General features: G+C 45.7%; 1 protein-coding gene across 2 annotated transcripts; it reads right to left on the bottom strand.

Moving 5' to 3' along the window:
- Positions 1 to 69,555: 69,555 nt before the first annotated feature.
- GLI2 (GLI family zinc finger 2) lies at positions 69,556 to 270,392 on the bottom strand. Of its 2 annotated transcripts, XM_052793128.1 has the most exons (14): positions 270,188 to 270,392; positions 216,734 to 216,896; positions 139,394 to 139,499; positions 112,201 to 112,403; positions 110,327 to 110,518; positions 99,535 to 99,736; positions 97,040 to 97,253; positions 95,288 to 95,401; positions 91,693 to 91,824; positions 87,939 to 88,088; positions 84,069 to 84,233; positions 79,314 to 79,595; positions 75,834 to 76,170; positions 69,556 to 74,805 (listed from the first exon to the last, which is right to left on the bottom strand). In XM_052793128.1, the coding sequence occupies exons 2-14, from the start codon at positions 216,864 to 216,866 to the stop codon at positions 72,449 to 72,451; spliced, it is 4,587 nt and encodes a 1,528-aa protein (XP_052649088.1). In that variant the 5' UTR covers positions 216,867 to 216,896; positions 270,188 to 270,392; the 3' UTR covers positions 69,556 to 72,448. The 2 variants fall into 2 exon arrangements, with proteins under 2 accessions (XP_052649088.1, XP_052649089.1); XM_052793129.1 differs by lacking the exon at positions 216,734 to 216,896 and having other exon boundaries at positions 270,188 to 270,391.
- Positions 270,393 to 288,358: the final 17,966 nt, after the last annotated feature.

The following is a 288,358-nucleotide window of genomic DNA, read 5'->3' as shown; positions in this document are numbered from 1 at the left end:
TGTCCCACCTCGACTTGTGCTTGCCTCCACCTCTGGCTTTGTGGGAGGTAGTTGATGCTGAGGTGAACTGAGGACACGGTTACAACTGCTCCTACTTTTATATATGGGTTATCTGAGATGCAGTTTATATGTGTGAAAGTATAGTGACCCCAGACTGATGGTAATCAATGTTATTGGCAAATAGTATCTACTTATTGTCACTGTTGGGAGTAGTGTACAATTAAAAGGATTTCCATAGCCACCCGGAGTGGTGTTTCAAGGATCATTTCCCTTTAGCTTTCCTTGCAAGAGACTGATTGCTGATAGAAAGGACATAAATTTTGACCTGTTTGAACTGGTTGTAGCCAGCTTTCCATAAAACACATTACTATTTTGAAACCAAGGAATGCTCTTCAGAAAGGATGTTGAGAAGGGAATGGCATACATTCAAACCAACGTGGCTGAAGAAATTTTGGGTATGTTTTTGCATAATGAACATAATGCATGCATATGTGTGTGTGCATACATGTAGGTAATACTTTCATTTACATAACTCTCTGTAAATAATCTTAACTCATTTTTCAAGAGTCAAACAAATACCTACAGAAATATCATATTTTAATGCTGGTTTGATCATTTGTTCAGTATTATATCCATTTTTACTCTTTCAGTGACAAGATGGAAATTATTCACACAGAGATATGGTAATTGGAAGTTTATTGCTGTAATTCTGTTTGTTTTATTTTTAGAGTCAGGATATGCAGTGTGCAGATGCTGACACTGTCTGAAAAACATTGTCTTCTTTCCTTTATCGCAGTGCCTGTTGTACAATGGGCTGCCACTCATTTCTGAAAAATTTCAGAGTATCTATATTTGAAAATCAATATATTCAGCAATATACAATTCCTATCAGAGCACTGACTTCCTCTATGAAGCACAGATTTCCTCTGTCCTAGTTTTAAGTTTTTAAGCACACATGAACAGAACTTCATATGTGCCACATTTAAAGAGATTCTAAGTTGTTCTTCCAAGAAGCCATGAATAATAATTGGCTATAGAGCTGACCAGTTGTGTTTTCAGACAGCTCCATGATTTGCACACATGTGCCCACACTCATACAGGCTCCTCCTTACATGGGCTGTATAAGACAACATCAGTTCCCCTAACAAAGGTGGTCTGCAGTTTGAGTTCTCAACTTTGCCCCATCACTTATGTGTGCTGACAGCAATTTTTACACTTAGGGACAATTACAAGCATAGCCAAAGGCTGGTGTTTCTGCAGAATTTCTGAAATAGTGATGAACTCCCTTGTTCATGCAGGAGCTTTCAGAAGAACCTTCTCTGTAATATAATCAGATCATCTTATTTGGATTAGTGTGTTGTCAGTCTGGTTGTTGCTCCTGCTCACCTTTAATTTCTAATCTAGCTACAAGCGCTGTGAGTTATTTGATTTGGTTCTTACAGCAGACTCATGGAAAAACTGCAGTGCATTTAGGATCATATACCATGTGGCTGAGAGTGAAAAAGCATGCCTGGTTTGGAAGTATGCTTTTTATGAACTCCTCAGTGATGATATGAAGTGCAAACTTGAAATCCCTGCCAGAGCAGTCTGAGAAATGCAGATTTTATGAGATACTTAAGGAATTTGCAAAGATTTTTGAGGGTAGAACCAACAGTCATTTCAAATATATTTATCTGTGACCTACAAAAGATTGTTTTTGGGGTTTTGTCATCTAATGTGGCTTGTGCTATAGACATCCACAATCACTTAAAAAAATGATTCATTTTCAGTAGTCCAATTCTACTCACCAAAGACATCTTTAACAGGCATATGAGCTCTCAGAGGGCACTTTGATTACATTACACAAATGAGATTCTACCATGTATGAAGCAGCTGCATGACTTGTATTTTTACTTCAGTTAAAATATAACCAAAACATAATCTCTTGTACATGGCTGTATGAGAGACTGAATCACGTGCAGCAGCAGAGACATAGTGGCACTACAATAAAGTTAAGGGGTTGTTAAAGGATTTAAGATATGGCCCTCAAAGATTGAAAAAGGCACTTCTAAATGTGGGGATACTAATCTCTGCAATTCTAGTAATTATATTGTATTATGCTATGTTATATTCTACTATGCTATTTGTAGTGCTCTTTTCATCATGGCCAAAGCAACTGGTGTGTACTTGTAGTTTTAAAGCGCCAGTAGTCCTTTTGGAAGTTGGCTGCATTTCAGTGGTGGTGAAGTGTCTAGTATGTTACTAAAATTTCAGTAGATTTGCAGCTTTTAATTCTTTCATTCATTTGTCTGTTCAGCTGGATTATGCTGCTTTCATTGGGTATTGGTGAGATTGATACTGGCATAGTACCTTCACCTCTAGAGATTTTTAAAGAAATAAAAAAATGAATGGTGCACAGAAAAAGTGCCCCCCAAAGGGCACTGGGATTGTAGAAGCCTCTTTTTACAGTAAGAGATGTAAGAAACTCCCTCTGTCTTTCTAACTTACCGCAGGGCAGGCTGGCTTTATCACGCTAAGTTCTAGCAGGAACGAGAGCAGCATGCCATTTCTTCTGGAAAAAGCAGTAACATGAAGTGTTTGCAGCCAGCTGAAGAGAGATGCTGGAACTTAAAAATAAAGCATAACTTTTAATGGGAAGGCGATTAACCAAATTGCTATGGGATGTGGTTGATTATTTGCCTCTTGGTAACTACTGAATGGGGTCCCTGCTGAAAGGTATGTTTTAGTCATACCAAGGTACTATTTTAAGCAGAAAAAGCCATTTCAATAAATAGAAAGAGAACTGACAAACAAGATGGTTCCTTTTGGCTTTAACTTCTCTGAGTTATCAAGGTATTAGAGTTTTTTTCAGCCATGCCATGCATGAAATTCAATATACCATCCTCAGTGTTCAGTCCTGGAAAAAGACCCAAGCATGTACTGGGCCAGATGCTTGACGTTTGATGCTTGATGTTTATTCCTTTCTGCTATATTCAGCAGGTTTTATGCCATTACATTCTTCATAATACCTGAGCATTTCTCTCCATGATGGTCCCTTTGATCCTTTCTGGGGAGGGAGGTACCTATGTGTGTTTTGCTTTGTTTCCCCCCTTTTTTAAAGCTTTGAAGAGGGGTGTGCCTTGCAGTGAGGATGGGGGTGTGTGATGGCGAAACCCACCCTGAGCTTTCTATGAGCCATCAGCCCAGCGCAAATACTGGGCTGAATATTTGTCAAAAGCTGTGTCTGCGGGTAACAGTGTTACAGACGTACAGAATTTTGTACTCCACCTCTTGGCAAACACACTTATTAGTCCTCCATTTGGTAAAAAATCCACATATGTTCTGGTAGGAAAAAATGACAAGGGAAAACCTTTTTCTTAATACTCAGAACATGGGAAAGAAACGAGAACGTGTGAAAAGTACTTTGGAAACATTTGGATGAGTGGTGTATGAGTGTACATTAATTAATCTGTGATAACGTACGAGTGTACATTATTACAAAGTACTGCAAACCCTGAACTCACAAGAATGGAAACAAAATCCTAATTTTGATCATTCTCAGGTATTCCTGAGTTGAAGAGGTAACTTTTTATTATATGCAAATGGCACGTACTGCTTACCTTCCCAGATGCGCCAAGCAAGATTGTCTGTAACTGAAGTGAGGAAGTGAAAGAGCTCAGTCCTGAGGTGGAATATAGGGAACATGTGCTACCGGCTCTCTCAGTGGACATTAACACCTACCAGCCCTTGCAAGGTTAGCACAGACTTCATCCCTGTGAATACACATGGAAACGGATGAGGTGTGTAGTATTGCAGGCTGGCTCTGCCCTGTACAAGTGGCTAATAGCTGGGGCTCCCAGCATGAACAGCTGTGCTGCCATTAAAAGCGATGCTCTCCCGAGTTTTAAAGGAAGGTGGTGCATGCAAAACTGATGCATCTGCAAAGATGGGTTTTTCCAGGATCCTGCTCCTCTGCTCTGATTTCTGAAACCCCTTACTGGACACTTGGGTAGGAGAAAGAGTTTCACTGTAAGAGGGAATTGATGTGAAGACTTAAAACGGCATCAGTGGATCAGGCTCAGAAAATCAGAAAACTAAATACTTTATGAACAGTATCTTGAGAAGCATTTTCAGCAGAGGTGTAAATAACTAATTTATATTGGTAAGTAAACTCCATGGAAAGAGGGCAGGCACGCCCAGAGCAGTGAGAGTACTCAAACAACTGCCAGTGCTGCACATGCAGGCCACAAACACAGATGAATATAGCCATGCTGCTGGAAAAGCAGTGATAGCACAGGGCTGGGAAACACAGCGAGAAACATGTGCACCCCTAATACCATCTGTGCCTGAACACAGTGTCGTGTCTGGCCCCCTCCCTCTCTCTCGGCAGCTGCTGCATGCATACAGAACTCCTGTCTCCCTGTGACAAGCTGAAGGGAACCCCAGCTCTTCTGTGGTCTCCAATAAATGCATTTCTTAACCCCCCCGCAAATTGTCTCACACAACCCTGGGATCCCAGCCCATGAACTTTTAGAGCAGGGCTTCTTTTTTAAAAATTGCATCAGCTTTCTTTCTGGCACTTTGGGATTAACATATGATGCCCCCATGGCTACAAGGATCTTGTGTTCTCAGCTGACTGCAGCCCAAGTTGATGAGGAGCACTCATGTCAGCAAAATGTGGCAATGCTCTCCAACGCTCTCCCTTTGCACCGTGTCTGGCCTCCCTTCTTGATGCTCTGCTCTCTGTGCCCAAGTTCCCACGACCATTTCTGGTTCTTATCATGGGGTGGAAAACCTTCCCTCGGCAAAAAGGTCCTCCCTTGACCATCTTCCTTCATCTCAGTTGTTTGTTCCCAGATGAGTTATTGATCTGGTGCTGGTAGCCTTGAGCATTGTTTCCAAACAGCAGAGGCAGAAGCCACTTGGAAAAGCAATGACGAAACCAGAATGGTAATTGCTGTTAGTTATGAAGCATTTCTGCAGTCTCAACCAGGCTGGGGCCAGTGGGTGGCCAAGGCATGGCTGAGGGGCAGAACTGGTCTCAAGACTGAGAAGTTTGCTCGTTGAAAGGTGAGTCAGGCATCTGTGTGGTGCAGATGGATTATTTGCAACAAATGTCCGTCCACAGACCCGTCTTTTCTTCAGCATGAGAGAAATGGGGTGGTTTCTGAGCTCGCAGGTTGGAGCCTGCTTGAAAATGCTCCTTCTTGACCATTCCCAGTGGGACCACCTCCCTCCCTCACTCTGCCTCAGCTGTGAGCTTGCTTTTCAGCAGCCTCTACAGAGATCCCCCTCCTGAAATTTATTAGAAGAACAAATTGTTAATACTGGAAATGACCTGGTTCACCTCCAGATGCCTTCATGCTGGCTGTGGTCAGGGAATTTCATTTATTTTTTTCAAAATAATGAAGTAAGTTGGCAATGGAGGGTTTTCTTTGTGGGACATGTCATTAAATAACCCATGTGCTGTGTTGGCCGTTACACTTGTGCCCTCATGCCCTCTGTTGAACCCAGTAAAAGGTGTGTCATGAAGCGCATTATTCCCACAGATGAATCAATTCACTAACCCATTTTTGAGTGGCAGCATTAGGTTTCCCTGTTCCTTGTCACCCTGAAGTGCCGGGTGAAGGCTGTCTGTGGCTGGGTGATGTCTCTGAAGCCAAAATGACCCAATGACCAGCCAAACAGTTTTTTGTCTCCAACAGCTGTGTGCAAGAAGCTGCCTTGCAGTGTGCACATGGACTGCTCGGAAGGTGTTGCATTAGAGTCTCTTCCTAATGAGCTGTGGGATCTGGGAGTCATGCATTAGGCTAATCTTTCCAGGAATTTGACTTGAAAGCTTACTGCATTTCCAAGTATAGGACATGCCCATGCAAACGAACAGTTGGGTGTCTGAACTTCTATTTGACTGTATTTATTCTAGATATTTAACGGCCCTTGCTCCTGCAGGGGTTTTCAAAGTCTAGTATAATGTCGGACATGCCGAACGCTGTAAAAAAAAAAAAGCCTCATCAATCTTGATGGATTTTTGTCTGGCACTTATAAGTTAGCCCTGGAGACTCAGCCCTTTTATGAGCATACTGTGTGCTTTTAAACACATATATAAGGACATTGAGGCATGAGGTTTACATTTGCTTTGCTCTGACCCATGCCTGCAAGTGAACCAGTTGTATAAAACACGCAGTGACGCTGTATTTTCCTGCTCACCGTGATGGTAGGACTCTCACACCCTGCTGAGGCTAGCTGCCACCAGCCCTGCGCCCCAAACCTCTGAAGCTTCGGGCTGAGACACGCTAACGGGGGGACCAGCCTCCTGCTGTGGGAGGACAGCCCATCTCCTGCTGAGTCTTGCTGCAGCTTCTGCGACACCCGGGCCCCGTCCTCTCCTCGCTGTCGGACTGTATTTGCCATTCCTGCCCGTCAGTGTACCGCAGCCATCAACATAGACATTCCAGGGGAAGTTGTGCAACTGTCCCTGCTTAATCATTAACTGGGACATTCTGGCTGTTAAATTTTTTATTTATTTCTGGATTTTGCGAGGGGAGGCACTCGTTGGACAGGGCGGGCTGAAACACATGCAGAGATCTGGCGCTCAGGCGTGCACTGCAGGCTAATCCTTGCCTTCTGCTTGCGATGCAAGCCGCCCCGTGTACGCAAAGCTGAGCGGTGCAAGGCTAGCCAGAATTGAAAGCAGAATTTCCAGTGACCAAGTGTGCAAAACCAGCTGTTACTCATAAGGAGCTCTGGCTTTGCTGTCTGAAGGTCCTGGCTGGGAGCTGCTCCACGCAGCAGCGTGCTGGATCGGCACGAAGAGCCGCCCTTGCGATGGGCTAAGCGAAGGCAATGGGGGTCACCCATGGCCAGGGCCAGGACTTGGGCATCTGCATGTGGAGAGTCAGGTTGTCACAACAAGAACCAAAGCCCCATCACAGTGTGAGGATCCCTGGAGAAACACCAGGGCTGGGGCAGTGTGGGGAGGCATACAGTCACAGGGCTAGAGGTGTGGATGGGGTTTTGTCCCTCCAGCATGCGGGTTTGTGGCGCTCGCACTGTGGCTCAGAGCTCTCTTTTAAGCAAGTGCTGAGCTGGTCCCAGCTCACTCCTAGCTGGAGGTGGCTGGTGGGTCGATGCCCACCGTTTCTGCCTTGATGCCCACCGTTTCTGCCTTCATCCCCCACCTGGGGCTGCATTTTGCTGTTCAGCTGGGGCATGTCTTGGTTTGGGTCGGTATTTCAGCCACACAGATTAATTTCAGAGACTTGCAGATTTGCAGCACTGAAACAATGTGGCTTGATCAGCAGAGTGGCAGTCTGAGTCCCTGCTCCCTTTGCGTGGGGTCTACGATGTCCCCCCCTAAGCGCTCCTCTGCGACTCACCATCACAATTTGCAGTGGGTATTTTGGAAGGTGTGAGAGATAGCAACTACAATAGACAGCTTTTCAGCCTGCACATTCATCTCTATCTTGCAGGGTCCTGCAAAGCAGTGTGGGGATTGCTCCTTCCCCCTAATGGGAATGTAGGAGCAGAGGTGAGAGCTGTCCCTGGGGCAGAGCCTGGAGGGGGAATCTGTGTTCCCATCTCTTCTGCACTGCGCTGTTACCCTGGGACCCGGAATGGTGGAGCAAGTTTAAAGCAACTTACGTTGCACCCAAAATATAGCGAGCAAAGAAAAATTCAGTCTAGCAAACAATCTCATGCTCCACACAGAAATATTTGGGCTTCTTCTGCTGTCGGTTACAGCTGTGCCACACCATGGCTTCCCAGTGAAGTCACTGAGCCCAGCTGGGTGTAACTGAGGGTGGTGCTCATATTGTCTGCGCTAAATGTCAGCAAGGAACAGCAGCAGTCGAATGAGAAGGATTCTAAGCATTTCCCTTCTCCTGGTCATACACAGCCCTCATTCTTGGACAGTTGAGGCAAAAGAACAAGAGCAATGTTATTTTAGGTGGAAAGTACCTAAATGTTTTGTTCTTTGTGCATAGAAACAAACAGAAATGAGCTCTGGGTCCTGTAAACATCAACACCCAGTTTTCTGTGTATATAACCCAGCTGCTAGGAAAGCTTGATGAGTTTTAACTCTGCTTTGAGTTTAGGGGATAAAGAGGATCCATTGCTCAGCCCACAGGGTTCCTGTCCATGCTCCCGAAGCCGTCCAGGCAGGTTTTGGGCATTAGCTGTGCCTGGCTGACCCACAACTCTGCTGGGGGCGGACTCCATTGCCCCACCAGACCCTGGACCTTGTGGGCGCTCCTTGGCCACTTTGGTGCAAGGTTGGTTCTCGGTTTTGGACAGATATCTGCCTCCTCTGGTCACCACCACCCTACCACCATCTGTTGAGTTACTGTTTTCTTCCACCTTGGCAGCGGATGTGATTCTGCCCTCCTTCACACTGGGCAAAATCAGCTGGGTTAAGTCGGAGCCGTCACTGAAACTGTTTAATCCAAGTGAGTGGTCACAGTGCTCTTTGGCAGACGGACAGTAACATGCACCTGGAAGTGTCAACCGCTCCTCTCTGAAGGGATCGTCTGTCTGTTTAATCTGGTGGAAATGGTGTGCCCTGAGCTGGTTGGTCTTGCACTGGGCAGCTTAGGGAGTGCCCATGTGCTCCAGGTAAACTCTGGCAGCACTAACACTGAGCTGGGGAGTGAAGACAGGCAGATGGACAGTAAATGTCTGTTGTCATTTAACCCCAGCCAGCAACTAGGCACCACGCAGCTGCTTGCTCACTTCCCTGCCACCAGTGGGATGGGGGAGAGGATCGGGAAAAAAAAGAAGTAAAACATGTGGGTTGAGATAAAGACAATTTAATAGGACAGAAAGGAAGAAAATAGTAATGATAATAATAACAGTAATAGAATTGGAATATACAAAACAAGTGATGCACAATGCAATTGCTCACCACTGACTGACCGATGCCCAGTTAGTACCCAAGCAGTGATCTGCACCCCACCAGGCCAACTCCCCCCAGTTTATATTCTGGGCATGATGTCACAAGGTATGGAATACCCCTTTGGCCAGTTTGGGTCGGCTGCCCTGGCTGTGTCCCCTCCCAGCCCTTGTGCCCCTCCAGCCTTCTTGCTGGCTGGGCATCAGAAGCTGAAAAATCCTTGGCTTAGTCTAAACTACTACTTGGCAACAACTGAAAAAAATCAGTGTGTTATCAACATTATTCTCACACTAAATCCAAAACATAACACTATACCAGCTACTAGGAAGAAAATTAACTCTATCCCAGCCAAAACCAGGACAATGTCCATGGCTGCTCCTGCTAGACCCAACAGGGATGGTTGCTTTTGGACATGAGAGGGAACCTGCATGCAGGTTAGCCACTTCTTCTGCTTAACTCCTTAATCAGCTTGCAGGTAATGAGCAAATACCATTCAAACCCTGGTCTTAAATCTAATCATTCATGATAGCTCCTAAATCTGAACCCTCACCCATGGAGATGAGGGGCTTTTAGTGCACTCCCCATGTCCATTGTGTCAGGCTTCCCGCAGCTGCAGGGGGACTCTGTGCAATCAGACTGCTTGTGTTGGGTGTCCAAGGTTTCTCAGCTACTACATCCACTAGTGACTAGCATAGGTGATATGAGAATTTTAAGAAAAGCCCATAGTCCTAAGCCTTCCCAAAGACTATGACCCTGAATTTGGGCCAGATGTGAAATACCAGACCTTTCTTTCCTGCGATACAAATTTGTCAAAGTCACGTGTAAGGCACTGACTCTGCAGTGGTGGTATAGAGGGCTCTGACCCATGCTCTGAGGGGAGCTGCTGTCAAATGAAGATAGGTAAGAGCAGGTCTCCAGGCTGTTAAAGGTTGGCATATTTACTTTGAATGTTTTGCTAATGTTGGTCTTCCAAGAAACCAGTTGTAAAACTTGCTGCAGGGCTGCTTCTGCAACTGTGTGCCAGACAGCAGCTGAAGCCTTGTGTCCAGGACAGAGGCTCGTGAACTGCTGTCTAGGAAACTCTTCTGCACCAGGCAAAAGCTTGGTTTTCTATACTTACTGTTCTGTTTTATTGTGAAACCTGTTCTGAAATATTGTTCCTAACCAGACATGATTTAAACTAGATTCCTTCTTGCTATTCTTTTCATGGTGCTCGGTTAAGGCTTGATTTCTCAATTCTTGACTGCAAAGTTGATATGGGGACCAATATGTATATCGGGAGGGAGGGTTGATCTGCTCGAGGGTAGGAATGCTCTACAAAGAGATCTAGACAGGCTGGATCAATGGGCTGAGGCCAATTGTATGAGGTTCAACAAGGCCAAGTGCTGGGTCCTGCACTTCGGTCACAACAACCCCATGCAGCGCTACACGCTTGGGGAAGAGCGGCTGGAAAGCTGTCTGGCAGAAAAAGACCTGAGGGTGCTGGTTGACAGCCGCCTGAATAGGAGCCAGCAGTGTGCCCAGGTGGCCAAGAAGGCCAACAGCATCCTGGCCTGTATCAGAAATAGTGTGGCCAGCAGGAGCAGGGAGGTGATTGTTCCCCTGTACTCGGCACTGGTGAGGCCGCACCTCGAGTACTGTGTTCAGTTTTGGGCCCTTCACTACAGGAAAGACATTGGGGTGCTGGAGCGTGTCCAGAGAAGGGCAACGGAGCTGGTGAGGGGCCTGGAGCACAAGTCTTATGAGGAGCGGCTGAGGGAGCTGGGGCTGTTTAGTCTAGAGAAGAGGGGGCTGAGGGGAGACCTTATCGCTCTCTACAACTACCTGAAGGGGGGTTGTAGTGAGGTGGGTGTTGGTCTCTTCTGTCAGGCGGCTGGAGATAGGACGAGAGGAAATGGCCTCAAGTTGCGGCAAGGGAGACTTAGGTTAGATATTAGGAAAAATTTTTTTACTGAGAGGGTTGTCAAACATTGGAATGGGCTGCCCAGGGAAGTGGTTGAGTCACCATCCCTGGAGGTATTCAAAAAGCGTGTAGATAAGGCACTTCAGAACATGGTTTAGCGGGCATGGCTGATGGTTGGACTCAATGATCTTGAAGGTCTTTTCCAACCTAAATGATTCTATGATTCTATGATTCAAGTTGGTGAGGGGCCTGGAGCACAAGTCTTATGAGGAGCGGCTGAGGGAACTGGGGCTGTTTAGCCTGGAGAAAAGGAGGCTGAGGGGAGACCTTATCGCTCTCTACAACTACCTGAAGGGGGGTTGTAGTGAGGTGGGTGCTGGTCTCTTCTGTCAGGCGGCTGGAGATAGGATGAGAGGAAATGGCTTCAAGTTGCAGCAGGGGAGGTTTAGGTTGGGTATTAGGAAAAATTTCTTTACTGAAAGGGTTGTCAGGCATTGGAATGGGCTGCCCAGGGAAGTGGTTGAGTCACCATCCCTGGAGGTATTCAAAAAGCGTGTAGATAAGGCACTTCAGAACATGGTTTAGCGGGCATGGCTGATGGTTGGACTCAATGATCTTGAAGGTCTTTTCCAACCTAAATGATCCTATGATTCTATATCCAAGTCAGTAGGGAAGGGGAGATTTCTGTTTTGGTCTTAACCTGTCCTACTAGTAAGCATAGATACAGTTACATTTTTAGAAAAGTATTTGAAACTGGACTTAGTTTATGTTCTTTTTACATAGGATTGAACTCTTCTGGTGTACCTGTATTTATAAACTGGAAGTATATTGGCAGTGGAAAAGGAAAGAGACAACTTTTACTGTCTTCATGGACTGGCATGGTTATAGGCATACAACTTGCACATGTAGACAAAACTGCAAGCTACAATTTCCCAGGCTACAAGATGATGTTGGTGAGATTTCTTAATCTTGCAGTTGTCCTATCTGTTGGGAGCCTGGCTGCGACACACCTGCAGCAAAGCCAGGCTCTATGCAGGACAACACTGTCCACAGTGCTTGTGTTACTTGGAGCTCTTCTGCAGGTCTCTCCTGCTCCCTTCTGGTGAAGTCTTGAAATCCAAACCAGAGAAGATTTTTTCCACATCTCGGTTTGATATCAGGATTACTCTATGGTCAACACAATCCGTGATGCATAGTGGTATAGGAAATGAAGGGTGGGGGTGAGTGTGCCCCATCAGCAAGTAAGTGGAACCATTCACGGGTTCCATTTCTCTTTCCTTTTCAGGGGGGAACCCACAAAGTTTCATGGTAGCCAGTATCTTCTAGAGACTTTTGAGGTCCTCAGAGGATATGTGCTGAAGTGTCACAGTTATTGCAATGCTGCAACAACTTACTGATTTCTTCTCCCCTGCTTGGGGCTTGCTTTTCATGCCACTTCCTTTGCCTGGTTACTCTATTCCTAATGTTTAAACTCAGGGACTTCCCCACTAACCCAACAGCCCAGACCTCTCAGTAAGGGCACAGAACTGCCCTATTTTTCAGCAGTGTAGCTGAATTTGATATAGACACAGGTTATGTCTCACGAGAGTCAAGAACTTTTGAAGCAGCAAAGTACTGCCCATCACACCTCAGTACCTGGGTGCTTGTCTGCAAGTCAGTGTGCTTATTCTGGACCAAAATTAAACATACCATTGAATTAAATGAAAGAGCATTCATAACCATGACTGAATTGTGTTTGCAGGTGAAGCTCTTACGTTAATCTGTTTTACATACTATTCAGCTGCTCTGAATAGTTGAAAGAGACCAGTGGGGACCTGCATAGGATTATTGTCCCCTTTGATGGACAGGGAACTTGGACACAGGGACACAACACTAAGTTCATATAGGGTCCTATAAGGAGCCAAGGCCACATAGTGAGCTCCAGGTCCTCTCTAGGGTCATGACCCTGTGACCCAGACATGGGAATCCTCTGATTGTTTGGAAAAGAGGGCTGTACCACATTCAGATTCAGGGTCTCTCCCTTGTGTGGCCAATGCCACTGTCCCCACTGGTGGCTGGACCTGGAGGGGTGGCTGGTCAAGCAAGCTGTAGGTGCTGCCATGGGTGTACACTGCAGTGCTGCTCTGCTCTAGGAATACACTGAGTTAATCCTACACACCTGGCTCCAGCTGCAGATCCCAGGGTGAAAAAAATCAGCTTTATTTGTAATCAAAGTTCTAACCTGCACAACAGACAACACTAAACAAAAGGCAGTTAAAAAGAAGCCTGGTGTTTATTACCTAACATTTTTTTTAAACCCCATCATGTTTAACCTAAACATACAGCTTTTAGGGGGTATGACTCATGTCTTTAATCATTGAGATTTGATAACAGCAGGTAAATTAGCAGGTTGCAATACAGGAAACCTTTCCTAGAATGTAATTTCGCTGATCCTGTTGCAGGGTTGGGACCTGAGATAGGTGTATTTTGCAAGAACCTACCTCTGCTATGGACCAGCAACAGTTAGATATGTTCACATCCAGTGGATCTGTGCTGGCAAATGTTCCTATGTAAAAAGCAAGATGGTAAAAAAGCCTTTTGTTTGGATGGGTTCTATCACTCAGGCTAAACTGTCTCAGCAAGAGGGCTTTTCTGTAAGCTGTCTGCACTTGTTTCTTCATGCTGATATAGTTACATCAGAGATATTTTTAGAATAGACTAGTCTTATCTTCCTACAGACACTCATGTCTCCAGGAGTCCATGGCGTGGAATATAAATGGGTTATTAATCATCATTGACCATCTACAGTTAAACTTTTCTGGGAATTAAAATACCAACCTATTGGTTTTCTACCATCTTCCTGGCTACTAAATGGCTACTGCTCAGCTTATGTGACTCTTTTGTCTTTTCTGCTACATACATATAACCTATATCAACATTTTTATTATTTTTATTATGTTCAAAGTGCTTTCCCTCCTCCTTTTCTCATCTTTCTCTTCCTTCCCAGCCTCCTGCTAGCTTTTCTTTTCTCATCTAACCTCCCACAGACTACTACTGCTAAAGGTAGGGAAGCTGGATCATCACTAGGAAGATCTGCTGATTTATGATGTTGGTATTACAACCATTTGCACTTTTCCATTATTGCTTCTCTCTATCTACCTATACCAAGTGTGAGACTCTCAGGCTTGCCTTTCAGACCTTTTTTCTTTTTTTTTTTCTTCATTACCTCTACCTCCTACTCACCTGTGTCCTATCAAATACTTACAAGCATTCTCAGTGTCCTCCAGCTGTGCTCATACACTTATAAGGAGCCTGTGTCCAGCAGAGATTGATGGTAGGCCTTCAAAGAAGACTGTAAGAAACAGAGCACCAACCCAGTTATTTTCTCTCTAAGGTTTGCATCTGTAATAAATACTGATGTAAAGAACCAATAGACTAGCAACAGCCAAGGGGAGGTACTGAAGGAGTTCATTCACAGGTACTAGTTAGTATACTAGTATGCATTTTCACACTGCAAGCTGATGTTGAATTATATGTCTGCTTATGTCCTTGCCTAGTTCTTCCTTTATTTGCTGTTCATCTTTATAGATCACGAACTCTCTGAGACAGAGAATTCACACTTTTGCATAATACCTAGCAATCTCGATGAGGTACCTATGTCATGGGTATTTAATAATGATGTTATTAAATAAAAATGAGTGTACTGCTCATGACTCCAGAGTGTCTTTTATCCACAGCTCCATGGCAATTTCATGATGAAAACCTCCTTGGAAGCTGAAGAAACTGGAGTGTGTTGGGCTTGGCATGTGACACCAAGAATCTGGAAAACCTTGGAGGCTCTATTGAGAGTAAGTTAAGAAATAAACTTTTTTTAATTTCTGAGCTTCATGTGGTGCAGCTGGGTTCTTGTGAGACCTGGCTTTCTTATCTCACATGGGATGCCTCAAGCCTTATGAATTCTGCCTAAAGTAACACTGCAGTGTGTGTTGTCTTGCAGTATAGATCCATGGGCTTCCACGGTCAGGACTGGAAGCTGTAAGTTTTAAGGTTTGTCTTTCCCTTGTACTGGAACTGCTAAGATTTCGGCAACTCTAATTTTCAGTACTGTTCACCACTGACTTTGTTAATTTTCTTCCTGGACTTCATATTTTCTCGCTTTAACTAAGAGGCAACAGGTAGAGATATAGGAAGCTTGGTCTGACCCAGAGAGGTTGAGCAGCTGAGCTGCCAGGAACACAGTGGTTAATGAGCCGAGATCCTTGGGGGTTCTGAGTCTTGCTGAAGGTCTGGGCAGAGATGTCTTACTGCAGGGACTCATCATGTCCAGGCTTGCAACAGATTGTCTTCTCTATGCATTACAATATGCTGTTTTTCAGTCTTGAGAAAGACCAAGAAGGGGGTTAACATATGAGGCTTTTTCCATGTTGTTTAGATTCTGATGCATCCTATCCAAAATTTTAATAGAAAGCTTTCTTCTCTATTCCTATGGGCCAGATACTCAGCTGGTGTAAACGCAAATGCCATTGCTGCTGTGTTCTTTGACGCAAGGTTAGGGCTTAGCTCATGGTGGTGTTGTGTCTGGGAATATTTTTATCCTTTAATGATTTTTACCCCCTCTCCCCCTCTGTCTCCTCAAGGATTCTTTCTTCTCGACAAACACACTCCTCTGACTGGAACATATGGGGAAAGTATTTTCTTCCATTCCTTCACCACTCAAAAATGGTCAAATGAATTTGGCTAAAATTAAAACCTTTTGGGTTGAATCTTAGCCTAGAAAACTTCATCTCCCAAAGGAATCCTTAAAGAAAGTTGTGAGCAATTTCCGAAAAAGATGGAGCTGGCTTGGAAAAAAAAGCTGGGGCAGAAACCAATTGGAAAAGCCCTTTGACTTTGGTAGCAGTCACACCCATATCTTCTAGCAGGCAAATCTCACTTTGATTGTCACATGAGAAGTAATGGTGGCTGTTGACTTCTGTGGTTCTATACAGTCAGCATGGTAATCAATTCCAGTGACCAGCACATGCCATTCTCCACCTTGTTTTTCATCTGTGTAGGTCTTTGTGCTTCTGCTTTTGGCTAGAAAAGTAAATGACTAAGTATTTGGTACCAGACCTTGCAGACTTAAGAAGGTCAAATAGCTTGGACAAGCGTTCCAAGTTTGGGATTTTTTTAACCCAACCCTTTGAGATTCACCCAAAGTTATATAAAAAGCTAGCATCTTTGTAGATGAAATAGTGAAGGGCACACTGGTGAAGGAGCAACAGGACTAATTTCCTGCAGTAAAACTTAGATGGTTTTGTCCTAATTAAGTGAATAGTGTCCTGATAACTCTCCTTCTAACTCAGGAATAATTTTCTTTAATTTACTTGGACATTGAATTGATTCAGAGTAACCTCTACACTTGGACTTGTACCAGTTACAGTAGTGGTTGAATCACTGGTAGTTTGATGAATTCAGTGTGGGAAAGAGCTTGCAAGTGGTTGCAGCCAGGTGAAGAACATTATCTGATTTGGGGTGGATGATTAGGACTTTTTGTCCAGAGTGATTCAGACAAGGAGAGAACCCATCCAAGGAATGAGAGTTGTTCACACCCGATGAACTTTCAAGCACTGTAGAACACTTGACAGCTGTGTAATACACACATTTCTAGCACTTAATATCGAGGAAATAGGACTGGCAACTTGCATGAAATGTCTGTTTCACAGTAGCATTAGTTTCTTAATAGCACTGGTGTCTGTGTTCCATGCACTAGCACAGGTAGGACTGAAGTCTGGTAAAGTCTGATTTCTTATGTGCCTTCAAAGCCTCCGCAGCCAGCCCATAGTCATTATGATTAGAGCAATTCCTTGTAGCATATCCAGCAGGGACTTATATAGAGAGCATTGCTTAGAGCTGAAACAAGTACTTTATTTGTCTGTCTTCACCATGAGTAAAATTCCTACCAGAATATCTACATGATAACTTCTGGTGTTTAAATGTCAGACTTTACCTTTTGCAGATGTCCTTGCTCCTTTTAGCACTTGGAGCACATTATCTTATACTATGGCCCAGTTTTGCCACCACGTATTATAGCACTTACCACGGTGATAGGTATGATATAATTAGAAAACAAGAGAAAAAAAAAAAAAAAAAAAGACCTTTCTGGTAAATCCTAGTTGTTCTTCTAAATCCCATTGTTCCACAGTACACATACCTTGAGGGTTGGTTTTATAGAGAATGAAAGACCCTCTGCAGGGTATACTTACCCTCTTAGCACCCATCCCCTGCTTTGCACTCAATATGTCACTCAGTATATTGATGAAAATGACACTATCCCAGGCACTGGATACTCTGATCCACGTCTTCGCTGATAAAGAACCATTATCCTCAGATTGAATATCGGTATCTTGAAAACGAAATCTCTCTAGGTTAGCTGGGGGATATTTTAATTGCCTGTGGACTGGATGATGGAAGGATACAGGCAGAACAGGACCAGGAGTCTGAAGTCCATCTCTCAGCTTGGAAACTGGCCTGTCAGATGTCTTTGATCTATCTGCTTGGCAATGTGTGCCTCGAGGCCATTCTTACTTGCTGTACAACCAGCCAGTGACCCATGCCTGAGGCATCATCCAGGACATGCATGTTCTCATCCACCCAGGCACACACAGCAGCTTGTTGTGCCCCCAGGCGAAGCCAGCTGGGGTTTCTACAGGTAGCACAGGCAAGCAAGTGGGAGACTGTGCTGCTCAAACCTGCTCTTTCAAACCAGGGTAGGCATGACCTCTCTTTCTCAGCTTTTCCTACCTGTCAATCAGGAACTGTGATACTGACCTTCTTTATTAGATATTTTGACATATATTGAAAAGCTTTTTTCCTTCTATCATCAGGAGTCCTAGCCATGCAGAAAGATGTCTTTGGTTCTTCTGCTGGGCTGATGGCAAGGAAAATACTGTCAGGGAGCAAAAGGATGATCTCTGTCTATCCAAAAGCTTGCAATCTTAGTAGGAGATAGACATTATGGACAGATAGATAGATGTTTTGGGGTGAGCATGGGGTAGCTGTTGTAGACAAGGTGACACACCTCAGAAGAAGTCCATACTCTTCCTGCCCTAGTGTCACCCAAAACCATTGCTGAGTGGTGTATATGAAGACTTACATGTTCATGCAAATTTAAAGATTTACTGTACATTAAAATCAAAAGAGACATTCTTCAGGTCATTGCTTCCTTACAGTAGCTGTAGCCTTAGTGCTTCTTGCATCTTTGTTTTCACTCACATTTGTTTTCATTAATGCCCACTAATACTGAATTTCTGTATAAACATTGCAAAGAAAGCAGTGCCGCAAGAAGATTATTATCGGCGCAGCAGACTGATAAGGACAAAAGCTCCTAACTTCAGGGTAAACACACTACAGAGCAACACAAAGGTGTCCCTGAGGACACAGACCTGAACAGAAACTGGATGTCAACAGGATCAATGAAGGGCTGGTGCTTGTGTTGTAGCTGTCTCGTGTCCACGCTAGCGTTAAATAATTCTTGGTTTTGCTCATTGATATTAAGTTCATGTAGTTGTCTTGTGTTTAAAACAATTTCCAAAATTCTGTCAAAATATTCTAGCAGATTTTTGTAATGAACTAGTTCCTGAATTTTGTACTTGCTTCCTTAGTTCAGCTTTTCATTGGCTGACACTTCTAATTCTGGGGAAGGATGTGCAGAACCTGGGTTAGCTTTTTATTTACAAGAAAACCAAGAAAATGTTCTTGGTTCATTGTAATTTAGGAATAAGGTGGGAAAAAGGCAGGACATTTCCAGGAAGCTGGAGCTAAAGGTGGGGAAACTGCATTACCAAGGAAAGCTGTAGGTGACACAACATCAACTTGAGTTAAACTGGAAGAGGTGACCATGGTTCAGAATGGAACTAGTTCGAGCCAGGGTGTGAACTGCTGGACCTACTAGTGTTCAGGAAGAGAGGGAGCAGAACTAGCCTGTCAGCTCCCTGGAGTGAGTCAGAGCTGTCTCTTACATGAAAATTGAGGAATGGTTCCTGCTAAGGGTCATGGAAAGTGAATGTTGTCCTGAAACTTCCATTGAGTTGAATCTCAGTTGCTCTCAGATCAAACCCTGCTTGGAGTCAGTCCGTGAACTTGAGCACCTCGTGGAGATGGGAGGAGGCAGCGGTGTGTGTGTGCTGCAAACTTGCTGGGTTTGCAGTACATGTGCAAAGGTGGGGCAAAAGCAAACTACTGCCATCGTCCCCACCTTTGCTTAATGCAAAGTGCCAGGTGCAAGTGATGGGTTAGTTGTCTGCTTAAGCTGGCAGATGGGCATGGGAGGTGCAGCAGGCTTGTTCCTCAGCTCAGTTTGCATGGCACCCGGATGGCATTATGCTTTCAGGGGAAATCCAAACTGAGCTTTCTGCAGGTGAGGACTTTTGTTTGTGCAGGAATCCCAGATGTAGGGAACACGAGACCTGCTGCCTGGATTTCCCTGCATGCCCCATTGAAGAAGCTAGATGGATCCTTTGCAAATGAGGGATGAGCCATCTGCATGTAGGCTCAAAAGGATATTTAGTTCCATGTTTGGCTCAGGAGGTCTGAAAAAAAAGTAGTTGATTTGGATTAAATTTCACAATGATATTTAGGTTCCTAAATAGGAATTTGGGTGCACTGACAAGAATTAGGACCTTGAACAGTTTCAAGATCACACTGTGAATCTGTGATGCAACTGTGTCTTGAAAATAGGAGGTTTCTTCACCCCATTAGGCAATTTGATAGGACCAACCATATTAAGAATTTTAATAGATTGAGGGAAGGAGATAACACAGTGGAAGATTTCTCATGGCTCAAGCAAAAGCATCCAAGCACTCTCTCTGTCTCCCTCCCACCCTCTCTTTACTTGATGTACTCAGATGGCCACGTAGTAAGTGCACTGTAAAAGACTGAGCCACAGCTTCCCTTTGCTGATCTCAGCAAGGTCTGGCTTGCTTGCTCTGTTTGCTCTGGATTTCCTCAGGCACAGCCAGTGTGCACAGCTCTGCTTCTGACCACCGCTGTGATCTGAAGTCATGTGGGATGTTTCACTTGCTGAGCCACCTCCAAATCCCAAACTTCAAACAATGCTCTGGCTGGAAATCTCATCCTTCAAACGTGGGTTGTGCTAGTTGAGAGCACATATAGAACAAGGAGGCTATTGCCAAGCACGATGCAGTCCCAAAGAATATACTGAATTTGGTAAGATAAATGGATGATGTAACTGGACCTCACCAGTTAACACCAGTTGAGGACCTGGGTCTCTGTGCTTCAAGGATAATGTAGTCAGCTTTGAATTCAGAGCCTTCCTTTGGCAATTTAGTGCTTTCCTGGCTTTTTACAGGTTTTCCTCCAACACCGGATACTTTTTGTAATACCCTGTGGGGTAAACAGCTCTACACTGCAACATGACTTTTCTGTCCCCAGGTTTTACCAGAGGGAGTGATTCTCCTCAGTCCCCCAGCATAGCACAGTAACCTGTATTGTTTGCAGAGCTGCAAAACCAGGAGGAAGAAGGGAATCGGGGGATTCTCAGCACTCATCCCTGGCCCGTGAGCTAGGGACATTGCCCCCTGAGCAGCACTCCCCCAATACCTGCATCCCCATCCTCCACAGGAGCCATGTTCTGCCACCGTAAGAGTGTGGAAGGGCACGGGGGAAAGCAGAAGGGATGCTTTAGAAGCAGTATTTTAGGGGAAGAAGGGATACTGAAAGCTGTCCCCCTGCCAGTACTCCTCAAGTGATGTCAGTGCTGGAACATGAAGTTAAATGAAGGCCAGCAGTGAATGATTTGCCAGCTGGGGACAGAGCGGTGCCCAGCAATGCACAGGCTCTACTCCTCTGTTTGTTTATTTAGGTTGTGGGGGCTGCTTAGATTGACAGAGGTTGTCTCCTGCTCTGCGTTTGTGCCATGCCTGCTGCAGGGCCTAGTTGGGGTGGTTATTTTGGAGACACCATTCAGCGGACAGAAATTAGGGATCAGGACTTCCCGAATGGGAGTCCACATACACAAGCATAAAACAGCAAGTAAGCCTGTAAGATTGACTTCAATAAACAGGTCAATACAGTGCCAACAGGTCCTCACAGACAGTTATGTGTTCTTCCTTATGGGGATCATATGGGAAAAAAGGCACTTTTCTACCTTACACTAACACAGAATTTACGTTGAGTCCGAAGCCATCCTCCTCTTGTCTCTCTGCTCAACTTTTAAATAAATTGACTGATCTATTCATGTGAACGTAGAAAACATAAGGGCTTTTGTACCATATGTGGCTGGTTGAGTCAACGGAACATCTCTTCTCTTTGAAGGTGTGTGGGAACGAGATCAGTCTGTGCTGTGCAGGGTTTTTGGAGGTACCCAAGCTAGCCTGGAGCAGACAGGTACATCCATGTCTCTTAGAACAGCATTTTGCAGAGATACCAGCTCAGGTGCCTGGAGTGGCATGAGAAGTGCAGTTAATTGTATGGGGTTTAATTAAGGATGTCCTGTCTGTGTCACATGTCAGTTAGGGATGTGTGGTGTTCCCAGACTGGGAAAAGCTTATTGCTCTAATGACAACAGTTCCTGCATAAAAATAGGTTTGGCATATACACATTTATGACTGCTGAGAGAGATCTCCTGTGTGTTTGGGCTGCAAAGCTGGAATTTGCTAAGGCCTGGAGCTGTTTAGCTGAAATGAAGGGGAAGAAGGGAAATTTGCATGTTTTGGCCTTAATTATTGCAAAATTCTTTGCAAACTTCATAACAAATTTCAATGAAAACTCAGAATGAACAAATCATCCATACTCGGATGACCTGCTGCTTCACTGGGCTTTTGGGTCAGGCATTTGAGTCAAGGAAGGCTCCTGCTGTCTTTACGGGCTTTGTTTAAACCTCAGATCCTGTGAAAGCAGCAAGCTTACACTGAACCTTTGACTGCTGAAAACGGTATTTACATCTGCTCACATCCACAGAAAGCTGCACATGCCTGCACTTACTCAGCCGGAGAAAGACCTGAAAATCCCCATTCCATTCAAAGGACAGAGATAGATTTGCCTTCCATTCCTCTGCCAGGAATTCTTAGTCAAATCCTATGGAAAATAGTCCTATCTGAGTAGTAAATCTCAGATGCTTCTGCATGTTTATTCTCTATTTCCATCTCATTGGCCCGAGTTCATTTTTAACCTTTGATTAGGGCAGCTATGAAGTGGAGGCAGGCTGGGTGGGGTATGTATTTATTTTTTTCTTCCTAGCTATGCTTTTTTTTAAAGCCATCTAGCAAAAGAGCAGGGCAGATGGTGATAGAAAGATTGGCTTTGCTTAGCAGTGCAAATAAGTGGTCCCTCCTTCTTCCCCTCCCCTCAAAGGTTAGACTGGAACCAACTGACCTGGTTCTGCCTGAGCCAGCTCCGGAGGGATGATAACAGCCAAGGGTAAAAACAAATGAAATACCTGCGTGGTTGTCGTTTGCAACAAAGCCCTACAACTGTTTGTGTCAAATCAAGACCAGCCCATTCCTCATCTGACCGAAGGAATTTATTGTATTTTATGTAGTGCTTGCTCTTTGATCTCTGATCTTCAGGGTATAGGTTGAATTTCTGGCCCTCATTCACCTTCAGGTGGGCTCCTGAAATGGGACCTGAATTGAATCCAGTACAATAACTAGACATGGGTAGCTGCCACGGAGTGATGCCTTTAAAATTCCTGCAATTTGCATTTTAGGCCATGTGCTGGGGGCCCAGATCTGCCTTTAAAGTAACTCCTTGCTTCCTCCAGGTATGAAAAATTTAAATTATTCCTTACTAGAACGTAGTGGTGTTAGCCAAATGTGGGATCAGCTGATGTACAGAGGGGCAATGCCACTTGTCTGCACCGGAGCCAGGCTGCCCTGCCTGCTGCCTGTCTTAGCAGCTGGTGTGTATAGGCTCTTCGTAAACAACAATAAGCTTTCTGTAAGACCTACAGGAACAAGGTGCTTTCCCATTCTGTGACTGCAGCTGTATGGAGAAATAACTTTGCACTGTAAGTCAATCATTTTAATGTTGTACATTTTCCAAGGAAATTCTGCACAGGAGATGGCTGCTCCCCTGTCCAAATGCTGCTCTCGGTTCTGATTCAGAGATGGCATTTCAGGGGCAGGATCTGGTCCCTAATCCCAAATTTGCATATCATCATTTCAATCAGATTTATGTCTCCAATACCCTAAAAGCCATTTATAAGTAACTTGAACCCCAAACTATGTTTAGCCAGAAGCCAAAAGCCCTACAATCAACCCAGTGCTTACTCCAGTGACTTGATCCTTCCTGGGGGGAAATTCATGGCTTTCCCATGTGGGTCCTGGCCCCTTCCTATCTTGCCCCAGCAAAAAAGTAGCTGGGAGCAGTCTGCTGCCACCAGAGCAGTTTATGTTCCCGGGAGACTGCTTGGGAACAAGGAAGGGCAGGTAGCAGGGCATAGGCATGGTGAACCACAGTGGATGCAATTTATGTTAAACCTAGCTGTTGCCTCAGGTTTTGTCTCTGCGCTATTTTCTGTAAGAGCTGTTGGAGGGGCTGATTTGGAGTCAAGGTGCCAGGCAGAGACTTCCAGTTGTAGATGCGGGTTTTGACCTCTGCCAGGTGATAACTCTGTGCACCCACCTAACCACAGGCAATCGCTTTCCTGGCAATGTACTCTAAGCAACATTGCTACCTGCTGTAGAAGCCCTTGAGGTCTTCACCACTTTCCTCACACCAGCGGGGATGTGACATACGTAACCAGATCAGTGTTTCCTGCCTTCACTCTGCCAACTGTCCTCGTCTGGAGCAGCCACCCCACCCCCTGGAGATGTCACTCAGACACAGCTAAGTGACAGGGCAGTGGCAAATGGCACACAGTGAAAAGCTGCGAAACTGCAGTAGCGGACCCAGCATGTCTTTCAGCGGTTATCAGACAGAGTTTGGGAACCAAGTGGCATTAAACTTCACACCAATTAAAGGTCAACAAAGCAATAGAGTATTCCAATTTGTTGGATGGCTCTGAGGCATGGACTTGCTACTGACAAATATTTAGTGCATTCAAAAGATATTTCACCAATGCCATCTGTGCATTGAACTGCGTATCAGATGGTACGGCAGACTTTATAACATGTTCTGGGGCATGCCAGCATCCCAGGCCTGGCAGCTGTGATTAGCACTGCTCTGGTGGCCTCCAAAGGCAGACAATAGGACAGGCCCAGCAACACTTCTTGGGTGACCTAAAAGATGTAAAATTGACAACACCAAGTGAGAACTGCTGATAACAAGCAGTTCATGCTGGTGCCGGACAGTTCGAGTTGGAGCATCTCAGTGTGTTTGCAGTGTGATGCTGAGCTGGGAAAAGAGGCAGCATGAAAATACGGAAATTCTGCCAGTCAGTAGCCACTATGGAAGAAATGCCATTTACAAACAGAGCTTTATTTGCAAGGCATGATGCTGTCACCAGCAGCTTCAGTGCAGCCACAGCTATTAGGGTAGTAAAGTCTCCCTATAGAGTGGATCATTCTTTATCTCTGCTGATGAGCTAAATATAAAGCTTAGGAGTTATTACCCCACTAATTGTTTATAACAGCATTTCTATATATCTCCCTTAACCTTCTGCAGGGAAATGTATGTATTGATTAGTATGAACTTTCAGCTGTCCTTCTGAACACAAATTAAAGGCAACACCTTTGATGCGATGAAGGTGAGTGTACCAATGTCATCCTTTTCTTGCACCTGCATTTCCCTGTTGGGGTCCATTTATCTCCCCTCATGATAATGTGGTGTCTGGGAGAGGGTCGGTCAGACGTGTTCATTCTTTACATAACTTGCTGGTCTCCGGCTCTCATTTGCTTGGATGTGTCAATATGACTTCCAGATGTTGCGACAGACCAAGTAAACTGCGTTTCTTAGCCAGCTCATTCTGTAGGCAGACAAGACAAGACGGAGAGGATTTTTGCAATAGGATTTTTCTAGTGCTGACAGAGGAATCCTGTGGGCTTTAAAAATGCGTAGAAATCTCATTCCTAGTAATTTTTCTGAACCAGCTGGAGGTTGGTTGGTAAAGGAAATATGCACAGGTTCTTCTTTTAGTTCACTCGCTTCTGCTGCTTTGAGTACAGGTATAGTTTCCTTGGCAGATGATATAAGCTTTGCATATGGCACTTTTGAAAAGGAGCCTCTTTTGCTAGCCAGGCATGTACAGGAAATACATAGCTTTCTGGGGTTTATTAAAAACAGTGTTTTTAATAACTTTTCTAGTGTGACTGATGGGAAGGAAAAACTCTATAGTCACACAGAAGAGGATTCCAAACTGTCTGTGTTTGGGGAAATAGAAGATTTATGTAGTAGTTAACACGGAGCTGTTTCAGCAACCATTGTGAAAACCAGTGATGAACTGCAGTCAAGATTCAGAAGCCATCAAGCAAGTCTGCCCTAGTACTCAAGGGATGGTCATCAAATAATGTAAAAAGCAGTGAAAGTCAGGAGAAAAATCTTCTGATGCAGAAGTTCACAGCTGGGAAAAAAAGATTCCCCAGACTCGCACACGGGTATGGGGACAGGGATGCTGCAGAAGACCATTACAGCTTGGATCTTATCTTTAGAGGAACTGGGGTATCATGGTGACACAGAGCTTTTAAATTCAATTTCATGTGGCCTAAGACTAAAGATAAGTTTGTGGGGTAATCTCAGGGAGATGAATACATTTCCATATATAGATAAGTGGCCAGTTTGTCCTCTGATGTAAATGAGCATAGACCCTTTATCTCAATGGTAATGGATATATTCCAATGAAGTGACCTGGTACATAAGATTTAGAAAAGTACAAAGTCTGCTTTTCAACTCTAGAATGGCACCCATGTAACTCAACTGGCCTTATTTGGCTCTGCTGGTGTTAACCCCACTAAGTACTTTGCATTTCATCTGTAAACAGCTTTTGGTCCTCCATCAGTTCCTTTCCCATACATTGATTTTTTTCATGTACACTTCACGTCATCAAAACAATGATGCAAACAACAATCAGAAACATAGAAACCAGGGACTGAGTAAAGCCTAAATGCTGCAACATTTTACTTACACCCATCTCTTTGGGGGAGACTAATCTGCACCAAAAAAAGTAAAATTGCCCAAAGAATATCATATAAATATTTGAGCTCACGTAAAAAGAGAATGTGTGTTTTTAATATTGGAAGAGCTATAAGACATGTGCCAGATTCTCAGCTGGAGTAACTGAGTACAGCTACACTGATTTACACCAGCTGAAGGTCTGCCCAGATGTTCAGAGAAGGGTGGATGGAGAAAACTTCCAGCTATGTGTAATTTAGATTGACAATTACTTCCCAAGCTCAATAGTTCTTCAGAGATGCAGAAGTATCTTGTAAGCCATCCAGATACAAATGTCAAATCCCCATTATTTTCCATGGATCCTAGGACGTAGAAAGGATTGTAGACTCATTCTGCAATGACATGGGTGAAGGCCACATGAATGCTGTAAGCTTTCTGAGAAACTTACATGCAACGCTGAAAACGGAGAAGGATCTGAGAACAATCCATGGGCAGGTGTGGGTCAGGCACAGAGTTTTTCTGGTGACGTGCATTTTTGTTGTGCCATGGTAAATGCTGGAAGGCAATATGTGGGGGGGGAAGGGAGGCAGAGCAAGGTCAGACTGGAGACTGACTTGTCTAACTGGGCTGAGGGAAGGGAAGGGCAGGGCAGAACCATCACCACAGGGAAAAGGAGAGAAAAACATGCTTGGTCATATCTGCTGAGGAGCCTCCCCTCAGCTCTGCGGCAAAGCCTCCTCAGCCTTGCTGAATGGGAAATGGCCTGCAACCCTGGGAAATACAAAGGGCAAATGGAAAGAGTTAGCACATACCATTGCTGCTCTGTGGAAATGTTTACTTGGAGAAGCTTGAGATTGTGCTAAGATAACAAGGTGACAGGAGTGTGAGATCAGTTAAAAGATGAAGCCTGGACCCTCACAACTTTAGGAATTTCAGTGTCCCATCGTTAGCTATAGCTGAACAAGTACAGCACATGTCCCTTGCTGGAAGGTGTCCTGCAGAAGTACTACCACATCTGCTTGCCCCACTTTTACCCAGGTCACTTGTATTGTAGTGGGTACTGTGCTTTTCTCTGGGCATTCCCCTGCTTTAGGAAATGTCATTTGTGGTGCCCTTTAATGAGACAAGATTCGCCACAGCAGGCGCTTCACTGCTTAAGCTCTCACTTGTCTTCTATCTTCATTGTATTTCAGGATGAATAGCACATTCTGGGACCTGTGTGAAGCAACAGGGCTTTCCCTGCTTGTAGAGAACAGGGAGAGGGATGTCACAGTCTGTAATGTTTTATCGAATGACCGAGAACCTTTTTAGAGTCCCAGAAGCCCTGGCAGAGTGAAATCATGTGGTGTCTTTGAGCTGAGGACATACAGATTCTTGCAAGCTTTGACTTGCCAGTTCAGCTTCTTTTGGTACAAAATTTGGGCTGCCCAGTACCACATCTGGTGGGAGAAAGCACCTAATGAATACAACAAAAGTCTTCACATTATTACCCAATTTAGCTGGTATTTCCAGGGACAATAGTTGTCCTCAACAGTTTCCAAAGGCTTCTGCACGTGATGAATCATAAAGTTATGCTTAGAGATGGCGTAGCTGATTTTATGTGGTGCACCCAATAACCACATGCCTGCTGGAGGACTTCTCCTTGGCTTGTAGGCTTCACCCCTTGACCTCGTTTTCAAGCAGGAGTTAAACTATAACTAAATTGCTTTGCCGGTTGGTACAAATGGAGCCTGAGGCGCTCTCTGCATTTTCCTCAATTAAAAGAGAGAGTAGAAGCACTTTGGACAGTGGACCAAATCTGAGAGATGTGGCGTGGCCAGAAAAGCAGCTCTGCTGGCTGGACCTATGTGCTCTGGCTGTGCATCTCATGGATTAGAGATAAGGAATACAGGTTGTGTCCAACTGTGCTCTGCAGGAACTGGGGTGGCCCTCCAGAACTTTTCATGTTGGATAGGTTTTACCTCAAAAGTGGTCAGGAACTACTTTGTGCTTCCACATTTGCACAGCACCGACCCCAGTGAGGACACTGCCTGTGATGGAGGACTCCTAGGTTCTAGCACAATATATAGTCTAAACCCATGAATATTTGCATTAAGATGCTGTGTATAGGGCCTGACAGGGCACTTGAGGTAGAGGAGGAAACAAAAGCAGAGAGAGAAAGAGTGACTTCCAGCTGCACTGTGTAGCTCTGGGTTCCCTATGTTACTCTCCCACAAATCCAGCCAATCTCCAGTTTTTGTTGTCTGTTTGCAAGACGGACTTAGTTACAAAAAAGAAACAAACAAAAGGCTTTCTTCCACACTGACTTGCTAGGATGTTTTTTTCTCAGGTGGAAAGAGGCTGTGGTAATGTGACAATATAGGTTTACACTGCCGAAAGTACATTTCTTCCTCTCGTAATTTTTTTCCATGGGTACAACCACAGAGCTTTCAAAAATACTGTGTTAATATGTGGCACTGTGAGATATACTTTGGTTTTCACTCCTTAATTACACCTCTTCATGGAATGAGCTAAGCCCATTAGTAACTGCCCCTCCCTCCTCTGCACACCTCTTGAAACTAACTTGTTCAAATGTTGTGGCAAAACATTGCACATTCCTCTGAATGTTGAAGACCTGGTCGAGAGGCGTCACTTTGGTTCTGCTGATATTGCGTGGCTGGAGGGAAGTTTTTTCAGATCTTGATTCATTTCAGCAAACACATTGATCTTGGCAAGCCTTTGTCTTTGTGATGGAGAAAAGCAGAGTGTGTGAAAACACTAGCATTTGCAGAATACCTTTGCTGCTTGTGAGCACCTGTGACTATAATGAATGTGCAACAGGTTCCTCTTCCTGGACTTCCCAGTTGGGTCCTGACTCCAGCACCTCCACTGCTCTGTGTGGCAGAGGGCCCACCATGGGCTACAGCTCTCCCACTACATGTGGAGGCCAAGTGACTGCAGTCAGGGCAGCCTGGGTGCGAGAGGCACTGACACCTGCAATTCCTTTTTTTTTTCTGAAACCCCAAGTCTGAGAATATTATGACAGTAGCAAAAATCACATGGACAAATAACTTCATTTATTATGGAGAGATGGTAGAAAATTCAAGCAGCGTATGAAGAATTGGTGGGGAGGGATTCCGCTCTGCTCAGAAATAGCATCTGCATTTGTGGTCCTTATATAAATAACATTTCTTGCTGAAATGCTGGCAGCTCAGCTAAGGCCCCAGCTCTTCCTTTTCTTCTGCGTTACTGTCTGCTGTGATGTTACCATGCAAAAGCCTGCCCAGCTGTGGTAACAGTGAAAATGTCCTCCAGGATTTTGGAAAACATCTGTGCTTCTCTTCACTCAAGCTTCTAAAATGGTTGTGCAGCACTGGCACTGAGTGTCACACAGATGCTGGTCTGCAGCCAGCCTGGATCAGTGGTTAACGTATGGACAGAGACTGTTTTGGGAGACATATGCGTTTAATGTGCTTTATGCAGACATTCACCCTGCTGGTGTGCAGTCACCTCTAGGGATCTGGGATTGCAGCTGTTAAATGCTGCGCAGCAATGTTAGGTAACATGTAGAAGTGGAGAAGTAAACAGAGTCCTACTGAAGTCTGTAGGAGCACATAGTAAATAACTGCTGTCACCTAGATCCTGCTCTGCGATTCTTGCTGAATCTCACTTTGAATTTATTGGTGGGTCCTTCCTCTTGGAAGCAGTCCCTAATCCCTCTTTCAGCTGGAGCAGGGTTGTTCATCTCTGTCTGACTTTGTTGTCCTTTAGAGTCTTAGAAGAAAAGGCACATTATTACTCAGTCCCTCAGGCCATCCCTTTTCTTCCTCTGCGTATTTTCAGGGCTTGGGTTTTCCTGCATTTGCAGGTCTGCCCCCCCCCCCCCCCCCCCCCCTTTCCAATAGATCAGTTTTGGCCTATGTGTGCTCCCTCCCTTCCTGACATTTGCGTCTGGGCAAAGAACCGGTTTGATGTGATGTGTCAGATGCAGCTGATGGGAGAGCCGAAATCTCAGTGGTGCGTGTGATAACAGGGGAGAGGGGGCAGGCGCAGAGCCTCGCTGGCATATGGCTCTCTGTGTCCTTTTACCTTTGCAGTCACTCCAAGCTACAAGCTGAACATGCACTTGGGAGCAGAGACAGATCTGGGCCAAACTTCTCCAGCCTAAAATACCCTGACTATTTAGGGCAGGTAGAAGAGTAACACTGTCAGTAGCTTGGTCTTATGCAGGAGACACAGCACGTCTTGTTGCACTTGTCTGGAAGTGGAAGTTATGTTCAGCTTTGGGAGCACTCAGGAAAGTTTGCAATAGTTAATGTGATTTTAATGAACTGGAAATCTACTGATTATCCTGATTAATTGCGGGTAAGGGAGTTGATTCAGGAGTTAGAGGTACTGACTCACGTGGTCTCCTTCTGTCACTTGATACTGGTTATATAAATTTGTACAGCAGTTTTTCCCCATGTGGATTTTTCCCAAAGAAACTCTGAAATCGGTGAATATATCCTACTTGGTGTATCAGAAATGAAGTGAAGGTTCTTGGTTTCTCTGTCTCTCAGTTTTTCCATCTGTAAAATGGTTGCGAAGGTGCTTGGAAAATACTTCGATAATACACTTTGAAAATACACTGATAAATCAGGTGTCATACCTACGTGTTTGCAATGCATATTGACCCATAAAGAGCTGTCAACCTACCACTTGGTGGATGGGGGCAGGCTGGGCAGGTCATCTCAGTGTCCCCTGGGAGGTGTTTTGCTGCACAGTTCCCCGTGTCCATGGAGGTGGGGGCCAGCAGGAGGGCAGCAGCAGCTCCCTCTGCCTTCCTCAGGACAAGACAGCACAGGTACAACTTCTCTCTGGTATTGTTGGTCAATTCTCTTCTTGCACTGTAAGCTCAGAGACTTCTAGATCCCTTTTAGAAGTTTGTAGCGATTTTCAGAACAATTTCTGCCCTCTTCCCTGCCCAAGAAATGATTAGCATTATTCTGTTAGTATTTGCAGCTGCAGTTCATTCCACCTTTGCCTGTTGAAGGTCCTATTCAGATCAAAAGGGCTGTTTTCTCTACTCGTGTGTAATGAACTCTTGCTAACATCTCTCTCAAACAGCAAAGGTGCACCTCCTCTTTGTTCTGATTTTGCTGGCATGATGGTCTTTCTGTGGAAATGGTCACTAACTATGATCAAGAGTGGTTGGTGTTAACAATACTCAAGGTTTTTACCTTACTTTTCAATTAAATCTCATCAATTTTGACAAGTCCAACAATTTGTTTATTTGGGTTTTACAGTTCTCTTTGCTAGGGAAGTAGTGAGGTCCTCAGCTGCAGACGCAAGAGTGATCCAGATTTTGGCTGATGTAGAAAAGCAAATAAAGTGGTGAAATCCTGCATTCAGTAGCTTTGGCTGTCTTATAGAAAAATTATCCATTATGTTGAAATAAATACAAAATTTTATTTTATAACTAGGGAAAACCCAATCTAAACTCTGCTGATGCTCAGTGCAACTCTAGGGGTGAGTTGGGAGCACTCAAACAACAGAGATTTGGGGAATCTGGTTTGCTGTCTTTGGGTTTGGCTTGTTGTAAAGGTAGGTTTCTTTCCCTCAAGTGTCCTTGGCACCTCGGTGGGAGCTGAAACTGTTCTGCACCTCTGAAAATGAGGGGAAATTGCTGCCTGGCCTTCAGTACTCAGTATATGGCTGGAATGTAGGTATATGCCGTCTCAAAATTAACTCTGCCACAACTACATGCATGTGACTTTTCACCCTGTTGAATGTGTTGCTGAACGCCTTTTCGTTGGAGATTGTTGACTGTAAGTCTCAAGGTACGATAATACAGGGCTTGAGAAGAGCTAACTTCTCAGGTTTTGAGCTTCCAATTTGCCAGCTTAAAATGGAGAAGGCAAGACGTTCCTGAAAGATCTCTCCAGCAGTATTTTTTGAGGAGCTGTGCACAGCTGATGGGCTGGGGGAATATGGGTACTGCTTTCTGTCTGGGAGCATCCTCTCCAAGTGGGTGCATTAGAGTAAACACAGATGGCTACAGGAGAGTGCCGTTCTTGCATTCAGAGTGGTATAGCACTCATGGCTCATTGCTGGGCACTCTTGGCCTTGTTTTTATGTTTCCTGAGCTGAATGTTTCACACCTAGATGGTATTTGTGGCAGATCATCTCCAGCCTTGACCTATTCCCACAGGTGGGAGTCGGGAGGTGCGTTGTAGGCTCAGCCTGCAGCCCTAAAAACTTGAGGCATCTCCTGGGAGGTGACAGAGGGAAATTTTTGTCTTTGCTTATAGCAAGCTTGCTTATATTTATATTTCCTCATATATTTCCTGTCTTATATTTATAATTCCCTATACTGGGCTTGTTTTCCTCCTTGTATTAGGATCTCTTTCTTTATATTGTATTATTCAACCATCCACATCAGGCCTCGCTTTTGCCTAAAGCCTTCCCGGATGTAAACCAACACAACAGCACTAGGCTAGCCATTATTTAAGTTATACATTAATTCAAAGCTATAGTAGGACTCCATTACTTGCCTGTAACAGATTACTTATAAATAGTAAAATATTTAGTGGTTTTGATTTTGTTACTCCAAAAAAACTCCAATGTCTTAAAGCTAGACTGTACTAACAAGCTATCACTGGGAACCAAAAGGAGTTCAAAAATAATTACAAGGAACTGATTTCTCCTCATCCCTGAGGATCTGGACCCATCTTAGATAATATTTTATCTTCAGTGAAGAGTTTAACTGACAAATTCTGCTTTCTTCAGAGTTGTTTGTGCTGATTTCAGGTCAAGTAAGCAAACACTCAGGCCAAACACCAAACAGGAAACCCTGCTGACTTACCTGGGGGTCAGCCTCATGGTTTTGTGAAAAAGAATAAGCCTTTTTACAGTTTTCCACAAAAAAAAAAGCAGCACAGTGCCACCATTGGGAATTTGCCGCACCTCGAGCTCCCTTGTGAAACTGCCGTTTACCTTAGCGAGTCACGGCTCCCAAGTAGTAAAACTGTCATATTGTTCCTGTTTCCCAGTTCCTTATTTATAATGTAAACATACATCCTTTTGGGAACCTGACCTTTTTCAGTGCTTGTGTTTGATTATAATTGAACTATTTGCATAGGAGACCAATTTTCATTCTCTGCTCTTGTGGCGAGTACACCATGTTTTCTATTAGAGGAAGCAGTTTTCTGATTACTAAGGAAACTAAGAAGGTTTACAGACAATAATGTCAGAAAACATGCAAAGTTATTAAATGTACAGCCTATTCTTTCATTTTATGGGTAGACCAGGATGTTACAGAAGTCCTTCTCCAGTCTCCCAATCCCTGCCTTGTTATTTACCAAAGAGATCAAAGTTCCCAGGCTGAAAGTTCTGCTTTGCCTCTCAAGGCTGCTGTGTGAAGGGTTTCGATGTCTATTCCCTCAGGCTCCAGCCTTGCAAACTTAACAGGGATTCAGGAGTCAAGCCCTGGGCTTTCTGCATCAGCTTGGTCAATTGTAGCAAAACGTTGGCGGGAGATGTGGGTTTGTTCTGCTGGTGCGGTGCAAATGGGAGAAGAAATCCTGGGAAGGCTGGGCTTGAGTCAGCTGTGATATGTGGGCTCTTCTAGGTCCTGTGCCAGCTCAGGCAATGATCTGTACCACCTGGGTTGACAGAAAGGATAAGCTGAATACCAGGGGAAATCTGGCTGCAGAACCTCTGTGTCAGGGCTTGGAGCACTGGGTGGTTTAGCCTCTACGGGAGGTGCATAGGAAGAGATGGTGGTGGGTGGGGATGACCTCCCATGGTGCACGTCATGGAATAAATCAGGCTTGAAGGACCTCAGGAGGTCTCTGGTCCAACTCCCCGCTGTAATCAGGGCTCACTTTGATCTTAAGGCAGGTTGCTCAGGGCTGTGCAGGGCTTGTAAGGCTTGTAGGTGGACACAGAGCAGCTGGGCAGGCAGGTGGGTTTGCTGGGGGTAGCTTGAGGCACGGAGCTCCTCTGCTGACCCTGTGCGACATGCTCCCTGCCTCGCAAGGCTGAGAGGCTCCTTGGCCACTGTGCACTGCTGCCCTGTGCTGGAGGTATGGGTGCTGGATACCTACAGCTTGTGTAGGCTGTGTAGGCAGGCAGGGCATCGCGGGACATCCACTCTGCCAGGCCACAAGCTCCTAGGTTGTTTTCCTTCAAGGAAATTTTTTAATCTCTCTTTCTTGGCAAGTGGGAGCTGACCTGGCGTGTGAAGGGACTGCATGTCCCAGGGCAGATGGTACTGGCATGCAACGGGGGAGAAGTCTCAAAGGATGGGCTTTGTAGGACATCATGCTGGCTTTACCCACGACACAGCTGTCTCATCCACCATGCTGCATGGGGGGGCTCGGCTGCCATTACCCACCTCGTCTTGCTGCTCAGCCCCGAGCTACTCATGCATCTTGCCTTGTTAAAGCCTGTTTTGCAGGCTGTGATGTCACATGCCACCAAGTGATCTGGGGACAGTGTCACCCAGGCCAGATCTCAGAGGGTGTAGTGCTTTGATCTTTTCTTTTCTTCCCCCCAAATGCAAGAAACCACAAAGGCTTCAACTCCCTCAGAAATTGCCGTGAGATGAAAATCCTGCTGAAGAACAATAGCTGCAACATGGATAGAACGTGCTTTTATTTTTGTTCCTACGTGTTTCGTGCAATGTTAGGCTGTGGTTATGCTTGTGGAGCAAATAGCTTGTTCCCTACTGTTACCATGTGGCAGAAGCCCTCCAGAGACGTGAAAGCAAGGAGGAGCCATTGCAGTTGTATGTTGGCTCCCATGTATGTGCCCCGAGCCAAAACCTCCTCCTGTTTCAGCTGCCCTGAGCCCATAAATGAGATGATAATTGGGATAGCCTGGACCTGGCCTGCAGAACAGTTTCATCCAAACTTCTCAGGGTCTGTAGGGCTGCTGATAGTTCAGGTTGGGATCCAGCCCTGCACTGAGCACTGGTGCAGACTTTTAGGATGGTATAGTAGCTCAGCATAGTGTACATGTAACTGCATTGCAGTTATTGCAGAAGCAGTAAGTTAAATCTAACGGCATGCATACAGCTTATCTTTAAATGACTTTCTTTTAAAAATCTTCTGAGTATGCCCCTGTCAGGTGCTGTGGCGTCAGCCAGGCCTGCCCCAGAAAGTGAGTTTGCCACCCCTGAGAAATGCCACAGGAGGACATGGATCTGATCCATTGAGAATGACAAACCCACCCACTCCCCATAGAAGTTGTTCTGCTGGTTGATTGTCACCCTCACAGTTAAAAATTAAGCTAAGGAGGACTCTGTGTGAGCTTATTACACTGAAGTTATTGTTTTATTTCTCCTATAAAATCTCTTGACCTGGGGCACTGGTCTGTCGAGCGTGTGGCGGGGGGATGGATGAGCCCCCCATCTGTCACAAGGTCAGCCTGGCCTTGCTGACCTGGGCACACTTGCATCAGTCTCTTTCTCCTCACTCCCTCCCGTGACCCAAACACCATCAAAGAGCACTCCACATCCATAAAACTTAAGTTAATTGTAATCCCTTACTTTGCAAGGGAGTTTTATAACCTACCAAAGCAACACATGTAAAGAACCACCTCTGGGGCTGCTGGAGCACCTGCTGGGGCCAGCACCAGAGCCCTGTGTTCAGGAGGTTCAGAGCTGGCAAACACCAGCTCTGCCCTGGGGGGCAACTGCAGGAGTCCTAAAATCCCCTAGGTAAACCGTGGCTCTACCTTTTGGCTATGAGCAGAGGACAATGTTAGCTACCTCTGAAAGCTTTTGGAGGAGGCGTTAGGATGGAGGCTATCTTGGGGGGCTGCCAGAGGAAGGGAGGGACAGGGACTGAGGGATGCTCCAGAGTCCATTTGCTTGGCAATTGCTTAAGTTCCCTGGAAAACGGTGAAAGGCCATTTCAGGTATCTCCCTGAGTGATGCAGGCAAGGCTGCACATGAAGCCTGAGGTGGCAGCAGGGCCGGGAGCTGAACACCACGTCCCAACTTCAGAGCATCCGTCTTCTCTGCAAAAAACCCAGCAGGCTCTGCCCTCTCCCAGCCTTTCCTCCCGGATTTGAAACAAACATTTCCTTTTCTTAATTTGTGGCAGGGAGGGGGAGCTTCAAAAGGCCACACTGAGCTGAGACTTTCCAGCTCCCCTTCAAACCCAAGCGTTTCTCCCCCCCCCGCAGCCAGGAGCTGTACCAGGCACCGCCGGTCCTCACTCCTGATCTCGCAGCTCCATCTGCTGTTGCTGTGCGCATCCCAAAGTGGGGCTGCAGGGCGCTGAGTGGCTGTGTTTTCCTCCCTGGAATAAGGATTAGGCTTAGATTTGTTTGCTCACCACAAGGGGTTTAAGGAATTGTGAATAAAGGTTCACATTTTTGTTCTGCACCAGGGAAAAAATGTTTCAGCTTCGATTCAGCTGGAAGGCAAAGCCCAACTCTCGCTCCCACCCGACCAAGTTCCCTTACGGCCCTGCGGCAGCTTCTGATGCCCGCAGCAATCTGGCGGCTCTGAGGAAGGCTGGAGGTAAGGAGGTCCAGGGCACCCTCAGATGGCTGGACGCTGCTCTGGGAATTTGCCTGGGGCCCAGGGATGCAGTGGCTGGTTCATCTGGGAGGGAAGCCCACCCTAACCCCTTTTCTTCATGCATGGCCTCAAAAGGGGGCAGCTGCTGGCAGGGGCTGGTGTAGAGGCTGGAATCGGACCTCCTTCCTCCCCAAAGCGCAGTCTTGTAGTTTTTAGTCAAATAAACAAATCCCATGGTTTTCAGGGTGAAAGGAGTGATAATTTGGGAATAATGTGGGATTATTATTTTCCTCTGAGAAAAGGCCAAAAGTATTCATAGCTATGAAGTGGAAAGTGTTCGTGGATTTTTTTTTTTTTTTTTTACATTTCATTTTCTCACAAGCCCTTCTCCCTCCAGCTTTTCATATTGCTTCCCTGCTAGATAGTGGGAGAATTACAATAGTCTGTTTAATTCCCAGTCTTTACTATTCAGAACTTGAAAAGGTAATAATGAAAAGGTTACAAATATACCTTTTAAAATTAACTCTCTCCATGCTCTGATCCAGATTTTGGAGTTATTTTAACTTCTTAAAATGCGGAGGTGTGCTCCATGCACCTTTTCCACTAATGCTGAATATCTTCCTCTATGCTAGTGCTAAAACACCTTTAAGGCTAGCCCTGTCCATCTCTGTTTCCTGTCACTAAAATGGGGCTAATATCCCCTAATCTCAAAAGAGTTTTGTCAAGATAAAAAGAAAAATGTAAAGATGCTGAGGTACCACAGTAAGAGCACCCAGAGCATTCCCTTTGCAAGCAGCAAAAAACCAGTGCATTGAACAGATATCACAAATTCCTTTTGACAACTAATAGAAAATACTATGCCTTTTAGTCAAGAGCAACCTGGGCAGAGGATATTCTACCAGTCTGTAGCCTGCCATTCCCCTAGCTAACATTTTCTGTTTTTTCCCACACCTCAAAAGCTTGCCTGCCTCCCCAGCTGTGTTTTATCTCAGCTGCTACAGATGTTGTGAGTAACATCTGCACACTTCTCCTCTCCTCTCTCTGCAGGCTGCCACTACAGAGCACCCCAGCAATTCTCCTCCAGCTGGAAGGTGGCAGCAATATAAAGGTCCTGGCCTCTGCCAAGAGGCCAAGGACAAAGAGTCCTAAAATCTTTGCAGCTCCTAAAGCATCTGTCAGTTCTGCCAGAGGTTAAACTGAACCCTAATCCTGCAGGAGCTTTAAGGATTAAAAAAAAAAAACCAAAAAACCCAAACCAAAACAAAAAACAAAAAAACCAAGCTGCTCATTGAGGAACATGGGAGTTGCCTTTTAAGTAATCAAGCGTTAAGGAGCAGCACTGCACAGGAGCCTGCCGAGCGTTTGGATTTGACTTCATCTACCTAAATGCTGAACAAATGCCAAAACTGTTCGGCCAGAGAGGCAGGGGGAGGAAGGGCTCTTACAGCCCTCCCCTGCACACAGATTTAATGACCAGGCTTTCCTCCATCCCATCCCTCAGATACATCAGGGCAATTAGCTGGTTGGTTACTTGTGGCCAAACAGTAGGGCTTGTCTCCTGTGTAACTCTAGGCTAACCCCCACTGTCATGGAAGAAGTCCGTATAGTCTCTCTATAGCTCATTTACCTTTCCAGGACCTTGAGATGTGATGTTGCTCTTTTTTCTCAGTGTAAAGTTAGTTGTCTTGTGGATAGTAACACCAGCTGATACTGGTACCAGTAAGAGAGCTGTTTCTAGAACTCTTTCTACCTATGAGGAGTTCTTCATCTCTCATGATGGGAAGCTGAGCAAAAAGTCTTCTCAGCAACCTACCTGCCAAGACTGAGAAGCAGCAAAGCTCTTAGCCCCTGAAAGCCTCTTCTCTGCTCATTCATCTGCCTCTGAGTCTGGGTCTCCATTCAGTCTGATGCTCTGTCCTTTGTGGAGGCAGGAAAGGTGGAAAATATGAAATTGGAGGTCTGATCCAGTCAGAAAATGCAACTCTGGTCTGGCTCCAGAGTGGTTTGTGGTTGATGCAAAAGCCTGAAATGTAAGAGAACTCCTGGTTGTGCCCCAACCTTTGTGAGCCACAGGGAACAAGTCATTTGGGGTGAGTTTAGGTGGTTTCAGCCCAGGTGGGAGGAGCGGGGGGGTGCCTCGGGTGGGTGTGTTTGCATGTGCCTGGGTTTCTGCCAAGTCCTGCCCCAGACCTGTGCTTTTCTGGGGTGACCCTGTCTGCAGAGATGGGAGCAAACCCACCAGTCAGGGCTGGGTTCATCACTGCAACCCCACCGGCATGACAGTGATAGTGGGGAAAACAAGGCTGGGAGGAGTTGTTGTCGTTGCTCCAAACTTACCTGTTAATTTTTTTAAGCTCTGCAGATCAAACTGAAAGCTCAACAGTTTCCTCGAAGCTGCGTGTCTGTGGGAACGTCTCCGGGCAGCCCCTTGGAGCTGTTCATCATGGCTCTACTCTCCAGCCTCACACCTCCAGCAAGTCCTCAGTGTTTTGTGTCAGGAGATGATTTGATTAATGAAGCCAAACCTAGGCAGAAATCTGTTTGAACCCATCCTTTCCGCTGGCAAATATCTCCAAAGGCCATGGAAAGGAGCTGATTTTAGTAGCTGGGAAAACAGGAACATATGCCCTGACATCTGCGGCAGGGATGGTGTTGGGACTGGGCACTCCTCAATGCCGCAGCCACCGTACGGTAGCGTAGCGTGAGCCCCCATGGCCTTGCTGCTGGTTTAGCTGGTGTGGTGGGCAAGGAGGGAGCTGAGCTCTTTGTTTTGGCAAGAAAGGGCAGTTTTAACAGCTGCTGAAGGCTCTAGCCTAGTACAACCCACATGGAGGGGGACCCTCCTCATTGTGAATCGTGATGGAGGTCAGGCACCAGATGGGTAATCCGGGAGGAATGAGGCTGCTGCACCCATGGAATTTTCCAGCTCTGCCCATCGCTGGTGTGCAGGACATGAAGCTCGAACACCAGTGAGGAAGAGTTTAAAACTTTCTAATGGGAGAGCCAGCATGGAGGGACAAGGTGTCCATCTCCAGTGCTGGAGGCTCATCATGATGGCAGGCAGACATGTACAAGCACATTTGGTCCTACATTAGGGATGGAGCAAGTCAGGGACCTCTGGAGCCATGTCTCTGCAGTTCGGTGATGCAGATCTAAGGCAGCGTTTTATTTTTTTTGTTTGTTTGTTTTTTTCCAGCCAGGCAACTTGCCTTCTCAGCTCATCAGTTGAAGGATTTTCTGGGTCATCACGGACTCTCCGCATGGCCCGCACCACAAGGCACTGGGTCACAGCAGTGCAGGTGTGTTGGTCCCGGGGACAGGAGGACGTGGTGGGGGATGCAGGGTGACATCTCCAGGACCTGCTCCCTGAAACTAGGTCACCTCCTGTGACAGCAGAAGTGACTCCTGGCACAGATGGCAGGTGGGACCTGGGAATGACCTTGCTTCTTGGTCATTTTCTCATGCCCCGGCTTAGCTGGTGCTCTGCCCTCAGGCAGTTCTCCGGTGGCATGTGCAGCCAGGACCGAGCTCGCTGTGGCCAGGCAGTCCCTACAGCCATGGGGATGGCCGAGACAGACAGACATTTGCGCAGAGCGAGACAGAGGATACAGAAGTAACAGGGATGGTCTGTGACCCCCTTTGCTCTCTGGGGCTTTTGGGATGTGTTCAGGCATTGCCACCTCCATGGCAGAGGTGCCAGCCTTGTGTCACAGTGTCCCCCCCTCTTGAACCAAGAGGTGTCCTGCCACAGCTCACCCCAGGAAGAAAGCTGGTCTCTTTTCCCCTCTCCTACTCTTCTCTCTCTCCCTATCATGCGACCTGTTCTTGGGAGGGGCATCCTTTAGGAAAGGATGGGTTGACACTCCACCTCTCAGTCATCAAATTCACATCAATGCTTTGAAGGAAAGAAAAAGAAAATCATCACTGGTTGCACAGAGGCAGTTGGAAATGCTGCAGTGGTCATTTAACTCACCAATTTTACTCATTTCTAGTTACTGCTGGGAAAAACTCAGATAATACAAATAATAAAGGTGCTTATCTCAAATCTGGCCTTAGTGGGCAGTTTTAAATGCCTTAACCGAGCTTAAAAGTGGTGCTGTTTTCTCTCATTTGAAAGTGCACTTACTAGAAGTTACACACATTTGAGGACTTTGCTGATTGACTACAGGTGAAAAAAAAGTACAGGCTTGTATTGCATTGTTATGCCATATAAGCACCTTGCATAATTACCTTAGCCCCAACATAATTTTAATTATGTTAGAATTAGTGCAACGAATTTTATCTGAGACTCATGTAAATATCTTGTGCTCTCAGTACTTTGATGTGCCTAGAAAGAGATTAAGGTTTGCTTTGATAATTATTCTGTTGCATGTGGCCAAAAATTCATTACAAACACAGTTAATTAAGTTGTCAACAAAGCTTTGGTCTCCGGTGGGTGAGAATAACTCAATAATTTTGTTTGGCTTGACAGGGGATTTTTGTTTTATTGCTATCAACCCTGGCTGTCCTTAGAGGCCCACAGCAGAGCGGCATTTTCCAAGAGGCCGCGCAGAGCCGTACAGTACATGGTGCGCGTGGTGCCGGCCTGGGGCTGTAGCACAAGGAAAGGAAACGTCAGATTTGAGCTGAAGCAAAGTGGGGTGCCACTCCAGGTGACGGCATCGTGGCTCTGTGCCACAGAGGGCAGAGGTGAACAGGGGCTCCCATTCTGGGATTGGGGAAGCAAGAGACACTGATGCTTATCCCCATGAAGTTATCTGGTCCTCCTGGGGGATGGGGAGCTCCAGGGCCAATCCTGCCACTCAGAGCTGGTAAAAATGATGTGGAGACCCCACCTTGTGTCTGGGGAGATGGGCTGGAGCCCTTCTACCAACTTTTCATGTTGTGGTTCCAGACAGGGACCAAATGCTTTCACGTGCTCTGAGAATACAGCTCATGTCATAAGAAATTAAGGTCTTTTCCCCAAATATCCTTCCCCTGCCGCAGGATCTCTTCAAGTGGGCTTTAGCCCAGCACAAGCCCTCTGTACACCTGCAGCAGCCTGCCCTGGTGCCACCACCATGGTATGGTGAGAGCACAGACCCCTTCGGTGACAGAGACCTCTTAGCACTGTGACCGCACTTCTAGCTGGTTACGACGTACCCCATCTTTTGTGTCTGAGAGCTGCAGCCACCACTGGGCTCAGTCCCAGGTAGGTGACAGGGAGCCCCAGGAGGAGCTGGGTTTGGGGCATCACTTAAGTACCAAACACTGAGTACCTCCAAGTGACTCATTTCCATTTCAAAGAGCCCATTTGTTTTATCTGGCAATTAGCTTGCACCCTCTGTAGAAAATGACTCCATAAATACCACTGAGCTCCCGGCCAATCTCCCCTTTTAAGTATATTTTAAGTGCATGATTAATACACTTTCCCAGCCCCTGTCTGGGACTGTGCGGGGAGGTCAGGGAGCAGGTAAATGAAAGAAAATGGCTTCACTCGGCATTGACTGGGCTATTAATCACTGCCCATTTTCTATAAATCATGGCAGATGGCAGAAACAGGCAGGTACTCATGGGAAATGACACACTGTGCATGACGGGAATCGCGGATCGCAGCAGACACCGGGAAAAGAAGAGGTTGCTCCTCATCCCGTTGTCCCTGGTGGAGGAAGGCCACTTGCACTGCACCTGTGATTCACCTCCGCATGACAGCTCTCCCCTGTAAAAACCGCTGTAAAAGTTTGCAGGAGCCCTGCAAAATTCACCGCGTTGCAGCTGGACTGCATGGGCCCATCTGGGGATGTCTCTGTTTCTCATCGGGCGTGGAGGCAGCAGAGGGGAGGGTTTGCAGTGTGGGGGTAGTGTGTATTGGGGAGGATGAGCCCTGAGTGTTAGCATCTTTTAGCCACTGTGGTGAGGAATACGTTTAATTGGAGCAACAATTAAAAGTTTTGCTCCCAACAATGAATGCTTATTGTTACTTTGCCTGAGAGCAGATGCAGATGGGAAATGTGCGGGAGGAACTTACACTGATAAAGTGAGGAGGACAGATAAATCCTAAAATGAGCATGGGTTTGGCAGCAGCATTCATCCAGGCACTTTCTATGCTGTACTCTTGGTGGATCCCCTTTGTGTGCCTGGGAAATGCAGACTGTCCCCGTCCGGATTGGGTGACCCTCTTCTAATACTGCCCTGCAATGCTGTGGGAGTTGTGCTCCCAAACCCTGTGTCTGTAATGAATCTATAGCAGCAGCTTGGTTTAGGAGGACACAAAATGTTATATGTATAAATGAACAAAAAGAGTATTTTATATGGAGGCTGTATGAAAGATAAGGCAAATAATACAATTTATGGGCTCACCTTTCCTGCATGTTGCCAGTCCCCGTGAAACCAGTTGGAACAATCTGCTGTTGCATTTGGTATTTCTTCCCTAGGGAATGGGATATTTTCTGTCTCCTCTCTTCCACCAGAGGCACGGGGATGCCTTTTTCTCTCCTTAGATGTAAGGAGAGCTTATGTTGAGCTAATCAGTTTTGCTTTCCCATACCCTTGCATTTCCCTGCTGACCCCAGCCAGACCTGCAGCTGGACGCCCTTGGTGCTGCTTGGCAAGGAGAGCAGCATCGCTGCCCACGGCGACTCTTGCACAGCTCTCGCATCCAGCCCTGGTACACAACAGCAGAAGTTCCATTTTTTGCTGGCAAAATGGTTGGAAGAAAAAAATGGGCCTGTGCCAGGCAGCTTGAGCTGGGGCTCCTAGCTAAGGCACCACCAGCGGGGAGAAAATGGTCCAGAGTGGGGAAAAACAGGGTCATCTGCTCCAGGTCAGAGTCTGTCTTGTCAGAGGGGAAAAGGATAGACAAAGTTAGGGGGTGGACATTGTAAACGTGTTTAAGACTGGTGAAGGACAGCTTGTGTCCATCCCTGTGAAGGTTAATATGGAGAACGGGTCCCTAAGAGATGCAGTGGGTAGTTGTGTGCTAGGGTGAGTGCGTGCTGGTGGGCTGGCAGAATGGGTGTGAGGGCGAGGGAGTGTGGGTGTCACAAGGACTTGCAGGGTGACAGACCCAGAAAGGGAGCTGGGAAGAAGACAGTCCTGCAAGCATGTGACCTGCAAAGGAAGAAACAGCCTCAAAGAAGCCAAAAGGACCCATAAAGAGAGCGAGTGGGAGACGTGAAGCAGAAGACACGCGAGATCTGGAGAGGAGAGATGAATATACTGTAGCCAAGAAAGCTTCACATTATAAAGAGCAGGCGGGGTGATGGAGTGGATGGCATGGGGACTTCAAACACCAGCTGGGTGGCCCTGGCACTCGCTGAAGTCATCTTCCCCAGCCCAGGAGCTGCTCGGGGATGTCGCGTGGCTCCTGCGGCTCCCGCCAGCACAGCTGGATCGGGTGAGGAGGAGGGCTGGTCGCCTCCACAGGCAGCTGCGTGCAGATGTTTTCCAGCGAGGGAAGAGCAGCGAGGGTGTAGTTTGAAAGGAAAGAGAAAAATTGTAGCGCAACCTGGAGAAAAACTGCTGCTGAAGGCGACCCTGCTCTCAGGGCCTGTCTGCAGCAATGCAGGGTGAAAGCCCTTTTTTTTGGCATTGGGGTCCTTCCTTCCACTCAATGTTATTTAAACCGGATGCTTCTCACCCCAAACTGGCCCTGTTTGGCTGCGCCGGGCTCCCCAACTGGCCCTCATCCCCGCTGCCCTGGCCATGGCCGAGCTGGAAAATCTGTGAGGAGCTTTGGGGGGGAGGGCTGGGTCCACCGCCCCTTCCTGATCCCCCCCAGCTCCCCCGCAGGCCTCACGGGGGCCTAATATTTGTGCATGTGTGTTTTAACACGGCATATGGTCTTCATTACACGCAGACTTCTCACTTCCATAATTATACCATGATGGGAGTTCCTGTCAAAGCCATAAAGCAAATTCTCTTCCCCCGCCCCATCCCTCCGCCCCCACCAGCCTTCCCCATAAAACTCGCAGGGGTCTCCAGTTTGCAAGGAGAACCCCCCCCCCTTGGCAGTTGCACCATTAACCCTTTGCATCCTCCATTCCAGCAGCAGTTAGAGGAAAGACCAGCTTTCCCCATTGGTGCTTGCTTACCAGGCAAGGGGAAGGGGGGTGTCCAGATTTTGGCCGTGTGAGATAGAGTGTAGAGAGTCGGCGATGCCTAAACCATGCTGGGGAAGCGGGGAGGCAAGCGGCAGCCTAACCCAGCGCCCTCCTTGCCTACTTTCGCACCATACATGAAGCGTGCCGAACCCACCCACCGCCGAAATACAAGCCCCTCTGGGTAGCGCATGGCAGCTGTTTAACAACACACTGCAACACTACCCTACAGTTTAGGACAGGAAATTAAGGCGGCTGTATCTGCAGGGGGAATTTAAGTACACAGACTGCAATTACCTGTGCTGGAGTTTGGCCAGAGCCCCCTTCCTCTGAGAGCCGCCACGGGGTCGGACGCTGATGGCCGGCGCTCAGGTGCTGCGGGGCCATCACGGCTCCTGAGGCTGCGGGCAGCTCGGGACCTCATGGGTCATGCCCAAACCTTGGCTGGCGTGATTGGAGGCAGGAAAACTTGGAGAATTTATGCACAAGTGGGAAATTCAGCTTTTTTTGGGGGGGGGGGACACGACACTGCTGCATTGAGAGGCATTGAGGTGCTGCAAATTTAGGTGCCCTTTTGCTTGGTGATTGATTGGAAAATAGGCTTGGATAGTCCCTATTTGCACTAGAAATATTTGAGTACTGGGGGGACAACTTCTCCCAACCATGTTTTGCTGGCCCCTAAACCAGGGTGCTGCTAAGAGGCAGGAAGGCACCCATCGCCCCGGTGCCGCTCTGGCCTGTGGGGGCCGTTGGGATGTCCCCAGTGGGTATGGGCAGATGGGCTGCAAAGGGCTTGTCCAGGCATCAGGCAAGCGATCGTGCTCAGCACCGCGCTCGCCATGGCGGGAAAAATCTGGTTTCCCACTAGGTGGTAGAGAAGAGCTTGGCTGAAAATCCTCCTGCTTCTCACAGCTGAGCATAAGGGAAGGGGGATCATATAAAGCCAAAGGCCTCTGTTGTAGCCGAGACTTCAGCAGACCCAAATAAACCAGGGGTGCTGCTGCAGAGGGCTGGGGGAGACGCAGGGCGTGTGGAGGCAGGGAGCGGGCCGGGTGCTGAGCGGGGTGCGGGTGCCAGCAGCCCAGCAAGCGCTGGGTCCCACTCACCACTAGTCACCGTCCCTGCTGCACCAGGCACAGGCAGCACATTTGTTTTGACACCTGTGGGTGTTTTATGACCCTTTACTCATTGGTCTTAGGAAATATGGTTTTAAATGGGCTGTATCTATTAAAAAGAAAGAGAGGTGGGGGGAGAAAGCATTCATGCTGATTGCAAGGGAGCCTAGCGTCGCCACAGCCCGTCGAGTTGCTGGTGAGCTTCGCCCAATGTCCGTGCAACCGTGCATCAGCACCTTTAGTGTTTTCCACTGATGTTAACTCCTTGTAGCTCCCCTTTTTTCCCCTCCCACAAGTCAAACGCATCTGCATTGATAGCAGTTTTAACCAGGTGCATGTGAGTTGTTCCAAGGTAGGATTCATACCCAGCCTGGATGGAGAGACGAGCAGGTTGACAGGAGGAGCTCTGCCACCTCAAGAAGGTGACGTTTCCCATTGAGACCTCCAGTGTTCCCAGTGACAGCCCAGGGCTGGGATTCACAGCAGCCCCAGGTGACTGGTGTGCCTGGGCTGCTTCAATGCACCCTGGAAAATCAGAGGAGTGGCAGAGGCCTGAAGAGGTCACACCTGAAGGCAGGATCAAATATACCTGGCCTGACATGTATGTATTCATCTGACCAGTTCTTAAAGGTCTGTAATGGGGAAATTCTGCAGCTTCCGCACAGTCTGCATTACCCTTATCATCAGAGAGATTTTTCTTGTTGTCTAACCTGAATCTTTTTTTGCTGCATTTGATGCCCCTGACTTCTTGTGCAATACAGCCTGGGCAAGAAAACAGTGTTTTTCCTTTTAACTGTAGTTTATTGCATATCTGAAGCCCACTTCCACACCTCAGAAATCAGTATTTCCTGATCTATCCTGTATCCCTTGCACTCATCCTCCATGTGCCCTTCCCCATCATCCAAATCTTCCTTGAGGTTCAGGCTCAGTGGGTCTGGGCAAAGTGGCAGATGAAATCATGGGTCAGCACCTCGGACCCTTGACTCCTGCTAGACCAAAGACTGGATTGAATTTTCAGCCCCTGCTCACTTTAGTTTGTGCTTGCCAGTCTCCTTTGCGGCGGTTCAGAGCTGGACCCCCAGTGAGAGGCGCAGGCAGGGAGCGAGGCACCAGCCTCAGCACCCCGCACACTCCCCTGTCTCTGGCATATCACATTTCGCCTTAGGAATTTTTTGCACTATCATCTAAAGTAAGAGTTCAAAGGAGGAAGGGTGACAAGTGCTGTGGACTGGGGGTATGTCAGGAGCCCATCACTCAAATATCATGCCTGGATTTATATTTGTACACCTCTGTAATTCAGAGGAGGGTGGAAGAGCACTGGCTCTTTTTCTTTGAATTATCTGAAGTCTAAATGGATGAGCTACATGTGATGGCATGAAAGCAGGGACTCTCTCAAGCTCCTCTGGGCAAACTGGATGAATGGGAGCTGTGCAGCTGAGCAGTCAGGGCTGGTCTCATCCTGGAGCACTCATGATCCCAGCACTGTGCTGGGATGCATAATGCTGGCTGGGATGCCTACATTTCCCATGCAGTGACTTTCCTAAGCACGATAGCCTTGATTGGGATAGGGTGTGACAAAGGTCTAACTCAGCTGAGAGGAAGTACCAGCGGTGTCTTTGAATCTAAAGGTACCTGCAATTACTTTGGAGGTTCCATGCAGCTCTGGTGGTTTTCATGGCATGCGGATTCAGAGGCAATGTGTCCTGCGCTTAGATGTCCAGGATGAGTGCTTAAATAAATAGAAATAGCTCTGTTTTCTTCAGATAGGCTCATGATAATGGTAGACATTTCCTAATAAGATGGTGGACCTGAATTTTAGGCCTTTTTTGTCAGTTGAAGGTGCCTGAATACATAGCATTAACTTCCCCAGAGAGAAAGGTCCCCTCTCAGGAATATGTGTCTCATGGGTCCGGAAGGAAAACAAACTTGCAGCATGACACTGCAGACTGAACTGGAGGGCGTTCAGCTCCCAGCTGCCTCCAAGCTTCTTAAACAGCGGCTGCCTCGTGTGAAGAGGAAAAGTCCTGGAAGCCCCATTGTCCTGTGCTAAAATAAAAACGATACCACAGTCCCCATGTGATGTGACCCCGGCCAATGCATACTGTGCCAAAACACACTGTTAGAGTGAGATTTCCTCCAGGAGAGGCAGAGCTACAAGCCTTCAGGTTTGAACGACGAAGTGGAAGGAAGGAGGGTTGTGTGCTTCAGGAGTGGGATTATATTGCAAAGGGGTCTCTAACTCTAATCCTGGAGGACGTTTGTACCAAGGTTTTTCAGCGGTGCCTGGTGGGTTTTGGGGACTCAACGTGAGTTACCCTGAAGCCACAATAAAGCCAGGCAGAGGAGGCACAGCTTCGGCACCTGGTGGCTGAGCCCCTTCAGCCTATGTGACTCCAGGCTTTGCATTTGGGTCAAAGAGCAGGGAAGTCTGCGTCCACCAGCCTCTGCCCATGAGGAGATCACTGAGTGGTTGGCAGTAAAGGCTCTTTGGGGGTTTCAGTAGCTTTCACTTCTTCTTGACCACAGTTTCACAATAGTTTCCAAACCTTCTACTCCTGAGAGCATTCCTATGTGCCCCCGCACTGAGCAGTCCCCTCTGGAGCACAGAAAGAGATGCATTTATTCTGCTTTAATTTTAAGCTTCAAATCTCCCTTGGACAGGAACAACATGGAATAAACAAACCTTGTGTCAAAACACACTCCTTCTCAGTGCTATATTGACCTTCTAACTTGCTTTTCCTTTGGAGAATCTTGCACAACATCCCAGGGATGCCAGGAAATGCTGTTACTTCTCTCTCCCTCTTGTTTGTATGGATAGGGAGCTGAGGCACGGATCAGTTAAGGGGATTACCCAGGGTCAGGCAGCAAAACCCATGGCAGGGGACGACTGAGATCCTAGGTGTCCCACAATCAGCTAAATGCCTTCCAAAGTGCTTGTTTTGCACCTTTTCAGAAAAATCCAGAGACCAAGCACAGAGGGGTGTGAGCCAGGGTAGAGAAGGCTCTGAAGCTTTGTTTTTCTTGGATGGTTTTATGGTGTGTGCTATGGAGATGGATTAGACCCAGAACTGACTGGAGTGAAAGGCTTGGGTTGGCCTGAGGGTTTTTTTTCCTGCAAGAGAAGGTCTAAGGCTCCTGCTGGACATTGCTCACCTCCCAGCATGGAGGAAAGCCGCTGTCCCCTGGAATCGGAAATCAGCAGTTGGGTGATTTCAGGGTATCCCTCTCCTCTTGGTGTATTACCAACTAGAGCAGCAGTTTTGAGATGGCTGCTTTATGACCTTGAAGCAGTCAGGCAGACCTCTAAGCCCTGCCTGCTCTGACACAGTGGGACTTCTCTTTTCCCTTTTTAATTTTTTGAAGTAAGGAGCTTTCCAGACAGTTGTAACATCAAGTGTCCATGTTGGTGGGAAGGGGGCGAAATGGGTCCCTACATCATTGTGAGTGCTACTGGACCCCCCAAAAGGCTGAGAGCTTGGAAAGCATCTGCAGTCGGTCACTTTCCCGAACTATCTGTGCTTCATGAGCCTCCAGCTCATGAATCTTGGAAGGAAAGACCTTCTCATGAGATTTGTGGTGCGTCCAGTCCCAGCTAGAAATACCACAAGAAAAGCCTCTCTTGGGGAGATCCCAGCTCTAACCAGGAAATGCAGAGTGATGTGAGAGTGAGAAAAAATCCAGATGTGGCCACTATCTGCTTTATTTCCCTCTGGGAAACCAAGTTCTCCTTTGCAGAGTATAGTTTTGTCAAGCACCATTCTCAAGCATATCTAACCTTTGTGTTCGCCAGCTATAATTGTCAGACCCACATAACAAAGCTCTGTGTGTGTGTGTCTGTGTGTCTGCATGCCTGAGTATACGGAGACAGCTTCCAACAGATCACTTTCAGTTATTTTTCTGCTAACAGACTGAATGGAGCTGCTCATCCCACATACAGAGAGAGCTCTAGCCCAGACAGCTGCCTTGGGAGAAGCATTGGCTTTTCTCCTGTTGGGCCAGTGTTGCATTTTTGAATTACTTTAACAAGAAGTGCTTAAACATTTGAGTTTTTCAAAGTGAAACAATTTCTCTACCACCAAGCCTTTGTTCTCTTGCACAGTTCAGGAGTTTTCTTTGCAGTGTTACCTTGCTTGCAGTCCCAGGCCAGCCTCAGAAACACACAATGTAGTTTAAGGCTGAGGGAAGTACCTCCTTCCTTTTAAAAGAGACTAGTTGGTGCAAGTGACAGCTACCCATGGGGTTGGAGATGTTTGCTGGATTTTGGAGGGGTTGGTGGTGGACTCAGGCTCTGGAGGGGTATTTGCAGGGAAGGAAAACATCCTGAACTTGCCAGGTAAGTAAAAGCCTGAAGATGAGTTTAGGAGGCGTGTTGCAACCTCAAGTGATGTTGATGTTTGCAGTGCTCCTGTGCGAGCTCTGCTTTTCTTAGCCGTTGGTCTATGAGATGGCTGGGATGTCCAGGCTCTTACGGTGCCAGGGAGCAGGAGGGCATCATACGCATACCCACGAGCAGCCAAATCTCTATTAAACCTCAAAAAAATCATTAATCATCTCACCCAAATATTTGCTATTTGTTATGTTTAGGTAGGGGGTAGATACCCTCGGGTTTTTGGCAGCTCACACTTACAGTTAAAATTAATAATAATAGGAACAACAAGGTGGAACTGCTGGCCATAACTCCCCTGCCCCTCACACACTTTTTTTGAGTGCATCCAGTTGGCCCCAAACCAAAAGTGCTATTCCCCAGCAGAAACTTTCTGACATTTATTCATCACATACAGAGTCGACAAGTGCCTCCAATTCTCTAGTTACCAATGCACTAATGAACATCTGCTAGCGTTCTTGCAAGTTCAAGGACTTGGGCAGGGAGTAGACTAGGGACTGAATTTCTCTGTGTGTCTGAATAAGGTAAAAAGTGGTTTTTACACGATGGCAGAGCCTTTGGCTGGGATTCCTCATGCTTCGCAGATAATGGCTTCCGAAGTCCAGCCCCTTTGGTTTACAGCTGCTTCTGGTAAGTGGGGCTTTGACTGAAGAAGTGAATGTATCTATCTTGAACTATCAGAAGAACAAGAGATGGGGATAATTTTTAATTTGTAAGTAAGTAAGTAAGTAAGTAAGTTAAACTATTCCAAGTAGGTAGCCTTTGCTGTTGCTAGTCCTGGAGAGCTTGAAAGCTTCTGGCTACCTTGCAAGGTCTTGCTTTGCTATGTCTTACAAGTGGAAATGAAAATTGCCCAGCAATGAATACGCAGTCAAACCAGCCATTAGGTCCCCCAATGAAGATCTCTGAAAGACAGCTAATTACTTCTCCAAAAGCTGGTAATATTTGCTCTTGAGAAGGATCAAATAACAAGATCTCCCCTGTAGAGCAGTAATTGCTATGGAGCTTCTGCAATGTCACTTTAGTCCTAGAACTGTCGTATTGCTGGATGTTACATCCAGGGGCAAAATTCAGCTTTGACTTAACCCCTTGGATTAACAGCAGGTACAAATTGGGGTCGCATTTAACTCAGTCTTCTAAAAAGTAATTTGTGTCTGTTTAATGATTTCAGTTTGTTTTCCTTTACACTAGCCTTTTAACTCCCTTATTCTGTGCCTTGTCAACCATTACCACCCAGCCCTTTGTCTCCCTCTGTGAAGCTGGGATGTGGAAGTGGCTGCAAATAACGAATCCAGCTTAAAGGACCACGTGCTACCTGGTGGGTATTGCTCAGCCATGCAGGGAAACCTAACAGCTCTGAAAAATAAGAAAGATACATGTGAAAGTTGATGCATTTAACTGCTAGGGCATCTCCTTTAGGAGGTCACTGGCAACATTTTTCTTTGAGGCTGGAGCCGTCTGTAGGTGGTTGGTTACAGGTGCCTGTGCACTGCAGGGCGGAGGTGTCGGTACGAACTGCCGTGCAGCACACAAATCATTTCTGATGAAAATTAAATACCCGAAAAAGAAATTCCACTACCAATGGTGTGAGCAAATCATGCACAAATGACTAATAAATAGCACTGCAATCTCTCCTTAAGCTGTGATTTATCTGTCTGGAGACTTATTAAAGAAATGTTCCTGCTGTTTGCACAATTTTTATCATGGTGCTGCCTTTTGACGCTCTCAAGTGTCAGAACCTCTTTCACCTCTCTGGCAGTCCCAGCAAAAGCCCCACGCATGACCCCTCCACCGTGCAATGCCTGTCAGCAAGCGTACCCGTGCCCCGATACCCTGGCCCTGCTCTCCCCCTTTTCCAGGGTTGTTGCATTGCTGCTGGGGGAGCAGCTCATGTGAGTGTCCCTTCCTTCCCCCACGCAAAACCCACCCAACTCTGTTCAGCCCAGTAATATATGGAGCATGCGTGGCTCAGGCTGTTTTGGGCAGAGCTGGAAGAGCAGTAGCTTCTGCTGAAGGGGTCAAAATGGTAGCTGGGGACCACAACCCGTTTCATCAACACCTGGTGTTGAAATGTGTCGCCCTCTGTGTTTGGAGATCTAGTCCTGTGGTTTAAGGGGACCAGACTGATGGCCCCTGCTATATCATTACCTTTTCCCACATGTCCTTCTGCTCCCCATCACCCTTTGAGCAGTTCCCGATGGTGCTCATGCAGGGATCCCAACATCCCGCAAAGGCTTTTTTTGGGATTGCCACCTCTTTAGAGACATGTACTTCAGAGGCTGGTGCCCCAGGATCGCGGTGGCAATTGCTGCCCCGTACTAAGGCTGGGCACTGTTGGGTGCATGCCGCAGCCCCCAGCTTATCCCTGCTGCCATCCCCTGCATCACCCCCCACCACCCAGGGGCTCTACTTGGATTTTTGCTCTGTTCTTCTCTCTGCAGACATCTAGGTAAGGGGGCTGTCTTTGCTCTCACCAAGCAAGGAGGTGTTTTTAGTTTTCCGTATGATAGGTTGGTTGGTATAAACAAAATAGACAAAAGCAAGAAGGTTACTAGTATGGCAGTAAACAAGTTATTTTAGAAATTAAAAGTATTTAGACTTCCCTGCCCTCCTCCTGGGAAGTGCCAGGGAGGCTTGTAATGTTGGCCCCATCCCTCGCCTTGCCCAGAGCAGCACAGGGATGCAGGGTGGCTGCTTTGGTGCCCAAAGAAAACAAGCCAGGCATTTTCTCTGAAAATACCACAAGTTTTCTTGCCACTTCACATTCGTTTTGCATCCTGGCGGCCTATAAGCAGGGCAGGGAAATGCAGCCATGCTGGTGACAGCTGGCCCAGGGCTGTTCCTGCCCCAGAGGAAGGGGAGGGATGGGGAAGCCAGGGGCAGGAGAGGGCCCCCCAGCTGGCATTGCCCTGTGGCAGTGCCAGACCCTGGGGATGGCAGGGAGAAGGGCCGCTCTCTAGCCCCAGCCTCCACCTAGGTTGCTGCTTTTTTTGCAAAGCTCTGCCCATGCCTGGCCACTGCTGCCCCCTTGTCTATCAAGGGCTTTCTCTGCACTCTTCAGTGCACTTGGAAATACTGTCCTAAAGCCAGATAGAGGAAAAATCTCAAATACATGACTTTAGAAATGCATCTTTTTTTTTTTTTCTTTGCCTTTTCTTTCTTTTAGCTAAACAAGTGCACTTTGCATGGCTGACCCACCAGTTCCAGCACGTTTGGGGTCAGCAGTACTTTGAGGATGCTGGCGTCTTGCTGACATTATTGGATGATGGGACGATTGGACCCGGCTTGTCTTTTTGATGTGTGGCACATGACAGAAGCAGCTATAGCTGTTCTGACTCAGCCCTCAAGCACTTCTGCCATCAAAGTGTAGACAAAGGCAATGCTGGATGATCAGGAGTTTGTGCTGGATCTTTTCTCACTGCTGTCTGGGGAAAAAATCTTTAGCTGCCAATGGGGTTGATTTTCACTCTGACAATAGTTCACCCTGCAGAACATATAGCATTACATGATGTGTAAAATTGGGGTATGATGTAGTTTAGAGGTTTCTGCCCTCTTTATGAGATGCACATCCTATGCACATATCCCCCTTTTAATAAACAGCAGAGTATTTAGAAAATCTCAGTGCTCAGAGTAGGAAATGGGAGGGAGAGTAAGGGGTTTGGGGGTAGCAGCTTTCATTGCCCTTTGGAGTAGTAGGACAGGGGTTATTTGCACTCATGCAGCTGTCTTCCCTGACCCATTGGTCAGAAGTGCCTCCAAGCTTGAGTCTCCTGCACAGCCCCAGCTGAATGAGCAGGTCCCGCTGCCCATTTTCCTCCTCTCTCCCCATGGCTGAAGGACCTTCCCAGGAACCTGCCACGTCTGTTGGCTTCACACCAGGTGATGGTCCCAGGTCTGCACACAGAAGCCACGCTGCAGGTTGGTCTGTTGCATTTCTGACTGCAGGTAGGTCTGTAGAGGCTGAAACCTTGTAACAGCAATGCTGGGAACAGACAGATCCAGCAGAAATAAGGTTTATTTCACAAATGAACTGATGTGGGAGATGGTCTTCAATAAAGTCAACCAACTCTCTAGATCAACAGTATTTAATTGCTTTATATTGCTTCAAAATCATGATTTTTCTCTGTTAGGACCTTCCCGAGTACCATGACCCTTCCAGCATCAGCTGGGCAGGAGCCAGGGCTGTTGGAAACCATCATCTGGGCTGTGATCAGATCTCCAGCTGCCCAGCTGTGGTCATCAGCTCCCAGTCCCTGTGGCACTGCACACACGCTCATATGCAGACAAAAACACATGACTGAGAAAGGTTGAAAATTTCCTGCTTAATGTCTGCTGTCAGAAAACACTGCTCTGCTAAAATTGAACTATCCCATGGGAGTGTGTCAATTTGGACAAACTTAAGTTTAGGGGAAAAAATCAGAATAACTCATTTCAATAAACTCACAGCAGTCAGCAGTCAGCTGTCAGAATGGGACATTCCAAGTTTTCAGTCTGAAATGACTTCTCTTTGGCACCACTGTGCATTAATGTATAGCATAGTACAAATTCTTACATGAAATAATGCAAAAAGAATTATGAAACAGAATAATACTATACAAATTTAGACTGGAATAGAAACATGGAATACTCAAAATATGAAATATACACTAACTATAAACATAATGGAATGGAAAACCTATAAAAGAAATAATCCCAAAATGCAAACATTTCAATTGACCTGAAGCGAAGGTCAGAATATTGTTTTGTGGGGGATTGCTGATGAACCCCACTTTTACCTTTCCTATTCAGTTTTTAGTCTTATGTCAGAAATCCTAGCTGGAGGGAAACACAGGGCAATCAATGCATGAACATTTGTATAAACACACACAGATATAATTGCACACTCTTTTGTTCTATTTGTCTGTCTTTCCTTCTTTTTCCCACAACATCTGTCCCATTCTGAAAACTGAAAATGTTTCTACTTTCTGTGATAGAGTTACTTACAAAGCAATCAATAGACCCAGTTATTTATGAGATTTTTTTTGGTCATACCGTGGATGCTAAGGTGAGCTGTAGAGCAGGGCAGGCAAGCAGCATGATGTCTCCTAGTCTCACCCATTTTTCAGTGGGCTGTGGCTGAGTCCTGAATCTGGAGTAAATCACTCTGCAGTCTGGAAAAGCTGCATAAGCCCCGTTCTTAGCTGGGTTTCTTGACATGTGTGTCTCCATGCTACCCGTGAGCCCCCCCCCCACCCCGGGATGCCTGGCAAAGGCTTCAAGAGCTCTTTTTTTTTTCCTTCGTGTCACAGACAGGGCAACCACAGAAAATCTGGTGGTAGCACCCACTCGAAAAAACCCACAGATAAAGCTAAGACATATTATGGACTCTCTGGAGCCCACATTTTATCAAAATGTCCTTCTCCACAAAACTAAAGACCAAGGTGAAGTGAGCTCTGTCCTCCAAGGCTACATCTTAGACACTTGTCTTTGCTGGAGATGTGGGGGGTTTCTCCTGCCCAAAGTCTGGGCCAGAGGCTGGTCAGGCTGCATGAGGGATGTGGGTGTTTGATCCAGTGGTCTGACACACGTCTCTTTTTCTCAACAGCTCTGGGCTGCGCCATGCTCTGTCCAGTGGAGGATGCTGCCATTTGCCTGGGTAGGTGGGGAAGGTTAACCTCTTTCCATTTTTTTGCTTCGGGGGGGGCTTTGGTGATCCACAGTCCTTGTGCTGGTCCTTGTGGATGTTCATGAATCCGATCTGCATTGCAGGCACAAGCAGTAAATTCAGGACTGACATCCCTGTGTATGGGAGCTCAGGCATCGCATGTGCGTGGAGGAGGCACGTGCGGCTGCTGAGCTTTTGCAACTTTTCTGCAAGGCTCAGGGGACACGGGGTGCTTCTTTGTCAGCCTGAGAAGAGGAAACATTACTTTACTGTAAACAAATGAAAGTAAGAATGGCCAAAACCTGCATCCAGCAGTGACTCCCCTGCATTCCCACAGGTCAAGGGCAGGGTGTCTATTTGAAGGTGGATGTTTCCTAATGCGCAGTCGTTGGTAACCTAAAGCAGGTTTATGACAGAGCCAAGATCAGGCATTAATGCAATAGACTGGTAATTCAATCACTTTATAGAAGTTGATCTGTCCTTTTTATTACAATTATTGTCAGCCCGGGTGTTTCGTTCCATCACTGAAAATAAACATCATTTATCATACTTGTAAAGATTAGCCCCTGACAGCTCCAGCTCTGCTTTGCATAAATGTGTATTAATGTCGTCTCTGTCTGAAGTGGAGAGAGAAGTCTATATTTCACAAGAATGATTAGACAGTGTCACCACTGCTTTAAGTAATGTCTTATCATGACGGATAATCAAACTGTGAAAAAACAACAAAAAAAGGCAATTTATTGCATATGCATTTTTTGCTTTATTGGGCTGAGAAATAGCGATAGTTTTGCTGCTGCAATACTGAGGTTCATAATGTCCAGACTCTGGACTGGCGATGCTTCTCTGGGTTTCAGGAGGCATGCAGTGTTCCAGCTCGTCAGCAGAGCTTGGACTTCTACCTCTCTGCGAGGCTGCCTGAGTCTTCCCGTTTGAAGACCCAGCAGTCTACAACTTTGCCAGACTTTTAACGGTCTGTGCCTCAGGCTGAATTTGATTTGGAAAGTTTCAGCTAAAATGATGACGTCATTTCTGAGAGTGAGATTAAGGGAAAATGTGATGCCCAGCCTAAAATATTCTTACAGACATTTTCCAGAGAAGCTCTAGGGCTCCTGGACCTCGGAGTAAGACCTCAACAGCTGGCATGCGCCTACCCTCAGGTCAGGGCTGCACTTTTGCTGCTCCCACCAAAATGCACTCGCATTAATTGCGGGGGGGGGGGGGGGGGGAAATCTGTTTGTCAGTGTGTACTTTAGAGATGTTAGAGCTCAGCAGCCAAACTCTGCACGTCCATGAGCTCAGTGAGTGCTCCAACCCCCACCCAAATGTGCATGTTCCTCCTTCCCAGCCAGACCAAGCCTGCATCCCTGGGCTGCGGAGGGTAACTAGGACTTTTCTTGCAATTCTGCTGGTGGCAGTGTGTTTGGGGTCTCAGCTGACAGCAGGGACTCTGTTCTGGGGGCTGTGTGTCCTCGCAGTCACCATGGAGGACATCTGCCCAGCATCCGGAAGGATGAGGAATAACTAAAGACACAAGCTGAAGTCTTACTCTTTGCCAGTTGAGCCAGGGCAATGCCATGAACGTTCCCTTGTTTGCTGGACTGTGCCTTCGCTGGGAGAGAAATGCACATGGGCACCGATGGCCATCACACACTGACTGTAAGTCAGTCAGCTACCGGCTGTGGTGCAGAAAAACAACCCTGCACCTTTCATGCAAGATCATCAGAGCTGAAGAAAAGTCCTTCCCATCGGTATCAGGTTTGGTATTGGGTCTAGTTTCACCAGTTTTAGAAACTGAGGAAATGAAACCAAACCCCCATGCGTGTTTTCAGGTGCCATTTTTGGTGAGCTGGAAAAGTTTGAGTATTGCACTGAAAAAGCTTGTGATTTCTGGACATTGCATCTGGGTTTTGTGAAAGCCCCAGGTTGTGGAGTAGGGGTGCTTGTGTGAGAGCATCTGCTTTCATTGTTGCTGTTTTAAAAAGTTATTTATTTCCAATGCTTATGCCTTCAGGGGGAAACACCCCACCCCCCCCCCAACAACTTGGAGGCATGGATCCTCAAAAGCAAATGTCAAATAAAATGTTTGATTTATAATCTTATCATTTCTAAGCCAGCCACCTTATTTTGGAAGGCTTGTAATTGAGATCAATGTTAATTGAAGATGACGCCTTAAAATTAGCCCACTGTGGAGGTATCTCATTGAATCAGAGCCTAAAGGAGTGATAATACATCAAATATCATATATGAAAATAAATAAACCTCTTCCCTGCATAACTAACAGCTACTTCTGCTATTAAAACTAAAGCATTAAAAGCACTGGAACTATACTGAGTGCTTATATTGCTATTTTTCTCCTTTTTTTTTGAATGTCAGCCCCAGTTTATTCCCTTTCAGGTTATAGTTACCACCAGTTTCACCTCCTCTGCTCTAATTTGGTGCTGGTGGTGATGCACAAAACACTGAGGCACAACCTCCCCTTTGCCAAAGAACCTGAAACTGAAACTTCACTCTGGAATAAAACTGGAAAAAAACCCCAAAAGCTGAAAAAACAAAAAAGCCAAGTGTCTGTCTCAAAGTAGCCCAGGTGAAGGAGCCAGTTGTCAGTGGTGGAGGGAAGGAGTGGGTGAGGATGGCATTAGGACCATTAGCCATCGTAGCAATGCTGATTTTAGTCAGTGGTATTAGCAACTGGCACTTTTTGAAGTGCTAAAAGCTTTGGACACAGATTTCCATGAGCATATTTCAATTTCCCTTAAATCCAGGGAGATTTCCTCTTAGAGCACTCTCTCTCTCTCTTGCTCTGTGTCTTTCTTTTTTTTTATTCAGCTAGATTGTGCTTGATGGGGACCGTTAACTGAATGCAGCGTATTATATATTACTTCAATAAATCACCGACAGCCGAAGCATTCAATATCATGCAGAGCAGTAATCAGGGGAAGTCTTAATCACACTTTAAATGGTTTGGATTTATGCTCTGCTTTCCACGGGCTCCTGTCACTGCTGGAAAGACGTGGAGGCACGGCTCCGTGGTGGCCCGCCAGGACCTGGTCCAGCCCCGTGCCAGGAGCCGGGAGCGCAGCCAGGGCACAGCGTTTGTGCCAGGGGTGTAGTGTTCGGGCCGACAAGGATGAACAGCCGTGGGGTTATTCCTGGAGCTATTTGTACCTATGCGATGGCCTCAGATTGCCTGAGGATTTGGGGGTAAAAAGGTGTCACTCCGGCAGTGTAAACAGCTGCTCTTCTTGCATTGAGTTTGCACAGATGTGTGGCAGGTCCTGGCTTTGTTTTGACTGAAAAAATGTATTTTAACATAGACTTTTTTTTTAAAGAAGTCATCAGACAAGAGCAAACCCAGCTGCTGTAATCCTTGCTTTTTGCTGCTCTGGCATTTTGCATTTGGTCCAGGAGATTAAAAACAACTCCTGGATTTTTGTCGGGGAGTGGGAGAAGCAAAGAGGGAGGGCTGGCTTAAAAAAAACCCAACAAACCACAAAACCTCTAAATATAATCTTTAAACAAATTGATTTATGACTGATGAACCCACCAAGACTTTCCATGAAAGTAAAACTTTCCAGCTGGGGGCCACGGGCGCGAGGTGCGTGTGGGTCTCGCAGCAGCCGGTGCCAAGTGTCAGCCCACCGGCAGCCGCCGGCAGAGGATGGGAACCTTCCTCCCCGGCACCGTCACGCACCCGGCCTTCACCTTCACCCTTGCAACGATATGCAGATGTGCATGATGTCATCTTTCCTGGGGAGAAAAAGAGGAGAAACCACAGCAGAAAACAACAGCCCATTTTGGGGGGGAAGTTAACCGTTTCGGTTAACTCCGCGCCCTGGAGCATGGCAGCGCCTGTGAGCACGGCCACCGGGCAATCGCCTCTCGCCAGGGACATCTCGCTGGCAGGCGGGGAGGTTAACGGGCTCGTTAACCGCATCTGGCTGGGAGAGCCCTGGGCGCGCTGCGGCTGGCTTTTCCAGCTCAGAAATACTTTGCAGGCCCCTTCAGCTGGAGAGAACGAGCCTCCCCTCCCGCGTTAAAAGTAGTCACACTGCCTGCGCCATAAATTACTGCTCTCGCAGTGGAAATTTGAGCAAGACCCAAGAGGAGCTGAGACACAGCAGCTGAGACGGTTAAACAATAGTCCTACACACAGGAAACTCTCCCATAATGGTGGATTTAGGTTCCAGGGAGCTTTGGTATCTGACTGTTGGGTTCGTCCCCTCCACCCCTCGTTTCGTTTTTCATTCAATTCCATGTTGTTCATGTCTCTTAATAGGGCATCTTTCATTATCATTATCCCTAATAGTGGTTTATTGTATTAGTTACAGTTAATTTAAATGTTACCGAAGCATTGAAAACAGATTGCAGATGTTTTGAAACAGATGTTATTTTAATGTTAAAACAAAATCATGAATATTTATGGGTCATTATTGCCTGGGTTGAATTAGGCTCTTTAAATAGTAATGTATGGGCTTAATGTCTTTTGAAGGAAACGCTCCAAAAAAGGTGAATGGAAAAACACTGTCATATAAAGATGTGTAAATAATTTCTTCTGGCAATACCGAGTTTTCCTTTATGAACAGTCAGAATTAATTACTGTTATATTACTAAACCAGGTACTGTTCTTGTTCTATAGCTGAAGTTAACCTAATACAAAATTTTTAGCTCAGAAACACCTTTCCAGCTCTCTATTTTCTAGAGAAGGGCCCCACCAGCTCCCTGCAAGTAGACCTAAAGCTGTAGCAATATTTTGAGGTGGAGTCATCAGTATTAAAGCAAAATAAGGTGAAGGTGATGCAAGTGCACAACTCACTTGGTGTCAGTCTTTCCTACAGAAACACAAAGAGGGTTTGTTAATGCCACATGCAGGCTGCCTCTGTTCGAGTCATATTTCTTTCTTTATAGAGATGAAGTTAGTCTTTAAGGCATCAGCTCAAAATGGCCTTTCATTCATTACAAAGTTATTTAGTTACGGGTAGGTAACTCTAAATGACATTTCTGCATCTTGCACTTTATTAGTTGATCCTAGCTGCTAAATGACATGGAGAGATCAGCAGACTATGGCAGGGGAGTTCAGTGTGTTTTGGCCGATTTTGGACGGGGTCCAACATTCTGGAGTTGAAATTTTGCCTCTGAGATGATGAGCTTGTGCACCTCCCTCTGGGAGTGCTCAGGGGTGGGGGGTTGGAAAAGAAGAAAAAAGAAAATATGGTGAAAAAATTAAAAATAAGATGACTGTAAACATGGGTATGATTCCCTGCTCTGCAAAGAGACAAGCAAGCACTTCTGCTGCCTCAGACGAGTCGTGTCCTATTTAGGGGAGGAACAGCCTGACCGTTAGCTTGTCAGCACTGACTCTGGGGCTAATGCTGGGATGGGAAGGCTGGAGGCAAGGGGACATGCAGCCCCGACCCGGCTTACTGCGCTTTGCTTGTATCTCCTGGGACCATGTGCTCTAACCTGCAGCATTGAGCCTTTTTCTTTTTTTTTCCCCTTTCCAAATTTACTACTTTGGAGGAAAGCCTGAGTCCTCCTGAAGCTGGCAGAACTCCTTGTCTACAGGCACAAAACCCCAAAGCAGATGGGCACACATTTCGGCTAACCACAGTGGCAGTTGTTGAGCATTAGGGTCTGTAATCTCATCCAGGAACATCTGAACAGCCGCGCTCACTTCTCCCTCAGCCGAGGGGAGCGAACAGCACCCACACTGCTCGGGCTGATGTCGCTCACAAACGAGATATTGCACTGCTGCCACAGTGCCCAGCAGGGTTTCTCCCCAAGGCCTCAGGACCTGCATTGGCAGGAAAGGACAGGAGTAACGTACAAGCCTTTTCAGCTTCCACGGTGTGATCTAGGTATAGGGGTCACAGGAAAAGTACTAAAAAGCTGCACATCATTGCATTTTGCTACTGACCCGAGTGGTGGCATATAGCAGCCATGACTGCTGGGTTCGTTTGCTGGCTGGGGGATGGCTGGGCTGCAGGGCTTAGTTGCACTGAGGCCCATGGAGCTCTACCAACTGACTGCATTGAGGCACCTGGCTATGGAGCCCTTGCAGGCTCACGGAAATGTTAGAATTTGTTTTGATTTCCAGAAACTGGCCAAGAAAGTTTTCTATTGCAGTCTCATCTCTTGATTTTAAAAGCCATACTGAGAAATGACATACATGCAAGCGAAGAGATGGTCCTTCAACAGCTTGAACTTGCACTTCCACTGCTTTCATGTCCCGAGGATCACGGAAAGTCTGGTACAGTACATTACATTCAGTAGGCTGCCAGAAAGGGAGTTCATTTAGTTTGATGACAGATTAATACTGATTCACAAATTAATTTTGTCTCTTTGTATATCAAGGGTGTCCGCAACTTATTTAATTTGTAATAAATATAATTATAGAAATGAATGAGCTATCAAGATTTTTAAAGTATGATCCATCAATGTTGGCATGACTTTTAATCCTGGTCATTATAAATAAAATGGGTCTTTTGCAATATGGAATGCAATTTTCCCTGTAGTTTGTGTCATTATTTTCTGACATGTGGGTTAATATTAAATTACAATGCCTTAATTTTCAAATCAGGGCTCAATTTGTAAATAAGAGGTTAATAAATAACCTTTCCAGCTGGAGGCCTTATTGTGACTTCATTAAAATAAACTTTTAAATGAGATATTTGCCTCTTGGTTGAAGCCTCGATGGTACCAGCATTGTCTCATTCTGTACATTGCAAAACAAAAAAAAAAAGCAGCAGCTCGCATGGGTCCTAGAAAACCCAAACCAAAGAGTCATTGTGCCTCCAATATATTCATATAGTCTTTCAGATGTCCCACATAACTGGGTTATACCCTGACTTGCTCCATCTTCTGCTGCCTGACATGAAGCACATACCGAGCTGTCCTTTGTTTTATGTGACTTTGAGCACACTGTGAAGGCTGCAGGTGGTTGGAGTCTGCTGTCACATATTGTGCCATATGTCTTAGTGGTCTTTCAGTTGTCCGTTCTACCTGGGTGTCCTGGTTTCGGCTGGGATAGAGTTAACTTTCTTCCTAGTAGCTGGTACAGTGTTACGTTTTGGGTTTAGTATGAGAAGAATGTTGATAACACACTGATGTTTTCAGTTTTCGCTAAGTAATGTTTAGTCTAAAGTCAAGGATTTTTCAGCTTCTGATGCCCAGCCAGCAAGAAGGCTGGAGGGGCACAAGAACTTGGGAGGGGACACAGCCAGGACAGCTGACCCAAACTGGCCAAAGGGGTTTTCCAGACCATGTGACGGCATGCCCAGTATATAAACTGGGGGGGAGTTGGCCTGGTGGGGGGCAGATCGCTGCTTGGGTACTAACTGGGCATCGGTCGGCGAGTGGTGAGCACTTGCAGCTGGGAGTTGCAAATTTCAGCAGTGGCTGCCCCACTAGGCCAGTGAAAGCAGCCCATGCCGCTGGCAGTGGCACTGGGCCAGGGTAAGTTTCCTTTAAAACGTGGCATGTCCTGCCCGGAGGAAACACCTCAAAGCCCCAGGAACGTGGGGCAATTGTGACCAGAGGGGCCCCGTGTTTTCGCCTCCTCTCACAATGCCAGATCTGCATCTCCACGCCTTCTTCATCCCTGCTGCTTGTCTGCAGGAGCATTTTGGTTCCTACACTGCTGGCCACACCTAGGTAAAGAGCAACATGGCCCCATCTTGCAGCTCTGCTAGGCTGCTACATTCATCTGCCTCCAGCAAAAAATCCCTCTGAGGATAGAATTAGCTAAATCCTTTCTTGAAGTCAGATATTTCTTGGCCAAGGTTTCGGTGTTTGGGCTAGTTTTGACCGTGAGTGCTGTCTCTCTGTGCTTTCTTTAGCTGTGAGAAATGGTAGGCTTAAAATTTGGTGTCTTAAGAAAAAAACAAATCACCACCACCAAAAGAAACATACAGCTCAGGCCCAGCCTCAAGACTTTTTTTCTGGCTTAATTGTATGGGCTAGGTGTGAGAAATGCTCCTAGCTGACACAGTGTGGTGACAAAACCCCCGGAAGGGGTCCTGTTTTGCTGATGGGAGAAGTTTTGTCAGGTTAAAGGGATGCAGCAGTGTGAAGAGCAGAGGGTGAAAGGCGAAGGGAGAGTGAGCAGCAGCTCTCTGCAGAGGAAAGGTAGCTACAAAGTGCAGAAGGAGCTCGACCTGCCACGGGCCACTGGCCACCCTGGAGAAGATGGGAAGGGATGACTGTTTGCCAAGGGAGTGGGGACCTCAGGGTAACAGTCCTGTTGACAGAGCGTCTCAGTGGTCAGACCTCTACCCCCCCCATCCTTGTACTCACCTTCCTCCTTCATAATGCTGTTAAAATACGGTCTTTCCACATTTCACCTATTTTCCATTCTTCACCCAGGCAAAGCACTCTCCTTTGGTCCTCACATGTGGCAGCATGGCCCTGCGGTAACATAGCTAATGAGACAAGTTAAGCTTCCTCACTTGCACTGTTTATGCTAGAGGAGAATCTTCTTCAGTTTTCGGCATGATACCCAGTTTGGTTCATTTGAGGATTTTTTTTTTCTAATTTGAGTAGTTTTCATTTAATCTAATAGAAAGCACTGATGCATGTACACATGACCAAGTTTAGAATTGCAACCCCCTGATGGTTCTGCAGTTATTTTTATTAAAAAGCCGGCAATGTCTTTTTTTACTAGTAGTAAAGGTGTTTGAGATATCTTAAAATAAATAAACCTCCTCCCCTCCATCTATGGGGTTTATTCTGAGGGGAGAAAAGACCCCTTTTGTTCACCAGTTGTGCTCCCACATGAACAATTTCTGAGCCCTGCTGAATCTGCTGAAACATCTGTGGACCAGCGCTTTGCCTGAAGTACCTTGTGTCAGCACTGAAATAAGGGCTGGGAAAGACGTTTTACCTTAGCTGATCTAATTGCAACACAGTACAATACTTTGTGTGTTAGCCAGAATAATTTTAAACAACACTAACAACGTGGTTTTTCCTGTTATAAGGAGTGATGATGCTAATCTAAAAGGCCCTCAGCCCCTGACTTTATTTTACACCTTCATCTTTTGTGAGATCTGCTTGATCCCAACTTCTTACAAGTGGAACAACTTTGTAGGAAGAGCAGGGGTGGAAAACAGCTCCTCGTGGGCTCCTTGGAGACTTGACTTGTTCTGGTACTGATTCACCCATGATGAAGCCAGCCCAGGTCTCTGCATACTAATTTTTTTTTTTTAAATGTAAATGACAGTTAAAATATTAATGAAGAAATGTACTGATAATATTTTAGCTGAAAATCTTTTTGATGTCATTTTTACAAGACTACTTGAGAAGTCATGTCTCAGCCCCATGCTCTTCTAAATTCAAGGTTTAGATGTGGAAGGGTTTTACGCTAAAGTTGTTGATGCACTACTAATATGTGTTAAGTTTTGGGAAGGCTTTTTGAATGGGATCTGATTTTAAATTTTCCTTCCAATTTGGGCAATTGTCATTTTTTGGAAGTGTTCAATGGCCACAAAGCTGGCTCTCATCTCTAAGAAAAGCCTGCTCAACCACTTTGGTGTCATTGGTGCTTTCAACACCTAGACCACTGCTGATCTGTTCAAAAAGCTCCCACTTACTTCCAGTTAATGATGGAAATGCTGGGATCTATTGTGGTGGGGGTTTTTTTTCCCAATTAAGTAGAAACCTTCACCTGGCTCAGCCCCAGTTTCTATTCCCTAAAAACATTTTTCATATTCACTGACAAATCTCCTGACATTGCTAAGACAAGCGATCATTTCCTGAGAGCTCCTCAAGCAAGGTGAGACCTGTTCAGTTCTTGGATGGCTGCTAACAAGGGAAATTCACCGGCCTGCAGGAAGCGATTAGGATCACCATTTGGAGCACCCTCCTTAGTCGGTACTGGTGTTATGGGGGTGCAGCCTCTTGGACTGCAGAGCAAAACCCATTTTCTCACCCCTCCTTGAGATCTCCCAGATACGGTAACACCGCCCACTTTCAGTATGCCTGGAGTGATGTTTAATCCTCTGTGCATTTCATGTAGCGCTATCGAATTTCACTTATCGTCATTATTGATGAGTGACACAGAGGTTAAACGATTTGCATCAAGACATTTTGCTCAAAAAAAAAAAAAAAATTAATACATCACTTCAGTTAGTTGAGACACTTTGCTCAGATGCCAGTCAGATGGGTAAGTGCAGCAGGCAGGTAGCTTCTCAGAGGGCTGCTTTGCCAGCTGGGAAATGGGGCCAATAAAGCCACCTGGAGATTACCAGGTTCTTGCTATACAAAAACAGTGGCCAGAAAGGGAGAAGCACGTTTGTTTCCTGCAGCTTGGCTGAGCCGCAGAGGCTGGGAGCGCCTTTGCTCTGAGGTCTGCAGCCAAGGGCAGGATGCTGGCGTTGCCAAAGGGTGGGGCAGCCCACCTACAGACTCCAGGCCTGGGGCTGCTTCGCCTTTCCAAGCTTGCCGCCAATCAGTCCCAGCTGTGTTCCTTGGTTGCCGTCACTGCCGCGGTCGTTTCCATCCGAGCAGGTGGCTGAAGCCCTCCAAGCGCCGTACAACTGCTGTTGTGCCACCAGTCACGCTGCCTTTTCAGGTGATGGCTGCTTGCACGACTGGTCAACCGAGTGGTGGGCAAAAGAGGTAAAAGAGGTAAAACCGGTGCTTTTGTTCCCAAAAGCCTTTTAAGTGAAGTTCTACAGATCTAAACTCTTCAAAAATAGATTTCTCATACCCACAGAAGCATCACTTCTTTGTTTTGCTTTTGTCACGGCCAGCAACTCCTCACGGCCCCTGAAATTTTGCAGGTGGGAGACACACTGGGAGACACAAAGCCATGAAGAAAATTAGTCCTGTTTTGTCCAGAATTTTGCTTCCTTCCCTGCTGCTCCCCTCATTTCATTTGATCTATTTTAACCACTACTACTGCACTGTAGCATGAACCTTGGTGCTTTGGCCAACATCCAGCTGTGAAATGTGCGCTCCTCTTCTGCATGATTCCCTCTGCAGGTGTCAGGAAAGCTGTTCCTCATGCTCCTGAGTCAAAAAATGCAACCGTCTGTCTGTCAAACCCTGGCAGAGAGGTTGTTTGTATGGGCAGAGCACTCTGGGGTCCTTCCCAAAGAGGAACAGAAAAGGCATAGCGACAGGGGAGAGAGGGGGTATTTGTGAAGGTTGCCTTTATCTGTATAGTGAAAGGAGAGAGAAAGGGAAAGAGACACTCCTTTAGCAGGCATTCAGAACATCAGACTAAGCTTCTGCTTTGAAGTCCTTAAACGTCCTTTCTCTACGGAGACTAGCCTGGGCTGTACTTAATAAGAGTTAAGACTAGCCAGAGCAACCTAGACCGAAGATTTATGTAGCCCCATGCCCTGTTGCCTGGTGCAGGAGCTGCCTTTCAGGGTGTGTTACCATGCCTGCTGCTCCTTGCTGTTACCACCCTAGAAATGATGGTAAAGGTGTGATGGCAAAATAGCCTCTGATGGACAGATGTAGCAGCCACAGAGTTTGCTTTTCAGTAAGCCATTGATACTTAGAGAGACATTTCTAGCAAGTGCACTGTAGTTGAGTGCAGCAGCTCTTTCAAAGTTGACAGCAGGCAGGCCACCGTGCCCCCTACATATCTGTCTGACAGGTCAGTGTGGGGAAAATGGAAATAGGGAGGGGAAGGGACCTGTGTAATGAATCAGAGATGCTAGTGCAATTGGATGAAGCTACAGTAGTCACAAACCTTCAGCGTGTGTGAAAGCATCACTTTGTTCTTTTTTTAATTTTATTTTTATTTTTACAGCAAACATATTTAATATAGCCATTTCAAGTTTTACATGAAGCATAAATCAAGGAGAAATAAGTATATTGGCCACAACATAGGTTGTTTTGTAGCTTCTAAATTTCTTAAGTGTTAGGTCATTTTACTTACAAGTTAAATAGCTGTCTGCAAGAGGCCTTGGTTGGTCATAAATTGTCCTTCCAATAATATAAAACACACCATTTATTTACAACACGTATGCTCTTCCAAGTAGATCCAACAGCTCGTAAAGAACAAGAGCTCCTATGTCATCCCTACTGAGACCACTGCAATAAAGAGCTGTTGGAATGACTCTGTACTCAGTAAGTGCAATCAGATCCAGCAACAGTAGCTTTTATGGGCTTTTTCTCCCCTCCAGGAAAACCTGAGATATTAGTGCAATATTAAAGAGCTGTGACGGTTTTACCCAGAGTGGGATCTTACTCCTCCTATGCTCCCGCTGGTTTTGGGAGTGGAGTGAGGTTAACACTCACCAAAGAGGGTCAGAATCAGCCCTGTTAGGATGGTTTGTTTTCATAAGGGATATGATTGATTAAAAAGAAGGTTAATTGAATATTATGCAGCTGCCACAGTAGTATAAACTCCAAACTCTGGCTTATAAACAACATTTGTTGCAGAAGGGTTATTACCCGCTTACAGTTGGAGCAACGAGCCTTTCGATCCCTGTTTATCCCAGGATGGCCAAGCAGTAAAAATACACATGCTGGTACGTGACCTCGGGTGGGCTCCTAGGAAATCTTAGCCCAGTTTAAGTAATAAATATGTTCTTACACAGGCAGAGGTGTGCCCTGATCGAACTCTGAAGTGAAATACCAGCTAAAAGCAGCATTTGATCTAGATTAGAAACCCACTTTAAGTGTTTGAAGTAGAAAAGCAGTAGGAGTTGATCTGAGTCTCCAAAGCCTTTTGTCAATAGAAAAGCTCTGAACAATTTCCTTTTAATAATATTACTGCATTTTTTTAAAATGTGATTTCTGTAGTTCTTGGACAGTACAGAGGGGTGTGATATTTATCCAATGGATTTGCGGACTAACAGGATCATTAACACATTAATCAACATCTTGTTCACTGGCTCAACCTCTGACTGTGCTGAGGGTGACTAGATTAGTGCAAGATATTCACAGGAGCATGGGATTCTTCTCACCCTACTGGAGAAGGTATCTAATCTAAGCTGGCTACATGGGATATCTCTGTCATCAATGAGGAAAGTGACTGATGTCTTCCAGAGGAAAATCCACCCCATCCTATGTGTCTAAAACAGGAAAGACTAATTCTGTCTTGGGATATGCCAATCTCTTGCCACAGACTATGAGGGAACTTATCATCAGGGTGAGGATTTGTCCCAAACTTACCTGATTCTACCAATCAGCTCAGTAGGGATCCTGCATTGAGGAAAATACAGACAACTCCTTCTACCGCTTCTGCATGAAACTGCTGGTTCATTTGCACCAAGTGTCATGGCTGATTCACTGGCTAACTGCTTTGCTCAAGAGCTGACTTTATTCCAAACTCATTGCTGTGCCCATGAGGATCACCCCTGAACAGCTTCCCCACCCTCCCTTAAAGTGCTAGCCCTGTCCACACCAACCCAACTCTACGAAACCAAACTGAAAATCAGTCTCTTGTGTGGCTGAGCTAACTCTTGCTGCAGTCAAATGAAATCTTTCTCATCCATGGGCTGGATCAGGCTCTAACTGGATCACGACCGATGTATCTGTTGCTCACCATATCATTGCTTCCCATCACATACATAGTGGATAGATTCATTTCTCCCTTCTCCAAACCCAATATTCAACTTGTCGCTGTCATGGCCCATCACAGCTCTGCTGATCTGCCCTATTTCTGTCTCCTTTCGGACACTGACCAAGATGGTCAACAAGCTGTTTTGCCATGAATCTTCTGGTTGCCAAATTTCTGCAGCCCATGCTTTGAGCCCTTCTCCTGTGCTGTCCCTGCTGCACTGCCATCCTCCTTCAAATCACCTCTGCCAAGAGGCCAATGAAAGACACCTGGGCAGCGTGGCTGTGCTTGCAGCAGCACCCCGGCTTTGCTGCCTCTCTTTCTGCCACCTCCATCCCATCGTTGACTGGAGGCTCTTCAAGGCAAGACCATTGCACATCCGTGCAGTGACTCACACATCAGCCCCATCCAGCTCCTCACCAGCTGTTCCTAAGCACCACCAGAGTCCAACCGACTGTGTTGGTGTGGCAGTGACAGATCAAAACCAACCACCATTACCAATAAAAAGCAATAACAACAGGCACAAGGAATTATGAAAAAAATTACTTTTTAATGTACAAAAGGTTTATATACAGGTTCAGCATGTTACTTCCGTTCTTATGATGTAGAAAACAGCTAAAAATGTTCTTAAGATATAAATTTGACAGAACAATTCACCTACAGTACTTTTAGTAATGATGTCTTCTATACATAATATATACAGTGCTGGAATGGTTATTATAATACTTTTTCAGTAAATGAAGGAAGACCACCACTGGAAAGTCTGAGAAATCTCAAGTCATTGGAGATTTGGTTTTGCTTTTGTATTTGATCTTTTGCTAATGAGATATCTGCGAAGAGGGACTCAGTAGCCATCGTTGCCCTACGCAGCTGTTGAAAAAAATCAGATTAGCAGTTGAAGGACACACGAAAGCCTGATCCATCTCAGCACAAGGGATGCCCAGTTGTACTCCAAGCGTCCAGGACAACATACAATGTCCTAAAATATGTACTGCCCTCTTTTCATAAATGCAAAGGCAAGGGCAAGGTCAGTAACTGCAGGAGAATATATACAGCGGACTATAAAACAATCCCTTTAAACACAATTTTCATAGTAGACACAAATAAACAGCCAGGCACCTTGCTTTGCTTTCCTGTCTCATGCACCCTGGACATTAGCAGGAGTCACGGGGACCTCGAGGGGTGAAGGGTGGGGGTGAGAGCGTTCTGTGCGCACCCTCTGCATGTAGGATGAGGACGGGTGAGATGGCTGGATGCGGAGCAGCACCTTCCTGCACCAGCCATACCCAGGGCTACCTGGCAGCAGCGTTGTCCCAACCCACCACTGCCAAGCAGGGCTGCTGGCGTATCTGATATCGCAAAGTTTGCCTGGAGGTAACACATGGCATTTTCATGCCAGCCCCTGGTCATGCCGGGAAGAGTGAGCCTGACATCAGTTTGTGCAAAAGGAAAGCAGAAAGGACACCAGAAAGCACCTTTATAGAGCTGTCCCTGACTCACGCAGGGGATGGAGTCAGATGCAAGTGAGAACATCACATTGATATGAGGGGGAGAGGGGAGACGAGAGGGAGAGAGTGAAGCTTCTGCGGATGCTTGTCCGGTCAAACTGTGAGAACCTGGGGGGGATGTCACACTTGTCCCCTGCCCTTCAACATACGGGGTACAAAGTATCTGATGCTATGAGAGCAGGAAGACAGTTGTCTTTGTCCAATGGAGTCAGAAGTTAAAGCAAGGCCTCCTGCCCAGGTACATGCACCTACCCTTTTTGTCTAACGACAGCAAAAATAAATAATGCAACTAAGATTGACTTCACTGCCAGGTGGGACCAGCCTGGAAACAGCTGAACATTATTACCAGCACTTGTATTTTGGTGGAGGATTTGGCTTTGGGGGGCCCTGTTCCTCCCATCTCTTCCTCAAGGATGTTTCCAAGAGATTCTCACTGACCGAGCTACTATTTTGACTCAAATACCTGTTTTGAGACTATCCAGATGTTTGCCTATGCTATAGACTGCAGGTGCAGTGCTGAATTGAACCAGGCTGGGTACAAAGAGTAGCTATGTACTGTAGCACAAAGCACTAGCCAAACTAACACCCCGGGTTGTCCATGGTATATTTTTTGGACACAGCAGCTCTTTTCATGCTGACCAAAGCTGTGGGACACGTTAATGTAGCACTGGGTGCATGCCAACAAAGCCTGCTTGCAGGGCAGGGTGTATTAGCTCACGCTTGGCCTCGCATCAGTGCAGCCACGCGCCTGTTGTGTGCATGGAGCCCAGGCAGAGCCCTGCATGGAGTATATTACACAGACAACCCTGGCCAGATAAACCAGCTCCCACGATGCTGCCACAGTGCAGGCTGGGCTGCAACGATCACAAAACTCTCTCCATCACCATCACTTTTGTATGTGAGCACCTCAGCAAGGAAAACCCTACAGAAAGCGAAGCCATTGCAAAGCTGCACAGGGATATGGTAATGCACGTTTCAGAGATCTGACATTAAAGATGCATGCAGAGCCCCTGCAGAAAGTCACTGCACTCAGAGGGCACAAAGTTATGCATTTGTGACAGTCTGCACACCTAAGCCTTCCTGCCACGGGGGATTATTTCCCAGTGATTGCTGTTCCCAGGCCTCTGCTCCACTCTGCACATGATATAAACCACGTTGTAAACACATCTGATCAAAGAGTGCATTCACCTTTTATGTGTCTCATCAATGTGTCTTTCCAATGTTTTCTCAGAAACACCACTATGTTTTTATAAATGTACATTTTATATACGCTTCTGGCAATACACTATATTTGATTTTTAAAGGAAGAGAGGCCTTGGCTACTTAACACGAAAGCATGGTAAGGCACTTTGCTGAGAAGCTGTTTGGAATCAACGCTCTTTGCAAGGTATAAAGGTATTTACGGTATAAAACAATACTGCTGGCAGAGGGCTTGTTTGGAGACGTAACTAAACCCTAGTGTCATCAGAGCAGAATACATAGTATGGCTTTTATTCTGATCAAAACCGCATCCTCCCATTTCGTTCTGGGGCAGGTTGAAAATGGAATTTTTTGCAAACGTAACTAACGGAAAATGATGGGGAGTGCTATTTACAGGGCTGCCGGGGAGGGAGGGTTTCATCTCTAACCACGCTCATGCTGTCTCCTAGCTTGGTGGTGATACCGTTCAGTGCTCTGGGAAACCAAGCCAAAAAATAATACTAGAGGTGCACCACTGCGGTGCTAAACTGCCTGGATATAGTTTACATAATTCTGTACAGAGACTTTTTAAAATTTTCATTTTGAATCCCTTTAATGTATTTAATACTTATAAAAAAAATCTACTCTATTGAAACAGATTATTTTTGAAAAGCACATTCATAAAACTGCTTCACGCAGAGCCCCTTGGATAGCACTAAGGCCTTGTGCTTTACTGTTATGACATCATGTTTAGAAATTTACTCTCTTCCGCCAGCGTAGTTAGCATGGAGCTCATATCGCCTATTGCCATATTGCTTATTCCCGTGGGTATGGTGGGCAGTGTCAGAGAGTTTCGTGGAGTTGTCAGGCGAGAGGAGTTCTGGGAGAGGTTCTGCAGGATGCTGGGGCTCAGAGTTCCCGACATCAGGCTCGAATGGTCCCCATCGTCCATGATGGCATCAAAATCTATCTGGGGCGGCTCAAGACCTTGTGAGTCCACCGTGCTGGACACCTGGTTCGCGCCCGGGGAAGGCAGAGCGGCCGGCTTGCTGTTCAGCGCGCACTGCTGTTGTCTGACCCGGCAGTCCGCGTGATTATCGAAGCTGCTGTTCTGTTCGTACATGTGGATTTGACCGTAATAGTACATCAAATTGTTTTCCCTCGTGCCGTCCACGCACTGCTGGGCTGGTGCCGGCAACATGTCACCGGTTCTTTTATGCATGGCCTCTGCTGCCTCCTGGCCTGGGCTGATGGTGTTTGTAGGGTGGGGAGTTCTCATGTAGCCCAGCTGCTGGACGGTGCGGAGGCCTCGGGGTCTGCTGGCTGGGCTTGGCTCGGGCGGAGGACGAGGCTGGACCATGGCGGGCGGATACGCCTGCGTGGCTGAACCCATCATGCTCTGCTGAGGCTCAAAGCTGGGCTGGTTGGAGGTCATGATGGGCTGATGGAAGGCCTCCTGAGCCATGGGGAAGTTCAGGCGGGTCGGCTGAGATGAGTAGTTCTGCTGACTCGGTTCGTGCATGACCTGGCCCAGCATCGTGCGCTCACTGTTGCTGCTGACCATTAAAGAAGGGTCGGTCGCCATGTCCATTTGCTGAGGGTGAAGGTGGGGTCCAGACTTTGCTGCCATGCTGCTACAAGAAGGAGAGATCTGATTTGGGTTGCCACTGATTGCACTGGGGCTCAGCATCTGATGAGATTGGTTATACCCTGCGTGCAAGCCCAGATCGGGGTTCATACCGGGGCCTAGGGTCATCGGCTGCTGCCGCAGCTGCATACAGTTTAGCCTCTGCCCATCCATGCTCACATTTCTTTGCATAAAGCTCTGCTGTGTTATGTTCATACTGTTCTCCGGCAGCTGCATCTGCTGCTGGTTGTAGTTCTGGTACTGACCAAAGTTCTGCTTCTGCTGGACCACCGCTAAGTTCCCTTGTGAAAACTGCTGCTTCGACTGATTGGACATGATATCAACTGTCCCTGAGCTGACCTCGTTCCACTGGACGGGCATGTTATTTTTATTCATGTCTGAGGAGGCATCAAAGCTCATGGGACACTCTGCCATCATGGGTCCCAAGTGGCTCATGCTTGCCTCGGCCACCGCCATCCTGCGCTGGCCGGGCAAGGCTGGAGGCTGCAGCTTCCCGCTTCCCTGGAAGCCCTGCATCTCATTGCTGTACCCCATGGAAGTGCTCTCGGCCGCCGTCCCGTTGCTCTGGGATTTGATGTACTGCACCACATCATCTGGCAGCATAATATCGTCGTCTCCGACGGGTGCCTCCGCCTCCCCGGACATGGCTTCCATGGCAATGTTTTCGCTGATGCTCAGCGGCCGGGGTGAGTAGGTGTGCCGGGGGAGGCTCCCATCCGAGCGCCCGTAGCTCTGAAGGCCGAAATTCCTCCTGTCTGTGGGGTGTGAAGGATGGAAGGGGTTCATGCTGTTGGTGCTGTTGAAGCGGTGAACTCGCGGGAGGGCCTGGGGGTCTCCGGCAGGTCTCCTCACCGGGTCACTTGCTCGTCTCGTGCAGTTGCCCGGCACCTCGTGGGGAAATGCTGCAGCTGACTGGTAGCCATAGGTGTTACCATCGCTGCAACGCCTGGGGCCTGGAGGGAGGCGGATGGAGGGCAAGGTGGGGTCTGGTCCATCCATAAGTGAGATCCTGTTCTTCAGGGTCATCCTCTCCATGTTCGGCAGGGGAGTTGGAGGAGGGCCCCCCGTGGCAGCAGCGTACTTGGCTTTCAGCCTGTAGTGCTGAGCTGGTGTGAGGTTCAGCAGACCCGGCATCCCGCTGCACTGGCTCGCCTCGCTCGACCGACGGGAGGCATCTGTCGAAATCGGGTCGTAGGAGTCGGCAGAGCTCGTGTTATTGGGGCGGTGCCCGAGCTGCGAAGCCTCGCTGGAACGGCGGCTGGAGAAGTATGGGGAGATCCCTGATGATCTGCGGCTGACGGTGTAGGCGGAGCTGATGGTGCTTGTTGTACTATCACGGCGCTCGCTTAGTTGGTTCAGCATCGTAACCTCATTGACAGACAGCTCCATTATTCTGGGATTAGGCAGTGTAGCAGAAGAACCACCACTATTTTCTAGAATAGAGCCTGAAAGAAAGGTTGCAGGGAAGGAAAAGATTTAGTTAGCTGAGAAATTCCACTTGGTAGTGTTCTTGGTGCCAGAATACAGACACAAAGCGTCCCCCAATATTTTACGGGAATGATACTGAATTTCATTTGCTACCAGTGAATTCAAAGCTTCATCTCCAGCTCTGTGTCCATGCACAAAGAACAAGAGGGCTGCAGAGTCTTTGCAATGTGTACCCCGCTGATACTCAGCTGCTGAGGAAATGCCTCCACACATAAGGCTTCTCTTAGGAAAAAAGTAGGACTGGTGTGAACTGTGCCACGGGAACAGCACATAGCTACAACCACAGCTGCTCACTGGGACAGATGCACAGCAGTCAGGGATAGGAGGCTGAGAGCTCAAAAGTTGACACTCAAGGGCTCTTCCCAGAGTAAACCAAGAAGCTCCAATATACTAAGCCCTGAGGTTTAGTACAACCCAGGCCCTATGCTTTGGCATTTCTTGGCAAAGTTGGAGGAGCACTGAAAGGATCATAAAGAAGCATATCAGGAATCCCCAGCCAGCGGGAAACTAGCAGATGAAGCTGTAGGCAATAGCCAGGACCTCCCAAAGTGACAGAAGGCCTGTCAGAGCAAGATCAGGGATGGAGGGCTTGTCTGGATTGCTGCTGTCCTCCTGCAGTCTTCCAGGAGGCACATTAGCCGTTAGGGAACTGTTCCTGCTGGAACAAACCCAAGCAGTCTTGCAGTTGCCACTGGGACAGTGAGGACAGCTGTGGCCGGGTCCTTGGGCAAGCCCAGATACAAGGACACCGACACCTCTGCCTCCCTTCATAGCTCTGTAGCACTGAGCAGCTGGGTTTCTGTTGCACATCACCAGACAGCTGTGTTTACGCCCAAGCTCTCCATTTTACCTGACATCTCTATCCCGCAAGGGCTGACTCAGAGGCAATAAGAAATGATCCTCCTCCAGGGCAGACTCTTGGTTATGAAACCAGAGTCAAACTCTGGAGGGTTCCTACAGGACACGGCCCAGGCCCAGGGCTTACCATTTCCTGAGATGGGAGGCAGCTTGGTGTTTCTGGCTTGTGGAGCTGGGCTCACCCATGAGCAGGAATCCTTAACTGTCTTGAGTTTCTCTTTCTTGAGCTGTTCAAGTCGTTGCATTGTCGTCATGTGTTTCCTTAGCTGCAGGCTGACTGTCGAATTACCAGATGAGACCGTTGAGTCCACAACAGGAGCGTTGTCATCCAACGCCGTCAGATCTCCCAGACTTCCCCCGCTGTGCATGTTCATTTCTACTCCACTGTCATTGTTGTTGGTGCTGCCAAGGGGTGACGGCTCACTGCTGCATGATGACTGGCCACCAGGACTGGACTGACACATCTTGGGGAAGGAAAAGTGGAGGAGTTGAGCAGGTGGAAACATGGATGGAAAGAAACCGGGAGCCCAACATCCCCAGCAGGCTCCACATGTTTGCCCTATCCCCAGCCCTCCCCTCTCTTCTTACCCTTCCCCGCTGAAGCATCTCAGCTCTACCAGAGGGCAGGGGCACCTTCCCTGGGGGAGGAGGGCACGGCAGCACCCCACAGCTGGAAAAAACTAAGGTGGGTTCAACAGGAGATGGAGAGAAACCAAATGCTCTTCCTCCAAAAGATTAAGAACAGATGCTTCTCAAAGAAAAGCAGCACGTTACCTGGTTGTGCAAGGTATATTGCAGCAAGCACTGGCTTATCTAACATAGGATCAAGGCCTAAGTATTTCAGACACAACGTATTTCTGTCTTTAAAATACCCTAACATATAATTAGGTTAGCTGACAAACTTCCAGCCAGATAAAAACCTGGTTCACTGTTTGCAAACTCCCACTTGCAGATAAGGTAGATAAGCACCATAAATATTTATTTTATTTACATTAGGAATTGCATTTCACATTGAGTAGTTTATTTGCAGCAGACGCTAAATGGTCTGAACTTGCTCTGAGGTAGCTGTTGCTGCTACCAGACAGGATGCCCGGCTTTGCTGCTCGAGGCCCATGCTCCAGCAAAAAATGGGAATGCTGAAAAGGCAACGTACTTTGCCCCAGGCGAATGTGGGAGTGGAGGGGGATGCAGTGTTTTACTTTGCTCCGTAGCAGCCCTCATGGGCAGGGCTGACTGGCTCTGATAGCCTCATTGCCCTTCAATCAGGATGATAGAGATTGCAATCCCAGGATTTAATGGCAAGTTGTGATGCTGGGAGAAAGGTGGCAAAGGGAATCTTCAGGCACTATGTCCTCCCCCTTTCTGCACTCAAGCAAATATCCCCTGTCCCTCCCCACCACTCCGCATGCCTCTGCCTCCACCCCGTGGGGGTTAACTGGAGACAGGAGGTCTGCAGGAGACCATGCTTTATACAGCTATTTTAATACAAAGGATTTCTTTGCTCACCTTAGTACCGACTGTCCTTAGGAAGGTAGAGTAAGGAAGGGTAAGTGGGAATAAAGAACAGGTTGTTAGGACAAAGACAGCATTAACAGAAAGGACCATGTTAGTAAAAGGAGGAAGAGGGGAGTGCAGAATACAACATAAATTGCCAACATCTCCCCCTCTCCTGTACCCCGTCTTCTCTGCCTTCCCTCTTTGGGAGCCCAGATAAAAACCCCTAGGAGACACTTCCCACCTGTCTCCACGGATTTGGGATGAGACCCAAAGATGGGCCAAAAAAAGGGGCCTCGGAATGATGGGAACCAGCAAAACATCTCATCCCTCCCGCCACCCTGACTTTAACTAGCAAACAGGAGTTGGACATGGGCCTGCCAGGTCAGATGCGCCCGTTAGATGTGCATGAGTGAAGTACGCAGTGCTGGACGGGAAGAGCGGAGAGGAACATCCGACCCATGGTCCTACCGCCAGTGAGATGGCTTGGCTGCTGCCCTGGGAGTGCAGAGCCCTAGGAAAACAACCCCACACCTTCAGGAGAAACGGGGTGGGGAGCTGTGATTGTGTCCATGTTTTCATAGAAAAAAACACCAAAAAACACATGGAGGAAGAGTATTGGAGAGAGGTCATTATGTCCAGTGGTTCTCACACTCAGTTTTTGTAACCTAATACAGAGCCTCATCACAGTAAAACTGTTCCTTTTGTCAATTAGAGACACTTTGGATGTGAAAATACTCAATTCCTTCCTAACCAAAACATGCTGCTCATCAGTAATTTGTCCAACAACACATCCCTTAACCTTCTTTAGAAAACCTTTGCAGCTCCAGGCCATGTCGTTTCATAGGGATAACAGTCTTTTAGCCTGGATTCAAATCAAGAAAATATATATTTTGGAGTTCAAAGTCCTTTCAGCTCTAGTGAGAATTCTGGGGACTATGTGAACACTCTCTTTTGCAGGTGAAGGTCTTTTCTGCTGTATCCAGCCTGTACCCTGCTCCACTCTGAGCTGGTGCAGCAGACCAAAGCTTTGGGTACAAAGGTGAAGAAAAATATCAAAATGCAAAAGTGTGACCCATGTGTTGCAATGCTCCATCTCCTCCACCAGCAGTGGTGTGCTGAGGAGCAAGTGGGCTCCCTGCATGGGGTGGAAGAGGCTTGAACGTGTTTGGACCCACCACCATACACACCTCGTTAGCACTATAAACCACACTACTGCCTACTGTGGAGCTGCTGCAATGGCCAGAAGGCTGATAAACTGTCTTTGCTTCAGCTGGTGGCTACTCAAGGGGCTGTAAAACATGATCATAGTTGACTGCAAGCCCGTACTCTGTGGGCCACAGCATTGCTCCCATGTTTATTCCTGGTTTTACTCCCCTGGCCCATCATCCCACTACAATTTTCTGTGGCAGCTGGGAGTCGTGTATTGAGCTCCTGTACTCCTGAGTGATCTGCTCTAGCTGACCTTACGTGAGCAGGGAGGTTAGACTAGATGACCTCAAGAGGTGCCTGCCAACCCTAGCGATTCTGTGCTTCTGCGCATGGTGGACAGGACCAAGGAATTGAACTTGCTTTAAGATACCCAACAAAAGTAAAGCAGCTACTTTTATCCCCACTGGCTTCATCAGACACCCCACAACAGAGTTGTGCCAGCAAAACTGCTGTGCAGCAGCAGCTTGGAAAGAAAAACGTTGAAGGGTGCAGGGAGGAGAAAAGGGACTGCTTAAGCCAGGACTTCTGCTTCAAGAAGTGTTCATCAATCTGTGCCCCATGGTTGTTGCTCAATTTAAATTGGTGAGGTAGGTAAAGCTCATTTGACCACAACACTCTGAGTTTTACCCACTTTCACAGCACAGGGAGGCCAAGCTCAACACTGGGCATCACGTGGTCCCCATGACTGCGAGGGTGGGAATTTGTGATGCTGGGTAGGAAGGTGTAAAATGTACTGGACTGTGCCCTGACCTGCAGTTTCATCTCTGGACTTGAATTCTAGGGTGTTGGCAGGTGAAGGGCAACTGCCCGGAGAGGTAAATGGCATGCAAATGCTTCACGCCCCCATTGCGTCGGAGAAATTAGGGGCCGCGTCATTTCTGCCAAGAGCAACTGCTCTTACCACAGAATTCTCTGTTTTTATCGTTTTGACTTGTAAGCAATCCTCCATGCTCCTTGTGGTGCTGTTCGCCTCGGGGCTGTCCTCTGAAACCTTGCTGCTCTGCTTGGCGCTTGCCTCATTGTCCCCATTTTCCTTGAGTGGAGGTGGCCTCGGGTGAACATCATTGCGCTGCTTCTTCGTGACGTGGGCATCGGGCCCGTGCACGGTCTTGACGTGTTTCCTGAGGGAGCTAGGGTCTGTGTACCGCTTTGTGCAGCCAGGGATTTTACAGACGTAGGGTTTCTGTCAATACAAGCAAATCTTGGGTTATATTTAGAACAAGGCCAAATATTCCAGGTACAGCGTATGGGCCAAGAAAATACAATGAGCATAGCGGCTGGCAGCAGCAAAATGTGGAGCATCTGCTCCACAGGATTCTGTAAGACTGAGATCTCTAAGATGTGATATATGGGCTGCTGCTGATCCACACAGACCTGGCCAGTCATTTGATGTTGGCTAAACTCCTTGTTTTCAGTTTCTGGATTAAAAGGCAGCTAAGAATTCATGAAATACTTTCCTAATATTGCTTTTCCATGTATGTATTTGCTCGGGTGGCCACAGGAATGTTTCCTGATTATGGATGGGAGGGAGGTGATGTAGGGGACTGGCCATAACACATTCTCTCTGCTAAGGTGGGGTCTACACTGAGAATATGTCTGAGACCTTCTGGCTGATGGAATTCCAGTGAAACCAAGCCAGACTGGATTCACCCTACTCAATCTATCATACCACTCCAGCACCTGTCACCTTGAAATCTGTTATTGTGCAAAACAAACCACAGGCATGCAATGTTTTTTTCAGACGATAGCACTCTCGTCCCGAATTCATGAATCATTGATTGCCACAGGAAAACAAGGCTGAAGCCATGCTTCTGAAAACAGAAGTCAGAAAACAGATACTTTTCTTCTTTTAACTTTTTTTTTTTATTGAGTTTCCAATTCCAAAGTGTATTAGCGCTGCAGTTGTTTGAGCTGGTGCTGCTGCACTCGAAGCTCTGAATTCATCACAAGTTCCGCTTTCAACCTCACAGCTACTCTAAGTATTTTGCTGCCAATGCGCTAGGACAGATCCATGAAAAAAACCAGATAGATGTTGTTTGAAGGCTGCCCAAAATGACCATTCCTATTCTTTTTTTTAATCTGTTTTGTAATTTCGTCCAGAAGCTTAAGTGCAAAAATACAAAGGAGTACATATTCTTTGCAGAAAGCCAGCATCATCACATGAAAAACATTGAAAGTCTGTTTTTTATTCAAAAGCATGCTTCCTGACTGATCTTGGCACATCACTTGAACAAACTAAATCCTCATAACACCCCACTGAGGTAAATATTTAATATATTTTAAATCTGGGTAAACCAAAGCACAAAAAGTCAAATAGTTTGTTTATAAATCTCATGCAACATTTTGGATGAGGCATTATAGAAATATTATTGCTGCTATTAAAACCTATTCTAAAGAACAGAACCCCCAACACACATGCTAAAAAACCCTACATAAAACAGTTCAAGGATTTTTTATAAAGATCCTTTAGGCCCAATAATTCTGATTTTTCAGACACCAGTAATTAGGGTAACATGATCACTGTTGCTTGGACAGCAGACACTCCGCCTAATGGGGTGCAACCATCCTCTTCATCAGGCCATACCTCCTGCAACTGAACTGAGCACAACTGCTGTTTTGTTGGCATGCCTTCATAAATCCCCTGGGTTATTCAGATTCTGACATCTAATGCAGTGTATGGCCTAGTGAAGTCAACAACTTAGATATCTCAGATGCCTCCCTCCTACTCCCATACACATACAGCATGATACTCCTTAGGGTGGGAGAACTGGAGAACTCCCCAGGCACTCAGCAGAACTGTATTTCTGCATTTTACCCTTGTTTAGCTTGAATTGGAGAAAACGTCACTCCAAGCCTTTGGCTGGCCACGAACTCATGCCACTTTTTTGTGTGTGCACTGGAGAGTGGTCACGGGATGAAAGCTCTTTTCCCAGGAGTAACTGGGATCCCCTGAAGGGATTCAAATAGTCACTGAAAGTTTAAAAGGAAATAGTGTATGTGACATTTCAACAATAAAAAAAAAGCCAGTGTGCTAATATATGCCCAGCCTTGAACTTTGGCATGTTTGAACCATACACTACATCCTGTCACACAATGATGGAGGCAAACACAGGGAACCTGGAACTTCCCCCTTAGAGGAGACATGGATGACTTAACTCTGAAACTGTGGTGTATCCCAAGTAAACACTGCAAGCAGAGGAAAATATTTAGTAGGTAGCTAGGAACCACAACAGAGTTACCAATGGGTAATGGGAAATATTCACAGCCACAGACTCCTGCTTTGCATCCATGTGGTTTTTTGAGCCAAGGTCTCAGTGCAGTTTGCTAACCCACTGGTCATGGCCACAGCTGGTTGCAGGACCGTCACCTGGGCCTGCTGCCCAATGCAATGAGCTTTGCCATGAGGAATGTCATCTGTTGCAAAGGATCATGTTATATGTTCCTCAAAAAGAGGGTGTCAAATATATGGCTCAGAGAGCCATTATATGCAGCCTACAGATCTCCCACAATTCTTGGGGCATGCCTGTGCTGCATCAAGGAGGGTTGAACAGCAGTTCAGGAGTGAGCATGACCGCAAAATGTAAGATCATGCAGTGCAATATAGTTCCCATGATAAGGCTCAGCTGGTCTGGTACAAATCCTCTACTAGTGGCTATGCTGTTTCTGCACCTGAGAAGGCTTTGGCATCCTCCAGGGGAAGCAACAGCAGAGGGTAAAATCCCTATCTGTTATCTGAGTCTTTAATTTGTGTTGTTGGATGCAGCCTGTGCCAAGTGTCAGCATATTAGATCGGGGTCCACCATAGACAAGGAGTTGGATGCTCCTGCCCTGCAGCCTCACATTCTTGCACAATGGGAACCCAAACAAACAGACCTTCAAGTGTGTCTAAGCTCTGCTCAGACAAAGTGAGGAGTCATCCCAGATCCAGTGCAGCTCCTGATCTGGATCAATTGGGAAACTGAACCCATCAGAGAAATGACATTTAATAATACAGACGAGGCCAAAATTCCACATGTAGGAACATGGGACACAAGCTGGCCCAACAGAAGGGAAACTCTGGCCTGCCTAGGAAAAATCCTGGAAAAGCTCTAGGGATCCGACCTCAACTGATCTATGGGCAAAAAGTAGCTCACATACTGCTTCAGTGTGCACAGACTGGGCAGACTGAATCTGTATCCAGCACTAAAAGTTGTACCAGCAGTCTTGATCCATCCACATGAGAATCCTTAGGGATGGAAGAGAGATGCAAAACTGATTAAGGACAGGAAAAAACGCTGCAGTAATGAGAATCTTCAGTGGCTTGATTGACTTATTTAGCTTATAAGAAGATGGAAAGTGACTTAACACTGTGGTGTCATGAGGTGGAAATAGCAACAATGAAAGGGACATTGGATCCAGCACTGGAGGAAGGCAGAGAAAGCATCCAGGGCTTGGAAACAAGCAATTTCTAATACCTGAAATGTGAGAGTAAATCATGACTGCCTACCTTTCAGGGGAAGAAGCTTTAACAGAGAGAAAATTATGTCTTAGTCAAACACCAGGTACTGGGAATGCAGGTTGCTGAGCAGATGAGAGGTTGTACGTCTTGTTGGTCTCTCCTGGCCTCAAGGTTGGTGTAGCCTTAAACCAACCCCAAACTACCCAGTGCCAGTGCGGGTATGGGTTAATTTTAACCTGTGTCCTGCTGGGGAAGTGACTCACTGGTGAAGGAGAATCCTGACGTTTGGGTTCATACCCAAACCAATTCAAATAACACAGGGATCCAGGTCATTCATTGGGTCCATGTCAGCATCACACAGCATGGAAGGGCATCCTAGACTTTGAGTCCTTATTCTGACTCCAACAGAATCTCTGAAACCTGCAGAGCTTTGGTTATCACTGACTGATATTATGCCAGAGATACAAATACTCCCAACAAGCCCTTTGTAGACAAAGCATCGCTTTAAAAAGCTGTCATCCGTGGCAATTGTGTTCCATTCTCCAATAGTCTATATTTAACTGTTGCAAATTAGGCTACAGACTGAATTCTTCATGGCTGCAAACACTATTAGAACTTTGGAGTGTTGTTTTTTCTTCCCCTGTCAGCTAATTAGTGGTAATATAAATTTCAATCGTCGGCCGTGGTTGATTGCAACAGACCATCACATGCGTTACAATAAAGGCAATTTCCTCTGCTCCCCAACTACTAATAGTGGGTCTTAATTAGCCAAGGTTAACAAAGCATTGCATTGTGCTTTATCATTGTACATCAAACGATGGAGGGAGTATTATTTCCAGAGCGTCAGGATCCAGGGTAGCTGTTATACTACTGCAAGTCTGCTCCACAGTAATATTAAACACCACATGCACAACTGTACAATCCTATTTGTGCTATTAAAAATTATAAATTTGGAAAATGCTTGCTTTAATTTCCAAAGCTGATTAAAAAGTTTGCATACTTTAACATCTGTTTATGATTTCAAACATGGCTTTCATAAATATAAAGCTAATGTGGTCTGGCTCTCCAGCAAAATAAATCCCATTAAAAATAAGAAAAATCTCTCATTACAGTAGGTTTCTTTTTACATGAGTCCAGCATGTAAAGTGTATGTTTATTGTCAGCAAAATGAAAAAAAAAAAAAATCCCTCCGTTGAGCTGCTGTGAGCCCAGGCTTACCTCATTGGAATGCGTCCTGTTCTGGTGCTTGGCTCTGTCCGAGGCATTGGAAAAAGCTTTATTGCAGCCTTCGTGTTCACAGACATAGGGTTTTTCTCCAGTGTGGGACCTCAGGTGTGTCTTTAAGTTCTCCAAGCGGGAATAGGCTTTGGAGCAACCCTCAAACTAAAATAAAAAAACACAAGAGGAGTGATTAATTAACCAGAAAAATTTGATTTTCCCCCTGCCTAAACCCTTCTCATCTGTTTCTCATTCTTTCTTTTTTTCTTCCCTTTAAAGGGCTTGTGTTTTAGGGAACAACATCCACTTTGTTGGGAGAATTTGCTTCCCTAGGCAGGCTGAGAGTTTCAGCAAGTGAGTCATATTTAAGGTGCTGCTCCTTGTTGGGTACCCACCTGACATTTCAACAAGAGACTCTTTTTTCCAGCAGGATTGAACACCCCTCCACTCCTCCCAGGGCTCTCTTAGCCCCTCCTGCCATGGCTCTGCAGTTAACACACTCAGAAACAGAGGCCCTCTCCTTCCCACCCAGAGAACTGACGGCTTCTTGACAGTTTGGCCAGCCTTGCAACTTCACTAGCACCAGTGCTGGAAAGCCCAGACCATTCTCTAACACACAAGCAGAAATCTAGCAAGCTTTGAAGTTTCCCAAATTGCAGCTTGGGTCTACTCTCAGAGGATGCTGTGGTCAGGCTGTCTGACATTACGAGTTTAAAAAACAAGACTCTCAATCTTGAAGACAGATGGATTTTTGGATGACAAAACAGGCCAGGAACCTTCCTCCTGGAAGGAAACCAGCTGCCCACACAACGAGAAGGAGCAGCTTGGGAGAGACGGTGAGGCTTCGGGTCCTGCCACCCTCCACTCTGCCTGGGCTGGAGGCTTCTCCCTGCACCTGCCCTGACTGCAGCATGGGAGGATTTCACCTCAAACCAGGGAGACCGTCTTAAATGCTCTTTGACCAAACAAGCGGGAACTTACAAACACTTGAAGAGGTTTTAAGAAATGCGAAGCTCCCTTCCAAATTCTAGCTAAATGCTGCACTCACTGTTCAGCTGGGAGCATTGAAAAGCCCGTGCTGCACTTCCTATGCAAGCACCTTAAAACACACTTTAAGTTTCAACAAGCGGCCCCTCCTGTTGTAATGTATGCAAGCCACAGAGTGTTATATTTTAGTCAGATCACTTAAACATGTCTACAAGTTCAGCCCAGATGTGACAGCATTTCACATTGCTATGTTTGAATCTTGGCCAGTGAAGAAACCGGTGTCATAGCAGGATAGGTCATGCCACAGCTCAGTATCTGATTTCCCTGTGGGCAGCTGAATGGCCCTACGTGTCCAGAGATCTGGCCCTTTTGGGCAGAGGCCAAAGGCAGCTGTATGCAATAGCAACGGTACCTGTCTCCTTGTGCTCCACAGGCATAGGACTCACCTGCACTGCTAAGGAGTGAGGCAAACATGCAGCCCACGAAACCCATGAAGCACCTAGGCACAGGTTGATCCCATATAACTTTGTTGTGCTGGAAAAGAAGTAGGGTTACTTAAGCTTCCCTTTAAGGTCTAGCATAGGGATGGTGAACATAAGGCAAACTTGCTCTGGTCTCTTGAGATATCCAGATCTCCTCAAGGACAGTAGGAGCATCCTGCAAGAGCTGATTCCTTCCACGGCTTTGTCGAGGTGGGATAGATCCAGTTCCCCTGCCTCAGACAACTTTCATTAGCCCATTTGGCCCACAGAACATGCCACAGCTTTGAGGTAGCACAGTATATCCCTTTTTTCTCCTGCCCTGTGCAAAGAGTCCTTTTCAACTCAAGTTGCTTACAGTCACTGAAATACATCATTCCACTTGCTGGAAAACAAAGGGAACTCAGCACGAGGCAACTCATGTGTCCATTCTGGTTTTGCTGGATACTGACACAAAAATGCAGTTATTAAGAGCAAAAGTACTAAGGCCACATTTTCAAATAAGAGCTCCTCAGCAAAGCAGCCTGTGCATGTTCAAAGCAGTTGCTCCCACTCTTATGCGTGGATTTGATTATGCCAGTGGGAGTTCTGGCTGTCATCTGTTGAAATAATCCTTGACCAAATCCCAGGCTGCAATTAGGCTCATCTGTAGCTTTATGTACACCACAAACTTCTTGTCTGAAACAAATGGTGCTTTGAAAAATCACTGCCAGACTTGGACAAGGAATGCTCTGCCACAGAAGGGCTGCAGAGCTGCCATGTATCCCAGGCAATTGGAAACCGGTGGTACTCCAGTTCGGCGATAGTTGCTGTGACATATCGCACATGGAGGGACTGCAGTTCTCCAGGAGGCAGAGGATGACTTGAGACTCAAACACACCCAGCCTTGCTATTGCTCCAGTGTGACACAACCGAGGCTTGAAAGAGGCAGGATTGTGCAGTGGTGCTTTCTCCTGCTCCATTACAGCGCTGAAGAGGATGCAGTCCCTGCTGCTTTTTGTCTTCTGAGTACCTCTACCTGCAAGGGCAGGGCTAGACTTTCCCTCACTGCTCACTTTGTAGCACACCGACAATCAATGTTCCTTGATACTTTTAAGGAAGATTGGTAAAGCACTAGAACTGGGCAAAGTGCTTTAGACGATTAAAACAAAGGACATGGCCCTGTGCCCCGGGGAGCTTATGCTCTAAATTAAATGAACACAGGGCTGGAAGATTGATAAAGGAGTCATGCAGCAAGCAAATCATACATATCCTAATATTTGTAAGCAGGAGCTGGGGCAGAGCCAGGGAGGGAGCAGGGCTGGAAGTGACTAAGAGAAGGAAGATACGGGAGGAGGGCTCAGACATCTGCCAAGCAGAAAGCGAGACTCATCTCTGAGACCCTGGGGAGAGGAAAAGCATAATGCTGACAGCGGAGGAGGTATGAAAAACTGGCAGGAGGAGAAGGCAGGGAGCAGAAGATATCAAAAGACAGGGATGGACCTTCAGGAGGAAAAAGGGCTGAAGCATATGTGGAAAGAGATGGTGAACACCTCTCCTCTCCTACCAGTTGGCCACAGCCACTAAACTACACAGCTCGCTTCTCTCATGCCCCCCATCAGGCATCCTTGGCTGCCCATCAGCCTGTGGTGCGTTGGGAGACTCCATGTGTGAGGGCAGATATAGGCTTTAATATCTCGAGGTTGAAGAGGAGGTGAGCCCAGCTCTCCCATGTGCTAGATGAGCCTGTACCCCACAGGGCTGAGATACAAAATAGCAGCCCATGCTCTTCCTCAGGCAGTGTTTAACACTAGGCACAGTGCTGCTTGCATGCAGAAGGTCCAGGGACTGAGCTCCTCTTGGGGTTTAAGCACCCAGGGGTTGACCTCACCTCTGGATTAAGAGAGCAGAGGCAGGAGATATTGGCCCAGCTCCCCAGGCTGGAAGGAGGCTTGTCTGCACACTCAGGTACGTGAGTGAGGGAAAATTCCAGCCCCAGCAGCAGTACTGGGTGATGCCGAGTTAGACACGACCAGGGTTACGTGGTTCCCCAGTACGGGGTTACTGGATTTCCTTCTTGGATGTAAGCAACTAAATTGCTTGGTTGTCCACCTTAAGTGACTTGTCCTGAGTCACTCTGGATCTCTGTGGTAGAGCTGAACCCATTTTCCCCAAGGAAATGTAGTTTTGCCCATTAACACCTTGAACACCCTCCTTGACCGCTTGCCCTGTCCCCAGGCTGTAACCTGCAAGTAGCTATAACCTGGACACAGAGAGCTGGACTGGCCCAGAGCTGGGTGCCAGCAGGTACCCTGGGAGAGCCCTGCTTGAAGCCATGCCTGTGTCTGCACACTCATTTTTGTGACCACCAAAGTCCAGTCCCACTTGCCAAGCTGAGATGCACCATGTGTCCCTGCCAGCTCACCGTGCACTTGTGCGGCTTCTCTCCGGTGTGCCTTCGCATGTGCACCACCAACATGTATTGAGCCTTGAAGGGCTTCTGCTCCCGTGTGCAGTCCTGCCAGCGGCAGACAAATTCCTTCTTCTCCCCATGGATGTGATCGTTGTTGATGTGCTGGTAGGAGAGAAGGGAGAAGCAGGTCACTCCTGGAAAAGCTGATGCCAGCGAAGCACGCATGGTGCTCCGAAAGCCAGCCGTTCCCTCCCCAGTGCTTGCGGTCAGGCACTGCACCTGGGTCCCAGGTGCACAGATAACACCAGGGACACGGGAGCCAGCTCTGCGGTCTGGTGTGTCCTGCAGGAGAAGGCGCACAGCACCCAGCACACTGGGTACTGGGTCCAAAGCATCTGTAAACTGGAGGTTTGCAATAAGCCCTCTCACTTGTCTCTGCTGAACCCTCCTGTGCTGCATTTACGCAGCTGTGACTCTTTCCTGGGGTGCTGCTGGAGGATGGGGGAGAGGAGGAGACAAGCCTCGGTTGGACTCGATGATCTTAAAGGTCTTTTCCAACCTCAATGTTTCTATGATTCTATGATTCTAAGCCTACTTGTGCGCCAGCCCATACACCGGCCCTAAGACATCCACCTGCTGTCCAGTGCTGGCGGCTGGCAGGAAATGACAGCATCTGCGAGCTATGCGCCAAGGAAAGCTCAGTGGCCTCAGTTACTGCTAATTACTCGGGTCCGTGAAATCCTGTGCCGGGGCGTTGAAAAGCCAGACCCAGAACGGTGCCTTTGTCCACCCTGGGAGGAAGATGAGGGTTGCTTTTTCCCAGCCCAGGGCAGATGAAGCCCTGCCGAAAATAAACAGAGCCAGAGACCAGCCCATCGGCAGCACTGTTCCCGCGGCAGCCTTGTCTCTCTGAATGGGGTCTCACTGCCAAAAATAATGCCTGTCCTCGCTCCTGTGTTTTTCAGCAGACATTCACTGACAGGAAATCCTAAAATAAACCACTTTGGGTTTGGGTTTTGTTTTTTTTGCGCTGAGATTTTTCTCCAGCCCCCGCCTTCGTCCCCCTGTCCAAGGCCAGGCACGCATGTTGCGGCTCTGGATGAGACTTTCTTGGGGTGGTGAGGCAGCACGAGGACACAAAAATGCATTAACGCAGAATCACTGACCTTCACAGTCCTAGCTGAATCCACCCCAGCATTCTGTGTGCCATGGCCCAATCCTGGGGACAGGGACCTGCTGCTTGGGGCACCAGGTCTACCCAAGGGCAAGAGGAGGTGCATGGTCCTCAGCTCATCCCTTGGGCACTGCGGGTAAACACCGAGACCCAAAGCTGCATGCTGGGAGGGTTGGGGGCGGCTGAGTTTGGGAGAGGTTTCGTATGGGTTTGGAGCTCAGCTGCTTACAGTTCTGGTTTTATAACATGGCATCAGCGTGAGATTTTAGCCTCAGATGGTGGAAATCTGGTGAACCCCCCAGGAGACCCATGGACATGCTAAACCACATCCAAACCAGACTGGGAAGATATGTCTCCTGGCTCTGTTTGCGTGGGAGTCTGACTTGCAACCAACACTACACATGGCAGTGCTAGGAGTGGGGGAGTGCACAGGCTTGCCCTTTCGGTCCCGCTTGGGCCAGAGGAAGATAGGTTTATGGGAGGGGGACTATAACCCCCTTTTAGGCTTATGAACTCACTGTCTGGGCAACATCTGCTTCCCATCACACGGTGGAGGAGCAGTTGCACAACTCACCACACTTCAGCTATGGCTCCACAGTCCCATCAAAACCCCACCTGGCTGGAGGCTTTGCTTGGGCTTCTCTCAAATTGAGTGTGACCTTCGAGGCTGGGAGCAGCAGTGGTGCTTGCAAAACTATGTCCTTACTCCTGCTGCTCGCCGTTGACACGCACTTCTCCCACAAGTGCATTGCCCACTGTGTATGGAGAACAGACACTGCACGCCCAGGTACTTTGCTCTGCACACAAACTAGAGTTTTTCCATGCACGGTGGGATGCCATCTTCTCAGAAGTTGGCCCACAACATCTGTATTTCATTTGCATGTGTATTTTAGGCATCCCAAATCCACAACCCCATGTTGCTAGTAATCTTAGTACAGAAGCCTCCATTTTTATAACATTCCAAATTTAGGAAAATCTTGGACATTCCATCAGATATTTTTCTTTGGGTTTTCTCTGGAAATAAATTGTGCTGAGCTGCCTGGATCTGCCCTGCACTTTGCTCTGGGCAGAGTTAAAGATTTTTTCTTACGTCTGAGAAGGAAACGCACAAATACTGCTGGACAAATGTGAGCCCAGCCCATCTGACAGGGCTGCTGTGGTTTAACCCCAGAAAAGCAACGCCCCGTGGCATGCAATGTGCAACCCATTAAAACCTTATCACTCAACTGGCCCTGAAAACTATTTCCAAATCTGTCTCTACTCAAGGACTTGTTGCACTGAACCAGTGACTTCTGGCAGAGGTGGGCAGGTACTAGCCTTAGATGGAAGAAGAGCACATGCCCCAAATTATCATTTAGAGCGTGGTCCCTCTGGGCTAAGATAATGTTTGTGTGCGGAGCCTGGGGAAATGGAGACTAATGCCTACTTGGTGGTGCCTAAAGATGACTAAAATGAAGATATAAAAAAGGGTGAGAGTAGACATGAGCCCTCAGGAAGAGGGCTACATGTGAGTCGCACAAGGGTGGCCCCTAGCAGGCTCGGAGCCCGGCTGAGGCAAGCAGCAAAAGGCTGAAGGGAAAGGATAAGACAGAGGGTCCTGTCACAAAATTTGCTCAATCCAACATTTTGCTGCAAGCAGCAGGGTTGCTGGGGCTGGTGAATTCCCAGCAGCTCTGGGCTGGCTTCAAACAAATGGGGCTCGCACCACAGACCCAAAATGAGGCCTGGGAGGGTGCTGGGCTTGGGGCAGGATGGGGCTCAGACACAGATCATGTCTGATTTCACAGGCATTCACTCTGAGTTTGAGGGATTTGTTGACCCAAGAAGCCAAAGGAAACCAAAAGGTGGATTCCCGGGTGAAGCAAAGCACACGAAAGGCTCTTGGAATTAATTAGAACTGAAAATCTGATTAATGACTTGGTTTGGGGAAGCTTCAGAGAGCAGTTTTGACACTGGTTTGGGGACATCACTGTGATTATGGAAGCCCTATTTCCCAATTTTTAAAAAATCAACCTGCTTCCTGTATTTCGGGCTCTGATGGAGACAGTGGAGCATGTCTCCAAACTCTGGCAGCACTCTGTTTCTGTGGGAGGGATATGCTGAGCAGGTCAACAGCCTCTAAGTGATATGGCACCACAGCTCATGTCACAGCAGCATTAAAGGCTTTCACGGCCTGGACAAGGACTGGGGACATTACGGGTGATCCCTGGCCCATAGCTGGTGTAGGTGCGTGGGGAGGCTCAGTAAATACAGCCAGCAAAGAGGGAAGGGCTCAGCCCCCTTCCCCATTTTCTGATCAGGTCCTCTGCACAGAGCCTTCTGTCATTGGGTTGTGCACAAGGGAGACCAAAACTGCAGCCTCAGCAGCTGAGAAGAGAGCAACATCAAATAATCTATGAGAAGCTTCTTGCAGCTGAACTCCTTGGGGAGCAGCGACCTGCTTTGGCAGTGTTTACACACCATATCTCTGATTTGCACCTTTAGTAGCTCCCAGAGTGAGCTCTGGCTGTACAGCAGCTAGTGATAAAAAATGAGGACAAGTGCACAGAAACCCAAATTTATCGCTGGGGTTTCCTCCCAACCATTACTCACATGGACGAGCTGCTCTTGAGTGTCATATTCCTTTGTGCACCCTTCCCAGTGACAGTTCGTCTCATAAATAACCTCAGGCTCCTGTTTACATTCATCCTTATCTAGATCTTCTTTCAGGTCTGTCAGATGCTCCTGCAACACACAACGGTACATTGTATAAGGTGAACTTCTTTCATCTGAATTCCTCCGTCACTCATAGATTACAGGGCAGGTATCAACTGATCACAAAACTGTGCTCATTGCGGCAACATAACATCCTTGATTACTGTGAAATAATGAGTTACAGAGTTTTGGTCGAAATGGATCAGAGTTAATCACAAGACACAAAACACCTCGAAGCCATGGTCGCAGCAGTGCCTGGCTCCAGCCAGGTCATGGGCAGTCCCAGGAAAGGCTGGAGAAAGGAAAAGGCTGGCTTTTGACCTTCGGTTGTGTTCTTTGCTGGAGAAAAAGTTCTGATCTGGGGGGAGTGGGGAGCATGAAGAAACCACACTGCAGTCAGAGGCTAGTGATTACCACACTCACCTGACATGGGTTGGGGAGGGGGGGGTCCTGTTTTCTGCATCTTTCAAGAGATGAGAAAATTATACCTAACCCTTACCCAAAGATTTATGCCTGCAGGATACTCCACAGGGAAAGAGTGGTAAGCCCTCAAAGTACTCCTCTGAGATAGGGAAATTTGGGAAGATTGAGCAAGACCCGGTGATGAGTGGGTTGCAGAGCAGAGCTCCAGGGGCTCCAGACTCATAAATGAGTTACTTTAATGCTGGGCACGCTGTGAGCTCTCTCCTTAACTTCTCTGTCTAGCCAGCTCCTCAGTGCTAAATGAAGCACAGAAGATTTTTGTTATGGCTGCTATGAGGATTAAAACATCGGCACCTACTCAATAGTATAACATACAACCTAATTAGTACAATTTAGAGGTAAGGACAACTGTTGGCTCTGCGTGCGTCAGACACTTGCACTACAGACAGGGCAATCAGCAGCCAATATTGGCTTGGGAATTTAACAATACAGAACCCTGCAGGCTTTGACCCCCTTCATTCCCTTTCCTCCCAATTACTACTACTGCCCAGTGCAGAGCATCCCGCCTCCAGGCCAGCTTTAGACAGGAGCGTCTGGGGTGACTGACCACATCAGACACTGTTCCTCATGATGTGGTGCTCCAGTTGGCCCCATAAGTGTGTAGACACAGCCAGACCCATCTCAAACTGCCTCTGACCTGCCCAAACGGACCTATCTGGCTGCCATCTCCTTCCCCACCAACACCTTCCCAATGCCTACTGAGGGGCTGCAATGATTAATGACTTAATGGCATTATATGACTTGCAAAGTGGGATGTACTATATGAAAGTTCAACAATTTTCATTAACTAGCTCATGACATACATGCCAGCTGTGACTTTTCAATTCAAAAATTTAGATATGGAGAGGAAGAGATTTGTTTTAATTAGCTCTTAATTTAAAAAAAAATATTGTAAGGTGGCTCTTGGGACAGGAAACTGTAGTAATTTACAGAAAGACTTCTGGAGATTCAAACTATATCAGAGCCCAGAGCAATAATCTGAGAAAGTTCAAACAGCAGCTTCTTTTTCCTGCAATTCCTATTTGGTTGAGCTGTGAACATTATTCTTGTTGAAACATTTCTCTCCGTGCAAACTGTGGTCTCTGGAAAAGTGAAATTTTCTACTAAAAATCTTATTTTGCCAAAATTTTTATACTTTCTGTTGGAAAAAATGGAATTGAAACCATTTTAAATTGTTGAAGAGGATTGACTTGTTTCATTTCTGGCTAGTTCAATGTTAATCTGAATCTCTACTGGAGCTATTGTGGTATCGTAAGGGTACAGTAACTCAGGTCCCTCATGCCTAGTGCTCCACTGTGTCCCACAAATCTTGTCTGGATTGCGTTTTTTATAGCACAAACCATCGTGGGAGACGCTGTCTGGCCAAGGATTTTAAACACCCAAACCACAACTCACATGAGGCGTTTCCAGCACAGCATTTCCAAAACAAAACACACACATGCGTGCTTTTTTGGGGATGGATGAGCTTCATACTCTGCAAAAAATGTATCAGTCAATAATTAACTGACTGTAACTCAACTTTTCAGCACAGTCTCCTGCAGAACAGGAATCCCCAAATTTAACAAGTTGCTGTTGCTTAGACCAACCGAAGAGGAGACACCCCCTACGTTTAGTCTTTTAACCTGTCCTCCTTGCCAAGAATGGGCTGTCTCTTACAAGGTACTTTCCACTAATTTCCCAGTCAATACTGAAATGCTGCAAGATGTGAAGCCTACATTTCCCTTGGGGTATTACTTCAGAGATCTCCTCATTAGGAACTATTAGACGACCAGCGTGCGTTTTGCTTCTCTTAATTTCACCTCGCTATTCTAATCAAACCTTCTTGCACCGCTTTAAACTACTCCCCCACTTCTTTCAGTGCTTATTCTTATTTCACATAAGACCAGTGGACGAAACTCTGGGGCAGGGCTGCAGGGGTGAGCCAGGCTGATGCTATCCAAGCACTCCCTGCGACTGGGTGCACACCTCTTCACCTTGGAGCGGAGAACGGAGGATGATAGCCATTGAGCAAGCAGCTGTCTGTCCCACAGCTCCTCTGCTACAGATACTTTGAGAAAACAGGTGATGGCTTTCAAATCTTTTTTCATTTGCTGCAAGAAATAAACACGTGGCCTTATTAGGCCAGGTGGTGGCCAGATTGGTTTTTCAGGGCATGTGCTTTTGCAGCAGTGTGTAGATGCACTCCTAAACTCAAAGCTCCAGAGAGGTGCCTCTTTGCCCTAATCGTGCTGACTACAGCATGTTTATCTTTCCCTGATATGCTATCTTCATCAATTTTACCAGCCCCCTGATGACTGCACACGTTGCTGTCCCCATGCATCATGCTGAGACCTGCTCCTGAACCAGGGCAGAAGGAGAAATTTGTCATCAACTCTTCCATTTGCTTGACAATAACATGGCCTAATATTTCATGAAAATGAAGTGCCCAGAGCACTCCTGATAGTTTACAGTTGTGATAAAGGACGGTCAGATGGATACTGTCAGCCATTAAACAGTTTGCAATCACAGAGCTCCGGAAAGAAAGCAAAGGCCTTTGGGCCCTTCTTGGTGTCAAATGTTGTGTCACCAGTGTAAAGGATGTTTCTAGGAGCAATTCCTTGTTGAATCAAGAAGTCGTCCTTTTTTGCAAGTTTTCTACCTACATGCAAGATTCCCTCATAATCTATGTTTGCTCTGAGACACTAATGCTGCTTGCTTATCAGCACAGAAAACTCAGACATCATTTTTAAATTATCACACTTGAAATATTCCCTCCCTCCTTTTTTTCTATCCAAGCACAGCAACAGCAAGCTGAGTCCCAAGCACCCATCGAATGCTTCCCTCAGTCACTGCAGCTCCGCCCTGTACCTTGCCGGGCTTCATGCTCCAAAAGACACCCGCCTGCCTGGCAGACTTTGATGCCTTGCTCCCAGCTGCAGCAAAAGGTGCCAAGAGTGTCGTTCCCAGAGACAACGAGACCCAGCAGCTAGCTGCCTTGGCCCCACAAGACGTCTTGCACCAGGAAGGTTACCTGTGTGGTTGGGGACGCTGGGGGCAAGCCCTCGACTTCAGTCTTGACTTTGCTGCGCTTGTTAATTACTGGATTGACTGTGCTGCTCACGGCCGACTCACTGCTCTGCTTGCTCTAGGAAAGAAAACCAGGCAAGATATGGCACCGGGGTTTGGGAGGAGAGGCAGACTTCAGCCCACCTCCTTATTAAAAATTAACTTAAAAATCAGTCAAGGTTGAACTTCAGGAGTGGCCGGGGACAACAGGGTATTGGGCTGCTGGCCCGGGTTTCACATGAAAACTAGTCTGTGTGGGTTTGTGCAAGGCAGAGAGATGGAAGAGAGGGAAGAATCAAGGGCAGCATCAGCTTCTGCAGGCTCACCAGTGAGATTGGCCTTGTTGCTGCTGCTACGTTTCAGAGTGATCCAGTCGCTGTCAAAGCCATCAAAACCTTATGCAACCCCCACTCAAGCCACGATTTTATTTCTCAATGCGATGAAATGATTTGTTGAGAAAATGAATTCCTGGGGGGAGTGGGGGGCTCTGGTTACATGCGAAGGCTCTGGCATGCTGGGTGCATGAAAGGCTATGTGTATATTTTGCTAAGCTCTTAAAAAATGAGAACAACTTCATGAGAAAAACCATCCCATTGTATGTGCATAAAATTGGAACATTAACATTTTAAATAGACTCTTGCTAATTGCTCAAGATTGGTCCTGCAAGTTATTAAACAGGGGCATAACTCCTGCCAGCCACATTATTTTGGTAGCCAGTTTGTAAGAAGAAAACAAAACCGATCAATCAAATAACCTTCAATAACAAACAGAGTTTGCAGTGCAGCAGCCATGAGAAACCCTAAAACAATAAACCAGTCTGAAAAGTTCAGTATGATACAACTAAAACAACAATTTGAAATGGGTGTGAAATGAGGTGAAATAAGTCTTTGGGGAGAAAAGCAACTGCAATTTAAACTTCCAAGGAATGAAAATGGGAAGGAAAAATGATTAAAAATGTGCTAGACATATTCACTAACCCTGTGCATGTGGAGGGCTTGTGCATACATGCACGTGCCTGTGTGAACTCACAGGTATTTGCAAGGACACATTTGAGGTGTGGGATTTCATACATATCATGGCATTCCCAGTTTTCAAAATCTGGCCCTTGGTTTTGCAAACCTTAACAGTAAAAATCAACAGCAGAGATACACTGAGAGAGTACCTACTGAAAAAGATGGAACTATAAGTAAAATGGCTAGAGGTCCTAGGTAAGATGCACTTATTTGTTAAAGAGGAAGGGAATAAGGCGTTTTAAGACCATTGGTATGGTTCATACCAGTAGAAGAAAGGAAGGAGGGATCTGTGAAGGAACTGATGAAGCTTGGTTCACAGTACTCGGGTGTTTATCTGGCAAAACACTCCAGCATGTGCTGAATTCCCTCGATTTCAATAGCACATAACACATGTTCAAGGAGATTTGCTGCCTGAGATGACCCTGCGTATCATGTTCAATGCTTTGATGGACCAAGGCCTTTGGTTCCTGCATGGGTAGGTATGTGTGTGCATGCAAGGAAGGGAGGGCACAAAATTTGCCTGTGACTAGTCCAGAAAAGCTTTGCCAGGAGGCAGAAAGAGCAACGTAAAGGGAGAGAGTGAGTAAAAAGAGAGCAAGTAAAACTCCCACAGCCACCACGAAGGGCAGTGCTCATCCCACGGAGAACGTGCCTCCCTTTCCCTGTGTGCCATGCATGGAGAGAGCCAGGATGGCCGTCCCTACCTGGCTGGAGTCAGAGATGCAGTTGCTGTTGCTGCTGATCTGTGCCGGCGGTGGGTTGACGGAGATGACCGCCATATGCTGACGCGGGGGGAAGGTTGGGGACGGCTGTATGAGGGGAGGAGTGTGTCCGAAGGCTGAGCTCAGGCCTCTCTGCTGGGACAGGATCTGCTGGTACGTCACGGGGTTAATGGGGTGGGGGAAGCTGAACGCCGGACTGCAGCAATAGGAGGAGGAAAAATGATGAGGCGTTATTTTAAACAATATTTTTCACGTTAGCTTGCGACTGATTCAAGTTTGGCTTCCTGGAGACTCCAGGAGACAGGTTGCAATGCCCCAGCTTGATGCCTTCAATGCCACCATAAGCCTGACAGCCTGCTTTACTGCAAGGACAGATTCATCTCGTGTGTGCCTCTGCTTCCTATGTTTAAAAACAGCCAAAGCCCTTGGCAGAGAGTACAGAAAAGGATGGGACATGGACACATCTGGCTTTGCAGCCCCTGAGGCTCCCGGGTTTTCCCAGGCAGACCTATTCTGCAGACTCGCAACCTTGGGGTTATGCTACCCCGGATATAAAAAACCAGCATCACCTGGCTGACCTGGCACAGATTACAGGGGGGATGAATAACTGTCCATTTAACATACTCCAAACCCATGTAATTTACTCTGCATTCAGGTGAGGGGAGTGCTGGCTCAGGAGACTGCTGCAGTATGTCACCCTTCATATGTAGGTCACTGGTTCAGCTCCAATCTAGGTCGGCCGTGACCAGAAACACCACCAGCTCCTGGCTGCTTGGGGGCAACAGGTCTGAGCCAGGATGCAGCAGTCGACAGCGTTAAAAACAAAGCTCTGCTTTTGGAAAGAAGGGGTTCACTCCTGGGGTGAGCCCTCTTGGCAGAGATGGAGAAGCATGGGAGATGCTCTGCTCCCTGTACTCTGGGTGGGTGATGCACAAACCATAGACTCTCAGCCCCAAAATTGATTATTTCCCACCTTTAAGAGGTGGCCGCCCTGAACCTTTACCCTCATGGTATTTTCTCTCATATTACTAAAACTGTCCACAGTGTGAGTGCTCAGAGAACAGGGCCATAATTAGCAACATGCTTCATTTCCGATTTTGCTTTTAGAGAAAATACTTATTGCTGGTGACCATAGAATTAATATTTCAGTTCCAAACCAGTTAATGACAACTTGACCAAAAGAATAAAGGGTAAAAATCACTACAGTGTAAAAGAGGTCTGGGAGTTAAATATGCGCTGCAGCAAATGAGGTGTGATGGCAGGCTGCTGCACAGCTTTGTTATGTTACAGTAAAGTCCAAAAATGACTTTCTGAAGTGCTACTAGGATCTGGGTCTGAGCGGGTGAGAAAGGATTTCATTCCTGTCACTAAGACATTGTTAGAATAGTAACAAAAGTCTTTTCACCCCAAATTGCTGACAGTTATCCTGTTATATATGTAACCCATTTTACAATTCCTGACATTTAAGATACACCTTTAGAACACTGAGAAGAGTTTCAAATTCTTTATTATTACTTGATCATTCCCTTGGAGGCCATCAGCTGACCATTGGGCCTGACTGCTCTCTACTGATTTGTTGAAAATACCAGATGTTACCCTGAAAAACTTAAAATCTGAGTACAAGATGAGATGCTACAGGTATGCCCAGTTAACGACAACAGGTGAAAAGACTAGAAAAATATGATTACCAGACAAGGAGTTGCAATTTGTTTAAGTAAGCATTATGTTTGATTTTACAGTCAATTTCTAAATGATGCTGCCAGATAAAGTAACTTATAAAATTAATGTTATAGTTACTAATGGCAATATCTCTGTTTTTCCCTACAAATTTTAGGAGTGCGTGATCTTTATAAACCCTCGCTTTGCAACATCAGTGTTAATTAGAGCTAACATTTTTAACAGTTAAGTAATAAAAAGAATAATAACATTGTGAAACTTGGGTGAAGCAATCACGGCAGGAATTGGCAACAGTGAGCTGCCTAGTGTAAGTGCTTTTTAATTAAGATTTGAACAAAACTTTACTCAAGGGCTTAGATTTGTTTTAAATATGTTTTTAGAATTTAGCTCTTCAATCCGCCCAGATAACATTTTTTTTAAGAACGTGGGCCAATAATTTGGAGAATACTTTGGGGCAATCTCTTAAATCAGAGGGTTTCTTAACCAGTCCAACTGCTCACAATGAGCATTTTGTTAGACGAATTTATTCTCTGTTTCTGCTTGCAGGGAGGCACAATCATACTGTAAGTACTGGAAACTGGTAACCAATAATCCCAATCCAGCAACCTCCCGCCCCGCCTATGCCACAAAGTACCCTTCCACATGCAAAACCAGATGGGGGCTTTGATTTAATACACTACACAGCCCCAAAGCACAAAAGCAGAGGTTGCAAGGAAGGGAAGGTCTCCCTTGCTGGAGGATCCCCCCTCCTTTTGCGGGGATGGTTATGCAGCTGAATGGAGCCGGTCCCAGAGCTTTACCTGATTGTCCCGGCAGATAAATGGCCATAGGAGCCACTCGCCGCTGAACTGCTTCTGGAGTTGTTGATATACGCCACAAGAGAGTTTGGGGAGGTCCTGATCATCGTCTGGAGATCAATGCTGGCATCAGACAGTGGGGAGATAGACAGGGCTCGTTTTCGGCTTAATCTCGGAGTCACCCGCGGACTCGAAAACCGGGACACTGGAGGAAAGAGAGACTTTGTCAGACAAAACCAGCGGGCTGCTTCCTTCCTTCGGGGGGGGCAGGAGATGCTGAGACCCGCTGCACTTGTGACTGCTGTGGAATGTTCAGGAGCCAGGAGCAGCGCGGGGACCAGCTGCACTTTGACAGGAGGTTTCCTCTCTGCTGGGTGCTGAATGACAGGGGTCAGGCAACACCACCAATGCCCGCTTGCTTCACCCTCCTTGGGGAATAAACAGAAGCTTGTCCATCACCCCCTTTCATTGGCGCTAAGTTAACTTAAAATTAAAAGGGAAAAGGCCCTGCAAGGCTTCCATGAGCGCAGCCATCCCCGTTGACTCGGTGGCAGGAGCAGCGGGCCAGAAGAGCCGCACGTCAGAGCCGGGGCAACCCTTGGAAATGGTGTGTGTGCTTGAGTGCGGAGGGAGCGGAAACCAAACGAGGGCGAGCACAATGCTGCCCATCCAATTAACGAAGGAGGCGAGGATCCAGGAGCCCCGAAAGTAAATTAAGAGTTTTAAGAAAACCAATTTGGCAGCCTAGGCACAAAGTTCAAGCTCTCCCCCTCCGAGGGGACCTGCCAGTGCCTGGACCCTATTAGCAATTGTCAATCATTCGGGCATGAAGTCATTTCCAACCCTGCCAGTCCCGTTTGTGGATCTGCAATTCATGGAGAGTTACTACTGTATGAATTTGGCTTCCCCCAGCATTTCGGCACTGCTAACTGGAACGACTGACTTCATCAAGAGGAAACTTGTCCAGGCCCAACCCACCTGCAACTCTCCGAGGTGGCACGGACGGGAGCTGGGCATGGGCCATATCACAACATTCCCTGATACCAGGGCACCAGATCCAAAGCCTGCCTGAGCCCTAGCCCTGGCTGGAATGGCTCATCCCTCCAAAGCAATGAGAGCAGCGTTTAGGTCACTTATCTTTGAAAAAAAGATTTCTAAGGGTAAAATATGCCACTCAGCCATGGGGTCTGGCTGGTAATCCCTGTCATCCACCCAAGGGTGCAGGAAGGCTCAGCTGCTCCAGCTCCTTCCCTCGATGAGTGCGGCACTGTATTACTACCCGGCTTTTCCAGCGGTGGTCTCCCCAGAAAGCTTGCTGTGGGTATATCTTATTAAACATGGTGAATAAAACAGTAACTTGCCCAGACAGGCAATATGAGCTATATTCCTCTAGTTGGTTGGAGGGACTGATTTTGGTTGCATATCACCAAACACAAGCCCAGCACTTTGCAAGAGCATAAACTTTCTGTCCTGACGACAGTGCTGGTATGTGAGAGGGTGAATGGGATGTACAAGGAGGTAAAATATATCCTGCCAGCATGACCAAATGGTTCTTTGATTTGTGTTGGCTCACAGAAGTTTGTGTCAACATTTCCCTGAGACCAGTGGCTGGCTGGGTTGCAGTCTCCTAGTCTCCTCGTGACTCACCCGTGTACCTAAGTGGCTCTGTCATTACCATGCCTGGGTGCTGTGTAATCAACGGGTTTTAGCACCACCATCTCCTTATTACCCATAATGTCCCCTGTTGCACAAGACAAATGACTTGCCCAAGGTCCCACTGGAAGTCCAAGGCTAAGTTAGTACTTGAACCAAGCACTTTTGTGACTTTTGTCCCACACCTAAGAAGCTTCAGGGGTTGCTAGCTGCAATGCCTTTACTGCAATACTGACAATATTGGGAATTTCTCCTAAAAATCAGGTTGTTGCATATATGCTGAACACCTTCTTACAGTATTTTGTATAACTACATTTTGCAGCCTCACGAGGCAGGGACATGCTAGAAAACGTGACTGAAGGATCAGGTAGCAAACAGAAAGAGCAGCAGTTGTCCATAAAAATAACCTCCCGAGTGTTAAAGCTGTCCCATGATTTGGAGGGACTAGACTCAAACTTTCCTAACGTTTGCAGCTGGCAGACTCCAGCCCTGTTCTGCTGTGGTGAGTGGCACTTACCTTGGGAGCTGGAAAAGTAGCAGCTGGTTTGTAGAGGCACTATGGACACAAAGCCAAAATGAGCAAATGAACTTCCCTCAGCAAAGGCTGGCCCTACCTAAAGGCTGGAGTGGAGCATTCCCAAACTTCACATCTGGTTCATGAAATCTGGGCCCTGCCAGAGCCCTGGACCAAGCAACATGAGGGTTGCTTGGGTCTAGATCATAATAGTCAAAACTGTGCTCTGTCCACAACATATTAATGTAATGTAATTGATTTGAACTAATTAAACTTCCCCCCCCAGCCCCGGCCATAAGACTTCTTGATTCAATACATGGGCCACAACCTGGAAAGACCTGGGTGTTGTTGCAAGTCTTCCCCAGCCATACCTCCTTGAGCAAGTTGCTGCTTCTTTCTGTGTCCCTATTTCCTAGCGCCATCTATTTAGATGAGCTCCTTTAGATAGGGTTTGTGTTTTATACTGTATGTATTGCACCAAGTGCGATGAGGCTCCATCTCAGCAGAGTTGTCAGTGTTTCTGTCCTACAAATAATATGCGTCTTTCCAGATATAGATATTGTTTTCTGCATTTGCATTCCCGCAGTCTCCTCCTTCTCTAACAGAAGGAAGCAGGCCAGATTTGACAGTCATATTTATCTCTGTTACTCCCACACCTCAAGGGAGATCTGTTTATTAATGTGCCACTTCCCTTGATAAATTACTAAATAGAAAGAAAAGCCTTGTACTCATTTCTCGCTGTTCCTTCCCATGATTTATGTCCACAGTGCTGGTTCAGCCATTGGTTGCCATTAATTTACAGAGGGAAGAAGTCCTGTTGTCCAACAGAAACCTGGGTTTTGGCAGTGCAACCAACGTGGGCACCCCTCCCTGCTGCACACAGGTACGTCATTTTTTCCTGATGTAAAACTCTGCTGGAAGCTGTCAGATTTGCAAGCTGGCCTGGGAATTCTCCAGCCCAAAACCAGTAATATGCATTACGTTAGCGTCCGCTCTAATTTAGATCTTGCGAGTACCGTGGGCTATCTAAAATGTTTGATAGCAGATCCAATATGTTGGGCTCATGCTTTACACAAAAGCCTCTTACGTCTTGCGGGCTTCCAGGGAGAGCTGTGACCTAAAATCGTGCTATGGATGAAAAATTCCTCTCTTCTCAATGACAGCCTGCCCAAGGTACCCAGGAAGAGAAGCATCTGGGAAACGGAAAAGGAGTTTAACCAAATGAAGAAGTGCTCATCAGTGCATTGAGGAAGGGGGAATCTTTTCAAATTTATTATTCAAAAGCAGATTAGCAGCACTGGGATTGTTCTTAATAATAAAATTGGCCTGACCTAATCCCCTGATCTGAGGACACTGAGCATGAACGTTCAATGATACCAGGCAGCAGTGAAGATAAGCATTAGTGTAGTTGTACACATAGGCAAGGTGTTCAATATGAGCTGACTGACAGCCACTCGAATACGTAAGCAAAATCCTCTGTTGCCTGAGGTCCAGTGATGTTTCAAAGGAAAAACCACATACAACTTCTTCAGCAGTGACTGTGCCCAGAGAAGTAAATGAAGGCAGGATCCATTTTTCAGACACAGAGACAGAGAGCCTCGGGAGGATTTATCGCTAGTGCTCCCTCACTGATCATCCCTTCAAAAATGCTGACTTATCAAAATGAACAGGGTGCGTTTCAAGACTTTTTAATGTTTAGAAATATGTTGGGGGAAGTTTCCAAACTCCCAGAGTACCCCCTTCAACACTATCAGAAGGAAAAAGTCTGGTATTTTTCCATTGTTGTTCTAAAAGATGTTTTGTTCAGAAACCTAAAATCATTACGGGTTAAAATGAATTTTAAAAAGTCACACACTGAAATAAAAGTAGGAAATTATTTTAAAATTAATTCCATTCATCTAGCAGCATTTCAGTTTTTAAAATTAATTTCTCTATGCCTCTCTACCTCAGATGGAGACCTTTTTTACCTTCAGTTTCTTTCCCTTGAATACTACTAAGAGATGGTAACACTCTTTCTCACCCAGGTCCAGAAAGAAGTGATGGGCCAAAGTCCACACAGCAAAACAAGAAACAAGACAACTCCATGAGATACCTGTATCATTGCCTCCTCTGGTGTTTGATAACATTTCCAGCCAAATACATTTACAGCATGCCCAGGATGGGTGGTGGCTGTTCCTGTATCAATTTGCTCTGCTACTTCTACCTCTCATCTTGAACGAACACCTGTTAAAGCCAGCAGATGCTTTCCACTGACTTCCATGGACTTTGGAGCACAGAATAAATGTGAATGTAAAAGCTGACGTAGAGACACCCCTGTCTGAAATATCTCATCTTTACTTTCAAACTAATTCTCTCCCACTTGGAAAAAATGCTATGTTTATGCAGTCATTTTTTGGACATACTAACAGCTTGTTTTTTATTTATTCAGTGTATATTAAATGAATTAGCTCTGAATGGAAGAAACCTGATGCTTTTTTGTTTGTTTTTGCGAAAGGTAAAGATACCTTTTTAGAATTCAAAACTACTTCAGATTTCAAGCAACAACAAAAATGTCCTTTGGCCTAAAGTGAGACACAGGAAATTTTAAGCCAAAAGACTGTCCCCTTCTCTCTCAGAGTTAGGAGGAGATTAAAATGGAGATGTGAACTGGTGAATGGAAGGGTGCAGTAAAGGTTGAGCCAAAGCTCTGGACATTGGTGATAGCGTTGTGGATGGCTGCTCATGAAGGTCAATAAAAAATTTACCATAGGCCTTTGCCCCCTGCTGCCTCGTCTTGCAAGAAGTAAATTCTGGATACATTTTACAGTGTTTTAACTGGTGTGCACTGGCCTTTCCGTGCTGTTTCATACATAGACCCAGATACACTGACTGTCACAGGCTCAGCTCTACATGCTAGAGAATAAATGTAACCCACATATTTTAAGAAACCTTTTAAAACTGCCTGGAATAACTTTTTAGCAGAAAAAAGCTTGACTTTACAGCAGCATTATCTTTGCAGGGTAAATGTAAACACCACAGCTCACAACTGAAATCCATTTCTCTCCTGGGGCGGGGTTTAAATATCCCATTTCTAAACTAGCAAGAATTCAAGGGTGAATTTTCAAGTGACACTGCCCACGTCTGCCAAATGTCCCAGCCCGGTCCTCCAGCCAGCCTAGAGCTGGGAGGAAAGTCCAGATTTCTTGGTAAAAAGGTAAAAGTTTCCCTGGCAGTTTCCTACAGTGTCTATGAATTATCACAGCCACGGGTTGCTCAGAAACTGGGATGTTCTTCCCAAATTTAGATTTATCCACAACAGGCCAGTGAAGAGCCAAATGGTCAGCTTTTACACATGTGGTGGCTTGTGGTCTGACTCCCACGGCTCTTCCCAGTGCTGTTGTGCCGAAGGGCAGGATCAGACCCCGGGTCACGTGGGAGGCGGGAGCAGAGGTTCCTGCTCCGACCACTCGCCATGGCTGTGAGCCATCAGAGGGACATTACAAGAGATGGTTTTCCTGGAGGGAGATTTCAGACCTCGTATCACACTAGAAATAGTGGCAGCAAAACCCTCCTGAAAGGAAAGGCCAGGCACTCAGTGGGAGCTCCTCTGAGACTCCTTCAGGGCAAGGAAATCTCAGGCATCTCTTTACAGACAAGCATGTTGCTGTGATCTCGACTGCAGAGGGATGTCAGGGGAATCTGCTTCCAAATGGCCAAGCCCTTAAGGCACATGGGCTGCAGATGGCTCGCTCCCTCTCCTCACCGAAACACGGCCAGAGCCACCGCTTCCCCTGCATCCCCTGACCAAGACACGGGATAAATACAGCATTATCAAAATGGTCCGTCTTCCTGGCCACTCACCAAGAAAGCTCCACCCAAAGCATACAGAAATATCCCCCTCCTCCCATCATCAAATTAAATCCAAGGGCAGCATAAAAACCCAGGATGATCCCTTAATCAATAAGCAGCAGCAATAAACTACAAACACTCCTCGCATAACCAGTTCCTTATTCCCCTCTGCCCTTCTGCAGCGGCAACACACGTCTTACTTAGACTGCAGCAGATGCTGGACATTTGTTCTGGCACCAGACGCTGTCCTGGGACCCTTCTTTCTGCCCTCCCCGGGCTGATCAACTTTGCAGTTCAAGGAATACTAATGCTTCCCTCAAATCCTCGCTGAAAGACAAGGCTGCATTCTTCTACTCCCAATCCACAAGGTAACTGTTTAGACGACCCAACTTGCATATGTAAATTGAATTCTTTAGAAACCAGAGTGCAGCAGGATTCCAGACAGAGCGCTTATGGGATGCTCTGGGACTTTTTCTCTCTTCTGCACATATTTTTCTGGGGAGGAAAACAGCATTGCTGGCTAGAAATGGGTGGGAAATCGTTTCCCATTCTCTGAACCTTTTCTGAGATTTCAGCAAGTTTCCATTCTGTGCTGGGACAAAGAAAACAAAGCAAAACAAAAGGATCTTTCAGAGTTTTTAAGGAAGCGACTACAGGGCGCGCCGTCTGCCCAGAGTAGCCAACAGCTGGCTTGTTTGAGAAGTCATCCGAGATCCAGCATATCCAGCCTGCAAACCCCGGGCTGCTGGTCTCTCAAGCCCCAGGTGAGGCACTTCTTTCCTAGGTCGCTGTGAGGCAGGGCTCTCTCCGTCCATCCTGAGGGAGCAGTCACTTCACATAAACCTGCTGGAAGAGTCCTGAGCTCACCTCTCACAGACACATGCCTGCTGACTGCAGTAACCACTGGGCTGCACTGCCAGCCCTGCTCCTTACCTTGATGGCTATTAAATCATTTACTTGAAGTAGAAAGGCTCCAACAACACTGACTGAAAGAGGCCAGTGAAGCTGAATCACTGTTTGATTTGGGGAAATAAACTCCTGCTTGATGATTTGCCCACGTCCCAGGCAACTGCGCCAGCCGTTGGCTTGTTGGCTATGCTGGGCTGGACAGAGCCTTTTTCCAGTTAAACTGCTGGTTGTGAGTCAAGACATTCATGACTGCCATGTACCAGGCAGAAAGAAAGAGGGCAGGGATCCCCCCTCTAGCTCCAGAACTGGATGAAATGCCATGACAGTACTGCAGGGTCATTCCTGCTGTTGGTAACTGTAAGGTTGCACAAACACATCTACGTAGCCCTCCTGACCTGAGTGACTACCTCTTTGCAGCGCTGCTTGGACCTAAGTTGAACTCAAGATGTTTTTCCCCCATTCCCTGACTCAGTGTGGACAACGCAATCACACTTTTGACACTGTGCAAACAGAAGTGATGGATTTAAAAATGATCTCAGCTTCCCACCCTGGCCATAAGAGTCTTATTCCAAAGATCTGGATCTTGTTCCTAGAGCTGCCGCTGCTCTTCTCACTGATCATTTTATCTCCTTTCTCTTTGGGGTCTCCGGTGATGATGTAGCTTTGCTTTGTACAGTACTTTGAGATCTTCTGATGTACAGGGCTATAACAGTAAAAGCATCGAGTCAGTCTGGATACGCTCCTCTTGAGAGCAAATGGCATGTCCTGAAGGGCTGAGGGTAATCACAGGAGCCTTTGTGCTTAGGAAAAAAAAAGTTGGATCTACTAAACATGCTCAGAAAGTTGTAGTCATCTCCAGGTTCAGCTGTGCTCCCCACCAGTCTTTACTGCCCCAGGGATGTTCTTGTGCAACCACTCTGTCACCATGTGGCACCCACTTCTAGAATAGAAATGTGAAAGATTGTTTTGATCTGGTGAATAGATCCTGTAAATTAGTCTCAAAAGTGCCCCACCAGCAATGTTGTGACATTGGAAAGCTATTAACTTTTGATTTGAAAGTGTAAGCTTTCCAGAAAATGGATTTAAGCCTGGATTCAAACTCCACTCTTGGATTTAGAGTCCCTGTTTGGACAACAGAATGAAACAGGACAGATAACTGAAGGGTTGTTTAGTCTCCACTGGAACTGGCCTGAAGACCCCAGCAATCTGGTGCGTAAAACTTAAATTTGGTCTACTTTAGTGGCTTAACTACTTTTAGCTGCACAGCGAAAACCCTGCTAAACACATGCAGCTCTGGGGCACCCTAGCTCTGTCACCATTTAAACACTCAGCAGACCTGCCACAAGGTCGGTAGCAACAAGCTCCAGCCGACACTTATGTCCTACTACTTTTCCTGACCCTAGACACCTGATGGGATGAAAAACCACCAACAAACAAGGACGCATTGAGAAATTCTCCAAGAAATGCAATTACAGCAACAAGAAGGGCCCAGGTACGTGTCTGTGGCAGAACTACCATACCCAGTGTCTAGGGCTCCCACGGACCTGCAGGTGTTTGGAGGTGACGTGACACTGAATAGGCCAGTTTTAATATATGTTTATCTGCTGCTTTTTCTTTTACAGGTGCCAGTGTTATCACAGATGTGTGATGGTGCTGCATGTGGTTTAACAGGAGCTACCTGCATTTTCAGCAAACTAATTCTTGTAAAGTTCTTATGTTCTGGGGCTCTCTGGGAAGAAAAGGGCTCTCTGAATGACAGATGCTGTGAGGTGGTGACTCATTAGGGTTTTATGCATGCTATTGATATTCTTGTCTCAGAAAAGCACCATAAGAGGATGCTTTATTAAATTATTGGTTCCACTATTTACTTAGGCCCCGCTGATTTAGATTTTTGAAATAACTTTCTGAAAAGAGAGGGAGACTCTGGTTCCTCAGCCAGTGTTTCAGAGCCATCCATTTTAGTCTCCGCCTTGATAATGCAGAATTCTCTCTTCTCTCTGGCTGATGGATAAACCTAAACCTGTAGAACAGAGACTGGCACTGGGCTGCTCTTCCTTTTCACATTCTTAAAAAGTAGCCTTCTGGTGTCTCACGTCACATCCTCATGACATTTGAAAGTTTTCATCTCACATAGAGCATGTGAAGGGCCAGAAAAGGCTTTCCAGTTACTCATCAACAAAGCTTTACTGAAAGATCAAAACAAATGCTTGGTGAGCCCTGGCTTTGCAGTGAATAATGGTTATGAACTTGACTGCATGAAACTGGGACCTTTGATACGTGATTCACTCTAGAGCTGTTTTAAGGAGAAGGCAAGCAGTAAGAGAGTCTTCTGCTAAGGGGAGTATCTCAGACAACTTTAGATAAAGACTGATCTTCAGCAAACCAGAGGACGAGCATCTTGGTGTGCCAAGAGTCAGCCTGCGCTAGCATGAAAACAGTGGTGGTTTCTTCCCTCACTGGCTGTTTATCTGGCACTTCAGTGAGGCACTGCTGGTCAGAGATGGACTAATAAGGAGGCAAGGAGGAAGGAGTCTTGTTCATGAGCCCGAGGAGAACTTGGCAGGGCTGGTTTGCACCCATCTGTTATAACCACAGACATTAACCCTTTGGAGGGAAGACAGAGCGGTCTTACTGACCCGCTGCTTTGTAGCAGAGAAGCCCGGAACGTATTTTGGGTGTTAGAGGCAGGATGGTACCAAGGAGCATGTGCTCTCCCTTTCAGACCGGGATCCAGGTTCCTGATTAATCTAGGAACTGGCAGCAGAAAATGACTATTCAGGTAAAACTTCCGCAGCAGCTGCAGCCAAGAAATTGTTTTTTCATTAGAAATATCTATAAGCCCCCATTGCTGAACAGCCAGAACAGCTTTTATCATTCCAAACCAGTCACTTTACGAAGCAGCAAGACTGCAAAGTCTTTCATCTTAAAAGCTCAACAACAGAAACTTTGAAGCAGTAATGAAACGATGCAGATCTCCACTCCAAAAATTATAATGGTCCACAGGCAAATCTGAAGGCAGCCCAGGAAACAGAAGCCAGGATCTGAAAGTTGAGCAGAGACTTCTCTTTCTTGCCACAGAAATAATCCCCAAACTGTCCTCTGTAATATCTGCGCAACCCCAGTTCTTACAAGACGTAGCATAAAGTGAAAGGAAAGAAATTTCTAACAGCTCAGAAAAATCATTTGGATCTCAGATACGCTTCCAGATAGGCTTTGCCCATCTCACCAGGGCAGCGGTCAGGCTGCAGCAGTGACTCAGCACCGCAGCGCCTAACATGATTTTATTTGTTCTCCATTTAGCCAGGAGCGAGAACTTTCTGGGTTTATAATGCCTGATACTAGCATAAATACCACATTCCTGCATTTTTTTTCCTCCCACAAAGCGCTAACATATCCTCTCCACCATGGCTCCCCGTTAACATATTTTTTCTCCTTGGGGACCCGAGAGGTCCCCACCAAGACGAGAGGTCCATCGTGCTGAGCCCAGCTATGCCAGGAAATGGCCAGCCTTTGTCCCAGACACCAACCAGGCTAAACATGGGGTCGGATGGTGAGCCGGAGCTGGAGCTTGCCCCCAGGCACGCTGTGGTCACCCACGGCCAAAGCAGCAGGACAGCAGCAATGCCCTGCCCACTGGACCAGCCCGTCTCCTACCGGTGCAGCAGCCATGCCATCCTCCCAAAGAGGCCACAACGCAGATATTTTAAATTACGTATATTTTATACATATATATGGAACAAGGCAACCTTTTAAGCCACGAATTATAGTGCAGCACCTGTGGGTTTCGGCAGGGCAGAGTAACCATGTATAGCAACCTCCACCTGGAGGACAGTCCCATCCATCTGCCCCAAAATTTCAGCTGTGCTGGGGAGGACCCGGACCGCTACTCACCGTCGACAGGGCTGAGGTAATCATGGAGGTGGGCTGTGCTGGCTGCTCCCCCGCTCTGCATCAGGAGGTCCCCGTAGGGGTTCGGGTGGCTGGCCATCAGCGTCATTTGGTGGTAGTAGTCGGCGGGGTTGGCTCCCGGCGGCGGCGGGGGCAGCCCGAAGAGACCTCGCTCCTTCAGGTGCTCATGAGCCACTGCCGGAGCCACGGGTGAGGAGAAAAACATGGGGAGAAGGTTCCCACCGCAACGTTAGACCTCGGCGCTGACGTTGGCGGCCCCGTCTCCCCCCCGCGCCCCCCGCCAGCCCCGGCCGCACGGCTCCGCGTAGGGCTCTCGTGACGTGCGCTTGGGCGTGCTTCTGCGGACAAAAGAAACTAAGCTGGGGCCTCTGCATTCCTCCATTTCCGCAAATTTATAAACAATCTCTCGTTCCCCCTTCTAATAATCCTCCCGTTCGGACGCAGCCAGCACCCCGGGGAGGGGGGAGAGGGCCCAGCCTGCCGGCAGCAGTAACCCTGTCAGCATTAACATCCCTGCCTATTAGGAAGGAAAGACAAATGCAGCCCAGTTCCCGATAGCAGTGCGAGGAAATTAAAGCCAAGGTCTAATGCATAGAGCTAGGTTTAGTGTCTGGCAGCATAAAACCATTTTGGCTGCCAAAGCCAATTACGCTCACTTTCTCCCAGCTGTAATTTTTCAAACCTGCCTCCCCACCCGCTTGCCCTATTAACTTATTTACCACTGCCTTAAAAAAAAAAGAAAAAGAATAAAAGGAGAAGAAAAGCAACCAAAACACAATGCCTTTTTTTCACAGCAAACAACAAAACTGGCTTTGGAAGGAGAGGACGGGGCAGAGCACACGTGCACCAGCCATCAGACCTCTCCGCGGCAGGCAGCTGGGAGTTTGGATGACGTTTTGGGGGAGGGAAGAAGACGCATCCATCTCCCCATCACCCTAGCGATGTTTTTTTTAGCCATAGAAGACGGTTTTACGCTGCGAGACACTAAGCTGGGGGCCTTGTTGCTCTCTGGTGTGCTTTGCTCTGCGGCAGAGAAGGGCCGCTTGCCCCTGCAGCAGCTTGGGAGCCAAGAGATGCTGGGTTTGCTGGGTGTGCGGAGACCCCAAACCCCGGCTGCTCCACGGGCACTGAGCCAGCTGCCTGCAACCATGTAACGAAGCACTTCTGACAAAGTAAGGCATGACTTGCACCTCCCCAAGTGAAAGCAGAATCGTGCATTTTCCCCTTTCCCTGCTTAGCCATTTTTGTCCCCAGCTCCCTGACACAGGGTCTGCCAGGGCTCGGAGAACATCACCACCTCTGCGCGCACCCAGTGCCAGCTCCCCACACGCCCTCGCCTTCACCGAAAGCTGCTGCAGGGCAGCTCAGGAGTAAGGAGGAGGAAAGTATGGCCCCTCTCCTTCACCTGGGAGCCATCCTGCCCCGAGACACAAAGCCAACAGGGGGATAACCCAGGCTGCGTTGCCTCATCTCTGCAATGTCAGTCCCAGCCAGGCCAGGCAGCCGGAGCGACTGTGACCGTCTTTGGGGGAAGCAGTGCTCCCAGTAGAGACGTAAGAGTGGGGAAGCTCATAAGAGAGCAGAGAGCGCTGCAGAAAGGAACGTACTTTAAGCAAAATATTTATAATATGATCCAGCGGTAATAGCTATTCTCACGCTCTGCTTTCTCAGTGCAATGATGCAAAACAAATGTGTAGTTAACGGGGGGGAAAAAAAACCCGAAAAGAAAAAGAGACAGCTCTCCCACTTCAGAGAGCAGCTGCGGAGCCTTTGCAGCCATAAATCCCTGGGTTTTAGGGAATTTCAGTGCTGGTGAGCTACAAAATCATTGCAGTACCAACAGCACAGCGTCTTACCGTCAGCAGGGCTGAGGCCCCTGGCAGCAGAGATGACGGAGAGCGTGGGGCTGCTGTGGACGGAGCGGAGGTAGTGCTCCATGTGGGGTGCCACGTAAGGGTGCGGCGGGCTGAAGGGTGACTCGCCAGGCCCGGCAGGGTGTGGAGACAGGCGGATGAGGGAGATGTCGGAGATGACGGGGCTGCCGCTCAGAGGAGGAGGCCTGGGAAGGAAACAGAGACATGCCATCACTCACAGCCACCTGGGGCGGGCACGGCCACCCGCCACACTTCTCCCTCCCACCCCACTGCCTTTGCCCATGAGGGAGGATTTCGAGCACATGGTGGGAAAAACCTCCCCTCTTGGCATATACGGAGCCTGAAGCCAGTGCAAGCTTCCTGCAGACCTGCATTGACATTGCACTAAACACATATTTGTGCAAGGTGGCTCACCCCAGGCTGGGCTGCTGTGAACAGGGGCATGAGCTGCTTCTGGCAGTGCCTGCACATGTAGGCTGCGTGGAGCACGCTCCATGCTAGAGATCTCACTCCATCTCCTTGCACAGGGAGGCTGGCTACATGAAGACATTCGAGGCAAACCTGGGGTTTGTGAGCTCCTCACTGCCCCCGGGTATCCAGATGTTTAGTGCTGCCATGCACAGACAAAGCCCCAGACAGGACTGCATGCGAAAGGATGCAGACGGCGCAAGGAGTAGTTATATGATCTTGAGGAGAGCCGTGCTTCGCTTGGCCCAGTGTGCGTGGCTCGGCCAGTGCCGGTGGAGCAGCCCTCCCTGCCTGCGTCCATCATGGCTTGCACAAACCTCCTTGACAGGTCGGTGGTACGGTTCAGAGGGCAAAAGTTCATGAGAGGTTTTATTGCATGCTTTCTGGGGGCCACCTCTGTTAAATCCCTTAGATCTTCCCCAGGCCAAGTGTTACCTGAGAAAGAAGTCAGTAAATGCTGAGGGATTCAGCAGGTAACAAAAAGAAAGTCACAGGCATGTTTTGGCACTCGAGCAGTTTTTGCAGGGTGAGCAAGGATGGAAGAGAAAGTGTGCGGACATCTCCCAGACACATCTTCTACTGTACCCTCTAGCCTCTTAGCCAAACGGCAGAGGGTGCAAGGAGGGGAGAAAAAGTTACGTGCCCTGACCTGAGAAGCAGAAAATCTGAGCTAAACACCAAAAGAGGCAGAGCTGTCATTAGGCAAAATGAAAGAGCAAAATCTGCTTTGCATTAGCTCTCTCTGTACTCACAGACTGCTGGAAGTGGAGATGGTGCAGAGATGCAGGTCACGGCAGGGACGGCATTTGTCCCTGGCCTGGTGCTTTGGCAAAGCTGAGGGAGATGGATGTGCACCCCATAGGGCTGCACCCCAGGTATGGGAGACCATGGGGATTTGGGGTTTCGGAGGTCAGGGATCTGGGACGTGGGCTGAGCTAAGGGACGGTGTTACAAAGGTCCTTGCCTAACAATATCCAAATATGCCACTAGCGAGTGCATCTAAGATCTGTCTCTCCATGCACAGGCAACCACAAACACGAGGGTCTGAGCAGTTTACACATGCCACCTGCACCTCAGGATCTTGGTCCCACCCTGTCTTATCAACAGTTCAGGTGCATTTTAATTTATTTGTATTACCTTCATATCAACAAAACCACAAAGAAATGTAATATAAGCTTTGCAGACTTATTCAGCAGTTTACGAGCATGTTTGTCTTTGTTTGATCTTCTGTGTGTTTCTCCGTCTTTCTGATAAATTAGTAAACCTTGTGGCTTTTTGAACACTTTTTGCTGATAGGTAGTAAATTAAATGCCTTTTAAAATATTTATAGTTCAAAGCACTTTCCTGTAGCAATACTCTTAGTGGCTCACTGGTGTGAAATACAAGACAGTGAAAACCTATCAGATATAAGGGACTTGCGGAGATGCACAGCCACGGATGCACACGCAGTCATCGGACCCAGACTGGGGTTTTGCTAGAGGAACACCCACCAGCATCAAGCCTGTTTTCTTTTACAGCACTGAAAGACAAACTTATAATGGCATGGCTATTTCAGACCTCATAACCTCCCCACCTGTGTCACCATGGCCTTTCGTTACCAAAATTATGGGGCGACCAAAGTCCCTCTCTGAGCCACTCTCCGGTGCCTCTCGCCATGACGTCAGCTGCGGCGGCGGCAAGCTCGGGAAAGCTGCAGCCGAGGCTGCCGGGGCTGTTTTTTGTCGAGGCTGCTAATAAAGGCGGCTGAGCACGGAGCTGACCAATTTATTTCTACCAGGGAGGAGGGAGAAGTGAATCAAAGTCTCTGTTCCAGATTTAGTTTCAATTCATTTCTAATAATCTCCACCGCCTCATCTGGAAAAAATGAAACAGGATTAAAAAAAATGATGTCATTAAGAAAACATCTGACTAATTTTTCTTCTGACGAAGACTTAATATAAGTGAGGGGGGATGTAAATTAAAAGCAGCCCCAATCTTCCCTGGGCCACAGAGCCTGCCTTAATACATAAGCCATGAAAGAAGTTTTCTTACATATACAATAAGTTCCCTCTTTCATCAGTACTCACAGCTTCTCCCAAAAGGGTTGTGAACTTCTTTGATGCAGGCTTGAAACTATGTATTACCAGGTTTACGAGCCTTCGGAGCCTCCGCTGATCAAACTGTGAGGCCGACATCTAAAATGTGTATAACAATATGAAGGGTTTGCTGTTCATTTTCTCCGTGCTAAATTGGGCAGAAATGCTGGAGTCCCTCAGAACAGGAAAACTCCACCCTGGCCAAAAAGGTAACACTGGGAAAAAGATCAAGAATTCACCCAAAATGCATGCAGCTGGAGCCCCGGGTGGTGTTTCAATACGAGGCTGGCCCTGTGCGTAAAGACTGGTTGGGGTGGAGAGCAGGCTTCTCCTTGCCGCATCTCTCCTTCTGTGGACTAGGATCGCCGTACTCTCAGCCAGGTCTGGCTCCTGTAAGCCCGCCCAGGCAGGGATCACCTCTCACCGTTGTACACCTACAATTCTAGCAAGGCACCATCCCACGGCGCAGCACGTCCCAAAATAACGTGGCTTCCAGTAGCTGCCTACCAGGAACGGCTCACTTGGCCAGAGGGATCCTCTGCTCCTAACTCCCCAAAAGTTTGATTTTTTTCCCCCTTTTTTTCCAGTTGCGCTACTGGCATTATTTCTTACCTAATCCCCAAGTCCCACATTGTGCCATCGCATCGGCACTCTGCAAATACACAGTGAGAGGCAGCCGTAGCCTCACAGGTCTGCTCCTGGCAAAGGAGAACAATTAGCTCCTACGTTTTAGAGGCAGTGGCTTAAATGGATGAGAGATGAAATTGTGCGGGGGGAAGGCGGCTCTGCCCCATGCCCTGCTCACCTCCCGGGCAAGCAGGGCTTTCCATCCCCATGCCCCGAACCCTGCAGCGGGACAATCTCCAGCGTGGTGCCGTGAACCAGCCCGTGCAATGGTGCCGTGGTGCCAGAGCTGGGTTTCTCAGTGTGTCCGTAGAGCTCCCTGCCCAGACCTCCGCTATCCATACATCAGTCCCTGCTCCTTCCCTGGATCCCGCAGATGGCACGAGGAAAACACTCCAGTGCCTGGGGGAGAGTTCCCTGCTTTGCTGAAGCCAATGCTGTAAAAATCTCACTGTCTGCAGCGGGATGAGGGATTTCACCTGACCACATATATTTCTGAAGAAACTGGGATTCTGGTTTTCAAATAGGCTAAGGGAATTGGGTGTCCAAATGCCATTAAATTTAATGGGAGCCAGGGGCCTGTTTTCCCCGCGGCTCTAGCGAGAAGCCCAGGCTCTATAATTAATGCTCAGGACTTGTAGAGCAATTTGCATCTCTGACGAAGCACGCGAGCCTGGATTCATTTCCTCCCCCACCCAGGAGAGGCTGTCCCTTCCCTGCTCTCTAACAGAGGGAGACACTGAGGTGGGGGAGACTTTACCTGATCCCATCCAAGGGCTGCAGGGCCTCGTGGTGATGCTGGGGGCATGCACGCTGCTGAAGGCTTTATAGAGCAGGTCTTTACCGGTGCACTGGATAACTCCCCTTGGAGAGCAGAAATCCTTGCACTATTTACCTGGCTCCAGCTGCCTGCAGAACAGGACCATGGGGCAGTGGGTACACACAGCAGCAGAGGAGCACGACCAGCACAAGGAGGGCTGCAAGCACCCGAGACGTGACACATGCTGCCAGTGGGTCACTAGCAGATTTTTGGTGGTTTCCCAGGAGCTGGTCACTCCTTAACTGTCATTCACCGGGGAAAAGAGTTCTGCTTAATTTTCCTGCCACCTGGGTTTTGCTGAAAGGAGCACCAGCCTGTCCAAAGCTCCAGAGTTTCATCCCAAAGTCTGGGGGAAGGAGGAAGGAGCTGGTAGTTTTTCTTTGGAAAGCAAGGCAAAAAAATTCAGCCTGTGGTTTCAGTGAGGCAGACCAGCGTGTCCCTGCGTGTGCCTCAGAGCCTGGCAGGCGCTCGTCTCCGCTGCCGCTGCTCACAGGAGGTGTGTGCGTGCTGCGCTCGGTCCATCGCAGCTGGACGCAGTGCTGAGAAAGGATCCTCATGATCCCACAGTGGACGAGCATCATCATCTCTGAGGAGCCAGGCTGGGCTCCTGGGAAAGGAAACCCCCCGAGGGACTGGCAAAACCAGTGCTGGCTGCTATGAACAGGGCCTTGGGGTGACTTTTCTCATCATGCTCTCCCTCTGTGGTCACACACCAACAATCCCAAAATCTTGCATGGCAGAGATGTGCCACCATCTCCCCACTGCTGCATGTGAGTCTGGAGCCTCTGCAAGGGGCATCCAGCAATGAATGCAACAGTTAAAGAAGTTGTACATTTCTGAAATAATCTCCATCAGTTAAATAAACCCCAGAAAAATGGGGACAATTAACCAGCACTAATGTCCCATGACTAGTCTAAATTAATACTTACATGCCAAGTATATTCATTCAGTGGAAAACAAAGGGCTGAATACTTTTCCATACACTTAATGGAATATGGACACTTGCAGTCAATTGTTTTGCTGTACAATAAAAAGACTGCAGAGCTGCTACACAGAGATGGAAGCTAGGAACAGAGCTGCTCATGGGGAGGGGTATCATCAGCTGGTAGAGTTTTGCTATAAGAAAAAAGCTTTTAAAGCCAACAATCCCATGTAAGCCCCACATAAAAATCCTTCCTTTTGTTTTGTTTTAAATAAAACTCCCTGGCCTGGCTTTCGCAAGCCCTGTGTACCCAGAATACCACCCAACATTTGCAGGAGATGGCGGAGAGACATATGGATGCCCAAAAAATGGACTGTGCTTGTGGCAGACACTCTACGTATAGAATGCCAAAGCTGTATCTAGCGGGAAACCTAAAATGCTCCAGGATTCATGCTAAACGATTCAGTCTAAACAGCTCTCGCCAGCCCCTCAACTTCACCTCTGTTTATTTCTGACTTAAAGTCCCTTACAACAGGAAGGGCGATAGGTCGCGACACTTGTGCGGTACCCTCAGGATCAAAACCCACAAAGTCCATCAAAACAAGGTACCTTTCAGAGGTCAAACCTGGGCCACAATGATTGAATTCACAAGGCATTTGATCATTCACAAAGATTTCCCCCTCCTTCCCATTTTTTTGGCTCAGGGAGCGGAGGGTGCGCTGCGAGGAGTGGCACGGAGCTGCCTTGCAGCCGCCTCTCACCCCAGCCACTGCCAGGGAGCGTGGTGATGGGGAATCACTCATGCTTCCCAGCTCTACCAGCACTGCAACAAGTTGATAATTATCTAGTAAAGTGACCTGATGCTCGAATATAGGGTTATCAGCTTGAAGATGCCAGCTTACATGTTGCACTAGGAAGAGATCGGGATGGGGACCCAAGACACATCACTCTTAACTTCCAGCCCTCCCCTGTTGAGATGCTCAGCACAAATAATTTTATTTCTTTTTCCTGTATTTTCTCAGCTCTAAAATGGTGTTAATAATACCTTTTTTTTTTCATAATCACAAAGATGAATATGTAGAAAATCAGAGCCACCCTTGCTAATTCAGCAATTAATGCACTCACTTATAAGAAGCTGTTACGGAGACTGTGAAGCTGGACAAAAATTGCAACAGCTTCTCTCCAGAAAGTTAATGGGCATGTTTCAAGCAGTTCCCATTTTCTTCTTTTCCCTCAAATATGGCTTTGAGGCATGGAAATCATGAAAAATAAAAAAGATTTTTTAACAGCGAGGGCAAGTTCCCATTAGATGGGTTTATGGAAGGAAGTGGTAAATTCAGTGCTGTTGCAAGACTTTATGGCAAAACTAGATGTTTTTCTAAAAGATGGGCTCTAAGCGTACTGCAAGGTTTGGAGTTTTAATAGTAGGAAAGAGTAATTTCTCCCACTGTAGAAATTAAAGGGGGGAATCCTACGGCCAGTGTCACAGATGTCAGATCAGATAACTGCGGTAATTCCTTTGGGCCTTAAGAGACACAAACCTCTGAACATAAAATCCCTTATTTGTGGATTTGTGGTTAGGGCACTGCTTTGAGAATGATTTAGGCAGACACTATGAAAAATCCCACTCTGCATCCATTGGCAATGGCAGTTGTCTAAATACCTTTAAAAGTCACACCTTAAAGTCTAATCTTGCACAACTGAAGTCAAAGGAAACTCTGCTGCTGATGGCAGGAGCAACAGGAACAGGTATCCAGTGTGTCAATTCCTCCGTTTTCCATCTACACCATGGAAACAGTATCATAATCTAAGGTGGGTACAATTTCTTAGCACGATTTTTTTTTCCATCCCTTAGAAAAACATATTCAAGACTTAATGCAAATTCTAGCATATGAGGTCAATTTAATATATTTGCTCCAGGTAAGAAAGAGGAATTTTTTGTTTCAAAACTGGAAAAAAAAGGTAAACGTCTTTTATTTTTCCTTTCAAAAGACTACTTCATTTTCAAACCTACCTGACTTCAATCCTAAGCTTAAAGTATCTAAAACCAAGAACAAATGGAACAAAAGAATTATTTTCACCCGATACAAAAGTATTATTATTTTTATCAATGAAAACAAAAGTATTTTGGTTTAGAGCTTGAAACTTTTTTTCATCTAAGTTCCACCAGAAGTTAACAACGTTCTTAAGCTCACAGGTTGTTGGCAGCCTTAGTGGGGACAAGGGCGATGTTTGGAGGGAGCAAAGTTGGGAGTGTGAGTACAGAAATTGGTCCTCAGATTAGAAACTCTCCTAACCACGTATTGTTTCTTACTGCATTTATGCTGCATTTACCACAATGCAGGTCTAGTTTTGGCTGACACTTGTAAGCACAATTGCAACACAATAACAACAACAATATCAATATTTGCTTTTAAAATGGAAGAAAAATGCAAAATTTTAATAAGTAAGGTTGCCCTCCATTATACAGCACACAAAGAAGCAAGACATCAAAAGTAGAAATTAGAGTTGATACGGGACCTTCAAACCCAAATCAAATTAGTGTCTCTAGGAGAGATCTTTGATTTAAGCTTAATAGTGGTGATTTTTTCTTGGGTTGTTTTATACTTAATCAGCCACACAGCCCACTGTGCAGACATATGTTCCCAAAGCACATCAAAGCAAGTAAACATTCTGTTTCAGATCCTAATATCCTTTTTTATCCAATTATCTTACTTACATGATCTTTTAATTTAAGTTCTGAAAGCCCACCTTTTCACACAAGCTTTCCTTTAGCGACAGAGGTAGAAGGATGACCAGCTCAGTTCTTGTGAGATACCCGCCAAAAAACCCCCACAACGAATAAATCAAAGCACAGCAGATGAGTCTCTAAGATAGTTTCTTGAGAGATTAATGATGAAAGCCTTCAGAGAGGAAGCATATTTTAAGAAGGGGAACTTCAAGGAAGGTAGCTGAGGGGGAGAGAGGGAAGGAGAGTGAGCGAAAAAGGCATGAAAGAAAGCATGGATAAAAGTGCGAGAGCCAAGGAAAGCAGTTCAGCGACAGACCGAAGGAGCGGTGCAAACCTGGAGGCACGTGAACTTCAGGTTGAAACCACCAGGCATGAGAACTTGATTCCAGTAGTCACAAAATTTGAGAGCTGGGGCGTCAAAACACTGTGGGGTCAGGGTGGAGAGGGGATGAGGGCTGGCCAGCGGCACGGCGGGTGTGGGGGGGGCAAGCAAGGTGGGAAGTGGTGGGGAATGAGACGGGAAGAGGTGTAGACATGGACCAGATCCGGACGGAAGAGCTGAGTAGGAAGCTGAGGGAGATCTGACAGGATTCAACGCTGGTGAGGTCATGTGGGAAATGGGTGTTGGAAAGATGTGTTGGATGTGACACAGCCATTTCTCTACATCTGATTGATTTCCCTTGGGACACTTGTTGAGGATATTAGCACTTTGGAGCGAATACTTTGCTTGTAGCTGTGAAGATACTGGGCTTGGGAAAACAAATGGGAAGTGTATGTGTGTGGGGAGGAAATCGGAGTTTCTGATCCCTGCCTAGTGTCTTCTTGCCATGCAACTTTTGGGTGGGGGCTTTTCTCCCTTAAAAGGAAATAACGTTCAAGTGCTACAGAATAGTTTAACATTTAAAAGACTATGCCTATAGTACTTCTGAAAAGTCCCTTTCTGTGTTAGGCCAGCACTAACCTGTTGTGGAGAGGGCAAGTCAGTGGCAGCAACACCACAGCAGTGGAGCTCATGGAAGAGTCAGGCAAACCATAGAAAATGCTTCTTCATTCATTACACTTTAAATCTGCCTTGGCTCTATACCCGTCATATCCCAGAAAAGCAAAAAAGGACCATTCCTCTTCATCATGACTGTAATACAATCAACTGGCTGCAGCATTACTCTAACCAATGTTAACTAACAGAGTCTATGTCTGACATCTATAATTTCATGTTAACAAATTAGGTAGACTCCTGCATTTCCTGGTACCTTGAATGCCCAAGAAGCTCATAACTTTTCTTTATATGCAAAATGTCAGGGAAAGGGCAAACAATGTTATGCCAGAAGACCATAGCCAAATCACTTGGTTGGAATGTGCTGTAAATCACAGGGTGAATGGAAAATGAATCTTTGTTCCAGGACAGCGACTTCCAGCATTAATGTTGCTGCTAATGTGCTCCTTTTCTACTGGGAATGTCCTCTTCCTATAATCCAAGGTCCTATAACTTAAACCCTGTAACTAAACAGCACACCAAGGAAGAAAAACCTACACCCAACTAATTATAAAAAGCCTGAAATGTCCTGCTTCTCTTTTCTGAAGTACAGGGGGAAACCATTGGTGTTCAGGCTTTAAAAAGATACTGTGCTTGCTCTAAGCAGCAATAAGCTGTTGTAACCAACTGGAAGTAACCAGAAAACCATGTTTTACAAAGGGGAATAAAACGAAACGGGAACAGGTACAGCACAAATCTCTGCAAAGCCTTTCTAGACACAGCAGTCAGAGGAGCTCTGTATGTAGAGGTGATTGTGATAGTTGCACAGAAACACATCTCACACACACAGGTCCACACACACCAGGTACGCTGCTGCCATGCTGTGTGTGTACCTGCCTCTGGTGTATCACAGCACAAAGAAATAAAAGATGTGCATTCCTATAATAGCAAAGCTTTTGGTCGGGGCTCCCTGGGTTTTCTGCAGGAATTAATTTTACTGGCATTTGACACATTTTAAACAGCAACAGCACTCACAGTAACCTCCAAAGGGAAATATTCCTGAACAATATATAATAAATACATTGATTTCTAATAATAACCATCTGCCCTAAATCTTCTTGCTGACAGGTTTAGTTGGACCAAAGGCCCTTTTCACATCTACTTCATGACAGTTCCCATCACTACATAAAGACTTTGAAGTGCCCTAACGTGCAGTAAAATGCGAGATAACCTACCAAACTGTCAATATTTCTTCACTTCTAAAAGGAAATGCTAATGGCACTCAAAGAGCTCAAGATGTAATGTAAGATCTGATCCAGCAGTCTGGCTGATCTAACCATCCTTTCCTTTGCTACAAGTATGCTGAAAAGCAAGCAATTATAGGGTGAAGAGCAGAACTAGGTAAAACTTTTTCACTGATATGACTGCAGGGAAAAAAACCACCTTTTTATTCCAAACAAGCTTTTCACTTGGAAGTGTCTGGAGTTTTCTGTACAAAGTAAGAGAATTAACAATAAGTCAGCGCTTCAATTTTAATTTCTTCTTTTTAAGCTATCACTTTTTTCCTTTTCTTTTTTTAGCATTAGAAAGAAAGTGAACCAGAATGAAACATAGATGTTTTTAAAATCTGGACAACATTCAGCTGGGAGTTAATTTTCCATAGGGAAGAGATGAACACAAATAATCCAGAGAAAGCAGAATCTCTCTCCAATTGACTGCGATAAACAACTGGCATTTCTCTACCAGCTCTAGTCTGCAGTGTAAGACTGAGAAAGGCTCTACAGCAGGAGAAACTAAATGCAATAAACAGAAGCCCACCCCTATGGTAAAACCCCAGCACTGCTTACTGCCCTGTACAACTCCAACAGACTTTGAAGAAGCCAGAATGCTGCCCCCTGCCCCCCCCCGCCACCAAATCATCAGCTCATGGTAAGAAAGGATGAGGTATTTTATATCTCATCTTCCATGTACCACCCAAAAAGCCTTCCTTCCAAAACCCTTTTGCTCCCAGACCCGTTGGTGTCATTCTCTACAGCTGCTCTCCTATTCTTCCAGTTTTCCAGTGACACAGGAAAATATAACATATTTATCAAGGAAGGAATAGGGATCTGATGTTCCCCAGCTGTTTACTGCTGAAAGTTTATACTAGTGCTTTTCAACCTGTGGTTTGCAAAACCCTTGGGAATCACAAAAAACTCCTTCAGGTGCTGTGAAAGACAGCAAAAAACCCCAGCAAGCCTCTTGTTATTCAGGCCAAATTCATGCCAAACACCATGTTTGACAACCCTGCTGGAAAATTTTTAGGGAGGCCACAGATTGTAATAGCTTGAAAACCCCTCATCGACCCTATGCTTCCCAAAATCAATAAAAATTACATACGAGACATTCTCAGAGTAATCATCGACTACCGCCCCAACCCATCCAACACCCACCAACGTCAGCTAGTGCTGGAGCACGCACGCGTGATTTGGGCACCTTTGCTACGCTGGCGCAGAGGTAACGCCGTCTCCCATGTCAGCAGCACAGTATACCTACGGCGACACCTCCCTCCCACCGCCATGCAAAGGGAGACCTGCGGGCCTCATCTTTCATTCTCTTATCTCATGCAGCTATTCCTTATGCAGACACATTTCTGTATACAAATCCCATTATACTTGACCCTCGGTTCACCCCGTTTCCATTACAACGCTGTAGACTCAACCAGACTTGCTCCAGTGCCAACTCTGTGCTGTCATTCCTTGCGCAGAGTGGTAATAAAGAAATCACTGTTTTAAGCTGACAAAGAACAGATTTCTTACTAAGTAAACACTGATGTTTTGGTAGGGAAATTAAGTTATAAAATTGTGTCTACAAAGGGAGACCATACAGATGGAGTTTGTTAAGAGACAGCAATACAGTCAACAGTGGTTAATTCAATTGCCTGCTACTTATCAGATTTTTTTTAAAAAAGGCTTATCCAGCTTTTGTAAATGCAAATGCAGAAAAACATTTCAAAGAGTCGTTGTCGTTTTAGCTGGAGAGTGATGCACACACGCACATGGCCTTTTGAGGCCGAAGAGCCCTCCCTTGCGCATCCACCATGGCTGTGTCAGGGTCCGGTGGGTCTGGTGTTTACCAGCCTGGCCAGAGAGGAGGTCTGAGCACAGCACACCTCATCATGATGCCACCACCCTCCAGTGACCTCCATCCTCATGGCTATGCCGTGGCCTCACTTTCCCTGGCCACCGCTCTCACCTGCCTTTCTGCCTGCCCGGTACCCCATGCCAATTTTAGATGCCCCAAACCTTCCTTCAGCTCAGGTAGTAACCGGACACTAAGGTCGGCTGGGTAAAGGTAGGAAATTCAGTATCTCCAGTCCTCAGTTGAGCCTTAAATAACCCCAGCCCAACCTTAGATGTTGCATCTAATTCCCAAAAGCACCATGTTGACACCAAGTCGCTGAAGCTGTTTCTCTCCTAAATGTAGCAACAGCAGAGGCACAGCCACTCTTTACCCTCCCCTTTCTAGGGAATCATGGCTGGCTTTGGGGTGCTGCCTGAAAAACAGGGGATTTTTTTAAAGCATCAGTGCTGGCTAAGGCCCCCAGACATCCTCCTCATGCTAACAGTTCTGGTGACGGTCCATACTGCTGGGCCAGGAGCAGAAGCACAAGGTTCCTCATCACTCCACCAACCTCAGAAAACACCCTTCTTGCATCTCACCAAACATGAGCTTATGCTCCTGTTATGGCATCTAAGTGAAGAGAGGGATGAGACCTCCAGCCCTGTTTCTACACACTTTGCCAAGCCCTGAAATTATGCAGAGCTAAGGAAGAGGTGGCTGCTGTATTTGCATGGCCAACTGCAGGTGCTTGACTCAGACGTTATAGCTATCACTTTCCGTAACAGCAGCCAAAGTCTGTCTGAGACGATACTCTAGGTAGTCTGAATATAACCTCAATGAAAGCACGTGTGGGGACATTTTAAAATGACCAGAGAGTTGTGGGGTTTTTAAAACATTTTATCAGAAAGGATAGAGAAAATGAGTTATTTATCGCACAGGATAAAGTTCACTGTGGGATTCAGTGTGTAACATGATGTAAAGTCTTAGGCAAGCCAAAAGGCGTTAACATTGTGTGCCCTTTAAATGATGCACTTAGTCAGTAAAACAAGATGTGCTTAGGTTGGAACTATGTAAATACACTCATTTTATTAAATAAGGTAAAAATCTGAAAAAGAGATATTGCTGGGTAATTAAGTCACCAAGTATTGGTTCTATTTAAAATTCAAGAGAAGGGATATTAAACATACTCAAATTTTAATGAAAACATTTGCAGTGTCTTTAATAATTCAGCATAAAATTTTATTTAAACAATTCTCTCCAGTTTTGGAAAAGGCAAACATGGGGCCATTGTACCGTGGTCTGGGAATGAGAAAACAGAACTGCTCAGGTGCAGTAGATTATTTTACCTGTTTAGACAACACAGTGATGAGCAAACCAACCCTGGAAATCAAAGCTATGCCTAAATCCCAGTAGCAAGGTTTTCCATGTGGTAGCAGCTTTAGAAAGTCCCATCAGTCATCTTTTTGCACCTTTAAGTATCTTTTGCAGCCCAAGTTGATTTCAGTGTGCTGTAAGCTCCTGCATGGATTCATTGTGGGAACAGGCTGCTGATGGGATTTTGATGTCTAAATACTTCTGACTTGGAGTTTACTTTGAAAATAGGACTTAAGGTCCTGCTTTTTGCATGTTTTGGGCTTTTATTTTAGTTGCATCTGCTGCTTGATTTGTTAAAATAGACAAAGGACATAACAGGTGAAAATAAAGTGGATTTTTAAAATATTTTATGGTTTAAATAATCTATAGTATTAATAGTAACCAAGGAAATTCAACTATCCAGAACTGAACTTCTAATATTAACAATTCCCTTTATGCACGTCACATTACAGTGCAAGTTTTAAAGCTGTTCGTAATGTAATGGCAAAATAATTACTTTTACCCAGCACTGCAGTACACATTTGGTACTCGTGAATGCTGTAAGAATTAATACAACCATTCACACCTGCTATAAAAGAGCTTCTAGCCAATAAAAAAAGGTACAAGAATGCACAGGCCATTTTCTAAGCTCAGTCATAGAGTATCTGAGGGACAGAGCAAGTGCAGGAAGAGTTGTAAGGACCTATGGGTAGGAGATAAACTTTTAATTACACAAGTCCCCCTTGAAAGCTCTCATTCTGCTGTTCAGCGAAGCAGGACAAAAGTTTGAGGAGCCAAAAATGAACAATAAATGCAGCTCATGCTATTGTACCCATGGATTTTTACTGGCATATTTGTCAAGCTCTTGTGACACTCCCAATGATGCCAGATTCTCTGGCTACATCATCTCTATCTTCTACTTTCAGCCTTCAAGAACAGCTTCTAAAAGTCTCCAGGTTCATTTCAATCGAAGATTTGCTCCTGGACTCCAGAGGCTTTTTCATTTGAAACTCAGATGCAATCGGGGGAGTGCAGACCACGATGCACTGTAGGCAAGGAGATTATCTTTCAGCCCTGCTTTCACCCACTGAGGATGATAACAGGAGGAGGAGATTAGACTGAGACCTTGCACTGGTAAGTAAGGAAGACTATACACACACGAACAGCAAGGTAAGTAAGGAGGACTATACACACACAAACACACATAAACACAAATCCTTACTGCATTGGAGGTTCACAGATCACAGCAATTTTGCTTGTGAATGTGTGAACCACAAAATTGCCCTGCCTGGGAGAAAAGCCATCAATGAACACAGAGCTGGTAGGGTTGGGGTTGGGTTTATGAAAGGCAAAGCAATGAAATCAATCACAGCAACCAGAGTGTGAATAAAGGCCAGTTTGGCAACATAGTCTAAAACCAAATGAAGGGATAGGAAACCACTGCATCTAGTGCAAGATTTTGGGAGAAAGCACAACCTGCTCTTCAGCGCAGGCTCCTCGAGGAATTTTCTGTCCCTCAGTTTGTGCCATTTACTCACTGAGTCACCCTGGAAAAGGTCACTCACCCAATACGCTGCACCAGTGTGACATACCTAAAGCAATGTGACATCTGTGCACAAACGAAGCCCAAGTCTCTGCTCGCTATCCGTCCTTATCAGAAACTGCCACATAATTCACCAGAAATGCAAACCCTGCTCTGCAGAGGTCGAGCATGGAGAAACCAGGCTGATAGGATCCTGAGGTCCATCAGCACATCAGGACCTGAAGGGAAAGAAGCTACAGCTTACAGCGGTCCTACCTTCTTCACATCTGGCAGAAGCCGGCTCTTAAAAAAATAAACAAACAAACAGCTCTTTGAAGAGTTTCTTATTCTTGCGGTAACAGTCATCTCGGCACTGACAGGATTCAAACCAGACGTGGTCGAGGGAAGTCTGGAGTCATACCAGGTTTAGATCTCACATGCCAAGAGAGGTCAAGACCTAGCCAGGCCTTGAATAGATGACTTGCAAAGAAAATCCCAGGACACGGAGGAAGTGGTCTTGGTGGGAGAGTGCCTTTCCCTCTGACTCATTAGGCAACACCACGTGATGATGCTCTGGCGAGGAATACAGAATGGCCGTCATACCTACCCGCTAAAGCCCAAAAGTCCAGTGCATTTGTCCTTGGTAAAGGTCCTGTGGGACTCTTAAAAAGACATGGGTTGTAAAATATCTAACCTGGCTCAATTCCATTTTAGTCTCCTACATTCTGGTCATCTCATTGCTGTCTGCTCTGAAGGAGGGTTTGAACTTTCCTGACCTAACCTGAAAATTGGTTTGGTTATGCGGGCATGTAGGATTTCTTTTCCAAAAATGGCTAGAAATTTATTTGGAGTTTGGAAGTCTTCTATTTTTTCCAAGTGAATAAAGTGGTTTGGGGCCTGCTGACACTGATTTCACTATGATCATTTCTCTGTTTCGAGACTTTTACTGGAAATAATATACAAACAGGTAATAACTATTTAAGTGTTCAAATGTACTGCATAAAACTTTGCAGATACCTCACTTTTCATCACTTCCTGGCATTATTTCTTACAGAGAAACAGTTGGGTTGGAGGACTAGGAAAAAAGGGAAAGAGCTAGAAATAACTTTTATATGATTTCTCCCTTGGGAACCGACTGCAAAATCCTTCCCACTGGTCTACAGATAATAGAGTTATTCACCCTGACCTGGTCCCTACCATATACTAACTCTCACGCTGTACCCTGACCCCCACAGGATGCCATCACAAAATGGGTGTCTCGTGATCAGGGTAAAACAGCAGCAAGGCTCTCATTTCAGTTCCTTCCAAAGAACTGAAAACATCGTTGGCTCCTTGAGGGTCTTTTCAAACAAGCAGGACCACCACACTGTCTGACATGAATGGAGATCAGTTACTCAAAGCAGCACGTCAAACACTGTTAATCCCTTGAAAACTTGCTCTTCCTCAGAAGCAAACACCAGGATGTTTTGTCCACATGGTATCATTGCAGCTAGGCTCCTCCAAATTAGCCTGTTTGACACCAGTTCTGGGATCTCTGTGATGATGCTGGACTTACAGCAATGTTATGTGGAAGTAACCACAGAGCTCTAGTCCCTCTTCATTAGGCCTTGATTTCTACTTTGCCAAAATTATCTAAAGAAACACAACTGAAGTGAAACCCTTCATGACAATACCAGCAAATAATCCATTACCATAACAGGTCTGAAGTCAACTACCAAGTCCATATTGGCACAAGAAAAATCTGTAATATAAAATATTTTTAAAGCAGGAATACACAAGTAGGATTTAGTAAACATTTCTATTTTATGGCATCTTCAGAAGAACACCTTTCTCCAGGATAGTATGTGAACATGCATTTAAGTTTCTCTGAAGTCAATGGACCTAAGCAGGTATTTCTAATTAAGCATATATTTATGCTTTCATGAATAGGGAGAGACTTAAAAACAGTTCTGTAGCCTAGATCACTTTCTGTTTGTCCCTCTGCCTCATCAGCTCATCATTTCTTTTCAGATCTTTTCTACAAATATCTCTTCTCCTTCTTTGCTAATCCCCATTATATTGATCTTCCTTTCATTTACTGATTTGATGACTGAATGTGTTAATTCCTTCACCACCCTATCTTTCTACACCCTGCATTTTGTCATCTACAATCCTGTTTTTTCTTGTAAAATATCATACTGCACTTGAGTTGGGATGAAAGACAGCATATGAAACCAAGTATTTTATCTCACAGTGAAGACAAATAGCCTCAAACAAGAATATACATGTAAGAACATCGCCCTAATGCAGCTGTAAGCTTGAAACTTTCCTATTTTTAATGTATTAACCACACTCTGGTAGTCTTTCCTCTACCAGTGGTAATTTGGGATGTGTGGTTAATCTGTGGGGTCTTAAGAAGCTTTCGGATGAAGCATTCAATCAGCAGGTACCATGTCCAGCAGCTGGTTTGCAAATCAAAAGCCATATAAGTAGCTCCAGAACCAAGCTAGGAAAGCCTCTCATGAAGGGGCAAGAGAAGGAATAAGACAAATTATTCTCCAGGATGCTTTTACAGGATTGAAAGGAAAATATTTCAAAGGCCCTTACAGGATTTAGGAACGCATGTTTATTTCTCAGCGAGACTTAAACTCAAAATGCATTTCATACAACCCTAACATATTTTTTCAGGAATGCCTGACTGCATCCAAGTGTTGTTGTAAGTGATGTGGGTATGTGTGAGCGGGGAGGGAGAGGTGTACGAGAGAGAGAAAATGAGTTGTGGCGGGAAGAAATACCTCTGCTGTGAGGAGGCTCCACCTGTACGAAGGACACACTGATGCACTGCTGCACTAGTAGAAAGGGCAGGAGGTGGTGGTGGAGCCTAACTCTCACATTTAATCTAACAGCAGGCACTCAGCAGTGGGGAAACCATGGTACAGGTCCTTCTGCTGCCCAGAGGGTGGAAAAGGATAGCTCCTACCTCCCAGGCTCCTGCCATGCTGTAAGGTGTCCCCCCACCCCAAGTATCAGCTTAAAAAAAATCATCAAAATGCTCACAACCTCCCGGTTTCACTACCAGCTACCACGATCAACTATATCAAAACCCAACCCCATACATGCCAATAAAGCGAGCGCAGGGAATGCAGTAAACTTGCTCTTGAAGTGGAGTCCGGCCAACTGATATCAACTAAACCTTGAATATGGCTTTTCCACAGCACATCCTCCCACAAGATTTGCTATGTGCATGCTCCTGCAACAGAGAGGAGACAGGGCAGAAAACATCCCCATCAGTCCTACAGGAGCTGTATGACCTGAGTGTGTATGCTGGACTCCAAGCATGCACAAGCCACCTCACTAATACGTTTGTGTTTCTTAAACTCCATGCCAACCATTTTCTTAATTTTTAGGTACTTAACTTCTTCACTAGGGCTGGCTTTGGGGTCCTGAGTTTCACTGAAGTTTGGGGGAGTTAGACATTAACTGGGATCCAGCATGTTTGAAAAACCCACTGTGCCTTTGCATTACCAGCGCTTGACAAGCCGGCCCTAAGAGTTAACATTATTTTGAAACTCCCAACAACCACTTTCAAAATAACATTGTTAGCCAGACCCAATACAGTTGGATTTATGATCTGAAATCATACAGGCACTTTTTAAAATGTGACCCTTGAGTAATGATCTAAATTTTAGCTCTGTTAGTTGTCTATTTAATATCAACAGTGAAACATAAAAGAACAGGCATGAAAAGCCTCCACGGCAGAAAATTGTGTAAAATCACAAATTCTCAAAATGGTCTGGCACACAGAAGAAAAACATACATACATGGTTTAGTGTCAAAGCCAGGGATCTAGAAAGCCCACTTAAATGCATGCATTCCTGCAGAAGCGCTCTGCAGATCTGAGATCTGCCAGAGTAACAGCACCCAGTTCTGCCTTTTGGTTTGTGCAGATGTGTGTGCACGGTGTTAGCTGCAGGCAGGGTATCCAGATCCATAGTTCTGCCAAACAGGGTCCTTTTTTTATTAGTATTATTTTTTTTTTCCTTTCCCCCCAGCCATCTGGGTGGTCCAAGAATCAGACCCGAAATACCTAGGATCCCTCGAACCACATGTTCTAATCCCAGCAGAGTTGACTCAGTCCTTCATCCTTCCAGCGTAAATTGACTTCTCTGCTCTTTGTTGCGTGGGGGGAACTTTTGGATGGGATTTGAAAATTTCCGCTCTGTATGGACATTAAAAATCCTACATTTTTCTTCCAGTATCACAAGCCAGCATTCCTGCCATTAGTTTTTATCTCTCAGCACCTTGTGTTATTTGCTTCCCGTGGCCACTGGTAGTTGGGAACCCAGATTAACCAGTACCTGAAAAGTGATGTGCCGCAGGCTTCATTTCACAAGCCAATGGGATGGATGGGTTTTGTCCATTTATCTCCACGCACACTGGAAGGATTTCAGAGAAACACAGTGAAAATGAGGAGACTGAGCAGACTGGTATTTGAGTATATGCTGCAGGCTGCAGCCTGGCCAGTTCATTAGTGCGGGGAGGAAGGATATGACAACATGCAGCAAGTATCTGGAGGGACATGTTACACAAGGAGGTGTGCTAGGAGCAGAAGGGTGACATTTAGGGAGAGAAGAAAAGAAGGTGGACTAGGAAGGTGAACTGCATGGAGAGCTTTTTACACTGAGAAAGGATTTGCTACAGGGTAGAGGAGAAGTTCAACCAGGAGATACAGGACCAGAAAGGTGAAACCTGCACAACCCTGTGCTGTACAGGAGAAAGTGCTACACAGGAGCAAAACACCACAACAGGTCTCATCATCGCTTGTCCTCATGACTGTAAGAAGCTGGTGAGAGGTGAAACGTCATATAGAGAGGGGATTTATTTAGGATTAAGAAAAAGGAGAGGCCAGGAGGGGCAGTGCTCCACATTTAGCTGAGAGAAAACTTGAGAAACAAATTCGTAACACTGGAGTTTAAAAGGGCAGGGGATTGGCACTGAACTTTTATCCATTTTCACAGGATGCTGAAAGCAATGGAGAATGGGCAATACCGTTGAGATAGCTTCTGAAAGACCTGCACTCTCTGTTTAGAAACTTTTATGAAAGCACCGGGAGAATAGAGTTCAAATAAATTTTTCCTAAAGCACAAGCTTAACAGTGGATAAGGTGGAAGCATGAAGTCACTTCTAATCTACTATAAAGTGAGGTAAACAAAGGGATTATCACTTAAGACTCGCTGACATGAAGCTCTGAGAATGACATTTAAAAGCAATGGTGGATTACAGAGTGACATCATATTAAACGAACACATGCCAGAGGTTTACATAAAAGACCTCAGAGATCAGACTCTTGCTCTCAAAACTAAAACCTCCTAGCCATTTTTACACTTCTGGCAGTGATTAGGCTAAATTAGAGCTGCAGTTTTTCATTCAGTAAGTTGTGGTGTCACAGAACCAGCAACTCGGTGGCCCAGACCTTCACTAAGTGCTCCAATGGGCACGACTCCACCTGAGCTCACCGAGGCCCCTCACGCCAGTGCAATGCCGTCGGCGGTCAGCAACTGAAGATCCAACCCAAATGTTTCTAAATCCAGTCTGTGTCTCACTGCATAGTTTAGTGACTCTGAAACCATGCACCTTCAGGTCCCTCTGGACTTCACGTCTGAGTTTTTTAAAGTATTCTGAATGCTATTTAACTAAACACATATGATGAAACTATCCTCAATTTAAGGAACAGCAGAGATGTGAAAATCTCTCTCATAATGCAAAATGCTTGAAAATTGTTAACAAGATTCAAAAGAGGAAGCTGTGGCATGCATTTTGTGTTTGGTTGGCTGGGTTGTTTTTCCATAGAATAGTTTTATCAGATTGGAGAAACCTACAGAAACATTCTAGCCCTGATGAGTGTTTTGGATTATGTCTGCCCCATTTTCAGAAGACCTGATCAGCCTGTCTTCCCACTGAGGTCAGAAGATGTTAAGCATGTACCTTCTCAGTTTTTGCACAAGTAGGTAGCACTGTGTACTTCTTTCTGATGCCTGAAAACATACCACAAGCCCCTTCTGGGGAGCTGAACGAGTCACAGACTCATCAAGAAAGCTCTTAACTTTTCTTAGCTCTCAAAACATCAGGAGAGTGAGTATTACTGTAATGGCATTTTAGAGATGGGAAAACTAAAGCACAGATGGAATTAAAGTAATTTTTCCAGCTCCCAAAACAGGACAGCAGCAGCCCAGTATTTAATCTGTGGTCTCCTGGAGATGGATCAAGTGACCATCAAGTATTAATCCTGGTAGTTTTATAGTGAGATCCGTATTGACAGTCCCCCAAATCACCTCCTGTAAGTTACCAAAGAGCCACCTAAAAGCAACACACTCCTCTTAATTACAGACCAGGGAGAGGTTTGAACCAGCCTTCTGGAGGGGACCAGCCTCTGCAAACCATCGCATACTCACACATTCTTATTTTCTTAAATAAATAAAAGAAGCATGTGGGAAAGAAGGGGACAGAATAAATTGGATGTGGGAGCCCCCAAAACCTGTTTCCCAAATGAGCAATGTATCTATTTGGTGAAAGTCGTAAAACTTTGCAAAACACATAAGAAGGCCTCTCTGAGCAGCTGTTTGCTTTGACTCCGGAGGGAGCTCGCTCTATCTCCAAAGCAGCACAGTACCATCAATCACGACCTGCCAAAGATTTTCTACTCCGGTAGCAAAGTAAATATGAAAACACACAGGTTTTATTGGCGTGTACGTTCTGTGGCTCAACCGAGCGGCATCCTTGCTGCAGGAACAACCGTTACCTGGAGTCCCATCCTAAACCGCCTGATGGGATCAAAGCTGCAGCCTCGTGGGAGCCGTGTCCCACGGAGGTTAACCGAAGGCACTTTACGGACACCCGATAGTGCACAAAGGCGGCTCCGTGAGCGTGCGATGCAACAGGCTCCCCTCCACTATTGGCTGTGGTCATGAATTACCCTGGGTGGAGGGGACAACCGAGAGACCCTGGTGGAAAACAAGGAGCGCTGGCAGGGAAGCCCTGGCTGGGCTTGGCAGGAGCATGGTTAGGGCCATGGGGGCACTCGGAAAATTTTGCTGCAAAACTCTGACACCCCTTCACTGAATGTGTTGGAAGTGAGATTTTTCAAAGGATTTCTACCTGGCAAAATTGGGGGGGGGGGGGGGGGGTGTTGTGTGTGGTTTTTTTAAAATGGGAACAGCAAAAGGCACATCTGTGACAATAGCAAATTCCAACTCTAAAGCAAGAGACACTGGCGTTTCTCAAAGCACAGTTATAAGATGATGATGATTATTTTTTGTATGGCTAAACAACATATTTTCCCTTAACCCCACTTGGCCTCCCTTGGCTGAATCTCACAAAAACAACAAAGGAAAGAGAAAACCAGCCTGAAACAGATATCCAGCATGGAAAATCTTGGGTTCGACATTAAATTTGGCAAATTTGTAAACACTTGAGACATAGTCTTTTTATGATGAGAAGTTTAACAGTCACCTTGCCTACCTGTGAATTACCCTGCCTAAACAGCTCAGAAACGTTGGAACTGGTCCTGAAGAGGTATTCTGTAATTTTTAACATAGTAAGAAGAAAACAAACTTCAACAAGGAGGGGTAATAGGATCAGATAAAGAAAAAAAGTGTAGGCTGAATATCAGGGAAAATCTGTAATATATTAAGATCTCAGGGAAATGGAGAACGATCCATGATTAAACCAGATAAACTCCCTACCAGAGGCAAATTAAGGGCAACTTCACATTATCATGGAGATAGAGTCTTCTCTATGTTTAGATCTTCGGGACAATTCAGTCCTCATGAAAGCCATGGAATTTGTGACTATCAGCTATGGGGTTTTTTTACTATTTTCATGTGTGGACAGAAAAGCAACAACAATATTTTGTTAATAAATAATGTCAGAACTGCATCCTGAAACACCACCAGGATGTCGGTAGAAAAACAAGGCTGCTTTTGTTTGTTACACTGCGTAATGCCTGATGGGTTTTAACCACCGTTTAGGAGCTACTGTTAAAAAGCTTCTTGCTGAGTCAAGCCTAGGCATGCTGTTTACAAGGGTTAGCCCTGAAGGCTTTTGCATTGGCAGGGACTTTTAAGCTGAGCTAAGGAGTTTTTAGTTATTTTTGTTGTGCTTTTAAAGAAAAAAAAGTTGAGAGTAGCTAAGCACACCTAAAAATGGGGAGTGGAAGGGTGCTATCAGTAATCACCTGCCGTATCTGCCAGCAGCTTTCCTCTGTAGTCAAGGGCTTGATCTTGCAAAGCTGACGCTAAGTGTCCCCTTGGTTTAAAGTGGATGGAGTTATTGCAGAGACCAGGTGCCAGTGGAGTAGGCTTTTGTGAAGAAGCTTGCTCAAATACAAAATATCCCCTTTGTTAGAAAAGGACCTGTTCTAGCTTATGAAGTGAATTTGTTTGGTTCAGCTTTGAACCTGCTGAAACGCCCTGGCAGGTGACTTTCATTCCAGTAAAGCTGATCTATGTTCTGCCTACAACCAATAGCGCAGAGTGAAATTCTGACAAATCAATAAAAGCTGCATGCAGAAAACGTGTGTAACACCCACCACTGCTCTTCCACAGAGTCTGGGCCATCCTGTGCTGTAGAAGAGGCGAGGATCCCAGGAAAAACCAGCGTGTGACTCTGTGATTTAATGCATTGTCGCCATGGTGTACAAAGTTGGAGTCAGTATCTCCAAATTTATTTTTCTGTCATATTTTAGCTTTTGAGTGCTGTAGTTTGCAACCTTAATATTTAACGAATGTTGTTTTGTGGAAGTGGTGCTTCATACAATTTACCTGTACCAATACAATTTCATTTATTCATTCTGCTTTAATTCTACACTCCTGCAATAGATTTCATCCCATATTCAGTTTTACTCCATTCTGCACTACATCCTTTTACAGTGTCCACTGGGCTCCAGTCCTGCCTCTCCCCCTGTCCTCCATATGACCACAAACTCACAAGCACCAGAATCCAGGACGATGCCTTGAATCCACAATATTCCTGTTGGTTTGCACTGCAGAGAGCTCAAGGATCATCTGAGTGAGATACTTTATTTTTCTAGACAAGCCAAGCAAGCACCATGATTCTGCCAAATTGTTCTTAATGCCAAAAAAAAAAGATGTCCAAAAATGAAAGATGTCCAAAAAATATATCACCAAATAAGTAAAAACAACAGAGTTTGTACAAAACAGTGAGTTGTCCTAGTGACTGGAGAAACACTGAAACACCCTAAAAAAGCTCTAGAAGTATACTTCAAGGAAATACCAACATGATCTGCTTCTGGATGTATATAATAAATGCTCAGTGATTTGAAAGAAGACTCAAGTCCTGAAAATTATTTGTCATGCTGCTTAACAAGGAAATCACTGAGACATAAAGACTGACAACAGTGAGCAGAAATGCAGCAAATCTTTCAGGCCCCTGTTTTGGCATGTGGGTCTTTTATTACTTGAGTTTTCCATATTCTCAAGAAAAGGGTCCCACAGGTGGTCCTGCTCGAGACAGCCTTGCAGATGAGTTCCGTCCAGTTAGGATAAAATAACGTATGTTCTCATTAGGCCAAATGCAAACAGTGATGAAGGGGAATGTGCTGCCATGTCACATCGAGCAATCAGGAAACAAACCTTTGACATAATGCAGCAGGCAGATAATAAGACCCCATAGTTAGCAACAAATGAGACTACACTTAATTTGCTGTGCAATGTTTATGTAATTAGATAAATTTGGTACTGGCAAGACAGCAGACAGCTAAAATATGGGCTTGATGAATTGGGGGCTCTCTGTCAGGCACCGATCACATTAATCATAAAGCCAAAACTCAGTGACACAATTTTTCTTCCAAACATTTGCCATAATTTTCTAGAGTGAAAGTATGCACATGCATTCTTTTTGAATTGTTTACTTTAAACAGAAGGATGGATTTCTGCAGCATCAGGATAAAGTACAATTTTCTAGAGGCTCAACTGTGCCCACAGAGTCCACCCAACCTATTGAACAAGAGCCACGCAACCAGTAAGTACGTTCTAGCCCAGCTCCACCACAATGTTCTGGATGATTTCACACTGGACGTCTTCCAGCGAGGAGGGTGAGCACTATGTTATGACCTCCAGAGCGGAGACTGGAGGAGAGAAGAGGAAGACAAAAGAGTATCAGAACAAAAACTAGAGGAGGAAAGGGCAGGAGATGAGGGAGGTTAAGATGTTTGCAGATAAAATTAAAGGAGAAAAATTGTTGAGAGACTAACTCCACAGCTGGTGCGAATTTTCCCATTGTGGTTGTGTCGTAGTTCAGGGCACTTGGAAAAGACCCAAACAGAAGTGACATTCCCTTGACCCTAAAAAGTTCCCAGAGCCAAGAAGCAGTTGGCTGCTCAGCTTTGGTTCTTCACCAGCCCCAGAGGCACCCTTCAGTGCAATGCCCAGGTAGTTTCAAAGAACACTGTGTTTCCTCTTCTAAGACCAGCAACCAAGTTTTCTCTCCAGTGCCTCACAAGTCGTTTTTGTGAGAGGTGCTGCTGGGAAGGTGAAGGATCCCAAAGAAGAAGGGCAATAGGTGTTTGCCAACAACTCCACCCAAATACTAAGCAGGACACTCTTGTCCACTGACAGACAAATGTGGTCACAGGGAAGACAATGGATTATTAATATCGGCTCAGATGAACTGAAACCTGATCTGCCACCACTGTACACTTGGCCAGGATTAATCAATTGGACAAGCCCAATATGATAAAATACTGGCTCCCGTCACTGGGAGTTATGATTCACAGGTACATAGCACCAGCTGGTGAGCTCTCGGTGGTGTTTGGAGAAGACCCTGCTTCATGACCCCACCGAAGAAACTGCTGTGGAGCCCCAGGGCAGATGCAGTACACCCAATCCTTGTCGCGAGGAGTAAAGGGGAGCACTGAGCGGGGTGCACAAATAACCTGTGCCAAACATCTGAGCATCTGCCATCCTCCCTTCTAACCACTGTTTTGAATATTGCCCCTTTCAGAAGTCAGTATGTGCTTTATTAGCCAGAGCTCTGGCTTATTAACTATGTCCCAGAATATTTTTTTATTAATCTGTCTTTCTTTTTTCTACAATTTTTGCATGTACTTGCACGCAAGAGCAAAACTATTTCATTCAGCCCCTCTTAGCCCCCCACAATTCCCATGTTAGCAACCTGCTCTGTCTTTTCCCCTTTGCACGCAGCACGGAAGGAGCTGCTCTGCCCCTTTAAACATCCAGTCAAACTGACTGCCAGCCAAAAAGACAAGGACTTGTCTTCTGGTAGGATCCAGGGGAATGCCCTATCATTTTTTTCCCCCAGCATTTTGGAAGTGGAATAAAGCCTTGGTAGCTGTGGGACTCCACAGATCTTCTGGCTGCCGCTGTCTGTGTTACTTGCCTCCCGGGGACTGTTCCCCCACTCGCGCCTCTCCAGAAAAAGCACAGCTCTACAAACAGCCCCTGCAAAGCCGGCTGAGCACTGACCCCGGCCGGACAGCAACGGGGTTCCCAGGGATCAAATGAGAGTTTTTTAAGTGATGACCCCTATTTGTTCTTCCGTTGCTCTTCTTGCAAAATGTTCCCGTCCCTTATGGGTTCCCCTACACCAAGTGCCCTGAGACCTGTTCCTCAGCTGATGGCTGAGAGCTGTGTTACAGATGCGAGTTGAGAGATTTCAGGGCTGCCGTGGGGCCACAAACCCCATCAGGCTGCTCCTCACCTCCCATGGGGATGGTGCATTTCAGGGAGCAGGAGAAACCCTTCTGGCCGCACAGTCACTACAGCCTCTGCTCACATCCCCGCTGGCTCCTTTTCCCGTGCCCTGATCAAAGCTTACAGGACATGAGCACAGATCTCTCTATAAACAGGTCTTCCAAGGCATCAAGGACTGTTGAGCTGTCGTGTCCTGGATAAGGAGATTAAACACGATCCCCCCCTTTTGGGGCACAGCCCCTGACCGGCGCCTATGCTCGCTGCCCATCAGCTGCCCCGAGGAGGGGCGGCTCTCGTGAGGAGGTCACGGCCGAAACCCAGGGTCCTGCCCCTCCAGAGCAGACACGGACACCCGCGTGAGGACCTGCCTCTTTACCACATTTTAGAAAACGCCGCCCAGCCTGTCGTCCGGTGAAATCAAACTGAATGACAGCATTCCCGGCAGCCATTCGCCACCATCTGCGCAACTGGCGGGCAGGGAGGAACGGAACGCAAGGTCTCCAAATGGAGGGAGCAGCGCTGGGTCTTCGCCAAGATGGTGCCAGAAATGACCCAGGCACGGCGGGATGTGAGAAACAGCGTGGGTGCAAAAACGCAAATCGAGCCTGTCCCTGGGACCTCAGCCTGATAACGACACAGAAGCCCTGTACTCCCAGCCTGCCCCCATACGGCACTTCTATAGGTTTAACAGAGCTGTAGAGCATTCCTGCCAGGCAGGTCAGTATTGTCACTGGATGGGGACAGTGGGGTGGAGGGTAGCCAGCGGGGCCAGCCTGCCAAGAGGGCAGCGAGTCCCCGGGACTTTAGCAGCGGGATTCAGCATACCGCGGGCGGCCGACATTATAGCAAGGCACGGGAGCGGAGGTGCAAGACTTACCCGTGGATAGCGTGGATAGAGTGAGGTTCGTAATGGTATCGTCCTTCCTGGTGGCGCATGTCAATTGGCAAAGGAGCGTGGAAGGCCGGAAAAATGTGCTGCGGCACTGTTGAGGGGAATAGAAGAAGAAAAAAAAAGGGACTTCAAAAACTTTTCCTTTCCTTTTAAAACAATTTCAAAGGCACTAAATCTCCATGAATTTCAGAGCAAGAGCAGCGCAAGACAAGGGGTCTTCATGATATCAGCGCTATCATACACCAGAGAAGTGGAATGAATAAATAATCAAAGTCATGCGGAGAAATCCTACATCTTCGACATAAAAGATCTCCAACAGGGTTTTTGACAAAGACAAGCAGCTAAGCGCTCTTTGAACTTGAGGAGATTATAGGAAGCACCAAGGAAAACTAGACTTGCAACGCAAATCAGACTCAACAGAGCCTGGCGGGATCCAGACCTGCGTCGTCCCTCATGCCTAGAGTGGCAGCAAACACCTCTCCTGAAGGTCTGTACACACAGCTTGGAAATATTTACCTAAAAATGTAACAGCAAGAGCAGCGCTAATGCAGACGGTCTAGGCAGTCAGAAGAGGCTCAAAAGTGCCTACTGCCAGGTTCTGAGAGAAGAGACCAAATTGCTCTCACTTGTAATCACTTGAGGCCCTATTTTTTATTCATTTGAGAAGCTTGTTTCATCTTTGATGGAAAGATAAAGTGGTCTCAAAAGGCAGAGAACACCTACATTGACTTATTAAATCTACAGGTTTTAATATTTATTATTGACCCAAAAGTTAACAGCGAGAATATTTGAGTAAGTCGAGCTGATGGAAAATTCATCAGATTATTTCTCCACGCTACCCCCAACAATGCTGCCTGTCCGCCTGGGCCTTTCCTGCTAAAATTACAGAAGCTAAAGAAATACAATTAGCAGAGCCTTGATAACGATACTGTACAATCGCCCTCTGATAGGGCTCATCGCATCTGTAATGACACCACTTTCTAGTTTTGTACCAGCGATCGGCTTAAAGATAAAAGGCTGGTCTTGCTCTGCCTTTACAAACAGTCAGAAGTTCTTCATTAAAGATTACTTAATATTGTCATAGGTCTTCCCGTTCCCTCTGTGGCTTCTTGGCCTTTCCGTCTAACTGGAGACTAAAAGCAAAACAAAACCAACCTCCTAAGTGAGCGTTTCAAAACCCAGTCTGCGCTCAGTATTTCACTGTGACTTGCCTCCGCGACAGGTAGCATCTCTCTGTAGGTGGGGAAGCACCATCCAAAACCAAAGTGTCAAGGCTTGGGTCAAGTCTCTCGCTGATGCTCAGCAAACGCCAAACTCTTTTTGTATGAAAGACTTAAAATTCAGCCTTTCGCATCCGTGACTCCAGCTGCAACAGAGCTACGCCGACTCCATCCGGCAGGGCTGTGCTCCTTTCAGGTCCATCGCGCAAAGCCTGCGTGAAATCCCCGTATACGTCTTTCCCGGCATATCAGCAAGAGGATCTGAGGCTCCTACTCCCATTGCAACGTACAATCCCCAAGCACAGCGCGGCACAGGCGCGTCAGCCGGGCTGCCGGGAGAGGTGAGAGACTACACAAAAACAACCCTCCTGCCAACTCTGCTGAAAGGCGTTAAGCTAAGGTAGTCGGGGTGGAAAGTATTTAAGGCTCCGCAGCAGACTCGCTCTCCGTGCTCCAGCAAAGGGCTGGCACCGCACACTACCTGATACACTGGGAGCATTTTTGCAGCTCGCCTAATGTCAGGACACAGTAGGGTAACTGTTAACTGCCTTCCCCTCTTCTGCTCCCCTCCCCTCCTCTCCCAAAAGCAGCTCAGGGAGAGAATAAACTTGCATCCTTTAGGATTTGCTTTGGCAGGAGGAAGATTCACCCTTTAACCGTCCTGGGTACGGACAATTTGTTACATAGGGACACTTGTAAGGAGTCTTCATTTTAAGAGGCAGCTAGTGTTTTTCCAGGGCAGAAATGCAGCAGAGTTCAGCCGTCACATCCCAGCCCCTGCTCACGCAGCACCATACGGCCTCTGGTCTCCTCAAACCACGCTCAGCCCAAACCGCTGCAGGGCTGGCAGACACCTTAAAGCTGCTGTCCTCCTCCCTGGGGACATTGCTGTCCCCTGGCCACAGCTACGGCCACAACCCACAGCTGCTGTGGGGACCAGAGGGAGTGGGGCAAGGAGGTTTTACATCATCACATACCAAGCACGGTCACAAAATCCACTGTCCCTGCACAGACATCCTGATGCCAGACAACACAAACATCTCCTCCAGCCTGGGCCGCTAGGCTGGGCTTACTGCAGTGCTCACCCCGTATTTATACCATTCAAATAAACCCAAAGGAACAGGGACTCTTCTGCGGTCCTGGGACCAACCTACACAGCCCACCTGGTGGTATCCCTCTAGGTGAAGTTTTGCAAACTCCCAAACCAGGGTGGCTGATCTGCCTGTAACAGGCAGGTCCAGGGCTGGGTTAACCCCAGTCTGCAGGGAAGTGTGAGTCCACATGGGCTGAAACTGCATTAGCCATTGTGGTAGTGTTTTAAAAATATGGAAAGTCATACCCTAATCCTTGGGCCCATTCCCTGAACCAGTTTAGTTCACTAATAATGATGAAACCATTAAGAACGGGTCAATCTGAATCTCTTAAAACCCAGCCAGTTATGTTTTATTTTGTAACTGTGCATTTCTGAATGATTGATTGCTGAGGAAATATTGGAAATTTCTGTGCTAAAAGAGTCTTTCCCTGTCAGTCAAGAGAGCTGGGAAAAAGAAAACATGGGGTGTTTGCTGCCTGGCCTCCTTTCCTAGCTATCTGTTGGTATAAAAATGGCATCTGAAGAGAAATTCTCCCTCTTCACACCTCTGATTATTAATGGGAGAAAAATTTCCATGAACTTCCTCCCTCACACTGGCACTGTTGGTTTGTTTTCAGCATTTCAACCTATTTTGACCATGGGAGGGTCAGCAATGTGTCTGCCTTGGGCGCCTGTTTCACTCTGCCACTCTTATTTCTAACCCTGCCACGTGCTCTGCTTTGCTGCCGCCAAGGGCGAGGGGAAGGGTTGTTTTCGGTGATGTCCTTTTGCAACGTCCCACTTCAGGGCTTCGCCTCTGCTCCCCTGCCTGGGAACACCAGCCAAGCCTATGGGCTCCAGTGGCTGGTGCTGTTCCTTTTTATTCTCTTCCAGGTGCTTGGTCAGAAATAATGAATGGTTTTATAGGCAATCAACTACCAATTCATAAACGTCAGCCCAGCTCTGCTTCTTGTTCCCACCCCTCCCGAAGAGGACGGCGAGCTGGCAGCAGGACAGCAACACACGCCGTTAACAAAGATGGATGTTTTACACATACGAGTTAAAAAGACAATTATATTCAATTACTTCAAGTAAGTCACGGTGATGTATTCCTGAAGAGCCACGGGAAGGGCAATATGATGATTAGGGCAATGAATTTGCCAACTTTAATCTAATCAAGGCAATCTTTTGTTTAGCATTATCTGCTTTGCAGTGGCAGAGGATTTACCAAACCCAAGCAATCTTTGCAGATTTAACCCCAAACCTGCCCAATTAGCGCTAATGATGACTATTTTACACAGAGAGAGGAAGGTTTTAGCAGGAGGCCTGGGGAAAGCTTTCCCCCTGGAAAAAGCTGGGCCATGCCACGCCATGCGGTACGATACGCTGAAGCACGAAGGCACGACGTGGCACTTCCAAAAGTCCCCTAGCACTGGAACAACAGATAAACATTTTCTCTGGCTCCTGCGGAAGGAAGAGAAAACCAAAGAACAAATCAAAGCAGCACCCAAGGGGCAGGGCCGACAGAAAACAGGGTGTTTCGTACAGAAGTAACACGGCTCTTCATCAAGTCCGTGGCACACAGCTCCCAGGGTGAAGCGCAGCGGCAGAGCAGCAAGGCGCAGTCGGGAGGCCCCACCTTCCACCCAGCCGCTGCTCGCGCAGGAATGCGTCTGCTCCACCACGCCGTTTGATAAGGGGGAAGACGCTGCTACGTGTCCCCACTTGTCGGAGCTGATTTTCTGGCCAAGGTTTATGAGCAAGACACGGACCTCCCACTGCTGTATTCTCATCCTTGTCTATTCAAAGGCCAGCCAACCCTCTGGCTTCAAAGAGAAAAGATATGAAGCAGAAACGCAGGTTTAAAGGGGATGTCCCTTTGCCGAAAATCCCAGGAATCAGGGAGGGAGGCATCAGAAACAGGCATTTTTTGAGGATGATGCAGGCTTTTGATTATCTCCACAGATAAACCTGCGCTTCAAGAGAAACACAGACTGCATGTATGGGTTTGTATAGCAAGCAAAGGAGCCGTTTTGATATCACTCGCAGCAGCACCTCTTTTTGAGCCCAAAAAGGAGAATTAGGAAGGGTCAAATAAGCTTTTTCTATTCCAAATACTTCAGCCTACACACGTGATCACTAAAAAAAAAAAAGCAGCAGAAGAAATCAGACCTCATGCCACTGAATCGGGTTTCATTTGCAGTTCACTTTGACAAAAACAGTTCAGAAAGCCCTTGGGAAAGCATTTAAAGGATGTCTTCTGTTCCCACTTGCAACTGGGGTGCTGCAGCAAGACTGGCTGGGGAGACACCCCGAGAAGCCCCACATACAGCCTCTGTACCATCCGACATGTACTGGGCTCCCACTGCATTATCTAAAGCACGTGAGCTGCGCAGGCCACCAGGTAGGCTAAAAAAATGTGGTTTTCCTATGGATGTCCAACAGTCTTCTGTGGGAACAAGCAGTCCAGGCTGTAAGTGGGCTCCTTTGTCATCAGGAATAGAGTATAAACATTTTGCAATCAACAGGGAAAGTAATTTGTTGAGGAAAAAAAGTAAAAGATTGCTGTCTGGATAATTCAGTACCTGCAGTGCTTTTCTCAACAAGTTTGCAAAAACACCCATAAAAAATTAACATTTTATAAAAGAGGAAAAACAAATACTGACTTCTTGAGATCCCTTTTGGCTTGTTTTCCTAAGGTTTTAGTGATGCATGGAACACAGCTTTCATAAAGGGATCACAAGCTACCTTGCAAAGACTAACAAAGCTTCATCTCTCCTTCGGAAGAGAAGCAAACACATGTATTTGAAACATAGCTTTTTTTTTACTGAAGAGGGGCTGAAACAGGGTAATGTAAAATAACTTGCCCAAGACTACACAGTCAAACAAGAGCAGGTTCCCCAGCAAACCTCAACCACAGCAGGCAGAAACTGCAACTTTATCTCTAAAAGGCTTCAGAGCCCCGGGGGTATTGGATTGATTTGGATTAGTGGGAGAAAAACTTCTCCAGACAACAGCTCACGCACTTTTGTCACCGCGGTATCATTAGTAGCTGTGCACAAGCAGCTGACACAGAAAAAAAATGGGAAGGGGATGTCCCAGAAGATGCTGGTGAGTGTCCATGAGTGCTTTTGCAGCAGCAGCACTGTGCTGTCACGGGCCACATCCCTGTTACTGGGGGTGGTGGGACGCTGCTTGGTGCGACACGGCAGCTTGCAACAGCTTCTGGGGTTTTTTTTTTTCCCAGGTCCAGCTGCTTTGAAAAGGATAATAGGAAAATAACTGCTGTCTGCACTAGATGCTACATGGAAACCTCTAAGACATGAGAGGAGGCATTCACTAGTTTTCCACATCTCAAGAGCAAAGACCCTTCCCACTGCCCACATTTTCTCCCGGATCTCCAAATCTCACTCTCTTCTCAAGGACAAGGTTAAAGATACAACAACCATGAAGTGTCCTTCACTCAGTCATCACCCAGAGAATCCCAAAGCATCAAGTGAGAAATAAATTGTAGGTGGCATTTGTTTCCTTGTTATGCTTTTTGAAGTCCCAATTTTACTCATCCACAGCGTACATTTTAAAGGGTCGCATTTTGGCATCCGACGACTGTGGCAGCAAACATCAGGTTTGTTTTGAAATGGCAAAGAGGGGCTCGTGCTTTGCTCCCCAGACTTCCTGCAGTGATTTTCCTCATGTCAGGGCTCCCCTGGCCTCGGTGGGCTTCAGAGCATCGCCGGACAGCCTTGGCGCGTGAGCAGGGGAGGTAAACCGGGCCCCGGGCGACTGAGTGTGTGTGTGGCTACTTGACTCCCTTTGATAGTCCCTCCTAGGCGTTTCAGTGTTCTATTTGGATGGCCGCCCCTCCGGCAAAGTGCTGCAGGGCTGTAGGTGTCGGCAAGGGAGATGTTTTTGTGTTTGTGTGACGTCCCCGGCATAATGATCTCGCTGTTTAAGTGAGTTGAGCGAATGAATGAGCACAAGAAAAACATCTTTGCTGAAAGCGCAGCCAAAGTTAATGCACCATTAATAATGGCCCGGGTGAATTATTGGAAGAGATAATAGGCCTGGGGTCAGGGAAGGTCTGAGACAAAGAACGGGGAAAATTGGGTCACAGAAACATGACAGAGCAGATCACGCTGATGTGCCTGTGGGATTCTCCTTGGATGAAGTCATGTACCACCACACAGAATATTAAGGGCTTTGCAGGGAAAGCCATTCCCAGAACCACTGCTCGGATCGATACGGGGAGGAGGGGGAGCAGACACACAAGACTACAGTAGCTGCCTCTTAGCCCCTCACGAGCCCCCGTTTGAGGGCTTCGCTTTAATGTTGTTTAGATACTTTGCAAAATACACCAACTGTGCGCCTACCTCAACAAGGAATAATTATGTGGTTGCTAAATACGCCAATCTGCATTTTTTCTAAGCAGAGAGAAGTGTCTGGGGGCGTATCTGCCTTCCCCGAACAGCAGCGCCGTGCGTTTCACCAAAAGCCATCTCAGGTGCTTCAGCAGCTCCGCTTTTCTGTCTCCAAAATCACAGCAGACCAGCCATGGAACCGCAACCTGATCTCCCGCCCTGCCAGCTGCCTGGCTTCACGACACTAAATTACTGACTAACCTCGCTTTGTCAGAATTTCCCTTCTTTAAAATGGAGATAATAATACCTCCCTACCTCAGAGGTTTGGTTAATGTTTATACAGCACTTTAAAAATGATGTGGTAATTAAGTGCTCAGTATTATTATATCAACGTGTGTAATGATTCCAGCAGACAGCACTATAAACAGGGCTGCACCATGCGTGCTTTTCTTTTGTTTGGCTTGTTAGCATTTGGTTTGGTTTTCATACGGCATACTTCAATTATTATTGGTTAATTATTATGTTGTTATATTACCTGCTCAGTGGCTTTGACAAAAATAAGAGAGGAACTACACAGGTAAAATAATAGCAAATATTCATCCTGGCCTGTTACAAACACTATAGCAAGGATAAATGGGAGGCAGGCTCCCACCAGCTCACCTGCGGGAGACCCCTCTCCCACCCCGAGTATTACGGGCCATTTTGAAACACATCCAGCCAGCTGTTTCCATCCAGAGGGATGCAGAACCAGTTTTCTCTTCTTCTAACATACCTAATGAAGAAAGATGGTGGTCGCCTGATTTACAAAACTACTTTTCTCAGACAATGCATGTCAGGATGCTGGAGAAAGCAACGTGCTTAGTTTAACAGTGGGTTGGGTACAGCAAGCCAAGCTTCACATTCAGGTAAGCAATAAAGAGCACACAACTAACTTCTGTTAGACAAACAGCTCAGGTAATCGTAAATACCTTGTAGGAGTGTTGGAAGGAAAAGGGGCCTTGCTGGGGTGCAGATACGTGAAAAGTAAACAAGAAATAATAAAAGAGACGTTGCCCTTCAGCTATAAAACCACCAAAAAAGCCTTGAAACAAGCATTATTGTGCTGACACCTCAAAGCATCTGCAGGACAGAGTCAGCGTGACTTCATGCTTGAAGAAACTGAGGTGCAGTGAGGAGCAGAGGACACCACCAAGAAGGCCTGCCTCTCCGCTTGCCTCTTCTCCTCCAGCAATATTGCTGGAGCCCCCCCCCACGCACCCCACCACCACGAAAATACCGGGGAGCTGTTTGTTTCCCTGCCAGCCAGCAGCGAGACCACACATGTGTCCGCTCAGCTCCCTGCAGGGACACGGACTTTGGATGTCCACGTGGATGCGGTACTTACTTTATGCAGAATAAAGCCCATTCCTGGGGTTACCTGCATAACAAAAGCTGTTATAAAGGCCACAAGACACAGCAAACATCTCCGTCAGACACTGCAAATGCAAGTCTGCTCCTCTCCAGCATCCCAGAGAAAACCTACTTGGGAGCCATCACAACAACCATCCATCCTCTTGGGGACAGCCCAGAGGAGTTTATCCTCTTACAAAGTTTATTCTACTGCTTCAGCTCAGGTGGACGAAGAAAGAAAAAGTCTTTTGAAGATGCTGAGGGCTGCTATTATGCAGCCCCCACCTAGGACACAGGCACTGCCAGCACATGGCAGGTGGAAAAGTGGTCCTGGTGGCCACGCAGCCAGGGAACACGATTCAGCCCGGCCACTGTTTTTGCATTTGGGCAGCGCTGCTGAGCCACAGGCTGTGTCCAAAAGCAGGGCAGGCAGGCAGGCGTCTGCAGAGCGAGCTGACTCTTGCAGCTGGGAAGGGGCGAGATTAGATCAGTGAGCTCCCCCCGCGGCCCTGTGGCCAACTCGAGGCAAGACGGAAGGAATTTGCCCATAAATTTCCTCCCCACCCCAAGAAGGAGGCGGCACACTTAAATGAACTCAGGCCCTAATGGAAGTAGGATATTGTTGTTCATCTCGACGTCTAACCCATCCTGAAGCTCCTGGCAGCTCTCCTCAGCTCGTTCCTGTGCACCGCCTGACCTTTGTTAAGGGCATTAAACCTGTCAGTCTTTTCCTCAGCAAAAGAGCCGGAACAATTACAGCGAAGCTAAAAATGGCCTTTCCCTCTACATGGAAAATTTAGACTAAAAATGTAAGAGTTCATTGACATTTTCTACAAGAATGCAGAATTGTCATTAGGAAATCAAACCCTGAAATACCTGAGTTGCTATCTACCATCTCCAAAACGCTGCATGAGGGTCTGCCTCAGCCACTGAAGGGCTGGGAACAGCTCTCCCAGTAGGGACAGCCCAGCTGCTGCCAGCAGGGACATGAGGACACCAGGAGACCCTGCAACATGCCCCCATGCAGTAGCTGGTGCTGCAGCATGCTTCAGGTGCGACCAAAAATGGGGCACTTTGCTTCTTGGTGGGAAAACAGGAATTTTCTGAAGCCTGCAGACAACCTTCATGGAAAGTTCAGGCTTTGCTGTTGTAAAATAGGTTGTACCCAAAACTTTCAAAAACTTCAAAATGGTGTTGGGAAGATGAATGTATTTACGTCTATAGAAGTATTTTCAGACATTCAGGTAGGCATCTGTGAATAAAGGCGATGCATTATTTATTATTCTACAAGAATTCCTGGGGTCTTCAGGTTACTGATATGTGGTAGCCTTAAGGGGACAAGTCATTATTTTTTTACACCTCTGGGAAGGGTAAATAACATGAAAGCAGAGCTCTCCTGCAGCCAGGGGGAACCCCACGAGCACGAGGAAGTCCTGCAGCGGGGTGCCCAAACACCAAAGCTCAGATGGCTTTCCAAAGAGCAATAATTAGAAAAGTCTCTTGATCAGCCTTGCTGCTACCAGCCATCATCTTCAGTCCTAAATAGCCTGAACTGGGGGAAGGTTTAAGGCAGAACAGTTTTCTGTCAGAAAACATTTTCCAGGAACCAGCAGCTGCTGTCAAAAGCGGCACAGAAGAGATCAAGATAGTTTATGATCTATTATATTTTAGACTACAAGAAAAACGTGGAAGTGATGAACTTGAAACGCCTTGACTTTATTACAACAATATCTGCCAGCTTGGGAAGTTTCTGAAAGAGATTGCTGAGAATTTCTGCTTCCTGGGAAATTAAGAAGAAAATAAAATTGCCTTTTTCTGCTAAGTAAGCGTTGAATTCTTCCTTGGGATACAATGAAATTTGAAGTGTCAGCAGCGCGATGGCACATGGCAACCCGTTCCACTCACACGCCACTGCTGGAGAAGTTGCCCAGGTTTCGGTCACTGAGCTGCACTGCACAGGGTTGCTGTCAAGGCCCCTCTGCTTCAACCAGAAATATCCCGGGCTCATCGCTAGACGCTATGCAGACACAGCGAGCCACCGAGGCTGGCACGGAGATGGACAACAGGCTGCGGATCCCATCTGGGACGTGCCAGCCTGCCCCACCACACCTGGTCAGGAGTTTCTACCCCCACGCTGAGCGTTTCCAGAGCAAGCCTTTCCCACCAGTGCTGACTTTTTATTAGATGGACGAGGAGCTGTGACTACCAAATGGCAGAAAACAAACCCAAAAGGCCTAACACAGCTTATTAATTCCACAGGTCTTTAGCTGCAAATGTTGAGAGTCTTGAAAATCACTTAATTGCCAGGCTGGCAGGCCAAGATGTATTTTGAGGATGCTGCCAATCTGACAGTTATTAACAAACAAAGAGGCCACAAGCCCCGACTGCACCGAGATCCTTGTTACTTCTACTCATGTGCCGCCTCCCAACAGGAAGTACTTAATAAGAATAATAATATCCCGAAAGGCCAACCTACGGCAGTGCAATTAAAAAGCTTTTCTGTCTCACTTTGAGGGGGGAAAAAAAAATGAGGGGGAAATTAAAATCAGACAGGAAATTCCACTAGAACAAGCTGGCTTATGTCCTAATAACACAGGATTGTGCCAACTCCTCCAGAAAGCAGAGGAGGGAAAGAAAAAAAAAGGAAAAAAAAAAAAAAGAAAAGAAGAAAAAGAGAAAAGCAGCCCTCTAGACTGACTCAGATCTGAGGCTACATTGTGGTTCGGCTGTGGCTGCAATTCTAAAGGGAGAAAGGCAGCACAAGCTAATAAAAGGCAGTTTGCTTTTGGAGCAAGTTGCTGTTATATAATGTAACTCTTGTATGAAAGCGCGGCTACTGCCGCTTTGTCGAGAAAAGACACAGCCCGATAAGCTCGAAGGGCCAGATGGATTTTGGGGCTTGTTCTCCCAACAGCTGCTGCCAGAGAATGGAAAGAAGAAAAAGAACACACACAAAAAAAAAAAAAAAAAAAGCCCAACCAGTGAGGAAGAAATCCCAGCGCGCGAGGGGCAGGCAGGGAGGTGGGGGCAGACCAGATGGTGGTTCAGCTTGTGCCTGCCTGGACGGGCAGCAGGAGAAAATTCAGTACGTCAAAAACATCTATGCAAACTTACAGATCCCTCAAGAAAGACACGTTCACGGAAGAAAAAATGCCTACAGGTTTAAGGGGAGAAGTTTTCTCCAAGTTGTTATCATACTGCTTCCTGGGAAGCCAGTAGCATCCTGGATTCAGCAACCGCCTGCATCTCCCACTGATGCAGCAATTTCCAAAAAAAACGGGCCAAGGAGATTTGCCACTGACTGCTCTAGGACCAGGATAATGAATGGCAAACTCTTTCATTCCCCCGTGTATTTCACATTAAAGCTCATTTCACAGTGGGAGCCACATCGCTTGAAACGACTGGTGAAAAGGGACTGTGTGAACCTCAGCTGACTGCTGAGTGCCTGGAGCATTCCCCAATATCCCCTGCCTTTCTCCCACGGTCCCCAATACCTGGCTGTGAGAGACCCCAGAAGTCCTCAAGATGTTTCTTTTTCTGGGTACCCCCAGGAGAGAGAAATGCATTTGATGCATGTTCAAATGACGTCCTGACACAGGTCCTGCCACCTGTGGCAGGGACCCCGGGGAGCAGAGAACCAGAGCGTGAGTCCATAGGCAGCAGAACGTGCTGCTCCATATGGCTCAGATGCTCCCAGGAACTTGATTTTACGTCTGAGGAAACTTTTCCTTGGCTCTCAAAAGTGCAACTACTTCAGATCGCCTATGATACAAGGCTAAATTGTAATTTGCCATTAGATGGAGGCATTATGGGAGAAAGCACTAATTGGTGTTTATGACCAGGAGGCAGCAGGAGCACCAGAGGACACTGATGCCCTCAGTTGCATCTGACACGACCAAGCCCAGGATCTCCGGTGGTGAGATGCAGACAGATGGCAAAGTTCAGCAGCCTCAGACTGGAGACAACAAGAGTGCTTAAGCACGAAAGGGCAAAACTGGTGAATGAAAAAGGAGGGAAAGCGCATCAGCTATCATGCAGTGCTCTCTGCAAGACACTTCTCATCCAACAGCAAATCTAGCAGAGCCCTGACCGTGCTCCTTCCACTCATGCAAATGAAAGCTCATTGAGGAGCGTCATCCCAAGCTGCAGCCCTCGGAGCAGGTCTATAGATGGGGATGCCTTTTAGCATTCAAATCGACCCTGCCTCACGCCCCCAGCCACGCATTCACACCCCTCCCTGGAGGTAGCACTGGCACTCACACAATCACACACTGAGCCAGCTCAGGGAGTTCATCCAGTTGAAAACTAATCACCAAAAAGTTTATTGCATGGGGTTTTGGCTGGATCAACTCCCTGAACCAGTTTACCATGAGATCGCTGGTGCACAAATAAGCAAAGGCCCTTAGGCTGCTGTTCAGCAACCACTTCCAGGCCAGGCTGCCACTGAAAGCAGAAGTCCTGACCTCCCTTGGCCACTTGTCCTCACGTCACGGCACTCTCCGTTATGGTGGCCAGGCTGTTTCTGTGCAGCTGCAGGGCTGACTGGACCAAGGAGCTTGTCCCGATGAACGATAACTTACCCCTTCCCAAGGGCTGGTGCTTACCTGGGTGAGCTTTATGCTCACAGCCCAGCTTCCCAGGTGCTGGTCCTGGGGGGCTTCTAGTGTTGGACAAACTACGTGTATGGAGTAGCTGGGCTGACTGGCCATTGCAAACGAAATACATTTCCCCAAATCCATCGGGTAGTGCACCACGAGCTGTCTGCTCAAGGAGCCGGCACAACCTGCAGGAGCTGGAAAGCCGCCTTGCAGAAGAAAAACTCCCAAGCAGATGTCTCAATCCCATGAAAGCTCAGGTGCCAGCGCCAACAAGAAAGGGCACGCCAGCCCGCCCTGAGCACAGACCTACCTGAACGGTCTCCCCCGTTGCAGGGCTGCCTGCTGCCATCGCGGGGACACCCGTACCCCCTCGCGCTACAAAGACTTTCTCAATCTTTCAGGACAAGGCTGTGCTTCAAATGCAGTGCTGGCATTTCTAGCCTTTCCAATCCAAACCACAGGAGTGAGTTTGCTTTCTTTATGCATATGCTCCTCCAGGCACTAAAACAAACTGAAATCAAACTGTTCCTATAGGCAATGGTTTGAAAAATTTCCCCTTCGTATGAAAGGTCTGTTTATATTATTTGTAAAATTGAACATATCGAGTCTGGAAAAACCCCGTGCAGTCTGCTGTGCATTTTGACCAAACTTCTTTCTGGAAATGGAAGCAAAGATGTCTGCTTTCCACTAGTCATGATAAAATTGCAGGGCTGGGTATTTTTTTCTTGCACTTATAGCCAGGTGATAAGCATCTCAGTAGCCTTCAAAGAAGAGTTTTGGGAGCTTTCATGGTTCAGGACATCAGTCCCTAAAGCACTCCTGGTCCATAAAAACTAAGAGGATACTGCACGAGCTGGCTTTTAACCAAGCATAAGGCAGCCTGCTGCTCCTTAACTAAGCAGAAGGTCTGACGAGGAGAGGGGTGAGGAAGTTATCTGTTTTACCCAGCTGTGGTTTTGGTGCAGGCTAATAACTCCCATGTATCATCCTGCCTTGGTATGAAAATTTTCCGACTGGTGTTAAAAATGGTCCCAGTGCAGTTTGCAGCGGATTCTCCGGGCAGCTCATGCAAAGTGCTGGTTGTTAGCATGCTGCTTGTGTAATGAGGGTGCTTAAGACTGTAAGGGGTCTCTGGAAGGTCCTGAAGAGTGATTGCAGTTCAGGAGACTCACCCACCTGGCAACACGCTGATTTATGGCCTGCTCAGTTAATAGCCCTGCTTAACACAGGAGTTTGTCGAGATTAAGTAATTGCCTGAAACAAAAAGTTTATTATCTTTAAGTCTCTGCTGATGAATGACTGAGTGTTGGAAGAATCATGTGAAAGATCATCTGTGATTCCCTCCCACTTTGGGGGGGGGGGGGGGGGAAGAAAAATAATAAGGTTTTAAAAGACAAGCTTTTCCAAAAGTAGTTTGAAAGCTCACACTGAAACACGGTCACAGACAGTTACAAGCAGGAGGTTTCACATCTCGGGTGCCATCTAATAAATAGCTCAAGTAATAACACAGTTTTGTGATGCATTTTTCCCCAAGAACTGCACATATTTTGTAAACATTAATTAATACCACCCCTTGAGAGATAACTGATCCTGTCACACAATAATAAGATTAGGAATAAATCAAGATGCAAAGCCTGTTTCCTTTCCATACATCATGTAGTGCCCTTTCCCATCCTAGAAAAATCTGGAAATTTTCCAGTCTAGAAAACATTGCAGATAACTGTAAAGTTAAAAGATGCCACATGCTAAATTCTGCTACAATTATTACTCATCTTTATTTCCAGATGCTTCAGCAAGCTTAATCGGCTTGATTAAAGTCACACACTTACGCTGCCTCATGAAACCGAGTTCCAAAGTACACGAGAGCACAAGGCTTTGCGACTCACCTCGGTCCACCCGCACCCTGAGACGAGACGCCTGCCTGCTGAGCATCCTTTGCAGTGGGGCTCGTGCTAGGAGATGACACAATGCAAATCTCTCCTCCTTCGTCCCCCATTTCCTTTCCACCCCCGAATTTGCTCAGAGTTGGCACATGAGTACGAGAGTTTGGACACGAGGGAAACAGGACTGACAAGAAACCCCCATCTCTATTGCAACCACTAAGCAATGTTCCCACAGCCCCAGATGTCAGACAGGCTGTCCCTCCTCACATCACTTCGAGGCCTTCCTGCAATAAAATGGGACTTGGCTCCAGCTTTTCCTAGTGCTTCTCATATTACCTTTTAATCCAAATACATATGGTTCAGGGAACACTGAGAGACTTGCATGAAAGGATGTACACCAAGAGAATGCAAACCCTGGAAAAAAAAGGATTAGATCTGCAAGACTCCCTTGGCCCCAGACATGTGCCCCCCCCCCCAACTCCCCAGCATATTAATCAAGAGCCTGATGAGATTCCTTTTGAAATCCCCCCAAAGATTTCTGTAGACTTCAGTGACGTTTGGATCAGGCTACAAACTCAGAATAAATCATAAACCGGCTACATCTGCCAAGTTTATTTCTTTCTTTTCCAGGTTTCAGAACAAATCCATTTCACTGCTGGGAAAAAGCAGAATGAAATAACTGACAAGAGTTCAAATATCCTGTATTACTCCCCATATTAATTCAGCCAGTCAATCTATCCCATAACTTTGGGAAGTGAAGCAGATTACTTTGGCCAGATCAAACCACAAAAACTGTGCTGTTTCATTTATGTGCATTTTATTATTTAAGACAGCCTGCGCAAACCCCTTTCTCTTGGGTTAAAAGTGACAATTTAGGGGACTAAAGTTAAGCACAGTCTTAAACTAAGCTAGAATAAACCAAATGACATCTGCACTGAAATAATCTAATGATCACCATGACACCCCCACCCGCCCAATCAATTTTGGAGCAGCTCTTGTATTAAAAAACATCTAATTGTAAAGGATGCACAAAAAGAAAGGACTTCAAAATATGACACCAATCAAAAGAGTTTTGTGACAGCAGGAGTATTTCTAATGACACAAGGGACTCTGAAACAGGTCCCTTCAACCTCATGTTTTGCATAAATTGGGATGGTTTTATTAATTTGTGACTAATGCATTGCTTGTTTTTTTTAAACTCTATCTACTTCTGACAGCAAATTCCCCACTTGTAAAAGACCACATTTAACTTCCAAGTTGGGTGATTCTGCAGTGCGTGCCTCTGTTAGCATCTGTCCTCAGTGAGCAGAAAAAGGAACTGTTTCCCCACTCTCAATTCAGAGCCCAGCTGATGGGTGCTGATAGCTTCAAGCTAAATTGAGAGATCTGCAAGACGGGTAGCCTCCTATGGCAAACAGCTTCAGATATCATTAGGGTTTTATTTATTCATTCATCATTTGCTGAAAGTAATATTAGCACTGGCTTTGAGTTGGGAAGCTGCTGCACAACAGATATACTGTCATATTGGACTTTCCTCTCGTTTTCAGTGTTGTTCTGGTACAAAATCAACAACTGCAATGTAGCAACACCTGCACAGCAGCACGGGACAGGAAAAGCAGCCAGACATCCTGGTAGGAGAGGCTTGGGGAAGACCCTCGGATTTGCTTTGACCCACTGCTTGGGGCTCATTGTGCCATTTCAGGATGGGATCTACACAACCACTCGTGTACTGAGCCCCCGAACTAGGGCAACAGCAGAAATGGGCATATTAAGTTCTTCAGAAATGCAGTACCGGCAGATCAAAACATCTGTGAACACTGTGTTTTACTGACAACACACTTCTAACTTTGAAACGGGTACTGCTATCAGGCTATTAGTACAAGCACTTTACTTTGAAGTATGTACTGTAATTCTTGCAATTTTACTTCTGGCTCTGGTATTCATTTGGCTCTGGTTACTTCTATAATTTATCTTCCCACTGCAAAATTCAGACTGTAATATGCCCATCCAGAGTGGTATGGGTATATGCACCCTCTTTCTGTGCTCCCCTTTTATCATTCATGATATTTTCAATAAGAAACTTTAAAGGAAAAAAAAAAAAAGGTTTTCAATCCTGGTGATGTTAGATCTCTGTTTTTCCCATGAGAAAATCACTTAGCGCTTCTCTGACTTCAGGTGACTCATTGCTGTTACCCTGCTGAGGCTCCCGTACTCCCCTTGCAGTGTTTAACCCAGGCACGTAACTCACCCTAGTGTGGTAGGCGTCTTGGCATTTGCTAATAGGCTTCCTGGGCTGTCACCTGCATGTGATGGGTGAGACAGAAGATTATGCGATGATTTCTGTTTACAGAGCAGTTATGATAAGCTGACATTTGCCTCTAGCTGTTGGGTTTGATAACTCAAATATGGCCTACATGAGTGCTTGTCCTTTGAGCTCGTGACACTCTCACTGAGAGTTGTTTTAGAGGAACTTTTCTGCGTATCCTCCTGAAAATTACAAGTGAATTTCTAATGCGTGTGAATGAGGCTGTATTGACAGCTGAGGAAGCCGTGGTGCCTTAATCTCTACACTCACGTCATCACATGTCACATCACCCACGCCACCTCACTGGCAGCGGTCGGTGCTCTCCCAGAGGCTCAGTTTCCTGGCCCCCAGTCCGAGGACGATTTCTTTCACCCAGCCCCAAAAGGGCAGGTATCAGTATAAACTGGACATGTCCCTAGGACAGGGCACCCGCTGCTGGGGAGCACTATCAGCATCCTCAGTTGAGCTCCAGTGGCAGATGCCTTTGAACACGTGAATGAGCGTTTTCCCATTACCAACCCCGATTTCACAATTCTTCACTCGTAGGCAAACATGCCTGCATGCACTTAAAAGGAGAAGGGATCTGGGTCAGGGACCAGGGAGACAAAGAAACCACGTTGCAAGAAGGGTGACTTTGTTCCTCAGGGACCAAGAGTGCCAGGTAGGCACCAGCACCTTGAAACATCTCTGGGGCTGCTGAGGAAGAGGAAGGAAAGAAAGGGCACAGGTGAACCCGTGCTGGCATCGTGCTGGTTGTCAAGGCCATGACTGATTGAGGTGATGGCACATCTAACCACACTGGTGGGTTCACAGGACCCTATCACATTTCCCCAGGAATCAGCTGGTACCACAGATCCTGCCATGTTCATTTACAAAAAGATGGGGGAGAAGAAGAGGAGGAAGAAAAAGAGCAGAGGAAGCTATGATGTGAAGGAAGGGGAAGACAGGCCATGGCAGATACCTTTATAAATTATTAATTGAACTACAATCACCACAAATGGCTATGGCTATGTTTAATTATTCACACACTTCCCTACGAGACTTTCAGTTATTCGGTTGGCTAGCAAACGAGTTTGTGGGCACAACGATTTTCTGGATTACTGTGTTTTCTCCATTTCTCAGGGTGCATTATTCTCTTGACTTTGTCTCATCTAGTATAAACACAAGCCACATCCGTAGCCTAAAAGATTTGCCAAACACAGCTTTGCCAGTACATATAAGTGCTAATTATTATTAACTGTTGCAACCACAGCTCCCAGCTGACAAGGGACCTCTGGAGTATAATCCAATTCACAGGCACCCTTGTCACCTCTCCTGGCAAACACCGTGTGGTTGACATACGACTGGGAAATGCAGGCAGACTGGTTAATACACTTTCCTCTGACTCAAATGACTATGTGATCATATGAAAGAAATCTGTTAACAGTTGGGCAAATAATGGACGTTAATGGCTCTGTTGTCAAATAATGCTTTGTTGTCAAATCAACATTCACCTTCAACTACATGATGTTTCTTTTTTTATCAGCATCTGGTCCCAAGAAACCCTTAATTTATTAGTTGTAAGTCCAGTTTTGCTACACTTACTTATGTCCGGTAATACCGCAGTTTGCAAGCAGTTCCACTGAATTAACAGAGCTCCAGCTGGGGCTGGATGGCAGACCTAGGCTTTGGAAAACAGTTTTCAATTCAGGAGAGTGATGGTCCACATCCTCATGTCCATCACAGCGCAGTTATCCCACTTTTCACAGCCTGAACTTTCAAGCAACGTGATGCAAGTGTCTCAGCCCGGTCACGCACAAGTGGTGAGAAAGGCAGGGCCAGGTCTCCATCCACCCACATCAGGCATGTCACCTGTGCTCCAGCACTCCGCCCAGGGTCAGGAGGAAAGGGCAATTCTGCTGCCCGCACTGGGACACCCGAGACTGAACCCGTCATGACGGAGAGTATAATTGGGCTGCCAAGGAGGGGGGAAAGAGCAGGGAGATGATCTGCACTGGGAAACATCAGGACTGCTCCCTCAGCATCCTAAGTAAAGTTCTGCGACTTTGACTCCCAGTGGAAACAAAAAGCTCATTTTTATCACCTCACCTCATCCTGGGTCTATAGAGAAGTGAAAGGCGAACACGGCGACTGCTAATATCTTTAGCCACATTTACTGAAACCTTTTGACACCAAGGCTATTTTTATTAGCTAAGTGCACTATGCCTGTATCAGAATGCAAGTTTTATTGCTTACAGTTCAGCCTTGCAAAAAGCCTTTTCCAATCACTGTCTGTGGCAATGATAAGCCTTAATGACATAGGGAGAGGTTACGGTACCTCCTAGCACAGCCTGGCACTTAGAGCAGCTACAGATATCCCACGCATTGCTAACTTCCCTCAGCCTCCACTCCCCTGCAGAGCTCCCCGTGCACCAGGGCTGCGTTTGCAAACACCCAGCTTGGCCAGTTAGCTGGACGTGTCGAAAGCATACATGCAAAACAGGAACGAAACACAGGTCTACAGTTTTGTTTGGCTTTCCAAAAGAGCCCCATAAGCAGATTTTACAACTTAGAAGTGGATAGCATCCTCCTCCTCCTTCTCCCAACATCCTGATCAGCCCTTGCAATACCCAGCAATATCCAAGGACCTCCAAGCAGTCCCACCAGGTCAGACAAGGCTCCAGGTGTCCTATCTCTATAGTGGCCATCTCCCAGAGAAGACCCCAAGGCCAGAAGGTGCACACCACAATACTCCAAAGTACTCCCCCCAGGCAATTTCCCACCTTGGGTCCTGAGCCAGAGATGTACCTTTGTATTTAATAACCTTTGAGAGGTTTCCCTGCCAAACTGTGCCTCAGTTTCCCCAGCAGCAAAATTGAAAAAAAAGTTGCCCTTAGTTTTACAAAAATCTTTTAGGAACTATACCAATGCTCGCAAATGGCTTCAAAAAAGCTTGGACAGAAATCCATGCATATATATGTAAACCCCTTAATTTTTAAATTTTCTTTTAATTACATGGGATTCCCTACCTGCCTATTTTTTTTCCTGGAACCGCTGTCTCTTTCAAACCAGTAAACTGCATCCCAAGTGAATAACAGTAGTTTAGAGTGATACAGTCTTGGTGCCTAACACCCTCAGAGCATTGCATGCAACACCAATATTGAGAAACCAGGAACTTGAACAGATGCAGTCAGACTGCTCGCGGTGGGAGTTCAGAGACAAATAATTCAACCTTTCATCACTCTCTAATCCCAGGAAAGATATCAAGGTTAAACTACTGAGAAAAATACAGCGAGCATTAAGCAACATGGATTTCACTTTGGAAAGGCATAATCAGCCTGCTAGCCATGGTCACCCAGCTCAAGAATTTGAACCTATGGTAATTTCTCCCTTTACAAGATGCACAACCCAAGTAGGTGCATTTGCCATCTGCAGCCACGGCATGGGTTTGGTGTCAGCCTCTCGCTCTATAATTGGCTCTTTATTGTGAGTTACCACGAAAGGCTCCAGGCAGTCCCCACAGACCTTGCCCTTGATCTGGGTTAAGATACTTTGACCCATGATCCTTTATAATAAACGATATCCCCCCGTTAAAGAATGCTGCCTTCAACAATATGGGCCTGCCCTCAGGAAATGAGAAAGGAATTTTCCTGTAAAGGCAGATTAAGGAAATTCCACGCAAATTTCACGCATTTCGAATAATCTTCTGAACTGTGACGAACCTGCTTCCCCTTGCAGGGATCCTGCTCCAAATCGCTGTAGTTTGAAGACAAATTTAGCTGTCGCTTTCTTGGCAGTGAAGCGCGCTGTTTTTCTTGGACTCGGCACGTCGGGCTGAGCATGGCGCTCAGTGCAGCTCGTCCCTCGGGCTTGTCTGCCTGGCAGACAGAAAGAACTGCCCAGGCACCTGTACGCTCATGTGCAAGGATGGCTGTAGTATAAAGTTTACACACAGCCCAATATTGCCTGTTGAGTTGGGATAAGCTCCTGTGCAGGAATCAAATAGGATTTCTTCTTGTGCCAATACCTCCCGTCCTTGGCCCAGCAGGTAACAAAGAGACAGTGAAACCTTCCCTCCTGGTACTGGCTTGTTTCTTCTGGTTTTGGTAGCTCATGATATTCTGGGTTTGGTACAGGATCATGCTCAGCAGCTGCATGACCCGCACTGGTGGTGCCTGGCTAGGAGGAAGCCACCCACTGGTTGTCCTCTCCCAGGCACCCTCCTCCGGAGCAGCTCTGAATGTCCTCCTCTCAATATTCTCCTTTTGCTTCATTTCTTTCTGGCCTCTCTACCGTCTCCCTAAACATGATGACAATGGGTATCCCGTTTTTCCACCCCTCGGCCCTTCTCCAGCTCCTTCCTTAGGGGATTCCCAGCTCTGAGGGTGTCAGCACTTACCAGTCTCCCCATTGAACCCCTTCTCCATCTCTTAGGCACATCACCGCTGCTCTTGGGCATGTCTCCAGCACTCTCAGGCACCCCAAAGCATTCCCCCTCCCGGATGTGCACCATCCCTTCCAACACCTTCCCCCTGCAGGTCGAGGCTGCGCCTCCCCCAGCACTTCTGAGGCTCACCCCCTGGGTGTTGAACCTTCAGCCAAAGTCCTCACCAAGGCATTGTCATCTCACATCCTCCTGCTAACCAGGGTCAAACCAGAAAGCTGCAAAGGAATGTCACCAACTTTTAAAATTTTAGTTTCCTAAAGAAAATGGTCCATTTAAAGGGACATGGTTGTGTTAGCGGGAACCAAGCATTTTTTTCCCAGAGCAGTGTGTGGTGGTAGGGAATCCCAAGGGACCATAAGAATTTTAAAGCATTACATGTTTTTTTAAATATGTATCTCATACAAATTATAAAAATTTTCACTGTTCCTCCATTAGTTTACATCAAAATATTTTCCTGAGACTCATGAAAATATCAGATGAGGAAACTTTTAGTTTACAAAAAAAAAAAGTCTTAGGAGTCTTTTACACGCAGCAATGTTAATGAGACTGTAGCCACAAGGAGCGAAAGCACAGGAGAACAGTGTTGTAGTGTATATGTCAGCCCTCGTGTATGCTTTCAGCAGAGGAAGCAAATAAAATATTTTGCCAGGCTCCTGAAATGGTATGATCTTAGAACAAAATCCTGCACAGCTTTACTTACTGGAAAATAAAAAAATGCAAGTAATTACCAATTGTCATTACTAAAGCTAAACTAGGCAATATTCAAAAGTGATCCTATTTTCCTAGCAATCAACATCACAATAAAAGATAGAGGGACAGTTGTTCTGAAAAGGACGGCGCTTCCTTGCTCTGAGTAAATCATTTATGATATTGAGATCTTCTCTTAAATGAAAAACTTTTGAAAAAGCGTATTGTGGTTAACGGCAAAGCAACCAACAGCACACTAGCAGCCTGACGTAAAGTCTATTGAAATCAATGGGAGTCTTTCCACCGACTTCATTGGGGTTTGGATCAAATCCTCCAGGAGAATAAGCTATTCTGCAATATCCATTATTATGGACCGCTTTGTCCTGGTAATTAGATGCCGGGAGAGCACAGCGCAATTGTTTAAGGCACTGATCATTCACCCATGGAGACCTGCGTTCAGAGCCTGGGTGGGTCGAACTCAAAGAGGGGCTGCAGATTCCCACTGGCGCCCGCCTGCGTTCCCAGCCCCACTGCCGCCGCCAGGTAGACGGGACAGGCAAAGGCAAGAAAAAGCAGAGGTCGGGGCTGAGCTGGTAGAGATGTGCCGAGCGCCTGCCCAAGTATCCTTGGCTCCTGCCCTTCTTCCGACTCCTCCATTTTCCCCTTGCACTGTCACGCACTCAAAATATTTTCAGGGAAAAAGTGAATAGCCAGCAGGTCGCGGGTCTGCACAAAACACCTCTGTACAGCCCCAGGCGTTTTGCACAGTGCGCCGAGCGTCATCGGTATTACTAACTACGCAGGGAACACGTCTCTCTGTTTGCATCTTGTTCCTAAGGTAAAACATACTGCTCCTTGGAGGATATGTCTGAGGGAGGGACTGCAAGTCCCCTGCAACCAAAATACAAACAGAAAGGGCAAGCCATGCAGAAAGGACTCCCACCATGAAGCTATATATTTGGCTCGTTATGAATACGGGACTACATACCATTAGCAGCCAACAGAAAAGACAGTATAGCCTGAATTCTCAGAGGAGACCAGCAATTGCCAGTACATAACCAGAGGGGTCTGTTTTCGAAGATGTGTCCCGCACCCATTCCTTGGAAAAAAAATCCAAAACCAGAAGCAAAAACCCACAAAACAAACAAAGAACCCCCCCAATCCAACAGCACCCTACCTTAGCTTGTAGGAACCCATCAAAACCCAAGCAGCACCCAGTCACTCAGTCCTTTTGACAGTCACAGGTAGGAGCTGTTTAGCTTACAGGGGCGACAATCACGCCACCTGAACCCTGTGGTCTCTACATAAAGAGTCTCTCTATAAAGACAATGCAGAAAGAAAGAGGAAAGACGAGGGGATCAGACTGGGTGGCCTGGTTCTCCTGCCAGAGGGAGGCTTTTTCTCTCCTTTGACTATTCAGGAGGCCTGGAGAGACCTGTTTCCTACTTCAGGTGCTTAAAAGTGAGGAGCCTCGGGTCTGGCAGACTGAGTTTTGCTCCTGTGATGAGGCTCAATGCAGAGAGTGAGCAGACCTACACTCCTCAGTTTGCAAAAATAACCAACCAAAGGAGGTTCAGCAAGTTGTGGCTGGGATGAAGACAGCGCTACAGGTTGCTAGTTCACAGTCTCTTCCCATGCAAGACCCGCAAGCCACCAAATAACACGGAGAGGACGCAGGCTAGGATGATCAAAGGCGTTCCCTTGCGCAGCGCAAAGCTAAGCTGTGGCACTCCTCGCTGTAGGATGGTGCTCGCACTAAAAGGATATACCACTTCAGAAAATGACTCTACAAATACATGGACGAAAAATCCCGTGATACCACCTGCAATTCAGACAGTCCTTGAACTGGAAGATTTGCAAGGCTGCGAGAACACCGCTGGGAAGCTGCTTGCACACCTGCCCTGCAACTGGGCACTCACCCCTCTCCAAAGCTGGAGCCAGAGGTAGGCGGATCTTGACCTCGACCTCGACCTAAGCTGATACTGCTGCTCCTGCGTTGACGTTTTGTGGACCCCCCCTCCCCGACATGGCATGGCGGACTGTGGAAGCAGGGGGGAGGCTGGGAAGCAGCCAGCTGGGCTAATAGCAATGCCTGCTTGAGTCAGGTCTTTCTTACCTCCAATGTCTTTTGTTCAGCTAAACGTAACAGCTACCCCACGGCTGCCCTTCTTTCCATCAGTGGGGGAAAAAAACAGGTGAGAAATATTTCCGGATGCCTGCAGCGGCTGGGGGTCCTTATCTTTTGCTATTTTGCTTGCTGAAGACTAACCTCTTGCTCGCTCGACATGTTGCAAACCCCCAACTCCTGGCCCCAAACCAGCTCTTGGGAGCTGGCTCTTTTGCACCAGCAGCAAGAGGCTCTGCTTCAACCCTTGATACTTTGGCAAAGCTGACGGCCTCGGAAGTGCCCCTAGCTCAGACGTAAAGCAGTTATCGTGCACCATGCTCCAGCTACGACGCCTGGTTATCCCTCTGCCGCTGCTGGGCCTCGAAAGCCCGGGATACAAAGTCTCGCCTCCACCACTCCCAGTCTCAGATGTCACAGGATTTATGAAGAGAGGGTGGAAGCAGCCTACAAGAATAATTAAATCAATTGAATTAACTGAACGTGTTTGGTTGAGCTTTGGTCACGTCAGCGTGAAAATCCCCCCGCCAGCAGCAGACTAGCATGGATCTGACGGGGGGAAACGCAGAGGCTGGTGTCGAGCAGCGCTGCGGAAGTGAGCCCCGTGCAGCCAAAAACGCGGCCTCCCTCCCTACGCTGCTCCGACATCTTAGAGATCTGCAAAAGCTATTTGCAGTGAGAGGCTTTCTTGTAAAACATAAATGAATACCAGCTGCCCGGACAGACTCAGAGCGCAGCCTCTCTCTTTGGATGGGCTGCGATCCCCGGGAAGCCGGCCGGGTTGGCGGGACGTGCCTTGTCTGTCCGTCTGGGGGAGACATGCGGGGAGCGGCGCGGTGAAAAGGCAGCAGTGTTTTCCTCCCGAGGTGTCAGTTGGTAAGCAAACTAAGTGTTTTTCGCCCTCAGAGGGGGGAAAAAAAGTAGCCTTTTATCGTTGCTGATTTTTTAGAAATACACCTCTTTCTAATCCGAAAACAAATCCCGGTTTATTTCACCCAAGAAGGAAAGCTGAGTCTGCCTCACTGGCCCAGAGACCCACCTCGGATGCGCCTGTCCATTGCTCCCCTTCAAGCACAAGCGCATTCCTGCCCTGTCGCTGGGCTCCGGCGGGGTCTGCCTCTGCATATCCCAGGGCTGCCACTGGCTTGCTGTGCCCGTTTCTTTTTTTTTTTAATTTACCTTGGAAATAATATTTCCTGGCAATGTATTAATGCCCTTTTCAATGCTCAAAAGAAAAGCCAAACAGCAGCACAGACCAGAAGCCAACTGCCTGAGCAATGAGAGCGGTACCTGCTTTGTACCTAAATATTTGTAACTTGCTAATACTGTCATTAATACTTAGTTTTATTTTACTTATGTGTTTTATCTGTTTAAATACTTACTTGGCCTTCCTCAATACACAATGTCAGGGACACTGGCCAGTATTTCAGTCGTCTTGCACTGACACAACAGACCTGACTTGGATTTGTGTTTTTTTTCACTGCATACGGACAAACACAAACACACAAGAGACAACACTGGTTGCTCCTGCTGCTCTTCAAGACTTTCACAGTTACGGTACAGAGGGACACCAGGCTTTCCCAGCTTCCCACTGGGGCTGAGCAAGGTCCATCCATGTCAAGGACAGCACCCCAGACCCCAGCAGTTCTGGGCACTGGGGTGACATGGCCATGCAAGTGCATCGCAGTGACCATGCAAGGGCGATGCCGAGGTGCTGGTTTTAAGAATTTGCCTGCTGGGTGTTGTAACCGCTGAAATTATTTGCAGGTGTAAACGGTAGCACGCAGCCCTCTACCACCCATGTCGTGAGACAGCTGAATCCTGACGGCACCTGAAGGTTTTGTATGGGTAGGAAGCGGGGCAGGACTGAGGCAGCTCTGAATTGTTGGCTGGGATTACCAGCCACAAGCTAACCCAAGCGAGTGTTGCTCTGGGCAGAGCACGGCAGTGTGTAGTTTGGAGCTGGTTACGATCCCGAGGTTCAGTTGACAGTGGAGCCGGCAGCCCCGAGGGAGGCAGGAGGCATGCAGCGAGCGCCCGGCTGCGAGCCCCAGAGGAGCTGCAGGGCTGGGAGCCGCTTCCATCCCCTCGTGGCAGAGACCTCTACAACTCATCTCACTTGTGCCCTCAAACCGTGGTGAACTTGAGGTATCAGGAATGCTAATCGCTGCTCAGCTGAACATTTCCCCGTAATAACCTTTAATGACTCTGTAATTACTCTTTAAACCATTGACTTTGCAATCATTTTTTAATTCCCCTTTGCCACATCTCTCCCTGTGCTACCAAGCTGGAAGGCTGAACTGTAAGTGAATATTAGCCCGCTAAGGCGAGGGTTGTACCATTACAACCATGCTTAATGCAGAGGCTTTGAAAGACTTGGGAAGGCAGGGGGAGGGGAGGGAGGAAACAAAAAGCACAGCAAGATTTTCCCCAAATTGGTTTCCCTCAAAACAAAGCCCTACCACTTTGCTAAGCTGCTTTAGGGAACGTTTGGAAAAAGCAGGGATCCCTCAGCGACTTGCTCCACTAACTGCAAATAGAGAGACTCCCGCGCTGCGAGCGCCGACTTTCAGTTGAAAAAAAATATTAGAAACTATGTAGTGATAATTCAGGGAGAAGGCAAGTCCCCCAGTGAATGAACCTGACTGAATCTGCCCCATTGGAAACCAGTATTTCGTTGGAGGGGGGTTACAGAAGCAGTAAAAGAAACTTGAGTGTCCAAGACTCAGCATGAAGCCAGCACAAAGCAGGCAGGGACGGGCAATTTCTTTTCAAGCCTTCGCCCCCAGGAACAATGGGCCTATTGCAACCACCCTTTGCTTTTCTTCCCGTGATTAACATGCAGCCCATGAGGGAAGAATGGGAATTTATTCTGCAGTTGAGATTCCAGAGGTGCTATCGGGTCAGGTGGCTAATCGTTAAATCAAACTGCTGTCATCTTCATTCAGGTCCTGTCACCCGGGGCCACGTTATTACTTGGGTTTATGCAAAATAAACAGCTTTGCTAAACATTCCTCTAAAAGAGGGTCAAATAAAGAAGGGAAGGAGGAGATATACCACTGGCATCAAGTAGATCCCGCATTCCCTCCTACCCCCGCTCCTGCTCTGTCCCGGACTGATTAGATGGGGATGGGGGAAGGAAGGGTTTCTTCGAGTTTTTAGGCTTTTGTTTTTATCAACAGGCCATTTTTCTCTTTTCTAATTCCACTCAAGGCTCCTTAGTGAGTACTGTTAACTTATTCTTGTCTGGGTCTGGCTAATTCATTTTCTTTCTTGAACTACATAGACTTACAATTCTGTATTTTCTATAGGTGAACTCAGCCATAAGAAATCTCTTATAACTCCTCCATAAAAGACAATCTCTCAGAGGTTTCCTTCAAGACACATATAGAGATGCTTAATGCAAGGCACTCAGAAGGAATGTTAATTGTGGCACTGCACACACACATTTTTGGATCAATGGGTTATTCGGAAATCCTGGGCTTGCTGCTCTAACAGGTAGCTGAGAAGAGAAGGTCTGCTGAGGTGCTCCCAGTCGCTAATGGGCCAAGGTCCTCGTGAGGGAGCAGATGTGCTGACTAGTACATTGTGTCAGAGGGAAAACAGGGTGGGATTTTGCAGCAAGAAGAGAAATAGCATCTCCTGCCTCTCTTGCATCACTTTACTTCCAGTTTGGTTTCAAAGAGCCCATTTTCAAGGATATCCAACTGCATGGATCCAAATACTGGCTCATCCCAGTCCCTTCCACCACAGTCAAGGACCCTTCACAGAGACCGTCCCAGCACCATGCTCATGTGGTGCAAAGGACCTGCCATCCTGCACGGCAGCCTCTTGTCCCCAAAATAGCCAGACACAATGTACGACTGATTGCCAAAGAGCAGAAATACTGTTCTAGGTATAGGAGCAGAATGATACCCTTTTAAAGCGAGGCTGTCTGCTGTTGCAGTTCCTTCAGACCGGCAACAGTGAAAAAAAAAAAAAGGCAACAAAAAATCCCACCCTCATGATTAACATTCATCTGCCTTGAAAGAAACTTTTTAAAATATGTTTTTGTTCTCTGTGGCTTGTCGATCCCAGGCAAAAAGTCAAAACTGGGATTAAAACTGAAGGGCTGTAGCCAGGAGACTGTCACTTCTGGTTTCTCTTCCCTCAAGGATTAAAAAGTTACTTTTAATTAATGTTGTTTCAAGATGTCAAGCCTGGCGCGGCTGCCCCCAGCGCCGTTTCCAAAGGCTGGTGAGTAAGGCGAGCACGCTCAGGCTCTTCCCACACCTCTCACAGTCTGCCTTTTGTGGCACACGCTCCCCCCAAACTGGCGAACATCGGCCGACCCCGGGGCGCGATGCTGCCCGTGAAGCCGGGGCAGCGATGCCCGCACGCGCCCGTGACGGGTCTGGCTTGGGTGGGTAAACGCAGGTAAACTCCAGCTGTGAAATGCACTCACTCAGCCCGAGACACCCGTGCACAGGTTGAGCTCTAGCATCTATTGCAAAAATATTTTCACTGCCTGAGCTCCCCGGGGGGAGGTATTGATCCTTCCCGAGTGCTGAAAGCCTGTTTCATGTATGAAGAAATCCCCTCCTAGCCCAAACATCAAAACATCTAAGCATGAGTCCAGCTTTGCAGAATTATGCCGGGTTATTCCTGGACTGTACATAAATTGGATGCTAAACACACACCGGGGTGTATGACTAACACATGTCACTTCCTTCCTGCATGCTCTGGCAGCGAGTTCAATTGAAACAGGACTGTCTGAAAAATCCTGCCCCGAAAAGGTCAGACACAGAGAGTGTCTCGGTCCTGGAGTTTCACAGAGAATCTGGTATGAGGGAAAATTACGGCAAGCAAAAACTGAAGCAGAAATTTGACCACAGCCCTGACCTCTGATTGAAAATGCCTCATTGCTAGTTCAACCACAGGCAGACAGACATGATTTAATCCAACTTTTTCACTCCTCTCGCTGCATGGAGCGAGCGAGCTCTTTTGCTGCTCCTCAGGGGTATAAAACATTTTTTATCCACCCACGATAGCCAAGGTACATACGCCACAACCACCAACTATGAATTTATTCAAGGTGTGCTTAGAACTTGGCAGGGCTAATAAAATGCAAAACAGTTTAAGATGCCCTGGAACATTTTTAAATCACATGTCCAAGGAATCATATATCTGTTCAGGCATTTGGGGAAGGGGACGACGCCAAATGTGCCGGGGAGCTCCCTAAGCAAAGACTCGGGTGAAGTAGGAAGACCGGGATGAGGGTCCCCACTCCCCAAAAGGATGGTGAGTCCCAAATCTTGAATTGCACTTTCCACCACTAAGTGAAAATTCAGTGCATCGCAGATGGGAGAGATCCCGCTGCCCGCAGCCGTGGAGGGAGCCAGGAGCTCTGCCCTGCCACAGCCGGGCCAGCACCTCCCCAACGCACGGGGCCACGAGGCTTTGAGGCAAACGCGAAAACCCTGGCGTATCTGAGACCAGACTGCCTCCATCCCTCCCGTAAGTGACATGAAGAGCACCGCTAGTGCTTCACAGATAAAAACGTGAATAATCTGGTCACCTCTCACCTTTGCGTAACCTCCCCGGCTGAGGGATCAACAGCAAGAGCTGTCGGAGCAGCCAATTTCCCATCCTCCACCAGTGGGATGCGAAAGGGCTGAATCTCACCAAGTGCTCAGGAGAGGCAGGAATTAAAGCCAGCCAGCGAGCGGGAAGGCTGAGAGGCACCAGAGTGAGACTCTGGTGGAACAAGAACAGAAGAGATTTGAGTGCTCTGTGAATAAAGGGCAGTGCAAAGTTTTTGCCATTGAAAACTTTTGCAATATTACATTTTTCCTCTATTTTGCAGGGCTTGTAGATCATGGGAAATAAGCTGTATAAATTGTCTCCCATATAAGCCCGTCCATTTGCAAGCAACTGACAATAAGCAGTCAGAAAGCAAATGATTACAATTAAAGCAAGCAAGCAAGCGAGCAAATCCCTTCACTGCTCTGAGACAGGTGACACAAGAGAACTTACCTCTGCGCATAGTATGGAAAGAAATGTTCACCAGCTTGGGATCATCTCACTCCACTGAACAGGAGGATTGGAGCCATGTGATCACGGTTAAAAAAACGGGATGGGGGTGGGGGGGAACGAGAGAGAGCGATCCCATTCATCTATAGATTGTTGAGGGTCGACATAATGAGTTCTGCAAACTGGACCAAGCAGCTCTGCAAGGCATTATTGCTAGTAAATAAATCACTTAGCAGGAGAAGAAAATGCATGTATAAATCTTCTGTGCGGGTAGCAGACATGTTTCACTAGCAGCTACCTCCTGAATAACATGCCAAGAAAGCCAATAGAGAGAGTTTGTGAATGCATGTCCAAAGCTTCTTAGCAAACTGTCATATTGATCTAGCACAGCCTAAGGAAGCCTAAGAAGACTCAAGGAGTTTGGGCAAATGCTTGTATTAGTGTTCCCTTCCTCTTAAGAGTTTGCTGAGACGGCACTTCAGTGTTTCCCAAGTAGTGCACCTCCGACCCTGGCAATCCATCAAGTGAATGCAAATTGTGGACCAGACAAAACCAGGCAAACAGCAATGCTGCTTAATAATAATGTACTCCCAAAGAGAAGGACTTCCTCTACAATGATTGCTGTGTACACATTTAAACTAAACACCCAAACTTCTTATTAGCCTCATCATGATTTGTGTTTTTGTTCCCTTTGAAATGCTCCAAAGTAAATGGTACAAGTTTACTCAAGGCTAACCTCAAACAGTAGGCTTTCTGAACTGTGCAAACGAACAAAAGTTGGGCTATATATAGATGGCCCACGTTTATTATAAGTCCCTTTTGAAAACCAACACCCAGCAAACTAGAGCTAAGGAGCATGTTTAAAAAGAAAATAATCTCCGTAATCACCACTCTTCGTATTCGGCCTGACCGGCCCTAATTTGGTGGGGATTGTCCAGGACAATGCCGTGGAGCAGCTTCCCTAAAGGTCCATCTCCAGCCATGTAATTAGCGGGAGTCAACTCAAGTCAGAGGAGAGGTTTTTCTTCTCATCTGCACAAGGTGTTCCTGCTGCCAATATTGTTTCTCACAGCTTTTCACACCCGGGGAAAGAAAAAAAAGAAGGAAAAAAAGAAAAAGGGCTCTGGAGTGCATATTTATTCATTGCATGTTAAACACTGAAAGTGGTCCCAAGAGCATGGGGTAGCCCAAAATATCACAGATCCAGGGCTGACCTTCTGCGAAAGCGCTTTTGATGCAGCTCTTAAGAAATGTGGTTATCACAGAGTGTTTGTTTTAAACTCCTGTTAATGGATCGGGCAGACCTACATTGAGAAACTCACTAAATTATATTTAACCTTGTTAATTTAGCTCAAGAATTAATGACTATATTCTAATGAGCTTTCCATTCATTGCTTTTCACTTGGATTTGCAAAATCCATTTTGTGCAATGGAAGTTTTCCTATCTGTTATAACGGGAATAATCCCAAATTATCTAAGTGCTTAAGTTTGGCTTGACTTGGACCACTGCTACTGCATTTTTTAGCTTAGAAAAGAAAAACACTGCCACACACATGCTCAGATTTGTCATGGGTTCACGGGAAACGTGAATACACAGAAGGAGAACAGAGTGTATGCTGGCTGACAGACTGGCAGTAGTGCCCCTTGTTGGAAGGGATCAAAATCACTTTTCAATGGAGTCAGGCCAAAACCACCTATGAGTCATTGCCTTCAAAGACCCATTGCGAAATGTGTGTAGAAGTCCTCTAAGGCTACTGAGGCTGGAGCTGCAATAGCAGGTTGCCTTTTGTAAAAAAACCCACACATACCCCCAAAATGCATTAAAAATCAATCAGTATATCAATTAATAAGCAAACAAACAAAGTCTGGTTTCACTCCCCATATTCTCAACCATTTGGAGCTTATTCTGGAGGACTTTGGAAATCTTCAGTGGCGAGCACTGGTACTACAGTACATTCAGTTGCCTGTAAAGTGGTGCCTGCTGGCACCTACACACATGAAGGTACAAAAATACCGACTCCGATACAGAGCAAGACTGATACACCACATCCACAGAACTGTCACCAAAAACATGGCAATGTACTCCACTGAAGGCTGTGTTTAATGCCTGTCTAGGTACGATTGCTCCATCCTGATCACTCGGTCATACAAACTTACTGTAAGCATCCCTGGAGCCAGACATCATCACATTACTGCAGGAGCACTGCCAGAGCCAAGTAAAAAACCAGAAATTAGGCTTTGTAAGAGGATTAGAGCCAATTCCTAAGCAGCTGGGCCAAAAGCATCAAAGCTAATTATGAAATAACAGGGCTTTGCCCAAGCAGATCCTGATGGTGGGTTTCAACATCATTTCTGCTCATCTTTCCATCATGAATAGTGAAACTGGCAACCCGTTGGTGACTTTGAGAAACAAACATTACACCAGAAATAAACTATGACCTAAATGGCCATCATCCCTCAAACACACAACAGAGCAAGAGAAAGAAGAGAACAGCAATGGCCTTGCAATTGGCCCACACTTCAGTCAACCCCAACGTCATGGAGCTTCCTTGGGATGCGGCCACCAGTCTGGGCTGCTCCAGAAACCACCCCAGCACATGAGCTGGACCTGCACTAGTGAGCAAGTTATTATATTCTTAGTGGGAATGGGCCAACATTTTTCTGGCCTTGACTTAATGGGTGTAAATGTGTTTACATGTCTTTGCTGCTGCTGCTGCTAATGTGTCTGAATACCACAGTTCCCAAGCAGGAAGCCATTGATGACTGGGTGTGTGTAAAATATAAAATAGCCAGTTTATGGCACACCATTCAGTATTACCAGGAGCACAGCATCCAAATTGTCTGGGAGAGTGCCTTTGAGGCAAGCCACACTCCAAATCTGTACCTTCTTCAGAGCAGGTTAAAGAGGGTGTAACAGAGCCTCACCACGCTCACAGAAATATTTCAAGAGCATTTAAAGAGATTTTGAAAGTCCAATTTGAGACTCTGTGCTGCTTTCAGGCAGCTTGTCTCCTGCTGTTGAAACATTCAGCATACCTGCTTCAAGCCAGACAACCTATAATACAAAATCATAGAATGGTTCGGGTTGGAAGGGATCTTCAAAGATCATCTAGTTCCAACACCCCTGCCACAGGCAGGGACAGCTTTCACTAGATCAGGTTGCTCAAAGCCCCATCCAACCTGACCTTGAACACTTCCAGGGACTGGGCATCCACAACTTCTCTGGGCAACCTGTTCCAGTGTCTCACCACCCTCATTGTAAAAAATTTCTTCCTAATGTCCAATCTAAAGCTGCTATCTTTCAGTTTAAAACCGCTGTACCTTGTCCTTGGTAAAAAGTCTTTCTCCATCTTTCTTATAAGCCCCCTTTAAGTATTGAATGGCCTCAATAAGATCTTCCAGAGCCTTCTGTTCTCCAGGTTGAACAACCCCAACTCTCTCAGCCTTTCTTCATAGGAGGGGTGCTCCAGCTCTCTGGTCACTTTCATGGCCCTCCTCTGTGCTCTCTTGTGCTGGGGACCCCAGAGCTGAAGGCAGTACTCCAGGTGGGGTCTTACGAGAGTGGAGTGGAGGGGAAGAATCACCTGCCTCAACCTGCTGGCCATGATTCTTTTGGTGCAGCCCAGAATGCGATTGGCTTCCTGGGCTGCGAGCGCACATTGTCGGCTCATGTCCAGCTTTTCATCCACCCGTACTCCCAAGTCCTCCTCCGCAGGGCTGCTCTTAACCCACTCATCGCCCAGGCTGTATTGATACTGGGGGTTGCCCTGACCCATGTGCAGGACCTTGCACTTGGCCTTGTTGAACTTCATGAGGTTTGCACGGGCCCACCTCTCAAGCCTGTCAAGGTCCCTCTGGATGGCATCCCTTCCCTCCAGCGTGTCAACCGCACCACACAGCTTGGCGTCATCGGCAGACTTGCTGAGGGTGTGCTCAATCCCACTGTCTATGTCGCTGATGAAGATACTAAATAGTATTGGTCCCAGTAGGAACCCTTGAGGTACACCACTCAAGGGTAATAATAACAATGTATTAAAATTAACAGTTCTGTTCATTTTGTTGATGTTCCTTACTGAAAAGCCTCTATTGCAGAAGTGCTGCAAACATCCATCAATGCCCCGTCCTGGTACAGACATTTCAGACTGGGAGGCATGCAATAAACTAGTACTTCGTTTTCATTTCTCTTTTTGACTGAAGTAGCCACAGAACCATCAAAGCAGCTCAAAACTGAGTCTCTAACATGGCTGCTGAACAAATTCACTTCTTCCTTCTCATTCTAGGATCCAATGGTAATGCTGGCTTACTTACTGTACTTATGATTTCTTCACTTTATATAGCTGAGATAGGCAGGAATACCTGTATCTGATGCATGCTCATACCTCCTTCAGAAGCCACAGCTGACATTGCTCATAGACCATGCAGGACCCACCACAGCACTTTTCTTTGGTAGCTCATGTGGCTGAGGTGGAAAGTGCAGATTTGATCAAAACAGGGACAGAGGCCAAGGATGTGATTTGCATTCGAGAATTTGTCCCTGCTTACCTTGGGCCCCTTGAAAAAGCTCTGTCTGAACAATTAAACGTTCTGGGCTTAAAGATACTTCACAAGTCTTCTGTGAGGGAGATTAAAATGTTGCACAAATTACAAATTAAATTCAATCTCTTCCCACATCTCCAAGTTTTAAGTTTTGCAAACACTCTAACGCATGGCTGCACTTAAGACTCACACAAATTAGATCTACAATACAAATTACAGTGCATTCTTTAAGAGTTAGTCTCTTTTTCAATACAAACAAACTAGCTGTTCTGTAACTAAGAGACAATCTCCTCCTTTCTCTCTCTCTCGTTTTGTTTTAGGTCTCTGCCTAGAAGTAATGTCTGCAGAACTGCCACAAAATTTTCTTATGCATCAGAGAAACCAAAGTCATAAACTGAATTCAAAACAAGGAAATAAACAAACAAAAAAGAACCACCAAAGGGAAATGAAACAACATTAATGTTATTATTTTTAATTCGGGTTTCAGAAGAGGCACTGAGTTTGGGAAGGACAGGACCTTAGCGTGGCATACTGAGCTCAGTAGAAGAAGCTGGGTCATGAGAGCTAAGACAGTGCAACAAGGCCATAACAACCCAGAGAAGAGTAAAAAGTCCTTCTGCTGAGTGATTCACCTCTCTGCGTGGACACTTCCATACCAGCACCAACCTGCAGCACCTTCCAGGTCCAAGCCACCGACTGACCCCACTGGGGTGCACACAGACATAAGCAAAAGCATAGCCAAATGAATATCCTCACTGCTACAAATTATGAGCATATTTACTAAGGTGTTCCTTCAGTTGACCCCAAGGGAACAACCATTGCACTCAATGCTTTGCCATATCTGCAGCATGTCCCACTAAGCAGAGCCTGGACTGGGCAGACCCCTTTCTGGGTGCTTTGCTGGGGCTTTGGGGACTGAAGGTATCCAGCCATCGACAGGGGCTTTGTTATGAGCAGCAGATGCCATCTGGCTTCCCGGGCTCCCCAGAGAAATGCCCAGGAGTTCGAGCAATAGCATGGAGACTTAACAAGCAAAGAGACCTGGGCAGCAGCTCCAAGGGACCTCCCCCCTCCCAGCCCCGAAAATCTGCATCCTGATTCTAGAGCAAGAGGTGATGAGTAAAACTGCAGTGTTGAGCACTAGAGATTTGCCCTAGAGACTACTGAAACCCGTAGTGGTGCAAGAAATGAGATGGTCTTTGGAAACTCAACTAATGCAAAAGTCCCATTTATATGGGACCAAGTTGGTGAGGGGCCTTGAGCACAAGTCTTATGAGGAGCGGCTGAGGGAGCTGGGGTTGTTCAGTCTAGAAAAGAGGAGGCTGAGGGGAGACCTTATCGCTCTCTACAACTACCTGAAAGGGGGTTGTAGTGAGGTGGGTGTTGGTCTCTTCTGTCAGGTGTCTGGAGATAGGACAAGAGGAAATGGCCTCAAGTTGAAGCAAGGGAGATTTAGGTTAGATATTAGGAAAAATTTTTTTACTGAGAGGGTTGTCAAACATTGGAATGGGCTGCCCAGGGAAGTGGTTGAGTCACCATCCCTGGAGGTATTCAAAAAGTGAGTGGACAGGGTACTCCAGGGCATGGTTTAGGGGGCATGGTTAATGGTTGGACTTGATGATCTTGAAGGTCTTTTCCAACCGAAATGATTCTATGACTCTATTCTATGATTCTATATTATAAATATATGAACAATGACCAAGCATCAGGAGTTACAGCTGAGTAAGGATTTCTGGGCTTGTCCCAGAACCGCTTATCACTATAGAAAAAAATCCCATCTCATTTCACGTACGCAAATTGTAGCTTACAAGAGCATATAACTCTCATTACACCTTTCGACACACACGCTGTGTATTTCTACCAGCACCTGATGCTACGTTAAAGTGCATTCAGTTTCAAACTATCACCCTCTGGACCCCTACTACATGGCATGAATAGACAAAGCATGTAATTAGGGTCAAATTTCTATCTGATGGCCACTGAAAATATTTTGTTTGTTTTGGAAGGGGGAGCAGGGGGGAAGAGTTTGGTTCAAAAACAATGTTTATTTTGAGCAGCCTGGGTGGAACTGCAAAGCATTTCAAGAGTAAAGAGTATTTTCTTTGTTAAAATCTTTAAGCGAGCCTCGTAGCAGTGAACTGATGATAGGGTAACATTCCTCACTGCTAATTATAAGCAATGTATTAAATTTCAGTCAATAGTAAAGTAGCATAGAAACACAATGAAAAGAACTACTGCGCAGCTAAAATACCCCAAGTTGTTAATGAAAAGTAGCTGAAATAACATACTGGTTTGGCCAAATCTGCGAACATAAAAGATGCATTTATATCAGAGTGGCGCATGCAAAAAAAAAGATGACGACAATACTATTTCTGTGGAATACTGAACGATTAAAGGCAATAAAGATCTCTGTACAGCTGGGAGAAACTTCTCATGGTCTCAGCTCCTACAAAACCTACCGCATGAGCTCTGATAAAGAGTCTCTATACAAGAAAAAAAAAGTCCCTGACAGCAAAGATTCTCCTAAGAACGTATACACACAAACTCTTGGGAATCAGAAAGCCCCTAAATATACACCACTAGTTCAGTTAAATCAAACAACTGGCTCAATCTCTGGGCTAAAAGTTACCTTCATTGTCATTTAAAAAGCACAGCAATTTGTAACGAGAAAATACTGATCTCTGAGAGGTGAATGCAAACAAAGATTAAGAGGCAGCTCTGGCCTCTGGAAACCCAGGAGCTCAGAGGGATGTTTGGTGGATAAGTATTTCAGAGCAAAGTACAAAGACACTGCCGCTCATCTCACCCACAAACAGTCTCTGAATAAATGTTGCTGGGTTGTCTCGGAGGCATGCTGATTTCTAGCTACTGCTTAATGGGACTACTTGTTACTACTCAACAGGAATACTTATAACACAGTTTTGCCCCTTGAGACTTGAACTATTCAAGTTTAGATGGATTTCAAGATGTAGTTTTTCATGCTCTTTGTCCTTAGTATGCCATTGCAGATTGGTACCCGTAATCCATTGATACAGAAGGCACTAACATGCAAAGAAAATTATTTCTGCAAACTAAGACAGCTTTCTAGATGATTGTATATTAACAAATAAAAAGTTGCATTCATGTGCAACAATAGGACTGTACTCCACAATTGCTTAAACCTCACAAATTCTCAGTAAGAAAATTCTTTTTCTTCTCTTTGTCTGACGGAGAAACAGCAATAACGTTTTTTCCTCCCTACGTTTGTCTGAGAGGTCTTTCCAGCTTATCCTGGTAACTGGGAACACAATCCAAACTGTTCCCAATGCTCCTGTAGATCTAATATTATGTAGCAAATAGGTCCTAGTCCAATGCTTACTGAAGTCAACAGCTATAAACCCATATACTAACAGCTTTCCGAGGCACTGCTAAAGCATGTAAACACAAAGCTGCAACCTGTAGCCAAATGAGCAGCTAAATTTAGGACTCCCAGCACTTCCCAGTCATTCTCTTTTCACCACCAAGCAACTCCAGATCTTATACAGGAGAATAATAAAAAGTGACCCCTTTTTGTAATAAGGAAGGGCAAAGATGCCACTGCAACAGACCAGGAATATCAGCGAGCAACTGGCACGCGGGGAGCCGCTGCAGCAAAGCGCCCAGGTGGGCGCTGCCGAGCACCGGCGGCTCATGCTCAACAGGAAAGCACGGGTGAAATGGGGGGATTTCACAGAGCAAAAGGAGCAGGCTGCTTGCATGGGCCATCCCACGCAGACCAAAGGCAGTGTGAATCTCCCATGCTGGAGGTCACAACCTGGTCCAGCTGCAGCAGCAGCCCAGGCACCAGCTTCCCAGGCTGTCCCACCGTGCCTTCAGCATCCCTGGTTCCTCTCACCAAACGTACCCATCCTGACTCTTCAATGTGAACTGCTGTGAGCATACAACCCTGGTGTTATTTTCCAGTGCTGCCCTACCTTCTCAGGCTGTTGGCTACACCAGCTGCAGTCCACTCCCAGCAAAGAGGGCACAGAATTATCGATATAGCCCCATCAGAAGTGGATGTGCATTAATTGTAAAGCGATAGCTACTTCACTGGAGCTTGCGTTAGGGAGGTTACAACATGCCTAATTACACAGTGAGCTCCAGCATGTGTAAACATGGCTCCCAAAAGTTTAATGTCAGATTTTCTTAGTCCCTTGTATGAATTTGGGATGTTTTTTTCTCTGCAGCTGCCAAAATGCTAGCTGTTGACAAAGTAGTCGAAGTACTACCAAAGCATCTTTCATGAGCTGACTGCATACATCTGAACAGATACATACCTCATTAATGTGCTATATTTCAAGCTAGAGAAAACAATGCATGTCGAGAGACTATAAACCACAAGTACAAATGATCCAGGTCACCTATGATGAATATAACGAGTGTTACATGAAACATGACACATGGGCTCTCTCTTCTTGGAAAAAAAAAAAGGAAAAGTAGAAGAGAAGAGATGCAGGAGGGCTCCACCTTCTTATCTATTCCTCTCTTCTGAAAGCTGATGGAGCCAAGGAGACTTTTCAGAATTTTTTTCCTTACTGTTTTGTACACAGGATGCTTTCCCCTTCCACCAGACACCACCTGTCCTGCAGGAACATCAAAAGAAACAGAGTTTGAATCCAGATTAGCCTCTAAATCCAGGATTAGGCTGATGGCTAAGCTAGAGAAAAGGGCTCAGTTCGGGAAGGAGAGGATCTGAGAGTAAGGGTCTCTTGCCTAGTTGGCCATTTCTGCATCCTTCTGAGATGAAATTACGTCAAAAGAGATTTTTCTGGTGATAGTCTGGTTTCCCCCAAACCAGAAACTCAGAAGGTTGACCTGGGGCAGAACTCCCTCCTCTCCCTCCCCAACACAGAGACCCTGGCTTTGGCAAGCTGCTGAAACAAAAATATTTTACTAATTCTGCTGACTTAAAGTTCAGCAGTTAATTTAAGCCCCTTGTTGAAGCAGAGGTTGGGTAGGATTCGGTTCTGTGTGCTTTGCTTGATTCTGTACGCTTTTCTGAATGAAGGAACAATTTATAATTTCGGTAAGTTTCCAGCCTGCAAGTACATCCAGAAAGGTGCAAGTGAAAAAAGAACCCAGTTCATAAATTACTATTATAGAAGGAATATACGACAAGCAATGCTCTCTGTATATTCATTAGCCCATGCCTACTTTGGAAACTAAATCTTGAGAGATTTTATAATTCATGCCTTCATGCTCATCAAAACCTTTTTTATAGCAATCACTTTTGTGACAGATTCCCCCCTCCCTTCATTTGAAGTAAGCAGAGTTATGGAACAGTCACACTACAAAAATACCTGCAAAGTAGCAGCTGCCCAGGAAAAGGCCTAGATACAATATGACTGCTGATTTTTGAACTGCTATGCATGCTGTGTATGCCTGGAAACATAACAAATGTGCACGGCTTGGCTTGTAGCACCTAATTTGCAATAATATTGAAGTCCCCCACAATAACTCATTTACTCTTATAATAAATATATAAAAAAAGACAAATTGCTACATCGAACATGCATTTTCTTCACTGCAAGTAGCTGCTACCCCAGGGAGAAAGCCCTGTGCTGCTAACTAATAGTAAATCCTTTGGAAAATCATGTGTCATAATGATGGACAACCAGGGAAAGGGTATTAAATAGATTTAGAGGTTAGATACTCTAACAAGAACAAAAGAGGCCTTTTGCAAGCTAGTACCAATCAGAGCTGGCTCATTGGTATGATTAGCGCCAAGTCCAAAGAAAGTTTCCATTACAAGACAAGACAAGAGGGAGAATTTAACCCAAAACCTTTCTAGGAAGATCAGTTTGGGATAGGTCAACTCCCCAAAAGATCAGGTAACTTTTTGGTTCTCAGGAGACTTTAGGAGACATCATGGTCTCTTCAAACTACATTTAGGCAGGGGTGATTTTGCTCCATCTTTTCTTTTATCTATTGGCATATCATTATCCAAAGCACATCCGAGCCAGTATGCATTACGATTATATGATCCCAACAAAAAAATATGGACTGTCTGAAAACACATCTGATGGACAGAAAAGAGAGGAGAAAAGGTGCATTATCTAGAAGCTGAGGCAATACAAGATAACAACATTACTTTGCTTCACCTTTAGAAAACTACTCATAGCATAAATTTATCCACAAGAGTAATTTTTTGGCAGGAGTGAGATCTAAATACTAGTCTTCTGCAGAATTGTACAAACTGGAATGATCACGTCCAGAACCAAACTTCAGATCCAGCCAGGATTTTGGCCTGAACAGATTTCCACCAGCACTTTCTAATTAGATTTGATACACTGGGGGTGTGGGAACCTTAATTCATCATAAATGTCTCAAGTTTATTTCATACAGAAGCAAGGAACAGCCCAATCTTGACAGAAACAAAGGGAGAGAGTCTTTTAATTTGTATTTTTGTGGACTCCCTGATATCTTTCATATCTGCAGAACACCCAGCTGTTCCACAACTTGCTCCAAGTTTCTTTCTCCAGAACATTTTCTATTGTTTCTGATACATCAGCCTATAGTGATTTATCGCTATTTTGCGATCATTATCAGTTTACTATTTTAACCAATACACCATAAATCAAGAAGAAGAATGTTAGGTTGGACTTCATAGTGTAGCTTTCATTCATTACCTGCAAAGATTATAGCCATTTTATAAAAACCAATATCAGAGAAAGAAGCTTATTGGCAAGGACCAGTGAAATTCATTTCATGCTTCAAAAGTTTGTGATTGGTCTGGTAAGAAAAAACCCTCAATTGTTGGAAATCATTTTTTCTTTTAAACCAGCAAACGCCCAAGACTGAGCTATGTCAATTGTATACTGCGCTTTCTACTCAAATGCAATGGAGACTATTCCATATCTGTCCTTGTAAAACCCACTGTGCTTACTATTCATGAACTGCTGGAGAGAGAGAGATACATAAAACGCAGGTCTCCAATACGTTACGCTTGCTCCTCCAGAGAGCTGTGGCACTCTGAAACCAGACTCTGGGAAAGTCAGCTGAACACTTGGTGTGATGTTGATGCTCGCACAGGGGAGAGTGATAAGGGGAATGACATAAGGACTATCCGTTTGGAAGTCGACTCAAGAGCAAAACCAAAAACCTCCCCACATGATTTTGTGGAAAAAAATGAATTAACTGGGCCAAATTCCCTTCATTAGTATTTGTCATTCCTGGATGTCTGCTCTCCTGCGTAGTTCTGGGCTCCTCTCTAAACTGCTGAGAAATGCCTCAGGCTCGTCCAAGCCTGCTTTTAGATATCTCCTCTCCACTCACTTCTTGCTGGATCTCAGAACACAAAGAGTGTTCTAAATCACCGTCCAGTGCCCTGACATAATGGCCTGTTAGCAATGTCCACTCTCTAATTGGGTCAAACTTTGTGCCTACCCCGTTTGTCCCAATCGGAAGACTTTCTTCTAGATTTTTTTAATCTTGCACGAGTCCTACTGGTTGGACAAGTCTATCTAGTAATCACTAAGTCTCAAAATCTAGCAGTTACGCTCGCAGTCACCTCCGCTGCAGAAGTGTCAGCGGGGCTGTGAGTCCCACCAGGGAGCTAGCGGGGTGCTCTGTTCGGCTGACAGCAACCTCCCTCCCACGCTGTGCCCAGGAAGCAGTGGGCACAGCTGGGAGGAGAGTGCTGGCCCGGGGCTCTTCCCTGCATGTGGTGCAGACAAGACCGCTTTGCTTTGAGGAGGAAGGCAGTGCAGCTGTGTGGACACGAGCGGTGCTGTTAAACTGGCCTGCAGGGCCAGAGAATACGTCCTGCCCTGATTTCTTTACTTGTATAAATGCAACCAGAGAGAGTAAAGAGAGGGTTCATCTCTCGTATGTGTAACTTTTCGTTAGTTCCTCTCCATCTGTGGAAAGAGTCTTCCAAAAGCAATTTTCCCAACCATTTTACAATTCGTCCTCCAGATCACATGAAGACCCCTCTGGATGTGCATCTCTAATTATGCCAGTGGCTTAACTGGTTTAGCATAGACTGTGTATCGTGCTTTAGGTCAGGTCAAGTTAACGTATCTAACATGTCCTATCAAGTGACATAACTAACTATCAAATAAATGACTAACCCAGCAGGATAAACTGCAGAGGCAGCAGGGACTGAACCTTGGCCTTCTAAAATCCAGAGCTGAGCTCCTACCTGGGCCAGCCGCCTTTTCCCAGAAGAAGGAGCCTGGGTCCACAGCTGCATTTGGGCGCGGAAAGGTCTGGGAGGAGCTCGATCTCTCGGTGGACATTCAACAGCGTAAGCAGAAGGTCAGGGAGTGGGAGACCTGTTCTCCAGCCCCACTCCAAATGTCATCCGTCTTGGAGCTCCTCTGCAAGGGGGTCTCCCCTGCTCCCTCCCAGTACAGACGTACTGGGAGGTCTCATTAGTTGCATGTTGGGGAAGCGCTTGGAGAACTGACATGCACAACTTTTAAAGTTCCCTTCCTATTTTCTTTTTTTCCGAAGAGAATAGACTCAGCCGCCTCCTCCTTAGCCTCCTCTCCGCATCCAGACTCTTAGGAGTGTGCATCAAACTCGGGTTGCACAGAAAGCACAAACAAACACTGCTAATTTACACTTTAAGAGGCAGAAGAGAAACCTTTCCCTTCGACTTACCATTTGTTACTCAAATGCCTTTCAGCCTGTCACAGTTACTGGGAGAACACTGCTGAACTGGAGCCGTAGAGCTCCTGCACAAGGCTTCTTGAAGTCGCATATGGACTGAACATCAAGTGGACGGCTGTGCACAAAGGTGTGGTTACCATGAATCATTTATTACCCCAGCTAAAGCTTTAGGAACAACATTCACTAATGTAAAAGATAACTTGACTCTGGGAATACTGCTGTCACACTGGCTGCATATTTTACAAGGGGAAAAGATTCCTTTAGGTGTGTTTGTTGCATTAACCCTTTCAAGCCTGCACTTTTACTGCAAGGACAGTTTGATCTTTTATTTTCCTTGCAAGCAGAGAATAACAAACAGCACCCTGAGTTTTTATTTGTTTCTACATAGTACCCCCAACCATTTGAAAAGACTTGGGGACCTGAAAAAATGTTGGAAAAGAAAGCTCTCACCGAAGATGGGAGCAGCATATCTTTATTTTTGTGTGTACCCAGTTGCGCAGCTACATTTAAAACATTTGAACCACACTGCACGATTATAAATAACAATACTGGAAAACAGCACGTTCTGTCCTCTGCAGATCACCAGAACATAACCTCAGCCAGAATTTATCTAAGGGCAAGTGTAAATGCAAAGCAGGAAAAATTTCCCTTATTCAACAAAAGCTATTAAATTAATGATTCTCTAAGACGCTCAAGAATATTTCCTCAATCGTTCCAAGTTGGTGGTTTGATGTAGAGAAGAAACTTGTGCACCAATCAGTGTACCAGCATGGCACAGGGGGACATACCACACCTTGCCAGTGGGAGACCATCGCCAAACACAGAGAATTTAAGCTTTTCTGTATACAAAGAACAGATGTAACTTCAATCCGAATGACCTTCCCTTTAGATTAAGAAAGACACGACAAACAACTCAACTGTGTGTCTCTTTCTGACAGTCTGCACCGAGATTAATGCTGAATGGTTACCTATCTCTGTAAAGAGCAAAGAGCTTACAAATTTAAACACATAATAAACACAATACAACAGGCAAGCTAAATGATGCCCAGTTGCCTCTAGCTGCAACTTGGTGACTCTCCAAAAGGCCAGATTATTGTCACAGACACTTCCAAGAGCTGGGATATTTACTTGCACTTCTTTGGCCCATAGAAATAGGACAAGAAGTGTGAGAGAGGAGCCCCTCTCACAGCTTTTCAGGGCTTCTTCTAACGATAGGCAGAAACACAGAAGCACCAAAAATAGAATTCATTAAGTTTGTGCAAGGAGAAGAGCCTGGGCTGGGCTTTTTAAGCTGGTTTAAATACTCTTTAAACTGGGCTTAAATACTCTTTCAGTATTTAATCCTGTTTTCTAAAATTCAACAGCTCTTACTATTCCTCCTCCCCCCGAGGAAGCATCTCGCAGGAGGCACGTGTGGTCGGCAAGGGAGAAGCACACCGTGGGCACAGCCTGCCGGCGGGGCCACCGGAGCTGGGAGCTGCTGGTGAAGGGTCAGTGGCTGCAGTGGATAATGCTGCCTCTGCCTGCACCAAGAGGGAGTTCCTGTGGTGGCATGGCTGGGGGGGTCCTCAAAGCATCAGCATCCACTTCTGCTTGAGGGTGTTTGGATTTGCCAACGGCAAAAGGGTCACCTGCCCTCGACCTCCCCAGTACTTGACACCCCTCCTTCTGAACACAAACGGGTCTGTGTGTCCACATGGCTTTTTATAAATATATATATAAAATTATTATTTTTTACATTTATATGTGTATATATATCTGTGTATCTATATATACACGTATCACACATATTTACGATTCATGCCACCAGCACGTAAAGAAGGACTGAAAGACACACAGCTGTTTGCTTCTGTTGGCAAGAACATGATTTTCTCCACCATGCCAATCTACTGCCTCAAACAGAAACTTTGGAAACCTTCTTCTCAGCCACCAACCTGCCAGCCAGCCAGCCCCTAAGGGACAGTTTAGAAACCTCTTTGTAATGTCTAATTGTTGAGCATCGCTAAATACTCGTTTCTCCTCTGGGGCTACTTGTCACACACTGAAACACGCAGGCTTGGGAGTGGGAAGCTGGAGCCGCACGCTAACTCAGCTGCCCCGTAGCACACTGGCAAGCAACACTGGCAAGCCAATTTGCTTAAGACTAAGCAGGAGAAGACCCATGGTGGAGGTACTTGTTCATTGGCAGAGTCCCTCCCCTCCCCCTGCAGCCACACCGAGCTCATTCCACACATCTATAATGAATCAGGCTCCAACTCATTAATAAAAAATGACAAGCCATCGTCTCATTGAATCTTCCACGCTGGAACGACATGCAGATAAAACCCCCAACTCTCTCTCCTCAATTCCTCTGTGGCCCGGCAGCTAATGAGACTACGAGATGGACAGGACAAAGTGAGCTGATATTGCACAGAACTTAACTTGCGAGAGAAGGGGAAATAATCTTTTCATTACAGTCATGAGACTTTAATTTTAATGCCTTTTCTTTTTTTTTTTTTCTTCTTTTTTTTTTTTTCTCCTCTCTATACTGACAAAAAGGTAGGATCAGAGGCCTTAGTAGGGCCACCACCCAGGTCATTGAGTTGTAGGAGTGTCACGAGACACAAAGGAGTTGAGCTTTGCCATAGTAATGAGCTGTTCGGTGCTTCAGATCCCAAGCCAACGCGATTCAGAAGTGCAAGATTTCTAAATGTTAGCAAAAATCAAATACTAGGAAGGTAGGATAAAATAAACAACCTAATGAGATTCGCAGACACCTAACTCTCCCTGGGGAGTTTTCTGGTCACTTTGAGTCACAGACGCTCAAATCGTGCCTCCTAACCTCCTCTCCATCTCCTGCATCTCTGACGCACTGCTACAATGCTCACAAAGCCACGAATCAAACGTTCTGTGTTTCCAAGCAAGACGAGAAGTAATAAAGAGGGATTAACAAAAGGAAACAGTAAAAACAAATTGCATTGTCTACTCGATATTAATAACTGCATCCAGCCACATCCTTATTTAATAATCTTGAGTTATACAGTGGAGGAAATACAAATTACAGATCACAATTTCATATATACAGCACCAACTTTACTCTGCATAGCATCCTTCACAGAAACTACAGCCCAAAATGTTTTACACAATTAGAGAGATAAATAACAGCAGAGAGGGGGAGAGGAGGAGGGAGCCAGTCCCGCAGCGTTGGGAAGGGAAAGTTTCCACAGCTGAGGTGTGCGAGGGGACAGGTGACAAACGGGGAAGGTCAGTGGTCTGATCAGCAAGGGGGGACACAAGAGGTGACTCATGGAGACAGCTTGATCAGCCGGGGATTGCCATGGAGGGGATGCGAGGTGTCCCTGCATCAACCCCCCATTTCTAATGCTCAGCCCCGAGCTGTTGCTTTCCCCTTCTGTCTAACTTTGGTTTTAATCCCTTTAATGCGCACACGATGGAGACCTCTGTTAGAGTGCTGTAGGTCTGTGGTTCAAACCCCACGGGTGGTTGCAAAGGAAACAGAAATATCGGGTTTTGGGCATAGTGGAACTAGGGTTTTCCACTAAGAAAACAAAGAAATTTCACTTTGGAAAATGAGGAAAAAAAATGTTTTGTCATACTAGACAAATGAGAAGATAGATTCAAGAGCTCCAAAAGGAATGCAAAAGTTTGGGCTGCTCTGACTACCTCGCATATATTAATACAGGCTTTAATTACATAATCACACATCATTTTTGTCCCCAGTGCCTTTGTCTTAACCTTAAGGGAATTGCTTCAGATTAGGGCAGACATTTGAGAAGGTAAATAAGGGAAGACAGTCATTAGAGTGATACAAGCAGGAGGCGCAGCGCCGCACAAGCCATCAGAAGTAAAATATAGCTAAGTACTGGTGGGCGGCTGGGATTTTTAGCTCTAGGGTGATATATAACATTAGATCATAGTTATTTGTAATGTGATAGTGCTATCTAAAGCTCCAGTAAAAAACATCTCTGCCCCACTCTTTGCATGCGATGTGAGGAGACGACCCTGGTCCAAAAAGTCTGTAGTCTCAGCAGATGACAAAATAAAACTGAGCAACGGGGTGGAGTAAAATCATGATAACGCTGAGATAATGAGAACTAGTGTTAAAAAGCTATGCTTAAAAGATGCCAGCTGCTCCCTCATTCCCAAGACCCTGGATCCGAGCTTAGTGATGCTACTGCTCCTTTGGTCCAGGCCAAATATATGGATGATTCAACATGAAGGCCAGAAACTGTCAGCATCCCAAACATCTTCGGCCAGCCCACCCCTACAGCGGGAATAATGAAGTCAGTTTTACAAACAAAAGTTGTGCATCTGCCAGTTCCGACTGCAGATTGCACATTCCTGCACCACAACCAGACAACGGAAAAAAAAGAGCATCATGTTGTCCTGGGGTCAAGTAGCCTTTTCTCTCTTTCCCTTGTGTGCTGTAGACAGAGTGAAATTATGTTTGCTTTCTGGAAAATATTTGTTTGAATCAAAAAAAAAAAAAATGCCTAGACCCTTCACATTAAAATTAAAAAAAAAAAATTCTAAGAATTAAGATCATCTCTTTAGGGGCTTTTTTTTTTTTTTTACTTTGAAGACTTATGGGTTTTGAGTGTGCAAAAATGCTGAGTTGACAGTGTGAACTGCCCACGAAACTCCCTTTGGACTCCCCCCCCCTCCCCAGTAAAAAAAAAAACGATTTAAGGAGTATGAGCTTTCCCACAAAGCAGAAGGATGTCTTCAAAATGGAGAGGTTAGGCACTTAAAATGCAGGCCAGATAACAATCCTATTTTAATTTCACACACACACACACCAGGGTGTCCTTGCATAGACATTTAAAAACCAGGGTCTATAAACCACACAAGGGCCAGCCTGGCTTCTACCTAGCTTTACTAGGTTTTTTTTCTTCTGGAATTACTATTTGCAGCCAAAAGTGATATCAGTAAATAAGCATCCCCTGAATTATGCCTTAATGAACAACTACCCATGGGCAAGTGGCTGCAGATGAGTTCTTAACCTCAGAGCCCAGGACCAGCACCTGCCTCCCCAAACCCAGGGGACAAACCAAAGTTTAACACCAAAGAGATGGGGCATAGGGATGTTGGTGTCCAGGACCCAAAACACATGGGCTGTCTAGGTTACAAGCAACTCACATTAAAATGGGATTACATACGCTCTTTTGTATATAAAAATATACTGATTTTTTGCTGAAATAAGTTATTCATGTCCACAGTGTTGCAAAGCCACTGCAGCTATAGGTGGTTTAAGCTTCAGGGTGCTCTACGCTGTAAGAAAACATTGCACAGAGATGAAAATAGGAACACGAGGGGTAAGGGTTTCTTAAGTCCTCAGTGCTAATTCAACCTCAATTCAAACTTGCACTTCGCTTCTTTCCTCCCCGCCCCTTGATGTTTTTGGGGTCTTACTGTCATTCTTTTCAAACAGCAGAAGAGTTCAACCATTGCCGTGTGCTTTAAGAAAAACCCAGCCCTAATGACTTGTTCGAAACAACTGGAGTACTTTGTGACAGAGGATCTCTCTTGTGTCCTAGTTCAGTGCTCTAATAAATAGATAGATAAATAAATAAATCACTTTTCCCTAAGCCTGAGTAGTTCATACTGTTCCTGCAGCTGACCAGGGCAGTGAGGTAAGCCCACACTGCTGTGAGCACGGGGATGCAAGCAGGGCTGCATCCCACTGCTGGAGCATGACAGCCATCCCCAGGAGCCGTGCCATACCCTGCATGTACCAATGATGAGGTTGGAGAGCCACTAACATGCAGATGACACCAGGAGCGATGGCTGCACCGCAGCCTGTGATGGGGAAAGGACCGCACAAAGCTGGGGGAGAAAGGGGAAATGGCGGATCAGCGGGGGAGGACTTACTCTGAGATCGCTCATCTCCACCGAGCTCTGCTCCTCAGTGCCGGCAGGGGTAGGAGCGATGTCTGGGGGATGCCACAGAGCTCGGCAGTCCAACACGACCATCAAATGCAGCTTTGAGGTTTCTGGGCAGTGCCAAAATGGTGCGCGGCTCACTGCCTGGCCCCATCAGGGCCAGTGCTCACAAAAGCCAGGAGAGACTTTAAGTAGCTGAAATCCTGTCCATCCGGCTGCCCAGGCTTATTGACTTGGAATTGTTTATTACTTTTGCCTTGACAATTGCAAATGACAGTGCATATCAAAGAAGTGCCAAAAGTTGCATGAGGATTGGGGAGGCAGAGAAACAACGCTTCCCCATACAGGGCAGCAGTCCTGCAGTGTGGGAGAGATGTGCAGTGGATGAAGGAGAGGAGTGTGTTTTCGTGGCCAGCTAATCTTTTTCAGGCAATTTCCCCTGCCTCAAATCCCACGCTAGTGACACAAGCAGGGCGGGGGGGGGGAAGCGCTGCATTTTGTACACAGATTTCCTGGGTTTCAGCCTCTCGGACTTGCTTATTTTACAAAATCAAGTTATCTGAATCTTAATGTGTTGTACGGCGGGAATTCAAAGCCCCTTCTTTACCCACTAAACTTGATCTAAGGCTCAACTTGACAATGTTGATAAATATGTTGCACTGCATTATTCATGCCCCTTCCCTCGCCTTCCTCCTGCCTCTGTCTGGCAAGCAGCAGCCACCGCTGGTGCAAAGTTGTGAGTAGGGAGCAGAGAGACCTGCCCTGTATAAATACCTGCAATAAATAAAAGATAAACAAGATATGTCACACGGTGACATCTGCCGCTTCTCCTCCTCCTCCCATTGCTGGGCTCTCAGCACGGCAGCCGCTCGAGGGGGGGTCTGGGGAGGGGGCTCACAGGCTCTGCAGCTGGAAGCCACCATGCTCGGGTTTTGGCTGCAGCTGTATTAAATAAGCCACTTGGATAAGGATAGAAAACACCCCAGCGCTAAAATATCTGAGAGCTGAAATTCTGCTGATGAGCGTCAGGAGATCAGTGGTTTACAATGTGAGCAACATTCCTTCAGCTACTCATCATCATCGTAATCATCATTATAAATCTTGGCAACCAGCAAAAAACATCCATTGTTTCTATCCCTCATTTCTTTCCCCTCCAGATCTGCAGACTTAGTGACGAGGATATTTTGTTGTGGTTTAATCCTCAGTGGTTTATCCAGGCTATGTAGGGGACCACCTCTGATGAAGACACTTTGCTGCAGCAGTACAATATGAGCAGTTTTGCTTAGTGGCCAAACAGGGAGAACCAGCAACTTTGGTTTCTTCTCTTCCATGCTGTCAAAGGGGCTGAAACTCACAGTTTCCAGGTTCTTCCTCTGATGCCATGACCTTAACCTCCCCAACCTTCAGTTTGCTCATTCGTACACCACCACCAGCATGTCCCAAACAGGGTTTATGGGGTTTCAGTAAAGCTTCTGTGCTGAGCTGCACAGAAATAGTATCTCATCTAAGGCCTTCCCGCTACAACATACATCTTGCTCTAACAGGCAATGCCATTAAGTCCCAAAGAAAATTAGAATCGAGTCACATCTATGCTTTCCCTGCATCTAGTCAGGGATCCACGGAGATTTCAGGCTGCTTAAAGAAGAATAAACCATGAAAATGTATGTATGCGCACACACACTCAGAGTTCCTGCAGGGAGAAACTTTCGTAACGGTGAGCAGTACTGTCCTGCCACAACTGAGTCTTCACAGCATCTGACCCTTGAGTCTGTGAAGCTGAGATGATGCCACATTACTATTAAATGAGGCAATATCGCAAGAGTAACACAAAAAATACATGCTGTGCTGTCAGGTCGCAACACTCAGGATACATTCGGGCTTGTGGAGCAGTTATGGGAAAGGCCTACAAAAGCAAAAGTGTCTCTAAAAGCTGCAGCAAAGCGCAACCCTTAATGCAATCTAGGAGGCGGTGAAAGCCTCATGAGGAGCGCTGTCCCACTGAAAGGATAGTCGTGTATTCACCTCCCCGGAATGACACATTGCTGCTGCACAACTGTTCGGAAGAAGCCAAAGGAAAAGGACTCCAGGAGTGACAGGACATCCCTGTAGTCACTTCTAGTGGCTTAAAGGTTCCCTCTACGATGTCTATTATGTTCTTGTAACTAATACTCCACGCAGCTGCCAATTCGATCCTTATTAAAACGAACTGTGTGTGTTCATTTCTCGTAGGAACACTGGTGTCTGAATTCTGGGAACCAACTGAGATTTGGGAGGCTCTGTGGCTTGGGGCAAAGAGCTCTTTTTTTTTTTTTTTTTTTTTTTTTTTTTAAGAGCTTTGCCAAGTCAGGACTGTGAATGGTTTTCCCCACTTATAGCCTCCAGACCTTTATTATGCTTGGGCTGCAACATATACCCAGCTCCACCTCCACCAGACCAAAGCTGCTACTTTGCCTCTGAGTCATAGCAGGCAGAAATGCATACCCTTCACTCCGTACCTGGCCTGGGATAAACTTTCCTTCAGTTCAGAGGCTGGTGATAGGCAAAGGATGAGATATGAGATTTCTGGGGTCGGGTAGAGGAGCTGGTCTGCTTGCTCTGTACACTCTCCGGTCTGCACCGTGGACCTGGAGCACTGCAAGCCATGAAACTGGGGATGTCCAGGGCTAAAGGCCCATGCTTTACACCACTGATTGCTGTCTACTCTCCAACCCCTTGGTGCAAATGCACCGCTTTCATCCTTTGCTCGAGGGGAGCTGCTCGTCTGTACCGGTAGCCACGAGGTGGCCAGGACAAGCTGCCTTTGGTTTGGGCAGCAAGATAAAGCGTGGTAGTTTGGCCTCAGGACAGGCTAATTCTGCACAGGGCTGATGTGGATTTTGCAGTCTGGGCTGCTGAGTGAGGTTCAACTGCTGCTGCTATCTGAACAATGGGTTTAAATGCTAAACTCAGGGAACTGTATTACCTGGTAGTTGATTAGTCATTGCATTTTTCCTTTCAGCTCATGTTCTTCTGGCCCAGTTTTTGCCTGAAGCCCCAGTTTCTCTGGTCAGAAAATCTAGCTGGAGCTGTCATATCTGTCACCCACAGTGGGTGCCAGAGCCCTTGCCAGGACAGAGCACAGGGAAGGGATGCGTCTGCACCGTAGAGCCCTGACCGATATCTGCTTCAATCCCAAACCCAGTAGTGCTGAGATCTCTGGGTGCTTGGCTCCAGGCCATCCCCTTATTAAATACAATTACAAACTGGTGCTTCTACCACCAGTTGAAGTTTGTACTTGTTAGATCAGGAAAAAATATACATATTGAAATGCATTTCTCCTGATCTGACATGTACAAGCATTATCTATGCACCCAAACACACGCACTCATACATATATTAGCCTACAATAGATACAGCCTTCCCCAATGTTCAGACCCTGAAACCTGAGGATTTCCCCCCTCAAGTCATGTTTTATTTGGTCTAACAAACCATGGAGATAATCAATTGCAACAAATGCATCCTGCAGAGCCTGGAGAAGGGAAGGTGACCTATTCAAGTATCAGGTATTTGTCAATATACTCTTCAGAGCTGGCTGGGAAACCAGCAGCATGTGTCATCCCCAAGGCACTCCTGGCCAGACTTGGATGCCCTTCTCCCTGCAAAACATCAACCCATACTGGGAACACTCCTGCTAAATCAATACAGGTATTCAGAGAGTAATTAGTCAGAGTAAGGGGATCTGAGTGTCCTCCTTTATGAACACTAGCTAATTAATTTTCACGGTCTCCCTATGGAGACAGGCAAATATGATGACCATCATCTAAAATATATGACAAGAACATTACTATTATTAAACCCAGAGCCTGAAAAAGACTGGGAAAAGCCCCACCAAGATGTACATCATCATTAGGCTACCCCTACAGTTTAAATATTCTGTTAACAAAACTCACAGAGGAACATTTACTTTACCAGTGCCAAAAATAACCTTAAATTCTGTACCAAAAATTCTTACTCTATTAATGTACATGAATTTTCTTTGCAGTCCTCAGCATCCTCCTGTCCTCTACCCTTCCCCTTGAGCACTTCTTGTGGAAGGGGACTGGTAGTATACTGGGACAGCCCTTGAAAGACTTTGAAAGCCTGCTGTGGTGCTCACAGGTCTCCCTCTAAGCTACGTAAAAGCCACATAAAACAGAGCAGCAGTACCTCTGCGGCAAGGCTTGGCATATCTCTGTGTACTGAATCAACATAATTATTTAGAATCCATCTCTCCCTGTGTAATTTCTTTATCCTGCTATTGTATTACAAAGAATGAAAACCATGAAGAGCTGATCATCCATGCACCCTCCCTCCTGAGTTGTTTTCTTTAAGTTAAAAAAATTCCTGGTTGTGACAGAGGCAATCTGAAAATTGGAAACTGTGAGCCTTGGAAAAAGCACAGTCAGAAGCAAAGGAGCCTGTTCAAATGCAACACTGCCTGAAGTCTCAGCTGGAAATCAAGATGGGCAGCTGTAATGCACCGCTCACTACTGCTTGCAAACGTAAAAGATTTTGACACGCGGCTCCTCAGGGGAACCTTTTGCCATAAGAAATTAGTGTGGACAAAATTCAGGAAAAGTCAAAAAAGACCTGAACATCTGTATGGATAACAACATTGACAAACAATAAGTAACCAAGTTAAAGGATGAGCTTGGGAAAGGGAGAAGTTTAGATATTCCACTGCTTCTGACGCAAGGTCTGGCGCATCTCTTTTCTTAAGGAGGTAGCTCAATATAGCAGGTTGAACTGCTGAACCGTACTTTCCTAAGCCTTAGAAGAACCAGGAAAATGAGGAAATTACATCCTGTGAAAAGTGAGGAGTTTTATCGGGGAGAAGCCTAAGAGGAAATCACTGTTCAAAACAGATAAATAAATAAATAAATAAAAGCAGAGATCTTACACTGGCAACTGCAAAAGCTCCTTCACAGCCATCCACCTCCAATCATTCTCTCATAATCAGTGAACAGAGGACTAACTCTCACCAAAACAAATTTGTTATTCATTAAGAAACGTACCTGAATAGAATAATTGGCAAGTTGCATGTTTGTAATTACAATGAAAATCTCATGAGGCAACTCCTCTGGGGCAAACCAACTGGATTTTTCATTGTAAAAATACTAACTATACACGTGCAAATGTCAACCATCTAGGTACGTTCTGTGTATCAAGAGCTGTGTACATAAACGATGAACTCTTTGCAAGACAAGTTTCTATGCAGCCATTAAGTGGAAATGGTTACTATGCCATCTCCCTTGGAAATCAAATGAATATAATAAAAATAGTTTTACATGTGCATAATATGGCATACAGATGCTTCTTATACAACATGAAGAGCCGTTACAGTATAACTCATCTACGATGATAATCGCTTCTTTCTTAAGGCCTGGAATCCCAAGCAGAAGTGCACATGTAATTGCACGCCTGCTTTTGCATATGCAACTGCTGTCGCTGCAAGCATAAATTAAATATGTATATTGCTACATAAAAACCTAGTCATTTGCAGATGTGAATTTATCTCAAATTCTTTCCAACTTGTCCTCGACTATCTGACCGGACTTCTGGCTTGGTGCTAACAGAGCCCCCTTTTACCACATTCCCAGCATGTAAGAAGAAGGAAACACCCATACTTAACTGCAAGCAACTCTACAAAATTGCAAAAGTGAAGAGCAAAATCAAGCAAAACCTTACGGCGGTTTTTTTTTTTTACATTGACATCCCCTTTCAGCCCAACTCTTGCGCTCAAATTCAACTTTAAAGACATGCTTAAATATCACTGAACTCAGCAGGGGCAACAGCAAAGTGCACTGGAAGGAGAACACTGATGCTTACAGGGTACGGATGCAATTCGGTGGAGAAGGCACTTGAAGCCCTGCAGACGAGGAGCGAGGGGCAGCAGGACTACCTGCAGGCAGCAAAGCACAGCCCCGAAACAGATCAGCGGGAGGCTTTAGCCCCCATCTCTGCCTGCCTGGGCTGCGTTGGCATTGAGCCCGCGGGAGATGCCAGTGCTGCCACGCGGCCCCTCAATCCTGCTGGGCACCGGGAACACGGCTGAGATCGCCTCTTCGAGCCAGCCCGCGAACCAGAAAGCTCCGGTTTCTACTCAAATGTGTGGTGTCTGGACAGCCTCCAAGGGATAAATGGGGCCATCTTTGGAGAAAATTGGGCTGATAAAGAGGAAAACAAACCCGACTTCGAGGAACCCCACTAACAGCAGAAACTTTTCCCCATGACAAACCGATGAAACTTTCTGCCCCCATTTTAAGGCTGAAACAGACTTTCAGACTGGTTCTTCTTCTGGCTTGTTAGCACCTCCTGGTCCTAGCAAGAGACATCAACTATGCCTAAAGCATGAAGCAGAACTGGTGGCCAGTGCACGTGTGTATACACACACAGACACACACAGCTTTAGCAAAATATTTCCAGTAGGAAAAAAAAGCAGAATCCATCCCTCTATCCTTGACATAGTGCAAAAGACATGCACAATACTGCATATTTAATTGCACTTTTAAAAATCACCTATTGGATGTGCTGTCTAAAAAGGAAGGGTGAAGAACAAAGCTGCCCATGCCTTTTAAGTAATGGAATGCTGAGGAATGGTGTTAAACAAAATTTGCTGATACGTCCTTGCCAAAACCGCAATAATGATAACTCCACTGTAAAGAAGAAAATGTCTATTTGCAGGGGAGAAATGGAGGGATCTGTGCTGCAAATTCCACTGGAAGCTTTTGAAATCCCATCCTTAAATAGCATAGTCCAGTGCCAAACTTCACAAATCTGCTAGTAACCACTTGCTAAATTACCCAAGAATCAAACCAGCAACAAGTTTTGCTACCCATGGACGTTGATTGTAACCATATGCAATTAACATAAGTAAGAAAAATAAGAATAACAAAGATTACGTGAATGTTTAGTTATTCTTTCCTTACCACCCTCCCTTAACCAGTGTTGTAGGAGCCTAAAGACCTCAAAACTTTCTAGTGTTCATTTTCAGGAAGCTTCTGCAAGGTCAGGATGTCCTTCTAGCATTCACCAGGTCTGAAATCTCATGGAAGCAGGTTCCCTTGAGGAAATTTTTCTAACAACAATATCAGTAGATGGACTTGCAAGTCCTTGGTTTTCTTCATGGATTTGCCAAAATAAGCTTTAACAAAGAGCAGCTTTTCTGCTTCCCCCTTTTATTTATGTGCAGAACATGAGTATTTCTCTACCTCAAAGGACTTGATTTTCTAAATCACTTTGAAATCCTCAAAAGCTACTATAAAACCAGTTATCTTGACTGAGATCGGGACAGGAAAAAGGGTAGAGAAGGAACCCTACTGCGTGAGTTTGATAGGACCATGTGTGTGACCTCCACAGTAGTGCACGGGATTTAGTGTCTCAGGGCATCACTCAAAGAAGTCAGCATGGCTGCCTGTCAGCAACACTAAATTGTTTGGTTTTGATTTTCTCAAAGTAATAATAGAAAGTGAAAAAAAGTAATCACAGCAAAGCAATCAGATTAAAAATCATTTGCAACTACAGAAATAATATTTTAACAACTGGGGAATAAGGGAAACCCACTTTGTAGCTTAACCAGATCAGTTCCATCTGTTATTTTAAGGGGTGAAGCCTGAACTGAGAAATCTGTGTCACACAGAGGCCGGCAGGTTTGTGAACTCTATCAGGAGCTGCTTAACAGTTGGTCTTAATCGTTTTCCAAGGCACAAAGCCGAGATCAAGATGAATCTGTTTCCCACATTGTTTCCTCCCAACAGGGTTGGATTTCAGATTTGCCTGGATTAGAGTAAAGCCACCGGAATTCCCCACCTGGACATTAAGAAGGTTGGAGGCCTTGATTTCAAAGGCAAGTGGTATGCAGTAATTCCAGCCTGGCCCCACAGGACTACAACTTTCATTTCTAATCAGTGAATTGTCTTTACTTTGTGCAAAACATTTTTTTTTAAGAGGAGGAGGGAGATATTATTACATCTTCCCGTCTACTCTATCATTTTCTTTCTGAGCCAACATATTTTTAGCTTAAATAATAATGAATTAAAAGCAGATTCATTAGTTCACCTTTTCCAGAGAAATTAATAACAGGGCTGAGATTTTTAAATCCCATACTGTTCTTCTGCCTCACCCTGAATTTCCTCATATGTTACTTTCTCACATAATCGGCTTGGGCTCAGTGTCTGTGCTGAGCTGTGCTTTAGTCTCACTGCATGTTGTAACAGCAGTGACCAGGACCTGAACCATCTGCACCTTTATCCTACAAGTGCATTTACTCAAAGGTACAGACCTATTTCAGCTCAAGAGTCAGAGAAGAAGAAGGTTGGAGCTTCTCAAAAGCCTCCTTGGCTAAAGGGAAGAACGGGGCCCCTTCTCTTGCAAAGCCAAAAATGTCGTGGCATGCATAAATCTCTGTGCAGAAGTCTCTGCATGGTTTTCCCCCCTAGATGATGGGCTCAGACTGAACTGGCCACCTGGCATCCAAATTGCAAAGCACTGCAGGTGTCGTCAGCTGCCTCGCAGGGGGCTGCGTCCTGATACCTTTCCCCTGCACCCTGCTCTACCCTCCTCAAGTCCCGAGCACAGACAGATGCACTGGCCAAAAAGAAAAAAAAAAAAAAAAAAAGCTGAAAAAAGAAAAGAGCAAGCAGGAAAACATCGTTTTACTGTGTAGTCTGTGCTGGGTTGGGGAATGGGGTTTAGCTGCAGGAGGAGCCCTTCTGCTGGTATAAACTGTGCTCTCCACTGGAGGAGTTTGTTGATGCAGATGAGGCTGGAGAGGCCTCTCTGAGATAACTGTCCTGAGTGAGCGGCTGCATGGCGCTTAGTTACCAGCTGGGGTTAAACAACAACGAACACAAATGCCAAGCTCTGACTAACAGGCAGTTTTCTTTCAGCAGTCCTCCTGCAAGAGGAAAGGGGGTCGCACCAAACCAACAGCACCAAACCCGTGCTTCTGCCACCACCCACGAGGACCGGCAGGATCCCTTGATGTGAGCGTGTCCCATGGGAGGCGAGGACAGGGTCTGGAAAAGTCCAAGTGTTTGTCTTGGCAAACTCCAGCCCATCTCGATGTTTTATCCATTGAGCTCTAACTTCCATTAGCTCCCTAAGAGGGTTTACCCTGCTGAAGATTTTCCTGTTCCCTGTTCCGGGCAGTCAGGTTCAACTCATTTTAATAGACTTCATAGGAAGACTTTGATTTTGACCCCTGCAAAGAAGTACTTCTGATGAGAGAAACAGAAACAAAGGCAACACCAGCGTTTGCATCACCCGGGTGGCTGGGAGGAGTATTCAAACATTATCGACTTGAATCTGGAGGACGGAGATGGTTACACAAGTCATCTCAGATGAGCCTAGATATAATCTTTTCATTTCCCTTTGCTGAAGGCCAGGTGCCGCTGGCTCAATGACAGGCAGAGACAGCAGGGCTTGGGATGGCTGATGGAGTTACCACTTCCACAGCTGCCCCTCCTTTGCCTTGAATCAAGTTATCCATTATCAATCCACTCCTGGGGCTTGACAATTTACAACAGGCATTTAAGCCATCACCCAGCTCCATTTGCCTTAACCATCACTCTCTCAAGTGCAGCACTTCAGGATGCTGATGACAGACAAACTGCTCCAGCAGTTGCACTTCAGTAAGAAGCGAGCAACCAGCCAGCCATGGTCCACACATCGGCTGCCCCAAGCCACCCTAACCAGAGCTTTCATTTACCTTAACCATTGGGAAGGACAGAGAGTGAAAAAGTGTAAAAGTGTGGTCGATTCCGCCACATCTTCTCTCCGTTTGCAATGTTACAATGTAAGGTTCGCCACTTGCAGGTCAGAAAGCAATTCCTGAAGTTAACATGAGAAAGCATCCATTTCCCTCGTTTGGCTCCAATATAGCAGTCTCCTTTCATATCCATGGGGGCAATGAGACTAAACAAAATGCAGGACTGGATATTGTTACATACCAGTGGAATATTGTGATTTGGAGAAAATCTCACATTCACAGGAAAAAGAAGAACCACATCCCTGGATTTAGAACAATAACCGAAAACAAAAACCACCAACCGTTCATTCAGACAAGTCAGGGGTTTGCCTCGTTAGACGCAACCCTATGTGAAGAGCCACACAACAGGGCAGCGAACCAAAGTGCTAAATATACAATCAAAATCATTTCACAATAAGAAAAAAATATCTTTACAACCTCCACGTGATGATGTTTGAAGGTTTTGTAAGAACACATTTTTATCTGACAGCATGTGTTTTCAATACAGACATATTTGGGCCTGCGCGTTGCTATTTTAGAGCTAACATTTACAAGCTTATTTGCTGAAGGCAATTTTTAAAGACATTTTGTCAGTGGCCAAGTCCAGCTCCCATTGAAGTTAACTGGAAGACTCCCACTGACCTCAATAGGAAACAGCTCAGACGGTCAGGGCTGGATTCGGAGCTGCTAGAACTCACTGAAATGCCACAAGTTGAGGACACGGCTCTTGGAGCAAAATGGGTAAGCCCAGGAGGAGAACACCACATAAGAAATAACAGGAGGGTATCCATTAATAAATATATTAAGACATGGTGCCACGTAATTTCTTCCCTGGCTGCGCCAGTGTAACGGATTTCCACCCCATGCCACAGCTCACCACCAGCTTTTGTCAACGAGACGGTTTGTGAGGCTGTGCACTACTGCTTGTGCTCACTGAATCTGAATGTGAAAAAAAATTAAAAGCAAAAAAAACTACAGAGAAGGAGGGATGTTTTCAGCAATCCAGAGTGATCTTGCTGAAATTACAAGAATTATTCAGACTCCTAAAGTCAAGCACAGACAAAAGCGCCTGGAGAGTCCCAGCTTTACTGTCTTCTTTCAGATAATTATTTTCCTTTAGTTCATCACAACTAAGAAAACTTTGTTTAATAGCTTCTAATATTGCTACCATGACTGTAACTGTACTTCCTTCATTTGACTGGAGAAAGAGCTTGAAAAAATTCCTTGCAGACAGCTTTTTTTCTCTTTTTCTTGTTATAAAGTCTACACATGCTACAAGGGCACAAGGGATGGAAAAAGTATTTAATTAGTATTTCCAGAAATATCCTCGGCTAACCCATAATGAGGTCATGCCAGATCATAATCCTCCTCAAATACAAGAGACAAAGTGATTTCCTTTCATACAACATCCTTTTTTGGGTGCAGCATCGACAGCTTTTCTGTGGTTTCAAAGGAAAAATAAAATCGAGTCAGTCTGAGCGGGGGAAGTCCAGAAACACCTAATACATCTTCCTGTGAGATGAATTCAGCAGGCCATACCTCAGTGAAGACATGGGTGAGATTTAATACAACCAGGAAGCTTTCTTTTAAAGAAAACAGAAGGAAAAAAAACCCAAACCAAAACCACAGCTCCAATCTCCATGTGCCCAACTGAACCCCTTTGAACTGTCTGCTCAAATAATATTTCTCTTAAATCATGAAGGGGTGTGTTCGGGCTACCTGTGTCTATCTGCCATTCCTCCCACCTGCAGGAACCAAACCCGACTCCTGGGTGGACCCTGGAAAAGACAGAGCACGGCGGACAGTGCCAGCCCGGTGGTCCGGGGTCGGCCAGATCAGCGCTGGTGTTGCCAGGGCTTGGCTTGCTCCAGAGAGGTGTTGGCAGCAGATACAAAGGTCCCGAGACCAACCTTCTTACTGCAAGGTCACCCCTCCTCCCTTAGTGCTTCCTGCAGCCAGAGCATTGCTGGGTTTTGAAGACTCTCCAAAAAAAAGACCGTTCCTCGTGTGGTCTGGGTACGGGGTAGGGAGAAGCAGGGGCTCTGAAGCTCAGGAAACACTGAGGCCACGTAGCCCGTTCTCCTTACAACACACTTCATGGGCTTTCATTAATTTCTCCCAGCAATAAGCCCCATAGCTTGTACATGGCAAAAATACTAACTTGGAGAAAAGCTTCCAATCTCATCTTGATGAAGACATCAAGAGCTTGAAACCCCACCAGTTCCCATAGTGGCTTAACCCCATAATTATTCAACTCCACTGTTACATTCTGGCAGGGAGCAAAGCTCGGGTGGACGCCCAGGTTTAGCTTGCAGCTGGCGATGGTTCATCAGCTTTTCCCCACTGGAATAAGGGGCCAGAGAGTACAAAGCATTTTCTCTCCTTTAATACTCTGGAATTAAAATAAATCAGAAAGAGGACGTTATCTGCTGTATTTGCCCTCTTCTGCAAACACAGTCATGTGTTATTTCACTATAGAAATCACCGGGCAAGGCTGATTTACTGACCAGTCTCAGGAAGCCCGTGGTTCTCCACTCCTCTCTCCCATCCCCCCAAAGTTTATTGTTGAGTTCTTGGAACATCAAGTACAGAGTGTGAAATAATTTAATGGTGGGGGGATTTTTCACCCTCCTTCTCTATCCCAATATGACTAAATTTATTGATTTTGGATTGCTGTAAATTATAATGTAATTATCCTGCTGCACAAGCAGCTTCCCATTCCAGAAATTAAAAAGCAATTCAGGTAAATGATCTTTAGCTATCATGGTGCATCCCTGCAGAACTCATTAAGTTGGGGGATTAGACGGCACACCAAAACTCTTACAGGGCGGGTGACATTGAAAACTATCATGCCTGAAAATACAGAACTTCCTTGGGAAGATAACAGGGGCAAAGCTGCTGGTGTGGCATTTTTTTTTCTTTCCCGACAACTTTGAAATGCTATCAACTTGTACATCTCCCAGGATTTCTAATGCTCACTTATTGACCCTTTTTAAAAATAAACACCCTTCCTTTGAGACAAGAATGCCATTAAGAGGGAAAATTTAAGAAATGGACAACATCACACCGCCATCCATAGAACCTCGTTATTTGACCCCGTTGGATCTCAGGTGGAAAAGCGGCTCATGTGAGTCAGAGTCAGCAAGTACTTTCTGAGGTGGGAGACTGCCAAGTGGCACTGAAGAAAGCTCATACCAGATTTCTAGCCAGCTAAGGGTAATTTTCCAGCTTTCCCTAAAGAAAGCTCTATCTGGCGGGATCTCTAAAAGATTAATCACTTATTGATTGCAGTCGCAGAAGATATTGCCATACATGCCCTTTGCCAGCACAACTGTTCTCAATCCCTCTGTCTTGTCCAAAGGTTAAGTTTTGCCTCCCTAAAGTTGCCTGCTGCCAATTCAATCAGTTAAGGCATTTTCCACTTGCTGTCCTATACTGTTGTGATGCTGCAAAGCAGCCATCAGCAGGCTTCACGCTGAAGGCGGCTAGAGTCGTTGGCAGATGAAAGGATACGTGCGCGCATAGTTTGCACATCATTAAGTTCGTAAAATGCTTTGAGGATGAAATGTGCTACATAAATATAACAGGTTATTAAATTTCTTGGTGCCATTTCCTTCATCTAAGTCTGCAGTGGTCTTCGATGGATTGTGCCTAAACCTGCTACTGCTTTTAGCTTCCCGGCTTTTTTTTTTTCCCCTTGCCCCAGGAGATTTGATGTTTCCCCCCAGCCGATGAGTCTTTCACACCTTCTGGTTGGCCCCGCACAGCTGCTGCGCAGACGCGGGGAGTCCCTCCGGCTTTCAGGCTGCTCGTGTGCAGCCTCTCTGCTCATTTCCTCTGAAAGCGGCGGCTGCCGGACTTGAAAGACTCCTCTTGCTCCCACCACTCTTCCCTAATACAGCCCTTAATTAATATTGAAGGCAGCTACCACTTTTGAGTAGGACAGTGCAGATCCTCAGGATATTAGCCAAACACCGAAGAGATTTATAAACTTGTCAGCATGGCCAGGGTACTCGGAAAAGAAGCCAAAATCTTCAGTTTAAAAATCTCCTACACCATCATAAATTTCAATGTTATCTGCAAGTTCTTCTCACTGTGAAAGTTCACTAGTTCTGTTATTTCACTTCTAGTAAGTACCATGTCCTAATTTGGACATTTTTGCAGCATTCAGCTGAATTCTGAAGATATATGACATACCCCGGTAGTCTTTTCTCCTGTTGAAAACAATCTATTAAGTCAGACTCTTGTGAAAGCCCAAATCATAATACTGGTCTGTGTTTCTAGCACAGAGGGCTCAGCAATCCCTCTCTCACCATCTCGCCGACACGCGGTGCTACGATTACACAAGGCGCTGCAGCAGCAGCACGGGACATCACTGCAAATCTCCGTTCTTTTTTGGGATGCATGCATACTTTTCAAATTTCCTAAAAGGAGAGATTATTTGGTTTTGGCCAAGCATCTGAAACCACTCGCAGGCCACACACAAGTTACCGAGTAAGCAGACGACATCCTCTTCTCAAACTCTTATGGACACAAACAGATTTTCAAAACATGTACTTCAACCACCTCAGCAAATTGTTTCCCCGGTGCGTTGGTGCCGGGAGGCCAGCGCCTGCCCTCCCTCCTCCTCACCCCCCTTTCACTGCTTACAGCAAAGAGGACATTAGTACTGGACTGAACCTGCTCCAGTTCTTTTATATAGATTTAGACCGTATAATTTGATCGCAACCACAGGCAGTTTTATTGCCCTGATTTATATGGAGCCTTGCAGGGGTTGGTTGTGTTTGGTTTTTTTTCCTTCCCTTTTTTTGGTAAGAAAGCAAGATTCATAGAAATCCTTTCCCTGCTCCAGCCTGAGGACAAGCTGTGGGATCTCCAGGGCTTCCCGCAAGGGCTGCGGCAGGCCTGGATGCCACCCTCCCTCTCCCCTCGCCGTGGTCTCGGAGGGGGATGCACACACCACAGGAGCTGGCTGAAGCTTCTCCTCGAGCACAAACCCTCCCCGTGGCCGTCGCTGCATCACAGCACTTGGCTTGTCCTGCCCGAGAGGATGGTCCAAGTGACGTCTGGGGCAATTGAAGTTGCCGCTCCCCTTACCCACTGGTGTGATACCCCGACGGAAACCTCAGCATCTCTCTCTCTCTTGCCCATTAACCCTCCAGAAAATCTCCCAGGAAAGTCAGCAAAAGGCTTCTTTGACCAAGCTGTCACTTTTACAATCCAAATAGAAGGGGATGAAAACCGAGGCAGTTCTGCCATGGAGCTAAGGGAGATGTGGCTGTCGGGCCAGGCATGTTGCTACCAACCATCTGCATTCCCAGGGCACACTAAACCTGGGATCTGTATTAGTATTCTCCGGCAGGCATCTGGCAGATATTAAATACCAGTCTCTCTGGAGAACTTGTTACCTCCTCATGCTTGACTGGGTGAATATAAGCAAGAGCCGTGCTTGTATCTGCTACCTGAAGAAGCTAGATGAAGCCTATCTGAAACATGCCAAGACCGCATATCTGTCATTACCATACCAATTTCCTGAATGAAAATCCTGCCTGTCTTTCATTTAATCTGTCCTCTGTCTCATTACGTGACCAGAACATGCCACTCTAACTACAAAGACAGGTCAGTATGTGACTCAAAACCTAATTTATGTTACTTACCTAAAGGATTCCTGCCTGGATGAGCATCATGTTTTGGAATAACAATAACAAAGTCCACCGATAGTCCTGCCCTGTCACTGGCATGTGGAGAGCTAATTTTGCAGTGGGCCATGGGCTTAGAGAAAAGGTTCATCAGAAATCCAGTCGTCTCAGCTTGGTAACCTCATCTTCACAACAAACACGGACTTTTTTTCTACCTTCTCTACCTTTTGTCTTTTTCTGCACCTAGCCAGTTCCTTCTTATCCTTCTATGAGCGTGTAACTCCTCTGCTCACATACTTTACGACTTTTCCCTTTGCTATCAAGTTCTCCTCTTGAAGATTGCACAAAATGGTCTTTTTTGGCTCAAACCCTGCTGTTACAGTCTTGCTCCTCACATCTCTGGACAACAGCTGGTCAAAGGCCTTCTGATCCCTCTATACAACTCAGCCTTCCTCCTGCACTTCTGGTCCAGGCCACCTCTGCTACTCTGTAAATCATCTTACCCAAGTAAAGACTTTTGACCATAATCCACCATGCTTTCCATAAAGGACTCTAAACTTCTCTCTATCACTCTGAGACTGCTAGCACCTTGTGTCTTACCCCATCTAGTAATAATTTAGCAAAACTTTGAAGCAGAAATCATGTCCTCCCTAGTTATGGGTTCACACAGCACTGATCAAATACTGCTGACACTACCTTTTGCCTCACTTAGGAGCATAACAATTGTCTAGAAAAAGTATTTCGAAATAACCTGCAGAACCGTTACCAGAAAACTCACAAGTGACATCAGCCACCACCTTCTTCATATGCACCCAGAGGCAGATCAGGAATGTGGGACCTGCACATCTGCACCCTTTGTGAGCATCTGGAGAAATATCATCCCTCCTTTGTGGTATCTACAACCACAGCATTCAAGGGCCAATTCCCTCTTCTGTTCTCATGCCTTAGTCAGCTGACATAGGCTTCAGATTCCCATTGTGTCTAAGCATCGTTTGGGCCACCAGCTCCGTACCTCAAAAAACACAAGTTTCGGTGAACCAAATTCAGGAGGACATTTCTATTCTGCCCTCAGGACTTAACTATTGGAAGGTTTTGAAGTTGGAAAAGAATAGTTTTTCATTTGGGTCACAGAAAGGAAGAATAAACTAAAACCATCTTTACAAGAGACATTGCTGATACGGGCAGTGAGGAAAGGCCCTTTGGGCTGATACTTAGAGAAGCTCATTTCTATCCTCGCTCAAGTGCTACAGAGGTTAAAGACCTGCTACAACCTGCCATAAAAGGCAAAACCCACATTAATAGGAAATGTGTTCCCCTCCCCCATTCCAAATGTATTTTTTATGAGTAAACATTTCTGTATTAAGACTTACTGTCTTCAAAGATCCCTTTTATGTCCCAAAGGTAACCATTTAAGTGATCTTATAACAGCCGTTACTTATCTTTACAATGGGCAATGCACATGAACTCAGTGTCTGAGACTTTCATTTTGCTATATATTTTTTAGTAACTACATATAAATCCAGCCTGTTTCAAGTGTCACTGACACTATGTGGCCAAAAGATAGCTTTGGATCTTATTTCAGCTGCTAAGACATTGTTTCAAGTGGAATTAAAGGAAGCACAGAAATTTGCAAAACTCTTTTTTTCCTCCCAACCCTTTTAGCTTGCTTACAAAAGTGATGTAGCATGCACAGAGCTCAGAAAAAGAGATGCAAATGTTTTTCACACATTCAGCCATCTCATGTCTATTTTAAGAGTCACTGCTCCAGCATTTGAAATACAGGACCCTGCAGTAAAGATGTTTTGAGGATGTCTTTGTAACAGCACATGAAGGTTCCTCTGGAGTTTTTCAAAGGGAAAAAATTGCACCACACAATAGTATTGCCAGCTCCTCTGCAGCTATTACAGTATTAGAGCATGCACATGCACAGCAGGCTAGTGGGAAGGAAAGCTGAAACTCAGGTGTCCTCTGAGGCTGTCATCCCACATCAGTGATTTTCTTCTCCTTCCACCACCTGGTCCCCAGAATAACACCTTTCCTAAAAGCCTAATTACAAAGGACTTTGCTAAAACCATTGTCTTTTACTTGGGTCAGGGTGAAACCCTGAAGCTCTGCATGGTTTCTGTAAATTCATCCAGGTCTGTCCAAAACTCTGTCCAGGTACTTGAACCTCAGCAAACCGTTTGATGAACCTCACTCATAGATTATGTATGTAGGAAACCCTCTTAAACTGGGAAAATTCATTTCTCTTGTTTCAATACAAAAGATTTACACAGCTATTAACAACACGATGTTCTCCAACTGAGTTTGCCAGGTAAGATCGCCTGAAAAACTTTCTTACTCCAGAGCACAGCGTGACCTCTTGGAATACAGTCAATCTCTATGTATCCCAAACAGTCTCTCCACTACAGATATTGAAAATACCTTCACTATACAAACTTAACCTCATCTTCCCTAACCCTGCAAATCTGTTTTATTGGCCCCCTTTGACAGCAGCAGGTTGACACCTCAGACATATGAGCAAGGTCACCCTTGTAACACAGCGCCCAGGGGCAGCAGCACCCTCTTGCAGGCGGTGGGGAGGGGGGAAAGGCAACCTCTATGTAGTCTGACCCGTTAAGTGCTTCAGTATGACCAATGCCATAAACATGCTAACCAGATGCTGATGGATGGGCCTGGAGGCCCAAAGAACAACGCACGTTCATTATATAAACGGGGGAGCGAAGGGAAGTCAAGCAGCTTTTCCAAAATCATGAAGGAAGTTTGGGGCTGGATCAGGAACTGAAACTAATTTTCTCCAGACTCAGTTCTGTGCCCTCACCATAGGGAGCCACCAAAAAAATTGGGTATCTTCACACAAGCAGCCTCTGGGAGTCGGGTCAGCTTCCCACAACACATAATAACTCCTCTCGTTAAAATGGGACGTGCAAACCAATGCCTAAAGTCCTCACCTTCGTGTTTCTCTGGTTTTGCTTTAAAGTGTGGCTGTAATTGCCTCAGAAAGAACATCACCAGCTTTACCTGCAAACTGATATGAACAAGATTTAGCTTAACCTCGAGTCTCAGGAAGGCAGCATTTGCATGCATTCACACAGGACACCGATATTCACACCAGCCAGCATGCAGAAGAGGATGCTGCTTAGTTCCCCCCCCATTACTGCTGGTCCACCCCACAGAGAGCAGCCATAAACAAAGGTGAGCCCCAATAGAAAAACAGGGCAGAGAAAGATCATTTTTCCCCCCTGGCAAACAGAGCAAAATATTTCACTTGGGGAAAATCTAAACATTTCCCAACACTTTGGACCCAGGCTCAGGAATGCTGAGCCCTTACCACTCTCTCTAGGCTTAGAGCACCTTGTTAGGTGCAGAAAGTATCTCCATTTGCTTTAAACAATTAAACTACTGAAGCAGCACACACTGGGCCAGGGACTTACAGGAAGATACCTCCTCTATTGGATGGTTTTCAGGAATGCTCAGACACCAATCTTTTAGATCAATACAACTGAAGTCATCAAAACATCTACTTTAACTGTTTACTTAAGGATGCATCTGTTTCAAGCTGTGATTTTTTTGAAAATCTGTCAGTCAGGATCTGATCCATGTAAGAGAAGAGAGCAGCTTTCTGGCCAAAACAGCATCATTCAGTCCCTGCAAATGTTGCTGTATTTTAAAAATCAGATATTAGTGGCAGTAAACATAAATATTTTGTTTGCAATACTCCTGTTCTTACCTACAACTGGAAGTTTTTTCAATGGAATAGTCTTAAAAATATCCAGGATTCCAGGAGAAGGAAAGGTATAAAAAAGAAAAGGAGAAAAACCCCATGGAGCTCTCTAACAAACTGTAGAAAAGACAGAATGATTTCAGACAAGTTTGTGTGAAATCTTCTTCATTTGTGTTCATGTGGGATCACACTCAATGGGTTTTTTATTAATTTATTTTCATTTTGAACTCAGTAAGCCTATGTGCCCAAACTTTTGCTCAGTTCTTTCCACCAAGGTTTGTCTGATTTCAACCCAACACCACTACAGGAGTCGCAGAACGCCCAGTGCAGGTCAATTCCAAACACATGTAAACTCATGAGTTTAACATAATCCTAAACGAGTCAGCATGAAGAGACTATATCCACTTCATTCCTTCAAGAGCTAAACTTACAATCTTGGCTGAGGTTTATTCCTGTCGTTACCATTAAGATGAGAGAATTCATCCTGCCAAATGTAGAACCCACACAGAATTAATATGATATGGATTTATTTCAGAATTTCAGGTTTCTGCAAGTTATGTCCCATTTGGTTCTGGAAAAAATTGTAGCCCCCTAAGTATGAGCCCACTGTGCTAGGTACTGGACAAAGGCACTGCCAAAAAAGAGTTTAAATTCAGTAAAATCCTATTAGTGCTACTGAACATTTTCCTACCCTTATACAACCAAAAGGAATGGTACTGACTGCTCCAATGTGATGTTCTCAAAAGCACTATATGATGCATAGACAACTTGTGTTCAACTCTCCTGAAGGGAAAGAAACAACTCCTACGTTTGGCAGATGGGCATGAGAATTTGAGTCACTTGACCATGATTACGTGACATATTATTGAGAGAGGAAGGACTTGCTAGTGGATATGGTGACCCAAGAGACCTGGGCTAAGTCCTCCGTACTGCCATGGATGTCCCACGTATGCCACCTATGAATTTCCAAAGTTGCAGAGATAAACAGTTCTTGACATCTCTCTGAAACAGCTGAACCCATTACAGCCACTTTGGCCTTGGAAAATCCTCTGTGCCCCTTGTCTGCAGAATGGGAGCAATGACATCTCCCTGTTTTACCTGGATGTTCACGTGTGGAGAGAAGTGCAAGAGGCTGAAGTATTCAGGCACTATTGGGGCTGACCAAGGTAAGAGAACCCCCCAGAGGACCTGGGCTCCCTCCCAGAAGCCACCAGACAGCACAATTCATGTTCTCTAATTAAAAAAAATGAAAAATAGTGCAGCAAAATGGGCTGTGTCCTCCCAGGCCTCTGCCACCTCACTCATTGCCACACGAAACGGTCAAAACAGACTGCCTGGTTTCATGGAGGGCAATTTAAAGAGGAGATGAGCAATGGCAATTCCTCCTTTCAGTCTGAGGTGTATGGATACCTTCTCAAAGCCATGCAGAAATTCTTTAGGAAGTGCCGGGAATACAAGCCCCATTTCTTGGTGCTGGTATTGGATGCACAGCATTTCTAAGAACATTTTTCTCTGCCACTCATCTGACCCCGGGAGCAGTCCCACTGCTCTGCACAGGCAGCAGTGGAGCGCTCTGCCAAACCCTATCAATTATTTAGCGTCAAAAGGAAGACTTAATCTGTGTGATAAAAGAATGGATTTTATCTAAGGCTTGTTCCCCTTAAAGTGATTTACACAACTGGCCTCTCTAGTTGCTTCCCTTAACATAATTATTTACTTTTGCATTAATAGCCTTCCTCCACTTGCGTTATTTTTAGGAGCCTTTTGTAGCCTTTAGAATTTACTAGTTTTTTCCTTGTCTTTTTAGTGGGGATTTTAAATGGCCCAACTCTCTGAACAGACTGTTAAAACACTAGTTTTGTCAATGCTGGTGTAAAGCTGGAGCAGCTCTGGGAAGCAGCTCCCCCAACTGTGTTGACACTTGGGCCTCGAGTTTGCCCCCGATTTGAGAAGCTGTGGGGCGAGATTTCAGTTCAGAGCTGGCAGTCAGGGCTCTCAGACTGCTCATCAGGCTACAGACTGATGAACGTGAATGCAGGGCTTTAAAGCATTAATCTAGTCCCACCTTGGTTCCTTGCTTTAACCCCACTCTGCAATTTTGGCCAAGTCAGGAAAACTGGGATTTGCCCACCTAACATTAGCCACCTTAAACCAGGCATGAAGCCCTCAAGGGAACAAAGCAGGCATGTCCACAACATGATTTACTCCACCCTAACACAAAGGGATCCCAAACTAGACACCTAACATTTAGGCAACCAACCTCAGACAAAACAAGTCCCATTCCTTATCCCCCATGATTACAGCAGACTCAAATGCCACAGTTAATGGATGGATTTGGGAAAATTAATATACAAAACATGTGCAAATTCTCAGATGCTCAGGCAAAAAGCTGCCAAAGATACTAAAAATTCAAACCATGGGGACATGCTGGCAGCACAGAGGAGAGACAGTCCAGGAAAGCATCGTGATAAATATAATCCATTGTTGTGGCTGGATTTTCTTACTTGACTATAAATGACCAATGCACAAATAGGTAAGTTTAGCATCAGCTAAAAAGGTTATATTTAGGTACCCTCTGAGAGGCGCTTTACTGAAGTCTAAACTGGATCCACAGAAAAGAAGATATATCAGTACTTGCCAGAATAAGCTTTTGGAGCTTACAAAATAACAGAAAAGTGGAAGCTACCATTATTACAACTATTATTAATGATAATAATAACAATAATAATACACTCACAAAATACAAAGGTCTTTCAGGTGGTACTTAATGGTTGGGCTCACCAGTGCCAGAACCAACCTGTGAAGAATACCTTTTTTCATTTTAAACCCATAAAAGCTTTTCAATTTGGTGTGCAATCTTGCAACGTGGTTAGGGATGAGATTAAATTACTCTGTATTCAAAGTACCTCAGCATCTATAATGGGCTGAAATTGTAGGAACTTTTGGTATGACAGTTTTGGGGAGCTGTATACAATCAGCAAATGCTGGCTGATGTTATGAATCACAGAATCATTTAGGCTGGAAAAGACCCTTAAGATCATCGAGTCCAACCATAAAGTTGCTGCATCATCAAACGCTTTGGTGATACGGACTCTAGCAGCATCTGTAAGGTCTACGCAATGTGAACCAAAAGTCTGTAAATATTAATGGTTATCCACTCTGAGGTTGCACCTTTGCCCACAGGGCTGGCTATAACACAGAGAAACCCAGTACAGGCGCTCAGGAAAGGGGTTTCCCCCATGAGGGGAAAAAAAAAAAAAACCAAAACCAAAACCAAGCAGACAAGAAGTCAGATTCCAGTCACTTGATTAAGCAAAGCAAAGGGTTACCCGACAAAGATGTATTGCTGACTGTTTTAAAGAAGAGACTAGAGAAGATTCAACATTGCAAGCCACGGATAGAGGAGAGAGGGCAGGCAGAAGAAAAGAAGTGCTTTTGTGGCGCAGTTTGTGGCAATCTTATCTACTAAAATTCTGTCACATGTAGCTGAAGGAATAAACATGCTGCTCCCAGGGTGCTCTCCACCATGCCCGCACACCAGATACCGCTCACTGAACATAAAAATGGTGCAGCACGGCTTTAACTTCACCCATCTCTACATGGATCCTTCGAAACTATCCCAAAGAGCAGGTGCCAGGCAACCAGCGTGATTCAAAGTTGGCAGCTAGTCACAGGCCTTGATAACCTGCGACTGAGGAACAGCCTCAGCATTGCCCCAGTCTGAGCCTCTGAGACCTCCGGCTGCCCAAAGGGACAGGAGTGGGTACACAAGAGAGACCTGTAGGCAATCTGGCCAGCCAGAAGGGCTACGGTAGCAAAGAAATCCACTTTAGGACCCAGCAGAATTATTTAAGACTGATGGAAATGTTCAGGGAAGAAGTAGGATTCTTGATTGCTACCACTCTTAACGGCAGTGTTGCACTGAAGCCCTGCCCAAGGTGTGGGCCACTGAGCTTTACGCAGTAGACACATGATAGAGACAGTGGCTGTCAGGAGAATTTTGCAGTCTAAATTATGGGATTTCCCCATTATTCAGTTTTTACCACTTGCCCCCTTCCTTCCTGGAGCCAACCCAGGCTTTTCTGTTAAGCACGTATCTCAACGTTTTAAGTTGTGTACAGCAAAGCGAGACAGGGCAGGGAAGCTAAAAATGTGCTTGTACTAGTTATATTCCTTTTCCTGGAACATGTGAACAACTGAATGAAAAACATTCTTTGGAGAAGATCCCTGCCCCTCCAGGGTGGACAGAGGAGATGACTTCATTGGGGCTGTTCTCCTTCTAATTTGTCTGCGTCTCAGGCCACACAAACTATATATTTTTTCAGTGCGCTGAGGTCTGCTGGGATGCTGGCATTTCCTCCTCCTCATTTACATGGTCTTCCCATAATCCAGCACTGAGACAAGCTGAACTGCACAAGGACTCCCTGCCAGCGCCACTCGGGGCTTGCTTACAGAAGACCTCTGGAGAGCGATGGGAGGTGCTCACTGCCCTTCTCCTCTGCCTATGAAAGGGCTGAGTGTGCTACTTCTGCAGCTCTGAGCATTCCCGCCAGCCCGTAAATCAAGTGACCAAACTCCATCCCAATCTCTGATCCACTGCAGAAAAGCCCCACACTCTGCCCTTACAGCACACGCAGGTCGAAGAGCTGTATTTCATCAACCGAAGCCTTAATATCAGAGTCTTTACCTTCTGGAAAAAAAGTGTAGCCAGAGTCTTACTGGTTCTGCAGCTTGGTTTCCCCATGTTTACACCAAATGACTTGTTGAACTTCATTATATACAAAGTATTTCCATAGATCAGAGGCAGGGAGACCTGTGCAGCTAACATAAAATAAATTACCACCCCGTGATAAATGGTTCTATTAGCAATCCAGATTGTTAAACTCAGATACAACAGGATGAAGGGAGCACTGCCCCATTCATTCTCCCTGCGGCAGATACTGAGTTGTAAATAGGTTATTTTGTGTGTAAATAACACATTAAAACTCAGCATTAGCCGTGTCTTTTGATAGAGAGGAAATTGTTCCAAATAAATAATCTCAGACAGGAATGTAAAATAAGCCAGATTTAATAGTGCATGCCTGCTGCAGCCGTGTTAAACATGACTAAAATGATAAACCCCAGAATATACTAATAGTAAACTATGCTCTGACATCAAAGTAATGAGGCTATATTTTTACCCAGCTTTAGAAATGCTAAAATTAGTCTTGACAGAGCCAGACATCAGAAAAATGTTTCAAACATAAACACCATCAATTTGGGAACTTGGTGTTTGTGTCATGCGGAGGGTGGAGTGGAGAGGGAAAGGTGCATTCTGGGCCTTGTTAAAGTTAGGCAGTTAGCATTTAGGAGAATTTGTATTTAATTTTTATTACAAGATGAGAAACCCATCTTCCTAAATATCTCTGCCTTTGAAAGAGTGGCTCATTTAAATTTCTCCTTCAGCCACGTGCCTGGGCTTCCTTGTGCCTGCTGATACAGAGGATGTCGCAGCGCTAGCCTGGAGGACACAACCCAGTCTCACTCACATGCTGCTCTGCTCCAGAGTCTCCTACCCTACGCAGCAATATGCATTTCTGCATTCAGCAAAAGGGTTTTCTAAATATGAAGTGTTACGATTTGCCCTTCCAGAAGTGGAGGCACTGAAAGCGAGAGGCTCTTCTACAGATTTGACTTGTCTACAACTCCTACATACTGTCATTAAAAGCAGTTTCCATCTCTGTCGCACATACACATGTGCACCTACTGAAACAGAAGACAGGAGCTTTGACTCCTTGGCTGGCATGATTTATGGAAAAATAGAAAATTAGGAGAGACTTCCCTGATGTCATTTCTGTGAGGCCAATTTCTGAACATCTGATCAATGAGTTACTATAAAAAAATGTCACAGAAGATCTCTAAAATGGCAGCTTCAGTAGACTAAAAATATGAAATGCAGATTGTTAGTACAAAAGGACTCTTCTCCACTGACAGCATCAACAATATCCATCTCTTTTCCTACAGCTATAACTTAATTTGTTCAAGGCTGGAAACATTTGGGACAAATATCCAAAGCACGGCAACTAGAAATGGGGACTGAACATCTCATTACCTTATAATAATATAGTCTGAATAATAATATAATAAAATAGCTATTCTTCAATTATTTAACTAATATTCAGTTTATTGCTTCAATTACCTTAATTATAAATAAAAGCTTATGAATCTATTCATTTCTACAAGGGAAAAAGAAAGCCTTATGATCTGAAAAACATGCTATGTTGGCACTCCATCTGTGTGACTCAGTAGAATAAAGGAGAAGAAATGTGTTACAAATTACGTTTGTTTGGCTCTGGAGAGCAGCTTAGTGATCTGCAGCACTAGCTAAGCCTTGCTGCCACTTTCTCACATGCTAGTACAAAGAGTAAAACCTCTACAATAAATAAAATCAAGAGTTTGTCTTGGATGAGAATAAAGACTTGTTCGTATGGCCCCAAAGCAGGGCGGGGAGCTCAGAGGCCCTCCCTTTAAAGCTGTTCCCCTCCTCAAGATGAACATCGTAATTAATCTCCATGCCTCATTTGCTTTCTTCTGTAAGAATGAGCATAAATGTATATATTTCTGGCCTGTTATGAGTAATTACACTAGTTTAGTGAGTCAAATATGTTATATTAGCATTAATACCACCTAAGAACAGTCTCATCGCTACTCAGCCTTTTTGTTATTATCTGCTAAATCCCACTTTGCAGTTAACTGATGTTAGAAGATGACTTTGTATTAATTTTTCTACTTACAAGCACACGCACCATGCTGCTCCCTTTCAGGATCGGGTATTATGTCTAGGCAGAATTCAAAGGAAAGCCCTCCGAACCACAAGAGCATGTGCATCACCTGAAGGGTCCCGGGGCTGGTGTCTGATCACATGCTGCTCCACTGCTAGCCATTTTAGGTCATTTATGAGCACTTCTCTTCACAGCATGACATAGATTTCGCTCTTTACATCTCATTACACAATGCTTTCATCACAATTCTCCTGACATCTTCAAACAATCCTCCACTTACTTCTCCACTTCCTCTTAATAAAAGGAGAAATATTGAGCCCGTAAATCATTCTTTCCAGAGGCGAGAGCACACTGCTAATGGGACATATAATACCTGACGCTTAAAAACCAATCAAGTCTCCGGGGGTGCCAAATGGGCCGATGGACACTCCACCTCAGGGGCATCCTCATTTCCATCGCATCTCTGGAAATGTGGTGACTGCTTCCTTGGTGGAGGCACTCCCAAGGCAAGTGCCAAGTGGGGAGAAGCTGTTTATTCAGAACAGCACATCTGTGGGTTTTCAATTCTAGCACACGTTCGGACTTTGTTGGCGCCAATCAGCCCTTTGGTTCTGCCAGTTGCTGAGATGATGCCTCAAGTGGGCTGCCTCAGTTGTTCCTACAGCCTGTGCTTCTTCAACAGGGATCAAAATCTGCTGGGGGATGGCAAACTTCCACATGTTGCTGTCTCTGCCTTTCCCCTATTTCTGCTGCCCAGCAAGCCTTCCCTTCTACCACTTTGCATAGTGCTCACAAGGAAGGTGGCTCAGACCCATTCAGCAGCATGAAGTTGTGTTTCCCTCCAAACAACTCTGTGTAAAAGATTTTCTAGTTCTTTTTAAGAAAACCTTTCCTTTGGATATCAAAAGCTAACAAAGTTTATCAAACACACAAACTAATCTGATAGATTATAATCTAGCAGCTGCTACCTTATTCTGTACACCTGAATCTTCCCAGGCCAATGTGGAAATGAAAACTGAGTAACAAAGGTGTTGAAAAGGAAGGATGGATAAAGCAGATTTAAGCAATTTGGGCTGGGAACTATCTTCAAAACTCAGCCAACAGAAAACAAAAACTCTCCAGCTGAGCTGTGTAAGAAACAGAGGAGCCCACAGGGGAGTCGTACTGCTCTCCTGGGGTGATGAGAAATCACCCTGCAGTGAAGGAGAGGGAGGAGAAGGGTTTATTTTGAGGTAGACTCTGGCTAGCTATAAGGTATATTTTAGAGAGGGGAAAAAAAAAGCTGCCTGCAAAGTTTACACAGCTGTGATGTCTCTTGTCACATCCAAGCTGGTGCAGCCCCTTCTAAGTTTGTCTCCTTATGCCCTCTCCAGAAAGGATGCCCAGTCCCAGTCCCATTCCCCAGCAAGGGCAGTGTAGTGCCTCCCTGGTGGGCACAGCCTTGCCCTCAGCTGGAGCCACCGCAAAGGGGCCCCGGCACCAATTTGGCAATCCACCAGCACACGTGTGCCAGAGAGGGACGTGTTTTCTGGGGCTGTGTTTTGTCTGCTGTAGCGGGTGAGAGGAGGCAGGAGCAACGTGCCTGCATGACCCCCGCACACTGCTGTTATATATACCTGCCAAAAATGACCCCATGCCCATGGGTGTCCACGACAGCTTCCTAATTGACTTCAACACCAGCAGGACCAAAATCTTGCCGAAAACACCGACAGGAAAAAGAAATCAGGACCTGAGCTATTTCTGAACGGCGCAAGTTGGGGAGTTTCTTTGTGAACCTTCTTGCATTGGAACTGGACAATCCCAAATGCCTCCCTAACTGTGAAATCCCAGCAGCAACAACTGAAGACGGTGCAGTCTGTTTAGCTCATTAGCAGGATCACAGCCGGCACACAACACCCCTCCCCAACCGTGATAACAGGGTGCTCCCCAGCTCCAGCCAGCCTCCCCAGCCAGCCGTGGAGGAGTAGCAGGCACCGTGCTGCCTACACCGCGCAGCACCGGTCGGTCGGTCGGCCGGTGGCAAGAGTGATGGGATGCCTCAACTCTCCAACAGCCACCTCTCCCCACCCGTCCTCTCCCTCACCCCAGCCCAGTTCACTGGGAGCGGCGGCGACTCGTCACGGTGCAGTGACGTTTGGACGCCACGCGGTGACACGGCTTCCCGCTCCTGTGACCTCCGACGGCCGAGAACCCCAATAAACTCAGCGTGTTCACAGGAGGACAGATGCCACTGTACTTATTAAATTCTTACAGTCTAATGAAAAACACCCCTGCTGCTTTCAAATTCTGGAAAACATAAAGTACCTCCTTGTGCCACTGCTGCTCCTGCAGCTGCTAAAGGAGTGGGTTTCTTCCCCGTCTCCGTAAAGCCATTCCCCTCCAGAACTGCACCTTTCCCTTCTTTTTTCCCAGCAGCAGTTGAAGCAGAAGTTTCCATCTTAGATGTGCATCTTCCAGCTCAGCAACCCTACAGGACATAAAACAAAACCAGATTCTGGTCACCACTCACAAAACAGGCAAAATCAGCTCCACGAGGAAGCGGCCGATGGTTCGGCAGAGCTCAAAAGTAAATGGCGAGCAGCAAAGATTTCCAGGGTTTCTAACTCCAGCGGTGCAGCCAGCACAGCAGTTGCAAGGAAAAAGGACACAACCCTGCAAAGGGATTGGGTATTCTCACATCCCGCTGGCTTCAGGCAGTTGAAGACCTAAAAGGATCAAGACCAAAATACATTTTTTCCCCACTTAAACTTGGGCTACATAATAAAGCTTACAGGTCCAAAGGGCTTTCCAGGATTAAAGGACAGGTGAGACGCAAAAAATTTAGCGTGTATAAAACCAATTTGTCCATCCCATACGTAACCTAGCCCATCGTAACAAAAAACTGAGTCAGCTAAAAACTTCCAATAAAAGTAGAGATAAAAATACATTTAAGGTGGTTGCTTATTGGTTGGTGCTTATTCTGTGTGCTGTTTCTGAGCCAGTGCCCTGACCAGAACATTTCAACAGGGCTTACGGATAAGCCACAGCAGGTCTGCCAGAACCCATCCAGCTGTCACTGGTAAGGACTAACATCTACCAATTCCTCTCTCTCCTAAGCAAGTTCTTCTATCCTGACCGGTCGCATCTGAAAATCAGCTACAGCTCTACCCCCATTACAAATGGTGAATTAAGTGCCACTGAAAGCTCTGTGAAGCAAGAAGATACCAAAGCACAAATAACCTGTTTTTTTTAAACTTAGGTCCATGAAAAATAACAGCTCCTAAACTTTTTGTTAGCTCGATTGTTTGTTCTGCATGACTCAACTGGTCTCCCAAAAGCAAACACATGCGTATCCCAAATTTAATGTAAAAGCGGGGCTTCTTTTAAATGAGGAGGCATGCTTCATTGCTGACTGCAAATACTTTAGTTTGCCCCGTTTTAACTTGTTTTATTTCAAATGTCACCACGTGACTCCTGTTTTCGCAGAACCCACGCAGTTACCTGGCACTACCGGCCTCAGTCTGGTCTTGGGAAAACCCACTGCTAATTCCTCCTTTCCTTTCTGATTTTAATGCAGATCTGTAATTTTTCATATGCAAATTTTCAGATGCAAATTTTTCAGCTCCTGAGATACTCTGGAGCACACTGGCTGTTTACCTTACTGGAATTAATGGGATCAGCCAAAAAATGTCTGGGAAACCAGAAAACATTTTTTTGTCTGCAGGTAGTTTTACTGCTGTTGTGCCAGCTCAAACTTCCCCCCCTTCACTCTGGAGGATGAACTGACTCCTGAACATCTTGGATTAAAAAGTTAACTCTCCTAAAAACTTTAAAACACACAAAGATTTCAGAAACTCCCATGTGTGATCTGCAGCTTTTACCCTTCAGTTGTTCATGACCCTGGCGTAAGCACTTTGTTTTGTGATTTTTTTTTCCCCCCCTCTTGCTATTTTGCTGGTTTTCAAGCAGTTTTTGTGCTGTAACTTCAGGACAGACAAGCAGGAAAGCAAAGACCCTCTTTCCCTGCTACAGGAGGAGCTCCACGGCTCAGCACAGCCGGCGCGTGGCCCCGTGCTCCCAGGCTCCCTCGCACCCACCGTTGGAGACCCTCCACGTTGCACCACTGTTCAAGACAGGCTGTCCTAAACCATTTCCTCCTCTGAGCTACTTTAAAACTTTCTTATAAATACAGAGCTAGCCTTGCTGGCACCCTACAGGGAGCTGGCATGTGGTGGATGTTGTCCTCCAGCATTGTCACCGCTGCCTGGGCTCCAGCAGGACGATGGCCCACGGAGCAACTGTGTGCCGCAGCCCGAGCAGCTTATCCCAGGAGCCCTCAGGCATGGCTCGCATTAATGGCACAACTAAGTGATGGATCTGCGGTCACGATTTGCAGCTGTAAACAGCGAAGCTTGCATTGGAAATGACGGGACCCACAATTACAGGCTTTACTGATGACACAAGGCTCCAGTGAATACCGAGGTGGCCCCTCGAGGTCCTGCCCCGGCATGTGCTGGGCTTGATGGCAAACATGGGATGGGTTCCTGGGGGCCAGGACTTTACAGTGGTTTAATCCAGAAATCAGGTTGGGTTACAGACCACGTAGGAAATAAATACACTCAAACTGGAGGAGTATTTGACCTGGGTCTGACAGCCTGGGCTTCTGTTCGTTAAGCAAATAAACTTCAGAGGCTATATTACTAGCCCCCCACCTGTTTCTTCTTAGTCCCTCCTTTCAAGGCTTTGCACTTTTGTTTGAAACCAGACGCTCGCCCTCGCACCCCTCCCAGCCTCCTGCCTCCCCGGTTACCCTGACCCTCAGGGCAGCCTCATGCCTGAGGGAGCTTCCTCGGGGGGCTGCGGGCTGCAGAGCACAGCAGCCAGGGAGGGGAAGGAAAAAACTGGTAATAGAAATTGTTCTCCCGTGAAACACGCAGGTTAGAGCCATGCTTTTGTCCAGAGAGGTATCTGAAGCGAGATCTCTAAACCACTGCCACAGACCCCTCAGTAGGGACCCAGGTTTTCAGATGTGTCATTTATCCAACTGGAATTTGACAAGAGATCAGGCCCGAATTTGAAAATCTGGCCTTTGTAGCTGTATGCTCTCTTTTCAGATGAATTATGAATTTAAAAAAAATAATAATAAAATCAAGTGTTTCTAATAAACGGTTGTATTAAACAGGTAAATCCTTCTCAAATACTGGCTTAGGAAAAAAAAGAAAGCATACAACTACTCTAATCTTGCAGGATTTAGGGTAGTAAGTCTATAGTTATTTTTGCTTCGTAAAGGCTTGGGTCAGAGCAGGCTGGATGCGAGGCTCTGAGCTTTTCCCCAAGTCAGCAGTGACCAAAAGTCATTCTCCTTCCACAGCCACCCACAACCAGAGCTGACCGTCCCAGCCCGGGAGGACACAAGCATCCTCCCCGGCCAGATCCTGCCCTGCTCAGCACACCCACCCACAGACCGGGACAGAGACCCGGGAGCGAAGGAGCACCGACACTGATTTCATATCCCACCTCCCGAGGTTTCACAGACGATGGCTGAGAGTCAGTGACCAGCAGACTCCCCTGCTGTGCTTTGGTGCAGTGTGCGCTGCACAGCGCTGCAGCTCTGGAGATTTAGGTTCCCACCTTGGCTCTGCTACAGTCTCCTCTGTGTCCCTGGGCAAAAAGTTTAACCTCTCCCACAGCCGGTTTCCACAGCCATAAAATAGGAAATAGTACTTTGCCCTATTTGCAAAGTGCTTTGAGATCCTTGGAGGCACAAGGCTATGGAAGTATTTTTATTACCAGTATAAGAAGATATATTGATGGAGGCAGTCAATCCACACCATCCAGGAGCACAACATTCATTTTTTAAGCAATACATAGTTTGCTTTCTGTTCAATGCTAAACTTTTTCCGCTGCTCTGTGCCACACAGAATTTATAAATTCAATGACAGATTAATCTTAGCAGCGAGCCATTTGGCATGAAAAAGGGTTTCACAGGGAGCCTGCTTTTTCCTGTAAAGAGCATGCATTTAGGAGTGACTATACGGAGAAAGACCCTGTGCACTTATTCAAGCACAACTCTGCCCTCCGTCATTACTCAGAATTAGAAACCCAGAATAGATTACTCAGATTGTTCCTAAGGTTTGTAGCTTTCTCTGCAGGAGGAGGGTTGGGTAATTGATTTTGACACTAATACCAGCACTATTCATATGCCCTGTAATATAATTCTGCAGCAACACTAAAAAGGCAGCCATCTGAGATCTGAACAAGGAAAGTGCTATATGATTTGCCCTAGACAACCCCAGCTATTTTAACAGCTGCGTTGTATATTAAAAGGGAGAAATCCCAACAGAATTAAAAACAACAAAGTCACATTTGCCTTTGAGGGAAAACAAGAAGCCGTAAACTTTCCTAATAAAACAATCCCTCCCGCTCAGTGCTCGAGGAATGGTCGAAAGTGCAGTCCCAGAATGCCTGTCTCTTTTGGAGGACATCAGCCTGAGCAGGACTGCCAGCAAACTTGGGAATAAACAGCTACTCAATCAACCATACCTCCCTGCACACTCTTTTCTTGTAAAAGCATTATTTCCTTCTTCAGGATTTTTCTTTCATCAAGAAACCCCCTTCTCTTCCCCTAGACAGAGCATAGAAAACATAGATATCTGCCCCCCTAAGCTTTTCTGTGAAACATGAATCGCCAATTTTGGCCACCTTTCCTCAAAGACTAAGTAGCAGCGTGGAAGCAAGACCCTCTGGCAGAGGGCAGGTGCCACCAGTGACGTTGTGACACGGGTCCAATCTTCCACAAGCTACCAGAGTCACTGAATGCCACCTTCACGCCTGGCAGCTCCACAGGGTGGCAGGAAGGGGTTTCCAAAGGAGGCTTCCAGCAGCCATTCTGCTTTTGTGAATATTTTGGGCTTTCTCAGGCCGATGTCTATCCTCTCCTTTATTTAAAGTCCATCTCTACCTGACCTCCTCACACCCAGCCCCAGCGGTGCCAGCGAGGTGCCATCACCCCCAAAGGGACACGACGGAGGTGCGTTGGCTGCTGACACCAGCACCACCTCCACCGCAACCCAGCCAGGATGAAGCCCCTCTGCCACTGGCTCCCAGCGTGACCGATGGGAGCTGGGATAACTGCGGGCAGCCTTCACGCAGCTCTCACCAGGTTTGTCCTCACGCACCCACAGGGAGATACTTTATCTGTTCTGCCATGTCGCCTCCCACGTAGGTACAATACCGAGTTTGATAGCTTTTCCTGGCGTGCTGTTTCAGTTAAGATAAACAAAGAGATACACCCACCATCTCTTCTTTTGCAGTGGACTGTGTCATACAGCTAAAGCCTTCTGAATACATGATCTGCTTATGAAATTCAGTGTGAGCCAACTGTTTTGAACATTGCCTTAATACAGTGGCTGCTGTGATCCTTTTCAGTCTCCCAGGGTTTGAGCCAAATTATGTTCTCAATTACACGGAAGTAGCAGCAGTTAACCCAGTGAAGTCATAGGCTCTATACCACAGGAAAACTTGACCCCTCTATTTTCTTTTATATCAGCAACAGCTTCAAATTACTGAAGAAAGTTTTTTCTGTACACATGCTGCTACTAAACGTTGGGACTATCCAAACATGCTGTCTGTTGCTGAAGGATCTACAAGCGTTTACAGAATATCAATCTCAGGTAAAAGCAGCATAAATATTAATTCAGAACTAATGACTTTGGGGGTTCTCCTGACACAAGGTTTCCCATCCTGCCAATTCTTAGGAATGGTCTACTTGGGCCAATCCTACAGGGTTGATTACACATGCAAATTAGAGCTGTACGCTGGGGCGTGCGCGTGTAGAGCAGAGCTGCCTGTCTGGAGGTCCGTGCTGTCCCTTTCAAGCTTGAGAAAGCTTCTGTGGTGGGTCCCTAGCAGCTTCAGGAGATGTTATGGGGAGGAGGGAAGGAAGCAGAGACAGCCCCATGCTGACAGAAGTGGCGTTAGGAGGGCACAGAGCTGCTCAAGGCTTCTTCAGTTTTTCTACCTCCTTCCCCAACTCCTGCTTACAGAAGACTAATACTGGGCTGCCAAAGGGAGGGAAGAGAGGCCTGTGCTGGCTTTCAGCAAAGAGGATAGAAAGACACGCAAATTCTGCCCACCCACCCCCAAACATAGGGCTAAAATTGCTAAGAAAGCTGGGAGTTTATAAGGCTTCACCAAACAGTTCCAGCTTACGGCAAAAGTTGCATGACTCAAAAAAATAAGGAGGGGACAAAAAAAGAAAATGGGGCGGGGTAGGGGAAAAAAAAAAATAAAAAAAAACAACAACAAAAAAAGAGAGAGACAGAAAAACCCCAAGAGAGTTGGCAACACTGCAATAGTTATACAGGTTCTGGAATGTACAAAGGCTGAAATCAGAGACTCAGCATCTCTTTTGAACTTCAAAACCAACAAGTCTCTTCAAATCACTCTGTTAATTGGCTTTAAATTAGAGTTCTAAGTTTAATGAACAAATCTTTCACGTACGGCATGAAACGGATACGCTTCTAGATTAATTTCCTGATCAACACCATCTGCCATTTCCATATGGCAACGGCAAACCAAAAGCACGAGGAAGAAGCCACTCTTGCCTTACTGTGAGGGGTCAAAGTGCACCCAGGACTGCCTGGTGCTTGGCAGCGTTTCTCTGTAATGTGATAACCTCAGAACATCACCTCCAACCAGCTCCAGAAGATCTGGGGATATTCCAGGTGCCAACGGGCACAACTCTGCCCAGGGAGGTAAAGAGAGGAGGCAAAGCATGGAAAAATGCATGAGGGAAGGAGGCATGAGGGAAGAAGGGATGTTTGCAGGGATGATTGGCTGCATGTGGAAAGAGCAGCGGGTTCCTGAAGATGGAGAAGAGCCTGGAAGACAGAGAAGAGGTAAGGGGAAAGAGGGATGACCTTACAGACTAGAGTAGGTAAGACCTTACTGAAGAATATGAGTGAATGGAAGTACAGGCACAAGGCAGGCAATGGCAAATCCTGTGGAGACAGAAAAGAGTAGCACGGGAAAGAGGAAGAGGCTGCAGACAGACCTGGTACCATGGGAGATGGAGATACATAGCCCTGCTACGGCAGGGGAAGGCACAGCATGATGTCTAGCATGACAGGGCAGGGAGGCATGGCACAGAGGGAAGAGAGACAGAAGACATTCAGGGAACTTGCAGGGAAGCAAAATGGAGAGATGCAAAGGTCTCTGATGGAAGAAACATGCCCTGCAAACAGCTGTAAGGAATGCAGCCGTCCAGCATGCTCTACCACTCTTTGTAGCTGGAGTACCTAGACACGAGGATACAGTCCACTGCTTCACGTGGTGCCAGGCATATGAAAGGAACAATGTCAGATACACCTCAGAAAGAGTCACAAGTGCTGTCCCTCCTTACACTGACACTCACCACAGCAGCTTTCCACTTATATCAAACAAGGCCTGCAGAGTTAGTGGTGGTGATCAGAAATTACCACCATATGGAAGGTCTTTAAGTATCCAGCTGTCTGCTCCAGAACTAGCATTCACCAGCTGCATGCTCCCTGGAGACCTTCCAGCAGGGACCAGACACTAACTGGCCCTGGACAGCAAGGGTGCAACGCCAGTGTCTGCACAGGGGCACCCAGCACCCAGGGACCCCTGGTCCTGGACAGGGCTGACAGATGTGGCACAGGATCTACGAGAGACATGCATCCATTGGGAATGTCAACCAGAGGCCACGCTATCCTAGGACACTCCATGGCACCAGATGACCACACTGAGGCTAGTGAATTGAAACATAAATGGTTTTTCCCTTTCTAAAGACATTTACTTTCTGGGCTGTAGTTACTGGAAGGGAGATGATATTGAATAAAGTAACTCACATTTCACCCGTCCTTTGGGTTTAGCCTGATGTTCATATTTTTCACAAACACTAATGTCACTTTAATATTGCTGCTTCCTTACAAATAAGACCAATTTATAAAATATCAGATAAATTTGAATCGTTTCCCCCCTTCAAGTATATTTTCAAGTTGCCAACCTTAGAGCCTTGAACAGAAGTTATCTTTCAGATGCTGGGTTATAAACAATTACAATATGTCAACAAAACATATGAGCAGACATAAAAGCTCAAAGCCAGACACAGATTCGGTATTGGTCCATGCTGAGACATGCAGGCTGGGGTACATGACTTTCCCTCCTCTCTCTCAGAAGTTATCTTTGTTTCTTACTTTGGAAGAACTGAGAAGATGGAGGAGGGAGGGCTGGAGGGAAGAGCCTTTTGTGGTGGAACAGGAAAACAAAGTCATGCTTGTACTTTTACAAAGCCAATCCTACATGTCTTATCATGAGAAAATTTTTACTATGCGAATTCCAACATGTGAAAAACCGACAAAGAAGATAATCAAGACACTCCTGCATTCAGACTCTGTGTTAACATGCTGCAAAAATATGGGAGGATGCAATCAGGTAAACAAAAATTGCTCAAAAGTGATGCATCACCATTATAACTGGTCCATGAATCTTCACTTGGGTTTTGTTTATTTGTTTGTTTTTGTTGTAAGGGTGAGAGAACTTAGACAACTCTTTTGCCAAAGTTTGGTTTTTTGATGTAAATCCAAAGTAGTTTTCAATTTCCTGTTATAGAATTTTCTGGGTTTTTTCCAAAAAGAAAAAAAAAAAAGACAAATATTACCTATATGTGTGTGCATGTATGTAATGAAAAAGTATTGTTTTCACTTCAGGAAACCTCTGCACACCAGAATAGAGAAAGAAAAAAAATGAAAATGAAGAAACCAAAAAAACCCCTTCATCAAGTCTTCGTGCTCCAACAAGAGCAGAAACTGTTAATAACTAACATGTCAGATAAAATGTCTGTGGTGCTTGGCAGATATACCAGGGTGGGTAACAGCTAAACACAGACTGTATTAAGACCAGGGTGGAGGACCAGCAGTTAAACTGTTTACAACAAAATTAGACTCTAATTCCAAAGCAGTAATAATTAACCTATTGACTTTTCAGCAGGTTTATGAGTAAAAGATACTAAGAAAAGTAAATTGCTTGTACTACAAGTGGAGCAGGGACTCTGATTCTGAACAGAGGTGTTCATGCAGGTTCCACAGAGCGGATGAGAGCCAACACAGATTTGGCTAAGAGAAAAAGAGCTGCCTTGAAATCAGATTTGAGGGAGCTTTTGAGAAGGTGGAAGTGAATGCTTCGTTGGCTGGTGGTGACTGAAGGAGAATCCTGTCAGGGTTGCACTTCCATGCTGCAGTAGTTTGGGCACTTTCAACTCTCATGAATGAAACCCCAAATACAAACCACATGCAGTGAAGTTTAATGGGTTTGCTTTATGTAGGGGTGGGATGAGTAATATTGTCTTGTAGTGACTAGTCCATCCAGATGACATTGAACAGGCTCCAAAGCTTGGATAAGAAAACCCTCATTTGGCTCAAGGAAGGAAAACCTTTATTTTGAGCAATGAAAGACGAAGGACTGCATCCTTGCAAAAATCCCTATAGCAACTGGGTTCTTTCAGAACATGTTTCATTACAAAATTTTGGTTTATTTTTAAACATTCCAGTTCATCAGCCTATTGAAATCCTCCCTCCAGAGGCACACGTGTAAGTATGTAGAAGAGAGAAGCCTGGGAAGGAAACAAGAATGTAATTAAAAACAAAAAAGCAACACTTCAATTGACTCGTTTTCCTCTGCTGAACACATACACCACACAAGCTGCTATTCCACACTGGGTAGAAACACATATTGTCTTTATAGGACTACAGTTGCCAGCTGAAGGCGGGATGCAGACCACATAAAATGGTTGGCAGTTCATAAATGGGAGAATGGAGAAAAATTCATCCAGATGGGAATGGGAGAAGAGTTTCTGACAGGATCATAGAGTATTTGGGGTTGGAAGGGACCTGTGGAGGACATTGAGTCCAGCCTCACGCACACAAGTAACAGAGCATTTGCAAACCCCAAACCTGTCAAAATATCCGACAGTTGATGTAGTAGGAGACGACAGAGCTATATGGGATATACCCATGAGCAAGGCAGCCTAGTCTGCAAGGACACAAGCACACTGGTGAAGAAAGATTCAAGAACGACCAAGAGTCCTTGCAAGGAACTTTATGAGGGAGAATGAAATTAGTACTCCGAACAGTGCTCATTTCTGCGAGCCGTGACTCAAGTTACAGGGCTATATACGATTCAAAAAATCAACAGTTAAGCGGTGAAAGGCAGAGACCCTCAGTTTTCAGCAGTGCAGGTCCATCTTCTACAGAGAAAAGAGACTGTACAACGTGGCTGGCTGTCATTTGAGTGGTAGGGAATAAGTCTTTCAGGAGACAGGCTAAAGTATTCAGGAGGGTATTAAGCTAATGACAAAAGACAAGGGTGAAAATGAGCACTCATTTAGCCAGAAATCAAGATGTCAAGATTAAAATTAATCAAGGTACCAAGGGACTCAAAGAGAAGAGATTCCTTAATTGTGTAGACTCTAACGCTGCAAACCCAAGTAATAAACAAGAAGTGGAATAGCTCATTTAATACACAAATTAGTCCTGACCGGTATTACTGAATCTGGTGGAAATACTTATATGATTGGAGAGCTACAATAATTTTGCGTATCAGTGACTGGAAACAACTACAGAGTCATGAAGTTTGTCAGTGATAAATGACTGCAGACACAGTAAATAAAGATGATTGCTTTGTACCAGTGACCTGCTCTCTATCCCTAGATGGGCTAGATACAAAGATTATATATTTTAAAGCAACCACATACAAGGCCACACATCTGGAAAACAATTGATTAAAATGAAGACTGTGTTTTGAGAAACACTGACTGGAGACGACTTGAAGTTTATGGTGGGCAAACAGTGGCTGACAAGTTCTATGGAGGTTGCTGGCATCCAAACAACTAAAGCAAAATGTGTTTGTCTATGCAGAAATTGGGAGGCTATAATGCCTCTCTGTCTAACCCTGAATTGGCTGTTAACAGAACACTACACCCAGGTCTGGTGTCTGCAATTCAAGCAGAAGGATGAAAATTGCAAAGGCTCCAGTGCTATCCACGAGAAAAATGAAAGAGAGCTCAAAAGAGAGGCGCTTGCAGGATGACTTGATCAGTAATATTAATACATATGTAATCAACAAAAATTTTATAACTGATGCTTTTTGACCCAGAGGTAAGGGACGTTACAAGAATTTATGGCTAATCTAATTACAGTTACCTAATAGCAATTACAAAGATGAAGAGCTAGAAGTTAAACTAGAGAAATTCAGATTAGAAACAAGGCTCCCAGTTTCAACAGAGAAGAGCACTGGACTCAGGCTGGTGACAGACTCTCTAGCACTGCAGAGCTGACATTTTGTTCAGGTATTTTTCCAGAAGATCTGCTGTAGTCTAAAACTTGTCACTGGACGTGGATGGGTTTAAGTACAGGCAAGTTAAGTACAGGAAAGTCGTCTGATGGTGTAATAGAGAAAGTTAGACTAGATCAGCACCTTGATCCTCTGTGATCTTATAGCACCTATATATCCGTGTGTTATAAATAGTTGATTTGCCACGCCTTCACAGATCAAAACATCTGCATTTATAACGATTGAATCTTACCATGCCTGTCTCTGCTGATAAGCGAAACTAACTTTTACCTTCCAACTTCTCTTTTTTTTTCTTTTATGATAAGGACTTAGTAAGACTCAAGTAATAAACACCTCCCAGAACACTGATAAACTCTACGGTGTTTATGTCCTGCCAATGGCAAAGTTGCCGAGTACACATTCCTTTATTATGCAGTTATGTCTACCATGCTGCAAGTATTTTGATGACTGAGACAGATATAAAACCATTCACCAACATGGTGAGTATCATGCAATTTTTATTTGGTAGCCTACAAGAACTGACTTGGTTTCTTGGTCTGGCAAGTAGCTGCCAGCATCAAAAAAGGAAAGAAATAACATTGTAATTTATATCGTTACAAATGCTAAGGGAAAAAACTCCCTTCTCAGCCCCAGCAGTGGTGTCTCCACAGCCTACGGAAGACTGGAAATGCGAGGAGGTCTGATCCTCCACTGCCCTGCAGTAGCTGTTTCACATACAAAACAAGCTGGGCTGACATGCCAGCACATCTCATGTCCACAAAACTTACTGGAACAAAACCCAGGCTAGCAGTAAACTTTTAGCAAATGTCAGCAGGTTGCTATGGCTCAGAGGAATAGTTTAGGAACCACGCTGCATGTATGCAACTGGGCAGTTCAAGCAAGTGAAGCAAAAGAACTGTGTTTGGCAGTAACCAGGCCAGGGGCTGAGCACTGGAAACTGCATTCATGCCTGTTAGGTCCCCACAGCTATTCAGAGGTATACCAGACTTTGGGGCACAGTGACTGCTGTGGCCACTAGGCAACATGCAAAAAAAAGATGGGTTTTACTATTTCATTATATAAGACTCAAATCATTAAGGCTAGCCTGGGAAGACCCTGTAAATACTTCCTCCTTGTTTGCTTTTGTTCCTTGATACCGTCTAATTTAAGACAAAATGCGAAGGATTAATATAAATTCTTCAGGACAGAACCCCTTTATAGGAGCGTATGTATATACACATGCACATACAAGTGTATATATATAGCTTTTTAGTACTGCTAGGAGCAGTTATTTACCTTGTAGTTATTGTACATTATTTCTGTTGTGTATTAATGCATATGATAATTATATTCTATCTCTGTATCTTTTTTCTGCACGCAAGCTTGTTGAGTTCCTCCTAGAGAAAACAGTCAAAATAAGATAAGTCTTTTACCTCCCATCTACAACTCCCTGCCTGCTCCTAAAGTTTCACCTCCTCTTCTCCTCTAATCATCTCACTCCTCCATAACCATCTTCTAAACGATGTCACAGCCACTTTTCTTGCTCTCCTTGCCCATTCTCTTTTTTCTGCTCTTTTTCCTCACAAACCTTGTCTGCTTTGGTCTGCCTCTCTCTAAAAACAAATCCCACTTGTGCCTGTAACTTTCATTCCATCTTCTTCCTCATTCACAGCTAAGCTGTATGCAATTTTCTGTACCCATTTGCCTCTGGGATTTCTCTCCACTAAATCTTTCCTACATTTTACTCATCGATCGACCTAGTTCAGACCTGATTCCCTCCAACCACATTGAAACATCAGCCTGCCTCTCAAATACCTTCTTGTAGCAGTCTGGCTGTGGTTAGAAGGTGGCAAAGGATGCCAAATGCTGTAGAGGTGGATAGCATCTTGTTTCTCACTCAATTCTGAAACCTGGGGTGGTCCTAAGGTTTCTCCAACCTCACCGTAAGATTTTGCCTCTAGGCCACCTCTGACTCCTGTTTCTTCCTTCTGCACAACGTCTCAGAGTTTAGCGCTTCCTTGAGTTTTCTGCCACTCACCTACACATCTGAGCTCAAAACACCAGCCTCTAAGCCATTCATTTTCATTTACAGCAAGTTCCTTTACATTGGCTCTAATGAGTACAAAGCTGATTTCACAGCCATTCAGAATGTGGGAGCAAAGAGCATTTTCCTAGCTTGTCACTTTGTTCCTGTCACTTTGCTTTACATCCTTTGATGGCATGCTCTTTTGTTTTGCCTCAACCATTGTCTCCTCTTTCAAAGCCCTTCAAAGCCTACCACACTATGCTTTCAATCTCATCGGCTTCAGGGAGACTTCAGCAAATGCATATGCACTTTCTTCAATCAGGGCCTAAATATGTGTTCTTTGAGTTGGTTTGGTCATACAGACCAGAGATAGCCATCCACTCCCAGTCTTATTCATAACTAGTTTTCACCAATGAAACTATTGAATTGGAGTGCCTTCTGTTTTATTACAGGTCTCCAAGACGAGAATCAGATCCTCTCGGAAAATCAGGAAGCAGTGAACATATCTGTTAGGATCCATTGTTCTGATTTTAGGAGAAATACTAGGGTTCTTCAGTTAACTGCCTTTGCGCTGTATTTTTCCTCAAGTAAGGGAATAACCATTTGCATAACTCATTTATCATAACTCACTTGTCCCTTACTAAAAGAGCGAGCCTATTTCTTATATCCCCTTGCTCTCTGCATAACACACAGTGTCAGGGCACCTCGACACTGAAAATTATACACTAGAAATAGTGAAGCACCTCTTCAAGTATTCATCCTAATTGCTGTCATAACTTAGCACTTGACTGAAAAGCAAGTTAGGTTTTTCTCTACTGAAGAAATTAAACATATGTTATCTCCCATCTCTACAGTCATCCATTTGAGCCCAAACTTTCATAGAACTGAAGGCACATGGACAGAGGACATGTCACCAGCTATAGACACCCACACAATTTCTTGTCTTTAAACCACGGTCACAGCTACCCAACATTTGGTACCACTTTGTTCCCTGAGCTTTTCCCAGCCTTTCATGCATTACAAGTGAGACAGTTCAACACACTTTCTATTTCTGAGCCAGTATCTCCACTGCAAAGTCAGATTTCACAGATTTATTACTAACTTATAAATTGTTTATTAGAAAAACAGTTAAAGAAAATGTATCTTTTAAAAACAAAAATTGTTGGCCATCCCCAAATCATTAGTGGCATACTGAGAAAACATTAGATGTCTTCCCTTAGCACTCTTGTAACTGAAGGTCAGTCTTTGTTTATGTGAATATATCCAGGCAAACGCCTTCAGAGAAACGGACCTGAAGCATGCACAGGGTTGGCTTTTCATCACTGCACCCCACTGAGATTTTTAGAGCAGAGGACTGGTAGCTGTGAACATTCATTAATGTTTAAGCCTTCCCTTTTGCTGGCCAGGGCAATGATACAAAACAGACGCCAAGCCACGTGGCTCCTGCCCTGTCTTTTGGTTGGGACCTGGACACGACCACTCATACCGTGCGTCTTGGAGAAAACTCTTCCAGCTTTTACCAGACCTGTGGCCTTTTTGGTTACAACCCCTACAGCTACACAACTGCACTGGCAGCTAAAGGCAGATTTCAGGACCGTGAGAATCAGCAATCAAAGCAACAAACCGTCAGTAACGCCAGCGCCATATGCAAATTACAGTGCGTGCGAGACCTCAAAGCAAACAACATCATGTGTAAATAACTTCAGGGGAAACACACAGAGGAAGAGGTCTATTTGTTAGAGGAATAAGTGATTGCTGTCTCATCAGGTGCAACGGAGCAGCCCTCGGCTCCCAGGACAGGGCCACTGGGGAGAAAGGGGGCTGCACGCACCCTTGTCCCACCCCACTGTGCTACCTTGTCTTTGCAGAGAATCATGACCGTATTACCGATAAGCACAAAAATCTGTATATAATTAACCACGGTACCTGCTTCGGAGTAGAGTAGAATAAGCTACAATCTACTGAGAGGAGCAATAAAATAAAGGCGCAAAAAGTTTCCATTATTTCTAAAAAACCCCAAGATGCAGTTTCCTGAAGTACCTAACCCTGCACTGTGCAACGGTGCACAAGAAGCCAAATAGACACCAAAACAGAACTAATTACTGCCCAGTCTGTTTTGCTATTGTCAAAGTTGAGGGGAAAATAAAGTGAAGTAACAATGAAAAGGGGTTTTTTAAATGTAATTTTGCTTCTATGACAGTATATGAGCAGATGACCAGACAGCTTTTCATTCAAATCCATCTGAACACAGAGTGAAATGGCTCTGGAGATACTTTTTTGCTATATATTCACAATAAAAGGAACAAAAATGACTAGCTTCAAGAAGACACTGAAATTTATGTGAGATGAATAGTATATGATAGTCCCACATACCCAACAAGAGAGTTTCACTATACACCCATTTAACACATTTAATCAAATTTCCTTTGGCTGAGGCACTCCGATTGCCCTGTTGATCAGCCCTCTAAATCCACAACATCTTAACCTCTTCTGATCACAGCAGCACACAGCACAATTGCTTTTCATGCCATCCTTGGAAAATTTCTCTGTCGTGCCTTCCTGGAAGGGGGTTGCACCATCCAACTAATTCTGCTCTGATTTATCAGTACTAATCCCCAACATCCTTAATAAATGCAAACCCACACTTTTCCAGAGCTCTGTTCCCGAAGTAGCTTAACTTTGCACTGATACACGATTGTGACAACCAGAAAGGTGTGGAGGTTTCTAAAGAGTTACTCTATGCTAGCAGAGAAAATATGCACAACCAGGTACTTGCAGTCACTTTTCTCATCTAGTTTTGACTTTTATTGGTCTTGGGTCTGAGGGATCAAAAAGTCTTACCTGTCCCTCCCTCCCATATTTATTTCTCTGACCCACAAAATCCCTCTGCTGTAGCTTCCAGCTTTACTTTCACCTTAGACAGGACCCTCGCTGAGGAAAAAAAATGCCCTCTGATTCTCCAGTCCTTCCTAAAGCTTCCTCTTCTGCCAGTAAATCCCCAGGGCTGATGCATCTCACCTTCTGTAGCCGGCTCCTTTGTTCTGCGGAGGGAGCGTCACCGCTGTGCACCCCCACTGGAGAGGCTGGAAGAATTCTCCTCACAGCTGTCCCGAGAAATTTCTACCTGTTTGGTGAACATTTGAAGTTTGGAGGTTGACAACACGCCTCTCCGCAAACACCAAGTCATGCCATGATGCAGCAATTATGTATTCTCACACAGACAGACTCCCCAAATTGTCACAGCGCTGCCTAAGGACTGTCACGTCGCAACAGACAAATGGTCCCGCTCATCCAACACCCTGTCTGACAGCAACCAGTGATGGATTCTTCAGACTAAAATACAAAAAGGTCATTTTCTTTGCCTGGTATTAGAGCAAGGTAGCAGAGGGCAGGGAATTTTGCAAGCTGGGGCAGCAGATGATCTTTGTGCTATGCAAAGTGAGAAACTGGGGAGGAATCTCTGTCATACGGCGTGAGCTTGTTCATACGTAGGCAGAAAGTACTTAAGAGATCCTCAGATCAAAGATGACACAGAAGCACAAATTATTATCACTAGGGCTTCTCTAGATTTGAATGCTGCAACCAGAAACACTACTACCTTTTCATAGAAACATCTCAATCTTTCCTGCAACTTGCAGAGCTATGTGCTATTTTACTAAATGCACTATAAACATATTTTCACTTCTCAAGTTAATCACAATTGCCTTACAGGAGATTAACACCATAAAGCACTTTCACAGCTGATGTATCCTTAAAAAAATTCCCAGAGTTAAAGTTGTATAAATAATGTAAGTGACATGGAATATAATTATTAAATGTTGTCATTTTAGAAGAAAATTAATTAGCAATAGCTGTAGCTGTCTTGTGTCTATTTAAGCAGTGTGCATCTCAATTAAAATTTAATTGCAACAGATTCAGTCACAGCAGGGAAAAGTGATGGAAATGAAAAGCAGCCTGATCCTATATTGCTGTCTATGAGAGAAAGCGTAGTAGAAACTGGGGGGGAAGGGGAGGAGAGAGGCAGGAAGGTAAGAAAGCAAATCCATCGAACCATGCTGCTGCTCAGTCAGGGTGCTCAGCTCCAGTGGGTGCTGTTTGTTCACAAAGCAGCTGACTGGTATCAGACACCAGCACAAACAGAAGTAAAACAAGCTGCTGTTGGAAGAGCTATTGCGTCACATCACAGTGGATGTGCTCGCATACCCACTGTGGTATGGGAGACGGCATCGTTCTCCATGTTACTGTGCCCTTTGCTTTCACCGCCTCCTTGAAGTCATCCTGGAGAAAGAACCCTGAAAACCCTGAGCAGGACTGAGAGAGGCCTTCCTTAAGGAAGAACCAGAAAGATCTTGAAGACAAAGTCCTTCTGAAGCTCTAAGTCACCAGAGGTACAAAAATTTGTTTTGAAGAGGAATAACTCCCTCCAGGTGACTTTGAAAAGCAGCTGGGGTCCTATATGGCTTTGGATATCTTCTCTAACAGAGGCAAAGTGGGACCCACCTACCACCATCATTCACTTGTGGATTTTGGATGTCCATGACAAGATGTTTTAAAGAAATTGTACATCTAAGAGGAGTTAAGTACCTAGCCCATCTCTGCAAGTACAAGGTGTTCCAGATTGTCCCTAAGAAGTCCAGCAGCCAATTCACTACACTCTTTTGAAAATACTGACCTATGTCTTAACCAAAGTATTGAAAACAGAGCTTTTCCTCCATCATTCATTTCTCAAGATTCAAGTTATCTACAACCTGCTTACTTGAATGAATAATTCACATCTCAGACAAAAAGGAAAAAAACCCCGAGTATTGCTGTAGGTGTGTAGAGTGCAAATTATATTGAAAAAAAAAAAAGGTGCAGAATCCTGAGTTCGTTTATGATAAGTAAATAAAACAGGAATGAAAAATTAAATGTCCTGGCCTTAAAACTTGGGCTAATTAGAAAATACTTGCTGAATATAACATCACTGAACTACATATATATTCTTGAAATACTTCTGTTAGGACTTATTTAGCTTCCAAATGAGACAAATATATTCCCTCCAAATTCCCAGGGCATATTCTCTGTCAACCTGAAAATCAAGTTATATTCTTTTTGACTGACATCATAGTTATAATGTAAATTTACAGTACTTGATCATTTTGTTGATGATGCTATAGTCATAACAGAATCCAACTCATTCTCGTACCAGTATGCAACTCTGCCCAGTCATAATAAATTTTGCTTTCTGCTGTCAAAAATAGGGATAGCAACCTGAAATGGTAAGTTTACATTAAGTATAGAGATAGTGATGATGATAACAATAGTAGTCATAATAGTACTCTCACAGTCTTATAACGCTGTGAAGGTATAGGTATGATATAGTCACAGTGAAATTAAGATTTCATAAAAATTCTATAAACCTAATCAGGTTTTAGCTTAAATACAGACAATCTAACTGCTGTTTCATTATCAGAGGCTTAGATTAAAAGTGAATATAAGCATGTACACATGATCTAGCATAAGAGTCTGCAGTTATAACTCTGATGGAGCCAAACCCTTCCTGGTAGTGGCAGATGGTATAACACAACTTGGGAAGTTCAGGCTGGACATTCAGAAAAGCTTTTTCTCTAGGAGGGCCATGCGGTGCTGGAACAGGCCACCCCAAGAGGCTGTGGCACCTCCGTCCTTGGAGATTTTCAAGACTCCACTAGACAAACCACAGCCAGCTTGATCTGGTGTTGATGACAGTCCCCACTGGGGCTGGAGTCTGGACTAGAGCCCCTCACAGGTCTCTGCCCCCAAAATTTCTAGGATTCTGTGGTTCTACACAAGTGGAGTTCAGAAATCTCAATGCTCTGGAAGATCATCCAGTTAGCTAAGGACGCACTGCTGCTTCTGCTTGCGATGTTCAGTGTCAACCAATTTCAGAGTGCCTATTCCAAATGCCAATGTCACCAAACTGCAGGGAAGCTGCCATTGTGTCTTTTTGCTAAAACCAATCTCAGCTACATACGAAGTAGTGTGAGAGAACCTGCATCAAAGGTGCAACTGATGATGAACAAGCTGAAACATGAATTCAACTTAATTCAATTTAAAAACAAAACAAAATAAAACATTTCGCTGGAGAAATACTTAACTTTCAAACAAGATGATCAGCAACTTCTTTCCTTCTGTGAAACAATCCAAATCTGGAAAAAAAAAAAAAAAACAAAACCAAAAAAACCAAAAAACAAAACCCCAGCCTAATTTACAAAAGTCTGCAATTTTTTTTTTTAAAGCTTATCAGATGTTTTTTATCTCAGCATAACTAAAGCCCAAAGAAGAGACAGCCTGTTCACTGGAACGTACCCTGATCTCACAGATCTAACACATAAGGCACGTGCCTCTCTGTGTACAGCACTCATATACAATTTATATGTAAGCTTCCTAAATGTTTTCAAACACACTGAATAACAGGGTGTAATTTTTAAAATATCTGTTCGGTTTTCTGCATATTAATATATAATTACATGCAGGTTTTCCTCTGTCTACTTTACTCTGCTACTAACTGGGACTTGAGGCAGTTCTCATTTCAAACGTTTTTCAGCTCACCATAAAGCTAAACGCATATAAACTTCAGATCCTGAATCAGACTGCTGAGCATACCTTTCATCACACTGCATTATTTGGTCTTCACTTAGCTGTCACAAAACCATTTCCTTTCGTCTACAGATTAATTACAGCCTGGTGAGGTTTGAGCACAAATACCTTCGCCCATTGGAGCCTCTGCAAAGACACAGTGAATCGTGCAGTATCTATGCCTCTGGAAGGGAAAATAAAGCTAAGGCAGGACATGCAAGCTGTGAGTGGATCCGATATCAAAAGAGCTGGAACCTCCAGTGAACACCCAGCCATACCAACACAAATAAGTTTCTGCACGACTTGTGCAAAAGCCACAGCTAAACATGAACCACGGCTTTAGTTCGGCGCTAAGCTGATTTAGCTACACCATTCATTCATCTAGGACTAAAGATGACAAGGCAGGAAGCGTCACTCAGTAATGAATTATATGTGACACAAAAAAGCCACAGGTGTGGTTTGAGAGACTATGCGTGCAGCCGCTGCGGCCCTGGATTCCTGTTAATTGCTGTAAGTAACTATGGAAAATGGGCAGTGGGAAACTCCGTAGAAATGCGGAGAGGAAAGCAGTCCAAGAACACATTCCCACTTGTTCAAAGCAGCGAGATACACCATTTAAACATGTGTCAACTGTATCTGATGACGACCATGTCAGTATATTAGGTCTGGATGGTTAAATACAAAGGGCTCGATTCTTCGCGGTGCCAGAGCCGTGCTGTCAGCGAGCTGGCCGCCGCTGCCTGCCTCGCAGCTGCCTGCCGGCCACAGGCAGAGCTTTCACTGCCGCCGCTCGCGGCTCGCACGCTGAGGCAGTCTGGCAGCGCGGCGCAGAGCAGCCCCTGCCTTCCCCTGCCTTCCCCCCGCTCCCGCCGGCGTCTGCAGAGTCTCCTCAGCCGGCCTGGGATGGAGGGGGATGCCCTGGAGCGTGGTCAACCCTCTGCCTTCTGCCGCTTTCTTGTTTGGGGCACGCTGGAAAGTTCCTCTCCTTGTAAAGCAACGGGGATCGGAGAGAGGGAAACAAATATGAGGATTTTTACGTATTAAAAACCCAGGTATGCTACATAAGCCAGAGCTTCTAATACCTAAAATGTGACACAGCGGGTCCCGACTTCTGTTCGGGTCTGGACACAACTCTTCTGCGGCCTTGACAAAGTCGCCTCTCTGCCACAAACTCCCAGCAAAACCACCCCGACAGTCCTCTCCTGCCAGCTTCTTCCCATTGCGCAAGCTGAGCTGTTTTACCAGCTGCTATGGGTGTGCATAAGGCCACTTGTGTGGCCAGTTTGGGAACTAAGGGCTAAGCGAGAGATCGTGGATCCAGTTGAACTCATCCTTACAATCACTGAGGACTAAATATATCAGTGAGGTTGATGTTTGCTCACCTTTTCTCTTTAAGAGCAAAATATCCTTACTCTGGCGGCAAGTCAGCTCAGCCTCCATTCCCACCACATGGGAAACCCCTCAAAGTGCTGACTTTAGGACAAAAATTTGTCTGTAAGAGCCCTCAGAATGAATGCACCCTTACGCCACACTCTGACACATCACAGTGTCTTAGATCCCCTGAAAAACCTCGTATGCATCTGATCAGACATACAGAGCACAGGAATCTCAAGACCAATGTTTGCTGCTTCCTCAGTGATGTGCAGTGTATTTTTTTCACCCTTCAGTGGAGAGGAGCTTTGTTCTTTGGTGTCAACCTCTGTTCCCCCCAAGAGAGGTCCATCTGCTGCGTGGGGACCCCGCGGCTCTTGGGCAGGTACCCAGCAAGCTCCACCCAGCCACCAGGGATGATCCCAGCAGTACTCTGGCCTCAAAACCACGCAGAACAGCTAGTCCTTTCCAGTGTGATGTCCTTGCCAACAATAATCAACTGGTGTTTTGGAGAAATCACCAAAAGAGAGCTTTTTTTGTCTGGCTTTAAATGGTATTAAATATTTGCAGCCCTCTTCAATAACAAAAGACACAAAGAAAGGGGGGAGGGGGGGAAGCTCTCCTCTTTAGTTGTTTTTGCTGAATTTGGAAAGGTTCCTGGATCAAAGCTCAAAAAGCTGCAAGTTTATGGAAGGCACATTAGCAATGCTTAGCGAGGAAAAATTAGTGAACCGTGTAAGACAGACAACCGACCCAATCCGGAGGATGTAATCAACAGACAAACTTCAGGAAGAACAATTCACCAGGAGGAAGTGTGCTGAGAGCCTTCAGAGAATTCAATGGGAGCCACCCCGAACTCAAACCCAAGGCAGGTCACAGCACGCAAGAGCACCAACAAGAGGAGATATATTTTAATTCGTTAGATAGTATTTTACAAGAAACGGAGCCTCTAGGGAAGCCATTATTCTCATATAGATGTACTCCTGTGAAACAGAAGAAAAAATACCTAGACTCCCTGATGCGAGAGGTCAAACAATTACAATTTCCTTAATTTCATATCCAGTTGGGAAATTAAACAACAGAACTATGAAAGCTTTACACTTCATTTTGAGGAAAGTGGCAATTTAAATTAATTTTTTTAATGTTATAAGAATTGATGAGTGAGTAGAGGAGGGGGCTTTTCCCCAGTGCCTTTCCCCACCACCCTTTTTAAACAATCTTGCTCATTCAATGGAAAAATAAATAAATAAATCAGGGGAACATGAAGTCTTTCATGAAAGACCGACTCCTTCGCAGACAAAGCACTAAGTGTTGCTTCTTGTGAAGCTGTTCTATTTCATTAATAGTCTTCTCTGCACAACTCAACAACCTTTGTCCACAAAGCGCTTCTCAGAATTGGGAGTTCTAGTCTCTGGAAAGAAGCGGCATCCTTTCCTTATGCTACAACATACAGGAGCAACTCACAGGAATGACACAGGAAACAGGAGACCTGTGGTCCAGCTAGCCTTGGGATACATCTCTTCCAGGACAGCTCCTGTTAAATCTGGGTGGAAAGACTTTGCCTCCTCCACAACCCCATGAGCTCAATCGTGGTCATGCTTTTCTGGTTCCTACAAAGTTGGAAAAATATTCAAGGGTTTTATTTGTAAAGAACTTGCTCAAGGTCCTGCCCTCAGACATGGCTCCTTCTAAGTCTGGAGCAAGGTAGGTTCCCGTAACACAAGATGGATGTGGAAGAAAGATTTGGAGAGTACACCAAGAAGCCTATATGGTTTCTGCACTGGCTGCAGTCACAGCATCCCTGTAGAGCCCTCTCATCAGAAAGGGGTTGCAGTTTGGAGTCACATGCCGCTCTCTCAGTGCTACCCAGCACACGATATATGCGAAACTTGGTGGCAGCAGCCAGACAGCAAAAGCTACAGCCAGGAAGAGCATGCGATTAATAGAAAAACAAGCTAATGCTTGACAAAGAACAAACGGGCTCAAGATACTGGACTACAGGACAAAACAAAAACAGGAAAAAAAAAAAAACATTAGCGCTTGCACAGAGACAGTGAAAACAAAAATAGTCTGCACATACAGCTGGCCATAGGGGATAAAGATGAGAAAATTAATTGAAAACCTTTTTTAGTGTTTCACTGGGGGAAAAATATGAACAAGAGGAGGGGGTTTTGGCCAGAATTAACCCATGGAACATCTGCTAGCAGGGCTCAATGGGTACTGTTATCCTGAGGCTCAAGAGATTGTTTTTTAAAACTTTACGCCTAAAACCAGCAAGGCAACAGAACTTACATTACAGAGCTGCAAACTCTGGCACCCACATGTGACTTTGCAGACATTAAAGATTTTCTAATTAAAGACGGGACCATTTGCAAGACAGATGATTCCAGTTTACTGGCAAGGCCATTGGGAGACATGACTGAAACAAAGCTAAAAGCATGCAGGGAGCAACTCGCAAGCAGGCTAGACCAGGACGGTCAGTTTGCGCCCCTGGATGCCAGTGCAAATGCTAGAGAGAAAATCAGCCAGCTGTGAGCACTGAAAACCAAAGTAGTTTGTGTCCTGATGCTGTAGGCAATTGAAGAAAAGGCAGCTGTACCTACACTTACGGGGACATAGAAACGTCCAGTCAGAAGAGGAAAAAACATCAGCCTGACATTTGCAGACTGCAAAACTCTTGGTGTACATCTGTTCAGACCAGCCCCTGGGGACCAGCTCTCCGCCTGGAACTGCTCGATGAGAGATTCAGCTCCAGCTGCAGCATAATCCCAGTCACTGATAAGCATTAGTATCACACTGTAGAAGCAAGACTAAGTACAGATGACATAGAGTGAAACCACTGCAAGGCCAACTGATTAAAAAAAAATAATAATAAAATAAAAAGTCTAAGAGACAGTATTATTTAGGCTGCGTAGTAGCTGACATACAGGATTACCTCCAGTGGCCTGGGAGGACAATCAATGGATTTTTTTTGCTGTACTCTTCTGTACACACTGTCTTCAAATTTATGCCCCACCGGCCATCACAAATGCAGCCTGTCCCAGCAACCAAGGAGGCAGCTTACACCAAACTGACCCTGGGATGCTGCGATCCCATCGTCCCTCCTGTTCCCATCTTCCCTCCCATTCTCTTGTACTCACATTAATGTAATTACAGTGTCAATCAGTTCAGGGAACTGATCCAGCCAAAAAAACTGATTCTGGGAAGAAAGAAAGGAAAAGGAAAAAAAAAAACAAAAAAACCCCACAGATCAGTTTTCATCATCTGAAGGTGTATATTGTGTGACCACATGAGTGCCAGAGTGGTAAAGATGGAAACAGGACTGTCACAGCTGGATCAGTTTAAGTTGCCTTTAACCAACACCTTGCAGAGGAAAAATCCTAACTATGTCCTCTCACATGAGCAGCAGAGACTGGGGAATCCTGGTGCAAGCGGAGGGGCCAGAAAAGCCCATGAATGTGCCTCCACAAGGCACCTGGGACAACTTTTCAGCCTCTCAAAGTCTGGCATTTGCACTGGGGGCTCGTGATGGTTTCCACACAGGGCATGTGGGCTCTGAGTCCCCTCCCCACAGCACCCCTGAGAAACTGCCATTGACCAAGAACATGCCCAAGTGCAGCGAGTCCGAAAGTCCTCTGTCTCCCAGGAGAGGCCACCAGGCAGCAGCTGGAAAACAGCACTGTCAGCAGGAGACGTGTGAAGCTCTAACGACTCTGCATTAACCTCTCCTCATGAGCTTTATTATAACTGTTTTTAAACCACCAACCACTGGTTTTAACAAAAACTGCAAACCGGGTAGTGGGACTTCCACAGCGAGCTGCGCTCAGGGAATTCACGGGGCCAGTAAGGCACTCCTCCTTGATGGCTGCTCCTTTGGGGACCTTCTCCCCCTCGGCCCAACAGCCCACCTGCTTCATTTCAGGCTGTAGTGCTGGAAGTTCCCAAGGAAACTTCTGGTCTTTGAGCATCACAAAATTTTTGTTTAAAATGTAAGGTTCCCTAATCCAAAAGATTACAGCTTCTGGCAGGGGCAGTCGAGGTTCTTGGGTTGTTTTTACACCCCAGTGATAGAAATCCACATCACCTAAATGCATTTCCTAAACATGTCATGTCACACAAGCAGCGAAGTCTGATGACTAAACTACTGAATATCTAGCTCTTTCCTTAGTCACTTTAAACTACCATCTCCCTCTAACTACCATGACACATGGATGTGACAGCCCTGCAGGTTGAGACTCACCATTTTTACCCCTGACCAGACGCTGTACCGACAAATAAGTTTTACAGAGTTTTGTTTCTTCACCTTTGAAATGAGGAAATCTGTGCTTACTCATCTTTGTTAATATTCTTTTGTTCGTGTTTTGTAAATGGTCTTAAAGAACTTTTCTCCCACTAAGGAGCACTGTGCAAAGTATTTAAAAAGTTCCTGCAAAGTACATTGCGTAGGATCCGTAAAACAACACTGCTTTTATCTCTCTCTGCACTCCGCTCCATCTCCCGCGTTAGCATAACAAAGATGATGATGTTTAGGGCATCAAAACAGATTTTTGGAGGGTAAAAGAACAACAGCCAGTGGCTAAATGTACGTGGAAGCAGAGTAATCAAAGCAGAGGAAATAGATCAGTGGTGTCTCAAGTAAATCTCAAAGTTTTCCAAACGAAACATTCTTGAAAACTGATATTCTCACCCTTCTAAATCATTGCTCATGGCTGGAAATCCTGCTTCCAGAAAAACATTCGGCGCCCCTTTTTGTGCAGCGAGGTATGTAAAGAATAAAAATCCTGCAGCCCAGAGTTTTTGTTGTGGTTTCTAAAAAGCTGCACTGCTGGAAAATCTCAATGGAAAGTGCAGTTTTCTGTGGATGGTGAAGAATTCTTTTTTCCACGCACACATGCAGAGGGTTTTGCTTGCAGGCTCCGAGCGGAGCGGCCGAGGAGGAGCAGCTTTCCCGCGGGCAGCAGGCAGGGTGTGAATGTGGAGTCAGTCACTCACCCACGCGCCGCTCAGTTTCCTGGATTTAGTGAGTGGTCTTTGTTGGAGCTGAAAGGCTGCAGCTGGGGTGGAAGATGCAAGTTCACCAGGGGTTATTCAGCTCCAGACAGTCTTCATAAAAGCACAAGTAAGTCAGAGCAAACTTTCTTAATTTTTTTTTTTTTTCGCCTCCCCCAAGCAATGAACTTCCGAACTCTGTTTTTGTGAGTCAAGATATGACAGGACAGTGGAGGTCTGCTAATTTGCACTTCGCTGATCTGCACAGCCTGTAATTCACACAAACGCACGCAGAGCAAACCAGTTTCTCCATACTTCTCAGCAAAGATTTAATAGTGGAGCGTATGGCCGAGGTCTCCTATTACTTAGGCAGTTAGGTTTTCCAAAACACACAACAGTACGCCTACTATATCTAGAAACAACTAATACTTTAAAGTGCCCTATATGCATCAAGCCCAGGAACAAAATACATTAGGTGATGAATTATCCTTTCTTTTTTATTATGTACCTTTGCTTCATCACTAATGAGTAGAACTAAATTGTTCTTACAGCTGTGAGCAAATTCACATAGGGGCAAGTTTCATAAAGGGGAAGGCTCTAAAATACCGAGGTCACAAAGCAGAGAGGGAATAACTCAGACATTTCTGGTTTATTGACTACCTGCTGACAACTGCTTGGGCACCTCCATTTAGTTCCTATCCAAACGGTGACTTTCCGAGCAGCTTCCCCAGCTGAGCTCTTGCTCCAGCAAGACTCCAAATCTAAATGGCTTTCCGCAACCTTATTCGCAATATGCTATGCATCGCATATGCACCAACACACACATAACGGAGGTCAGGAGCCTCCTATCACAAGACGCTTTCAATGGGAAACGTGGGTTGTCTGCACTGGAAATGTCTGCTGCTGTGCATTAGTTCGAGCTAACCGCTGGTGGTGTGGGTCAGAAAACTGCTTAATTTCTCACCAGCTGTCCAGGCAGACAGTCAAAGCCTCCACCTTCTGCTGTTCCCAGGCAGCCCCACCTCACGGGCTGCCTTCTGCAGCTGGGAGCCCAGACGCCCGTCCCAGGATGCTGGCAGGAGCAGAAAGCTTGTGAGCTCCATGAGTTCAAGCTCTACACGAAGCTTAGGGGGTTTTAAGCCCCCTGCTCTGGGAGTCAAGGCAGACAGCTGCTCTCTTTCATTTTGGAATAATCAGCTAAAACCAGTTCTTTTTTTTTTTTGCTTCAAGAGCAAAAAAACGTATGGAATTTCCTTTCCGTGAGACACTTTTAAGAGCTTTGTTAGGAAACAGAGTGAATTTTCCCAAAATATTTCCTCCAAAAGCAGAAATATCAGTTAGCACCAGCTCCAATTATTTGACAATTCCTTTCTTGTCACACAACCAAATTTGAGATCCATCTTATCCTTGGGCAAGTCCCTTTACAACCTTTTTTTGCTCCCCTTAGCCAAACACATGAGCTTCCAAAGACTGAAGAATCCTGCGTGTGAACTGCCTGGAGAGAAGGTGGTGATTCATAACACAAGGGAAATGTGTGATAAAGCAGAGTAGCTTATCCCAGCTGTTGAAAGGGATGTGTAGAAATCCACGCAGCACTAAGATGCCAGGTTTCCATTTTCTGCAGATATTCAAAGGGAGAGATGAAATCTTTGCATCCTGCCAAATTGTAGCCCAACTGGAATGTGTGCTGTTGTTTTGACAAACTGCAGCTTACTAGAGAAAACTTAATTTTCACATCATAAAGTCTCCTTAAGCTGGCTTCAGGCTTCATACTTGCAAAACCTCAGCTAGAAAAATGTTATTCAAAACCAGGAAAGTTTAGGGACACCAGCACAATTCTGTGTCTGAACCACATCTCCAAAATCTAAAGCCTGGTTCGGCAACTCTCAATCATCCCAAGCAGCACTTTTACACATGGTCTACCCAAGTCCCATGTTGCTTTTCACTGCGTGTTAAACATATATGATTAAGTCCTTCTGGCTCAACACAAACCAGAGTTTAAGATCCAGTTTGATCAATACCAGCAGTTCTCTCCTCCTCTCCCCACTCACATACACACACCCCCCTACAACAGCTATTAGGATTTATGGGTGTAAACCGTAACAAAGGAAGACCGATTTAGGGGACCAGCACTGGTTGGTTGCTAATTTTTTCACCTTAATTTCTACATTTCCAAGGGAGTTTTAGCCTAGTGAAAGTCCCCAGCCTGGCAGCTCTGGAAGTCATTTGCAGACACGTCTGTGCTGTGAACGGAGCGTGTTAGACACCTCTGGGCTGGGGCTGTCCGGTCCAGGGCAGCCCAGTACTAGGCTGCATGACCTCATCAGTGAGCTGCCAGGACATTGCTAAACCTGCCTTATCGCTCGCTTATCTGATGCTAGCTTAGAGGTGCTGGAGCTGCACTTCACCACACAGCACAGACGGATGGAGCCCAGCTGCAGCACTGCCCTTTCCTCCTGGCCCTCACAAGAGACACTGAGGACACAGCTCAGAGTCACAGCCATTCAGTTTCCCATCTTGTCAGAGAAAAGTGACAAGAAATCATTCATCCAGGGTGGACGTACTGCAAAGACAGCTGATTTTTCTGGACATCCTAATAAATCCCGGGAAATTTGTTCTGCATTAGAATACAGTATCCTGCAATGCTGGCAGGTGGCCGAGACCTTTAGCGACGTGTACCTGCAAGTTCTGCAGGACATGGTGGGACACAGGTGGGGACCATCACTCACCGAGAATCTGACCTCAAAGGAAACTCAATGCACGCAGCGCTGTGAAGAAGTGGTCTGATTCCCAGGACAGGGAGCCAAGGGTCTCCATTCCCAGACACTATTTTCAGGTATCCTGGTACCCCCGACTATCCATCTGTGATTCAGCTTCTTAACATATGCATCTGGCATATAATACTGGGGTATTTTTTTAAAGCACTTTGAGAGGTATGGGTGGAAAGTACTTGTGGGGGTGTTGATGGGCAGAGCAAACAGCCCCTAGTTATCACAACCTTCAGTCACTACTGATCTGGCTTTGATGTGAAATGAGAATGCAAGAAGGGAAAAACTTCCATCACCTATGGCTGGTGCTACCTCCTCAGGTTTTTTTAATAAACGTGCAAAGTAAATGAGTGAATTATATACCTGCAAGGATGAGCTAGTTCATCTATAGCCTATGGCAACTGACAATAAATAAAATACTAACATTTGCCAAAGAAAATAACTGTAAAAAGAAGCTGGTATAAATTTTTTCCTGGGAAAACAGAACACAAAAGTGACTGAGAGCCATGTTAGCACCCAACAAAACAGGAAGCAATAACAAACTGTAACAAGTCAGAGCACTTCCTACTCTAACAGGTAAATAAAATAAACTTCTGTTGACACAATGCACCTTATGACAGAATAACTCTTCCATTGCTTATTTATTCCTTTTTAAAACCCAAGCTTGGCCTCCGACGGATCTTGCGGAGAGACATCTTATTTATACGTAAACAAAAATAGGTACTGTTAGTATATGCTGCAAGTATAGAAGGCCTAAATCCACTCTTGTGGAGTGCTTAAACTCTAAATCAGAGGTAGCACACAGTTTTTACATGGAGTTACAAGGACACTGAACTATAGCACATCAGCAGCACTTGGAGTCCTGAAGCCATTAGTTGAATCTAGGGAATTTCTCCTATTGAAAGTTTACATCTGTGCAGACCAAACTAAAGAGCTTTCTTTGAAAGTTGGAAGAGATTTCACCGAAAGCTAAATGAACATTATAAACATTTAGTCTCAGAGGCCCCCAGCACTGGGCCGAGGAGCAGGACTTGCAGGAGATAAAGGCAGGGCACTAGTATGGGAGTAATGGAGAATAAAAGCCCGGGAAAAGACGCAAGGCAGTGGAGCAGCTGTGCAACCCTCAAGCTGTACAATTAGCTAAAACCTCTGCAACCTTTAAATTCTGCTAAATAAAACAAATAGCGTATTTCAAGTCAAAATAATCTGATTTCAAAACGTGGCTTTCATGCATACGCATGTATGTGTTTTCCCATATGGTAGAAGAAAAAGAAAGGTGTGTTCCTTGCACTCGGGCTGACTCCCTCAGTTTGGGCTTCTCTTCATGTCCTGCCAGAAGGTGGGTTTGGGTGCTGGTCTGTCATTTTGAGGGACAGTTAGCAAAACATCTGTTTCACAGTAGAAGGAGAGTGGAAAAGGCCATACACATCGGAAATTCTTTCACAGTTACTACAGGGAAATGTAAGAAGATAAACTACTGCTTTATTAATCAAATATCAGCAGCAAATTAATCCTTTCTTTGCACAAGCTGGCTCAAGATTTTTCATTGCCCTTAACAGATAAAGATTCTTTCTTATACTGATAAAAGTATACTTACTGCACCTTATAGTCTACCACACCGCACAGGTTGGCTCTTGCAAGCTGGGCCTCTGGGAGCTGAATTTCTGCAGCTCCTGCTGGGACTTCATGGTTCCCACCCATCTCCCTGGCCCTTCACCTGCAGCTTATCAACCCAGACCAACAAGGTGGAAATGCTCCAAATGCTCCAGGTCATAATCCAGCCCTGCTGTGGAGGCTTAGTTCTAAAATACCAGCCTGGGAACTGGGTGGTACAGACACACCTGCAAGGGGGTAGAGGAAGGACAGGAAGCTGCAGGCACATTGACATTTTGCAAGGATGCTCCAAGACCTCCATCACCAAAGAAAGTGGCCTGGGCTGCTATGGTGGCCCCCAAACTTGCTGCAGTTTATTCTGAGGTGCCCTTTCCCACAGGCCCTCGTTCATGACCTCCAAACACTTCCTTCAGTGTGCTCCAGGCCATGGCTTTGCAAAGACATACTCCACTAACGGGATTCAGAGGAGTTTGCAACAGCAGTTAAAAGAAACCTGACCACGTTTGCCCCATCCTCTTTGTGAGGAGCGCACGGCTGGAAAGTCTGCCTTGTAAATGGGTAGGGTCCAAGTCTCCTAATAGAGGTGCAAAAGTATCATGAATCAAACTCCAGAAGAAAACCCAGCCATGTCTCCTGCAAATGCTATTAGTGACCCCCAGCTGCATAATTAAAATTCCTTTTTAAAGTGGCCTCAGAAATAAGGTAGGGAGCATAATTGATACTCCTGCACAGCAGTGAAACCAAACAATTTTTTAAAAATAATTCTGGAGTCATACTGATATAAATGATTTATTTCTGCTGAATGGAAACCGCTTAGATTAAGGTGGCAAACTTGAGGTAGCTTAGTGGTTATGCTGCTCTCCTGAGACGAGGGGGCCTGAGCACACATCCACCCTTGATCTGGATCTGAAAAGTGGTTCAAAGCAAAGCTCTCCTATCCAGAAGTGTGCTCTCACCACAGCCCTCAGTGACGGGAAGGGCTGCAATGAAGACACAATTGTTTTGACATTTCCCCACATACAAAATTCCCTATGAAAAGCATTCACCAAATTAATCCAGTTCTGAGGAGACCAAAACTGCATTTTTCAGCAAAGAAAATATTCATGCCCATCCAGAGGAGAATGAAACCCTTCAGCGGTTCTTTCTTCCCACAGGCTGAGAAAGGATATAATTCAGAAATTTCCCTGAAGCATACAGACACAGACCTCTTCAGGGACAGCACGAGCAATACGAAACACATTTAAGAACAATTATAAAAGACACTTTCAGCTCTTGTCTCATTTATGCTCTGAGCATGCCAATGCTTTAAAGTTTTCTGTCCTCCCTCTCTTCAACAGAGTAACTGAGTTGCCAGTGTATGCTAAGTGCTACAGCTGCATTTGTTTCTCTAATTACATGAATCTGCCATCTTCCCCATGCCGAAGATAAACTACCATTTTAGTTGAGATGCTCTAACTTGATTTACACAGCTAGTTTACCTAATTTTCTAATTTATCCCTTCAAGATAAGGAAAAGCAAAATGCATTCAAGAGAGTCACTCTTAAGCACGAGGAGTAGAGAAATGAACCTTTCCTCAGTTACTGTGGAGGACATTTTAAAATGACAGACAATGCAGTGTGTTCTGCCAGTAGGAAAGTGATCCTTTGACCTTAGTTTGCATTTCAAGTGAAGTGAAAAGCAGAAGAAGAAATGGGAGTTTCTAAAGAAAAAGTTAAGGTACAGTATTGTAGATTTGTAAAAGACCATAGACCATGTGCATCAATGGGATCTTGTTTGTCCTGATTTCTTTGAAGCAAAGTGGGAGATTTCTTGGTTTTTACACAGAACTGCAGTGTAACTTTGATGTCTATTCCAGAGACCATAACTGAACTAACCCCCAAACGGTAATAGTACAACGCCTGGACGGGGCAAAGTGCGGGAGGTAAAAGGAGATCCTTCCTGATCAAAGAGTGGACACTACTGACCCGGCTGAACTTTCCATGCCAGCGGGACCGTCTGGGCTGAGCTGTGGCTCGAAGGGGCTGCTCAGACCTGTGCCCTCTCCTCCACCGCTGCGATACCAAGAGCCGCTACGTCACACCCAGATGCGGTGCACATGTTGAGGGGCGTGGCAGTTTTGGTGTATGGTTCGTGTGCCTCTGCATCAAATGCATAAAAACCAAAAGGCATGATTTGAAACTGTCCTTAATAAAGACTCTGGACAACTCTGGCTTCTCAATAAACGGGGTTGTGCCCTAAGTAGTGAGCAATAGGAAGAGCATCCCATGGCCTAATACATCACACTGTCAAAAAGCTTCTCCCATTACTCAACTGAAATTTGCCTTCTCTTAAATTTCATCCCATTACTTCTAGTTACACCCCATTGTACCACTCTAAATAATTCTTCATAGCCTTGGTGTTTACACCCTTCAGATATTTGTAGATTTATATCTCAACCACCCCATTTGTCATCCTTTAGCCAAGTTATCCATATTCAGCTCTTTCAGTCTTCTCTCATAAGTCAATCCCTCAAGCTCTCTTGTTACTTTTTTTTCCTCCTGAACTCTCTCCAATTTGTCAATCTCTGTTGTAATGGAGTGAAGCAGACCTGAATGCATTACGCTTTCTGCGGTTACCAGTGCTATGTCCTCAGTCCCAACTGCCTGTTCACCACAGGACAAGCACCCAAACCCTCTTTGGGTCTTTTTAAGTCACCAAAAGCAGCAAATTTTCAGCCTTTTCATACTCAGCCATTGATTCCCAAGGACCCTGGTATCCTAATAGATGCTTCTTCCTAGATGTCTACTCCTCTGTTTTTTCCCCCAGATAGTCTAAGTGCTTTTCTTACTTGAATCCCATTTTGAAGTTCTGTGCTGCTGCTTGCGTGCTCTCCACAAGTCATCCAGTAACTTCACCAAATGCCAAGTCCACCTGCCACGCTGCTCCCAGCCTCAAGGTTTTATCCCCCCATCCAGGAGGCCACACTGGAGCGCTCCTTCACCGTCGTTTCCCCTTGCCTACCAGGTGCCATCACAGAGCATTTCTATGCACCACCTCTTCCACCAGAGACTTTCAACCCACCAGGAAACGGGAGACCACACCACGGCCTTCCCACCTGTCCTGGTTTTGGCTGGGATAGAGTTAATTTTCTTTCTAGTAGCTGGTATAGTGTTATGTCTTGGATTCAGTATGAGAAGAATGTTGATAACACACTGATGTTTTCAGTTGTTGCCAAGTAGTGTTTAGACTAAGTCAGGGATTTTTCAGCCTCTCATGCCCAGCCAGTAAGAGGGCTGGAGGGGCACAAGAAGTTTGGAGGGGACACAGCCAGGGCAGCTCACCCAAACTGGCCAAAAGGGTATTCTGTACCATGTGATGTCATGCCCAGTATATAAACTGGGGGCAGTTGGCCTGGTGGGGGGATTGCTACTCGGGAACTAACTGGGCATCGGTTGGCGAGTGGTGAGCAATTGCATTGTGCATCACTTGTTTTGCATGTTCCAATCCTTTTACTACTATTGTCATTTTCTTATTGTTATTATTATCATTATTAGTTTCTTCCTTTCTGTGCTATTAAACTGTTCTTATCTCAACCCACAAATTTTACCTTTTTCCTTCCAGTTGTCTCCCCCATCCCACGGGGTGGTGGGGGAGTGAGTGAGCGGCTGCGTGGTGCTTAGTTGCTGGCTGGGGTTAAACCACGACACCACCTATGCACTGACTGGGCTTACATACCCCTGTGCTAAGCCAAGTACTTTGCTTTTAAAAACAGCCTGGATGGTCACAGAAAATGCGGTGCCCCACAGAAGTCCAGTGCAAAACAAAACATAAACAGATGACATTCCTCCAACACCTGCGTCTTCATAAAGCCAGCACTGTTCTTCCCCGTCCTGTGAACACGTCCTGCTGCACAGTTCCTCCAACAAAATTGTCTGGACAAATAAGAGGAGAACTGCTGAAAGTAGCTGACGGGGGGTAAAACCACAACTGAACCGGCTGTCGGCTGTGCAAGCACAAGCCTCACAGCAGGACAAAGGCCCTGGAGAATAACCCCGGGCAGCAGAGCTCGGCACCGGGGCAGGTGCTGAAGCCCCCTCCGGTGACAAGGGCAGACCCCTCGGAGGGAGGTGACCAAAGGCACCGATGACTTCAAACAGAAGAGCTGCCCTCCAGCTTTCCCAGCTAGCACACGCTCCTGGCTACTGCTGGTCTACCTGGAAGGAGCCTGCGGCCGCTGAGCGCTTTTCCAGACCGTGGTCTGATCTATCTGCACATCCCCAGTTTGAGAAGATTTCCTGTAAATCGTCGGTTCGGACTTACAACAGATGGGCACTCACTTATCTTCAACACATCCGCTCTGTCTCATATTAACACCATGTCTTCACCACATGACTTTTGAAGAGAAAAGCTCTTTTGCATACCTATTAAAAATAGTCATTTTTTCCCCTAATTTTAACTTCCATTCAGCATCTAAAATCATCAAGTCACAGTGATGCAGACAACCATCTAATAGGAACTTAGATACACTCTATTATAGGCATGAATGATTCATTCTGCTATTATGATAAAGATTACATATACACTCACATTTTTATAAGCCCAGCTTCGTACAGACAACAGCAAAGCCAAAGTCTTTGAAAACTGTGACAGACACTTAGGTACTGAAGCCGTGTCAGGGACGTACTCAAAGCCAGGCGGGACTGATCAGCTCCAGCTCAAGGCCTCTCTCCCTACAGCAGAAAGTATGGTGAGGAAGGACAAAAGCTGACCCCTCAGGGAACAGCTAAAAAAAGCATCCAAAAACACACAGCAAGCTCTGGCAAGAAGTTTGCATTTGCCATCACTTAAATTAACAGCAAAGGAATCCCCAGGAGGGAGGAAATTTGGACTCTGTCCAACATGCAAGTGTGCTGCGTGAGGAGCTGGGGTGGGGGGGAAGAGCCACACACAAGCACTGTGGATTCAGAGGAAGCCAACACACACACCTCCAGCAACCCTGAACCCTTATAAAGGGCAGGAGCTTGAACCTTGGCTGGACTTGACTATGTCGACGGGTATCGGGAGAGAAGTTTATTGCAGGTGACCTCAAATAGAATTGGCACTGCCAGTCACCAGTTTGCCATGACCTATCTTCAGAAAACAAAGGCTTTTTTTATATGGTCGAAAAACCCAAGTTATCTTAAAGTGTCTCAAGAGTTTATGAAAACTGAAATAATCCAAAATATCACAGTTGGCAATAAGACTAACATAACACTGGGAATAGTTCCCTTGCTATCTTACCCACTGGAGTTGCTATCAATTCCTACACAATGTGCAGGTCACGCTGACTTCCAGAAGATGCCTCAAATGCCCAGTCAGCATCCGTTTATGACAGAAAGGATAGCTGCTCTACTCTTCCATAATGGCCTACAGAATTACAATGTATTCTGGATTAAGTCCTTCTAAAACACCTAAACAGATGTTTTTTTCCTCACAAAACTCATTACTAAGTTAAGAAGTAATTCAGTCATGTAAATTTAACTTAAGCTAGTAAATCTAATAACATCTTTCTAAAAGCAATAAAATGTTCAGACCTTAATCCTTTTAATTCACTGTTTATCCCCTTGGCACCTAGACTATTTTTATTCTAGTCACTTTTGCCGTAATAAAAAGTTAATAAAAGAACGCAAGTTGTCCAACGGGTTGCAGAACTAATGAAGACTGGTTTCCTACAGGTTTGGTGTCTTGCGTCCCTTCTTTCCCCAATGGTATTTGTCCCAGCTGCCAGCAGGTTGTCTGGGAGCCTGTCTCTTTGGGAGTCCTTCATGTCCCTTAACTACACGTGAGCCAAGAGGCAGCACGTGGCTGGCTGTGAGCTAAATGTGGTTTTGCACTAGCCTGCAGGTCTAGCAGAGCAGAGAGCTGATAATTTCACATTCCAGCCTTCTCCTCTATAGGGCACTGGCTCTTCCACTGAAAATCAATGAATTTAAGGCAAAGATCTCCCTTAAAAAAAACAGACTGTAAAAGGTCTCTGAACTTCCCACATAATAATGCAATAGTTCTTCTGCCTGGGATAATCCACACAGGCATCGCTACCAACCAGAGCCACAGCACACGTGTCCCACAAATGCCCTGAAAGATAAGATGATCTTTGCAGACCACAGGAGAGGCTCTCTCAGATAAGGAAAGGGCAGGGAAAGCATTGCTTTCTGAGAAGCCCCATGGGAAATAACCAAACTTACAAACAGCTCTTTCATAAATCAAGGCCATCAGGGTCAGGCAGCTTCTCATGTGCCACCATGACAACGTTACAAAGGAAAGGTCTGTCACAGCAATGCAAGTCCCAAAACTGGGGTACATTTCTAGTTTATAGCGGTTGTCTTGAACTGCCCCTGCATACTTGTACACAGACAAGGCATGCTGCAGAACATGCGTATCACTGGTTGTCTCTGGAGAGCTGCTGGGTAAGCGGCCATTCTACTCTAGCACAAGCTCTGGGTGGTTTCAAGGCATAGCTCCATGTCTAGTACATTAGTACAAACAGGTCACAGGTGCGACAATAACACATGAGGCTGGAAGAAAGCCCTCTTGGTCACACTTGATCTCACAAAGCAGTCATCACTCGTTAGCTCTTTGTTATGAAACTGTGTTATAAAGAGCAGCCATGCTCCCTTGATGAGGGTACCAGAGCTGCAACATTTACCAGTATTTCCAAGGGACTAAGTCAAGCTACCCTCTCGCATTTGCCTATCTTGTGAAAACACTTGGTCACCCATTCTCCTGCCTCTAGAAAGATACATTAGATACTGATTCAGGGCCTTTGGTGTTGCAAACGTGCTCCAAATGGCCCTACACAACACCTTTACCCACAGCAGCCCAGAGTAGCAGGGAGGAAAGAGCAATCTGCAGCATTGCACCTTAGAGTCTCTTCAGGGAGCAGACCACAAAAAATAAGCCTACGGAGGGTGGAAGCAAGGACAGGTAGCCTGGGAGGAATACAGAGAAATTGTCTGAGCAGCCAGGGATTAGGCTAGGAAAGCCAAAGCCCTGATAGAATTAAATCTGGCCAGGGATGTCAAGGGCAACAAGAAAAGCTTCTATAGGTATGTCGGTGATAAAAGGAAGACCAGGGAAAATGTGGGCCCTCTCCAGAAGGAAACAGGAGACCTTGTTACCAGGGACATAGAGAAGGCTGAGGTACTCAATGACTTTTTTGCCTCAGTTTTCGCCAGCAAGTGCTCCAGCCACACTGCCCAAGTCACAGAAGGCAAAGGCAGGGACTGGGAGAATGAAGAGCCGCCCACTGCAGGAGAAGATCAGGTTCGAGACCATCTAAGGTACCTAAAGGTGCACAAGTCCACGGGACGTGATGAGATGCATCCACAGGTCCTGAGGGAACTGGTGGATGAAGTGTCTAAGCGACTATCCATCATATTTGAGAAGTCATGGCAGTCCGGGGAAGTTCCCACTGACTGGAAAAGGGGAAACATAACCCCCATTTTTAAAAAGGGAAAAAAGGAAAACCCAGGGAACTACAGGCCAGTCAGTCTCACCTCTGTGTCCAGCAAGATCATGGAGCAGATCCTCCTGGAAACTATGCTAGGGCACATGGAAAATAAGGAAGTGATTGGTGACAGCCAACATGGATTCACTAAGGGTAAATCATGCCTGACAAATTTGGTGGCCTTCTATGACAGGGTTACAGCATTGGTGGATAAAAGAAGAGCAACGGACGTCATCTACCTGGATTTGTGCAAAACATTTGACATTGTCCCGCATGACATCCTCGTCTCTAAATTGGAGAGACATGGATTTGATGGACGGACCACTCAGTGGATAAGGAGTCGGCTGGATGGTCACGATCAAAGAGTTGCTGTCAATGGCTTGATGTCTGAGTGGAGACCAGTGACGAGTGGCATTCCTCAGGGGTCAGTATTGGTACCAGCGCTGTTTAACATCTTTGTCGGTGACATGGACAGTGGGATTGAGTGCACCCTCAGCAAGTCTGCCGATGACACCAAGCTGTGTGGTGCAGTCAACACGCTGGAGGGAAGGGATGCCATCCAGAGGGACCTTGACAGGCTTGACAGGTGGGCCCGTGCAAACCTCATGAAGTTCAACAAGGCCAAGTGCAAGGTCCTGCACATGGGTCAGGGCAACCCCCGGTATCAATACAGGCTGGGGGGATAATGGATTGAGAGCAGCCCTAAGGAGAAGGACTTGGGGCTGTTGCTGACAAAAAGCTCAACATGACCTGGCAATGTGCATTTGCAGCCCAGAAAGCCAACCATATCGTGGGCTGCATCAAAAGAAGCAGGGCTAGCAGATCAAGGGAGGTGATTCTCCCCCTCTACTCTGCTCTCATGAGACCCCACCTGGAGTACTGTGTCCAGCTCTGGGGCCCCCAACATAAGAAGGACATGGACATGTTGGAGTGAGTCCAGAGGAGGGCCACAAAGATGATTGGGGGCCGGAGCACCTCTCCTATGACTGAGAGAGCTGGGGTTGTTCAGCCTGGAGAAGAGAAGGCTCAGGAGATACCTTATAGCAGCCTTCCAGTACCTAAAGGGGGCCTACAAGAAAGCTGGAGAGGGACTTTTTACAAGGGCATGTAGTGATAGGACAAGGGGTAGTGGCTTTAAACTGAAAGAGGGTAGATTTAGATTAGATGTAAGGAAGAAATTCTTCACTGTGAGGGTGCTGAGCCACTGGAAGACATTGCTCACAAGGACCGTGGACGCCCCATCCCTGGAAGCGTCCAAGGCCAGGTTGGATGGGGCTTTGAGCAATCTGGTCTAGTGGAAAGTGTCCCTGCCCATTGCAGCAGGGTTGGAAGTAGATGATCTTTAAGGTCCTTTCCAACCCAAGCTATTCTATGATTCTATCATAGAATAGAATAGGTGAAACTGCACCTCTGGGATTTCTGCAGAAGATGAGACAGAGCCAGCACTGTTAAATGTCTCCAGAGAGCTCAAAACCATCCTGTGAGATGCTAAAGGTGGGTTAGCATTAACAGCAGCTGCACTGACTGCTCATCCAACTCTGCTGCCAGATGTAGGCGACCAGTCCATATGAGCAGCAGAGTTTTCTGCTCCAATTCCTCATCTCAAAACCATATCTATGAGGACTCTGGGTGCCTGGGAATCGTACCCTCCACCTCCCTCCGCAAGTTCTCCTGAGGGAGGAAGGCTGCAGTTGGATGGCAGCAGACAGGAATCTTTTCTTGAGATTCCTTCAATTTACTGATAAAGGCAACCAGTGCCACCTGACTGCACATTTGGAAAGCTGTACCCTGACAGAGGCTAAAACACTTCCTTAGATACATCTTTTATCCACTAGGACAAAAACTGGCCTAGCTCCAAATATGGCCCAAATTCCCCCCTACCTGGTCTCAGTGAGCAGCACTAGCCTAAGATCAAGCAGTTTTAGAACCTTGCTACAATCAACACAACTCATCCTGAACTGGGGAAAAAAAACAACAACAACAAAAAAAACCCACTTAAAAATTAACAAGTTTTTTTGTGAGTAGAAGCATCATTCCTCCTGCTTTCTCATGGTTCTCTGTCGCCTTTTTACCTTGATACGTAATCCCCCACCCCACTGTATCCCAATCTGCCCCCTGTTCTCCAGCAATCTCCCCTGTGATATCCCTGGTGGTAGATGAGGATCTTTCTTTTCCTCCCCATAGACACAAGCTATATATTTCAGCTGGGCAGGACACAGCACTTGCTCTCCCTTAGGGTGGTGGGCCCAGCATGGGCACTTGCCATGTCCCAGCAGTATTTCTGCCTCTAGAACACAGCTGGTTGCTGAGCCCAGTTTGAGCACTGCAGTCCCCAGTAAACAAGAGAAACTGGTGAGGAAGGAGGACCCAGTCACAGTGGGACTTGTCGGACTCATCTGTCAGAGACACGGCCTGGTGGAAACCCTGCACTCACATGGCATGGTGCCAGCTTTTTTTCTGAACACTGTACACCTCATCATTCAAGCATTGCACTCATAATTACACCTAAATGTGAAACACAAACTTTCTGTTATTGTCTGGTTTTCATAGAAAACCAATAAATCATTCATTTCTGCTGGAGAGAAAACTCCAAGCCTGACACCCAAGACACAGGCTGGGATCCAGCCTTTCAACATGGATTCAAATCTAAGCTTTTGAGTAGAATAAGTATGCAGACCCATCCAGTCCCCAGTATGGCCAGTATGGTTGCAAACTGGGACATCAGTTGGCACACCCAGCACCCTAAGGTGGGAGGACCACCTACAATTACAAGGTACAGCTGGATGCAGGCGCTTGCACAAATCCCATTCACGGCAGTGTTCAAAAAAAAAAACCAGGAAAATATATGATGAATTTTCAGCAGAGGTCTAGAATGTAAATATACCTACAGCTAGCACATGTAGGTATGATCCCTCAAACCAGCTGCTTGGGTCTTCCTAGACCTCACCATCTATCCTTTATTTTACCATAACTCTCCGACAGTTTCTTGCTTATCAGAGATGTGATCTGAAGTCCTACCACCGGACCAGCTCAAACACTCTTTTCTGCAGAAACCCAAGCAGCAGGCTTTCCCAAGCCGTGGGGTTTTTTGGTGCGGAGAACTTTAATAGAGATGTCGAGCGAAAGCGCTGGCTGCCTCTTGCCCCTACTGAAATCAGGAGCAGACCTCCTGCGGAAGGCCGCCCCAGGGAGCGGCTCTAATATAAAGCAGCCTTTACCATCCATGGCAGCCGCAGCGCCGGGCTGCCGTTGCCACCTCTTCTGCTGCCACATTCATCCTGGCACCACAGATCAGGAGGAGGAGCGGCATCCCATGGCCGCGCTGCCGGAGTGACACCCAAGTATCCGATGGGTGGCCGGGCTCTGACCTCCCATCTGTACGCAATTTGGCCATCAGTGGGAAAGCTCTGCATCACTGTGGGTTGGGAGGATGGGCAAGGGGGGGGGTTCAAAGAACATTTGAGAGGCAAATCCCCTGGGAGCTGCTCTCGCCATGGGAGGGACCCAAGAGATCTGGATTAATTTGCTTGTTTGCTTTCAGTTTACTTCTTGCGACCTCACAGTAAACCGCTTAACCTTGTAGGCAATAAAGCAAGATGCCAGCATTTTCAGCTTATACTATTCACACTATGCTCTAATCTAGTTTGCATGTCCGGTCCTGTCATTAACTGGAGGAAACACTAATCCAAGACAGTAGAAAAGAAGGAGTAAAAAATTGTTTCTGGAAACGCAATGATTCTAATGGCAAACGTTCGTTATCTAGACCCACAGCCGAGTTAAACTGAAACATATTATAGTCCATGAAAAAAAAAGTTTTAACCATATGTTTAGTCATTTGTGAGCTCTTGATCCTAACACACAACATAAGCTGCAATATCAGTGTCAGAAGTGCCTGATTTAAAGCACGAGAGGCAGAGTTACATGAAGTCAAGTTAAAATGACTTCTGCAAGTTTGCAGACAGAGACCTTCGTGTGGAGTGACAGGTACGGGGGAACATATCCCAGGGTCTGTGCAGGAGGGGAGGAAGAGGGAAGTTTATTTCATTAAAAGTTTTTCTGTGAGATTGGCTAGGGAGAAGATGATATAGCTGGGGGGAGGACTGAGACAGCTAAAGAATAACACATGGTATGCTTTCAAAACATACAGCAACATGTGACATTCGTCTGCAAGTCTGGCGCTGAGGAGCCTGTGGTCTGGCAGCAGTGAGAATTTCTGCTTTTTATTTCTTAAATCATCGCAGGCATTTGAACTAAGCCCCCCACCTAATAGTCTGAAGGGAAGAACATAAAATCAGATTTTACGTACCGTACTCTCAGTCAGCCATTTTCTCAGCGGATTTTTATCCTCCAACTCAATTCCCACATCATTAAAGTGATGCTGTCTCTTTAAAACACAGCGCGGTACCGTGCCAAAGCCTGCAATAAGAATCACTGGCACCAAAACAGTCAAAGCACAGAGCTTAATTCTCTACTTAATAAGACAATTAAAGAAGAGTATTTGGATACAGCAGTCTGCAAGTACCAACACAGAGCACTGATGTCTCCAAAGGCATGTTGATCTGAAGGCTTTATCAGAAAGCATCTGTCGCAACCAGATGCCATCAACACCTGAGAAAAGTGGGAAATAAAGTGGATTAACGTGGCTGTGATACACGCAAAGGTTTGCACTGCCCAGGTCCCTATTTATGAGCATTTTAGAGGGTGCATAACACAGAGCCCTGATGCAAAATGCACGTACACTAAAATAAACTAAAATATATGTACACAGCTGCCTTTGTTAAAAAAGAAGAAGAAAAAAAAACAACCTTGTGGAATTAACCCAAATTACAATGGAATTAAAAGTGCTGTGTATTTGGTATCTTCACTGCCGTAATCATAAGAAGGCTTATAGGAAGGCTGTTTTTAAACACTGTGCTTTGACAGATGCCTTAATATACATGGATGAATTGAGGTACGCAGACGAACACAGGCACCAATGTTTGCTCATATGGAGTCTCTTGACCATATCTGCCTCTAACTTTCCAATCAAATTATTCTCAGATGTCGTCTCCTAGCAAGCTTCATCCTGCAGAGCTGAACCAAAGTTAGAGAAAAAGATAACGGCAGCGATATAAGAACTAATTAGTCATTTGATTAGCTGGCGAGAAGACAGGGTGCTGCAGTTTTGTGACCTCAAAATGCCACCGATAACCTTAAAACTCCATCTCAAGGGTGTCCAGAAATCTGTAACCTCCAGGGAGAGAGGGAGAAATGGGTGATGCCTGAACTCCATTAGCTCACGTGAGATGTTGAAATAGCATAGACGTTAAGTCAAGGAGAGGTGTGACATTTGAAGCAATCAGCCAGCAAAAGAGCACCTGCAGCACTGCACTTTGTTTGAACTGCTGCACCAACGGCTCCCCATCCAGCCTACACGGGAGCTTCGTGGGGATGCGTGATTTACTACACCCAGAAGGCACGCTGTTTGGCGCGCAAGAAGCACAGACTTCATCCTAGCAACTAACAACACGTAGCAAGAGGCGAAAAAAACCCAACAAAAACCCAACTGCTTCCTCTTCCTTACAGGAGGGCTAACACCCAGCCAGCCCCAGGGTGGCAGCCCCTCAGCCACGTCATGCCAGGAGAAGAGAGTGGCCAAGGAAAGGAGGGAAAAGCCACTTTGAAGAGGCCATCCCGAGTGGTTGCCGCCTTCACCTCCACCAGAGGGTCCTACGCCACACTGAGAAGATCTGCTCCTGGTAAACCCCATGAACATGCTGCTTATTCCACATGCAGCAACAGGAGGGGGGACTGGGGTGAAGCCAGGAGGTCCCTCTAGGCTCCAAAGTTGCGTCTTCAACAGCAAAGGAGGAAGACACCAAAATGGCCAGGGCTAGGGGTCCCAAGTTATTTTGTGCCCCCTTCCTTCAGCCTGACGGCTGGAGCACATCATCATCTGACTGCACCCAAGACACTAAAAATTGCCAGCCTGATCCGAGACAGTGCCTCTCCAGCAAACCATCGGCAGGTGTGGAGGTAGCCAAGGTGACCTGAAATGGGCCAGCCCAGAACGGCCAGCAGAAAGTGACTCCGGCTCACTGTCAGTGAGTTTCCCCCACCAAGAAAGCCCTGCTCATCTCCCACCTTCAACAGCTTGGATGGCGTCTGGCTCTCGGGTATCTCTACCCTGAGAAGAGATTAAAGGAAACGAATGCCTTGGCAAAGATCCCCCTGCCATCTGCACCGCTGGAAATGCCCTCTGGAAAGCAAAGGAGGAGGATCCCTCACCTTGCACGCTCCTGGGAGAATGGTGCAACCTCCAGCGCCTGCCGGTGCTGCCCCGTTTCATCCCCGTCCCCTCAGCGCAGATCCAGACCTGCCCTTCACCGCCCACCTCCCACCATGGGCTTTGTCCCAGAGGGATGAACTCACCTCCAGCACCAGCGAGTTTCTCAGAAAAAGTCCAACACATAGTTTAAATTTTAGCAAGCCCTGCCAGAGACCTTGGAGTAAAGTGCAGAAGTAGGAATATTTTTTTGAATAGAAAATAGAGATAAAGAGTGCTGCAGCAGCGTCAGTCGTTAGGTGCAGGCTTTGCCGAGACAATGCAACCCCAATATGCACAATGTTTTCCCCTTCATTCCCTTTTCTTTAAAAAAATTGGGGGAAAGACCCCAACAACACGCACAATAAATCAAAGGCAAAAAATTAGCCATGGACATGGTTTGGTAAAACATGTACTATGCTCAGGTCTGTATTCCCTTACAGTTCTGAGAAGGGAAGATCAAAAAAGTTAGGAACACAGTTACTGCAGTTTACAAAGGAATTTGAGACTTCCATATCTGACTTATTGTGAATTGGAACAAAACCCGCAAACGCTGAAATTCTCCACAAAAGGAATTTTAAAACAATCACTTGGAGCCTACTGGAAAATCAATTTTATTGCCACTGTATTTCCTACAATGGAATTATATTTTAAAATTCTAAATAGACACTTATTTCAACACAAAACTTGTAAAAAAAAAGAATTTTTAACACTCAGAAAAATCTCCCATCTCTTTTTTTCTGCCACTATTTGACAAAACTGACCTGATTTTGCAAGAGATTTTAGCGTTGATGATGCCAGATATTGGAACATGACTCCATCAAGGAGGCCTAGTCAGGAAATACCAAACCTGGGGTTGCCAAAGCAACATAATTAACTTGATCACGGAACATACACTGTGCACCACTTCCCAAATGGCCCTTTAACACCCAGCTAAATCCTTGGCTTGAATAGCGTATCAGGATGAATTTCTCCTCTGAGTTCTTCAAGAACATGCAAAGCAAAAGGAGAAGTTGTCAAAATTACTAAAAGCCAAGTATGACTCTGCTCCCCGGTCAACAGTCCCCTGGGCTTGAAGAGGTCAAGGAGCAATTCTTGAGCCTACTCCCATGACTAATGGCTGTAGCAATCATGGAAACACATGGTCCTGTTACATGGAGCAAACACATTTTGTAAAGCTTCACTTTTAATTCATCTATGTTACCAAATTTAAGAGGTTTGGTTCTTTTGTGGTATAATCACTAAAATTCTTACTACCTGGACAGGGAGGCCCTGATGTTGATGCTAAACCTTGACCCTGGGACTACAAACTTCAAAACCTGAATATGCTGTCACTAACTCAATGTGTACAATGTATCAAAAATAAGCTTCTGTCTGTTCATTTGGAAAAAAAAAAAAGAAAAAGTAAGAAAAAGAAAAAAATTGAGTGATGGGCTTTCAGCCTGTCATCAGACCACAGTGACCTCAATTTTTTGAGAAATAAAGTCAAAATCTATTCTTATCTTCAGAGATTCAAGATGTATTTATGTGTCAAACTTTCTCCCCCTTGTCCTTAGCCTTTGGGAAGCACACTAAAAATGATATCAAAGCCTGAAAACCCTGCGATCACATTCACATTCACCTTTGACCCAGGACGCCTATAGCTCTCACCAGCTCCTCTGCTCTTCCTCACCATACGGCGAAGACGGCAGGTCTGGGAGCAGCCCGCAGCGAGCTGTTCAGGATGAAATAAAGTCCACTTTGCATAGCAAAACCACGCTGCTCTGCTCAATTTTTAAAGGCCAAAAAACTTTACTTTGGCAGTTTTCTGCTTCTTTATATTCTTGAAGGATGTTTTACCAGCATCTTCCTCTCCTTACACACAAATATTTGATTATTCTCTTTGAAATGTCTCTGTAACATCTACAGGAATAAGATGCCGAATGCAAACACTGATTGATTCTTTCTTAGCCATCAAATGTGCTTACACAGCAACTACACACAGCAAATGCACACAAATCTCACATTTCACATTTAAAAATATGAACATGTTGTGGCTTTTTTTTTTTTCTTACTCAAACATAATGAATGAGCTTAAATATTAGAACTTGAAATTATTAAGTAAATCATGGCACCTGTAAAGCTTCTATTTGCATAACATTAATTCATGATGGCATGTAAAACAAATTCATCACTCTCACTATATTGTAGTCTGATTTATGTTGGAATTGGAAAAAATAAAAATCACGAGCACAAAATTATGTTGACAAGATGTACGTGCTCTTCGAAGCCCAAGGTTTTTTTTCTGAAGCATCAAAACAACTAAATTATGGGAAAGAGGGCTGGGAGAAAGCATCTTTAAAATGAATAACACACTAGCATCACACATACACACTCTCCAGTTATTAATGTCAAGCATGGTGAAGATACTCTAGAAAATCATTACCATTCATAGCTACTAACAGCCATTAAATTTCAATCAATTCAACTTAACACAAGTGTACTTCAGCAGCCCTTACAGTTCCTTATAGAGGTGGCTCAGAAAGTCCTGTCTGACTTATTGCATTGTCCACTGCACAAAGAGGCATTGCTGAGGATTGCTCTGAAAAGGAGCTATCTTGGTGTTGGGAACTGATGCTCTTTTAACACCGTTGCAATCAACAGACCTTGCTTTTAAAGAAGGTACGGTAAAAGGGGCTCTAATAAGACTCCACAGGTCAGTAGGGAGGGGAACAATATACTGATTTTAGCCAGGGATTCTGCTTTTCAAGCTGAAAAAAATTTGGTGGGATGTTTCAGGGGGTTTTCAATGAATTTTCATAACAGAATCAAACTGCTTAACACAGTGCTACACAACTTCCAGGTGATCCACTTGCTCGAAGAGAATATAATCACTAAATATATGGGACATTTAAAGAAAAAAAAGGATTTAACTTCCAGAGGCTGGATATTTAAAGCTCCCAGTGTTGAATATAAGCCACAGCGCTGTGATGTTACAGCATCTCCTACTCATCTGAATTGCATTTGTAACACTGGAATTTTTTCCGCTGCTACTGCAGGAATTGAGCTGTGCAGCTGACCAGCCCTTGCAGGGCCTGGGGAGGACCAGCCGGTCCCCCGCCGGGGGTCCCTGGCACCTCATGGCAGGGCTGAGGGACTGTGACCCCAGGGTGCTCATCACCGAGGGGCTGGACCCACAGTGGCTTCTGCTGTGCAGCAGAGCATCCCAGAGAAGACATGTTCCTCTGGAAAGATTTCGTTAGTTTCATTTGAATGAATTATCTACAGTAAAACCCCACATTTCACAGGGGATAGAAGACTTTTTCATTACTTTTTTTTTTTTTTTTTTTTTTTAACAGGAGCGCAGATTTTCCCAGCAGGGTTCATTCTGCTGGGCACAAAGTCCTTTCTCTAGATTTAGAGGCAGTTTAAGATTGCAGGTGTGTATTCCTACAGAACGGAGAGTCACTCAGTGCACAGAAAAACAGATGCAGTCACAGATGTGCTATCACTGTAGCTGAAATTACAAGCTCAAGTACGGATGCCCTTTTGTGGCTTTTAGCTCATCCCTTAAAAGTATCAGCACTGATGGTACTACTTATTACGAGGTACTTGGGACTATGCTACAGAACTCTATGGTTTTCCTTCCCCTGGGATTTACACCTTAGCATTTAACACAGAGCAGCAGTAAAGTTCTTTGGAATCAAGAAACACCCAAGAAATGTCTCAGGCAGATATATGCTCCATTTTAACTCATTTCCCTACACTTACAAGCTGCACTAAATGAAATAAAATTAATGTTAAAAAGGGCCTTTATTGAAAAATCTTCCAGTGACAGGATCAGAAAGTGCCAGAGTTCAAGTAAATCGTTCCATGGAAAATGTTAGCAAAGCTTAATCATACTGGAAGCCACATTTAATTACAGCTTTTTAAGTCCATCTGGGAAAAAAGAAGAGACTTAAATATGTCACCTGAGATGATCTAGATACTGAAACTATTTGTAAGTTAACAAAAGCATTTGCATCACAAAGCCCTCTGGGGCAGCACCACGGCAAAGCAGATGTGTAATGAACAAGGATCACAGCACCAAAACAATCAGGATTGTAAATAACCACTACTAATCTGCAATCATTTAAATTTGGGTTTAATTGCTAAGCAGCAAATACATTTCATTCTTGAAGATGTAAATGCTCTGCGGAATACACACTTTAAGGTATTTAGCAGCAGAAGCACCACAGTCAAGAATCTGAATGTCAGGAGGGCAGAGAAGAAGAGACAAGCAGCAGGGCTGGATCTGCCAGGAGATCACAACATTAAACAAACTTTTCCCTGGAAGAGAATTAATAATGCAGCCATCCCCACTGTATGTACTGTAAGTGCTGCAGGAGCGACACAATGACGCACATGGGAGGCAAGAGGGTAGTGACTATAGAACAAAATTCAATCTAGTGCTAATGAATAAAAAGTTCCTTTTATTTCTCTGTTGTTTTTGGTTCATTAAATTTTCCACAGATTTGCAGAGAAGAAAACGTGATCAATAAACCTTGACAAAAGTGAACATGTGAAAAAGGCGAGAGAAAGGCACAGGAAGATAAAAGTGATATCCCGATCACAGATTTCAGAGGCAGATGACCAGAGCTTTGGGCTGCTGAATAATCTGAATAGACCATCATTTCTTTACAGCCTTTTACTTTCTTTTCCCTGACTGTTGGAACTCTTCATTCAATACAATAGTAAATGCACTAAAACTTTTTTTCTTATGCTAATGGTTGAAATCAGGCGCTCACAGTTAAAACACACTTCCCACCAACTTGTTTTCTTTAAAAAAAAAAAAAAATTAACCTATTCAAGTTAAACTAAAATGTCAAAGACAGCTTAAGGCTTACTCTCACCATTCCTCAAAATTAATGGTTTTCTCCCCAGCAGATACAAAAAGAAAAGACTTGAATAAGGATAAAGCTGCTAAACTCTTTTCATATGAAAAAGAACACTTAGAAAGTAAAAAGAAATACATCCAGTACAAAGATCCCGGTACCTACAGTTCTAATTTGTATTGTTTCCTCTTGGAATACTTATAATTGCAGAAAGGTGACAGCCGATCACAAATAATTGTGAGATGATGAGAAAAGACTCACCGGTGACTAATGTATTTGGGCAGCCATGCCCAGGACAGTACCAGAAACACTTCCATTCATTACAATGGGGGCCCAGGGCAGCCTATTTTCAAATGTTTTCTAATTTGGGTGTCCACTTCCAGGCACCAAGGCCTCTTTTTCAGTGGCACTGAATATTTGCAAATCCCAAACAATTTTTACAGCTCTGAACTGTTGAATTACAGGACAACAACTTTCCTGTTCCTTCGTGCACCACATTTCAGCTTTTGTGTATTCAGTTTGGTTTTGTTTACAAGAAGTTAAAGGGTATGGGGTGCAGTGTTACAGGAGATGAGCGTGAATGAAGAAAAGTTCTGTGGCCTCTCCTGGACTATACACATCTAACATGTATTCACTCCCAACTGGAACTGGCCTGCAGAAAATTAGACCCGATTACCCAGTATTTCCATTCCAGTCCCTTGTTCACAAGGGAAACCTGCAATTTTGCCTCTTCAACTATCAAGATTATGGTGTGAGATCCGGTTCTTATTACTTGCACACCAAATACCAGTAAATGTCTAGAAGATACACGTACATGGGACCTGCTGTATACCTGGGTCAAGAACCGTACGCATTACATGCATACACACATGTGTGTACATATAGGTGGAGATGCACAGGCACACATGTATTATTTACCTTCGAACACTATGCCTTCTTGCCGTCATTCATACTAGGAGTCATTCTTTGCTATTATTTTATTTAGTGTTGATTTAATTCATTCCCAAAAACCTCCTGTTGTTTTGGTTTTCTTTAAAAGGGCCCTGGGAACAGAGCTGAAGCAAACCCTAAATACCACTTAATGCTTTGTGGCAAGTTGTCCAAATGCGCAACTGTTTAAAATATTTACCCAGGTATATAAGGGGGTTGTGCAGCTCTCAAACAATGCTCTGGAATCTTTCCCATCAGTAAAAAAAGCAGACAAAAAGCAGAGACTGCTTAACCTCAATGCCTCAACAGCAAGTGAGAAGTGCAAATATCGCATTTCTATAAAGCCCTGGCAGCTTCATAGAAATGGAGTGGCAACTAATTAGTTTGATGCTATAGTCACATCTAATGTTCCTAAGTAGCTTCTTTGAAAAAACTCGCTGCCTTGAAATCCTTGGCCAGATTATTAAGTGGAGGCTTTGTGATGGAGCAATAGATAGGTGTTTGCTGCACAAATACATACAGATTTTGGTCGCTGCTTACTGAACCCACTGCCTTCGCTAATCTGCACTGGAAACTTCACTGTGAACAGAGCACTTCTCAGAGTACAAAAGCATGAAGTATCTGTGTACCTTTCAGACTACAGGGCAAACAACTGGCTTACAGTAGGCCACCAAAACCAGGGGGAGGCAGTTAACCAAGTGTCCTCTGTACTTACCAGCAGAAAATGAGGATAATGCTATCGATACTAGGTCAGATGCTCTCCTGTATCCTTAGGCAAAAAAGACGGGGCCAGAGGACTGGAAAACTCATTAGAAAAAGTCAAACTCTCTAAATAGAAATAAAGTATCAGGATCATGAAAAATGTATTTTCAAGTTATACAGTGATGTAGTGATCACATAACCCTTCCCCTATACAGCTGATCTCATAGCCTCAGAGCCTGTACAGCTTCTATACAAATATGCCACTGAAAGGGAAGCTGTGGTATAAACCTTTGAGATCATTAGAATCACAGAAACCATAGTAAAAAATGGTTCTTTGCCATAAAAGTTTCAACTGGTTTTCAAAACAATGTCAAAAATTCTGGTCATTATATATATGCCGCAAAAAGGCTGCCTTTCCCAAATGCAACTTCAGTGTGACATTAGGGAATGCTGGCTGCTGCGTACTGGATATCTGAGGTCAAGTTCTGTTTTCTTCTATACAAGTATAAACTGGAGTAGCTTCAATGAAATTACGCTAGATTTATACTGGCATATGCATCTAGTTCAAATTCTTCTACGGCTCCAATTTTTCTCTAAATGAATGACCTAACACAAACAGTATTTGTCCATCTGTATACATCCCCCTTTGACACACTGAAAAAAAGACATTGAAAGGAAGTTGGAAACAGTCCTCGAGATCTGTTTTTCTTTGAAGAACAGCAGTTGCATTTCTGGGCACTTCAAAGTCACATACTTTAAGCAATAACAACATTCAAGATCAAGTGAATCTTACCTCACCTTGCTTTAAAGATTAGCTCTTTCACAAACATACACCAGAGGCTTGGATATACACATAGCCGTAGATTAACAGTTCATCTTCAGTGGATCAGGCACTTCTCAGTGCTACAGATAGGTCATGTTTTCAATCAAATGACAAATTTCCAAGAGTTGTTTACAGTGGAAAAGCCATAATGAATTTCATTCACTTCCTAAAAGTTGTCAGTTTCGCAATAACGTTCAATATGACATTTTTATTGCAATTCAAAGTTTGACAGGTGTCAACATTTCCTGAAGTTCCAGCCAAAATACAAATTACCATATCTGCCCATCAGAAAAGTTGAACCAAACCAATCCGCCAACTGTAGTTGCTGTATGCAGCAATTGCCGTGCATTTCAAACATCCCAGGAGCATAAACAATTATTTAGCAGGATCCTCTGTTCCAGGTGAATGGAGTTCCTTTTCTAGTGAAGTGAATTAGGTTTAGAACTAAAAAAAACCCAAACCTTTTCTCTTTTAAAGCAAGGTAGCTAGAACAAACAGATCAAATCAGCAAGTCTTAGAACAAATCAGTCTATTGCATTTCTGTATATTTTGAATTTCATGGCTTATTTACCTTACTTTTTTGGCACCAAGTCCACAGTGCGTGCCAATACGTTATTTGTTTAAATGCTGTTTTACGCAGCATGCTAGTCAAACGTTTACTTTCAAATTCTTGTACGTCCCAAGAGCCTCAGTTGCAAAAAAAAGATAAAATAAAATAAAAAAGTGAAGGGGATTGGCAGGGGGTGGACAAAGTTTTACAACTAGTACCTTTATCTGTGGCTGTAAAAATATAAACACGATACTCCTACGAAATGCTAATTTCTATACGCACAAAGGTGGGCATACAGGTTTCCAGTACCTGGAGCTGTATGAAATACGAGGGCATCTATAGGAAGGCACCGAGCTTCGCTGGCTCGGCCCGCGGTGACCCCCACGCCTGGACATCTGCTCACCCGCCCACCCGTACCGGGAGGCGAAGCCGGGCCCCAGCCCCGCGGAGGGGGCACGGCTTTGCGCGCACCGCGCACCGTCACTGCACCCGCGGCAGAGGCGCAGCCCCGTCCCGGGAAGTCCTGAAGCCCAGGCTGCAGGTTAGCAGAATCAAAATATATATATATACAAATATATATACATACATAAAACCCCTTAACCATCGGAAAAGCCGGCAGCAGGGCCAGCGGCAGGACCACTGACAAACCATCCTAAGCCCCTGCGCTGGAAAAGTCAGGTTTCCCAGGAAATGATGGCAATCACTTGAGGCAGAAAAGGCATCTAGATGAGCCCATCTCCCTCCCCTCTCCCCGATTGTTTTAAAGCCACCGAGTCCGGGGGAAAAACTCTCAACTCTCTAAGTCCTTAATAGGATTGGAGTCCGGGTCTCTCCAAGCCGCTCCTCATCACACAGGGATCAAGTTGCAGCAGGGAATTTTTTAAATTCCTCAGCAAATATACTTGTCGAAAGATTGCCCCTCCCGGGGGGTGACAAGAAAGGGGGGGGGGGGGCAACTTTATTTTTTTTTTAAAAAAAGGCGAACTCACTGCTGGCTTTGGGGAGCCCGGCTATCCTCCGGGACCCGGGGCAAGACGGTCCCGGTAGCGGCTCGGGGCTGGGACTGTCATCGCAGCCCCCGGGAGAAACAATGGCCGTGGAGGCACGGCCCAAAGCCCGGTCCCGGCGGGCTCGGGGGGGCCGGGGGGTGGGGGGGGACACGCACACACACACACAGACACACACACAGACACAGACACCCGCGCCGCATCCGCCCTGCTCACCTGCGGGGGAGGGGGGGGGCACACGGGACGGGACCCCCCCCCCCCCTCCCTCGGGCACTCGCTGCGAGGAGAGCCCCTGGCAAAATTTCTACCCTCCCTCACCCCACCCCGGCGCAGGGCACCTCCGACAAAAGCGGGAGAAGAGGGAAAAAAATAAAATAAAAAAATAAAAATAACAAGCACAATGAAAAGACACAATAAGCATCAACTTTACCCCAAAAGCGGAGCAGCAAGTTTTCAGCAGGCGAGCGGTTGCTGCGGAGCAGAGCTGCTCCTCCGGACCCCCATCATAAACTTGGGGGAGGGGGGCGTGGGAGGGACTTTCCCTCCGGCCTTCCCTTTTGTGCCTCTCCCCCCCCCCGCTCCGCTCCTCGCCAAAAGCTGCCGCGAATCCCGGCGGCGGCGCGGTGCTCTCCCCGGCTGCTGCCGCGGAGCGGTTCCGCGGAGGCGGGCGGGGATGGAGGGAGGGAGGGAAGGAGGGAGGGAGGGAGGGAAGGAGGGAGGGATGGATGGGGGGGCCAGGGGCAGTTTGGAGAGGTGCGGGGCGCCGCGGCTGCAGGGCGGCTCCTGCTGCCCATCAGCCCGGGCCGGCGGCGGGACACGGCGCGCACACATAGACACACTTTTTTTAATATATATATATATATACACACATACATACACACAGGTTGAAGTTGAGCAGCCTGCAGGGAAGACGCTGGAGCGCTTTCAAGCCCTGACACAAGACGAAAACTGACTGTAGGGTCTGTTTTCTCCTTCCCTCCCCCCCCCCCCTTTTAAAAAAAAAAAAGGGGGGGGGGGATCAAAACCTTCCCACCCTTTCGGCGCGGGAGCAGCGGACCGCTCCGGATCCTCTCTCTCCTCCCCCATCCCCTTTCATCCCGGATCACTCCCTCGCCTCGGCCAACCGCACCGTTTTGGGGTGCGGGGCTTTCTCGCAGCCGGGGTGGGATCCGCTCCCCCAGCCCGGCCCCGCCGTGCCGCTCCGGAGCGGGCCGGGAGCGAGGCCGCCGGCAGCCTTCCCCCCGCCTCCAGCCCTCAGCTGGAGGGCATCTGCAACAAAACCACAAAAATCCCCCTTCTTCGGGAAAAGTAGCCCCCTCCTCCCCCAAACAACAAAAGTTTGGCCTTGTGCAGATTCACTCGCGCAGAGAGGCGGGGATGGAGCTGGGGGGGTGGTTTTCCTCCAACTTTGGTGGTTTGTTTTTTGGTTTTGTTTTGGGTTTTTTTCTTCTTTTTCTTTTTCTTTTTTCCCCGGGAGTTTGCGCTACTTTTCAAACCCCCGCCCCGCCGGGGTTGGAGGCAGCAAAGTCCCGCGGAGCATCTCCGCAGCCGCGGCCAGCCCGGCCCGGGCTGTGGCCTTAAGCCGGCGGGGAGCCAGCGCCGGCACTCGGGCGGCTTTAGCCTTCGGGAACATCTTCGGTGGGAGAAGCCTTCATTAAAGACTGTTCCCTAAAGGCGGTAACCAACCTCACCGGAGCATGATAATCTATTTTAATCCTCGTGTTTGGGGATCGAGGCTGCGAGGAGAGGAAAAAGAATGTGCAAAAAGTGCCCGGCTCCCACCCCAAATATCTTCCCTTTTGCACTGATCTGGTGCATTAACAGTAATACCAATGAGAAATGCAGCAGTTTTAACTTGGACTTCGGCCAGACTGGGCTTGTTACTTGATTTGTTTTGATTTCTTTGGCTATGGAATTTATCAAAAGTTTAAAACACAACCAGATGCTGCTGGGGAGGGTCACTGCGCCGTACCCAAGAGCAAGCTGAAACTCGCCGTATCATCAGGGTATCTGACTCCGGCAGGATTATGGCCAGTACCATGGCAACCGCATGCCACATCAGCCCCCAGCTTCACTTTCAGTCCCTTGGGCAGTGTTAACATTTGCCAGCGGATTTGCCCGACACACAGTCCAGGTCCGGGCAAGTGGAAAATGACCTTTATGCCACTCAGAAACCTTCCTCTTCTAGACTGCTCAAAGCAACCTGGCTGGACCCCAGGCTCGATACTACAATTTTAATCCTAAAAATCTTCTACCAATTTGGGTGCCTGCTGTCTGAAAGTTTGCACGCCTCCTTTTTTGGGGGGGATGGCATTAGAGGGCTGATATTTGAGAGTGACAACTGGCTCCCCATGCACCCCCAAATCGCATTTTTTCCATTCAGATGGCTTGGGGAGGACTGCAGGGCAACAGGTTATTCTGCCAACCACCAATCAACATTGCAACTTTTTTGAGGGGGTCAAAGGCTGGCACTAGCATGCACCCACTATTTCATCCAGAGAAATTCCCTCCTCCCCCCCCCCCCCCGCTACACACGCAGTCTGTGCTGGCACAGCAGCGCAACCTTACCCCATGCAGGTGGATAATTTTGTGCTGAGAGGAGTTTCATTGCACCTACTGCTGAAGAGCACCACAAAATGGAGAGGGGGGCTTTGGTTACCAAAAGTAGGAAGTCTTTGATCTCCAGAAAACAAAGCTCACTTTTATTCCCAGGTTACTTTACTGGGGAAAGATGACCTGGCAGCTTGGGAGGTGGGTTAGAATAAGGGGGTTTTGGATGGACCAAAAAGGGAAGCTGGCAAAAAATTAACGTTAGATATGTTCTAAATTCTTGCTGCATAGTTACAAACACACGTACCTCCAGACTGTTGGCCAAGAACATTTTTAAAATCAAAAGAAGGAGGAATTAAAGGATTAGTTCAGAGCAGTTATGTAGTTAAGAAGGACAGTTTTCCTTTCTAGAATTCATACGTGTCAATCCTTTAGAAGATGGCGATTTTTAAGCCTGAACGGAAACTCCTCCTTTTTGTCAGAAGGATGATGGCTGGCAACGGCTGGAGTTTTTTGAGAACTTTGAGTCGGCTTTTACATTATCTGACTGCTGTAGCTCATCCATCCTTCCCTCTCCTGCTCTGCTCATTGAACTGCCCTCTCTTAATCTTCCATAGGTATCCGAGATTAAATAGACGACAGAATGACTGACATTTGGTATACATAAAAGAACCAAAATATGAACAAGAGGTCAAAGTGCAGCTCTTCCCTCTGGTCTTCCCTCCTGCACTTGTACAACTTGATGGGGATGAAACCAAGTAGGGACATAAAGATATATGACAACGTACGCTTACTACGCCTTGCTGTAGCATGAGTGCGTGGATATAGAGGATACATTAAAAAATGTTCTGGACTAAGGGAAGAGGGGGTTTTAATCACAATTTTTAAAAAAGCTCTCACTATGCTAAAAGATTGACATACCACCAGGTCCAGGATTACTAACCTGGGATCTGTCCCACTTCTGTTAGGTCAATGGAATGAATTTGATTAACCACAGAGGAAGTTAGACTAGCCTCAAAAGGCACAAATGTGGCTTTTAAAATGTTTGATATTGTTCTGAAAGAGGACTGTAATTTTTTATTAAAGAAGATATTTAAAAAAATTGTTGAAAACACAACGGGGGATGCTCCATTCTGCTCTGTTCGCGTCTATAGGATTTATTTCTACAAATCTTCATAGATCCTCATGATAAATTAAAAGGCCCATTTGAGCATTCCAAAGGATACTCACGGGTAGAAGCTACCAGAAAAAATACATATTTAAATATGCTTCTCTTTTAGAATTAAGAAAATAATTACATGTGGGATGATGACTAGGAGATAGAGGCCTAAAATCACGTTTCACGCAACTCATATCTTTATGATATCTGGTTTAAGTCCAGGTGGGAACTAGTATACAATCAGTTCTGCCCTGATTTAAACAGCTGTACCAGCTCTGGGGTCAATGATGTTGCACCAAGTCTGAAGGCACCTCGTATCTACAGAATATAATTAATAACAATGATATTTAATAAATTAACAATGTCATGTGCAATGCTGGCTCAGAATTTGCTAGGAGAATGGGGAAGATTTTTTGGCACAAAACATTCCCTTCTTTTTTTAAAGTAGCCCTGTTACCTGGGGGAAATCTCAACTGTGGGTAGACGATGAGACAATACTCATCAGGATGATATGCAGCTCTGATTCCTATCTGCCTCCATGTATGTGTTGTCTCTTGTTTAAACCTTCAGTGGTAAGTTCCTTGAGGCAGGTGCCATCTTCCTGCATTCTACATTTTGATTAAGCCTCATTTTATTTTTCCTCTCTCCAAAGTATATCCTAAGTGTAACTTCAATGCTAATTTCCTGATAGCTGCTTCTTTTTTCTTTTCTTTTCTTTTCTTTTCGTTTCGTTTTCTTTTTTTTTTTTTTTCATTCCTGCCAGGTTTAATCTATATTGGATCATGAATATTGAGCTAATGCCTTAAACTTTTCTAAGGTTTTTCAGTGATTACAAAAGGATACTTCAATGCTAAATCAGCAAAGGAGGTGGTACTTTCATTTACTGGAAAACTGGCCTGGAAGCCTGCCTTCCATTTCAGAGAGCATACAAGATCTTATTCAACTTTAAACACAAATTGAAATGTCCTGCTAAAACAGGACCTTATGCACGTGACTATATACACGGAAATGACTGCTCGTTAAATGATAAGCAAACCATTTGAACATGCATTCACCATGAACTAGGAATATACATGCCATCCATTACCTGTCTTAGCAGAAGGACAGAAGCTTCTTCAAAATGCACAGAGCCCATGATGTCTGCACAGTTTTCAAGAAGTGTCACGCTTGTGGCCACTCTTGCCACACCTGACCCGTTCTCGAATGGTGAGATGTCACTTCTCCCATTCAGATCTGAAACAGAAAGCACATTTTGCTCTAAGAGTAGGAACTCCAAGCTCTAGCACCCAAACTACAGAAAGTTTAACATGAAAAGCTCAAGTCTGGATCTATGCCTCTCACGGTGTTTCCAGCTGTAGAAAAGCATCAGTACATCGTGCTTACGTGAGGAAATAAGGAAAATAAGTGGCACTGCAGAAACATTGCTCTTTGGCATGGATGTGAAAACAAAATGCACAGCTACTGAGGGATGGTCTTTTCTCATGACTCTCTGCAGTTTCTCATTCTTTATTCCTCTTCTCCCTGTCCCTCTAACTGCAGCCCCCTCTGCCAGCTGGGCGATGGGCTACAGGGCTCTGCCTGCCTGGGGGGCTGAGAAAGGAGAAGGGCAGCACACCAACCTCGCAGGGCTCCTTCTGGACTTCGTCAGTCCCCTGCAAAATGCTTGATTTGATGAGGAGCCAGATAACAATTTTCTTGCCTGGGGTTGATTGGGTTACTCAAAGCGTGTTGTCTCCTTAGAGGAAGGAGAGGAGAGCAGGGGGTGGGATGCACAAAAGTAACTGGGGTACCTGTACGTGGCATTGTGTGAAGAACTGCAAACAACTGGAGCTGGCAATGTACAGAAAACAAAACTCGGCCATTGATAGGAAGTTAATGAGATTTGTTGGAAGCTGTATTTATATTTCATGAGGGAAAACTAAGGAGAAGACTTTTCATTCTCTCCAGGAAGAGAAAATTTGTTGGGGTTTGCAGAAAACCAGAAATCCCTGTCAGTACAAAATCTATAATCCGGTGCTTTACACATTGTACTATATTGCATGTACACACTGTGTATCAGTGTATATATACTGATGAATAATTTGCACTGATTTGCCCTGATGTTAGACTGCTGAAACATTATCTACAGTGGCCAGTGATTCTAATAAAAGTTTGTGCTTTCCCCCAGCCAAAAAATCTTTATTAATTTAATCTTTATGGTTCCATAAGTATTAATTAGGATATCTAACGCTTATCTCGTCCAAGACCAGATAAAGAGTCCCTGATAAAGCTGGAAAGGAAATCCCAATTCCTAGACCCAAATTCAAGCTACTAGGTAGTGCTGCCTCAAGAAGAAATCCTTTGTCAGAGCTCAGTCTTCTTTCTGCTGCCCTGACTTTCAGGGTATATAAAGTGTTTGAAAACATCTCGCCTTATTTGCTTTTGTAAGTCACTTTTTCTAAGACTTTTGGAGGTATTACAAATCTTCCAGATGACATTTCAGCAAAAGCATGGACTGTTGCACTAGTCCTAGTTTTAGGAGGCTGTAAAGGAATAAAAAGATTAGAAACAAGAATATGACCATATTGTTCACATCTTAGAGTTCTTGTGTACTGAGGACCCTTTTGTCAAGATAACATCTCCAAGGGTTGCAGAACGACAGCCAAAGTTGTATAAATGCTAAGAGTTTTGGAAAGGGCTCCTAATTTTCGGTACTCAAATTTTCAGAGGTAGCCTGCCTTCTTTGAAAATCAGGTGCCTGTGAGTTATCTCAAGCCAGACATCCAAAATACCCATCCTCTACTATAAATCTTGACTAACATCTTATGATGATGAGCAAAAAATGTGGACACAGGTGTATGAAACTGCTAGCTGAACAGCATGAGGTCTCTGAAAACTCTATCAAGCCAATGTGAATTTCCATTACATTTGTTGAATAAATGAGTGCCATCAACATCTGGAACCAGAAGGACCCCAAATTCCTAATTACTGGCCCTCCTATGTACTGCCCACAGAGGTCCAGCCTGGTTTTACTGAGGAGACAAGCAATGCTTGCAATCATACTTAATACATTTCAAATTGGTTATATTGTTTATAGATTGCTTATGTCAAAACTGGTGAATTCTCCGGTGTGCTTTAGGATTTATGCATTCTAGTTCTTTGCAAGGTTTGTTCTTATTTGTTGCTACCTGCAAAAATATATCTCTTGGCCCCAATTCACAGTGGAACAATGTTAGGTCATTATTCCTTGAATTGTTAGGCTGTAAAGAAGCAATTTCTCACTAACCTGTGACACAGGAAATTGTGATTCTGATGTCAGGTCATTTCTGGAGTTCCTTTTACAACAATCTGTTTTTCTGTCAGCAAATGACATTTATGTATTATTTCCAGAAAGTGTAGGCTTCAGTGTTTTTGTATGTATACATTCAATATTTCTCTTCTGCCTCTTATTCTGCATAGCCTGAAGTTTTAATATATGATTCAACTCATAAATAAATATATTTTGATTGATAGTGCAAATACCTGGTAGCTGAAACTAGTGCTACTTTAAAGTGCTTCTCAGAACAGTTGAGTTTCCTGCTTTTGTTTTCACTGAGATTTCTTTTATGAAGCATTGAGATGAATGATTAATGCTTGGATACCCCTTTTCTCTAGGTTCTCTGCTGAACTTAATGTGCTGCTCAGTACTCCTCACGAAGGGAGCACAACCCAAACTGCCACCACAGCAAGATTTTATACCCTGTTTAATAGGGTTTGGTGTTATGGACTACAATCACTAGTGAGGTTCAGAACTTCCTCTTATGATAAGAAAATAGATATGTTTTACAAATATACTGCAGCCTAATGCAGTTATTTTATTCTACTCATTTGAAATTGAGTAACATGTAAAATATTTGACAGATGACAGTGTGCATATGTTTTGCCAATAAATATGCATATTGCCTACACAAGAAGTGGTTTACTGGCAGAATACTTTTTACATATACTTAGGGAACTGACGCTATAAAGTTACACATCCACAGAGACAAAAGTTATTTCCATTGAAATGCACAGCATCAAACCTTTCCACAGAACTAAAACGCTTCTCTCTCTCTTTTCTTTGTTATCGGTTTTTAGGATCATATGTACAGGTAGGTAGCTCTATAACACTAATAAAATTCCTTTCTTCCAGAAAGAATCCAAACATTTCCAAAATAGAGCCTAAATCCTTCTGGCTTTACACAAAAGAGATGATCTGTGCATGTCTCGTGCTAAGCAGATGGGATATGGTCCTCAGTGGTAGATAATATACTTCATCATGCAGCCATACACAAGATAAATGTGCAACTTCTATACATTAGAATCACATTGAGCACCACTGCAATGTAAGTGTCTTTGGCTTAAGTGCAGGAGCTATTTAATAATCCAAGACAATTTAGATCTGTTAATATATTTATAGAAAAATGGCATTAGCAGAAGGTGACTAGCAAGGACCACATAAACTTTCACCAGAAGTCTAAAATGCATTTCTACCACCTTCTAACCATTCACTCATTTCAATCCATTGTTTCCAATGCATGCATTCAAATTGAGTTTGCCAAAACAGAATGCAAGTTACAACATTTATACTACTAAACAAACCAATACCAAATAAATTCCACCCCTAGAGATTTCCAGAATTTGAAGTGGACAAATCCTAGAAAATAGACTGTAGTAACAATCTTACATGCAAGGAGAAGAGAGATTATGTTACTAATATGTAGTTTATTAATCCTTAATTTCCTCGGAATCAGCAATCACAAAATTGTTTGGCATAAAACATGCAAAAAACCCCATGACATCATGTTGATATAAAAATGTGGGATACATCTGGTTCTGTAGTAATATGACCTATTAATAGGCCAATTAATCTTCTAGTATCACTGCAAAATTCTCAATTCCAGCTGGCAGAGCCAACACGACATAACCTAAATACTAACTCTAACATGGTGAGAATGACAGAAAACATGGGCACCACACTGAGCATCTAGTCTAGGAGGGTATTGCTCTAGGTTCCCTATGTATCAATGCAGAGGGAGAGACTTGTGCACGGGTCATGTCAGAGCACGTAAGTCAGGCTGTTGCTGCGACTCCCTCTTTGGAGAAGCTGTGCTTTCCCCCAGCCGCCCAGGCAGCCCCAAGGGGAGCTGAGCTTCCCCAAGCCAGGTGCTTAAGGTGTGAACACCTCCGTACTGACCATGCAGATTGTAATCAATGCAAAGAACAACATTCCTCTCTGCAAAGATCATCTCGAGATGCTGACAAACAGTGAATACAGCCCAGCAGTCCTGACTTATTAATAAATTCCAAACATCAGAAAGAATACTGTTTAAAGTCCTTCTGTCATTCAGTCACAGCACCCCTAAGCAGCGGTAGGGTCTCCCCAGAACAGGGCTGGTAACTCACAGGACCAGGTGCAGCCCAACAGTTTGCCCCGTCCTAAGACTTCTCTCAACACACCTCCCACAGCTTGTCTGAAAAACGTGCAATATTCTGATAGGAACATATTTAAGCCGGGAAACATTTTCTTATGCCACTAGATTATATTTTCCCCTTCTGACCACACAAAAACAAATCGTGGTAAAATTAATCAGGTATAGCCCGAAGGATTGTGCTTGCCCAGCCTTTTCCTTGGCTTTCAGAGAGCATCACCGTTACCGTCTGAAGTGTGTGCCACCTTTGAAGACCATGACAAGAAGAGAGTGAGTCTACAGAGTATTACAGTGCTTTCCACCAGCCTGCGTTGGGTCCGTGACCCTCCTGGGGGTGTTGCACACAGCCTATCTCTGTGTTTCTTTCCAAATGCTCTCTGACCAATGCCCATTTTCTCCAGCTTTTCTAAAGAGTTAACTGCCCAGGACGAAGTTATTTAATCAGGTTCTGGATGAGTCCAGAGAAAAACCCAAAGCAAACACAGAAAAAGGGTAGAGCTGATGTAACATGAGACAGCATATACCCTGTAGCCAAAGGTAGAAAGCACAAACTGTATTGTAGGAGAATAACTCAATCAAGGAGCGACGCAGGCAGAACCACGAGAAAGCCCACAACAAACAAAACCTGCAGTTCAGAAGACCACGGCGAGCCCTGGGTCTTGCATGGGTACAGTCCCCGAGGAAATGGGCCATCCTAGTTACAATGGTTTCCTGGGAGCAAAGAGCTCCAGCCACAAGTGTGGTTCAGGGCATTGCACAATTTGCAACTGAGCTGCTGAGCTGCGGTCTCCTTCCCACCACCATATTTGAAGAGAGTTGTTGTGAACTGCAAAACACTCAGCTTCCATGAAGCAACTTGAGACAGCTGAGCAGAAGGTACTACAGAGGCTCAGAGCATTAATGTTTAATTTGCTCTGGTGATTGTCACCGGAGTTACTGAATGGTAGAAGAGGGGCTCACAGGCTTCTAGTGCAGTGTCAACAATACAGTCACAGAAATTAAAGTCAAAGAGCAGCTTTGAACAACTCTAATTAACACTGGTAACAGTTCAGCAAAGGGAACTCAGCCTCAAGAAGTGCAGCCAGCACAGTGGAATGGTTTAGTGACATCCAGGAGCTCTGCATGATGCTGTGGGGACTCTTACTGCAGAACATCTGGAGGAAGAGCTGGGAATGAATTACATATTTTTAAAAAATACTTTTCCCTAGATTTGAATTAGCAATCACATTTCCTTGAGCACTTCAGTCTCCAGAAACGATACCCCAATTTTTGTTCCTACAAAAAAGGTCTGTAAGATCTTTGGAAGCAAAGTGGGCAGAGTCCCCACCTTGCACTTCGCCTGAAGGATGTCCAAGCAAACATTGCCTTCTCACGTCATGCTGGGGCATCGTCTCAGTGCTGAACCAGTGGGAGGACTGCCATCAGCTGAGTCACCAAGACCGCTTCCTGCAGCTCCTCTGTGGTCCTTGAGGTATCCAACCCCAGAGCGGCACTGACCTTGTCTGACCTTGGAGGATTTTTGAGAGTCCAGCACAAAGAGATTTGAGTGTGGCCTATTATCTGAGGGGCTCCTTCACGCATGCTAAGCTGCATGGTTTCACTGCAATGGGTAAAAGGTTGTGAAGAAAAGGGAGCACAGTAGGTAACTCCCTGGTACGGAAATCACACACGTGAAGATGATTTTACAGCACCCAGCGCAGCCACGCTTAAGCAGCAGCTCAGTTGTGGTGCAGTGCATGGGAAGACTACAAAACCCACAAGAGGCAGATCTGATGCAGTGAGCTATGGGGATGCTCTCAGACAAGCGGCAAGAAAACCCTCTGAAGCTTTCCGTCCTGTGTTCTCTGTATATACCACATCTGCTCCAGAACGACGAAAGACTATTTTAGGTACATTTTATGGAGTTTTAAAAAATGTTATTGGGACTATATTTTGTATCCCTTTGCCAGTAAAGCCAGATGACTGCACCATGGGCTAGATCTCCAGATGGTTTAAATCATTGGTCTTGCTCTAATTTGCTCCAGCGGAGGATTTGGCCCCATGAGTCTAACTACACAAGGTAGATGGAGCTATAAAGAATGCGCCAAATGAGCTAAAATAGCTTTTCTAAAAATAAATGCCACAACAGGACTTCCAGTGCTACACATACGTATTAGGCCTGTCAAAACAGTGTTGCCAATCCCAAGCATTCAAAAATCATGAGTTGGGCATGAGGTTGGCTTTTAAAAAACCCACAAGATTAAAAAGAAACAAGCAAACAGTAATATCTATGTACCTCTTTTGGTTTGCATTCTTGGGTTTTTTGAGTCTTCAGGACAAACCCTGGTCATGTTTTAAAGCTTTTTCTATTTTCTTTTTCTTCTTTCCTTCTTTTTCCTCCTTGGAAGCAGCAAGGCTAGAAACTTGCTGCTAAGAAAAGAATGTTTAAAAAAAGAGAGAGAGAGAGAGAGAGAGAGAAAGATTCTCATGTAATTGCCTGACTCCAGAAACTGAGCTTTTAAGAAGAATATCATGAGACTCATGATAAAATCATGAGAGTTGGCAACACTATTAGTGAGCTGGAAATGATATAAAGCTCCCTCTTCTGCAGTCTATGAAGTATTGGATTTTTAGTCACAAGCTTTTTATGCACAGAAAACCTGTCATTGCCGTATAACTGGTCTGTTCATTGCCATGGGTCTTCAGATTTCCATTAGATCAATTCAGGTAGTTTCTAGGGATCTTCTGTTTGCATGTAGTCAAAACAATATTTGGCAACAAATTACTCTTGCAGCAAATTACAGATGGACACAAACGGGAATGGGCTTGAAGCAGGCTGGGAGCCTGAAGGAATGGCTACGTCTGGGGAAAAAGAAGTATTTCCACACGGCTGTATTTGCTGGACTTGTACAGCTCTCTGAAGAGCCAAACCCTCCCTGAGAGATGGATCTGCAAATCCACCTTTTACATTAACAAACTAGCAGGATCCTGGGGCAGGGAAAGAACAAACAAACAAACCCAGAGAATTGCTTTGGCAGCTTGACATCTACAAAAGTGCTTGGAAAAGACTACCATATAACAGGGGTAAGAAAGCTCCCAGCAGCATGGGGCAGCAGGATTGTACTGATTATTACGTCCAATCAGTGCTAATCCACCACGACAGGAGTTATTCAAATTAGATGTGTGAAGAAGCAAGATCACCACCTTCCAGGACACGGCCAGCTCTGGGCATCATTTACAAAACAGAAGAGGTTGGGTGACCTTTGTGTGCCTGATGCTGCCACAGTCCAACAGGTCAGTCCAGCTGTAACAGGCTCCAATTAGTACTGCAAGATGCCCCTTACCTAGGTCGTAGGAAAGTGGGAGATTATGCCATGCCTTTGAAAACCTATTAGGAAACATGGCTACTCGCAAATGAAAGTTTGAAAGACTTGCACTAGACTTAGGAAAACAGATACACATAGGTGTGAGTACATCACACCTCTCTGGGGCTGTTAAAAGGCCCCTATTGCTGAGGCAACAGCACATGACAAAGCTGACACCTCCAGAAGTGAAATTTGTTATTTGCCTTTGTATGCAAAGCTCACACATGTTCCTTCAGAAGTGAAATTTCAGGCGCCAGTGGCTGCTTTGCAACTAATGGAGTTCAAATCCCCATCGCTGTTTGAGCTGGGCATGTGAAATCTTCTGCGCTGTGGTTTTAGATGGAGACAGCTTGACGCTTAAACAGCTAATCTACTTCCTTAGCACAGACTGCGGAGTCAGGAGAGCACTATAGCAAACTTAGTTATTGGTAGGGGAGAAATCTATGGCACCGACTCTGATCTCTCTTACACCAAAGTAAAGCTGGAAAAAATCCATTAAACTCAGTGAATGACACTAGCACAAGCCCATCCCCAGAAGAGTTTCTTAAAGTTATAAATAACAAATTCTAGAGGAGAAAACCTGGACCCAGCTGAACGGTCCTGTGACTCAAGGTCATCTTTCCAGGGGTCTGTAAAAATTTATCGGTTTGAGTGGAACAGAAAAAATCTGGTAGCTATAGTGGAGTTTGCTTTGAATTTTGAAGCCAGGACTGGAACCTGAAGAATGTCACAGAAGCACAGGAGCATCAGAACTGCAGATTTTATTGCTGCGACATTTTAAATACCTGGACCTGCTCTGGTGAAGGGAGCTCACCACTTACAAGGGAAAAGGGCGCTGAAAAACTCTGCAATACACAACTAGGAGAGCGATCAGCTCTTAGAAAGTAGGTTCAATTCCTATAGGGTTCGGAGAGGAAAAAAATTGTTTTGTGTCGTAGTGCTTGACTTTTTGAGATGCCCTGTGTCCAGAAAACCCACAGAGCCACAGCACACATGTCCTAGATCTGTACAGGAGTGGTTTGGCCAACACACTCCTTTCTGAAGAGCCCTGAAGTAGCTGTACAGGTAATATGGATCTGCAAAGCGCTCTCAGGAACCATGCCTCCTGCTGCATACGTACCGAAATGTCAGACCGATGTATAGTAAGTTCTATAAATAAGCAAACGACCTTGTTCAATTTTAAACATATTGGTGAAGAGCGCATCACGGTATCTATTCTGGTTTTAGTGTTTTCTTTGTACATGAAACAGTTCAAATGCAAAGTTGGCAAGTAGGCGATGCTCATTAACGGACCAGAAGGAGTATTTCAACTATGACAACCTGCCATCTAGTGGAAAAGGGAAAATCGCACCTCAACCGGGCACTGAAAGTGCTAAAAAATATCCGGAAACCTGGAAAGAGTGGAATGAGCTATTTTGGAAAGGTGGGAGATGCACAGGCAAGGCTCTCTATGGATAAATAACCCTAGGTTGGCATTTTAATCTCCAAAGGGCAGCGTATCCGGCCAGGAATTTATAACATGTATTTATACCATATATGATACTTATAAGTGTGCATGCTTGTATGTTTACAATGTAACTAGCCAGAAGTTTATTCAAAATCATCATATCCCATCCCATCGATGTGCTAACTGAGCATGGCCTAAGCTATCTTCTAGCCATCCAACAACAAAATTTCACACAGCTAAGGGAGACTGCGCATGGTTTCAGAGCAGTCCTAAGGTGTACAGTCAGAGTCAGATTTCCCCATAGGAGTCTGTATTGTTCTGCTGTCAGCAGCCAAGCAATGCTGACCTGTGCTTCCAGAGACCTGGGCACATGTTGCTAACTTCTTTCCTAATAGTGAAGTATCTCCATCACTTCCACACACCCTCTCCCTACCTCGTTTTGGCATGCAGAAACAGCAGGGACCTGGTGTACAACATGCTGGTGATCAGCATCCTGGGGATCGTACGACCATTTTGAAGCACAGGAAATCTGATTCTCAGGGTACCCCTCAAGACAGCAACTTTACTGGGTGGGAGACACCACTGTAGTTGTGGGAAGATATTGGTTTTGGAAGGAGCTGCTTAGCAGCAACAATCTGTAAGCGTCAGCACTTTCCAAGAAGTGTACAACTTTCTCTTTACAGTAGATGTATTCATGGAAGTTTAATGGTAACACTGGCTGTTAACAGTGGGCCATCATGTGCATTTCTGGCATCTTTGGAAATCAGCCTGCAGCTGCTGCTGGCTGGCTTTTTACTTTGCGTGACCCTGGAAAAAATAGATGTACCACCAAATCACTCCTCAATTCTCTTACACATCATGATTCAGGTAATTCCCTCCACTGTGGCCAGGGGTATTCAGAAGGGAGCCCACATTTCAGTGTCTGACTTTAGGTCTAGACAGAGCTGGTTAGTTTGTTTGCTACTATTGGTTTTATACAGATGCACAACTCCATGCCATGGGAAGATGTTTCTTGAATGACTGGCTCTTGTTTGTTTGCTCTCTACAGGACACAAAGACATTTTTATAGTATGAAGTTTCAGAGTCATTAGTTTACAGAAAAATGCAATTGTTCTAAGTCCAACTCTGCCATCTTGTGGTAGATTTTAAAAGGTACTATTTAATAATTCCTGGCGATAACTGTATACTGGATATAAAAGATTTTTGCTAAAGACCATAAGCTAAAATATTTATGGTAACGACACTCCTCTGCATTGCTAGGAATACCTCCATCCTTCAATGAGATAGGTTAAAGAGTGAATCACCTCTGTAGCTGTTTGCTTTACATTTTATCTCGGATAATGAAAGGTTGACATTTGTTTCACATTTGTGAGGAGCTGGCTTGTAGTCAGGTTCACTTCCCAGTTCTCACGCAATAGCTCCATACTGCAGCGTTTGAATTATAAACAGGGGAGCATTTAAACTCAGGCAATTTCTTTTCCTCCTCACTGAGGTCTAGGTAGGAGCCAAGATTTGAACAAAGCAGTTCAGTCAATTATATGCAAAAAATTATTATAAAGAAAAGAACCATTTAAACTTCTTGGAAAACAGATATTTGCACAGTGCCAAGAGGCAACACAAAGTGCTATCCTCGCTGAAACAAGTGACCTAGCCTGTCTCCCACACTGGGACCAGATACTTCAGAGGAAGGAGTACGAAACCCTGCTTTCAGAAAGTGACTCATCTTGGTCTTTTCCTCCCTCCCTGTAGAGCCAGCAGTTGGCAAGCCATGGAAAACAAACACCTTGTTTTCACTGTGACGATGCAGTCGCGCCTAGCATAGCAACATGAACTTCCCTTCACCCTGTCTCACCATTCAGACCTCAAGCGACCACTTCTTGAAATGAAATCTTGGCTTATTCAGGATCTGAAAAAGCCTCAGCCTGGTCTCAACTGCACCTGAAAAAGGATTGAAGTGCTAGTGCTCTGTGCATCAAACAAAAACCCTGTACACCAGTGGGGAGCTGAGCTCCAGACACAGACCTGACCGTTGCCATGCCGCATTGAGATCATGAGAGTCTCCAGTCACCAGGTGCCCAATATCCAGGGTGGTTCAAGAGACCACCACCTTGTCAACCTCCATTTTCATCCTCACTGTCTGAAGCTCAGATATCGCTAATGCATGACTACTTCCCCATCTCACTTCTTTCTGCTGATACCTTCAATATTGCTGTACACATCCTTTTCAGATGTAGCGAGGAACTTGGATTTGGAGCTTTGGTTTGAAGCCACATCAAATTATCCCAATCTTTTGAACACACAAACATAGATTAAAAGTTCTACTGCAACCCTTCCCATTCCTTTCTTTCACCTTTCCCTTCTTCTACTGCTGTAATTTATGCATCTAGAACTGCAAAGTCACGAGCAAACCAGTAGAAAACAAAAGGAGTCACAAAGGGCTTGCAAATTAGTGCCTTACATCTAGCCAACCTCGCCTCCTACCTCCCAGTCACATCAAATTATGATCTTTGTCCTCCCGGTTTCCTACCTGCTGCAGCGAGTTGTCTCCTGTGGCACCTTGGAGGAGGCCAAGCTTGGCAGCTGAAGAAGCCAGATGTCAGGGTCTACAAAGAAAGTTTTCAGCAGTGGCAGCTGCTTGTCAGATCACGTTCCCCCAAAGGTTTATGTTTGGCTCTAACGGTGTATCTGTTGGTGGCCGTGGCTGGTCTTCCTGAAAGTCATGTGTGGGATCAGCTCCCGGGGGGAAACTCAAGTTTCTTCTCCTGAAAGGCAGTCTCCACTGCTTTGCAGCTCTGGAAAAATGTTCTTTCTTTATTCTCATATTCTCAGAAAGAGTTTATGTTCAATTTGTATAAAACTGAATTATCAGGAAAGGCTATTTTCCATAATTTCTAAAGAATTGCCCTCTTAAAAGGAGAATGAAATCCCTTTTATTTGTGCTTTTTAAAATGGTAATTTCCATAATAACAAAAATATACATTCTTATCTGTAAAAGTTTTTATCCATGGATAGGAATTGTCTTTGGGATATTTATGACAAATACTGATCTTCATTTGAAGCAGAGAAAACCGAGTAGAGAAAGTGAGACAGATCCTTTTGAACCCAGGCACTCCATAAGCACTTAAAAGTCTTTGGTTATGAGATTACCGTGTAATCACAATGATCAAGCAAGGCTTCAGAATAACATGTTAGAAAAGTCAGCATTTACCCACAGATCGAAAAGATTTGAGACAATCTCTGTCACAAAGTAAACATGGAGACCTGTGTTATTAAACGAGACTTCACCTTGAACTGTGAGTCAGGCAAACACCGTGTCTGTCTTCAGGTACTCTTCCCCCTTTTCCTCTGGACAGGTCTATTGGAAGATGACATTTGCTACTGCTGCTGACACCACTCTTGTCCCTTGGGTACTGGCTTGGTGGCTGGTCACAAACCTGGGATTCAGGATTTTGGCTGCTATTGCCTGTAAATGAAGGACAGCACACTCACAAAGAGGGCACAGTGTATTGAATATAATTAAATCCTTTACCACAGCAGTGCTAAGGACCTTGTAAATACCCAGTTTGACAGTTCTTAAGAATAACAAATGCCATGGATTGAGAGGAACATTAACCCTATTCCTGTTCTCCGAGGGAAGGATGCCGGGTCCCTCTCCTGATCCCTGCAGCTGTCCCACCTGAAGGGAGCACCATTACCAGCCCAAGCAATTCCCCAGGAGCTGGATGCTATGGTGTGCTCCTGAGTGTCAAAATCATTTGGCCATCAGTCATACCCTCTCTCCCTCTCAGCCGCTTCTTTGGACAGTGAATTCAATCAGCAATATGTGATGTAAAGACATTTCTTTCTGAGATTTTAAATTTACTGTCCTTCAATTTTACAAAGTGTTCCTCCCTAGGATTTTCTGAGGATACAAGGCACAAAGCATACGCTGCTGAATTTCCATTTGCTTAGATCAGACCCTTCTTCTTCTGGGAAGTTTTAACTTTTCTTTCTGTTTCTCTCTGTTCTTGTCATATTTTTTGGATTTTTTGTCAGATGCCACTTCTCACTGAAAACACCACTGCTGCTGAATGTGAGGCAGCATACAGGCTCTTAATAAGGATCCTGTAGGTCAACTCAACATACATGCAGATATTACTAAAGTTTAATCTGAATAATTGTGCTAGATTAAAAGAGGTTTCACAATTTCTATGGCTATTTAAGGAGTCAACATCTGACATATGTGAGGAGCTGCCTAATCATTATTCAGTCCCCTGATAGCATAACCTTACGTACAACCAGAAACTCTTTCACATTTAAACATCATTCTCCTGCCTTCCCTGCACACAAAGTTTTCTGGAGCAGCCTCAGTCAAGTTAACTGTGATGATGTGAACTGTGCTGTACAGCTCAGACCAGCTGATCAAGATGTCCCTCACATGTATTAACTTTACAGCAGCTGTGAACAGCAGCTTAAGGGATCACCACGAAAGCTTTATGAGTGGGTTATTTTAATGACATTGAAAGAGAGACATGAACTACAGAGAAGCCCTGGCACGCAAACAGGGGTTTCAGAGGTGCACAGCTGCCTGCTCGTGATGACAATCACAGCGGCTGTGGGGCGTGAGCTAGGGGCTATCCTCTAGTGCCAGGCTCCTGGCATGGAAGCCACATGAACCTCTGCTTTGACACGA

This window comes from Harpia harpyja, chromosome 7 (assembly GCF_026419915.1).
Source record: "Harpia harpyja isolate bHarHar1 chromosome 7, bHarHar1 primary haplotype, whole genome shotgun sequence".
NCBI lineage: Eukaryota > Metazoa > Chordata > Aves > Accipitriformes > Accipitridae > Harpia > Harpia harpyja.
Note: the sequence above shows the minus strand (reverse complement) of the source record. Positions and strands in the feature narration are given on the sequence as shown.

Bases quoted from the DNA above. Each gene is read 5' to 3' on its own strand.
- GLI2 (XM_052793128.1), bottom strand. From the start codon at position 216,866: ATGGAAACTTCTGCTTCAACTGCTGCTGGGAAAAAAGAAGGGAAAGGT. The intron at 112,404-139,393 runs GTAAGTCTTGCA...TTTCCTTCCCAG, and splicing joins TCTATCCACGCTATCCACGG to GCCTCCTCCTCTGAGCGGCA. The intron at 99,737-110,326 runs GTGAGTAGCGGT...TCTTTCCTCCAG, and splicing joins TTACCTCAGCCCTGTCGACG to TGTCCCGGTTTTCGAGTCCG.